The following is a 254,705-nucleotide window of genomic DNA, read 5'->3' as shown; positions in this document are numbered from 1 at the left end:
GGGGGTGGGGAGTGCCAGCATTATTACCAAGGGGGAAGAGCCCTATTTGGACAATAATGCCCATATTGAAGGAAGTCTCAAGATCTGAAGTTTAGCTGTTATTTATAAAATAGAATTCTTTATTGACCAAGTATGGCTGGACACACAAGGAATTTGTTTCCGGTTCATAAGCTCTCAGTGCACGTAGAAGCAACAGGTGATAAATCATGATCATAATCAACATAAAAATACATTCATCATAAATCATAAGATAGAACACTTAGTGATAGTCATAGGGTACTAAATAAGCAAACAACATAAATCATACTAGGATACTAAATAAAATGATATCAAATTTATATAGCCACTCACACCACAGACCTGACTCTGGGTGGCATATAATAAAACAACCAGTTAAAACAAATACAAAACAACGAGGAAAAACAATTTAGACACAAATATAAATGAGACTACAGGAGAATGGACCAAGGTGTAACCATCTTGTGCAGCCCCTATTTGTCTGGCATCCCCAGTGTTGAAAGAAGCATGTTTTGAAGGATTTCCTAAATGCCAACATCTGGCTATTCTCACTTGAGGTGAAGACCGTTAAAAGTCGTTGGCGCTGTTTGAATTTGTTCTACCAGCAGCAAGATCTGACTGCTGGCCTAGTGATGGATTGTATTGCAAATCAGGGCTGTTTCCAGAGGAGGTAGAGGAGGAGAGGACCTGGAGCTTATGGAGCGAAGGAACTGGATGAGGCTGTCGGCAGGCCCAGAGGAAGAGAGAGAGGCTTTTGGAGGAGTTGGTGGCGGCGGCAGTGTGCTCCAGGGGTGAAAAGAAGCAAGGCCTCTAAGGAAAAGGTGGAAGAGTCAGGATCAGAAAAAGGAAAGAAGGCGAGGTTGTCAGAATACAAGCTAACTTGAGGGCTAATCCACATGGAGCTCCATTTCCATCTGTCCTGTTTGCCATCGTTCACTCCCTAGAGACTAAAATGGACAATGTGAAATTTGAGCGGGCCACCAACAAGGAGTATATATCGGAGGTGGTGACCCTTTGAGAGCTGTATGCAACGAAATTTCATTTTGATGTATGCCGATTGGTGTACATTCAAAGTGATAAAGTTATCATTAGAATGATGCTGCAGAGGCTGGGTGCCACAGCAGGAAAGGTCCGCCTCCTGATTCTGTCAGATGGAACTTTAGCACACAGGACTCCCAAACATGCCCTTCCTGCTAGACCTGATGGGACAGGTAAATTTAGCCAGGTAGTCCCTCAAATGCCATGGATGATGTTATAGGTCACTTACAAATGTGGCAAGAAAAGTCATGGGCAAAACTCAAATTTAACAAATTTCTCACTTAGCAACAAATTTGGGACTCAAATGTGGTCGTAAGTTGAAGGCTACCTGTAGTCCATTTGGGGGAGACCAGGGCCTGAATAACTGTGAGCAGAGCCTCATGATCCAGGAATGTGTGCAACTGGTACACAACATGAAGCTTCCAACAGTTAGATAGGAACTGGATTTGGGGGGGTCTATGACAATTCGCTGTGAGACAACTCACTACAGCCAACTCGCCATGGCCAACTTGCTGCAGCCAACTCGCTGTGGGACAAGGATTACACTATTATCAAAGAAATGGTGGAATAGAATCATTACAGAAAGGATGCAAAAGAAAGGACAGAATGAAATTTGAATGGCAAAAAAATAAATAAATAACTATCTATCTATTAAATAGAATTGTTAAATTGTCCCACAGCGAGTTGGCCATGGCGAATTATCGTGCAGTGAGTTGGCCGTGGTGAGCTGGCCACAGTGAGTTAGCCATGGCAAGCTGACCGTGGCAAGCTGTCCCATTCCCGGATTTTGCTGTCATCTTATAGATAGGGAAAGGAAAGAAAAGAGCGTCATTAAATTCAACCTGTCTAGCTTCTGGACAATAATAGAATTAACTTTTGTCCTCCCATCCCATCAATCCTTTTCCTTTAACTTTTCTTTCAGAATGATTAATTTCAGATTGCTCCCCACCCCACCCCACCCCGCCGCTTTGGCTTTTAAATCACATCCAACAGTTCTTGCATACAGAGCATCTTTAATTCTTTGTTCATATGCAGTTTTAAGCACTAGCAGAATGCTGGCTATCCCAGTGTTCCCTTTGATCATCAGTTTCAATAGTTTTATACTGATCCTTCGTATTCTAGAAAGCTTCATTTTTTTCTGTTTCCTGCGGACAGTTTTGCTGCAACAAAAGGGAGGGGGAAAAAACCATAACGTATCATCTTTTTTTTTCCAGATAAGTGACTTGGAGATGTGGCAAGTTGTAGTTGTGCATCCTTTCTTCTGATCTCCTGACTCTTCACAGTCTAGTTTAACTCCTGTGGTAGACAAAGGCAGAAGACCCACTGATGTGGCTCAACTACATTCAAATTTTGATTATAGACAAGGTTGAATCCATATACAGCTGTTGATTTTTCTCATTGAATTTGCAGAGAGGAAATGAAAAAAAAAAAGAACAGTTACAGCCATGGAGTTTAAACTCGTAGCTTTTTTCTCCTGTCTTTCTAAATTAACATGTATTTTCCATGGAGCTTGGTAGCCAAATGCTGTAGTTGTTCCTTTTGGAGTCATCTTTGACAAGGAACCACTAGTTCCACTCACAATATCAGCCATGCCATTGGCGACATATTAACCAATCACTGGCCTGAAAATATTTGCAACCAAACCACGAGGACGAGGCTTTGCTTAGCAAGTGTCAAGCCCCATGCAGCTGGCAAGATCAAGGATGCAAGAACTACACCATTTTCACTAAGTTATCTTTAATGCTAACCCAGGATAAGTACAAAATCTTGGAAACTACAATAGTGAGTTAATTAAGGCAGAAATATCTCTGAATACTTTGAAACCCTTTTCCCAGATTGCTTCCCACCTGGGCTGATTTACCCTTTTATCAGATAATCTGTCAACTGAGTCATCGACCATTAACTCTTCCTTTCTTTCTCCAGATGCCTCATAGTCTCTCTCAGCAAAAGCCTATCAAGGAGAAGCATTCTAGAAAATCCAATTTATGGTCAAAATTCCCAATGTGGTGAGGTCAGAGTGGCATTAAACCATAGTGAAAAAAGGTCCTGAGACAGATTTATTGGATGTCTCAAAGTAGAAACCATAGATGGTAATAAACTGAACTGAAGTTAAAAGGGAAACGTTTTTACTTCTTCCACAACCCGTATTTTATCTGCTGTCAGAATTCTCATTTCAAAGAAGCAGACTGCTTGCACGTTAAATACCATTTTTCTCTCCTGCCATCCCTAAAGATGAGGCCGATGATTTCTCCTTACTGCAAATAAACTCACTTACCCTCTTACTATATAATAACAAGGGAACAACTACAATGCGTACAATCTTCCTGCAGTAAAGTTTCAGTCTCTGCATCATACTACTGGGTCCATTTCAATCTTTTCTATTCAGTAGGTACCCTTGAAATAAGAAAGCCAGTTGGTGCAGTGGTTAAAGCATCAGGCTAGAAGCTGGGAGAGTTGAGTCTACTCCCATCTTAGACACAAAGCGAGCCAGTCACTTTCTCTGCACCCTAGAAAGGAGCCAATGGTAAACCACTTCTGAAAAACCCTTCCAAGAAAGCTGCAGGAACTTTTCCAAGCAATCTCCGAGAATTGGGCACTATTGAACAGAAATAAAATGAAACCCTTGAAATAATTTTCAGATCAGTGGGTACCTTTGCATCGAAATTATTACCTGTATGCTGTAGCTGACGGTAATTTTCTTCCATCACAATTTCTCCTAGAACTCCAGTTGAAAAAAGGCTGGCAAAGATGAAAAACTAAATACATTACCGAGGCTAAACTATTTATAATTGATTTTGGGAGAAAATATTCTGTCATTTAAAAGTTACCTTTCAAATCATCTTCTACACCTTGCTTCTTTCAAAGACATGGGATTTAATTTTAAACAGTAGCAATGCCAGCGAGGAACACTGCTCATTGATAATCCATCACCATTGCATTCCGTGTTTGATTTTTGAGAATTTAAACTGTCTTAATTTCTCCCCCCCATAAAAAAACCATATCCTGAATTTTAGATATAAGTACTCCTCGTTTAGCAAGCATTCACAGTTATGACAGTGATCAAAATGTAACTTTGCAGCCAATCCTCACATTTACTACTTTTGTAGGACTATAAAGCAAAGGAAAGTTGAAGTAAGATTATAAGCACAGTTGCAGTTCCACTTAGCCACCACTTCATTTAACAGCTGAGTTGCCATTCCCAATTCTAGTTGCTAAACAAGGACTCCCTGTATCCGATTTTATATTCTTATATTTTATTTTTAGAATGTTTCAAAAAATGCCTTCCATTTCTGTGAACAGTTACTGATATTCTTTTCCTTTCTTTCTCATCAGCATGCATGCCACTCAGGTGGATGAAGCTTCTGTGTTAGGAATTGGTACTTTGATGGTAAAATCTTATAATTTCAGAGTGTGATCTTCTCCTGTCTGTAAAGGGCACTCAGGTTGAAGGGCTTGTCAAGTGATATAAAACTGTTCTATAAATCAACCCTCACGTATAAGAAAATAACAAACATACAATCACTAAAATCATCCAGAATAAAACTTTATTGCTCAAATGTAAGAAATTATGCCTGGGGGGGGAGGAGGCGGGAGCTTCTAGCAGTTCAGCGTGGATGCCAGAAGAGCAGTGTTCACCTGTTGTGTATTCCCAGTTCCTTTGATCCCATTTTGCTTGGGAAAGTGAACCTAACCTGAGACTCAGCCCACTCAGCAAATTTAGATTTCCACTAAAAATTCCCAAAAGGTTGGAAACTAAGGAGTTCGCTACTCATAATTTAGATCTTTAAACATTATAAATGCCTAACCTGGGATGCATTTCAAAAGTTTTCTTGAGGGAGATTATACTCTTTTCACTCAAAAGGCAATATACAATTCCTCTGTCTCTTTTTTTTAGTAGTTATTTTCACCCTAAAAAAAGGAAAAGATAGAAGTAGCAGTGCAAAGTTAGGAGTGGGTTATAATTATGGTATAGGCATGGAGATGTTGGAGTAGAATTGAGGAGACTCATATTCAAGGCCCCTCTCACCTATGGGTGGGGCAAGTCCACTGAATGATAGAAGCCTCATCTGGAACTTCTCACTATCTGCTGGAAAATGTAAAAATGAGTTCAAAGTTCTGCAAACTTATGGGCTGTCCCCAGAAGTCCTTCAAATTGTACATTAAGTGTTGAGCTTCTGAATTCCTGGGAATTGAGCTTCCTAGACAAGCCCATTCTTATACTTCTTTTGTCAACTAACTTTTTTGTCAACTATCACTTATTAGTCTAAGGACCCAGATTCGTATTTCTTTGACTCATCACTACTCTCTGTGCCCTGCTTCCCAAGTGTCCTCTCCAAAGAGGTTTCCATTTGGGTGCCTATTGTGTACTTTGTAATTCTCACTTGCTGAAGTGCCCTTCTTCTTTTCTGCTTTCTTTAAATACCTTTTTGGAAAAAGCAAAGCCACATAGTGCGGCTGTGCAGTTATTCTATCATTCCTCTTCATATGTTTTTGCTCTTTTTCCCTTTCACAGAAAATAGCTTAACTGCTGTTGCATTTTTCTCAATGGAATATATTTCTCGAAAACTTTTTGCTCTCATCTCCAACCTATCCCCTCTCTGTGACAGGGGTTCTTAGGAAGGCAGTCGAAATTTACAGTTCCAAGTTGTAAATTATCCTAACTGTGCATTCTCAGATCCCTTCTAACATTTCGATAACAAGGCACTGGCTTGGAAAAGCCTTAGTAAGTAAGTAGAGGATTGCTTTTATCAATAGCATAACATCCCTTAATAATCCTAATCTTTCCCAGGAAAACATCATTGTTTTCATATACTGTTCATAACACCGTAAGAGGAAAGTTATGTTAGCATATGGTAGGCAAAAATCAGAGAGAAACTGGTAACCTTTTTTCAGGCTAACAAATTTTACTAAGAGGCTTTGAGCTATAGTTGCCTTCATCAAATGGTAAAGGAATGTCTAGAGAGTGATGTAAGATTTAATTTTGGGATGAGGCAGGATGACTAACAATCATCTACCAACAAGGTTTCTCTGGATTCTGACAAACAAGCCAAATTGTGCACAAAAGAATCAATGGGCATACACCTGACACCAGGATTTTAACAAGGACAATTTAGAGCAATTCCACCTTCTGGGATATTTCTTTACCGATCTCAGAGTAGCCATTTTGGGAGGAGAAAAATTGCCAATACAATGAAATGAGAGATTGTTGGATTAACATCAAAAAACAGCTCCTCCCCTCTTCCCAAGGTCACCACCACCACTAATGTTTTAATAACTTGAAAGCAGCAAGTGTCATTCCCGTGCAATTCCTTCATTCTTCATCATTAGTAGAAGAGCTTAGTTCTACATACAGTATTATATTTGTTCTATTTTATTGACAGCTGTCTTGCTTCTTTCGATGCTATTACCTTCTATGTTGCCTGGCCATCTGGATGCATGAAATTGTATTATGTTAGCTTGAATTATCATGTTCCCATTATATCACCGTTGGCAGAAAGTTCATCACATTTTGGACTGGGCATGACAGGGTGAGGAAATTTGCAAAGTTTGTGTGTGTGTGTGTGTGTGTGTGTGAAATAGAACAACATTTGAAAATATAAACCATCTCAAACTGTTACAAATGCCTACTACGTTCCTGGCTTATCTGCTGACTTTATGAAGGTACAGAGATCTGCTTAAAGAAGCATTGAGGAATTAATGGAGGAAGTACTAAAACAACAGATGCAGCAAAAGTTCCTTTATAACAGATTAAAATGGCAAAATCATTTCTAATGGATATCCTGGCTGTGGATAAAGAAGGTTGCAATCCAACTCATTCTGGACAGCAACCAGTTGGTTGCTACAGGAAGATGATGGGGCAGCACCCAGAACAGATGACTGATGACTACAGAGAATGAAAGGCAGAAAAGAACAGGACACATACCTTTTCTACTTAAATTTTGTTGTTTAGTTTTTATCATTATGGATGCTAGGAAATGAAATAAGAAGCTGGTTGGATATATAACAAAAAAAAGAGAAAGTCATTTGAAGAATGCAAAGAAATTGGTCCAAATAAATTATTTATCTTGGGGGGGGGACAGGGATTAAGTCACAGCATTTTACCTCTACATAGAATTTCAACCACACATCAGCTAGATAGATGAGAGCAAAATACCGAAGTATCCTCTCCCTAGTATCTAACAGGATATCTCCAGTTCCATGGTGGAAGGAGTGAAGGGGGTAGACTGGCATGTGTCAGTTTCTCCTTTCCTATTTCCCAGTATGAAAGCACCCAGTCTAAGGCGCTGCAATTCTTACTCTTCTCCTTTACAGTCATTAAATGTTTTGTTTGCCTTACCTATTTATTAGCACAAATCTTTTGCTTCTTCGCCCGTTGGCTATAAACATTTGCTCATTTTTCTTGTCAATTTGTTTCCTTTGGCAAGAAGGAAAACAACTCTCTTTTCTGACAACTGTCTTTTTTGCAGACATTTTCTGAAAGTTAAATGCAATAGTTTCCTCTATAATTTTGTTGTTTTGCTCCTTGTTTGTAACATAAATTGTTTTTTTCGTGGGCTTGTTCATTTTGGACTTGCAGTTCTGCTGCTGTTTTTTTCCTCCTGTTTCTTTTAATGACATATTTATGACATTCTTCACTTCTCCAACATACATTCTGTTCATTTGTCATGCCCCCTACGCCACCCTCAAGCGGTCTCTTTACATGGTTGCTAAGCTTCCTGTGGCTCTTTACCTTGTCATGGTCATTTGCGTATGTCTTCAATATCTTCGTGTTTTGCTATAGAATTAATCTCAGTAAAGTTGGTACAATGAGCAGAGTCAAGAGGGCTATTTCTATCCAGCTACGTTGAGGCTGCTGAATATAGTGAACTGTGCTTGCATGGTCACCATTCCTACACTATATTTTTCACTCCACAACCATTTGGAGATTTTTGCTGTAGTTGTTAACCCTTTGTACCAAGTACTGCAACTAAACTTTGCATCCACGCCAACTTCTCAAACAGGCACAAGAAGGTTAGATCAATAGGTACGCACCAGAGAATTAAGAAGGCATATATGCAAAGAACTTCTCTGTCTAACAGCAATCTGAAATTTTGCACTCTATGTTTAAACTTCCTAGTTTAAAATTCTGGTCCATTCCTCTTAATTTTTTCAGTCAACCGCCATGTAGTTGCTGATTTCCCAGACTTGAAGGTTTCTGCCGTCACTCTTTAGTTTACATAATGGCAGTCTCTGGTGCCCACTAAGGGTGTGTGTGTGTGTGCGTGTGTGCGTGCATGCATGTGTGTGTGTGTGTGTGTGTGTGTGTGTGTGAAAATCAGCAAGATGGTGAACAGAATGTCACAAGGCAAGCACCCTTTTTGTATGTGTCTGATGTCCCTGCTGCAGATGCCACTTCTGTGGTGTGAGAGCCAGAGATCCTATCTAACTCACTTCAGAACTTAATCAACCTTAAGTATAGACAAGCTTCCATCTAATTCCTTGCCTTAGTAACGAAGTGGCAGATGTTTATGTTTTCTTTGTTGCATAACAAGAATGTGGAATTTAAACATGGCTCAGAAGACCCCTTTAAGGAATATCTATGGGGATTCTCAGTCATCCAGGTCATGGTTGTCCCAAAAGTGCTTTTTCAAGAGGCAACTGGACTTTCTTTGTTTTTACTTGAAGACATTCTGCTTCTCATCCAAGAAGCTTCTTTATAACTGAAGAACTTCTTGGATGAGAACTGAAGAACTGAAGAAGCTTTTTGGATGAGAAGCAAAATGTCTTCAAGGAAAAACAAAGTAAGTCCTGTTGCCTCTTAAAAAAGCATCTTTGGGACTCCTTTAAGAAAAGGATTTCATCTCATGCAAAGCTAGGGTTATGTTTACCTTTCCCCCTCATTTCTTCCTTCATTACATTTTAGGAATCAGTCATCACTCATCCATCTGTTTTACCTTCCAGCCTCAATTTTCTTGCTCATAAAGAGATCCAAAGATCTGAAAATCACGCACACTTTTTTGGTAACTGATTTAACTGAATAGTTGCTAATATGACTTCCCGTGACTTTTAAAACTTTAAAAGACTATTCACAGAATGAACTAAGACATAGATTTTCATTTTTCATTTTCCATATTTTCCCAAATAATAATGGCTAGGTTCACACAAATATCTTCATCCAACGTATTTCAGGTAACCATGATGAGCCTGTCAAAGCCAGTTCACAAATATCATACAACAAAATCTATACAACTCAAAAAATTATAATACCTTTGGTGATACAACTTGGCAAGATGCCCTTACAGTACACCACGATTTCTGGAGTCATATGAAAGTTGGAGTTTAATAAGATGGAGAGAAAAGAAAGTGTCAATTGATTTGATTAGTATAACCGCAAGCCTTTTAATGAATTCATTAATTATTCATACATTATGCTAATATGTACCTTAAACTACGCAAAAGATCCATAAAAGGCTGCAGTGTTGCATCGTGGTTAGACATGGCTATGCATAGTTAGGTTCAATTGCATCACAAACTCAGCGAATGTTCATATTTTCTTCAGACAAACTGAGCTATGGATGAACCATATGTTTGACAACTTATGGCCAAACATAGAATTGCCTTCAGTACACGCTTCCTTCAGAACCCAGTCTACAGTAGCCACAACCAACAATATTAACCTCACAAGCATTTCATGCTTAACTAGAACAGGAAAACCTCATTTTCCTGAATGTTCTGATATGGTTATGTGCTATTTCTGTAGTGACAATAATTGTAAAAAGGTACAGATGGGAAGGTGCCCACAGGGAATTTCATAATTTTCACGTGTTGCATTTATCATAGTTACATGATGGCTGAAGGTGTGTATCAGCCCATCACACATTGTTTTTGGAAATGCCAGCCCATAAACTTTACTTCTTTTGTGATTCTTCTGCTGTACAGTAATTGAAAATCTCCATCTGGCTATTATGCAATCAGATATCTGGAGAAAGAGCGCAGGTTTGATTCTGTGAAAAATATTATTATGTGAAATCTTTTCCAAAAATCCTGCTGAATCATATACACTTATTCCAAAAGAATGTCTTCAAATATAAATACTACACAACTTATGTAGAACTGCATTTTGTGCCCAGTCCATTAGCAACTAGTATATTAATCATATGGGCGGGATGACTAAGATGAAATCTGTGTTCCTCAAATGGAAAATGTTTATGGAAATTTTTTTCTACATCTCTCACATAGATCAAAAGTATTCCAGATATCTCATATGGCAAACATAGTGTTACTTTTTCACCCTCGCATTGGACAAGGATTAAGAAATTGGCATTACATTTAATATTATTAGTATTAATAGATAATCTATACACTGTCAATATTCAGTTTCATACAGAATATTAATAATGTATACATTATCAGGGAGCCAGTTTGGTGTAGTGGTTAAGGCATCAGGCTAGTAACCAGGAAACTATGAGTTCTAGTCCCATTTTAGGCACAAAACAAAACTGGGTGACCTGGCTGAAAAAAAGCCAGTCACTTTTTCTCAGGTCTAGGAAGCAGGCATTGGCAAACCACTTCTAAAAAGAGACTTGTCCAGACAGTTTTCAAGAATCAGTCATGACTGAAGTAAAGAAAATAGAAATATATAAGATGAGTAGAATTGACCAAGCATTTGATTTAAATCATCATTCTTCATCCTGGGTCTATATATCAGATTTCTGATTAGGAATGCTGATTGGATAAGTATTTTGGTAATTAATAATTTTAACATGCTTGCAGGGCACCAGGTGAAAAGTATCTGACCAACAAATAATGAGGAATTCCAATTTGTAATTAATTTTTTATGAAAAGTATAAAAATGAAGAATTTTACTCCTAACAATAAAATGGTGTTTTAGCTATTAACACATAGAAATACAACTTGGCAAGATGCCCTTACAGTACACCACGATTTCTGGAGTCATATGGAAGTTGGAGTTTAATAAGGTGGAGAGAAAAGAAAGTGTCAATTGATTTGATTAGTATAACTGCAAGCCTTTTAATGAATTCATTAATTATTCATACATTATGCTAATATGTACCTTAAACTACTTCAGTGGAATCTCACTGAAAAATAGTAAATAATCCCCCACTCCTGCTTTAATATCTGTAATAACTTGCACAAGATTTCCTATGTGCTGTGAGTGTGTACCCTTCTTAGAGGTTGTGGAATGGTATTTGCAGGCTAAGTCTGCCCACTGTCAGGAGTCCAGTCCTGATTGGCTCAAGGTTGGCTCAGCTTTTCATCCTTCCGAGATCGGTAAAATGAGGCTATCATACCAGACCATTTGGGAATAGGTGAATTTTGAAAAATGGATCTGACTGGCATATTTTCCTAGTTCTTGAATTTGATTGTGACAATGAAGATTGAAGAGTGATTTTGCTAGTTTGCCAATTTTACTTCTCATTCAGGCTTAAGAGATAGAAATAGCCATCTTGAGAAACTGTTATCTTCTTTAACATGCAGTATGTCAAAGGGATATATATTTCTCTTTGGTAATTAAAATGAATCAAATACGCTTTTCCTATTTCTTTTCTTACAAACTTATTTTTTTTAAAAAAAAATACATTCCAGTTGGGAAAGAGAAGAGATTTTAATAGAAAATGAGTGATGCAGGAAAGGAATCTAACTATCGCGCTGGGATCAATGAATAGAATCTATTTTTCTTTCATTCTCTCTCTTGTGCTACTTCAGAGTCTCAGCCTTTTTGAATGGCTTTTCTGAGGTACAGAGAAAAGAAAGAATCAGAGGCATTTGCAGAGGGAGTAAAAAAAAAAAGTCAACGTGGTGGCCACAATCACGTGATCAAAACCTTTCCCCCTTGATTAGTAGCTCTTTTCCTTAGGCTGAATGTGAAAACTCAGAAACTGTATATCTTAGTTCAAATTCCCCCATTTGTAATACAGGGATAATTGTGATAAACTGATAGAATTATTCAAAGAATTTCATTAAAAGAGAATGGCTTACATCCAGAGATAACTTGTAGTTGACTGAAGAATTATTTTCTATCTACCCTCCCTTCCTGAAATGACAGAATGCTTTTCAGAAAAGACAAAGCTCGTCTTGGTTCCTGTAAAAACAAAAAGCTTCTATCTCCTATGTACTGTTGCCTCGACCTTCTTACGTTACTTCTCAAAAGTCCTCTACATCACATCTGGCTTCAGTACCACGAAACTTTCTAATATAATATATTGAAACCAATATATATATATTACTGCTATGTCATTAATGTCTCTTAGGAAAATGGCAATTATGGTAAGAATGATGATCAAAATTAGAACCATGTTAAAGAGTTAGTTTAATTGTACAGAAACCTCTTATGGAATACAGCCAGGAGCCATTTGTATTGTTGCCTGTCAGCTGCTGGATGATTCCTTGATTTGATGAAGTGATAAACAGAAATATAAGAAAAACACAGAAATATCAGAAAAGGGTTTTTTTAAGCTTCCTGAAAACACGCAGGGGTGTCAAACTGCCAGCCCGCAGGCTGGACACGTCATGACGAAACCACGTCCACCCCATTGCCAGCAATGGGGAAAAAGCTCCAATACGTCATGCGACGTCACGTGATGTCGCGAGTTTGACATGTCTGACACAGAGCATTATTTAGGTAGGTGGTGCCTACCTAAATCCAGATAATTAGAAGAAACTTATAGTTTAAATTATATTTTATTTGGTATCAGAAACCATTTCTGAACTGAAGCGATTGAGTGGCTATGGAAATACATCCTTATTTTTCCCTTGAAATTTTTATAACGTTTTAATATCATTAACCATGTCACTATTATTGTTACAATAGTCTCAGGAAGTGGTGCTAAAAGAGCTTCTCCTCCTCCTCTAATATATCACATATACTTATGGGATATAATATATCACATAAATATAGAGTAACATGTAGTGTGGCATAGCTTCTGAGACTTCTTCATAATTTTCTCAACTAGGCAAAGAGATGGCAATTTAAGGCATGCCACACTGATGAGAAAAGATGCGACACTGAACTACAATCATGTACAAGCAAGTTATCTGTGAAAATTATTCCTTGAACCATGACTGTTTATAAATCTGAGAACGCCACCCTTTTTTTCAGATATTAAACTTTTCAATTAGGACAGGTGGTGATAGATAGTACCGTAGTTATTAGTTCTGGCATTGGAATTGGGATATCCTGCCATAAGTGTTTCTGCAAATGTTGAGAGGATTACTTGGTATTCAATATATATTTGGACTACATTTTTAGTTCTGACTGAAAACGCAATCAAATTAAATCAGAACATGCTGACCTGGAATTTTCTCATCTTATTTTCTCATTTTATTAGAAATGTTGAATTTGGCTAAAAAACAGTGTTGGTTTCATTAAGTTGGCTGTGCTGTTCATCAATCTATTTTTATGTTTGCTTTTTTATTATTATGACACCCAGGTGTTTAGACTGGATATGGCATTTTGTTTTTTTGTTTTCTTAAAAAGTTTTTATTGGTTTTTCCCCCATACATTCACTAATATTTATTCAACAAGTGTGCTGTCTCACTTCACATTCACTAATACATATCTAATTCATAATCCTTTATTCTTTCCTCTAGCCATCGATAAAATAAGTCCCAAGTTTGGTAATATTCCATTTCTTTTTCTTTCAGTCTCATAGCCAGTCTATCCATCTCTGCGCATTCTAGTAGTTTTTTAATTATTTCTTCATCTGATGGTATTCCTTTATTTTTCCAACATTGTGCAAATATAATTCTTGCCGCTATTGTAACATGCAAAATCAAATATATACTTTGTTTATCAGTCTTTTCTGGCATTATCCCTAATAAAAAAAGTTCAGGTTTAAAATCTACGTGTTCTCCCAACATCTTTTCTAGCCAAGCATGTATCTTTTTTCCAATAACTCTTTACTTTGTCACATGACCACCAAACATGGTAATAACTGCCTGACTTATGTTTACATTTCCAACATCTATCTGACATGTTTTTAAACATTTTTGCTAGTCTTGCTGGTGGCAAGTGCCATCTATAAAACATTTTATATGAATTTCCTTTGTAGGAAGTTGACATTGTCAAATTATAATTTCTTTCCCATAAATGTTGCCATTTTTCTAGTTCTATATTGTATCCAAAAATTTTCGCCCATCTTATCATTGTTTCTTCAACTTGTTCACTTTCCATTTTTGAAGTTAATAAGAAATTATACATTTTCTTAATTAGTTTCTCATCAGAAGTTAACAATATCTTATCAAACACAGTTTGTTCCTTATAAAATCCATACTGTTTAACATCTTTATCATATCTAGCTTGCATTTGTAACCGTGTCCACCATGATAAATTGATACCCTGATTTTCCATTTCTTGTTTAGATTTTAAATTTCCTTCAGAGTTTAGAATATCTCTATATGTCCAGATTTTTTCAAAGTCCACTAAATTTGGGTGTACAGATGCTTCCATTGTTGACAACCACTCTGGAATTTTCAAATATATTTTACATTTTATTTTTTCCCATGTTGTTAATAATGCATTTCTTATACAGTGATTTTGGAAGTATTTATGAATTTTATTTTTTCCGTACCATAAAAAAGCGTGCCACCCCAATTGTAAATCATGCCCCTCCAGATATAACAGCCTTTTGTTTCTAAGAGTTATCCATTTTTTACCCATGTTAATACAGATGCTTGATAATATAAAAGCCACTCTGGTAAACCAAAACCTCTATTTTCCTTGGCATCTTGTAACATTTTCCTCTTAATTCTAGCTTTCTTTCCTTGCCAAATAAATTTCAAAATTAATGAATTTAAATCTTCAAAAAAAATTCCCAAGTTTTATAGGTATTGTTTGGAATAAAAATAAGATTTTTGGTAGTATATTCATTTTCACTGTAGCAATTCTTCCTAATATTAACAATTGCAGGTTTTTCCATTTTTTCAAATCCACTCTTATTTGATTCAATAGTTTTATATAATTATCTTCTTATATTGTTGAACATCTTGCTGTTAAATATATTCCCAGATATTTGACCTTTTTAACTATTTGCAATTCTATTTTATTTATCTGTAAGATTTTTAACTATTACTTTGATTTTTTTTCTCTGTTTATTTTCAGTCCTGCCATTTCTCCATATTGTTTTATCTTTCCCAGTAGTTTAGGAATCATTTTCAAAAGGTTCTTCTAAAATAAATACCAAATCATCAGCAAATGCTTGTAGTTTATATGTTTCACCTTTTATTTCTAGTCCTTTAATTTCTGTATCTTGTCTAATATTTCTATTTAAAACTTTCAAGGTCAAAATAAATAACAATGGCGATAATGGACATCCTTGCCTTGTACCTTTTCTTATCTCAAAGTTCTCGGTATAATGTCCATTCACAGTCACTTTCGCTGTTTGTTTATTGTATATTGTTTTAATCATATTTATAAAGTTCTGTCCAAAGTCCATTATTTTTAATTGCTGAATCATAAGTTGTCAGGAAACATTATCAAATGCCTTTTGGGCATCTAGAAATATTAGTGCCAGTTGTTTCCCTGGAGGTACCGTAATTCATAATATTCCAGTACCAACATTATAACTCTTAAATTATTTTTAATTTGTCTCTTTGGTAAAAACAAAAACAAAAACATTTTGGTCTGAATGTATAAATTCAGTTAAGAATCTTTACAGTCTTTGCCATTATTGAAGTAAAAATTTTATAATCCATATTTTGTAACCATATCATTCTATAACTTTTTATCTGTGTCAAATCTGAATCTTCTTTTGATATTAAGGTAATATTTGCTTCTATCCATGTATTTGGGAGTTTAGCCTCCAACAAAAGTTCATTGCAAACATTTTTCAACGGTTCACTTAATATATCTTGTAAAGCTTTATATAACTCCACTGGTAGTCCATCTGGCCCCGGTGTTTTTTCATTTATTTGTCTTTTTATGGCCTGTTATTTCCATCATTGTTATTTTTTCCTTTAACATAGTCTTTCTGAAATTTTTGGAAGATTATTTTCTTCCAGATATTGAATCATTCTCTCTCTTGGAATTTCTTCTATATCATACAGTTTCTTATAATATTCTTTAATTATCTTTTTTATTTCTTCATTTTTAAATTGTAGGCAACCTTTTTCATCTACTAAATTATTTATCAGTTTCTTCTGTTTTTTAAGTTTATAAGTTAGCCATCTTCCTGGTTTGTTTGCATTTTTAAAAAAGTTTTGTTTTGCTCTTTTTATTTGCTGTGCCAATTTTTCTGAATCCAACAAATTTAATTTGTGTTTTATTGTTTCCATTCTCTTTTCAAAATCTTCTTTTGCAGATTCATTTGCAGTTCTAATTCCACTTTTTCCTGTTTTGCTACTTTTATAGTCTAATGTCCCATCCACTATTGCATTGAAGTCTCCTACTAAGAAAACATTTTGATACTCCACTTCTGTTATTTTTCTATTGAGATTTTGATAAAATTCTTCCTGTTTATTATTAGATGCATAGATTACTACCAACAATATTTGTTTTTGATGTAGGTATATTTCTACCATCACAATTCTTCCTTCTTCATTTTAGACTGTATTGTGTCTTTTATATATATGGCTACACCTCTTTTTTTCTGTTGTGCATGGTAAACTTTCCCAATTTTGGGGTATTCCAACAGCTTGTAATATTGCCTTTTTATATGCATCTCTTGCAAACAAATTAGTATATCTGTATTTAATTTCTGTAGCTTTCCAAAAATTGTATTTCTTTTTGATGGGGAGTTTAGTCCATTTATATTCACTGAAAAAAATCCATTTTCTTTCTTCATTTCAATTATTTATATTTAAGTCTTGTCGATCTCGTGGTCCTCTGTTCTCTGGCAGTTCTTTCACTCTCTTGCTCAAGTTTCTCTTTCTGTTCTACTGTTTGTATAGTTGCTTCTTCAGTTGCTTCTTCTGTTTGTTTCTGATCTTTTCTGTCCCCTTGTCAATATTGCACTCCTTCACCTAAGAATGCTCAATTTCTTTCATCAAACTCTTCTGCTTTCCAAACTGAGTCCAATTGGTATCTTGTATTATTCCAGTTGATTAAGATCTCTTCTGGCATTAACCATCTGAAATTTATGCCTTTTGCAATTAGCTTTGTAGTTAAGAAGTGATATTGTCTTCAGGTATCTCTCTTGAGGATCTGCTTTAACACCACAATTTCTTTATTCTTGTATTGTAATGGCTCATCTCTAACTTTTCTCAGTATTTCATCTCTTGTTGTTTTCTTTATAAATCTTACATGAACTTCTCTGGGTAATTTATATATCCTTGTGTAGCTTGAATTCATTCAAAATATTTCATCTAGCTCCATTTGCATCTTTGATCGGTCTGTTTTCAAAGCCTCTGCCAGAAGATCGATAATCACAACTGCTATATTGTCTTCTCTGTCTTCAGGAATGTTTTGAAATCTTAGTGTTCTGCTTTCTCCATTTCTAAGATCACCACTGCTCCTTCTAGATTTTGATTTGCTTGTTCTAATTTTTCATTTTCTTCTATTAGTAGTTCCATTTTTGTTAATATCATCTGATTTATTTTTCATTTTCTGAATTCTTTGTTCATTTTTAACAATCATTTTTGGTGGACTTCAAATTGTGTCTTTATATCCGACATTCATTCGTTTAATTTATCAAAATTACTTTTTGTCTCATGGCTTTTTGTATTGATTCTTGAATTAATTTTAATGTAGTTTGCATCTTGTTTTGAGCAATGCTTATTTTCTCATGCTGCAACATTATTTCAATAGATCCCTGGCTTGTTGGGCTGGATGTTCCAACAGAGGGTGCAGAGGAAGTCTTTTTCATAAGTCTGATGAGATTTAATGTAGTCATTTTCAAGGCAATTATCTTAGGCTAAAATCCAAACCGTAAAAAGAGCCAACTACTTTAGGCTAAATCCAAATTCTCAAGGAGGGAAAACAAGGTAAAAAAGCAATAAGAAAAAAAGAAAAAAGCAAACTATCTTAGGCTAAAATCCAACCAAAAACATTGAGCCAACTATTTTAGGCCAGATCCAATCCTCCAGTCAAATCACAGATGTAAAACGCCCGCTGTCTCCAAATAATTCCTGTTTTGGTTATATTCAGACTCAACAGATATAATTGTAGAAAGTCTTTTCTCTTACAAACTCACATAAAGGCACTTTGTTTACACCAGGTGTTGTTTCAAGGTCAAAAACTTTTCAAATTCTTTTATTTGGTATTACTACAGTATCTCTTTTCACCACTAAATGTCCTCATACACTGTTTTGTCAATATCTGGTTTTAAAAGATGGTTACAAAATTTCTAAAGTTCTTTTAAGTTATTTAGTCTACATGTTAAATCTAAAAAAGAAAAAAAAATCCACGTCCTTTAAGTTAAGCAATCTTTCTTTGAATCAATCTGAGTTCAATTTTTAAGAATTCTTTTGTCTTCCTTAAAATCCTTTCCCCTCCTGTAATTGCTCGCCGCTTTTAACTCTCTTCTCCCCTAGTCCTTCTGGGGTCTTTACTTCATAGCTTCTTCCCAATGAGGGGATCAACTTTTCTAAGTACATAAGAACTTAGTACGTAAGAACATAAGAACAGTTTCAGCTGTTTAGTGGAGCACCACGGCTCCTCGCTTTCCTTCCGGCTAGCGATGACTTGGGCTGTCTGGGCTTATCAGGCAGCCTTTCTTCCGTCCTTTTGGAAAGTTTCTTCAGTTCGTCTGGACTGACCGCCATCTGGTCTGGACTCCCGAAGTATCCCTCCTTCTTCATTGCCCTCCAGGGCAGGCATGTCAAACTCACGACGTCACGTGACATCGCGCGACGTATCAGAACTTTTTCCCATTGCCGAAAATGGGATGGGCACGGTTTCTCCGTGATGCTCTGGCCTGCGGGCCGGCAGTTTGACACCCCTGCTCCAGGGCAACTTTCTGACCCCTTGGGGTTGCCAAGCTGAACGAAATCAGGCTAAGAAGCCGGAGCCCCGGCTTCTTCCACCCATCTCATCAAACGCCAAACTGGAAGTCTGAATATGGCATTTTGATCCACCTGAGTTCTTCCCAGATAGCTGCTAAGATTTCTACCCAGCTGATACAAGGCACAAGGAAGATTGTTTTTGCTAGCTTTCTGGCTAAGCCTCGCACCAGTTGGGCAACATCTGTCAGCAACTGCAAGGAAAGGGAAAGGTAAGTGGACTGGTGTGTTGAGGCAGGAAGAAGACCCAGACCTCTTGGGATGATGGGGGGTATGGAGGTGGCCTAGCGAGCCTAGCCAGTGAGGATTTCAGGCCTGTGGCAGGTTTTCACATTCCTAGTTGGTTAAGACCCTTCTGGGCATGGTGAGGCAGGGAGGAAGCTTGGATCTCTCTGGAATAATGGAGGAGGCAGTGCAGTGATGGCCCTAGCCAGATGAAGCTTCCCAACCTACAGCAGATTTCTGTGTGCCAGTAGCTGCTGAGTCCCACAAGGCCTCGCCCATTCCCTGAGGCCCCCAGTATGGTTGCTTTAAAACCTCAATGGGGAGACCTGGGGTGGTGGTCCTTAGCAAGGCAGTCACATAGGTAACTCACTTAAGGACCACAACACACACAACCAAAATTCCAGCCTCGATTATCATCATAAGTTGAGGAATACCTGTACTTTGTCATGCTGTTTTTTTTGTAGTCAATCTGTGATTTTTTTTGTGGCGACTAACCAGATGGTCCACTGTTTCTTCAGCTTCTTTGCAGAGCTGGCATTATCATTCGGCAGAAATGTGGCTGGCACCTAATTTTTTTATATATTTTTCTCAGCTTTTTCAATCTTGTGGATGTTTATTGCTTTACAAGTTGTTTGCGCTTACATATTTTATTTATACTTTCCTCATGGTTTTTATTCTGTAGCTTTTTAAATTGTAGATTTATGGTTACAATATACTTATGTAGCTATACTTTTTTTTACTTTAAGTTGTTTAGAACTAAATTTTTAACTGGAAAAAACATATAACTGTTGTGGGGAAATAAATAATAAACAAATGCTTGTCTGAGTTGATTTTTCAAATATCCACATGGAGAGAAAAATAATTGTTCCACAAAAAGGAATAAGTTGTCTTAATCTTGTAGTTCAGAGTTTTGCTTTCTTTCCCCCCCCCTCTGTATTTTGTTTCTGCTCTTGTATAACCTATTGTGCTAATGGCTTGCAATAGTAATTGGGTGGCATAATAGTGAGCTATTAATATTTAGCTCAAAAAAACTGCTTTCACTTTGAGTCTGTTTTAATTCTGACAATACATTACATTTAGTAACTCAACCATGATGTGTTCAGAATGCTGCAAATGCTACAAATATCTAGGCTTTTATTTATAGTTTTTTAATATATTTTTTTCAGTTACATCCAAGATGTGAGCAAGCAACTATGTAAGAAAACATAAAAATAAGACAGCAAGAGATTTGCCTCAAGGACAAAAGGTGGAAGAAGCTTTTCTTATTATGGGCAGGCATTACCTAACCATGTGGACGATAAAAGAAATGTTTTTGCCAAAAAGAATCCAATAAAGGCAAATCCTTCCCTAACATATTAAGGAGCAACCGGCAAGGACAAACCCATGTTGAGCATTTCCTGCTAACTCAGAAATTGCTGCTTATAGTTTAACATTTGCAGTTTAACAAAGGAAAAGGGTCACAAACTTCAGGATTGTTCCAGGCAGTACTTCCAGCAACTGCATTCAATTAGAATTCTTCATTCTTTAATAGGTCATTTTGAGTCAGAGTGAAGAGAGTAAGTTGGCTCATAATTACCTGTTTCCGTGATAGCTTCTTTCTCGTTGCACAACAGTAGTGCCAAAGAAATTTTTTTTGTAATGACGACCAAATATGATGCCTGCTGTGCAGTGCAACCTGCACCATGAAATCGTACTTCTTTAATGTTCCTGATCTTACTAGAAAAGGATTCAAAGGAAATGAGTCTTTTGATACTTCTCTTTCTTTGTAATTAAAGGGAACAGAGAAATCTTTTCCAAGTAATGAATCACTTTTATCTAGAGATGAATAATTCATGCTGAAATGACAGACATGAAGTACAGAAATCCATTTAGAACCTAAGGCAAGCACATTTTTAATGGATAGGGGGAACACACACACACACACACACACACACACACACACACACATCAATTAATTTAGAAGTCGAAGAGCCATGGAAGAGAATAATTGTAATGTGATGACATAACTGAAGTCACAAGGTTGGAAGACATGACCTGTTTTGTGCATTTTTGGGAATTTGTGGGGGCATAGATTCTATTGGAAGTTGCGACTGCTTATCTGCCATCAAGTCAGTATTGGCTTTTAGCGATCACACAAAGAGACATTTTCAAGGATGATCTGTCCCCAACTGGGCACTTCAAATCTTCCAAAAGTTGCATCCATTGCTGTTGTAATTGAATCCCTCCAGGTTATTCCTACTGGTCATCCTCTTCTTCTCTCTCTCTCTCTTTTTCACCTTTTCCAGCATTAGGGACTTCTCAAAAGAACTAGGTCTTCACATAGCATGTAAGATACGATAACTTGGGCCCGAACTTTGAATTGATTTGTTCTATGATCCATTTATTTGCTTTTTGGCTATCCATGATCTCTGACCATGTGTATGTTATGTGAGAAATCTTGGAAGCTTAGCACACCTAGTTTGCTTGATTTCTGGCTTAGGTTTCTGGTTATTTATTTTCTTCTGTACACAGATAGTGTACTACTGAGCCTAGAATTTCTTTCGCTAAGCAAGATAGCTGTTAAGTGAATTTTGCCCCATTTTACAACCTTTCTTGCCACAGTTAAGCGAATCAGTTTAGCTGTTAAATTAGTTACACAGTTGTTAAGTGACTCTGGTCTCCCCACTGACTTTGCTTGTCAGAAGGTCACAAATGTGATCACATGTTCCCAGGACACTGCAACCGTCATAAATATGAGTCAGTTGCCGAGCTAGGACCATGCAGTGGTCATAAGTGTGAAAAATGGTCATAAGTCACTTTTTTCAGTGCCATTATAACTTTGAACAGTCACTAAATGAACTGTTGCAACTCAAGTACTACCTGTATTGTTCACCTATATACAAGAGCTTGTATTATGATGTTGCTTTTACTGTTTTGTCTCTTTTGATTCCTGGAGAGACACTGGAGAAAAAACTCCTTTCCTCTACATTGCTGCATATAATAAGGGTAAAGGTAAAGGTCCCCCCGCACATGTGTGCTAGTCGTTTCCGACTCTAGGGGTCGGTGCTCATCTCTGTTTCAAAGCCGAAGAGCCAGCGCTTGTCCGAGGACGTCTCCATGGTCATGTGGCCGGCATGACTAGATGCCAAAGGCGCACAGAACGCTGTTACCTTCCCACCGTAGTGGTCCCTATTTTTCTACTTGCATTTTTTATGTGCTTTCGAACTGCTAGGTTGGCAGAAGCTGGGACGAGTAACAGCCACTCACTCTGCTATGCAGCACTCGGGATTCGACCCGCCAAACTGCCGACCTTCTGATCAACAAGCTCAGCGTCCTAACCCATTGAGCCACCACGTCCCCGCATATAATAAAGGCCAGGTGTAAACTTAGTTTACAAATGGAAGCCATGTTTTGGAAATCCCAGTAATTCTGTTTTGATTATACTTTTTACTTTTCCAGTGCAAATTTAAAACTAAACAGCTTTAGAACAGGGGTCCCCAACCCCCAGTCCATGGTGGCAATTTTAATAAATATAGAATGATAATATTTTTATTTAAAACATAGCCACATGGCTAAGCCTGCCTCTTTCTATAAAGATCAGCACACAATATGTGTATTTTATGTAAATCTGTATTTTATACTGGCCTATTTTTGGGTGACATATTTCCTATTTCTGGTTGACATATAAATATAAGAGGAAGAGGTTTGCATCCAGTAGCTTCTCAAATATCCAAATCAAGCAAAGTTAAAACCATGACTCTGAACTGGATCAGCGATTATCTTTTCACTATTGATACCACTTTGGTTAAAAAATAATCAAGATTAGCTATTCCTTCTTTGTTTCCTGAAACCAGAATAGAATTTATAAAAAGCTCCATTGCCAATTTCCCAAATTGCCTTTTTTATTTCCTTACTTTTTTATTTTTCTTCATTTAAAATAAAATGTAGATTCACAGAAATAAACGCATGTTTGCTTCATTCAGAAGCATTTGCATATTTAAAGTGATCAGTGGTTCCAATTAAAATAAGATTCATAAACTGAATAAGACAGTTGCAAAAAAACCCTCCTCTAATGAACAAGCCATAGCAATTGATTTAATGTGGATACAAATTAAGCTATTTTATTCAAATGATTAGTACTATGCTTAGTTCTTTCTTTTTTTAAAAAAAAATAAGGTATGTTTGCTGAAATAAACACAACAGGTAGTCCTCAACTAATTGAACCCAAAATTTCTGTTGCTAAGTGAGATAATTTTTAAGTGAGTTTTGCCCCATTTTACACTCATTGTCAGCGCTGCTAACATTGGATGTTTTTGCATTGACAACAGATGGAAATGTAGCCATTTTTTCCCTTTCGCTTTTAGAGTTAGATGATGCTGAAAGTGGGGGGGGATGTGAATGAGAGTCCAGCTAGACATAACAACACTAAAACCTAGCATGAAAATCAAGGTCATTGAACTCAGAGCTGATAAAGAATTGGCGGACTGGAGAGCTGGAGAGGAAGCCCATGCTTCAAGCTGGAGTATGTGATTTGTGACTATTAATTGGAGAATGTGATTTATGACTGTTAATTGGAGGAGGGAATTGAGCTTTGATAATATGTGCCCAGGAGAGGGGAATTCACTTTTTGGCGTTGATTATGTAAGTGCCGATATTATGCTACTCAAATAAAAGATCCTTTAAGGTAAACAATGTCTCGAAGTTCTTTTGAAGAGTTTCATCTGTTGGAACCATGACAATAAGCTTCCACTGCTTTCAGCATATTATTGTTGTGATTCAGCGTCAGCCTGTGGTTCCAGCAGCTGAGTCGGATGATTCTAAAGACGTTGAGGAGGAGGGGTTTGGAGAGTTCTGATGCACTGCAGGACTCTCAGCCTGGCCCCTCCCATCTTGTTCTTCATCAGACTCAGCCATGTGAGCACGAGGGATTGGAAGAAGACGATCCACAGCTGGCTTTGTTCAGGGACGCTAGGAGCAGGAGGCAATCTAGCAGAGTAGAACAGACGAAGGCAATGAGGCAACTCAGGAGAAGGCAATGAGAAGCCATGCCTTGGGACTGCTGATAAAAGGGGAAGGTGTGGGAGGTGCTGGTTGCTGAAAGCAACCGTTTGAAGATCTTCTGCTAGAGTCCTGGTCTGTTATTCTTGTTTGAACTTTTCGTTTAACTTTTGTTTGAACTCTTTGTAAATAAATTTGGTTGAGTTCTTTCCAGCATGTTGACTATAAAAAGGGGTTGTCCCTGACATTCAAACAGGGCCGGTCGCAGGCTGGAACAGAACAATTATCTTTCTTCCCAGATAAGACTACAAGATTTAATTTCATCTTTCTGCTTACAGATTAATACTTTGGAGTATTTCCTCAATTCAAATACGTTGCATGCAGTACTTCCTCAATTCAGGTCTCGGGTAGCTAGTCAAATTGAGTTATTCTACAGGTATTCTAATTTGGGGGTAATAAAGCTTTCCCTGTATCTCCAACAAGCTTATTTCACTGGCACAACCTAAAATATTTAGGCTAAATCCAAATAGCCTCTTGTATTAGCCTTGAAGTGGTACACTTTTTTCCCCTTTTTACATGGAACCATTGGAAGCAAACATTTTTTTAAAAGTCCAGAATGAAAATAATAGGAATATATAAGTTCCGTATATGTATGTTTGTGTGTGCATGCAAGTACGTATGTCAGCCTTCAAGGTAGTCCAAAGAGAAAACATAATACTGTATGTACCAGGCATAGGCAACTATAATCCATATGTTGCTTTCAACAGTTTCTGGCAGAGTGAGCGATGGATGCTGGAGTTTTGCCATAACAGCATCTGAAAGGTCCCAAAGTTCCCAAAATTATTATTTTTGGAATTACTTTTGAGTAGATGCACAGAGCATATGCTTTAAAGCTAATTTTGCGAACAATCATTTCAAATTTCAAACCAACCGAGGAAAGTATAACTATTTATTTATCCGCATACTTGAAAGCAACATTATTCATAATACTAAATAGAAGTGCTGTCTGTATATGGCTCATGTTCTATTTTGGCTACATTAGTTCCAAGTAAAATAAAATAATAATAAAAATACAGAAAGCTTTTATTGCCACTTGTGGTTTTCTAGGTCCCTAATTGCTCTATTTTAAAATAAATACTTTCTGTGTTTGTTTAATGGAAGATGAGAAAGAACAAACGTAATTGTTAGCTCGAAAGCTTTCAATAAAATGCAAGGAACCAGGAAAGAGGATCAGGATATACATATGGGACAAAATAATAAGATTCTGGTAATGTTTTTTAAATTAGATTAAAAAAATAACAAAGGCAAAGGAAGTCTCTTAGAATAAAATAGCTTTTAGGAAGCTTTGAAGGTCCCAAAATTCTATCTAGCAAATGTTATGCTATTTACAGTCTTTCAATACATAAAATTCACCAAAGTAATTTAGCTATATGAAAGCAGAATTGCCTTTTAGTAACCATATATTTAAAATACATTTCTTCCTAAGAAAGAAAGCACTATCCAAAAGCATACAACTTTATTCAAGTTAGAGGGTTCATAAAGTAAAAGCCAAAGCCTAGATTATTTTCAGAAAAATAATACATTTTCGTTCATATACTTTAGGACTGCTAGCTGAATTGATTTTGTTTTTAATTTCACCTTGAATTTAATCTTATATACTTAGGTATTATAATTAATAGATACCTTTCCACAAGTCACTGAAAGCTATACAGATGGAAAGGCTGGGTGAATCTTTAACACAATTTAATTTACCTAAAATTAATTTTTTTTAAATTAATATGGATAATAGATTTGCATCCCCCCCATTTTATTACCATACCTTATTACTTTACTTGCTGCAAAGTTTGGATGGGCATACAAAAATTGTGTGTTCCCTTGAGCAAACAGCACATCAACTAATCTTGCAGAAAGTTATTGTGCATTTCCTATGTCCAAAGATTATACTTTGAAAAATAAGGCCCATGCTCTCTTCTTTGTGCCATAAGAAGTTCCCAAAATGTTGCTATAAAGTTTATTTGCCTTGGTTACAAATCAAGTCAGAAGGTCACAAAAAATCTCATGTGACCCTGGGATATTGCAACCGTCATAAATATGAACCAATTGTTAAGCATTCAAACACAAATCACATGACTATGGGAATGCTGCAATGATCATAAGTGTGAAAAATGATCATAAGTCATTTTTTTCAGTGCTGTTGTAACTTTGAACAGTCACTAAACAAGCTGTCATAAGTTGAGGGCTACCTGTACTATCCAGATGTTCTCATCCTTCTCTTAAGATATAGTTTCAATTCATATATTAAGTACAAAAAATTTGGAGTTCTTGGGTATGGTTGGGAGGTAACTGACTTTTCAAGCCTGCCCTATCTATGTTCCTTGATAAAATACATGGGAAAATCCCATTGGAGGAAAATTCCACTTAGGGTTAGGGTTAGGTCACCATAAACTCATAGAGCAAAATGGACATTGTCAACAAATTTGGAGTGCTTGGTTATGGTTAGGTGGGCACTGACTTTTCTAGGCTGCCCTATCTATTTTTCTGGGTAAAATACATGGGAAAATCCTATTGGAGGAAAATTCCGCTTAGGGTTAGGTCACCATGAACTCATAGAGCAAAATGGAGATTGCCAAAAACCTCGGAGTGCTTGGGTATGGTTAGGAGGGCACTTACTTTTCTAGCCTGCCCTATCTATGTTTCCTGGTAAAATACGTGGGAAAATCCCATTGGAGGAATAGTCCACTTAAGGCAGTGATAGCGAACCTTTTAGAGACTGAATGCCCAAACTGCAACCCAAAACCCAGTTATGTATCCTCGGGTTCTGGGTGGTCGTGGCCCATTGGTGGGTGTGGCCAATTAGGTTGGCATGGTCCATTGGTGGGCATGGCTGCAGTGGTAATGGCAGACTGGGTGGGACTAAAAAGTTCAATCAATCAATTCCAACTTTGTGAGATCTTTTTTTTTCACGAGAAGTTTAAATTGATTGAAACTTTTTTTTGCACATGGTGGCAGATGCCTAAAGCAAACAGGTTTTATAAAAACGAGCCTAGGACTGGGGCGAGGGCACGCGTGTCCACAGGGAGCGCTCGGCGTGCCACCTGTGGCATATGTTTCATAGTTTTGGCACCATGGCTCTATACATTTCTCCCTTGTATCGGTACCTAAAAGCAAATCATCTACATACTGTACAACTGAATACTCCTCGACCCATCATGGTTTATAGAGGTCCTTGGCCAAGCATTGGCCAAAGATTATGGGACTATTTTAAATAATCTAGTCCATGTATATTTTACAGGAATGTCTAATGAGGGTTCTTGCTATTCAAGGGCAAAGATTGGTTGGCTCTATTCTGTCAATGGATAAAAAAGAAAGAAAGCATCCTTTAATATTATATTGCTTAATATTAGCGACTTGTCCCCCTGGGGCTAAAGCCGCCATGATTGGTGTAACGAATACTGCCTTCCCTAGCTGTCCTGCTGCCCAAACCCCTGGTTTCACAGCATTTTCTATTTCGGGTGGGATTGGGGAGACTTCTTCTTTTACTACTAAGGCAGTTGCTCTCCATATTTCCTCTTGGGGTATCTTCATCTTTATGTTTCCCCCTTTGCATGTTATGGTTGCTTGTAATTAACTAAGGATGTCCCGTCCCAAGAGTGGGATTGGAGATTCCAGGAAATACAGAAGTTGGTGAGTTAACACAGTGCGCCCTACTTTACATTCTATAGGTTGTAAAAAAAAATATGGGGCTGGAATAGTTTTTCCTGAAGCTCCAACAAGAGATATCTCATCAGCAGTCTGAGGAGCTATAGGTCTGTAAGGACAGATTTGCTTGCTCCTGTATCTATTAACATCCTATGTTTAGACTCCCTAATTTGGACTTCCACCAGGGGTTGTGGGGCAATAGCTCCTTGCCCCTGGCCTCTTCATTCTCTTTCTTCTGCTCGCATGGCTGTAGCCATCGGGCATTCATTCTTCCAATGTCCTTCCTTTCTGCATATAGCACATTGGTTGGGTCCCAAGGGGACCCTCCCTCTTCCACACTCTCTGCTGCTTGGGACTCCCTGAACTTCCCCTCCTCACCGTGCCCTTCTGGATTGTAGTCCTCTTCCTCCCCCCTTTTCCTGCCTAAGTATATCTGCTAGGAAGATAGCGTTTCAGTGAGCCTGGATTTCTTTCTTATTCTCTTCTTGCCCTCTGTTAGTAAAAACTTTATAAGCCGTCTCAGCCAATTCTGAAACACCTTTCCATGGACCTCCTCCTTCTTTCTGTAACTTTCTCCTAATATCTTCTGCTGACTGCCCTATAAAAATCACGTTGATCATTTTCTGATTGTCTGGACCTTCAGGATTTAAATTAGTGTATTGCCTGAAAGCCTGGTACATTCTTTCAAGAAAATCCCCAGGACTTTCTTCCTTTTATCTCTCTTTCTCTCCCTCTTTCACGAGCATTTTTCCATGAATTTCTCTCCCACATCCTCCATGGGACCTTTCTCATTTCTTTGTCTCATTTCCTTGTAAACACTTGGTATTGCCCACTCACAATAAAAAAATAAAGGTAAAAATAAAAATCTGCAACTCACTATTCCTTTCAGAACCCGGAAAGGTTGTCAACACACACACACACACACACACACACACACACACACACACACACACACTTACACATCAGCATATTCACATATTTATTCTCCCTTCAAACTGTGAGCATAAACAATTTCACATACAGATATTTCATTTCATGCTTTCTCTAGGCAAACCAATCATTATTATTATAATTTAGTCAGACACACATACACACTATCTCCACACTCTAACAAAAATGGACTATTAATAAGTTTCACAAATAAACTCAAATATTGTATCTGTCTGTCTCTTTTGTTTCTCCAAAATTGCCTTTAATCACTCAATAAGCTCCATATTATGAGGTCCCTGAGGCGACCAAAAGTCACCTGGATTGCCCAAGGGAATTTGAGGCCAGACAGACATACAATAATGAGAAAAGGCTGTCTTTAATCCCTATATCTATTCCCCTAATATCTCAAAATTTGCCAAAATACAACCCACCGGCATGTCTTTGGGCAGCTTCCCTTTTGGCAACTCTATCGCCCCTCGACTGGATGCCTTTTTGCTGCCAGTTTCCCATTTCAAAGCTGGATCTCAGGCGGATGCCCCCCATTCCTTGGGATGTCTCCTGTCCAATCCTTACCTGTCTTCCTAAGTCCTGTCCATTTGTTTTCTTCTGCTGGTGGTTGTTCCTGCTCCTCGGTTTCTTTGGGGCTTCAGCCTTTGAGTTCAATTAAGGTCACCAAGGATTTCACTAGGGCCAGATGGCTCATTGCATTCACTCAATCCACTCTATGCATTGGTGAGACACGTGGATCTCTGCATGCCCCTTGCTTTTCAAAACACCCACTCATAGTCCAAAGACTCATGGATCCTGAGTGCGGCTGACAATGCAGAAACACACAGTCTTGATCACCAATCGGGAAAGTTTATTGCAGAGCAATCACACACCTTTCAGCCACTGATCTTACCCATCTGGGGGCCCTCCTCCAGTGATCGTTAGTGTCTTCCAATTGAATCCAGGTGTGGAATCCCGGCACGAGCCCCCAGATTGTTGCCCCCAATTTGGGTCTGAGCCTGGTGCTGAGTCCAATGACGAACACCAGACATGAGGTGCAGGTTTTGTTGTCTTTTATTGAAGCGCTCCAAGAAAAGGGATCCTGGCCAAAATGCCAAGGAACCAAGAACCACAGAATTAATAAAGTTTTATACATTTTATCTGAAGTAGAAGGCAGGATAAGGTGGGATATATAAGAAATATCATCTAATAAACATTTCATTAATAATCTAACTATTATTGGTCTCTAGCAGTCCCTATTCCTAAGCCTTGGCTAATGAATGTTTCAGGAGTTATCTAATACACATACTATTTGCTCCAGGCCATCTCAATTCCTAGCTTCTAGCTGAGCTTGCAAGATGGCTAAGTCTTTTGTTACTTTTATCAGCTTTTTGACCACACAGAATTGTTACAAACTTTACAGGCGCATATTCCCTGTAAATAAACATTCTTTGTTCTTCCCAAACTCCCCAATTACAGGCTTCCTGCTCTCCTTGCAAGTGTATGCCATAATCTTGCTTTGTTTTGACAGCCGTCACTTGCAATCTGGATCTGTAAGCCTGTCTAAAAATAAAGCAGAAATCCATATTCTAAATGCCAGTTTTAAAGTTATTAACTAGCTTCATTTAATGAAAACAATAGAAAAATAAGAAAACAATAGAGAACTTGGGCATAACCCGTTTACTAACAGATTTCAATAACGACAACCATGATTACATCATGATTGTCCATATAGTACATTATCTACATTGGGGGAAGCAACGCATAAGTTGCAAGTATAGCAACATTAAGATTCAACTGCTGAGTAAGTAGAATATTAATGACTTAATATTCAATTACTTCGTTGCTAAATACCATGATGTAAAAAACGGGAAAGTTCCGCTCTTCTTTTATTGAGATTTTAAAACGGGAAAGTTGTGCTTTTCTTTTATTGAGAGTTTAAAGACTTTAGACTTGCCTCCTGAAATTGCGAATGCTCCAATACTGCAAGTTTTTAAGAATAGACTGGACAATAATTTGTCCGAAACGCTGTAGGGTTTCCTGCCTGAGCAGGGGGGGGTTGGACTAAAAGACCTCCAAAGTCCCTTCTAACTCTGTTATTCTGCTCCATCCTGGCAGTAAAACTGCAGCGAATCTCCTTACAAAGATTTTTTTTAACTGACTGCGTGCTTTCTACAAGCACTTCAATCAATGGCCTTCGTCATCACGAGGCTTGGGATCTTTTTTCCCCAGTTAAGATTTACGTTCAGAACCAGGAGATCGGCGCCGACGCCTTAGAAAAGCCCGCATCCCTACGTACTAGAGCAGGGGTCTTCAAACTTGGCCCTTTTATGACTTGTGGACTTCAACTCCCAGAATTCCTCAGCCAGCAAAGCTTTGCTGGCTGAGGAATTCTGGGAGTTGAAGTCCACAAGTCATAAAAGGGCCAAGTTTGAAGACCCCTGTACTAGAGCATCTCAACGCCGGCAACAGAGAGTCGCAAACTTTAGGGAAAAAAGGAAAAAGAGGCGGAGTTACAAAGCCTCGATAGCCAATGGTCGACCGCTCTTCCTCCTTCCTGGGTCCTGCGGAGAGGCAAGATGGCTGCCTCCAGACCGAGCCGGTGTCTTTTTCTTGCAGCAACAACGCTGCTTCTTTTCTTCGGCCGCTGCAGTTCGGCGGTGGGTCGCGGAGTGCAGGTACGCTGCGATAAGGCAGCGGGACGGCTGGCTGGCTGCCCGCCTTTATTTCTCCCGCGTGTCCCTTGCTTTTTTTCCCCTCCCAATACCGTGAGTGGATTTGGAAATCCAGGACTTGATTTTCTGTTTCCGTGAGCCGGTCTCCGTTGTATTTTGCAAATGCGTATGGGGAGGGGGGGGCTCAAGGGCCACCGCCTAAAAATAAAACGGGCTGCAGACTTTTAAAATTTAGTTGTCTATTGCTTTGCAATTTAATGCGGTGTTGGGGAAAAAAATAATCTTTTCCGGAGTGCTCGGCTCCGGCGCTGGACTCTTGCCTTCTCTCCTCTTCCCCACCATCTCCAGCAGTCATTGCAATCCTGGAGGGCGAGAGAGGAGGAGTGGGCAGGTGTGGCTTCTCATGGGGTCGCTCAGGTTGGATGCTGCACCGCCCCCTGATGGCCTTTGGCGGGGACCGTCCTTGCTCCTCTTCACCCAGGAAATTTCAAGGCACCCGGGATGATCTCAGCCACACCAGAAGCAGTTAGATCAGGGGTAGGCAACCTCGGCTCTTTGATGACTCATGGACTTCAACTCCCAGAATTCCTGAGTCAGAGCTGACTCAGGAATTCTGGGAATTGAAGTCCATGAGTCATCAAAGAGCCGAGGTTGCCTACCCCTGAGTTAGATGGTTAGCTTCCTTAAATATCGAATTATAATATGTATCCCATTGCAATTCTATAGCTCCCTATTGTTGTTATGCGCTCCTGGCTACTTTCCTTCGCGACCAGAGGCAAGCTCCTGACCAATAACCAGCCAAGGCACAGTGAAGGCCTTTTGTTTATTGCAACAAGCTGGGAGAGAAGCTATCAAAACTTGGTTCTCTCCAAAGTTTCAACCCAAAATATTCCCATTTTTATAGATCCCTGGCCCCGGCTGCACATCCCTCCTCTTTCCCCATTGGATGAGGTACTATAAGGTTACACACTCTTTCCAACCGCCTCCTACATATTTCCTGCTACATACTAAATCATACATCCCACGTACATTAAAATTAAGAGATAATTTATGCAAGGTGTGTCAGTTAATATTAATCAACTAATTGCACATGCGCAGTTGCTTGAGTTCTAGCCCCCTTTTTGTGACTTTTTAGAAAAAATAGGTCCTTTCCTGTTTTGCTAGTTATCTTCTCTTACAGATGTATTGATAGCTTCTCTTCTTCCTTTCCCAATCTTAAGCCTTAGCTAATTTTTGCCTACGTGTTTCACTTACATCCTTTCTTTGTGCTCTCCTTTCCTGGTTCTCCATTCATCCAGTAAATTTCCACTGGAGCATATTCAGTTTTAAATTTCTCTTTCAATATTAAAATTTGGAGACCTTTCATTTACTTCTATCATTATGGTCATTTTATTATGGTTTTATCTTAATTATACATCATCTCCCTATATTGTATCGCCAACATATCTTATGTACATGCGTACATGTATACATATGCACCTACACATACATATATACATACATATAGATATATATGCATATAGTCCTCAATTTACGACCACAATTGAGCCCAGAATTTCTCTTGCTAAGTGAAACATTAGTTAAGTGAATTTTGCCCCAATTTATGTCCTTTCTTGCCACAGCTGTTTAAGTGAATCACTGCAGCTGTTGGCAACACAGTTGTTAAGTGAATCTGATTTCGCCATTGACTTTGCTTGTCAGAAGGTCGCAAACGGTGATCACATAACCCTGGGACACTTCAAATGTCATAAATATGAGTCAGTTGCAAGCGTCCAATATTTGATCACATGATTATGGAGATGCTGCAGTGGTCATAAGTGAAAGATGGTCATAAGTTACTTTTTTCAGTGCTGTTGTAACTTTGAACGTTCATTAAGTAAACTGTTGTGAGTCAAGGACTACCCGTATATACATATTTTATGATGCTTTATTTAAACTAAATTTGTATATCAGTGATTGATTGCATGATCTCTGTAGATACCATTCGTTAAACAAAATAAATTTACCCAGTTGATGCCTTTTGTGGAGCTTAGCCAGCGGTCCATCTTGTGGGCTGAGGGAAGTGCATGAAAAATGGCAGCTTGCTGGAGCATAACCCCTATACCCTGTGTTCTTTTCATGAGGAAAGAAAATGAAATGTTCAGAGAGAAAAAGTTTAAAAAACAGTAATTAGGCTTTGTAAAGGAGCCATGTATTTACTTTTTTATTTATTCATTTATTTGCATCCAGCCTGAGAGAGAGAGAGTGACTGGCCCAAAGTCACTCAGCTGGCTTTTTTTTAATTATCAAACTAAAAGTGTATTATATGTTTTCATGTTCATCAACACATCACTATTTTGACTTACAATAATTCATTTAGGGGCTATTCAAAATTACAACAGTCACTGAAAAAAGTGACTCATGATCGTTCTTCACACTTATGACTGTTGCAGCATCCCCATGGTCATGTGCTCAAAACTCAGATGCTTGACAACTGACTGATTTATGATGGATGTAGTGTCCTGGCATCATGTGATCACCTTTTGCGACTTTCTGACAACTAAATTCAATAGGGGGGACAGATTGACTTAACAATCATGTTTCTAACTCAACAACTGCAGTGATTCACTTAGCAACTGTGGCAAGAAAGATCGTAAAATGGGGCAATACTCACTTAGTAACTGTCTTGCTTAACAACAGAAATTTTGGGCTCAATTGTGGTCATAAGTCAAAGACTATCAGTATACTGGTTTTTGCATTCCAGGGAACTGAATTATCTAGGGCTTTTCTACTTTGTAGAAGTATATATCAGTTATAATCAGTTTTCACTCATATACATTATTGGCAATAATACAGGAAAAAGGCCTCAGTGTGAATGGAGAGAAAGAGATAAACCCCCTCCCTACATGTCTTCTCAAGGATATCCTAGGAGGCAGGAGCTCCATCATTTATATTCCATTTTTCATTCAAATGCTCAAGGTGGCACAAACAGTGCTGTCCTCCTGTTTGGCTTTGTTTTTTTTAATAACAAGAAACCTTGAGGTGGGTTGCATTGAGAGAGACCTGACTGTCTCCAGTGAGCTTCCAAAGCTGAAACTACTATGTAGTAGAAGCTCCATCTCACATTACTGATCCAACATCTTTTAATCACTTCTCACTGACTCTTTGAGCCTTCTCACTCCAGGAATCTGTCTACAATTCCAGAGGTAATGCTGCAAAACTCTCTTTGAAATGTTTTCTCTGTGGGAGTAGCTGAATAGGAATCAGATTATGCAGCACTTTCTATTCTAATGCAGAAAGATACTTTGGAATAGTGGGGGTATAAATGTATGCAATGAACCAAATGTGTTTTCTCTGGGAATCATAGGGGTACCCATGCAATCCTGAGGAAAGCTTAAGCTGCTTTAAGAAGTTGCAAACAAGAACTGTTTTTAAATTCCAAATCACTACTTTGCCTTCAGACCCAAAGTGCTGCAAAGCTTTATTCAGTAGGAGATTTGGTGGTGATAGTGGCAGTTCTTGGGGCCCCCAAAATGGCCCATGTAACACCACTATTCCATGAGTTGCATTAGCTGCTGGTTTGCTTCCGGGTGCAGTTCAAGATGTTGATAATTACCTTTAAATCCCTTCATGGTATGTGTCCAGGCCTCTTGCATGACTGTCTCATCCCACTGGGATTGGCCTTCTCCACCCATGTTGACAAAGGAGGCACGCTGCAGTCCCATCAGCCCAATTATTCCAGCTGGCAGGATCCAGGAGGACGGCCTTCTCTGCCATTCCTCTGCCCTGTGGAACATCTTGCCCCGCCTCTGGTGTGAGGTTCGCCCCGACCCTCCTGATCTTTTGCAAGAGCCTAAAGACCTGGCTCTGCCAGTTAGCTTAGAGCTTCAATGGGGGAGTGTCACGGTGGAGATGGTTGATCAATTAACAACAGATCCCACTTCCCCCCCCATCCTGTTCCCTTTTAATTGGGCCATAAAGTTCTGGATTTTATACTAACCTATGCTCTTAGTTTATATAGTTTTTACTTTTATGATTTTTATGAGGTAAGATGAGGCAGCCTATACATTTTATAAATAAATAAAATAAATCCTTTGGAGTAGAAATTAATTAGGCAACTATTTCAAGCAAAACCCTGGGGTTAGGGCAGGGGTAGGCAACCTTGGCTCTTTTATGACTCGTGGACTTCAACTCCCAGAATTCCTGAGTCAGCAATGCTGACTGGGTTAGGGGAATGCAGTTCCAGTTTCAGTTTTGTATATGTCTTGTGCATGATTTCCATTTTTTTTCATAGATTTCGCCACCCACCCTGCCCCCCTACCCCCCCAATTTCATTTTGCTCCTGGAGAGTTGTGCCAACTCTCAGAACTTTTGTTTCCCATTTTCTGTGTGTACGTGACAATGTAAGAAGAACGTTGATTTTGGATTTTTAAAGGCAACCAACTTGTTCTGGATCTGATTCAAAAGTCATACAATCGTGCATTTTGTTTCCAATAGGAGCTGGCTGTATTTCTCTAGAAAACCAACTGGGGGGGGACTTGGGATAATAGAGCGCTGATGTATTTGTTGGTCTTTTCAGTTGGAAGAGGGAGGTTTTGCTTGGCTTTCATGGTAGCAGCCTTTAGCAGATTTATTTATTTATATTTGTTAAGGCTGTTTAATTGATTTATGTCTTCTTTCAATAATGATTTTAAAAAGAATGACTAAGCGTGCACTTGATTTGCTTTATGTCACATCAATCAGTTTGTTTCAACAATTCCATTAACAAGGATGGGAAGGGATTAAATACATAGATTACAGAACAAACTAGATAATTACACAAAATAGTATTCATTAGACCAGTAGTTCCAATTTATTTGTCACACTGCTGTGATAATCCATTGCCCAAGCTCTGGAGATTGAGAAAACAAAACCTGGCATTTTTTTCAGGTCAACTAAATTTATGTTTTCCACAAGAGTTGTATTTAGACATTTAAATTGGATGTCACAAAAAACAGACCATAAAGCAAATTATGACTACACGGCCAGAGTTAGGAATTATGTGGTATTTTCCCCAAATGACCTAGAATTGACATTGAACATCTGTTAAACAGAGAATTTTTAAGACTGCAATTAAATACAAGCTTTAAATAATCTAAACTAGCTTTTTTCCACTACATAGCAGGGAACAGTCTTATTATTTTTAGTGGTGCTCAATCAGATTGAACAAAGACTAATGTTTCAACCCAATCTTTAAACATTTATGTGGCTGAAAAAAACCCTCAAGAATGAAAATTCAAACCCATAAATACTATAAAATTTGAAAACAGAATGGATTTGTTGTTGATTTAGTTCTTACTTGTTCTAAAAGGAAAAGATTGACTAATCTTGAATCAAACAGGGACAAAAAATTGAACTAATAATTCAATAAACTAATTGTGATAGTAAATCTATTTGAGATATTATGAGTTCCTGGACATAAAATTGTTAATCTGGATTTTGGTATCTTAAGTGTAAATATTTTTTTACTATCCAGATTCTGTCACCATGGGGAAAATATGCATTAAGTGTTCTATTTAACCATTGGCCAACGTTCAATTTCAGTGATTGATAATGGCTAGTTTAAGTAAATATTTCACATTTAGCTAATAATTTTTTTTAAAAAAATACTTAGCTAAGACTAACTCATAATTGAAGGCTAATCAGATAAAGAAATAAGGATCAAGTTATTAGCATAAAGGGAAATAATGTATTTCTCTCACATAATTGAGCTCAAAATCTCACAAAAATGTTGTGTTGTTGACAAAGAGGTTAAAAAAGTAAAGCCTGCTTTTGTTGTATTCTTTTTTCCATTTTTAATCGAAGTTTCCAGATAATGGAAAGAATTCCTTGTTGTTCTTTGATATGATCCATGAAAGGCTTTTTATACATGCAAACTAGCAGACTAAAGATTTCTTTAAAACAAAGCAAACTTATAAATGACTTAGATGAGGGAATAGAAGGGGAACTCATCAAATTTGCAGATGACACTAAGGTGGCAGGAATAGTCAATGCCCTAGACCAGGGGTAGGCAACCTTGGCTCTTTTATGACTCGTGGACTTCAATTCCCAGAATTCCTGAGCCAGCCAGGAGTTGAAGTCCACGAGTCATAAAAGAGCCAAGGTTGCCTACCCCTGGTCTAGATGATAGGTTCAAAAACCAGATGGATCTTGATAGACTTGAACACTGGACCCTATCTAACAAAATGAAATTCAATGTAGAGAAAAATAAAGTCTTACAGTTAGACAAGAAAAACCAAATGTACACATATAGATTGGGTGAAACCTGGCTTAATAGCAGTAACTGTGAGAGGGATCTTGACGTTTTAGTAGACAGTCAATTAAATATGATTTAGTAGTGTGCAGCCGGCAGTCATAAAAAAAGCCAATGCAATCCTAAATTGCATTAACAGAGGGATTCAACAAAAATCATGTGAGGTACTAGTAACACTCTATAAAGCCTTAGTAAGACCAGACCTAGCATACTGCATCCAGTTTTGATCACCCGGCTACAAAAAAGATGCTGAGACTCCAGAAAGAGTGCAGAGAAGAGCAACAAAGATGATTAGGGGACTGGAGGCTAAAACGTATGAAGAAGGGTTGTAGGAATTGGGCATGGCTAGTCTAGTGAAGAGAAGGACCAGGGGTGACATGATAGTAATGTTTGAGGGGCTGTCACAGAGAGGAGGGGGTCAGTCTATTTTCTATCTAAAGCACTTGAAGGCCAGACAAGGAACAACGGATGGAAACTGATCAAGGAGAGATTCAACCTAGAAATAAGGAGAAATCTGACAGTGAGAACCGTCAACCTAATGGAACAGTTTTCCTTCAGATATTGTGGGTGTTTGATCACTGGAAGCTTTCAAGAAGAGACTGGACTGCCATCTATCAGAAATGGTATAGGCTATAGAGTCTCCTGCTTGAGCTGAGGGTTGGACTAGAAGACCTCCAACTCTGCTATTCTGTTATGTGGAGAAAACGTTCTAAAAAGGGAACCATATTTTAGAGTAAACATGCACAGGATTGCTCTGTATAATTTCATAAATATGTCAACTGGTGTTTTGTTTATGCTAATTAACTTTTCCAGTAAAGTAAAAAATAACTTGATTTGATATAAACATATTTAAAATATTTGTGGAATTTGTATTTGTGTGTGATTGTGTGTGTGTGTGTGTGAGAGAGAGAGATCCTATTTTATTTATTTGTATAGCTTATATATTTTCTCTTCAGGATCAAGCAGAACAATTTTTTAGAAGTGGACATACAAATAACTGGGCTGTTTTGGTAAGATAACCCATTGTAATTGAACCTAACCTAACCTAAACAAATCTATTGGAATATATCAGATGGTACCATTGAAAAGAAAAGATTGCTTGCCTCCACAATGATAAAATTGCTTTTCATGCAAAGATAGTGGATTGGATCTGATTCTATCCCATATTCTATATCCATTAGAAAAAGAATAAAAGGTAAATAATTCTGTTTACATACCTGTAAAGCATTAGCCATCACCAACATTTTATTTTAAAAAAAATAAAACTTTTTCGGAAGTTTTTCAGAAAAGGTTAGCCTTCATGCTCACCTTGATCTTGATTTATTAATTTACTAATGCTGTAGTAGGAAGTATATGCATGTGTGGGAGAAGAAATAATATAGAGCAGGGCTTTTCAACCTTTTCACCCATTGTACCACTTTTAGGATATGGCAACATCAGAGTACCACCAGTCGACTAGCAAAGTGTCAAAAACGTGATGACCATCCCCCCACAAAAAGGAAAAAAGTGGTGAAGTACAGGTAGTCCTCGACTTATAACAGTTCACTTGGTGACTGTTCGAAGTTACAGTGGCACTGAAAAAAGTGCCCCCCAAGCCACAGCCGAGCAAGACACCTGCCTGCCTGCCCGGTGGCGCTCTTCCTCCTGTCCAAGGTTTTCATTGTTGTGAGCATTTCTGTGGAGGATTGGCAGTGGGGGTGGGGTGGGGTGTGTGTGTGCTTTTTATTCCCCCCCATCTCTGCTGGGTGGTTGCAGCAGGCTTTGGTCACTTCACATGACCCTGGGACACTGTGACCATCATAAATATGAATTAGTTGCCAAGCATCTGAATGTAAATCACAAGACCCTAGAGATGCTGCAACATTCCAGATGATCGGCACTTCTTCTGTGCTCAGCAGAAGTGCTGGAATCTACCAAGCTCCAGCTGGAGCCTGGCACTAATCCTGGCGCTTCCACTGAGCCCTGACAGCCCTGAAGAAGCGCTGATTCTGGTGCTTCCGCTGAGCCCTGACAGCCCTGCAGCTCCAGCCGTCTCTTGCTCAGGCTTGTGCAGTGCTGCCACCGGTTCAGCTCATTCCCCTCCCCCGCTTCCACTTTTCTAGGATGGTCGCGTACCACCTGCCAGGTGCCAATGTACCACAGGTGGTACCCGTACCACTGGTTGAAAAGCCCTGATATAGAGTAGGGAGGTATTTGAAATTATACTGCAGGCATTAGTCTTCAATTGAGAGAGAACAGTTCTTTAGTTTGAATGATGAATTTGTCTTTAGTGAAATTTCCAAATAAGCTGTAGCTCAATGGCCCATTTATTCCTGCACGGTTATGTTGTTGCATTATAGTCGCAGAATTTATTCTTATCCACCCCTCCCTCTCTCTCTGTGTATATGTTAACCATGCAGGCTTGCATATGTATTTGTCTGTTAATCTGTTTAGGTGTGCACATCTCGATTCTGGTTTAACTATCGCCATGTGGCCAATACTCTCTCAGTTTACAGAAGTGTCAAGAGACTTGGAATTCCTGATAGGTAAGAAGAGCCTTTTAAAATGGTATCAAGTACAAATAGGGTAATTAATCTGCTAATGTGATCCTATACTTGTCTAATCTTCCATTATTTTTTTATATCTATGTATTTTCATTAGCAGAGAAATATGTTCATAGACATAGGCATATATTTAACTATGGCTTTGAATGAAAGAGGGAGTACATATCTTTTAAAAATGGAAATACACAATTTCTAACACAAAATATATGCAGAAGACTTATTATCTGATTAATACTATAAACTGGAAAATTCATCACAATATGTCATTGCTTTTCATAGCTTGAAAATAGGTGACTTTGTTTATGATGAAGAATTACGAATTCAAATCACTTAAAAATGTAAATGTGACCATGTGGCATTGACATTTTTGCAAACTGAGAAGATGGGATGTAAATACAGTGACCACAGTTTCTTGGAAGAAAAATAAAGGACAAACCTGGAAAAGAAACAAAACTGAAATAGTACATTACAGTGTTAAGTATGGTACATAAAGGATAAAAACCTGTTTATAATTTTGCTGTACAGTATATAACATGGTTGGTTTACAAAGGAAAATTCAAGAGCAAAGCCAAGAAAGCAATTAATGTAAAGGACAGCTTTCTGAAATAAAGGATTATGTATTATAATAAAGGATGTATGTTCACTCTAGATATAAATGACCATGGGGATTCTCAGTCAGTCCATCTGCATATGAAAGATGAAGATCATTCTTTTGTAGACAGTAAAGTCCACATTCTAGACAGGACCGCTGGTTTGAAAGAGGGGTAAAAGAGACCATCTACATTAAAATTGAATAGCCCTCTCTCAACAAAGGGGGAGGGATATGACACCATCTATTTCCTGTTTACAACACAGTCCTTTCAGCAGTTCCAAAAAGGCTCCATGCCCATTTGTACTACTCAAACCTCCAAATGGCCCCAACGACTCCCAGAAAACATGCCAATGACCAGATGACTCCAAGGAACATAAATCCTTCCATTCCTCACCATTCAGTCAGAACTGAAGAAGCTTGTTGGATGAGAAGCGAAACATCTTCAAGGAAAAACAAAGAAAGTCCAGTTGCTTCTTGAAAAAACACCCTATTCAAATAAATAAATGCTCAGTGTAGCCCAGAAGATCTTCCAGGTTTGATAGCATGCCTCAAAATTTGTCTGAGAACAGCAGATTTTTTTTCCCCAGGGGCATAAAATATGAGATGGATTCCCAAGTTTAATTAAATTGCCGAACTTACTGTAAGTGACAATACTCAGTATTGCTTCTTAATTAGGAATGCCAGACACTCAACCCTGTACTTTCTGCATCAGTTACATCTGCCAGATGGCTGTGGTTTGCTCCCTACATTAGCATCTATGTTAATGATAAAACAGCGAGGAAAAAAACCGATGAGTGCAATGAGAGGGGGGGGAACCAACAGATTAATTTCAAGGGTGACCCAACCACCTATTCTTTTTTTGAAGGATTATTGAGTTTCGTAAATTGCATAGAATTGAATACATGTGCAAATACAGTAAAGTTAGCCTTATTAACTTTTAAAAGCTATTTCTTCATTGTGTGTGAATTTGGGCTTAGTCACAGAATGCCTTACATAATAGAAAAGAGGATTAAAGCTATTAAACAGCCTTTCAAAGTTAGCAGACCATGTATGTTTCTTGAGGCTTTGGGTTGCTACTGCACTCAAATTGTTCATTCAAATTCATTTATTTTCTTTCCAATTAGTCATATAGTCTTAATGCTGGCAGATGATATGGCCTGCAATCCAAGAAATCCGGCGCCAGCTACTGTGTTTAGTCACAAAAACATGGAACTGAATGTCTACGGAGATGATGTGGAAGTGGATTACAGAAATTATGAGGTTCATTCTTAAATACACTCCGTATTAAAATGTAGAAAGGTGATGTGGAAGGGGATAATATTTAAGTCAATTGATTTGATGAGAGCCTGCAACTTCTTGGGCCTCAGAGATGTTCTTCAGCAGAATTAGAAACCCAGAACACATTCAAAATGATGTATGAGTTTTAGGACTTTGCGTGCTCTGGTATCAAAGTCTTTAGCCTACCAAATTCTAGTCAATTCATTGTTTAATCAGTGGGATATATCAATACCTGAAAATTGATATATTTTTTTCTCATGGTTAATAATTGAACACAGTAATGTCCCCACCTAAACCTGTTATAGCAGGTATGGAAGACCCATGGATCCATACCACAAAACTCAGGATTTTAGTAATGTGAGAAAAGACTAAAGATGTGAAACCAATTATTCTTGTCAGCTTGGAGCTGGAAAGTATAATTGTGGTCACATGATCTCCCACTCAGCAACCATTTTGCTTAAAGACAAACCTGCCAGACCCAATTCCTACTAAATGAGGACTACCATACCTATACAGGAGTTGACATATTCAGCATTGTTAGTTATTGTCACTAGCAAGGTTTTCTGAGTACTTTTGGAACCTTAGAAAATTATTTTCAGAGCTGGTAGGTATGAGGTTTGAGATTTCATAGGACAACTTTTTTTTTGCTGGGCAGATGGATGATTTATGATCAAATATTTTTAATCACTGGAATGTAGTTTCCCATAAGTCATGCAGAATTTTAAGCTTTAAGATATGTCTATGAGCATTTTTCTATGGCAACATGTAGTTGTTCTTGATGGTAAGAAAATGTTGAAATGGTTCCCAGTTATAAAATAATAAGACAGGTGTTCAAAGCACCGATATACATATATATTATGAAGGCTGAAATATGACATTTAACCTGAGTTAATAATACATAATGATCTATAATATGCAGTAGTATTATTTTATTGGACAGTTGATTTGAAAATAATGCCTGTAAGATTAAATGCAAACTCTAAACCGATGCTGTTTCATTGTTTAGGTTACCGTGGAAAATTTTTTGAGAGTGCTAACAGGACGAATCCCAGCAAGTGCGCCTCGTTCCAAACGTTTGCTTTCCGATGACAGAAGCAATATTCTCATATATATGACAGGTAATTGTATTTTCTTTGGCATTTCCTATAATAATAATAATAAATACTCAAACGCTTCATAATCATCTGAAATGGCCATTTGCATCAATTTGGAAAAGGCTGATATAATTACCTTGCTGATTAATATGTCACCCAGTGGCCAGGTCCACACACTGTCCTAATTCCAGATCTCTAGTTTAGCAATGTTAGGGTTAGGGTTGTCACATCATACTAGTTAAAAGTACAACTAATCATTTTATGGTTACTATGATATGTAATTCCTCCAACTCTAAGCAGCTTACAAAATATTACAATATCCAACAGAAATATAGAATTATAAAAGGAGAAAGTCTGAAAAAAATATCAAAAGACAAGTATATCCCTCAAAGGATCCATCATCACTCTGACCCAAGGCCTGGAGATTGGCAGGTTTTGATGGCTTTCAATCAATCAGAATAGAGCTGGAAGGGACATTGGATATCTTCTAGTCCAGCCCCCTGCAAAAGCATTTCAGACAAGTGGCTGTCCAGTCTCTTCCTAAAAACCTTGAGTGATGAAGCAAGCTGAAGGCAAGCTGTTCCACTGAAGGCAAGCTGTTCCACTGATTAATTGTCCTCACTGTTAGGAAGTTTCTCCTTAATTCCAGGTTGCTTCTCTCCTTGATTAGTTTCCAACCATTGTTTCTTGTCTTGCCTTCTGGTGCTTTGGAAAATAAATTGATCCCCTCTTCCTTGTGGCAGCCTCTCAAATACTGGAATACTGCTATCATGTCCCCCCTTCTTTTCTCTAGACTGGCCATTTCCAAATCCTGCAGCAGTTCTTTATATGTTTTTGTCTGCAGACCTTTAATCATCTTAGTAGTTGTTCTTTGCACTTTTTCAAAGTCTCAACATCTTTTTTGTAATGTGATGACCAGGGCTTTTTTCCTCATAGAATGCTCAGAACGGCGTTCCGGCACCTTTTTTTTTTTTTTTGCAAAAAAAAAAGTTCCCTCTATTGGCTTTAGGAGTAAGCAATCTTGACTCTTTTTTATGACTCGTGGACTTGAACTCCCGCAGCATGTGGCTCCGAGCCACAAAGGACGGGCGGCGACGCCGTAGCAACACTGGCATCGCTCCCAGTGACAGCACCTCTGAGTTCAGGCACTAGGACTCCAAGGTCCCTCTCACAATTACTGTTTTTGAGTCAAATCTGTACTTGTACCTTTGGTTTTTTTTCTACCCAGGTGTAAAACTTTGCTTTTCTCCACATTAAATATCATTTTGTTAGATAGGGCCCATTGTTGAAGCCTGTCAAGATCTTTTTGGATTCTGAGCTTGTCTTCTAGGGTGTTGGCTATTCCTGCCAGTTTAGTGTCATCTGCAAATTTGATGAGATTCCCTTCTGCTCCCTCATCTAAGTCATTTATGAAGATATTGAAGAGTACTGGGCCTAAGACAGAACCTTGTGGCACACCACTGCTTACTTCCCTCCATGTAGATGTAGTACCATTAAGGACGACTTGTTGAATATGGTTTGTCAGCCAGTTACAAATCCATCTGGTGGTGATGGTGTCTATCCCGCATTTTTATAGCTTACCGAGAAGTAGGTTGTGGTCTACTTTGTTGAATGCCTTGCTGAAGTCTTAAGTATAGTATGTCCACAGTATTTCGCTGGTCTACTTATTTAGTCACTTTGTCAAAGAATTAAATAAGATTGGTTTGACACAATCTGTTTTTAACAAACCCATGCTGGCTACCAGTTATAACTTTATTTGTTTCTAGATCTGATTATTTTTCCATTATCTTCCCAGGTATTGATGTCAGGTTGATTGGTCTGTAGTTTCCTGAGTCTGTTTTCCCCCCTCACACACACACACTTTTTTTTAAAATAGGGGCTGGTGAGAACTGTAGAAATCTCAGAGAGACTTGTGTTTATCTCACACTTGTCTTCTATAGAAAAGCCTAATACATGCCCTGTCCTTTACATTAGTAATCATTATAGGCCAAGATTAATGAATAATCAGAAGCATAGCCTTCGTAACTGTTTCCATGATTCTTTGTTCCTACATTAAAATACTTATATTGCAATCTGTCATTGATCTGTATATAGGTAAAACTAGGATTTTAAAATACAGTCAGTGCAAGAATTGGTCTTCAATGGCATACTACATAGTTACACAGGCAAAAAAATAAGGCTGATTCATTACAGTTGCTGTCTTGAAATTTCCACATCAGTTCCCCCTCCCTTCCTTGTTTAAAAACTTATTCCTATTCAGTCCTGGGATCTGTACTGTGAGATGGGCCAAAGAAACACTGAGATCCTTGGATTTTGTACACTTTGCAAGTCAATGGTTTATTCAGTAAATCATAATTTTTAAAAAATGTAGCCCAGCACATGTTTGAATATGGTTCATGCTTAAACATTCTGTTCAAGTGGTATAGGAATTGTTCTAACTTAGCTTGGAAGTATATATTATTATTATTATTGCTCTGGAAATCCAGATCTAAAAGAGAATCCAAGATGTGTGGCTGCATATATATTAGTAGTTGCAGTGACTCAGGGGAGGCTTGGAGGGATGTGGGTAATACAGACTTCTTAAATGTTAAAGCTGAATTGATTGGGCTGCTCAGCGTGCTAAGGCTGAGTTCCAATAGACAAAGCAATTGCTTACCTTTTGCTCACCTTGCTTCTTTCATCTGCTTTTTAATATAAACTCCCTTGGTGTGTGAGAGCATATTTATACATTGTTATAGTTTGATGCCAACTGTTTTGTTTGAAGATGTTCAGAAAATATTTTTGAAAAGATCCTGACTTTACATTTTTTAAAATATTTTTTTTTCTTGCCCAGGTCATGGTGGGAATGGTTTCTTGAAATTTCAAGATTCTGAAGAAATTACAAATGTGGAACTTGCTGATGCCTTTGAACAAATGTGGCAGAAAAGGAGGTAATTTCTAACCCTTCCTTTCTAGTCTGCCTGCCTTTTTCTGCCTCTTCTGATTTACCTAGAACGTGTTTAAAATTTTCATTTCATTTAGTACATTTATTTGCAACCATACGTTTTAGCAAAATTTCATATACTGTTTCAGTAAGACTTAACTAGTCAGTTATTCTCCCCCCCTTACAATTAACAGCACTTCCAACATCTGCACTAACATTGTTCACATTTTTACCTTTTATAATATTATGGACTATGTACCTCTAGCAGATTGTACAACTAAGTATTAAGGCCTTCTGTACAAAGGAAGTCATGAAGCCACTGGGCCTTTGCAATGTCCTCTGTCCAAAAATGTCTGTCAAAGCTGATGCTTCTTTTGATTGGTTGGTTTGAAAATACAAGCTGATCTATTGGGTCATTTGCATCACCAATCTTTAAAATACCACCTGGCATTCAAGGTATAAGGGTTAGCTCGTAGACATTAAGGTTATCCAAATATATTGAAAGAGGTACTTTGCTATGCAACTCAACTTACAAGTATGAGAAACCTTTACAAACCTGTCCAGTGGAGGAAGAATATGTTCATATTGGGGTTACATGAACCCAGCTCTAGCAAGATAAAAACGGAGTGTTTTTCTTTTCAAATTGTCCCAGATTCCCCCATCAGGAAACACTGTTGACTGGAAGTGGACAGTCCTAAATGTTGACATAGATCTGGATTTGAAGATCTAGCAAAATATGTATACAGATCTGTATAAATCAAAAAGTATATGTAATCTTGCGTAACAGTTAATCAAAGGAAGTAGTAATCGAAATCTGAATGAGCAGATAGATCCATTGCAAAAGGAAGACTACACAAGACTTCAGGAAGTTTATATTGATATGGAGCTGCCTTAGTGAAAGATTTCAGGATTTTACTTTTGAATAAACACACATTGGATTGTGCATTTAATCACCAATACTTTTTTTCTATGCAATGGTGATAAAACTGGATAGTTTATAAAGGTATGTTATTGTCTGTTAATGGCAAAAACCCTGGAGGCAAAGTCTCCCAGAAGACTTTATTTTAAAGTAGCATTTTGTTTATGGGGCTGGTTGAAGTCACCACAGCTGATGGGCAATATGGAAGATATGGCTTATCTCCTATATTCTAGAAAGGGCTTTACTTTGTATGTGGACATTTTGTTATGCTTGATTATTGTAGAAGGCTTAAGGGCCAGCTGGTATAAACAGGCATAAAGGATGCTTTTCCCCCCTTCCAGGTACAATGAATTGCTGTTTATCATTGATACATGCCAAGGGGCATCCATGTACGAACGGTTTTATTCTCCCAATATAATGGCTTTGGCTAGCAGCCAAGTTGGAGAAGATTCACTTTCTGTAAGTGTATCATTTCATACGTTAATATAGATACGGTTACCAAATGAAAATCTCTTCCTAGTTTGGTGGGTCTCTATAAGATTTAATAGGAATATTGCTTCTGCTGGAAAGTATTGCATTTATAATGGAATGAGAATTTGTTTTAAATAAGTAGCAATACAAATTAATAATAGTGCTATAAAGAAAAGCTAGGGTTTTTTTAAAAAAATAAAAATGAAATTATGATCCCCACATTAGGTTGCTCATGATCTTCCAGGAGGTCATAACCTTCACAGTACTATTTTGAAAACCTTGGTATATTTTATTGCATATTTTGGAGGGTTAAAAACAGTTCTATAGAACTGTGATCCTTTCAAAGAAGGGTGAATTTTGAAAAATAAGAGAAGCAGGTAACAAATTGCTGTTTCCTTTGGTCAGGATAGGTTTGGCAGATTGAAATACAGAGCTAGTGCTACAGAACCAACTTCTTTTCCAGCAATTTTATGTATTTTGCTTGGCCTTATTTATTTGCTCCTATCTCTGCCACATAAGTAGCTATTCATAGTTTGGGAGGTTAATCAGCTGTTGATAGAACATGTAGATGTTAGGTTGTGTTGTTCAGGTTTCATTGCTAAACATTTATATATGATAAATGCGGTATTTATAACAATATTCTCTTTTTGAAGCATCAACCAGATCTTGGCATCGGTGTCCATTTGATGGATAGATACACATTTTACGTCTTGGAATTTTTAGAAGAAATTAATCCAGCTAGCCAGACCAATATGAATGACTTGGTAAATACTTATTTAACTTGCTATTCATGAAACCACTACTGGAAAGCTGTGTGATTTGCATAATTTTACACAACCCTTTTCACATCCTTTCCTATTTTTCCCATTGTCATTGTATTGCCTCTGGTTGGGAAGAAACCTTTTTTTTTAAGTTTTAAACACCAAAAATGAGATTTAATTAAATCTAGGGCTTAAATCTACCTTACCTTATTAAAAAGAATCGCCTTATAGCATGGGATCTTATTAGCAAAGCTGTGTTTTTCATTATAACCATTCAACGTTGATGTTTGAATTGTTTCTAGACCGTTGCATACAATGCTGTCTTTCAGCTCAATTATATTTAAAAAGTTATATTATGCAAGATTCAGAACATTGCTTGCTTCCCGACTCGAGCTGAATAACGTATTAGCCATAACTGAAGTTAAACGTAAGACTTAATCACAGAGTGTTAAAAGAAGCATGAGCGATTGGTGGAGCATAAATCTCAGTGAGCAAACGATACGACTGCCATCTCTAATTAAAGAATCAAGGTTGTAATTGCTAGGAGGATTTTTGGTTGTGGCACTGGTAAGGTCCTGTGTAATAGAGCAAATAATCAGATGGTATGAGATAGCTCCATGGATTTGACTAGTAAAAGGGAGCCAATAGATCTGCCAGTACAAGGGATCTGGGCATTTCATGGCCTCCGGGCAGTTCCAATCTGGCTTGCAGCAGTGGGTATGGTAGTGTTTGGGATGGGGCTTGGGTGTGTGACATAAGCAGGGTGTCAACAGCAGAGAGCAGGGCGGGGCATCTGTGGCAAGGGGCGTCGGCGGCCTACCATAATAATCCCAGTATCTCATTTCCTTTTTATAGAAATAAAGATGTGAATGGCCATACGATCAAACAATAAATCAATCTCATGGGTCCTCTTGGGAAAATTAATTGCCCATCCCTGCAGTAGAAGCAAATCTCCTGATTGTGTGTGGTAAATAACTAGCAACATTCAGTATCCAATCCTAAGTATGTTTTTCCCCCCTCAGAAGTAAGTCTCTTTGAACTGAGAAGGATTCCTTCTCTGCTAGGCATGCTTAGGATGTTTTTTTCATTTATTCAGAATGTTAACAGGGTCCTACAATTTAGGACCATACCTCTTCTGGAATCCTTCTTGAAATTTGAATTATGCAGGAGAGTGGTGTGGTTTGAATATGTTCAGAAGATGCTATATGGCAAATCAGTCTGCATATGTTGAAAATTTTCCACTGAATGCCTAAGGAGAAGACAGACTCCTGGCCATTCTTCCATAAATGATCTTTTATAACGGTTTTTCTAATGAAATTCTGCACAGATGTATAGCCAGGTGATATGAAGCAGCAATATTGAATACCGTATATACTTGAGTATAAGCCGACTCGAGTATAAGCCGAGACCCCCAATTTCACCCCCAAAAACTGGAAAAAGTTGGTGACTTGAGTATAAGCCGATCCGCCGTTCTGCAAGCCTCCGCGGCCGGCTGCTTCGTTCCGCAGCGGAAAGAAGCAGGCAGGCAGGGGGCGGAGGAACGGAGACCCGGCGACGTTTGGGGAGGTTTGGGCGCCTCTCCAAATATCCCCAAACGTCGCCGGGTCTCCGTTCCTCTGTGCCCTGCCTGCTTGCTTCTTTCCACAGCGGAAAGAAGCAGGCAGGCAGGGGGCGGAGGAACGGAGACCCGGCGACGTTTGGGGAGGTTTGGGCGCCTCTCCAAATATCCCCAAACGTCGCCGGGTCTCCGTTCCTCTGTGCCCTGCCTGCCTGCTTCTTTCCACAGCGGAAAGAAGCAGGCAGGCAGGGGGCGGAGGAACGGAGACCCGGCGACGTTTGGGGAGGTTTGGGCGCCTCTCCAAATATCCCCAAACGTCGCCGGGTCTCCGTTCCTCTGTGCCCTGCCTGCCTGCTTCTTTCCACAGCGGAAAGAAGCAGGCAGGCAGGGGGCGGAGGAACGGAGACCCGGCGACGTTTGGGGAGGTTTGGGCGCCTCTCCAAACCTCCCCAAACGTCGCCGGGTCTCCGTTCCTCTGTGCCCTGCCTGCCTGCTTCTTTCCACAGCGGAGAGAAGCAGGCAGGCAGGGGGCGGAGGAACGGAGACCCGGCGACGTTTGGGGAGGTTTGGGCGCCTCTCCAAATATCCCCAAATGTCGCCGGGTTTCCGTTCCTCTGTGCCCTGCCTGCCTGCTTCTTTCCACAGCGGAAAGAAGCAGGCAGGCAGGGGGCGGAGGAACGGAGACCCGGCGACGTTTGGGGAGGTTTGGGCGCCTCTCCAAATATCCCCAAACGTCGCCGGGTCTCCGTTCCTCTGTGCCCTGCCTGCCTGCTTCTTTCCACAGCGGAAAGAAGCAGGCAGGCAGGGGGTGGAGGAACGGAGACCCGGCGACGTTTGGGGAGGTTTGGGCGCCTCTCCAAATATCCCCAAACGTCGCCGGGTCTCCGTTCCTCTGTGCCCTGCCTGCCTGCTTCTTTCCACAGCGGAAAGAAGCAGGCAGGCAGGGGGCGGAGGAACGGAGACCCGGCGACGTTTGGGGAGGTTTGGGTGCCTCTCCAAATATCCCCAAACGTCGCCGGGTCTCCGTTCCTCTGTGCCCTGCCTGCCTGCTTCTTTCCACAGCGGAAAGAAGCAGGCAGGCAGGGGGCGGAGGAACGGAGACCCGGCGACGTTTGGGGAGGTTTGGGCGCCTCTCCAAATATCCCCAAACGTCGCCGGGTCTCCGTTCCTCCGCCCCCTGCCTGCCTGCTTCTTTCTGCTGTGGAAAGAAGCAGGCAGGCAGGGCACAGAGGAACGGAGACCCGGCGACGTTTGGGGATATTTGGAGAGGCGCCCAAACCTCCCCAAACGTCGCCGGGTCTCCGTTCCTCCGCCCCCTGCCTGCCTGCTTCTTTCCGCTGTGGAAAGAAGCAGGCAGGCAGGGCGCAGAGGAACGGAGACCCGGCTTCGTTTGGGGAGGTTTGGGGAGGTGCGCGCGCACCTCCCCAAACTTCGGCAGGTCTCCGGACGGCGGTGGCTTGGGAGAGGTGAGCGCGATCCCGGAAGCTCCAAAGCCTCGGCCGCGCACAAGTCCTCGGTAAGTTTTTTTGTTGACTGGAGTATAAGCCGAAGTGGAATTTTTCAGCCCAAAAAGTGGGCTGAAAAATTCGGCTTATACTCAAGTATATACGGTATATCTATATATCTATATATTAATAGATAAGGATTAGCTTGTCTCTCAAAATCTTTCATATTATGTTAAGTAAGAGGTAGTGGTGCACATGCTGTCCACTCATATCCCGTTTTGCAGATTTAAACGATATCCTGTTTAAATTCAATGTTGCTTAACATGCTATGCCAAAAGACATGAGTTGTGAATCTAAATCTCAGAAGTCTTTTTTCACATGAGAGAGCAGCTGTGTAAAATCATTTACAAGTATTTAGGTTTACGGACACAGCTGTACGTTACCTTATCACTAGAAAAGATGTCATCAGTTTTGTAGTAAGCAGCTCACATTGCCAAGCTGGATAGTGACAAAGAACTGAATAAGCAACCAGTGTTCAGTTGAGAAAGAAGTTTCATTATTAAATCTGACAAAATTTATTTTTAAAAGATACATAGGGCATAATTTTGAGAATGAGGGATATATAGGTAATCATTGATTTACAAGCATAACGGAGTTATCTTCGTAAGTCATGGTGGTTAAGTGTAACCATGCCTGATTTTATGACTCTTTTTGTGGCAGTCATTAGGGAATCTGGCAATCATTAAGCGAATCCATTTTCCCCAAAGCACATTTTTTGCCAGAAACTGGGACACTGGTTTCTGGAAAAAAACGCCAAAAATCATGGTTATGTGACAGTAGGATGCTGCAAACAGCTATAAATATGGGCCTGTTGCCAAGCGCCCAAATGACTACGGGGGGGGCAGCCATTAGAACCTCAAAATGGGTCATATGTAACTCTGAGGAGGTTCGTTGCAACTTTGAATGGTCACTAAGTGACCAGTCATATATCTAGGACTACCTGTATTATAATGATAAACTGTCATACCATTTTGAACAGGTTTGTCTGGTACACTTTGTGTTTTCTGGAATCCATTAACTTACTAGAAACTACGTACTTAACAGATAAATAAAATGCCATCTTGAATATTGTGAAAAATGGGCCAGTGAGTTAGAAATTGCATTGCAGAAATTGCTGATCTTATACCGTAGCAGATTTACATGATCTTCAGTATTAACATTTTTAAATTTTACTTTATTTTTGATATCTAGGAAAATGTAGAATTATAACCCTGTCCACATTTCCAGATATGTGGCCTCATTAAATATTGTTGGATTCACTTCTGAATAGCACATGTAGGAGAAATAAATGGTTTTAGGATGGTCTATAGAGTTTGGCTATTGGGATTTCGAGTAAGATGGGTGGTTTCTAGATTAGATAGTGTGTGTGTGTATACACACACACATATATCTATGTATATATGTATATGTATATATGTGTGTGTGTATGTATATATATGGGGCCTAGCAAGGTAATCTAAGAGTTAACATATGACACATATATATAATATATATATATAATATATATATATATATATATATATATATATATATATATATATATATATATATATATATATATGTGCATGTATGTATGTATGTATGTATGTATATATATAGAATGAGGGGGGGCGGGGGCAGACAGACAGACAGATAGATAGATGATAGATAATAAAATTATGTCCTGTCCTTGAACATTCCATTCTGTGCTTGATTGGGGGCAAACAGTCATTTTTAGAAATATCTGTGTTAATTTCCAACTAGGATTTGATTGGTTTAGAGGTAAATTGATTTTAATATGACACCAAATTATGGATTTCTAGAAAATTATTCAAGTAACTGAAATCTGTAATTTGAAGATGAAATATTATGTAACCCTGTAGCAAGGTACCAGTGATAGACATATGGTTTGTCAGTTCTGTTGAATTAAACCTTTCACTCTAAAAATGAATAAAACTATTTAAATTCCAATATTATTCCTATTGGGGAATTGAGAAACCATGTCACAAGGTGTATATTGGTATTGGATGATCACACTTAGTTGGGAAAGAATGCAGCAAAGGTTTTTATGAAGATTTGAAACAAAATATCTTCTTTATAGTTTCAGGTATGCCCTAAAAGTTTATGTGTGTCAACACCGGGACACCGAACAGATCTGTTTCAGAGAAATCCTGACAATGTCTTGATAACTGATTTTTTTGGGAGTGTACGAAAAGTGGAAATTACAACTGAAACAGTTTCTCTTGATCCTAATTGGACACCTGCAGAGACAAGGTATTTTGGTTTATTTTTTTGAAGCTCAGATATTTATAAATGAATAAATAATTAAAAATATACATCAAGATACAAATAGGATTGATCCATATAGATAAATGCCAGAATGTGTGTACAAACTGGAATGTCCTTACTGCAAAAAGATTCTAGGTGATGTTCAGGATGACACTGTGTGAACATTCATGGGAGGGTTTCTTTTTGTGTGTATACTTTGAGCTTTGTACTTTTTTTCTTGGGAACTACAGGAATAGAGGAAGCAATGGAAGCATGCATGATTTGATAGTATATTGATTTAAAAATCCCCAAGAAAGTAAGATCAAGTATTTGAGAAGCCTCAGGACTCATGTTTGATAATAATTTACTCATGAATATTGGAAATCTAAAATTTATCTCCTCCATCCCAAAAGATAAAGAAGAGGATGCTAGATGCTTATCTATCTGGAATAAGGCATTCATAAAGAAATAGTATTCAAAACACTAAAGCTACATTACAATCAGAATATATGAAGAGAGAATATAAAATACAGAGTACAGGTAGTCCTTGACTTTGCAAGCATAATTGGGGCCAAAATTTCCATTGCTATGCAAGGCAATTGTTAAATGAGTCGCAACTGATTTTACAAGTTTTTTTTGCCACGGTTGTGAAATGAATCTGGTTTCTCCCTTTGACTTTGGCAGAAACTAACTGAGAAGGTCACATGACTTTGGGATGCTGCAACTGTCATAAATACATCCCGAATACCAAGTTTCTCACATGATTGTGAAAATGCTATGACAGTTGTATCTTTGAGGATCAGTTGTAAGTCACTTTTTTCAGTGCTGTGGTAACTTTGAACAGCCATTAAATGAATGGTTGTAAATCAAGGATTACCTGTATGCAGGTAATCCTGTATGCAGGTAATGCCTTTTTTGTGTGTGCTTCGCTTTATTGTGCTTTGTGGATTTGTTTTTTTTTAACAAATTGAAGATTTGTGGCAATCCTGTGTCAAACACATCTGTTTTGGTGCCAATTTTCCAACACCATTTGCTCACTTTCTGTTTGTGTCGCATTTTGATAATACTTGCAATTTTTCACCCTTTTTCATTATTATTATTCAGATGATGATTAACATTTTTATCAATTATTTTTTTAATTAAGGTACGTTCATTTTTTAGAGATAAAGCTATTGCAACATAACTTTTATATGCATAGGAAAACCAAAAAAATTGTGTGACTTGCTTAATTGCAGTATTCATTTATTGTGATAGACTGGAATCAACCTCACAATAATTCTGAGGTATGACTGTATCTGGACGCCAGAGTATCCAATACCTACTGAGTGTAGGTATGGAGAACTGGAAAAGTCATTGTGGCAATCCTATATAATATGTGTATTTTTTTCTTACAGTTAGAAACAGTAAATAATTTGAGTTCCAGTTCATAAGCAGAGTTTGTGAATTCAGAATCAGAACCAGTACCTTTAGTGGAATACAATGAACAGATGCAAAGAGTGATGATGACAATATGCTTTTATATATAATCAGTTTCAATTCTTGGAGACTTGGATTCATCTTATATAAATTGGGAAAACCTGCAAGTTCACAGCAGAATTTGTAAGCAGAGCAATCTAGCACAATTGAAATATTCCTTCCGTATCTTTGATTGGTGGGATTGGGAGAGAAATAAAAGGTAGAGAAAGGATTTGTCTGAAGTATGTAATGTTTATGGAATGTGCATTTTCAGGCAACAAGCTGAATTTATATGCGGTCTTATGTTGCCATCTGTTGGGAGCTCTTGGGATAAAAAAACACTTTTGTCTCATTTTATCTACGAGTTGCCATAGACTGCAAAAAAAATGTGTTGCACATATGTTGGATCAATAAGGTTTCATACTTCATTTCTGAAGTAATATATCTTTTTCAAAGTAATAATTGCATCTTTTTCTAGATCAGGCCTTTAATATTTGCGGTATAAAGTATTATGTTAATCTTGTTTATAGAACAAAGATATTTATTCTATTTAATTCCATCATGCTTTCAAGCTTTTTTGTTTTCCTGAGGTGACTCTGTATTAGGAGAATAATCAGTGTAAGCATGTATTTGAATGGGAATTTCCATCCAGATCTCCTTGGTTTGAGTCTGACTCAAGGTAATGGCCACTATAACGTTGCCTCTCCTTATTTTATATGTGTGTGAGAGAGATAAAGGAGGAGAAAAGAACACGTTTACCCAGAGAAGTATAAATAAAAAGACAGCACAATGAGACAGAAATAAAATATGAAAAATGGGATGTGATGTTTGCTTGCAAAGCCCTATCTTGCATAGAATTGTATGAATGTGCTTAGGGTAAAACTAGGCTGTGTCTATGCTTTGGGGTCATAATTGACTGAAATGAAAATCTTCAAAGTTGTTTCGAATTTCATTGTGGTTTGAATCTATTGTCATTTGTATTTGTCCTAACATTACATATATTTCCTCTGGGAAAGTATTTATCTTGGTTTGAAGTATTGCTTCTGGAGGCCCGTGATTTTCCAGGCTAAGTCCTTCAGGAGAAAATATTGAATGTAGCATCCTGTCATTTTTTGATACATATGTGATATCCATGTTGTCTCCCCCTTCAGATACAGTAATCTTTCATCAATGTTTTAATTCAAAAGTCAATTTATCAGTCAGTCAAAATAAATCCTGCAAATTCTCCTCTAAAAGATTAGCCAAAAAGCCAAAAAATTTTCCCCATAAATAGTTCTTAGGTTTAAGCAACAGTCCAGGTGTTGGTGTTTTTTTTTCTTTCAAACACTTTTTAATCTTATAGCTGGTTCTTCCTTTGTTCCCAGTTGTCTTCAAAGTTATTTGCAATTCAAAGGAACAATTTTTTTCTTTGTTTCTGGGTATTCTTCCAATTTCTTTTTTTTTATTCAAAAGTTTTACAATACATTTTATCTTTAGCAAACCAAAAAAGAAAAAAAAACACCTCCCAACCCCCTCCCCCCCACCCTCTTCCCCCTCCCCCACCCTCCCCAACCCCTCCCTCCCTTTCCCCTCCCCCCCCCGGCTTCCCAGAGCAAAATACAGGGTATAAAAATACAATCATAATCTAATTTACGCAAACAATCCTAAACTATTTAAACTACCGAACTTTAACTCATATAAGAAAACTCCAAACATATATGTATATATCATATCAATAATTATACAAATACAAAATAATACTTTCCAATCTAATACCAAAACACAGGGTATAAAAATACAAACAAACAATCATGATCTAACTTACGCAAACAATCCTAAGCTATTCAAACTATCAAACTTTAACTCATATAGGTAAATTCCATACATACATATATATATCATATCAATGATTATTCAAATACAAAATAATACCTTAAATTCATATTATCCTAATATATTATACAAATTAAAATACCATAGATTACTTCCAAACTTAAAATTTTTTTTTATATAATCACATCATTCTTATATTCATATATTCTATTACCTACTCCAATATTGCCCATAAAAGTATTACAAATTAATTTCAATCACACATAAAACAATTTATATCAGTTTTATAAAACTATTCTTCTATCCAACTAGACTTTAACATACTAAAACCAAATTAATACAACCTTTCCTTCTCCTAATATATTATACAACTTAAAATACCATACACTACCTTCCAGGCTTAAAACTTTCCATCCAAATAAGAAAGCATAACCTACAGATTATCAATAAACACTACTACAAATCTTCCCAATTAAATTTTCATAATCATCTTCAAACTAAAACAACACAAAATATTATATAATTATTTTATAAGGGTGAAAAATGAATCCCCACATACTTAATCCTTCTAGCATCCTTATTACATTATTATCTCTTGCAATTATGCAACTAAATCCTCAGGTTTGCTTCATTCTTCCAGAAACAGCACACCTCTTCCAATTTCTGGCCTTCTCCCGTGGTGATGAAATTTGACCCACTCCTGTAACTTTCACATCTGTCTGCGTTAACCCTTCAACATCTTGTGGATTCTCTCTGGAACGTTGAGGCTCTCTGTCACCTTTTTTCTTTGTAGACTCCAAAGACGATATGGGGACTGCTTTTAAAACATTACTGTAAAAGTCACGTGCCTGAACCACCGTGGTAAGACAATGCCTCGTACCTTCATGAGTCACTACCATACCCTCTGGTATTTGCCATCTAAACTTAATATCACGTCGTCTCAATTCTTGTGTCAAAAAGGCAAATTCCTTCCTTTTTCTTAAAATTCTTGCAGGAATCTCTTTTAAAATCAAAACTTTTTGCTCATCCATTACAAAATCAGTATTATAGGAGGCCTGGATAACTTCATTTCTAATCTTTCTCTTTGTGAAATAAACCACCACATCTCTGGGTAATTTCCTTTGTCTTGCAATCCACGAATTAACACAGAAGATTTTATCTATATCTTCCATTATTTCATCTGCTGGTCTCTCCAACACCCCTTCCAAAACCTCAGAAACCATTTTCGTCAAATTTTCCTTAGGATTTTCTTTTAGGCCTCTGATTCTCAAAGCAAGCTCCATCTGAAAATACTGTGTCGAAATCAAATCATAATCCATTTCCGCTATCATATTTTCAGTTTCTGTCATTTTGGCTTCCATTCTAGTATCATTTTGAACAAGATCTTCCACTTTTTCATCCAAAATCTCAATACTTTTAGCCAGATTTAACGTTGCAGATGTGATGTCTGCTCTCATTTCTGCTAATTTCTCTGTAAACTTCTCCTCCAACTTTTTCTCCATTATCTCAACAAATTGTTGCATTTGCTTTTCCATAGGGGCTTCCGGATGGCAAGGCGATGCCGGAGGCAGCCATTTCTTGGCTGTCAGCTTCGCAGCTCCGTAGAGCCGCCGAAAACAGCGTCGATCAGCTGTTCGGCGGCTTGGAAGCCCCCACCTCGGGAGAAGAGGAGGGGGTGAGCGTCCAAGTAGGGGTAGAGCTCTCCGGGGCCGCCAGAACTTAGAGTTTTGGTGGCGGAAGGATTGAGCCCCCCCGAAGCCTGGGCATGCTCCGGACTGCAAGGCGTCTCTGCTCCGGGTTTTTTGGAGCAGAACAGGGTGTTCGCAACCATCCCTGCTAGCAAGGAAGAGCTTATGAGAAAGAGGACGCAGGCAGAGCGATGCAGGAGATTTTGGTGAAGATTATGTTTTGATCTTTAACTCAATGGACTTTGCTGAATCTGCATGTGAAAGTGAGTAGTTAACAATAGAGGGTGAAAATGGCGACTATATCTTCTAAAGTTCCTGCCCTGAGGCAGCAGTCTTCGGCGAAAACTTTATTGTCCTCTGCATCTGAATCTGTATCAGCTTTTACAGTAAAAGATTTGCAGAGTTTGCTCCAAGAAACTATGGAAAAGCAAATGCAACAATTTGTTGAGGTATTCTTCCAATTTCTGAGTCCTTATTGCTAGTGTTCTATTCTTTGATTCTCCACTACGTGTCAGCAGTTATTTCTTTTTTCAGTTTTTCTTTCCATCAAAAAGTTATTTTTGTTATATATTTTTATAATTCCATCAGAATTTTTTTTAGGGTATAATCTTGACAGTTTTTTAGTTCCTAGATTTGTCCAGACTGAAATATTTTAAATCAAATTTTAGTATATATCTTTCAACCTTTTATGTTAATTCGCCGCTTCCATCTGTAAGGGAATGGGGATATAATCCCCTCCCTTCAATTCTGGAGGTTTTCTTGCTTTGGGGATCTTTTCAAAGACTTAAATAGTTGATAGAAGAAAGAAGATCAGTACTCTCACCAATTCCAAGCACGCTGTTCACCGATGTTTAAGTTCATGCTCTGGGACTTCGTCTGCAAGCAGCTTGGGCTAGACCCTGATCTCACACTAGCCTTTCTCCTGTCGGGTTCGGAGGGCTTTCCCCGGATTAAACAAAGCGATTGCTGTTGCTTCGTGATCTATGGGGTGCCCTTCCTTCACAGTCACCTCTCCAGGGAAACTTCGGACCCATCTAGGGTTCCCCAAGCAGTAAGAAACTAGCCATGGGAAGCTGAGGTTCACTCTCATGCGGCCATGCGCTGCAGATGCAAAAACCAGAAGCCCCCAAGAACTTCTTTATAATCATTCAGCTAATCCTAGAAGATGTTTAAATTCAAACTCTCAGAATAGAAAGCCTTCTGCTCGTTTCAATATAACTACTGCATACAATTTTCAGTAGTTTGCTTCTTTTCAGACATGATTTATTGTGAAGTTTATTGAAAATGAATGCTATTACTTTTGTGAAATCCGATACAAGCAGTTTGTTCGAATTTGTTCCCAATTCACAACTGATTATTTTTTCCACTTCCAATCTGAAGGTATACTTTCTTTGTTCAGAAGCTCTTGAGAGATTGTCACAGTGAAGGACTCCAATTTCTAATACTAAAATAGAGAAAAAAGACTGCATTTTTATATTCTAATTAGTTCTTGCAAAGTTTAGAATGAATCAAATTGCATACTTAGTATATTTTTATACAAATATACACCAGATTGGACTGTGATTAAGCATTATGTATTGATTTTGATCAATGATAGACAGAAATCCTGTGTAAAATACAAACACACAAACTGAATATTCTTGTGATTGCCACATTTTAAAGTTTAGAATTAATTTTTGCCACATTTCATTTCATATCCAAAATTAATTCTTTTCTCTGAATATGTTGAAAAATATATATGGGTTTGTGTGGTTCTGTATATAACCACACTTCATTTAGCAACTAATTTATTTAGCAAACACAGTGCTAATAAAATAATTTTTTGACCAATGCACGCAGTTACAATCAAATTTCATCACTTCTGTCAACAATGCACATTGGGGTGTTAATAATGCAGGCAATGCTGCACAAGAGAAATTTATACGAAAGAGATGACAACAACTAATGATCTTTTCAGTGACTCTTTCTCTCCCTTTCTCTGTCGTGTTCATTTAGCAACCATTTTGCTTAATGACCTAGTTTTTTGAAATGTGAATGAAATCATTAAATGAGTAGGTATACATAGATGTACGGTATGTGTGTATTTTTCCTCCTATTTGGTGGAGTGACTAGTAGTACCTAGTATTTTCACCAATATTTTGCGTTGGAAAGCTTGTCAATATCACTAAACAGAGAGAGACTTCATAGTTTTTCCTGATTTTTCAGAATAGTTTTCTCTTGAAAATCAAACCTCATCAAAATATTATTTAAATAAACTTCAACGGACAAAGCAATTGGGAATGTATTTTTTAAAATGTATGTTTTTCTCACAAGTTGCATTTTGCTGTGGAGATTGAATCACATATGAGATGTTTGAGGGTATATTAGTGTAACTCTAGTGATGTGTTTTTTCCCCAGTTTCATTGAGTTTAATAGGGCTTCATGTGGGGTGCTGTTGGGGCAGTCCAGGAAATCTGTCTGAGGCACAATTCGGGGATAGTTTACAACAAACATTAATAACTCACGAAGATGCCACAATTCTATCTTGGGACTTTAGCAGCCTTTTAATTTTACCTTTTTTACTTTTGATGCTTATCCATAAGTTGCCTAATCTCCGGAGAAGCATTACATTACTTGCATCATGCCACACAATATTATATGGGAGGAAAGGAGGGATTCTTCATTAACATGGACTGTTTGGTATCAATATTTTATCATCGGAGTGTATTCATGTGGAAGAATCACTTGCGGATGTGTGCATGTCCTTGGTGGCGTGCAGTATATTAAACAGATTTAGAAGGATGATGAATGGGATAATAAGCTAACAAAATTCTCATGAGGGAATGTTAGCATAATATTCTGGGTGAGTATTTGTAAATATATACAGGTAGTCCTCGACTTACAACAGCTGATTTAGTGATCATTCGAGGCTACAAAATGTGACTTATGACCATTTTTCACATGACCATTGCAGCATCCCCATGGTCCCGTGGTCAAAATTCAGACACACATTTATGACGGTTGTAGTGTTCCAGGATCTTTTGCAACCTTCTGACCAGCAAAATCAATGAAGCCAGATTCACTTAACAACTATGTTACTAACTTAATAACTACAATGATTCACGTAACAACTGTGGCAAGAAAGGTTATAAAATGGGGCAAAACTCACTTAACAATGTCTCGCTTAGCAACAGAAATTTCAAGGTCAATTCTAGTTGTAAGTCAAAGACAACCTGTAATTTGCTCACTTTGAGCATTGTGGAAGTCAAATTCTTATTGTGATGTCTGTGTTTGTGCAGTCCTTAGTGCTCTCTGAGCTTGATTGATTGGTGTTTTTTTTTTGCAGATGTTTCATTATCCAACTAGGTAACATCATCAGTGCTAGTAAGGAATGCAGTTGGCTGTCAGTTTATATTCTGGTGTCTTGCCCTGTCAGTGTTCTTGGTTGTTCCTTGATTAGGTTGTTTATTTACTGTTAGCTTGGGTGTCTAGTATTAATCTTGGTGTTAATCTCTTCTTATCTGGGTATTGATTGCTGGTCGGAGGTATTTTAGTTTTTTTATTGTCTCTATTGAATGTCTTGCGTTCTGAGGTCTTGTTATCTTACTTGGTTTTTACTGTGATCTGACCAAATGTTTCCAAATTTATGTGCTCCTTTAACATTCATAATATATATTGTGACTTAGAATTAGTGTTAAGTCCGGCAACAGCGTGGGTAGGTCCCTGTAGGCTTTCAGAAGTACTTAGTTTGCCATTACTCCTTCCTAGAGCGGAGAGAAAGTGACTGGCCCAAGGTCACCCATCTGATTTTTTACCTAAGGTGGGACTAGAAATCACCGTCTCCCAGTTTCTAACATGATTTCTTTATTACTAAACTAAACTAAAACCAAAAGGGGAAAAAACCCAGAGATCAGACTAAATATACCATAAAAATTGGAACAGCAGCATAAAACGTTTTTTAGCTACATCGTGGAAATGTTTCAGAAGTAATTGCAAAACTAATGTCTTAGTGGCCAAGGCAAATGAGATACATTCTGAATAGTTTCTCTGCTTGCTTCACTGTACAAAAGTAGGTCAAATTCTTCTCCCTGGAGCAAGTAGTTAGCAAAACATTCTGTTCTATCCTTAAGTTCTTCCAACTGGGATGGAGGGAAAGGAAACAATATTCTTTTGTTGTGGTGCTTTGCTTCTGATTGCTATTCTTCAATGGAGACTCTTTACCAGTGTCAACTCTGCTTCATAATCAGGATGATCGATGGAGAGAAGTACGACCTATTGGCTGTTGCTTGTCATATCATTTCCTTTTCTTCCCTTTGCTCTCTATACCTCCTTCATGTCCCACGATACCTAGCCTGCAATTCCAAGTGTATTGAGCTTTCTTTTACTCTAGCATAGCAACAAATGCTGTGTTCAGTTGTTATATGCAACCCAGAGCCGTGTTTTGTGAGATGGGTGACTGTACAAATTTGACAAAGAAATAAATAAGTCAGAAGAATACTCCCTCAGAACATTCACGATTTAAGGACCTCCACAAAAGCAAGCTTATATTGAACAACCTTCTGGATTTATACCAGTGCGCCCAGTAAATGTGCCCAGTAAATGTATACCCCGAAACAACTTATCTGGGGGGGGGAGTGGGGGAGAAGAATTTTCTGGGCTTCTGGAGATGCTGGATTTAGTCAGCGTGATTCACAGTATCTGTTACAAGGCCATTGCTGCGATTCTTGGCAAAGATTTAAGCACAGGTCACTTGACTGCTGCTTGACTAAGTCATAGCTTCAATTTTCTTGGAGCAGTTTTTCAACAATATTTTTAAAAAGAATTTTGATTAAAAGTTTCTTTAAAAAAATAGTCTGCAGCAGACTTGGAATAACAGGAAGAGGCAGTCCATAGTTATGCCATTAGAGCAGCGTTTCCTAACTGTGAGGTGCACTTACATTGGATAGAGGCAGACAGAGTCCAGGGGAGGTGAGAAAATTTTGTATTTTTTAAAATTTCTTAAAGAATAAAATCTCATTGTATTGTTTTCATCGTTTGTGTTCACTTTGGTGTTTGGATTTTTAAGAGGAGTAGGCTACAGTTACATTAAAGGAAGGCGAGTTGGCAAAAAGTTTAGGTACCCCTGCGTTAGGGGGAAGAATGCTATACAGGTGGTCCTCGACTTACAACCATTCATTTAGTGATTGTTCAAAGGTAAAACGGCACTGGAAAAAGTGGCTTATGACTGGTTTTCATGCTTATGATCTTTGCAGCATTCCCATTGGTCACAATTTGGGGGACTTGGCAACTGTGCATGTATTTATGACAGTTGTACTGTCTCGGGGTCATGTGATCATCATTTGTAACTTGGTTGGCTTCTGACAAGCAAACTCAAATGGGGGAAGCCAGACTCGCTTAACGACCACACAGTTCATTTAATCATTGCAGAGATTCACTTAACTGTGACAAAAAAAGGTAAAAATGGGGTATGACTCACGTAACCCCTGTCTTGCTTAGCAACAGAAATTTGAGGCTGTATTATGGTCGTAAGTCGAGGATTACCTGTTGCTAAATACAGAAGTGCAAGAGACTTAAGTCAGACAATCCTGAGTTGACAAGAAGGGGGAGGAGTCAATAAGCAGAACTATGGCTGAAGGCCTACGAAGGTTTCAAGCAGTTATCCAAATAGCTGAAGTGACTTGAAGGAGCCACGTAGGTCAGGCCAGTCAGCACATTGTTTCATATTTGAATTAGCCTAGAAAAACATCTCTACTAGAAACTCCTGATTTCTGCACAAACATAGCTGGAATATTGAATTGCAGTTGCTAGGTTTCTTGTGGGATTGCTCTGTATTCAAGCATCTGTTCCCAGCAATATGGTATTTCTTGTTTCCTTGCTATGATTGACTTGGATTCAGCCCTTTAATATCTGAAGGGTTTAATATTATTTTTACATTATTCAATAAATATTCTATTAATGCATCAACTGTAATTTTTGATTTGGCACACACACACACACACACACACACACACACACACAACACACACATTCATACGCATACCATAGCAACAAAAAGCTCTTTTGGAGTCCTCTATAATTTTTAAAAGTGGGAAGCAATCTTGAGAACAAAAAGGTTAAATAACGCAGGGATAAGCCAGTTTCAAATTGAGGCTACAGGCAAGAAAATACAGTTTTGTGACCGTATATCCCAGATTGCTACTATTAATTTAGGGAAAGCATATTCCTTACAACTACTTGTTTTAGGTCTAAATCAGATGCCATTATTTTACCAGAAGATGGCAGCTATGCCAAGCAGAATATTTCAGTTGATTTTTATTTTAAGCTAGAGGATTCTGGCAAGCTTGAAGGTACTGTGGAATTAGATTGAAGTATTAAAAACAGAAATTAAGGCATTTTATTATAGAAATGTAAAAAAATGATTGTATTATCCAGTCACACTGTTTTATGCCAACAGAACAATGGCTTGGTGAAAAATTGGAGAAGTGAAAATTGAAGATTGGTTTTACAAGAAAATATAAAAAAGTCATTATTTGATGAAGTTATTCCAATTCAATTGATCAACGTTAACTATGGCAATAAAATTGCAGTACAGCAGTATGGTGTTATGTTAGAGATACAGGATAGAATTGGTTGCTTTTTCTATTAACCTTCAGATCTCTCATTTCACTTTTTAAAATTACAGGCAGCATAGCACTGAGTCCCACTTGGGTTCACACATCAGACTAACAGTGTGACATCTAAATTACCAAAGTTAGAATCTTTCTGTATTTTGACAAAAAAGATTTACCTCTGCAATGGCTAGGAAGTACAGAGTACTTATGATGTACATAAATAGTACAAAAATCTTTATTTGGCTCTTGAGCAGCAGCATGGGATTCTTCTTTTATGGCGAGGAATGTTTTTTGTATATATATATATATATATATAAAACCAAAACATTATACAATACTGAAATCCTTGGTGTTCTCTGAGCTTGGCTGTTTGCTTGCAGCCATTTTGTTACCCAACTAGGTAACATGCACTGATATTTTTAGTCAGGTAATGAAACATCTGGAACCAAACAACCAAGTTCAGAGAGTACCGAGGACTTCACAATACATTTTTTTTAAAAAAATTGCCAGTTTGTTTAGAAGTGGTAAGGCAAACAAGTATAACTTTTCCTAATCAGAATGCCTCCTCACATAACTGCTCATTCTGTTGCAGATTTCCTTTCCCCAGAACTCTGACTTTTAAAGAGGAGATTTTAAAAAGGAGGGCTTTAAAGAGGAAAATGAGACTCTCTAGGGCAGATATGTCAAACACAAGGCCCGGGGGCCGGATTCGGCCCGCGAAGTGGTTTCATGTGGCCCGTGAAGCTATCCTGGAAACAGTGAGGGAACGGCCCCCACTGCCTTGGCCCTGGCCCAGAGACCCTCCTTCTGCCAGAGACCCTCAGATCTGTCCCACTCCTGCCCAGGCCCCCATAGGCACCCTTGATGCGAACAATGTAGAGCTGGCCATGCCCACCCAGTAGGCCATACTCACTCTAGCCACGCCCACCCAGCAGGCCACGCCCACCCTGGCCATACCCACCCGGCCCCCTGAGGGCAACCGCAATGCTGATGCGGCCCTCAATGAAATTGAGTTTGACACCCCTGCTCTAGGGGATATAAGATAAGGATACAAGGTAGCAAAAAGAATACCTAATTATTTTATTATGTTTTATTTTATTTTGAGAATAGTGTGTATATCACCATTGCAAATCAATAAGGTGCAGTGTGCTTTATTCAGCAATCATTGAAAGATGTATTTGGAGAACTGTGCTCAGACATGTCAGGAATAATTGATATAGTTTTTGTACTGGACAGCAATCATCTTATTTTAATCTGAAAAATAGAGGAGACAGGGGAAAAGCTAGATGATTACATAAGATTGCACTTAAGATTTAATAAACCCCATTCACCAGAGAACTACTCAATTAATTATTTTAGGATATAGAATCTCATTAGCCTGACTGATGAAGTAGTATTAATATAAACTCAATATGCGTACTTTGGGGGGAGCCATAAATGGAATCTCTTTCTAGTTATTTTTCCCATGAAGAATTCTTCTTTGGCATACAAGAAAATAGATAATTGCATTGGAAATTTATATAATAAAGACAGAATCAAAATAATTTGGTTTTTTTCTCATATGTTTTCTTAGCATTTTTTTCCTTTTTAAATTTAAAAAGCTAAGTGACTTCTTTGGCTAACTTGCCGTTTGGCATTCTTTCTGTAATGTACCAGTTTATTCAATTAAGCTGATAATTGAGATTTCTACAATGCAATTTGATGCATATATTTAAGATATAATTCTATGGTTAAGTTTCTGTGTCTGTTTCCAAAGCAGTCAAGAAAAGAAATTATAAAATAGTCTGGTTTCTACCTAATACTGAGCTGGATTTTGTAGGAGCTTCTGCATAACTGGGCAGACCCATAAACTTCTATTTATTTGCTGCTGATAGGAGGCAAATGGTTCCTTAGTTTAATCTGTGCTTTCTTCTGAAATTTGGTTTGTTAGTTATAATGTTATATTCATGAGGACATTGTCACACACAACATGGGTTACATGCAATATCATGAGGACTTTATAGCAGTCTTTGGATTACAATCATTTCTTCAGCAACCATTCAAAGTTATGATGGAACTGGACAATGGAGATTTATAGTGGATCCTTGGAATTTTGGCCTTTGAAATATTTCTGTAGTCGTGTGATTGTGATCTGGGCACTTGGTACCTGATTCACAACATTGCAGCAAACTGCAGTCACATGCTCATGATTTCTAACATTCCCTGCAGTCTTCCCACAAGCAGACAGTGGAGAAGCTGGCAGGAAATCAGAAATGATCAAATGAGCTCCTCAATTAATGAACCGTGTGGGTCCTATTTAACGATGGCAACCGGGGCTCCTGGAATTGCCATTGAGCTTTATGACCACTTCACTTAGTGATGGAATTCCAGATCCCAATTTTCATTATAACCTGAGGACTACCTCTACACGATCACATCACTTATGTAATGACATCATCATGGATGTTGTGCCTCCGGCATATAGTTTGTGTAATTTTATTGCTATTCTTTAACGTGTATTGAACTCCATCTGGTGGCCAAGCACAAATCTTTCACTGTTTGGAAATCGATTTGATAGTGTTTGACCGTACAGAGCACCCATAGTCCCATCATCCATCACTCTGGAAAAAAGGTGCATCCTGAGAAGCCAGACTCCATTTTGTAACTTCTGAGATAACAGAAACATGTAGAAGAATCCAGCTTAGTCTATGACATATGTTCTTCTGAAGACAAAATCTATATCCCATACATAGCATCGCTGTTTCACCTTATCCTATTCTTTAATAAAGTATCAAGATTTACATTTACAGTCTGGCTTATTAAAGGATAGGAGGGTTTAGCTTCATGTTGAACTACACACAGGGTAAAGTGTAATGTGGACAGAACAATGAATACAGTATATTGGCATTTTCACATTATCATGGAGATTCGAAAATAACAATATTTTACAGATGTAACTGATCAATAATCTTTCCAGGCATTGGCATTATTGTATAATTTCATATGCAGTGTCACAGGAATAAAAGAAGTAACATTGAAAAGAAATAATCTGATTAGAAAAACAAAACCTTCCAAAATATGTTAAATTTACTTTTCAAAGAACATTATCTAGTGTGAAATAAATGTGTGTAGATATTAATGTCCCTGTAGGTCTGTGTTCTTGATCCTTTTGTGTGACGTTTTAATTGTTAAATGGAAATGCACTCAATGGAATGCAAATGCCCTTGGATATGCAGACAACCGAAGTTGAAGTTCTCTGTATCAAGTTAAAAAATTGAAGCTCCTCTGTGTTGTGTTAGATTTTCTTGGGAGGTACAGTTGTTCCCAAGTTTTAATCATTAATTAAAACAGTGGTTAAGACTATTTTCTTTCACTTCTTTCTTGCATTAAATTTGTCTTCCAAAGTTAAGAATTTAGCAACACATTTAAAGCTGAGACATTTATTTTAAACATATATTATGCATTTGAGGGAGGGAGTTCTCTTCCAAATGTTTTTCTGTCAATGTTTATTAATCCTTTACATTTGCACAGCATTCTTGTTAGTTTTGACATTTCCAACCTGTAATTCAGTTTAATCTGCAGTGATAAAGCCTGAAGGACCCAGCTATATACTTCTAATCTAGGCGTTTACAAAATCCTGTTAGTTAAGAAAAAAGTGCTCACCTTCATAGACCAATATTTGGTTAGGCATATGAACTACCATGTTATTCAGAGTGTTTCACTATTTGCCATTGTAATTTTGAAATAGGAACCTCTTCCCACATTTTCTGTCTTTTTTCATTTTAGCAAATTCCAAAGTATTTTACTTCATGTTTAAATCCTGGCTCAGGTCTTTCCTATATTTCCTGGCATGGTGTCTTAAATGGAAAACCTTTGGATATTTTGAAATGTGGATAACAGACTTCTCTGCAGCTGGCTAAATCAAACTCTTTTTAATTTCGAGCCCATCACCTACAAATTATATTCAATGTTTACATATGAAATATGAAGAGTATGCATTATTGTGTCACATGGAGTGTATCCCTGATAGCATTTGATGTATACTGAGCCGGCCATGTCATTCTATAAGTAAATAGGCAAATATATCTTTAATTTCTTCCTTCTCCGTTTGAGCAAAAGACTTTTCTTTCATTACGTATTTAAGCTGCTCATTTCCTTCCAGAAATCTAAGAAAGCAGACAAAGTTCCTTGTAAATGAGGGTTTTTTTGGGGGGTGGGGGGCTCAGATAACACTGGAGAGCAAATTAAGGCCCTGGGGTACCAGTTGCCCATTACCTGTTCTACAGCCGTTAACCCTGATAAGGTGCTTGTAGCTGGAGCTGTTGGTGCATGCCTTAATTTAAAAAAAAAAGGCTACTGAAGGTTGATCTCTTAATTCTATCATTTTCTGGCTTTTTGGCAATCAGTATGTGTTACACTCTTCCTTTCTGCCTGAAGAAAATGGAACTAAGCACGTACATATAAATCCCAGGAAGCTGCAGGGTGCAAGCAATCTTAATATTTTTTCTCTTTGGCATTAAAACATACGCAAGTCCTCTCAAGTCTCTGCCTTTCTCCATTTTGTGAGAAAGCTTTATGCTATTTTTTTTAATCCCTTAAGGATTACCTGCCAGATGGTCAAAATTCCACCAAAGATTTCTGTTTCATTCTGATTTGTTGAAAGGAGGCAGAGAATCAGTTTGCAGTGAAACATGACCCCGTATACTGTAATCATTCATACAGTGATGATTAAAGTATTAATATTTAAAATGGTTAAATACATTGGTAGTTTCTTGGGGCCTGGCAGTTATTTTCACGTGTAACAACTGCACTGTTCCTTTCTGTTTCTTTTCTTTTTAAAGAAGGTAGCAGTTCATAGGCTTTTTTGCGGAAAGAGCATTATAGGAATAGTGACTACTACTACTGCTTCTTCCTTAAAAGTAATTAAAAGTTGCTATTTGCAAAAAGCAAATGATAGCTAGCTGGATAATGATAGTTAGATACCGTATATACTTGAGTATAAGCCGAATTTTTCAGCCCACTTTTTGGGCTGAAAAATTCCACTTCGGCTTATACTCCAGTCAACAAAAAAACTTACCGAGGACTTGTGCGCGGCCGAGGCTTTGGTGCTTCCGGGATCGCGCGCACCTCTCCCAAGCCACCGCCATCCGGAGACCTGCCGAAGTTTGGGGAGGTTTGGGGAGGTGCGCGCGCACCTCCCCAAACCTCACCAAACGTCGGCAGGTCTCCGGACCTCCGCGCCTTGCCTGCCTGCTTCTTTCCGCAGCGGAAAGAAGCAGGCAGGCAGGCCGCGGAGGAACGGAGACCTGCCGACGTTTGGGGAGGTTTGGGCGCCTCCCCAAACCTCCCCAAACCTCGGCAGGTCTCCGTTCCTCCGCGCAGACCTGCCGACGTTTGGGGAGGTTTGGGCGCCTCCCCAAACCTCGGCAGGTCTCCGTTCCTCCTGCCGACCTTTGGGGAGGTTTGGGCGCCTCCCCAAACCTCCCCAAACCTCGGCAGGTCTCCGTTCCTCCTGCCAACGTTTGGGGAGGTTTGGGCGCCTCCCCAAACCTCGGCAGGTCTCCGTTCCTCCGCGCAGACCTGCCGACGTTTGGGGAGGTTTGGGCGCCTCCCCAAACCTCCCCAAACCTCGGCAGGTCTCCGTTCCTCCTGCCGACCTTTGGGGAGGTTTGGGCGCCTCCCCAAACCTCCCCAAACCTCGGCAGGTCTCCGTTCCTCCTGCCGACCTTTGGGGAGGTTTGGGCGCCTCCCCAAACCTCCCCAAACCTCGGCAGGTCTCCGTTCCTCCTGCCGACCTTTGGGGAGGTTTGGGCGCCTCCCCAAACCTCCCCAAACCTTGGCAGGTCTCCGTTCCTCCGCACAGACCTGCCGACGTTTGGGGAGGTTTGGGCGCCTCCCCAAACCTCCCCAAACCTTGGCAGGTCTCCGTTACTCCTGCCGACCTTTGGGGAGGTTTGGGCGCCTCCCCAAACCTCCCCAAACCTCAGCAGGTCTCTGTTCCTCCTGCCGACCTTTGGGGAGGTTTGGGCGCCTCCCCAAACCTCCCCAAACCTCGGCAGGTCTCCGTTCCTCCTGCCGACCTTTGGGGAGGTTTGGGCGCCTCCCCAAACCTCCCCAAACCTCGGCAGGTCTCCGTTCCTCCGCGCAGACCTGCCGACGTTTGGGGAGGTTTGGGCACCTCCCCAAACCTCCCCAAACCTCGGCAGGTCTCCGTTCCTCCTGCCGACCTTTGGGGAGGTTTGGGCGCCTCCCCAAACCTCCCCAAACCTCGGCAGGTCTCCGTTCCTCCTGCCGACCTTTTGGGAGGTTTGGGCGCCTCCCCAAACCTCGGCAGGTCTCCGTTCCTCCTGCCGACCTTTGGGGAGGTTTGGGCGCCTCCCCAAACCTCCCCAAACCTCGGCAGGTCTCCGTTCCTCCTGCCGACCTTTGGGGAGGTTTGGGCGCCTCCCCAAACCTCCCCAAAGGTCGGCAGGAGGAACGGAGACCTGCCGAGGTTTGGGGAGGTTTGGGGAGGCGCCCAAACCTCCCCAAAGGTCGGCAGGTCTGCGCGGAGGAACGGAGACCTGCCGAGGTTTGGGGAGGCGCCCAAACCTCCCCAAAGGTCGGCAGGAGGAACGGATACCTGCCGAGGTTTGGGGAGGTTTGGGGAGGCGCCCAAACCTCCCCAAAGGTCGGCAGGAGGAACGGAGACCTGCCGAGGTTTGGGGAGGTTTGGGGAGGCGCCCAAACCTCCCCAAAGGTCGGCAGGAGGAACGGAGACCTGCCGAAGTTTGGGGAGGTTTGGGGAGGCGCCCAAACCTCCCCAAAGGTCGGCAGGAGGAACGGAGACCTGCCGAGGTTTGGGGAGGTTTGGGGAGGCGCCCAAACCTCCCCAAAGGTCGGCAGGTCTGCGCGGAGGAACGGAGACCTGCCGAGGTTTGGGGAGGCGCCCAAACCTCCCCAAAGGTCGGCAGGAGGAACGGAGACCTGCCGAGGTTTGGGGAGGTTTGGGGAGGCGCCCAAACCTCCCCAAAGGTCGGCAGGAGGAACGGAGACCTGCCGAGGTTTGGGGAGGTTTGGGGAGGCGCCCAAACCTCCCCAAAGGTCGGCAGGAGGAACGGAGACCTGCCGAGGTTTGGGGAGGTTTGGGGAGGCGCCCAAACCTCCCCAAAGGTCGGCAGGAGGAACGGAGACCTGCCGAGGTTTGGGGAGGTTTGGGGAGGCGCCCAAACCTCCCCAAAGGTCGGCAGGAGGAACGGAGACCTGCCGAGGTTTGGGGAGGTTTGGGGAGGCGCCCAAACCTCCCCAAAGGTCGGCAGGAGGAACGGAGACCTGCCGAGGTTTGGGGAGGTTTGGGGAGGCGCCCAAACCTCCCCAAAGGTCGGCAGGTCTGCGCGGAGGAACGGAGACCTGCCGAGGTTTGGGGAGGTTTGGGGAGGCGCCCAAACCTCCCCAAAGGTCGGCAGGAGGAACGGAGACCTGCCGAGGTTTGGGGAGGTTTGGGGAGGCGCCCAAACCTCCCCAAAGGTCGGCAGGAGGAACGGAGACCTGCCGAGGTTTGGGGAGGTTTGGGGAGGCGCCCAAACCTCCCCAAAGGTCGGCAGGAGGAACGGAGACCTGCCGAGGTTTGGGGAGGTTTGGGGAGGCGCCCAAACCTCCCCAAACATCGGCAGGTCTGCGCGGAGGAACGGAGACCTGCCGAGGTTTGGGGAGGTTTGGGGAGGCGCCCAAACCTCCCCAAAGGTCGGCAGGAGGAACGGAGACCTGCCGAGGTTTGGGGAGGCGCCCAAACCTCCCCAAAGGTCGGCATGAGGAACGGAGACCTGCCGAGGTTTGGGGAGGTTTGGGGAGGCGCCCAAACCTCCCCAAAGGTCGGCAGGAGGAACGGAGACCTGCCGAGGTTTGGGGAGGTTTGGGGAGGTGCGCGCGCACCTCCCCAAACCTCCCCAAACTTCGGCAGGTCTCCGGACGGCGGCGGCTTGGGAGAGGTGCGCGCGATCCTGGAAGCACCGAAGCCTCGGCCGCGCGCAAGTCCTCGGTAAGCTCCGGGCGGTCACTTGCTTCGCGTCTCCTGAGGGAAGGGGGGGCGACTGGAGCGGGCGTGTTTCCTCGCCTGCTGGGCGCCGCGATTTGCCCGGGGAACGCGCGGGCCCCGAATGGCAGCGTGGAGCGAGGAAGCGGACAGCCAGGGCTTCCCCGAGAGCCGCGGCCACACAGGGTATTCCTGTGTATTCAGGCTTGCAAAATGGCGGATCGAGCCTCTGCTGGCGGCAGAGGCTTGCAGAATGGCGGATCGGCTTATACTCGAGTCAATAACTTTTTTCAGTTTTTGGGGGTGAAATTGGGGGTCTCGGCTTATACTCGAGTCGGCTTATACTCAAGTATATACGGTAATTAGTTTGGGGCTAAGAATATTTCCTGATTTTTTAATTTTTTTGACAGTAATAATATCTACTTTAATGTAAGGTTTCTCTGCTTTTGGAATTACAAGTCAGTATCATCATTTAACTTCAAATTGGACTCTGTATTTTAAAAGGTATATCTTGGTGGGACATGATTCCTCCTCCCTGCCTGAGGTATGTTTGGCCCACACCTTGTGGGTTTTCCGAAAGGTCCTGAAGACGTGATTTTGGCCGCGGGCCTGGGGACCAGAAGTGGTGGATTTGATTGTATTGCTGCTGCCATGGGAGGGAAATGGGAGGGGGGATTTTGGATGTGGATTTTGGAAGTGGATGATGGATTTTTATGTTGTGATTTTTAATGTTGCAAGCCATTCGGAGTCACCTGTGTGTGAATTGGACAGCCATATCATCATCACCATCATCATCTTCACAGAGTTGGAAGGGACCTTGGAGGTCATCTAGTCCAACCTCCTGCTCAAGCAGGAGATCTATACCATTTCTGACAAGTGGCTGTTCAGTCTCTTCTTGAAAGCCTCCAGTGATGAAGCATTCACAACATCTGAAAGCAAACTGTTCCCTTCTTTCTTTCTGCCTGAAGAAAACGGAACTATGCATGTACATATAAATCCTAGGAAGCTGCTAAGTGCAAGCAAATTTAATAATTTTTCTCTTTGTCATTAAAACATATGCAAGTCCTCTCGGTCTCTGCCTTTCTCCATTGTGTGAGAAAGCTTTATGCTTTTTTTTAATCCCTTAAGGGTTACCTGCCAACTACAGGACAAATATAATAAAAATAAATTCAAACTGCATGAATGCCAAGGACTAAGATACAAATTTCCCCATCATGTAAAATCTTAGTACCACCTTTGTTATAGTATACAGGTCTGTGATTAAATTAACAGAGAAATGTACAGATTTCATTCACAAAATTGCTAAATTACCAATATTATGCTATCAACAGAACAATCTTCCTGAAAATGGCTTCTGATTTATATCTGCTGCTGTATATGTTTTCTATTCATTTTGGCTACATAAAATATGATTTTATAAAGGGATTATTTTTCTAGCCTCAGATATTCCAGTAGAATACTCAAAGAGAACCCCAGATACAAGGATGCTTATATGTTTATTTGACCTGTAGTTGGAAGAAATATTTACGGTGGTTTTCACATAGTAGCTTCAAGGATAACATGGAAAGAACCAAATGTAAAAGTTGACTTTAGTTTGGTTATATAATTATTAGAAAAATCCGACCAATTAAATGTTCCACATTCTGCTGCACTCAGACATGTCTTTTAAATGTCAGAAGAAAATTTATAGTTCTCAGCACTGATACCAATTATAACTGTCTCAGCTTCCTCAAAGTCTGTTTTGCTGAATATCTTTATGGTAAATTTTTAAGAAGTACCACATACTATCTAATCCAAACCTAATCAGATCAAATAATAGTATGCTGCCAAGTGGCCATGGATGTTTGTTTTGTGATGTGGGCTATTAAGTGAAACACCCAAAATCAAATATTTAAGAATAAAAAAATGTTTTCCCAATGATAATTGTGACTTCGGTAGAACGTGATCACAAAAACCTGAAGAGAAGGATTGTTATTCAGTCCAGTTTAATCTTCAAATTCTATAGCCTGAGGAGCTCATAAAGTTATTTATAAGGGATATGGTGACTATATTGTAAGCAAGGACTTTTAAGCGTACCTGAACAAACTGAACTGAATTTCATTATAATTTTTTGCTAAAAAGAGGATTATTCCATCTTTAAAAAAGGTAAAGGTTCCTCCGCACATGCGTGCTAGTCGTTTCCAACTCTAGGGGCCGGTGCTCATCTCCATTTCAAAGCCAAAGAGCCAGCGTTTGTCCGAGGACATCTCCGTGGTCATGTGGCCGGCATGACTAGATGCCAAAGGCGCACGGAACGCTGTTACCTTCCCACTGGAGTGGTCCCTATTTTTCTACTTGCATTTTTACGTGCTTTCAAACTGCTAGGTTGGCAGAAGCTGGGACGAGTAACAGGCGCTCACTCTGCTACACAGCACTCAGGATTCGACCCGCCAAACTGCCGACCTTCTGATCGACAAGCTCAGCGTCCTAACCCACTGAGCCACCGCGTCCATCTTTGGGGACTAATAATTAATAACACCTTTAAAGAACCTAGGTAAATTTGGCCAGCAGTTCTCTGAATATCTGACTTGGCTGTATTAATAATCAAATGAATTTCAACCCAGATATTTCTAGACCGGAAAACTGCATAACCATACATACATTAAATTCCAAAAACTATGAATGAGTAATCACAGTTGTTCACGCTTCAGCCAAACTCTATGATGCACAGGGATTTTAACATACTTAAATGTGCACAAAGAACAAGATGCTTATTCTCTAATTACAGTCCCATGCTGACGTTTTGCTAAGTATCTCTGTGTGACCTAAGTTTAGAAAATTTTAAAGTTCCTATATCATCGTCCTTTTTCATTCAACAGTATTTACTTATCTTACACAATATCATGTGTAAGATAATAGCAGATATGAAGTATATATTGGGTTTCATTTACACCTAAAATATATAGCTTCAGGTAGTCCTTGATTTATGACTGCAATTAAGTACAAAATTTCTGGTGTTAAGGGAGTTTTGCCCATTTTGCAAACTTGGTTGCCACCGTTGTTAGGTGTATCACTGCAGTTGTTAAATTAGTAACATTGTTAAATGAATCTGGTTCCCCCATTGCTTTTGCTTGTCAGAAAAGGTGATCACGTGACCCCGGGACACAACAACCATCATAAATAAGAGCCAGTTGCCAAGCATCTGGATTTTGCTCATGTGACCATGAGGATACTGCAATAGTCATAAGTATGTAAAATGATAATAAGTCACTTTTTTAAAGTACTGTTGTAACTTCAGTCACTAAATGAATGGTTATAAGTTGAGGGCTACCTGTACAGCATTATTGTATAGATAGTGGGTCTAGCACAGGGGTCTGCAACCTTGACAACTTTAAGATTTGTGGACTTCAGCTCCCAGAATTCCTCTGTCAGCATAGCTAGCACATGGTCTAGCTGCACATACTCGGTTTAAAAAAAATGTACATCTTGGTTAGGTTAAAAGGCTTGATTTTGTAAAAGGGTATGAAGTTCTCAATAAATCTTACCATTTTTGAGTAGCAAGTTGAAGAAGGCTACCAAATTAATGTATTTCGATCCAAGATGTTTTTCTTGGTGAAGGTTGACTGTACTTCCATTGTTCTCCTTGGAATAGCAGATTCCACAAGACCTTTTCTCAAGCTTTTTTAAAAAATCTTTTTGGCAGCTAGTATACGTAGTCTTCATAGTCTTACGACTATTCATTTAATGACCATTCAAAGTTACAACAGCACTGAAAAAAGTGATGCATGACTGGTCCTCACACTTGCAGCATCCTTGTGGTCAGGTGATCATACTTCAGGTGCTTGCAATCAGCATGTATTATGATGGGCGTGGCATCCTGAGGTCACATGACTTTCCCAGGGGACTGCTAATAAGAAATCAATGGGGAAAGCCAGATTTGCTTAACTACCATGTATTTCATTTAACAATGGCTGTGGTAAAAGGCACATGCCATGCCATGTCATTTATTGATTTCCATGTGAAAGAGTTTGTGACATAATATTCCTATCTTTCCATTCGTGAACCTTATGACCTCCCCCCTTACCATAATTGCCAACACTGCAATAGCAAGCTTCTCCTCTCAGATAAACACAAACATTGCGTTTTGTACCTTGTGGGAAGCCACACAGTAGATTCTTGTAGACATTGTCAGGTGTTTAGTAAAGAAATTTACTGCAATTGGACATCCCATTTGCAAGCATGTTACTGAGATTAAGCTCTTAGAACATCTGGTTTTGAAACTACTGTAGTATCTTTCATTTTTATCATTCCCTAAGGTTCCTACAAAAGTTGCTAGAGATTGCCTCACTTATCTATGGTAGTGTATTTTGAGTTTGTTGGTTTAGCATATTTATAAGCAGGATGTTCATTGCAAAGCTAGTCCAATGCATTAGCACTGTAAAAATTGTCTGATAAATAGCCAAAGATTTTTAAAGAGGAAGGAAGGAAGGAAGGAAGGAAGGAAGGAAGGAAGGAAGGAAGGAAGGAAGGAAGGAAGGATATAAGGGTTTTCTTATCTGTGATCTTTTCAGTGCCAGACCCTGTAACTACAGATGTTCTGTTCTCATCGTCTATGAGACCTCAGTGACTAGGCCTACTGATCCAAACCGACTGCTCTCTTTCAAAGTCCTTCTCTTATTTTAGACTTGATTTGCAAGTTAAAAATTGTAAGTTTTTTGATGAGACCTTATTCTCAGGACTGTCGTCCATCCTCTGAAGTGGTGGAGCTGAGGCCTCCCCCATTCTCTGTGTCAAGATTTGATGACATCAGAGCTCAAAATTGCTTTCCCATTTTGATTCTGAAGGGGTTGGTGCATAACCTTGTGTGTAATTCACAGTCTTTTTCAACATTTAGTTTTTTGTTAAATAACAATGATTTTTACTTTCTAAGTAGCCCTAATGTGGTATTTGTACTTTACTGTATATTCTGCTGTATAATAGAAAAATGACACAGTGGAATATGTTGGTATTTGCTTTGCTTTACTAATTACAACATTTAAGTGTTCTGGATATTGACCATTAGCTTACATGTGTTTCTTTTGATTAAGGAAATGGCTAGCTGCATCTTACAGTCAAACACATGCAAGAGGTATATACAGACCGTATGATTTCTGTCTAGCTGACAATGAAGGAAAATAGAAATTTGTGGTTTATTTCCATTCGGAAAGGGATTTATAACTGCATGATCCTACTTTAAGTGCCGCATGCTGCAGAGGACTATGTGTTGAGTGTTGTGTTTTCTAAGTTATTCCTTTATAAAAACTAAAATGCACTTTGAACACTCAAAATTTCAAGAGGAATGAGCATCCTTTCAGTGTGTTCATTGTGATTTAACCAATCTGAACTGAAAAGTTGGTGCAATAGTGAACCGCAGATATAAACCTCATTGAGTTCAGTGGTGCTTGTTTTCAAGTAAGCATGCGCTGAATGTATTGAAATCTACTTCTATGAGGTTTACTGGAGGTCCAATTCAAACTGAATTTTATTTATGTTGGTTTTTACTTGTAGTTGCCTCACAGTGAGTTCTCTGTGCTGTTTGATGGCTACTGGTTGGTAAAGGTCTTCCAGACAGAGGAACTTGTGTGAAAAAATGTAATAGCAAATTATTAGGCCACCTGTCCAATTATGCATCTCAGGTTCAAAGCTAAACTACTGATATGTTTTCATTAAACAATCACTTTGATTGTATCATTCTCAAATGTGCACACTCTGTAATTTTTTTAATATTGTTTTGTGTCAATAAGTTCATCTGGCAGTATGAGTTTATGTCAACGGAGAAAATTTATATATTAATTGCATGAGGATAGAAGGAAGGAAAAGCCTACAAAACAGGATTGTGGAATGACGCACATTAATTTAATAACTATAATTACGTACAAACATCTCAAGCAAGCATAAAAATACAAGGTATATCTGACTGTATTTTGCTTCTCTCTTGCGTATAGAATTATCATTGCAGCTTTATTTCGGGAAGTCTTTGAAGTCTAACTAACACTTATTCTGTCTGAATTGGAGACCATTTTCTCTGTGTGTATCTAGCAATTTATGGATTATCTTTAGTTTCTCTGAGTAGTGCAGTAATAACATCTATATAATGCAGGGTTTATCTTAACCTAGGAGTAGTATAGTAGTCAAGGCTTTACAGCTACCAGCTGAACCTTTTCTATTGGTTATTTAAGAATCTATCCTCTCACTAGGACAGAATAGCAATGAAGACCACTGCCTGGAGGTCTGAATTTTATCTGGGGAATTGGAGCAGAACAGTCACCCACTGAGACATCTCAGTTATAGAAAATATCACCTGTTTTATTCCTTTGCTGTCAAAAAGACACCCAGTTTTCAAAAAGGTGGTATGCCAGGCTGCCAGATGTACCATTTCAAATCTGCAGGCTGTGTGGGTGCATGATGGAAAGTGTCTTTGTGAAAAACATGTAGATAAAGCAAGCCTCTGTTAGTACAGTGGGCGTCTTGCATGATTCATCATATGTTGCTGCTTGTCAAGGAATGGAACACAAAACTTAAAGCTGAGAGAAGAAAATCCTACTTTTAGCAGGAAACTGTCTTGAAGTAAAGCCAAAACCCATGCAAATTTCCCTTTGAAGGTCCATTACTGGCAACAGAAAATCCTTCTAATTTAGGGCTAGGATGCTAGAGTTAGCAAAGAGTTTGCTGGTTGACAGTCTTCAGGCTGTAGCCTTCTAAATGAAATGGCTCATGTCAAAGAATATGTATGTTCGTATGGCCATTAGAATTGCAAAGAAGAATTCTGGCCTAAAATTAAGTTAGAAGATACAAGGTAATCTAATGCCAGTTTCCAGCTTCCTAAACTAGTTTACCCTGAATTACCCAAATCAGAATTTATTTTTAGGCATAAAGTTGCTAAATTGTAGAGGAGGAGATTTTGACAAATGTTGTCTTTTATGATAGACTGTTGGTTTAGTCAGACATTAAAAACGGACATGCAGACTCACAAGATCAGAGAAGTCTTTTGAACTCAATAGAGATAAGTCATTGTCTAGATTTGTCACAGTTGTTGGCGTAAAACAACTGTGTATAGTTTTGCTCCTCTTTCCTGCAGTTGGTCTAGTTCTTAAATAGAATTTATTGTTGATTGCTGTTTGAAATGTTTGCTTTGTATCCCTATAAAACAATGTTTGTTCAAGCCTCAGTAGCTGCAGAAAAGCTGCTTCCATTCTTAGCTGCATGTATGGGATAATCTAAATTATGTATAAAGTAATTATTCATGCAGTGTTGAAGATAAAAAGTTATTGCTCTTTTTGTTACACATATTATGAGAAATGGGGATTTTAAAATTGTGTTGTTCAAAATGATTATGCTTACTCTTGTCTTGAATCTTGTATAGACATGTTTTACTACATGGCTTAATAAATTCAGGGATACCTTAACCATTTTGATTAGTACTGGGGAAATCACAGTACTGAATTTGTTATTTTGGGTCTATAATTTTTTTAATGTAATGATAATCTTTAGCATTTATGTAACATTTTGGTGTATTCCAAACATTTTACCAGTATCCTTTTGTCTCACATGCAGTGATGTTTTTTCAAGATGAAAAGGAGAAGCTTTGGTTATCTTTTATTTTGGAAAAAAAGCTTCATTTAATCAGTTTCTTTCAAAAGATTAATTAACTTAAAACAGGAAATATCAACAAATCTCACAAGCTGTTACGTTATGAATAAATCTGTGGGTTTATTTTTAAAGAGCCCATGGAGCAGATGATGGGTGATGTTTGATGATGACAGAGATAGCAAGTGAGTAGCTTATATTTGGCATGCAAAGAAAAATCAAGCACTATGACAGATTACATTTTTGTATTTGGCTGGTATGATTCATCAGCTGTCACATCATTTGCATGTTGGTTATTATGATGGGCTTTTTGATCCAGAGAGAAAAAAAACTTGATTCAGCTTGGATGACTTTGCATTGGTCTGGATCTATCAGATTTTTTCATATTGGTAAAAAGATCTTCATGAATACTTAATAATTGACTTCCAGATTCCTTAGGAATTTGTTGTCTTTTGTTATACATTCTTATTTTCACGTGCCTTCCACAGGCTACTTCGTGTTCTTCTTGGTGATATGGAACTACTTTTGCATGTGTAAATAACATGATCATATGGTTGCGTTTTATTGCATGTGCTTTGGAATAGCATTGGGGGGAGAAGTTGCCAGTTTAGTTGAAAAGGGCTCAGTCCCAACTTTGCAATAACATTGCGGTTGGAGGTAGCTCTTATGCTATTGAAAACATAGAGTTGGCAACTGTTTCCATTTAGGTCCATTTCTCATTTTTTAATTGTGTTTGTTTTGATTCACCTTTGCATTTTTTGTGAATCTGGAAAAAAGATTCTGTGAAAATATTATGTACTTTAAGACAACTTTCTTCTAACACAAGTATTTGATACTGTCAACAACAGGAAATCAGGAGCCAAGGTGGTTCCAATGAACACAGGCTTATTGCTCGCCTACAGACTCTACAAGGAATCTGAACTACTAACGGTCAAGGCAAATTGACATTTAAAGCATTTAAATGTCTTTAGTTAATTTATTCTGTACTGAACAGATTGTAAATCAACATTAATCACTTGTGTTCGCTTTTTCCTTTATCTTTTTTGCCTTGGATATTCATTCAATGCAGTATATCCTGCGATCTTGTTTGAACAAACTCAGGTTTTTGTTTTTGTTTTTAAAAAAAGACTGTGATGGGATATTTACAGGGGTAAGTTAAAGATTAAACATTTTCTGTTTGATGTTTATTGAGGTTGAATCCTAATCCTTTCTTCGTTGTTCCTCATCTTTTTGGCAACTTCATAATTCACAAAATTGCATAGTTCATTCCATCTGTAAAAATTACTATTTAGTAATATAGATCCCATATTTGCAACTGAGCAAAGTCATTCTGTGTATTAAATGGTGATGACTTTCCCATATGAGTGTGATGAACATAATTCCTTCTGGGTAAACACTGTCTGAATCATACAGTAATTTTGCTGAACTGAACTCAGCCTACGCCTACGTGGCTTACCATTTAGTTACTCACCGCTTTCATATTTTATCATTTGCCCAAATCTTATGAGATCAAACTTTATCCTTTTGGGAGATAGGGTGGCACGCCCAATACCTGAGAAGGCTACCAAGCCTATACCTCTTTCTACACAAAAAATGCAGAGCATTCTATGTGCATAGTCATTAAACAGATACTATAGTCATTAAGTGAATTCATTTCATCCAATGGCTTTTTTTGCTGGAAACCAGAAATAAATGCTGGAAAGTGGCAAAAAAAACTTTGAAAATTGCAGTCATGTGGCTGTAGGATGCAGCATATGCTTGTAAGCAGTTACCAAGCACTCGAAATGCAGCCGTGTGAATGCAGGGTATGTGTGCAGTTATTGTAACTTTGAAATTGGGTCAGAAGTATTGTTTGGGAGTCACTAACAATAGTCATAAGCCAAGAACTACCTGTATTAGCATAGCAGATATTAGATGTTGTACACATGCTAGCCATGCCCTCCATTTGATAAGTGCTGGTATAGATCTGGGCTGAGTATATATATGTGTGCTGGTCAAGTTTTACATCCAGATAGCCAAGGTGTATGTTAATGTCTAAAACAAAGGTTGATAGATTATAAGTTGCACTAATCTCATAGGTCCTGATGAACACATCCTTTGGAATTCAGCAGCAAATTAGCTAATGGTAGCACAATTTTTGACTGTAACCACAAGCATAATTAGTCCTTGATGGACTTAACACTTCAATTTTACCCTTTAAAAAATATATTCCTCTTCCATTAATTTAACATAGTTTCAAACAGTCCTTCTCCTTCAGAGATATTCATGTGACACAATCACACTTGTTTGATCTGGGGTTGCTGAAAGTCTTAGGAGGAACAATGAGTGATTAACCCCAAGACAGGACAAAGTTGTGTGTCCTTGTGCAGAGAGCAATTCTTTTTCTATATTATTAGATGGATATTAATATGCTCATTACATCTTGAGTATCAAGAGTTTACATCAGAAGTGAACAGCATTCCTTACTCTTGGCTTACTGGCTAACTCTTATTGGAGAAGCTGTATATGGCCATCCCTGAGTTGCATCCTGGTTGAATGGGACATGTTTCTTTTCCAAACAGTGCTGCAATTCATTTGAAGGTACAGTAACCTTTGAATAGGATTATATGATAAAATTAAGCAATGAGAATTTTCTTTCTTTCTTTCTTTGGCTAAATTGTGTTGCTAATTCTTAGTAAACAGCAATTCATACTTCTGCTTTCATTAGAATGAATACATGAGTTCTTGATAGATAACCATACTTTCATCAGAAAACAATTGCTCTGGACTAGCTGTGATTTTGCAAAAATAATAGTTATTGAAGTTGATGGCACCTGGATGAACTTGGAAAGAGGAGAAAATCTACTGTTACCATAGCAACTACTAGTGCTTAAGGAGGGGGAAGAACAATTTAAAAGAGGGAAAATATGACTACATAGCACATATGAGCACTAATTTATGTATTTAACAGAACAAAATGAACCTGTATTACCAACATGTTTTTTAATTATATTCTTTTTCTCAAGCAATTTTTAGGACATAGACTATGATATAAAAGAATAAAGACTATATTGCAAATTACTACATGGTTTTGAAATAAACATCAAATAAGAGTGAAGGAATAATGAAATCTATTTGAAACAAAACAGAGCTGAACTGAACTCCATGAGTTCTAATGTAATGTTGTAATTTATGACATCAAAATAAGTCTTTCTTTAAATAACTTCCCAAACTGCACAGAATTAAAAAATGATATTTAGCAACCAAATCAGAGATATTAACCAGGGTGCAGAAAAGGGGTTTAAACTAAATAAATATCTTGTCTGTGTAAACTAGATGAGTACTTTAATAGAAATGAGGAAGAATCATTTAATCTTCTACATCTTTGACTGATGTAGAAATGATCGATTTAGTTTCCTTGGACTTTAGAAAGAAATTCGCTTACAGGTAGTCCTCAGCTCATGACCATATTTGAGCCTGGAATTAGCATCATAAGTTGTATTAAGTTGTGTCAGTCATTAAGCAGGTCGCCACATAACTGTATCCAACTTAATAACCTTTTTTGCTGTGGTGGTTAAATGAATCATTGTGGTCATTAAGTGAACATGGTGGTAGTGAATTGAATCCATTGTCTACAATGGATGTAGAAACCATAAGTAAACACCTGTTTCCAACAAAAACAGTTATAAACCATGATCACATTACTGCTGGATGCTGCAAACAGGCATAAATATGAGCTAATTGCCAAGTGCCTAAAATATGATCACGTGATCACAAGGGGGGTCAGCATCAGAACAGGGGGGCAGGCATCCAAATAATAGGCAGCCCTTGGAAAGTCCATTGCAACTTTGAACAGTCACTAAGCAATCAGTTGTAAGTTGAGGACTGCCTGTGATTTTCCAAGGCAACTGAATGAAAGATAGACTGTCTCCTTTTCAGTATTTCCTTAATCCAACTTTCCTTTTAATTCTTGTTTTTATTAACTCTTGTAGAACAACAGTGGTAATGATAAAGGAATTACTTTTTTTAATGACCCTGTAATCCTTTTCATTGGGGTGAAGTTGGGACGACTGAAGGAAGATGAGCGTTTACTGGTTGAATGCCCTTCCTGATGCCTACACAGAGCTCACAGCAGATATTTTTCTCTTTGCGCCCAGAGAGAAATATCTGCTGCTACCTAGGATTGAACTCACAGACTCCTGATTGTGAGGAAAGAGCTCCTCTTCTAAGCCAGCACACCGCTCAAAGGAGAGCATTACTTTTCTTCTAGATACTTGTACAGGTATACCTTGGGACATTTGATTTAGATATTGCATTAAAACTTAATACAATTTGCTTGTTTTGGTTCATTTGAAATTAGGCATTGTGGTTTGCAAATCCATCTTCACCTTTCAAAACTCAGTGACACTGTATATGAAAGTAGTGAACTGTGGTTTATTTAGAAAATCATGGTTAAATGGGACATTTAATGATGTGTGAAATCAAAGTGTCTTCCTAAGGCCTGAAGGGATATGAGGTATAAAGCAGAGAATCAGTTTAGTAGTGCTTAAGGTACCAGATTAAAAATTCAGGAGTCCTGTTTTAGGCATGAAAGATTGATGGGTGACTTTGGGCTAGTCCTTTTTTTACATCCCATGAAGTCAGGCCTGAGAACCAAGCTGGCCAGTCACAACCAATCTGTTTTTATAAAAGCAACAAGAAGAATAATTAGTAATCCTCTTAATAAATACAATATTTTTCCTTTAGATGTTTAGAACCAGTCTTCCATCATTTACACCGATCTTTGTAGTGGAGCTGGAATCAGTTCTCTTCATTCATCTCATTTCCCTGGTTATTTTATATTGCTAAGCATTTCTGAATGACCTCTATTTAATAGCTGCTTAAATAAATACTACACTTGGTTTAGGGAAGTGGTTAAGGCCTCAGGCTAGAAATTGGCAAACCCTGAGTTCTCGTACTGCCTTGGGCCCAAAGCCAGCTAGGTGACCTTTCTTTCAGCCCTAGGAAGGAGGCAATGGTAAACCATCTCTGAAAAATCTAGCCAAGAAAATTGCAGAGATTTGCCTGGGCGGTCTTTGAGAATTGGACACATTGGAGGAAAAGAAAACCATATTTGGTGGGAGGGAGTACAAGAATATTTTTTTTACTTAAAACCTTGAGAAGGTGAATCAGATTTTGGTACTGAGAAAGAATTGCCTTATTCCTCTAGAAAAGCATCCTCTAAATCAGGGGTCTGCAACCTTGACAACTTTAAGACTTGTGGACTTCAGCTCCCAGAATTCCTCAGCCAGCTCAACACAGCCAACTAAGTTTTTCACTGGGACCTCAACTAGGTTTTTGAAAAATCCTTTTTTCCCCTACGTCCCATGTCCACACTGTCCCTATGTTTGTTCAGTTTATCCATATTATGGAAGTTCAGCTATTTTAGTGGCCTGTGATAGCATGAGGGCAGACAGCTAAAGGAAAGTCTGGCTAATGAGCAGTAGTCTGCTTGGAAGCTGCCTCTGTTTGTCTAGAGCAGGGCTCTTCAAACTTGGCCCTTTTATGACGTGTGGACTTCAACTCCCAGAATTCCTCAGCCAGCATGCCTGGTTGAGGAATTCTGGGAGTTGAAGTCCACACGTCATAAAAGGGCCAAGTTTGAAGAGCCCTGGTCTAGAGCAGGTATGTCAAACTGCTGGCCTGTGGGCCGGACGTGTCACCAGGAAACCGCGCCACCCCATTGCCGGCAAGGGAGAAAAAGCTCCGAAACGTCACACAACGTCACGTGACATTGTGAGTTTGACATGTCTGGTCTAGAGTGTCACTTCTAAACAGACCAGATTTGCCTTTCAGACCAGGGGTTTTCTCCAATTTTTCATCAAATCAGACTAAGCCACAGAGAAATCTTTGTGTAGTTTTTAAGTGACAGTACTAATCCTTTGTGTATTCATGCATACTATTCATGTGCTGATTCTTCTGAGCTCTTAAGAAACTTCATTTTGGCATTTTTGCCTGCAGGTCTGTGCAAGCATTCCTTTGGAACATGAGCATACATCAGCTGAAATAGAGATACAGTCACATTTTCAAATCCCAGCCTACCAATCGTGTGCACTCTGCATACCAAGCTTCACATATTCATTTAAGTGAAAAAGCTATTAAAATAGCTGGTTCTCTGAGGACATTAGGCATCTTGGGATTTTTTCCCAGGTACAGGGTATTTCTCCCACCCGTGTAGAGGATATTTCTGTAAGTGGATTCTGTGACCTGATGGATTCGTGTGAATATGTGACAAAATTCTGTTCTTGCTCTGGCAGCATCTCCTTTCCCAGAGGGTTCAGAATGCATGCAAAAGATCTATACGACTATCTCGGAAGACATACTCATCTCTTTCAACTTATTTATTTTTAGTGTGGTACTGAATTATGTGGGATTACATCCCATCTAGTGTAGAACTGCGATGAACTGTTTCTTCTTGTAAGTCAACATGCGTGGAATAAAACATTAAGGTGAATCTGTTTGATTTCAGTTTGTGCTTGAAAATTGTAGCTTCTATTCCTTTCCCCGTGCTATAACAGTAAAAAACGTAATCAATTTTGACAAGAGTCAGTTGAAGAATAGGAACGTAGAATGAATGCTGTAAAATCTTTATTGAGCCATGGTATTTATTTTCATAGATTTGCTGTCCCTCTGTATTTTTTATGACCATTGATAGAACTGTATCTCTTTTGTACTTGTAAGATGACCGTTGTTAGTTGAATCCCTTAGCTGAGATTAGGGTTGTAATTTTTTTTTAAAAGGTTTATGGAAATCAGCAGACTGTTCATATACATACATAGAAATACTCTCAAAAAGTAATTTTTCTGCATAGGGAATGCGTTAGAACCTGGACTTCCCATTTTAGAGAATTTCCAGGGGAAAAATGGTAAATTGAAAATGGCTCTGGAAAAAGTGAATCTGATGACCATGATGGAATGAACAATTGACCCTTTGGACAAGGATAGGACTCCTTTAGTGCCTTAGACAGTAACTCCTTATGAGGAGACCACAAGGCAGTATCCCTGGGAATTTACAGCTCTGGGAGATAAGGGCATAGACATTTTGCTCAAGCCATAATTAGTGTCTTTAAAAGGACACTGCCTTTGCATATGTCATTTGTTAATCACTTTCAGAAATTGCTTGTTAACTGTTTTTCATCTATTAGAAATATTTGATTTTACAGCACCTGATGAGTTTCCTGCAATTATTAGCAATAAAAGTTTAAATATAAGTTTAAGGACTTCAAAAAAAAAAAACTTTAGGGAGAGAGTAAACAGCAAGGGGATTAAAAGGCTGATTTTAGAAAGTTACAAATGGACTAAGGGTCCACATACATTTTAAATAAGATTTTGAAATTAATTATAAGAATCCTTCCCAGCGGAAAATGCTTTGGTTTTTGAATTCTTCTTTAAAAACATATTAAGATAAAAATTTAAATATTGGATACTATAAAGAACTAAAGATTACAATTAAAGGAAAAGAACGCTTAAGTTCGACTTACAAATGCAGAATTAAGCGAATTATTTTAACGCTCAACATATTGAAGGATATTTTTAAACAATGGATTCAGGAGTTAATTTTAGGAATGTTTGCCTCTATAGGTACACTGTGTTTAAACGATGTCATGGAAGAGAAGTTTTACTTGACAAGATTGAGATTGATTTGAAAGTAGATTTAAAAATTAGAGACTACAAGAATGATGTGAAAAGGAATGTTTCATTGGACATAGGAAAGAAACTGGATAATGTCTTAATAAATAAAAGGGATGTACAAATTTTTAACTGCTATGCAGAATAATGGAAGCCGCTTCAGATTTTTTTCTATTTTTTCCCCAACTTTTTCTTGCACATTTCTTTTTTTTTCTTTCCTTTCTTTTTCCCCCTTTCTATATGATTTTAATTTAACAAAAATTATATATAGGAAAAAGAGATGATGCAAGCTTGACAGCACATAATTGATCACAAGAAAACAAAATATTTAGACAGTTTTCTCATTGTGTTTGCTCATTTTGGATTCTTTCCCTGAACATATGTGTGGTTTATCTTCAATTGTTCCGTTTTTTGTTTAATCTGTGAGTTACACTGTAAGTATTAATGTCATTTCATATTTTTACACAAAAAGGAGCAGCAAAGAAATGTTAGTATATTGACATTTACAAAACCACATAAATCTGTAATATGTACTGTATGTGGAACAAACAAAGGAATAACATACTAAATAAAGTGCAATCTGGATTGTGTGTGTATTTTGTGCCTGAAATGGAATTCCAGTCTTTCTTAAAACATTGTTTTTTGCCGTTCATATGCTATCTTATAATTCAGCCTTACCAACATATTACTTAGTGGGTTGTAACTGATTAACAGAGCATGACTTAAATGAAATAAATGGATAAATGTTAGGTTTAATATTAATTGTACAAGAGGCAGAAGCAGCTAATGTTAACGGCTTATGTCAATGCATATATTTTCAAAACCATTTTTAAAATTAAATGTACTTTACCGCTAGAAATTTATCCAAACAATAGAAGAGGCTGAGCTATAGAATTTTCTTTTAAAAAAACAAACCTCAAGCTGTTTTCTGAAGGAGAAATAGAGAAAATGATTTCCTTTTTCTCTCAAAGAAATGCCCTTTTCTTTGAAAAGTCTTCTACCTAAAAAGTGTGAAGTATGAATGTATATAATTTGGTAATGCAAAGTATGTGGCCTTGTTCTAAGGGCAGTTAGTTGTGATCTGCTGTGTTTGAATATTTGGAAATTGCATACCATAACTTTATGGGTAGTCATTTTGCAAATTGCTAAATCCCATTTTTGGTTTTTAACAAGTAATTTCTCTGCCTTTGCAGTCAAGAAGTTATTCTGGGAAGGAAGCATTTAAATATAAAGGTCACACATACATTTTGCAAACCTTTTATTCATCTACTGAATTGTACATTACTGTAATAGTTATTGTTTTAATTCTCCCTTTATTTCTTGACTTACGGTATCACTTAATACTCATTGGCTACATATACTGGGAATGTTACCATGCAGTCAGTTTGGACAGTCCAGAAGAGCATTCCTAATTTTTTTTATTATATTAGCATTCTTTACTAATCTCTTTATTTAGAAATGGGTATAATTACATGACGATGGTCATAGCAAACACTCTTTTCCAACAACCCAAGAGACAGCTCTACACACGGACATCACCAGATGGTCAACACAGAAATCAGATTGACTATGTGCTCTGCAGCCAAAGATGGAGAAGCTCTATATAGTCAGTAAAAACAAGACCAGGAGCTGACTGTGGCTCAGACCATGACCTCCTCGTTGCAAAATTTAGGCTTAAACTGAAGAAAGTAGGGAAAAGCACTAGGCCACTCAGGTATGAACTAAATCATATCCCTGACGAATATACAGTTGAGGTGACAAATAGATTTAAGGAATTAGATCTGATAGACAGAGTGCCTGAAGAACTATGGATAGAAGTTTGCAACATTGTACAAGAAGTAGCAACTATAACCATCCCAAAGAAAAAAAAATGCAAGAAAGCAAAATATCTGTCTGAGGAAGCTTTGCAAATAGCTGAGGACAGGAGGGAAGCGAAAGACAAGGGAGAAAAAGAAAGATACAGCATGCAGAATTCCACAGAATAGCTAGAAGAGATAAGAATGCCTTCTTAAATGAACAGTGCAAAGAAATAGAAGAAAACAGTAGACTAGGGAGAACCAGAGATCTTTTCAAGAAAATTGGAGCGATGAAGGGAACGTTTCATGCAAAAATGAGCATGATAAAGGACCAAAATGGCAGGGACCTAACAGAGGCAGAAGAGATTAAGAAGAGGTGGCAAAATTACACAGAAGAACTATACAAGAATGAGCTTAACATCCCTGATAATCACAATGAGGTGGTCACTGACCTCGAGCCAGACATCCTAGAATGTGAAGTGAAGTGGGCCTTAAGAAAGGTGAGCAACAACAAAGCTAGTGGAGGTGACAGTATTCCAGCTGAGCTATTCAAAATCTTAAAAGACGATGTAGTAAAAGTGCTACACTCAATATGCCAGCAAATTTGGAAAACTCAACAGTGGCCACAGGATTTGGAAAAGATCAGTTTACATTCCAATTCCAAAGAAAGGCAGTGCCAAAGAATGTTCAAACTATCGCACCATTGCACTCATTTCTCATGCTAGTAAAGTTATGCTTAAAATCCTACAAGCTAGACTCCAGCAGTATGTGGATTGAGAACTACCAGAAGTACAGGGAGGATTTCGAAGAGGTAGAGGAACTAGAGATCAAATTGCCAACGTACCCTGGATCATGGTGAAAGCTAGGGAGTTCCAGAAAAAATCTACTACTGCTTCATTGACTATGCTAAAGCATTTGATTGTGTGGATCACAACAAACTGTGGCACGTTCTTAAAAGAGATGGGAGTACCAGACCATCTTATTTGTCTCTTGAGAAACCTATGTGCAGGTCAAGAAGCAACAGTGAGAACTGGACACGGAACCACTGATTGGTTCAAAATTGGGAAAGGAGTCCGGCAAGGCTGTATACTATCACCCTGCCTGTTTAACTTATATGTAGAGCACATCATGAGAAAGTCAGGGTTAGATGAATCAAAAGTTGGAATTAAGATTGCCGAGAGTAATATCAACAACCTAAGATATGCAGATGATACCACTCTAATGGCAGAAAGTGAAGAGGAACTAAAGAGCCTCTTGTTGCGAGTGAAGAAGGAGAATGCAAAAGTTGGGATGAAACTAAACATTAAGAAAACCTAGATCATGGCATCCGGCCCTCTCAATTCCTGGCAAATAGATGGGGAAGAAATGGAGGTAATGACAGATTTTATTTTCCTGGGCTCCAAGATCACTGCAGATCAGGACTGCAGCCAAGAAATTAAAAGACGCTTGCTCCTGGGGAGGAAAGCCATGGCAAATCTAGACAGCACACTAAAAAGCAGAGACATCATCCTGCCAACAAAAGTGCGTATAGTCAAGGCTATGGTCTTCCCAGTTGCAATGTATGGCTGTGAAAGTTGGACCATAAGAAAGGCTGAGCGCCAAAAAATTGAAGCCTTTGAACTCTGGTGCTGGAGAAGACTCCTGCAAGTCCCTTGGATTGCAAGGCGATCAAACCGATCAGTCCTAGAGGAGATCAACCCTGACTGCTCTTTAGAAGGCCGGATCCTGAAGTTTAAACTCAAATACTTTGGCCACCTAATGAGAAGGAAGGACTCACTGGAGAAGAGCCTAATGCTGGGAAAGGTTGTGGGCAATAGAAGAAGGGGACGACAGAGAATGTGGTGGCTGGATGGAGTCACTGAAGCAGTAGGCGTGAGCCTAAATGGACTCCAGAAGATGGTAGAGGACAGGAAGGCCTGGAGGAACATTGTCCATGGGGTTGCGATGGGTCGGATATGACTTTGCAACTAACAACAACAACAACAGTATTTACATGGAATTAAAAGTACTGTTTTTCAAGCATATAAGGTGATATGATGTTGTTTTCTATAGATTAACTTCTTTGACATTGTCAGGGTGAACTTGATTTGGACTGTTGTAGAATATTCTGACATCCATTTTGCCACCAGAAAGTGTTCTTAAGGCGATTACGGTTTACTGCATTACATATTTTAGAAAATTGATGCCAGGACCTTTCAGGTCAGGTTAAGGCTGAGCAGGTTTTCTCTTAACCAGTTTGCTAATTTCACAATAAGTTTTAAACTTCAATTAAAGGAAAGTCTTAAGTGACCATAATTATAGAGACAAATGTAAAGCTCAATTACAATAAATACTGAGAGAGTCTGAAAAAAACTGTGTCCAGAAGAAAGGAAGTCCAATGATAGAACAAGCGTTTGGCACTTAATTGGTTCCATTGTCCCATGAAAAATGAGGATCTGTCTTGGTTAGTTGCCAGTGATTCCAGGTAGGTATAGAAAAAGCCCTTTCTGAAATGCTCCCAAAATAAGAATTTTGGGCTAGATCTGATTCAGCATAGGGTAGTTTTCAACATTGCTAAGGATTGGATGAAAGATCCTCTTGCGTTAAGGTAAAGGTTCCCCCGCACATGCGTGCTAGTCATTTCCGACTCTAGGGGCCGGTGCTCATCTCCGTTTCAAAGCCGAAGAGCCGCTTGTCTGAGGACGTCTCCGTGGTCATGCGGCCGGCATGACTAGACGCCAAAGGCACACAGAACGTTGTTACCTTCCCACCGTATTGGTCCCTATTTTTCTACTTGCATTTTTATGTGCTTTCGAACTGCTAGGTTGGCAGAAGCTGGGACGAGTAACAGGCGCTCACTCTGTTACGCGGCACTCAGGATTTGACCCGCCAAACTGCCGACCATCTGACTGACAAGCTCAGCGTCCTAACCGACTGAGCCACCGTGTCCCTCTTGCATTAGTGTTGTCCAAAATATGTACTTATAGCATCATCTGTAATATGTCAGGTTTTTTAAAATGCCAGTTCTGGATTTGGATTTTTTTTTAATGCTGCTCTTGAGAACCAAAAAAAAATATGAGTGAGAATCTATTGATTTGTTGGCGATAGGAACATGATATATTGCTATAGGGATTGCTTTTGCTTCAATAAAGCGTGTTTTGAGAACTTGAGGGAATTGTTTACAAAACCACATGGAGCCAAATACTTGTTCTCCACGTACAATGAGCATTTAGATACCAGTCAAAAGCAAAATTGCATTAGGTCCAATTGTTTAGAATTGCCATGGAATATATAATGTGTACGTATACTGAGAATGTTCAAAACAGCACTATTCTGTTAGTATAATACTACGTTTCACATAATGCATAGCATTCACTTAATGGAACTGGTTATGAATGCAAAAGAGGCAATATTTTCCTTTTGTTATGCCTGCACATTAGCTTGCTCTTTTAAGAAGTATGTCTCTAAAATACATTTGCAAGATTTATTTTCTCACAGCTATCAAATTTCATCTGATTTCTTTCCTTCTTTTCAATTGGCTCTTCCTCAGGACCTAGATTTTTCAACATCCCCTGGGACAAGATGATGGGTGTGTTGTGTATATCTTTGTGGTAAAGTCCCTTGTCGCCAGAGAAGCAGGGGACTGACTCATGAATAGCGACAACAAACGCAGGAGTCCCAAAATACAGAAAACCTGCTGCAGTTTATTCCTCCCAGATACTTAAGCATTTGGGATCAAGGGTTGCAAACAAAACAGCCTCTTGGGGTGCCAGAGGTTCAAACCAAGCACATAAAAAGGAAAAATTCTCAATATCATACCAACGGAAGAAAATGGGACAGATGGTGTCTTCTTGTGAAGACTCTGGCTCCTTTTTCTTTCATAAGGAAATCTGGTAGATGAACCAGCTCTGTTTAGTGCATGACCAATGGGTCTGGGCCCAACTGGGCAGCATACATGGGTGAGAGAGTCTGTATAGGCTTTGGGAAGAAAATTTCCAGCATTTCCTCTTCATCATCCTTCTCTAGTATCTGTCATCTTTCTCTGCCTTCTCCGACTTCCACACCCGCTATTTTGGTAGTGCAGCCTTTAAGCTCACCGCCCTGAGTCTACAAGCCCCAGGAACTATGGCTTACTTACAAGGAGGCTGGTGTTTTTCCCTTCCCCTTTCTATTTTTGCTTCTCTGTCATAAATATTTTTTAAATAGTTATTGGCTATATTTATGCCTGTTTTAAATATATGTACTCCCCATTAAACCATCCTTTGAAATTACAAATGGTGGACACAAACAGCCCTCATAGTTCCAGTTGTCCCAGCAATCCCATGATCATGTGATCATCATCTTGCACTTGGCCATTGGTTGACATTTCATTGGTTGTCATCTGCCAGCTTCTTGCAAGCAAAGTCAGTGTGGAAGGTTGTAAGAGCCTTGGTGGAGCAGTGGGCTAATGCCTCCTTAAGTAACACCAGCTGCCTGCAATTAGTGCAGGTTCGCATCCCACCAGGCTCAAGGTTGACTCAGCCTTCCATCCTTCCGAGGTAGGTAAAATGAGGACCCAGATTGTTGGGGGCAATTAAGCTGACTTTGTAATAATGCCGCTTGGGGGGTATGTGAAAGCCCTAATAAGCAGGCATATACATAGAATGAAGGCTACTGCTAAGCTTGTAAGCCGCCCTGAGTCTTCGGAGAAGGGCGGGATATAAATGGAATTAAAATAAATAAATAAATAAATAAATAAAGTTGCTTGAGTAAATTTCTCTCACTTGCACACCTCCCCAGATTCCAGTGCCTGTGTTGTTTCTTCACTGGCTACCTACACTCCCATCTCCACGCCTTGTGCTCCCACCACATCTTTCTGGCTACTCATGCACTCTTCCCTACCCAGCAGCAGTTACCAGATCTCCTTGGCTACTTGTGCATCTCGTGATTCATTCTTTCTCATCCAGTGGCAGCCATCCCAACCCATGTGTGCTTGTGCCATGCCTCCTTGACTCCCTCTCCCACTTGGCAGCAGCCACTTACTTTCCTGTTGATATGCTTGCAAGCCATCTGGAACTTGCAATTTCCTGCCAGCTTCCCCACTGACTTTGGTTGTTGGAAGCTGGCAGGAAGTTGTGAGGAATTGTACAAGATGTAGATGCACTACATCTAAAGCATGCTAGGCTATGGAAAAACATATTAATATTTAAACTACTTCCAGAAATTAAATAGTTGTGCAAATATGTGTTTGTGCTTTTGAATTCTTGGGGTTAGACACCGTTGGAAAAATCCCAAATAACTCTTCTAAAGTTATAGTGCAGTGATGGCGAACCTTTTAGAGACCGAGTGCGCAAACTGCAACCCAAAACCCACTTATTTATCGCCGGGTGCCAGGTGGGCATGGCCCACTGGGTGGGCGTGGCTGTGGTGGTCATGGCAGATTGGGTGGGTGTAGCTAAGGTGGGTGTGGTCACCTCAATGTTGCTTGTGGGGGGGATGCTTGTGGGGGCTGGGCAGGGTTGGGGGAGATCCAGGAGGTCTCTGGCAGGTGGGGCAGTAGACAGGAGGCTCATTATGTGGGGTGAAGCAAGGCAGGGCAGGGGTACCATTGCCATGGGGCAAGGCAAAGGCTGGGGCAGCTGCTGCTTGACACCATCGGCCCTTACACCCAGGCCAGCGAGCGCATGGGGCCTGACAGTGTCTGTCAGCAGCCACAGCCTGCTAGCCCCTCAACCTGGGGCTCCGCAGCCCGCCAGCAGTTCAAAGAAGCAACCTCTGAGCTGGATGGCCAGCCGACAGCTGAGGAGGCGATGCAGTGGGTCGTGCCTGGGAAAAGGAGAGCATGCAATGCCAGGAGGGACGGGACGAGGGGAAGAGAAACTAGCCGTGCCAGGATGCATCCGGCCACGTGGGACCTTGGCGAATTAGCAGGTGGTTGGTTGAAGAGGGACAGTTGCCATCTCCGGGGCATGGTGCACGTGCCCACAGAGAGGGCTCTGAGTGCCACCTCTGTCTGGCACGTGTCCTATAGGTTCGCCACCACTGGTATACTGCCTGATGCCTGAAAGTGAAATATGATTATATTGTGGCCCATGTAAACTCTTTCTCATATTCAAATGTATGAAGGTATTTCTTGGTCTTCTAAAGATGTTTGTGATTTTTTAAAACTCTTGTTTTTATTTACATAGTGAGCAGCTGCCACCAGGGACTAACATTAGGGAATTTGTTTTCACATTCCTTCTATGTTCTCTTCTATCTGTAAATGGGAGGTACAACCTTTCTTAGTGTGCCCTGAGACTTTAAAATCAGAAGTTTTCATCTATTTATAATTTCATCTGCCTTTTGCTGGTGTTTTTGAACATATTGTTATAAAATCAAAAACTTGAAATGTACACATTTACACAGGCCTCAGTGCAAATGCAAATGCAAATGTTTTGGACTATGGCCCAGTTAGACTATTCTGTCTTTTTTCTTTGTATAACTTTTTGTTCTCCTTTCTACTTCTTTCATTTCCTAATCAAATTTCTACAGTTATCATTCTTTCTGATCATTTAATTCTAAGTTGAAAGGCCCAAGTAATCTTCTTGTTTTTTAATAGATATTCTGATCTGATAACTACCATGCAGTCTGATCGTACAGCTTGGCAAACATCTATCTGAAGCTATTCCTTGCCTGAAACTCATGTTTAGACTAAGACTTTGTTGAGATTTAACTATGCTTGATTGCAAAGTCACAGTGCAGATGTAATATTTCAAAGACGTGCTTTCTTTCTTGCAGCACTGCAGTTTTATAGCTATATCTGATTATTTATGAACCAGTACATTTTTCTACTAAATAGAAAAGAGTGAGGAAGGAGGTTTGCAAAAGGGAGAAGGGTTGCTAACATTATGATTAAGTTGTGTTGCTTTCTGTTCTCCAGATCAAATGAACTTTGGAAATATTATGATATTGTGTGTGTGTTTTTTTTAAAAAAAAACTGGTAGCGGAAGAGTATTTCTTCCACTTCATCCCGAGCACCTGATTTTGTTGAGATTCATTAAGAAAATCATGTTTTTCTGTTCTCAAGCGAGAGGATATTTCTGGGTTTTTAAATTAACATATAAACAGTAGCAGAGATATATAACATACATATATAAATTACTACAAATGAAAAAAAGGAAGCAAGTAGTACCATCTACATTTTTCTTCTAGATTGCAAGTACCCACATAGGATGAGAATATGGAAATCTTTTTAAAGGGAATATAATCGGAATAAAAATTTTGGGGCTTGGGTGTCAACCAAATATGGAAATGTATTTGTATGTTTTGTATTTTCTAATTTCTATTGTTAGCAAATCAAGTGACACTAGGGCTACTATGTCAAAGGGAGATAGTTTGTTTTCATGTTAAATTTGACATAAGAATATCTCCCTTAAGTGATTGGTTTAGAACACTGTAAGTTCCTTAGAAAATAGGACACTTATGGGACAATTTTACATTAAATTACTCCATAATTAATAGGAGAATGAATGAATGAATAGTGTGACCAAAGATTGCAGAAAACTGTTTATAGTGCTAGTGTATAAAATCATGCTAATTATAATCTTACCTTGTGGACGACTTAACTGGTAAGGAAACAAGTTGATTGTGTGATATATTGCAGGTTTTCATTGAAATAAATCTCACTGCTTTTCTATTTTTTCTTGAGATCTCTTTCACTACCAAACTAAATTTAACATTATAAATAGGCAGAGATCCATTAAGTATGTTAAGTTTATTTATTGCTATGTGATTTAATTATTTAGTTTAAATCAAGATTATCGATCAGTTGAAAAACCTTTAATTGAATAATAGGCTTTATGTGTAGGATGTGCTGAATGTGCTGGACTGTGGCTATTATATTTCTAAAAAGTGCTTAGCATTTTGTCCCTAAGAGACCAATCAAAAGAAAATGCATTTTCTGTATTATATTGTAGGATTTAAGATTGTTCTATCTTTTCAATTTAACATTTAGTCACAAACTATATTGAGTAGTGTCTACTGCAAATACACACAAGTAAACAAATTGTGTGAAATCTGGAGGCAAAGGGTATAAGTAGGGTATACATTGACCTGAAAAAAATGTGTCACCAGAATAATTGAAATGATAAGCTGCAAAGTAAAAAGCTTCAGAAAAAATAATAATCTCGCAGCATCAAACAGTGATAAAAAGATGCTACAAATACTTCATTAAATCTTGGCATTGTTTTGCAGAGCAAATATATTATGATTAATTTTATAAAAATAATACACAGATTATTTACTGAGATACGAGCGACTGTAGGTTTTGAATTATTAAAAATCAGCTACAATCTCCCGAGTGAGGCATGCTGCATTCTAAGGAATTGTTCTCTCATCTCAGATAGCTCTCAAATTTCCAAAACCTTTTATAAATCTTTGGGTTCTTAGAGAGCACTTGCTATATTAAAATGCACCTCTAGAGGGTTTTCAAACAGCAGCATAAACACTTGGTTGTGCAATTTTCTTCCAAGATAAGCAGACCTTTCTTTCTTATAGCATTTTCAACAAGAGATGCTCATCTGATTGAAAACGCTTATCAGCTGTAAAGTAGAACTACATTTGACTCTCACTAAAGTAAGGTTGTGTTTTAAGCCAGCATGCTGTCTAAAATAATTTTTTTAAAAAACCTTTAAATTGAGATTACATTAAATCACTTGTTTTCCAGAGCAATTATCCTTGAAGTAAATTGAGCAGTTTACTTTCAGTAATGTTGGACAAAGTTATAAATAGAACTTCATTAGTTACTACTAATGGATGTGCAAAGTGCTATGTTCATGCTGTTTGAAGACTTTAAATTGATATCTTCATTTTTGATAGGGCTCTTCGTATAATATGGCACTCTCGAAACAGTAGCTTTAATTTTAATAAATATTTTTTTCCTCATCTTGTTAATAAAGACTGTATTAACAGCAGGGAGAAAGTAAATGACAGTCAGAAAGTAAATGACATAGAGAATGGAATTGATTATATTCCAAATACAAGCAAATTGAAAAAAAGAGAAATTTTTCCACTATTCTTCAGTAGATGGCAATTTGACATGTTGTAAGCAACTGTAGGAAACTGCAATTTTCAGAATGAGATATGATTCCCCCCCCCCTTTTTTTTTTGGTTTGTTGACAGAACCTTCTAAACTCACCAGGAATGTTACTTGAGAGAGCTTAGAGTTGTTGTTCCCCCCCCCCCCCGTCTTGTAATTGCAGTCTGTAAAAAAAAACGAATTTAAAAGAGGTGAAGGATAATTTTTTTTCTGTCTTATTACATCAGGAGAATAGCTGCCAGTCCTCTTTGCTGGGGATGCTTATTCCTTTTTGAGGACAGATCAGTAGGTCTTACCTGGCTGTTGTGACCAGTTTATATCAGATTTTGCAGTTTAGGTTGCTATTTGCCATAGTCTTGATTCTCCAGAGATGTAGGGGCTGTAAGAGTCTGATGTAGTGAGTCTGTATGAGAAGAGCAGGTAGAGCTGGGGTGGAGATAAACATGTTATCAATTTAGAGTCATTGCATTCCCACAAGCTTTCCACGTCCACACACTCCTGAATTCCGTAGCCCTTTATCTGGCACCAATCTAGTGTTTAACTTTAATTCATCAGACTCTTGTATATAGGCTTGAATAAATCATCTATGCTGCAGCCTTACAAATGGTACTGATTCTTTGCATCTGGCAGTCACTGTGCAATGTCTGATCATGTTATTTGGGACTTCTTTTGACTTAGACTTTGATGCAGATACAGTAATAAGAGTGTTCTTTAGAATTACCTCTGTTACCTTGGGCTGGACCTACCGGTAGGCCTGAAAAAAACTTAACCACATGGAACCAGAAGACTATCATGGCCTCACTTCGGGAGAGGATGATGTTAGCTATGAAAGAAGTATTCAGTATCATTGAGTTTAGTATCCTTCAAGACTGTCTGCAAGAGCTGGAGATTAGAGGAAATATTTTACTGTAGTCTTGGAATATTTTACAGTAGAGCCTTCCTGGAGCAAGATTCTGAGGGAGGAGAGGCTGATCTGGAGACCATTCCTTGTGGGTTTCCTTGGAATCTGATTCTCTATCCCCACTTTTTTAACTTTACATGAAGCCATTGCAATTCATGGGACAGAAATGGCATTGGTTACTCTGTTAATGACCTTTACCAGGACTTAAATGGGAGGCGTGCACCCTCTTGGTTCTATTCAATACCATCAGCTATGGTATCCTGCTCAAGACTCAACAGTAGTATCTATGGGTGGGAAGAGAGAAAACTGTTTTACAGTGATTCTCTTACTAGATGAATGGATAGTTTCAGTCAGTAGTGATGATAACCTCCCCTTTGGACTAATCCATTGTACTGAGGCTACTTTTAGAGAGGACCCGCAAGTTTGTAATTGGTGCAGGATACAGTGATGGTGTGCTGGCGGTGCAACTCTGCTATTGCAGGATGAACATTGATTTTAAGACCAGGATGAAGCAAATTGCTTCTGTCCATCCGTCTACCCCTCCATCCATTTTCATAGCCCTGTAGATAATTGCAATAAATTCACTTTTCAGGTTATCAAAACAAGTGTATCGGTGGCTCTCTGATTCAGAGTCAGACTGTACTAATCCACGTTGCCTGAGGCAATTATAGTTTTAGTTCGGTGTATCAGGAGGTAGGAAAGTTGGCGAAGTCTCTTTTGGCTCAAGTGGAATTATTTCAGTGGGGGAGACAGTGCATGCCATTTCCCACTGGGAAAATAACTTAGCAGTTACCTAGCAACCTCATTGGGGAAAAAAAGACCAGCAAGGTCTAGCTCTAATACTATATAGTTAAAACATATCAAAAGGCTTTAATTTTAGGCTACATGCTGGACCTTAAGTCTTCCATTCTCTCTCTCCATTGTAGGAAAAAAAATTCCTGGGTTCTCAGCTGATTTACATAAACACTATACTGTTGTTTCCTAATAAAGATGAAGAATGCAGATCTTGACCTAGTAGGCAGGGTAATCACAGTAGGCATTCAATGAGAATGCAGATTGGCCTATAATAATTTAAGATATTGTGCAGAAATCTTACAGTGGTTAATAATATTACTCAGGCTATTTCCAACTCTTACATTCTGATTGGCTTTTACATTTAAAGTTCATAACTGACCATTAAAAGAAAATTGCGGTATCTCTTTTTTTGCAGAAAGCACTCAAACTGAGCAGGAGGAAAGAAGCTTTGAAATAATGCTTCACGTTTGAAATGGTTCAGTGACTTCTTTTCGTTGCCTTTTTTTCACTTGGGATATTTTATTTATTACATAGGAGGTTGAAATTTTTACAAATGTAGAATTCTTTTCATCTCAATGGAAGAAAAGAATTGCAATATTAATTTTCTTAATTCATATAGGATTTTAAAGCTACTTATATCTTACCATACTGCTTAATGTAGCTGACAGCATAATAAAAATGTAGAACTGTGTACATAGTATGTTTGTTTCAAATAAAATACAACATCAATAAAAGTTTTTTTTTCTCTCTTCCTGCAATGTACATAAGTAGGCTTTTTGTGGAAAGCCACAAAAAGTGGCTTAACTCTCTAAGTAATTTCAACTGGGCAAATAATTCAACAACGGGCTTTGTAACACACTGGAAGGCATAAAAAGCAAATGTCTTCATGCTGCAGAAACTGCTTTTTCAGCTGTTTCTGCATGTGTCCTTTCACATAGCCATTTGACATGAGTGTATGCACACAGCCATTTGGTTTCATGTTTATTATAATATCCCAGTGTCTAGGAAACGATGCAGCTGCTTTAATGATTCAAGGAGAAGTGCTTTTTATGAAATACAATTTGCAAAGAATCTCTTGTAAAGAATTACACAGCTTTGCTAATAATTCATCTAAATATTTTAACGACAAATATTTTATTTGGAGAAAAGTAACCACAAGCATTCATCAGAAATATGATCTGCGCTTTTTGGGACCTTCATCTATCCCTCCCTCCTTTCTACTGTTCTACTTCTCTTCTTTTAAAAAACACCCTTGAAAATATTGTTTTGTTAATCTTTCTGAGCAAGTAGCAGCTATTGATTTTCAATGGAAAACTAGTGATGCCACCCATCTATCTAGAGATGATAAAATTTCTCTCTGCTGTTCCAAGAATTTTCTGAAGTGGGAAGGATTTAGACTGATATATGTATGTGTATATGTGTGTGTGTGCACACGCACGAACACACACACACACACACACACACACACACACACACACACACACAAGCATAGAAAGAGAAAGGGGACTTAGAAACTTGAGTATTTTTTTTCAATGGCTGATTATTTGAGTTTGATTTGGCATAGGTATGTTATTTAATGATAGTTTCTGTTTGATTTTGTTCTTTACGTTATTCTAATATCTGATTTGATTTTTTTAGGACTGTTATGGATGAAATAGCAACGGAACCTTTAAAATATGCAGAACAGCTTCCAGTAGCACAAATAATTCACCAGGTATCACTTTGTTTATTGATATTTGTATAAGACTTCAATCTTTTAAATGAAATGCTTGTATTCATAAATTGTATGGAAGCAGAGATCTCCATTTAGGAAGTGCCGTTATTTAGAATACTGAAAAGAAAAAAAAATCCCAGCTAAATATCCTTACTAAAATTTCCCTTCTGAAGTATCAAGCTAATTGATTGTAAACATTTAATTAATAAATATTTATGCTACAAAGTAGAGGTAGCGACAGTTTACGGCTGTGAAAGAATACAGATCTGACTTCAATAAAGTTAAAGAAGACAGTGAAACATTAAGGGAGGAAAAACGGTAACTCAACTACTAAGAAAGCAGAAAGCATGAGAAACTAAAAATAACTCCACTTTGATTTTGTTTGAAATAAAGGGGACAGAGAGAAAGTTTGACAGATTTCAAGATTCTGTTGTTATACCCTAGAAAAATGAAGAACATTCATGGAATCTGTACTGCTTCTGTTTCTTGACCTTGCCTATCTCAAAAGCAGTGGCATACCTCATCAGGCATGAGAAGCACAACACATGCTTTTAATAGGCGCATACTCCTGATTTCTCTCTTTAGTAGTGCTGTATTCTCTGCTTCTTTAGATTAACAACAGAGTCATATGAAGGATGGTCTTAGCAACATCTTTATTTGAGTCAAACACCAGCATGAAAAACAGAAATGATCAAACAATAGCATCATTAAGAAAACATCATTTTTATATAATTTTATGAAGTGTTTTACAAAATGTACAAATAAAAATTAACAATCAGAAAGAAAGAAAGAGAGAGAGAGAGAGAGAGAGAGAGAGAGAGAGAGAGAGAGAGAGAGAGAGAAATGGAGGTCCAGAAAAATATAAAGAAAAAAGAAAGGGAAATAAAAATATATACAAAAAATGACTTCCCACTTCAAATATATTCAACTCTTAGTTTAACACTATAAAATAGTGTTCATTTTCCCCCAAATGAAAAAAAAAGATTGTCTAATCCATATGTCATCATTTTTCCCCCAATTCCTACAAAAAGGACTTCCAATTGTAGATAAATTTCTTGAGTGACTTTTCTCTCACAAGAGTTGTTAACCATTGTTAAGAAAACCTCAATGTTGATGACTTTCTATGCATAGGTATATAGTATTATAGCATACTATTATTAATATTGAGTTAAAAAGATCTAAAACCTCAGCTAAGAACAACTTGAAAACTGCCCATGAAGACAGAATTAGCCACACTCGTTTCATGCTTATTTGGCTTGCCTGTTTTGCTAATATACAATTTGTTTCTTCAGTTTTAATTTTAAGTTAAGGAGAAAGATTTCCATCTTATACTATAAGCCAAATCTCAGCTTATAGTATAAGCTTATACTATTGAAAAATGGATGTACCTATGCTTAAAATATTTATTGCCCTGTGTCAGAATGGAACTCTGAGCAACAAACATTATTTAGAGCCTATATAGCACAATAGAATTAAACTAGTATCAGAGTATGGCTATAAAATATAGCATATAAAAGTTATGAGGTAGAATGATGAAATATACCAATTACAATGATTGCTTAAACAGAACCATAATCTGATCACAAGGTATAAGAATATTTAAGGAAGGCAATCCAGAGGCAGAGCTTTGGACTCAAAACCTGGAATGCAACTATTTCAAAGAAAAGCATTACAAAAATATAAAATAATAATTAATATTAATTAACTTACTTTTGTGAACTTCTGGCCAAACCAAGTGATGAGAGTTTACATAATTAAACAACAATAAAAACAAAGTTAAAACCAATATCCAACCCTATCTACAGTGGGGTCAATGCTAGGAACAGCTGCAGAAGATAGTAAAAAATATTAAGCTGATGACCACGCAATTGATGTGTTGCACTAAACATGTTTAATAAAGGAAGGGTTTTAATCACACATTGTCCTTGCCATCTAGGCTTTTTAGCCTCCCCCTCCCCTGCCCCGACATTCCTGAACACTGTTTAGGCAATGTGTGTATCTGTCTTGGCCACATCTAATAAAAAAATGGAATATCTTTAAAATAGCACTTCCTGGCTCCTTTCAGCACAATTGTTGCCAGACATTTTTGTGTAACTTTCCTATTCCAACTTTAACCATATTTAATTGATGACAAGCTAGCCAGATGCTGTCAACTAAATGACCCATTACCTACAACTGCTGTGGCTTTCAACAAGGGTAGATAAGAGGACAAATGGAAGGTTGCTAAGTGGCAAAATTGCGGGCAATATCCCCTGGATATTAATTATTCTTAAGTCTTTTCAGTCAGAGTTGCTAGAATTTTCTTGCTGGAGGCAATGGTAGCTTTACCTGAAAAGAAACACAAGGTTTGTTTTAAACCTTTGAAGTATACGGGTCTTCCTTGCAAGATTTCAAACCCAAAAGAAATTTAAAACTTTAGGCTCAATTGGGCTCCTCTGGGAAGAATAACTGATGTGTTTTGAACATGGAAGATTAGAAATCAGGACCAGTTTATATGCCAGGATTTCCCTTGGTGCTGTCAGAGCCTCAAATGACCCTGCAACCTGCAGATGTCACACTGCAAATTCTCTTTCCATGCCTGACTCTAAGCATAAATGAATTAAACAGCAGAGTAGGCAGTAAGTCAATATGTTCTTAACAGTGAGACTGAGCAATGAAACAGTTGACAATTGTTTGGAATAGGTAAATAGAAACTGCACCAAATGGTTTACCTACAGGAATAGCTATGATAGGAAACAGAATTAACCTTTAAGATGGTTGTCCAGATGAAATGTCACAGTAATATTTTTGCAGCACATGAAAGTAATATAACACCGGTGGGTTCATTTTGGCAGCCTTGTGCCATTTTGCAGAGGATTGCATTGCTGAATGAAATGAGAAATGGTTTTTTTCATGCATTTCAGATATTTCAAACAGCAAACATTCATACTATGTAATTCTTTGGCAAAACATCCTACCACAGCAATTACTTGACTGTTCTGGCCCTTTCTAAGTGTTGCATTGTGGCCTTTTTGAGTGACCCACTTTCACATCACATTTTGGACATCAACTCTGAATAAGAAACAGGTTTTCACTTGAGGTCATACAATGTAATTTAGTCACAACATTTTAACATTTGTTTTGTTGCACAAATTTAAATAAAATGTAAATATAAAATCCATTTTCATTAAAAGGTTTAACATGTACTTAGATGCCTGGATTATCTTCTATGGGGTAAGATTTGTACAGATATTTAATAAATTGGCAGCCAGATGTATGTTGAAACCATTATTAATGTCATTATATTAAGAGTAGTTCTCACATAGATAAGTTATTGTTTTGAAATGTAGTATATATAAATAAGGGAGCAGAACACAAACTAAAGTTATAGCAAAAAAAATTTAAGGAAAAATAAGCCCCTTAATGTTAGCGTTTCTGTGATATTTCAACTATCAAACTACTGTACAGTTGCAAGAAAAAGTATGTGAACCCTTTGGGATTACGTGCAGTTTTGCATGAATTGGCCATAAAATGCGCTCTAAACATCATGTAAGTCACAACAATAGAAAAACACAGTCTGCTTAAAATAATACTACACAAACATTAGCTGTTGTCATGTTTTAATTGAACATAACATGTAAACATTCACAGTGCATGGTGGAAAAAGTATGTGAACCCCTAGCCTAATGACTTCTCCAAGAGCTAATTGGAGCCAGGAGTGAGCCAACCTTGACTCCAATCAATGTGATGATATTGGATGTGTTGCTGACAGCTGTCCTGCCCTTTAAAAACACACACCTGATTTGGGTTTACTGGTCTCTCTCAAGAAGCACTGTCTGATGTGAACTATGCCTCGCAGAAAAGAGCTCTCAGAAGACCTACGATCAAGAATTGTTGACTTGCATGAAGCTGGAAAGGGTTACAAAAGTATCTCCAAAAGCCTTGATGTTCATGTGTCCACGGTAAGACAGACTGTCTACAAATGGAGAAAGTTTAGCACTGTTGCTACTCTCCCTAGGCGTGGTCGTCCTGTAAAAATGACTGCAAGAGCACAGCGCATAATGCTTAATGAGGTAAAGAAGAATCCTAGAGTGTCAGCTAAAGACCTGCAGAAATCTCTGGCACACGCTAACATTTTTGTTGACACATCTACAATAAGGAAAACATTAAACAAAAATGGAATACATGGGAGGACACCACGGAGGAAGCCATTGCTGTCCAAAAAAAATATTGCAGCACGTTTGAAGTTTGCAAAAGAGCACCTGGATGTTCCACAGCACTACTGGCAAAATATACTGTGGACAGATGAAACCAAAATTGAGTTCTTTGGGAAAGACACACAACACTGTGTGGAGAAAAAAAGGCACAGCACACCAACCTCATCCCCACTGTAAAACATGGCGGAGGGAGCATCATGGTTTGGGGCTGCTTTGCTGCCTCAGGGCCTGGACGGATTATTGTCATTGATGGGAAAATGAATTCCAGAGTTTATCAGGACATTTTGCAGGAAAACGTACGACCATCTGTCCGCCAATTGAAGCTCCGCAGAGGATAGGTGATGCAACAGGACAATGACCCAAAGCATACAAGTAATACAACAAAACAATGGCTTCAACAGAACAGAATACGCCTTCTGGAGTGGCCCAGTCAGAGTCCTGACCTCAACCCGATTGAAATGCTGTGGCATGACCTTAAGAGAGTGATTCACACCAGACATCCCAAGAATATTGCTACACTGAAACAGTTTTGTGCAGAGGAGTGGTCCAAAATTACTCCAGATCGTTGTGCAGGTCTGATCTGCAACTACAGGAAACATTTGGTTGAGGTTATTGCTGCCAAAGGAGGGTCAACCAGTTATTAAGTCCAAAGGTTCACATACTTTTTCCACCCTGCACTGTGAATGTTTCCATCTTATGTTCAATTAAAACAGGACAACAGCTAATGTTTGTGTAGTATTACCGTATATACTTGAGTATAAGCCGACTCGAGTATAAGCCGAGACCCCCAATTTCACCCCCAAAAACTGGAAAAAGTTATTGACTCGAGTATAAGCCGATCCGCCGTTCTGCAAGCCTCTGCCGCCAGCAGAGGCTCGATCCGCCATTTTGCAAGCCTGAATACACAGGAATACCCTGTGTGGCCGCGGCTCGTCGGCAGGTCTCCGTTCCTCCTGCCGACCTTTGGGGAGGTTTGGGCGCCTCCCCAAACCTCCCCAAACCTCGGCAGGTCTCCGTTCCTCCTGCCGACCTTTGGGGAGGTTTGGGCGGCTCCCCAAACCTCCCCAAACCTCGGCAGGTCTCCGTTCCTCCTGCCGACCTTTGGGGAGGTTTGGGCGCCTCCCCAAACCTCGGCAGGTCTCCGTTCCTCCTGCCGACCTTTGGGGAGGTTTGGGCGCCTCCCCAAACCTCCCCAAACCTCGGCAGGTCTCCGTTCCTCCTGCCGACCTTTGGGGAGGTTTGGGCGCCTCCCCAAACCTCGGCAGGTCTCCGTTCCTCCTGCCGACCTTTGGGGAGGTTTGGGCGCCTCCCCAAACCTCGGCAGGTCTCCGTTCCTCCTGCCGACCTTTGGGGAGGTTTGGGCGCCTCCCCAAACCTCCCCAAACCTCGGCAGGTCTCCGTTCCTCCTGCCGACCTTTGGGGAGGTTTGGGCGCCTCCCCAAACCTCGGCAGGTCTCCGTTCCTCCGCGCAGACCTGCCGACCTTTGGGGAGGTTTGGGCGCCTCCCCAAACCTCCCCAAACCTCGGCAGGTCTCCGTTCCTCCTGCCGACCTTTGGGGAGGTTTGGGCGCCTCCCCAAACCTCCCCAAACCTCGGCAGGTCTCCGTTCCTCCTGCCGACCTTTGGGGAGGTTTGGGCGCCTCCCCAAACCTCGGCAGGTCTCCGTTCCTCCTGCCGACCTTTGGGGAGGTTTGGGCGCCTCCCCAAACCTCCCCAAACCTCGGCAGGTCTCCGTTCCTCCTGCCGACCTTTGGGGAGGTTTGGGCGCCTCCCCAAACCTCGGCAGGTCTCCGTTCCTCCGCGCAGACCTGCCGACCTTTGGGGAGGTTTGGGCGCCTCCCCAAACCTCCCCAAACCTCGGCAGGTCTCCGTTCCTGTTTGGGGAGGTTTGGGCGCCTCCCCAAACCTCCCCAAACCTCGGCAGGTCTCCGTTCCTCCGCGCAGACCTGCCGAGGTTTGGGGAGGTTTGGGGAGGCGCCCAAACCTCCCCAAAGGTCGGCAGGAAGAACGGAGACCTGCCGAGGTTTGGGGAGGTTTGGGGAGGCGCCCAAACCTCCCCAAAGGTCGGCAGGTCTGCGCGGAGGAACGGAGACCTGCCGAGGTTTGGGGAGGTTTGGGGAGGCGCCCAAACCTCCCCAAACAGGAACGGAGACCTGCCGAGGTTTGGGGAGGTTTGGGGAGGCGCCCAAACCTCCCCAAACGTCGGCAGGTCTGCGCGGAGGAACGGAGACCTGCCGAGGTTTGGGGAGGTTTGGGGAGGCGCCCAAACCTCCCCAAACAGGAACGGAGACCTGCCGAGGTTTGGGGACGTTTGGGGAGGCGCCCAAACCTCCCCAAAGGTCGGCAGGTCTGCACGGAGGAACGGAGACCTGCCGAGGTTTGGGGAGGTTTGGGGAGGCGCCCAAACCTCCCCAAACAGGAACGGAGACCTGCCGAGGTTTGGGGACGTTTGGGGAGGCGCCCAAACCTCCCCAAAGGTCGGCAGGTCTGCGCGGAGGAACGGAGACCTGCCGAGGTTTGGGGACGTTTGGGGAGGCGCCCAAACCTCCCCAAACAGGAACGGAGACCTGCCGAGGTTTGGGGACGTTTGGGGAGGCGCCCAAACCTCCCCAAAGGTCGGCAGGTCTGCGCGGAGGAACGGAGACCTGCCGAGGTTTGGGGACGTTTGGGGAGGCGCCCAAACCTCCCCAAACAGGAACGGAGACCTGCCGAGGTTTGGGGACGTTTGGGGAGGCGCCCAAACCTCCCCAAAGGTCGGCAGGTCTGCGCGGAGGAACGGAGACCTGCCGAGGTTTGGGGAGGTTTGGGGAGGCGCCCAAACCTCCCCAAACAGGAATGGAGACCTGCCGAGGTTTGGGGAGGTTTGGGGAGGCGCCCAAACCTCCCCAAACAGGAACGGAGACCTGCCGAGGTTTGGGGAGGCGCCCAAACCTCCCCAAACAGGAACGGAGACCTGCCGAGGTTTGGGGACGTTTGGGGAGGCGCCCAAACCTCCCCAAAGGTCGGCAGGTCTGCGCGGAGGAACGGAGACCTGCCGAGGTTTGGGGACGTTTGGGGAGGCGCCCAAACCTCCCCAAACAGGAACGGAGACCTGCCGAGGTTTGGGGACGTTTGGGGAGGCGCCCAAACCTCCCCAAAGGTCGGCAGGTCTGCGCGGAGGAACGGAGACCTGCCGAGGTTTGGGGAGGTTTGGGGAGGCGCCCAAACCTCCCCAAACAGGAACGGAGACCTGCCGAGGTTTGGGGAGGTTTGGGGAGGCGCCCAAACCTCCCCAAACGTCGGCAGGTCTGCGCGGAGGAACGGAGACCTGCCGAGGTTTGGGGAGGTTTGGGGAGGCGCCCAAACCTCCCCAAACAGGAACGGAGACCTGCCGAGGTTTGGGGAGGTTTGGGGAGGCGCCCAAACCTCCCCAAAGGTCGGCAGGTCTGCGCGGAGGAACGGAGACCTGCCGAGGTTTGGGGAGGTTTGGGGAGGCGCCCAAAGCTCCCCAAACAGGAACGGAGACCTGCCGAGGTTTGGGGACGTTTGGGGAGGCGCCCAAACCTCCCCAAAGGTCGGCAGGTCTGCGCGGAGGAACGGAGACCTGCCGAGGTTTGGGGACGTTTGGGGAGGCGCCCAAACCTCCCCAAACGTCGGCAGGTCTGCGCGGAGGAACGGAGACCTGCCGAGGTTTGGGGAGGTTTGGGGAGGCGCCCAAACCTCCCCAAACAGGAACGGAGACCTGCCGAGGTTTGGGGACGTTTGGGGAGGCGCCCAAACCTCCCCAAAGGTCGGCAGGTCTGCGCGGAGGAACGGAGACCTGCCGAGGTTTGGGGAGGTTTGGGGAGGCGCCCAAACCTCCCCAAACAGGAACGGAGACCTGCCGAGGTTTGGGGAGGTTTGGGGAGGCGCCCAAACCTCCCCAAACGTCGGCAGGTCTGCGCGGAGGAACGGAGACCTGCCGAGGTTTGGGGAGGTTTGGGGAGGCGCCCAAACCTCCCCAAACAGGAACGGAGACCTGCCGAGGTTTGGGGACGTTTGGGGAGGCGCCCAAACCTCCCCAAAGGTCGGCAGGTCTGCGCGGAGGAACGGACACCTGCCGAGGTTTGGGGAGGCGCCCAAACCTCCCCAAACAGGAACGGAGACCTGCCGAGGTTTGGGGAGGTTTGGGGAGGCGCCCAAGCCTCCCCAAACGTCGGCAGGTCTGCGCGGAGGAACGGAGACCTGCCGAGGTTTGGGGAGGTTTGGGGAGGCGCCCAAACCTCCCCAAACAGGAACGGAGACCTGCCGAGGTTTGGGGAGGTTTGGGGAGGCGCCCAAACCTCCCCAAAGGTCGGCAGGAAGAACGGAGACCTGCCGAGGTTTGGGGAGGTTTGGGGAGGCGCCCAAACCTCCCCAAAGGTCGGCAGGAGGAACGGAGACCTGCCGAGGTTTGGGGAGGTTTGGGGAGGCGCCCAAACCTCCCCAAAGGTCGGCAGGAGGAACGGAGACCTGCCGAGGTTTGGGGAGGTTTGGGGAGGCGCCCAAACCTCCCCAAACGTCGGCAGGTCTGCGCGGAGGAACGGAGACCTGCCGAGGTTTGGGGAGGCGCCCAAACCTCCCCAAACGTCGGCAAGTCTCCGTTCCTCCGCGCCCTGCCTGCCTGCTTCTTTCCGCTGCGGAAAGAAGCAGGCAGGCAAGGCGCGGAGTTTGGGGAGGTGCGCGCGCACCTCCCCAAACCTCCCCAAACTTCGGCAGGTCTCGGACGGCGGTGGCTTGGGAGAGGTGCGGGCGATCCCGGAAGCACCAAAGCCTCGGCCGCGCACAAGTCCTCGGTAAGTTTTTTTTGTTGACTGGAGTATAAGCCGAAGTGGAATTTTTCAGCCCAAAAAGTGGGCTGAAAAATTCGGCTTATACTCAAGTATATACGGTATTTTAAGCAGACTGTGTTTTTCTATTGTTGTGACTTACATGACGTTTAGAGTGCATTTTATGGCCAATTCATGCAAAAAACCACATAATCCCAAAGGGTTCACATACTTTTTCTTGCAACTGTAATACATCATTTCAATTTAACTGAAAAGTTTATTTTAACAATAGTTTATTCTCCTATGCTTTTAAAAATACAAATAAGAAAAATTGGTGTTGATTTCTGCATGTATTGGTATGATGAATGATTTTTGAGTCATATAATGAGTATGAGAGAATTTGGTACTTCCTATAATATTTTCAAAGAATTTCTATTTCCATGACTTGGTTGTTCATTTTTTTATACTTCGTTATTTGACACTAATAATACTTTGAGAAGTTGTTTGGAATGAAAGGGGAATGAAACATCACCAAGTGTATTGCTCTAACTTTGCTAGTTTTAGAAAAAGAGCTAATAATTTAGTTTTCATTTTGGACATAATTTGCACAATTTTAAATTTCAAACTTTTTCAGTTAAAACTGACAGAGAAGCAAATTAAAGGAATTTCCAAATTTTGCAATCTTTTTAATGGACTTACTGTATTGCTTTCAAATTTGGTGATAACTACAAATGTTCTTTGTTTAGGAAAAGATGTTCTGATTAAGTGGTTCACAGATGGTTATTCTGCTCCATTATTGCAATATGAATTTCTGGCAAACTTCAATGGAGCATGCTCAGCTTAACCTGGAAGCTAGAATAATGGTAGTCTTTGTAGAGGCTGCCCTCTAGTGGATTCTAGAGATAGTGCCTCTTGATTAAATTTGGGATTGCATCCTTCAAAGAAATGGTGGAATCAAAGCACCCACAATTTCTGAAGGCAAGCTGTTCCACTGGTTAATTGTCCTCACTGTTAGGAAGTTTCTCCTTAATTCCAGGTTGCTTCTCTCTTTGGTCAGTTTCCAGCCATTGTTTCTTGTCCTGTCCTCTGGTGCTTTGAAGAATAGTTTGATGCCCTCTTCTTTGTGGCAGCCCCTCAAATATTGGAAGATGTTTATGTCTCCCCTATTTCTTCTTTTCTTTAGACTAGCTAAACCCAAGTCCTGCAGCTGTTATTCATATGTTTTAGTCTCCAGGCCTTTGATCATTTTAGTTGCTCTTCTCTGAACTCTTTCCAAGGTCTCAACATCTTTTTTGTAGTATGGTGATCAAAATTGGTTGCAGTATTCCAGGTGTGGTCTTACTAGGGTTTTATAAAGCGGTGCTAATACTTCCCATGATCTTGGTTCTATGCCTCTGTTTATACAACCCAGGATTATAATAAAATAAATAAATAAATAAATAAATAAATAAATAAATAAATAAATAAATAAATAAATAAATAAAATTAGTTTTTGGCTGCTGCTGCACACTGCTGGCTCATGGTCAAGTGATCATCCACTAGGACTCCAAATCCCTCTCAGAGTTGCTTTTTTTAAGCCAGGTCTCACCTAATCTGTACTTATACCTTTGGTTTTCCCTGCCTAAATGTAAAACTTTGCTTTTCTCCACATTAAAATTAATTTTGTTGGATAGGGCCCATTGTTCAAGTTTGTCAAGATCTTTTTGAATCCTGAGCTTGTCTTCTGGGGTGTTGGCTATTTCTGCCAGTTTAGTGTCATCTGTAAATTTGATTCCCTCATTTAAGTCATTTATGAAGATATTAAAGTAGTACCCCATTGCTTACTTCTCTCCATGTGGATGTAGTACTATTGAGGACTACTTGTTGAGTACGGTTTGTCAGCCAGCTACAGATCCATCTGGTGGCAATGTTGTCTATTCCACCTTTTTCTAGCTTACTAAGCAGCAGGTTGTGGGTCTACTTTGTCAAATGCCTTACTGAAATCTAAGTATAATATGTCCACAGCTGGTCTACTAATTTAGTCACTTTATCAAAAAATGAAATAAGATTGGTTTGGCATGATCTGTTTTTAACAAACCTTTCCTGGCTATTAGTTATAACTTTGTTTGCTTCTAGCTGTTCGCAGATCTGTTTTTTGATTATCTTTACCAGAATCTTCCCAGGTATTGATGTTAGACTGATCGGTCTGTAGTTTTTTTGGTCTGTTTTTTCCTTAATAATCATCATCAATATTAACACTGTTGTTTTTCTTTGTATTATTGTTTTGGTTAATAAAAATTATAGATCTTGTGTAGGGATTAGGATTATCAATGCACCCCAAGTTTCTCTTCTCATGGGAAAAACGTATCAAGAATGAAGACAAAGACTTAGATATTACACATATAATATTGCAGACAAAGTAGTATATACTTCGTTCTACTTCTCTGGCATTAGCACATCTATGTTTAGACTACCATAATCATTTAAATAAATATATTTATTTTGACTACCAAAATTTTCTATGCTATTTATTCAGCATAGAATGAAGTCGTTTTACTACAAAACAAGCTGATTATTAATGCATGGTACGTGAGTTGTTTAAAAGTAAGGCGACATTTAATCTAATTCAGAAATATTTTAGTGAGCTTCTTCTTGCAATGTTCAAATAACAAGCTTCTTCACCAGAATTGGATAAGCTATTTGAACATAAGGATTGAAGACTGACAGAATTCTGCTTGACAAATGTTGTTATATTTATTTTGAACATTGCCCAAGTACATTGAGCAACTTTCAATTTTTTTTCTTCTAAACTTAATTTCCAAGATCCATGTCAGATTTTAATATAACTGACATGAATATATTGCAAAGCATATTTATTTCCACAGTTTATATTCCATGCCCTTTATTTTTGTAGTTGCTATTCTATCTCTTTGGTATTGATTGGCATTTGTAGAAAATAGGATAACCTTTTCTATATCAATTGAGATCTGTCCCTGCCTATCTGATACGTATTCTGTTCTTTTTTCAATCAAAATAACATGGTTCTAGATTCCTTAACAGAAAAGCTAGCTTTATGAAAATGAACTCAAGCAATGAACACTTTTCTTCTTCCTATAAACCTAGAAATCTGCCATTCCAGGTTGGACTTCACCTTCAAATATGCCATAATTTCCATATTTATAGTGCAATTTTTGGTTTAAAGAAAGAAACATATCAAAATTATAGTATGGGGTCCAACGCTTTAGAAGAAGAAAAGCATAAGTTAAGTTTTCTGACTTAATAGAAACCTATATCCAGTACTTTTTTCCTAAAAAAAAAAAGGTGCCAGAACTCTCATCTTGGCAGGCGCAGGAGGTGGGGGGGCAATGCTGCTGCGGTCACGGGTGCAAGGGATGTTGGCGGTGGGCTGTCCCCCGGGGCCGGAGCCAGGACAGCTGGTGCTGTGGGAGCAGTGGGGCCTGCTCTATATGACGGGGCTGCGTGGGGTGGGCGGTGGAGGCGGTGTGGGCCAGGCAATGCAGGGTGGTCACTTAGGCGCGCAGGGCGAGGCGATGGTGGCGCAGGTCCAGCACCAGGTGGGCCACCAGCTTGGCTGACACAGGTGAGCACAAGGAAGGAGTGCACATGGACTCCGCAGAACCCACCTCCCACTCCTTGTCCTCTCTTACTTACCTAGTTGAGATGGTGTAGTTAGGCAGCAGGGAGGGATACAAAGTTCCTGCCAACTTGCCTTTGCTGCAGACAACTTGCTGGTGCAACGTTTGCCGGCCAGGTCTTTTGGCAAGCTCAGCAGCAATTCCTATTGGCTTTCGAAAGCCAATAGGCTTTTGAAAGCCAATAGAGGGAGTAGCATAGCTTATGCAAAAGCAAAAAAGGGTGCTGGAACGCTTTTCTGAGCGTTCTATGAGAAAAAAAGCCCTGCGTTTATGTTTTAATCTTATGATTTTAAAAATATTGTAAGTTGCCCCAAATCTCGCCATGTGGATTGCATATAAATATTATATAATCAGTAAATAAATATACATCAAATGATAATATGCTTCCCTACAAAGTCAATTCTTGCTCAATGACAGACCAAGGAGTTAACTCGGAAAGGCAAGAGGAAAATCTAGAAGAGGTCTGTGCAACTTGTAGAAGGGAAAGGCTCACACTGATAAATTAAAAATCTTTGTGGTCTGCAAAGGAATGCTGGTGGGCTAATCAATGATTTGGTGACTAGAGGAGCATCTACAGTGCTGGAGCTCAAGGTCATGGTAAGCCATGGAGGGATTAGGCAACATGGCTTTCAAGGCAGTGGTGGTGATTTTATTACTTTTTTTTTTTTAAAAAAAAAGTCTACTCTGTCCAAGGGTGCTTGGTAGGCTGCATGTACAGGCCTGGTCTAGAATTTATTTTGGAGCATTCAACTATCTAGAGCAGGCATGTCAAACTCATTTTGTTTGAGGCAACTTCTGATAAAAGAATTGCCATTAATTTGTTTTAATAAAATATTTTAAATCAATTTTTCACTTGATTTCAAATTAAATGAATTATATTGGTTGACAATGAGATTTTTTTAGTACGATTGCCAAATGCAATAAACTGGTTTTAGGTATATGTATGCACTAATTATTTCACCACCAATACATTTTAACAACATATTCTATTTGTAAATGAATGCAAATGCAAATTATACAATTTTTTGTGCAAAAATAAAACAAAATAACAGATTTAAGAGCTGTTATCATTAGTTATACTTAGATAAAAAATAATTCCATCATCCAAAACTTTGTTACACTGTATTTAACGAACAGATGCTTTGGGATTAAAAAAAAAGACTGACTACATTTGATTGTGTATCACCATGGCATTAAAACAAAATTTGAACAGTGTATGAAAAATAAAGGTTCCCTAAACGTCTGCTGGCTATATCTATACATTTTCCTTGATAGCACTCTATTTCCTTCTTTTTAGCCTTTTTTTCAACTTCCCAGCTTAAAAAAGGCAAGGCACCAGGAGCTGAAAGTTACAGAGATTGTTTAAGCAGGTTGCTAAGCAACTTGTTCACATTCGGCCCTTCTTACCCTCCCACTTTTAAATTAGCCTGTACGGATCTCATTTCCTTGGATTTGAGCCATCTGAAGGTCCGTCGCTGCGATGTATTCTGCTGCTCTGCAACCTGGCTGCCTGAGGAGAATTTGGCTCTCCAGAACAGTTTCCTTCAGCTTTTTTTTTTGTGTGTGTGTGCAAAAAAAGGTGCCGGAACGACGTTCTGAGCGTTCTATGGGGAAAAAAGCCCTGGATATATCACATATAATTGAAGATTGTAATTAGTTGCGTGTGCACGTTTAGCAAGTGTGATGTATTTGTGCTGGCATTTCTAGGCCTCTTTCCAACCACATCCAGAAAAATTTGTAACAAACATTGGAATTCTTAAGGCCATGTTTGGTATTTCCCAGCAATGTGTTACTGGAAGGAAAAAGCAATCCCTGCTGCGTTACTGATCCCAGAGAAGCATTTGCATGTATGCAGGTATCCTTAGGGTGCCATAATTATTTATATTTATGCCCTGTGAACCGCCCTGAGTCCCCTTGGGAGAAGGGCGGTATAAAAATCTCAATAAATTAAATTAAATTAAATTAATAGTTATGGATGAGAAATATTGGTTGCAAAGTTGGCATTTCTGGATGTAATACAGATATTTTGGACTAAAGTCTAAAATGAATCTGGCTTGCTTATGAAATATTCTTATTTCATTCTTAAGAATTGTTTAATTTAAAGTGGTTTAGCTGTAATAGATGGTTAGATTCAAAATAGTTTTCAAGAGTATGTACAAAAGATACTATTTTTTTCTAGCATCAACTAAATTAAACATATTACATTGAGAAAAATGTTTCTCATTTCTTTCCTGTTACCTTTATTAATTTCATTGCAGAGATGTTAACATAGGAAATAGTTTATTTTGTTATCTAATTTTACCTTCCAAAAGACAGAAGCAGATGAAAAATGTGAGGTTCTTTCCTGTTGGCTTTTTTGAATTAGCAGTTTTAGATTCTAAAAGTTTAGTTCCTAGGGTAGGCAACCTTGGCTCTTTTATGACTCAAGGACTTCAACTCCCAGAATTCCTGAGCCAGCATGGCTCAGCTTGGAAACCTCTCCCTTTCCCCTCAGCATGGCTGGCTCAGGATTTCTGGGAGTTGAAGTCCACGAGTCATAAAAAAGGGCCAAGATTGCCTAGCCCTGCAATAGGCTTTCAGAGGGAGCTGAAAGTGGTGGGGTTTTTATTCTTGTGTTTTAATTTTAACTTGGTGCTTTAGAATTTGATTCCAACTGTTTTAATATGGGCAATTATTTAATCTTGTTTTAACGTTTGTATTTAGTATTTTATTCTGCCCTGTGAACCGCCCTGAGTCCTCAGGGAGAAGGGCGGTATATAAATATTATTAAATTAAATTAAATTAAATTAATTTTTTTTTTTTTTTGCAAAAAAAAGGTGCCAGAACAACGTTCTGAGTATTCTATCAGGAAAAAAGCCCTGCCTATATCCAGAGGTGACCTTTTTTATCCTTGATTCAAAACAATATATTTCTGAAAGGCAATTTCTGGGATGCATACTAGCATTGAAAGTCAAAATGTATCCCAAAAGAAGGCAGTGACAAACCTGGTTGCCAAGGAAACTACAAACATTGCCAACATAGCCACCAAAAATTGAGTTTGATTTGAGGGACTAATTACAACAATGTTTCTCAACCTCAGTAACTTTAAAATAGGTGGATTTCAATTCCCAGAGTTGAAGTCCACGTATCTTAAAAATTGCTGAGGTTGAGAAACATTGGATTACAATACACGTAGTCCTCAAATTACAATCATTCATTTACTGAATATTCGAAGTTACAACGGCACTGGAAGAAAAAAGACTTATGACATTTTTTTCACTCTTATGACTGTTGCAGCATCCCCATGGTCACATAATGAAAATTCAGGCACTTGGCAACTGGCTCACCTTTATGATGGTGGTTGTGTTCCAGGGTCACATGATCACCTTTTGCGATCTTTTGACAAGCAATGTCAATAAGCAAGTCAGATTCATTGTACAGCCATGTTACTAACTTAACAACTGCAGTGATTTACTTAATTGTGGCAAGAAAGGTTGTAAAATGGGGCAAAACTCACTTAACAACTGTCTTACTTAGCAATGGAAATTTTGGGCTCAATTTTGGTCATAAGTTGAGGACCAACTGTATATTTTCTGCCATTCAAAGGGAGTTCATTATCTGTGCTGAAAAGCAGCCCCATTAGTATCCACACTGTAGACGTTATATTTGACTTTTTATATATTTATATTTATATTTATTTGATTTATATCAAATATTTATATGGCTGTTTCAATGGACTGTAGAGGTTACTATTATTATTTTCATATATCTTTCTTGCTAAAATACAGAAAAGGCTATTTCTTTGCGGAATACCTGACTGGTAAGAATGAAGCATATGAATGGGAAATGATGCCCATCAGCTTTGCCTGAATGCATTAGTGCTTGCCATTTTAACCTTGTCAGCATTTGCTGGTGTTATCTACTGAGAGGCTATGTCAGCAGTGCAATCCAATGCATGAATTTATTGAGAGAAGGAAAGGGAGAGAGAGGGAGGGAGGGAGGGAGAGAGAGAGAGAGAGATGTTTTTCAAGAAGTTACCTCTTGCAGTTTTTAAATGGAAATCTACATTAAAAATAATCCAGCCTCTCTGAAGTCAGAATCAGCCTACAGATGGGTCAAAAATACATTCAGTTACACCCTGACTGATCTATTTCCCTTTGATTTGTTAAAAATAAAAAGGCAATTAGCACACAATAGATTTTTTATTAGTCTTTTATAAAAATGGTCAAAGGGATTTAAAATGTTAATCAGCTGTGGAAAGTATATGATAAATGAACAATAGCAGTACAGGTTTTTTGTAGAAGGAAGCACTAACATGCTTTGATTAGCAGGTGAAATTGAATTAGAAAGACTGATAAAATGCAAAGAATCCAAAAGTTGATCACCTGGGTGATTATATTGGAAAGGCAATTACGATAAATGAAAATTACTGTTGTAGTAATTCCACCTAGTTACTAATATCTGCCCATACAATAAATCTAAGTGCCACAAAACAGAGCAAGTTTTCTATTCTGCAATTCTCCGCCAAAAAAAATTGCAAATAGAAATAAAACCATTACAATATATTGTCCCCGAGTGTAATCCACAAAGGAAATCTAAGAACATGGATCTCTAAATCCACAAAAAGGTAGATGAATCAATAAGGTTACCATCTTAGGTCTTCTTCCTTTTCTAGCACCTTGACAGAACTTGTATTATAGCTTCCAGGTTCAGGTTTTGAGACATTTTATGTCCAATGGAACAAAAATCCATGTATAAATCCTGGGATGGACATTGCAAGTTAAGAGTTGACAACAACTAACTAAATGGACTGTGTTTATGCATTGTGCATATTGTTTTTAAAAATAATGTGTTAAACAAACTATATTGATCTGCTTGGCATAATTATTAGCTGCAAACTATGCTTTGCAGGCAATAAGGTTTGGATTCATGCATTATGCTAAGTATGGCCTAAACCATAATGTCATTTATCACAGGTTTTAAACCCTGTAATCTTATGACACATTCCTACGATAAAACCTCTCCAACAGAATATACAAGGCTCTTTTAGGGGTAAACCAAATCTGTAGTAAGATTAAAATTAGCTTATTGACTTTCTACTTGTTAAAGCACCTTGCCAAAAATGAGTTATACTTTTTAAATGAGTTATATTTTTATTATCTTCGACATGTCTACAGTTACCTTTTTTCAAAGGCAGTTATGTTACTGTTCATTTCTGGATGGTTAAGAAGCATTGAGTGTTGCCCGTGAAATGGATTGTACATAATTGGAGATATGCTTTGTAGTGAGAATGTTGCTATTTTGCCTTAACGTGGAAATACTCCAACATTTTGAAGTATTTTTCTAAATCATTGGGCCTCTTGATATGAAGGACCATAGAATGTAAGTGAAGATGAAGCAACACTGGAACAATAATGTGTAAGGTGTTGTCTCATAAATATATGTCCGCTCTGTAACAGATCCCTGAATACTGGATTTTTATAATTGTCATACTCTGGACAAATCACCATGGGTAAAAGTAGGAAGAGCTGTTTAGCAAGATAGGGAAGGCAAAAGAGAACAAGATAATTCAGAGGGGTGCTGAAAATATAGACATTGATAGCTCTAGCGTTCAGTTGATTCTTCTTCTTGTTAAAATAATAAATTGCACAAGGCACAAATTTATTGGTAGTTTATTAAATCAATCACATTTTATCATCACAGCTTATAAACCACACTGACTCTCTCCCTACATGTGTACTAAGCTTTTCCAAACAAGTCACCTTAGCACAGGGGTAGGCAACCTTGGCTCTTTTATGACTCGTGGACTTCAACTCCCAGAATTCCTGAGCCAGCATAGCTGGCTCAGGAATTCTGGGAGTTGAAGTCCACGAGTCATAAAAGAGCCAAGGTTGCCTACCCCTGCCTTAGCACAAAGTGTGAGCCCTTTAGAAATCTGAGGGGAAAAAGTGTGGGCTGATGAGAAAGGCTTTATCCTTTGGTTTGATTTTAGTACCCTCACCGGATGCAGAGCTGGAGATGCAATGGGGTTTGGGATTTGAGTGCAGGTAACAAATAGGTGTTCATCTTCTTCATTTGAATTGTCTAAATATTTCACTTTACCACCTCTGTTTTTCAAATGAGGTCCCCGATCTATTTTTCTCCCTGATGTTCTTATCGCTTCTGTTTACGAAGAGGAGAGGCTGTTTCCAGAGGTCCCTCTTCATGCATAAGAGTTGGAATCCTCTCCCTTGAGGTCTTTCCTGAGATCTAAATAATATCCAGAGGCAGGGATAGTACAATTTTCCCACTTTCCAGGTGGAGTCTTTTCTTTGAAGAGTTATCCCTAAAGTCTTCCATCTGTTTATAAAACTAGTTAATTCACTCACAGGGGTTTTTCATTGCTTGAGGCCGAATCATAACCTAATTGGCTAGAGTCCAGTCCTTTATTGCAGGACTAAGTTATAGCCTAGACTGCACTTTGTGGCTAAAATGCCCTTTATACTTTTGTGGTACCTTCTGCATTTGTATTAGTCTGGCTCTTTCTTTCCTGCCCTCGAGATGTAATTACTTTTTTCTTTTTTGGCTGTTTCCCGAGCAATTTCCTGTATACATGACACTTGCATTCTGCTTTGACTTTCTGATATCAAGACACACAATGCTGGTTAAGGGCATCCCTTTGATATGATCCATTACTTTTTGATAGCCATTATTGTCCTGTCTTCGATGGAGTTCCTTTGAAGGTTCTCTTCCATCTTTCAAAACAAAAAAAAAAGGCATCCCACCATAGATGACCTGTTTTACGTTTTGTTTCATTGATTGCATTTTGCATGATGATAACACGTGTGTCAGAAAGAAAAAGTGTAACTAAAATGTTTGCTTGCTTATCCAGCAAATGCTTACTAATGGGTCTTCAGAAAAAGCAAACATATATGGCTGATGCATTTTGAGAGGTGTCCCTTTGTAAAATCATACATGAGATGATAATATTTGGAGCCTGGTGGCAGTTAGGAGCCCAACAGCAACAAAACAAACTGTCTAAAGCAGGGGTCTTCAAACTTGGCCCTTTTATGACTTGTGGACTTCAACTCCCAGAATTCCTCAGCCAGTGTGCCATAAGTGAGTCATAAAAGGGCCGAGTTTGAAGACCCCTGGTCTAAAGCAATAAGTATCACTATTCAGATGTTTGCCTTTTCCAGACACTTTTGTAGAATGGAAAGGATCTACAGCACAGTATTCTTTGCAGTATCAGCCAAAGGCACTTTACCATTTTGTAGTTTGTGTGTTTTGAAGCATTAAATCAGGAAAATGCAAAATATATTCCTTGTCAATTTGGGGGTGTGGAGTGAGGTGTGAGGCATGTATCCCAGAGATTACATCTATATCCCACAGAAAGACTCAACTTTCTGGAATCTGAACCAATTTAACCTCTCAACAGATTTTTAATGAAGGAGACTGGTTAATGTCAAGGGATTGGGTTTGATTTGCAATAAAGTATTATCGCAGAAAACTGAAAAGCAAAACCTATTTTCCACCTCTAGAGAGTCGTTGGAATACACCAACTCTTGTCACACCAACTTCAGGGGTTTCTCCCCAAATTGCATTTCAATATGTCAATGAAAACTCAATCATCCAAGCAAAAGGAAGATTATTTGATGATTACTTGTAAAAGCATTCCTTTTATTAGGATTTATATTCTACATTGGGACTAGAAAACTTTTTAACTCCAGTCCCTCGAATGGGCATGATTAATTGGATGCCACAAGGATGGTCATTTTGTTTGTTTATTATTTATAATATTCATAGCCTTCCTGTGAAGCCAAATTCTTTTGAAATTTCAACTGCTGCTTATCTCCTTTGTAAGATTCCAACTTTTTCAGCGATACAAACCCTTTGCAGGAGATAGCATCACAGTATCCCATTAAATGAGTGTTTTGTTGAATTTTGTTCTAGGACATAGAAGAAAAAGCCTAAATGCTTTGCTTATGGCTTTAATTAGTAGTTGAATTACATTGGAATAGTTTTGGAGCGTTCAGAGTATGAAATTGGGGTATACTTGGTGTGACTGTACTGTACCTTGATTTAATCCCACTTTCTAAGATTTAGAAGAGCCAGAAATGTTGAAAGCACTTCTCATCCATCATTCCCAGGTCACAGCCTTCCAAGTAAATTTCTTCTGGTCCTGCTATCTTTGTTGAGGCTGAAGAAACACATGTATGCATTGAAGATGATAGCTATCTCTCTGAGATAGCATGTTGGAGATGCATTGAGCAGTGTCAATCATTGGTTGTTATTCTCTGTCTGAAAGGGTAACTGAAACTCTGCTAATGAAAATGGAAAGCTTGCCTTTCTAATCTTCAGCATATACTGTAATGATTTAGCCATATAAACTCTGCCCTTTAGAGTGCATTTTTGTAAATCCCTTTAAGCAGTTTTGATTCTTAATTCAAGATCTTACCCTAGGAAAGGACACACTTTTTTTGTTTGATCATTTTATTCTGTGAGAATAAATCTAAGTGCAATACCAGAATGTTTGCATGCAGTCAAGATATCTATTTATGCCAGTGGTTCTTTCAAATTGCTGAGACAACTAAAGACACGTAATCTGGGTATTTTTTTTTGCTTTGACTGCATTTATTTGAAAAATAAAGACTGTACAAGTAATTGTATGATTTTGCCTTTATTGGCAATGAAATGATGTTCCTTAATTTAAAGGGAGATAGTGTAATGGTCTCTCTCTCTCTCTCTCTCTCTCTCTCTCTCTCTCTCTCTCTCTCTCTCTCTCTCTCTCTCTCTCTCTGTGTGTGTGTGTGTGTGTGTGTGTGTGTGTGTTTATCTTAATTTATCTTTTTAGTATATATTATACGTGTGAATATATAAACTGTATTAATATAGATAAATAATAGAAATAATGACTAAGCATGGTTTTCTACCCAGAAATGGGTAACGATCTTGTTTTCTAATGCTAAATAACAGGTCTGCACAATATCATACCTGGGTCATTCTCCAAACCCTTTGATGCAGCTCTTACAGATCTCCTTCAACACTGTCACCAAATGATAATTTTTAAGGGATGAAAGGAAAAAGAGATATCAATCACATGGAACACAATCACATTCTCTGTTTAATTCACTGAATTAAATTTCGGTTACTCAAGGCCCCATCTGGGTTTCGGAGTGCAGCCTTGGTGAAGAGAAGCCGATGGCCAAAAAGAGGGTTCCAGATTGTGTCATTCTCTATATTCCAAATTAGGGTTGGAATTTCTATAGATTTAGGTTAACGTTCCAATTAGATATATGCTCTCCTTTCACCCAGCTCTTTATCAGTCAAGACTATCTCCATTTGCTTTTCTGCTTCCTGAAGAACAGTTATGGAGTCCAGGACCTTTCTTTGGTCAGTGTTGAGGGAAATCTTGATTCACTACTAGAAAAAAGGTTAAACTTCCCCCTTTAGGCTGTCTTTAATAAAAAGAAAAGAGCAAACTAGTCCATTTAACATCTAGTTTTTCCCTTATGTATATCTCCTTAGATTCTTTATTGACCTCCATTGGCTTGCACTGTATAAATTCTTTATATTCCTTTCAGTGAGTTTATGGGCTTATTTTGAATTTACAGTTAATGAAATCAACTGTATGCTGACAGTTGCCGTTATTATGATTGGTTGCACAGTCAGCCAGGTGTTTAGACTGGATTTGGCATTTTTATCCTACTTCCCAAGGACCTGGGATATTGTTGCTTGATAGTGTTAAAGGTATCATCACAGACTATAAGCTGTTCCAAATAAAGCTGCCGATTGACAGATGGTGATTTTGTCAGTGTAAAAGGTGCTCAAGCAGTGCTCCAGATATTTGGGGATTGAACTCAAGGCACCCATTTCTGTTGATGCTATCTTTGCTTTCTTTTTTCACAGTTTTTCTATTTTTATTTGCAGATCTTTGTACTTGGTGATTTTTCTTCATTATTGCTTTTGTTATTATTTTGACTTTTCTGATAATTGTGTAGCTGTTCCAAATAAATATTCTTCTCTATTATATAATTTATGTAGTGTTAACCAGCACCCCATACTCTACGGGAAGGCATCTCTTCATTTGGTCTGCCCAAAGTGCCCAATGGATCTTCTTGGTTTCAAAAGTGGATCATCTTGGGGTATTTCCAGATGTCTAGTGGGCAGTTCTGTTGAGCTATTCTTTGTAGTAATAGATGAGTAGTACTTCTTGAAATAAGATGTGGGATGTGGGAGATCAGATATGGGAGTCAGGATTTGCTAAGGGTCCCACCACCAAGGGAGCGCCATCTTGAACCTACTCAGTGACCCCCCCCTTCTTTGGGATGCTTGCCCCCAGATATGAGGTCTATTTTCTCTGAAGACTCTTGAAAGAGTGCCAAAAAGAGCAACAAAAATGATTAGGGGACTGGAGGCGCTAAAACATATGAAGAACAGTTGCAGGAATTGGGTATGGCTAGTCTAGTGAAAAGAAGGACTAGAAGTAGCATGATAGCAACGTTCCAATGTTTGAGGGGCTGCCACCAAGGAGAGGGGTTAGGGTTAGGGTTAGAGTTAACTTAATTCCTTTTTTTAAAGTGTTTTTTAAATGGTTGAGCTGGTATGTTACCCAACAGAGTTATGTCAGCATTGTGAAACTTTGCATATTTAAATTCTTTCTTTTGGGTTGCTTTAGGAGTTAATCTTACCAGATAAATTGCAAAAATAATTTAGCACTACTGGTTAGTTGTGGGAATGTGTATTAAAAATCCTGGAAAGTTTCTGTTGAATAAATGTAAGTAAACTTTCTTACAATTAATCCTAAAATAGGTCTACAGTGCATTAATTATTAATCTGTTTATGTGTTTAATTATTTCAACAAATTTAATTTTAATGTAAGACTAGTTTGTCATCATTTTAACACAGAAAAAACTCCCAGTCTGATGAAAAAAGCATAAGTAGAATATGTATAATTAGAATTAAAACTTGTGCTCTGTGTAGTGTAGTATAGACAAATGTACAAGATTGCAGCTTAAGTCACCAATATATTAGTCTCACATTTATTTAGAGATAATTCACAAGAACACTTTGTAATTCTGCACAATGGGGAATCTGGTTATAACACATTTAAAGCATGGTGTAACATTGAATTATTTAGAATTATTTTGCCAACTCCTTTTTGAAGATATTTTGGAGTAATGTGGCTTGGAAATACTACTAAGAAAAATAAAAGTAAACCTTAACTGCATTGAAAATGTCTAACAGGGATGTATTAACAGATGATGTATCATAATTCAGTTCAAAAAACATATTAGGCTAATGTTAGATTTTCAAATTTTAGAATTTGCACTTGGAATAAAAGACTTTTAAAGTATTCTGAATTTGTGCAAAATGCTTATCCTTTACTACTGAATAATGTCATCTACTCGATACATTTAGGGTTATAAATCTTATATTATGTTACAGGCTTAATTTTCTGGGCAGATTTGGGCACTGGAGTTAAAAATAAAACAATGGGCGCTGCTTTAAAATGATAATCCATAGCATAGCCTCAAGTTACATTGTTAAAGTTCATCTAAACTTTGGAGATCAGCTTTTTAAGGACCTACAGTAATTCTGCTTGTCAGAGATATAAGCTGGTGATATATAATTTGTCTATTTGAGCGTTTTGGTCAGTTTCAGGGTGTGATAACACTTGCCGGTAAGCGCTTGTCATCTTCGTTTGTTCTCTGCTATAACAGAGTTTTCCCATTAAGCCTTTCACTTCCTACCATCCCCATTTATTCTTTGCTCCTCAGAGACTCATTATGCTATATTTGTCATTTATTATCCCAAGTTCTTGCTTGACTTAACTCGTAGTCTCTGCATTTGTTAAAATGCTTGTCATTTGCTTGGGCTTATTCTTTTTTCCCCTTCCATTTTTGGCAGGGTGGGGTAGTAATCAAAGCCATCAATATTACATAGGGGTCTCTGGTGACTTATTTCTTGCCAGTATAAGGAGAATATGCAAATTTCTTCCTAAATTGTGTAGACGTAGAGTCAAAATATGTGCATATAAGCATTAATGACCTCAATAGTACTGCCAGTATTCCAGTGTAGCTTAGCATTGGAGAGATATATGTCTACTGTAGCTGAGGGCAGAGGAATCTATTTCAAAATATTGGCTTAACAGTAAGAATTTGGTAAGTCAACAGTTTTCAGTACCAAAGTGTTAAAACCAAGCTATAGGTCTGATTTTCCTCATAAGCATGACCTAAAAGATTAACGTTGTTGTTGTTAGTTGCGAAGTCGTGTCCGACCCATCGCGACCCCATAGACAATGTTCCTCCAGGCCTTCCTGTCCTCTACCATCTTCTGGAGGCCATTTAAGGTCATGCCTACTGCTTCAGTGACTTCATCCAGCCACCTCATTCTCTGTCGTTCCATTCTTCTCTTGCCCTCAACCTTTCCCAGCATTAGGTTCTTCTCCAGTGAGTCCTTCCTTCTCATTAGGTGGCCAAAGTATTTGAGTTTTAGCTTCAGGATCTGGCCTTCTAAAGAGCAGTCAGGGTTGATCTCCTCTAGGACTGACTGGTTTGATCGCCTTGCAGTCCAAGGGACTCGCAGGAGTCTTCCCCAGCACCATAGTTCAAAGGCCTCAATTCTTTGGTGCTCAGCCATTCTTATGGTCCAACTTTCACGGCTATACATTGCAACTGGGAAGACCATAGCCTTGACTATACAGACTTTTGTAGGCAGGGTGATGTCTCTGCTTTTTAGTGTGCTGTCTAGGCCCCAGTAATAATGCTGACAATGCCTGTTCTATTGGCTTACAGTACATGGTGGTACATATATGGCAATTATTCTCTCTCTCATGCACACATCTGCATATACCACCCACTCTTTGATAAACTCAATTTTTGGATTATGCTGGTACTTTTTCCAATCTTCAACGAATGATGGCTTCCTTAGAAAATAATTTTAGTGTGTTTTCTCTTCCATAAACAAAAGAAATGAAAAGCCCACAGTTTTCTTTCTGCAGAATTTCACTTTATTTTTTAAAAAAATTTTTTTAAAATTTTATTAAGTTTATTGTTTAAAAACATTGGACACAGTACCAGCGGGCTGACAAGCCTTCTTGTCTACAATGTTCATATATATATATATATATATATATATATATATATATATATATATATACATACACATGTATATATGTACATCAAAGATACACTTAAATACAATTAAGATACAAATCGGTGAAATAACACAATATTTAAAACAGTGAGCCAGTCTGTAAAACCTAATAGAGACCTTCCTTTTTTCCCCGCCAAAGATACAATTTGTTCCAAATTCTATAGTAATCTGATTGATCTTTATTCTTTAGTTCCAAAGTTAGTTTGTCCATTTCTGCGCATTCCCAAATTTTCCTAATAACCTCATTTTCTCCTGGAATCTCATTCCTTTTCCATTTTTGAGCAAATGACATTCTAGCTGCTGTGATAATATGGATCATCAAATACAGCACATCTTTAGGATATTTCTCTTTCGTAATTCCCAATAAGAAAAATTCTGGACTAAACTCAATATCTTGTTTTAGTATTTCTTTCAGCCAAATCCAAATCATTTTCCAAAATTTTTGTGTTTTACTGCAAGACCACCACGTATGGAAATATGTGCCTAGTTCTTCAGAGCACTTCCAACATTTGGGAGATGCTGTTGTATACATTTTAGCTAAACGGGCTGGGGGAAGATGCCATCGATAGAACATTTTAAATAAATTTTCTTTATAAGATGAGGCCAGTGTTATTCTTTTATTTCTGTCCCAAAGTGTTTGCCATGTATCTAAATCAATGCTATGTCCTAGATTGTTAGCCCAAATCAACATGGGATCCTTCATTTGCTCTTCAAACAGCTTGTATCCCAAGAGCAAATTGTATAATTTCTTTATCTGTTTGGTGTCTGGACCCAATAATATTTTATCCAATGCTGTTTCAGAGGTATATATCCCCCATTCTTTTTTATCCTTCCTAAATCTTGATTGGATCTGTAAGTAGGCCCACCAATCGAGTTTTATACCTTGTGATTCTAGTTCATTTCTAAGTTTCAATTCCCCCTCCTCATTCATAATATCCTTATATGAAATTATGTTACCCACATCAAATAGATTTGGGTAAACAATCGCTTCGAGGGTGGATAGCCAGACCGGTACTTTAGTATAATTGTGAGATCTAATTTTTTTCCAGGTATTAAGTACTGCTTGCCTAATCCGATGTTTTTGAAAATGTGAAAATAGACCTTGTTTCTCCGTCCATAAAAAAGCTTGCCAGCCATATTGCAAATCGTGACCCTCTAAAGTCAATAGTCTTCTATTTTTCAAAATTACCCATTCTCTAATCCAATTCAAAGCCGCGGCGTGGTAATATAATTCCCAGTCTGGCAATCCAAAACCCCCGTTTTCCTTCGTATCCTGTAAATATTTCAATTTGATTCTTGATTTTTTTCCCCTGCCAAACAAAATTTATTGATAATTTATTCAAATTTCGGAAAAACTTAGAGTCGAGTTGTATTGGGATATTTTGGAACAAAAACAAAATTTTCCAATAATGAAAGTTTCAGATTTCCCCATCTTTCCAGATCACCTTTTATTTGATTCACTACATTATCATAATTATCTTTTTTGAGTGAGGTGCATCTAGCCGTAATATTAATCCCTAGGTAATTTCACTTTAGATAGCCTTTTCCCCAGGGTTCATTTTCTTAAGATGTGACTTCTATTTTGCTATACAAAGGTTATATTCAATGCACATGAATAGTCATAAACACAATAGAGCCCCAAAGAGTGCTTTAAAAAAAACTCTTCTGTTGTCAGTAGAAGACAGAAAGAAAGATAACTTATTCTCTTGCAACATGGGTTTCCACTTGAGGTAATATTAATGAGATGCCTCTTGAGCTTTGCCATCAGCCGTGGCTTAAAATGTAATGTGCAGTTCAGAAGAACTGCACTTGGTCCCAATTCACAAGCTTTCTTCCAAACAAGAATGATTTTTTTTCTTAATATGAGAACGTCACTCATAATAATTGTTTCAGGGCTTCTATTAATTATTTTAAAGTCTCCCATAGCAAACTTAATTGCTAGTGTTTATCCCCTGCTGTCCAACACTAAAATGTTAGTGTGAATTCAGGAGGAGATTTCAGGCGAAGGAGGTGTGCTAATTAAATAGCTGACATTTTTCATATCATAGTGAGAAAATTTACTTAATGACTGAATAATACAAAACCAATTCATCCTATTATTAATTACCTCTATTTATTGATTTCCACGTGAGGTAGACAAAAATTAAACACAAATTTGAAAAAAAATCTGATCTGAAGGTTATGTATACATTATTTACCTCTTGCATTTTTGTTGACTGTGCAGCCATCATGAATAACTAGAATATACCTTTACTTTTCTGTAAGGTAGAAGCATCTCAAACATTATCTAAAGGTCTTTGCTTAACCTAAACAGCATAGACCTGAGGAGAGAAAAGAATTCAAGATTCAGCCACTGAGTCTACCAGGATCTGAATGTGCACAGGAAAAATATCTTTGAATATCTTTGACGATTTATACATATTGGTTGCTTTTTTTGCAAGTTTTGGGGTAGAAAACATTAGGTAAGGCCTACTCTTTGGTGGTGTGGTTTGGGTCAATGTATAAATTATAATGCATAATAAGTGACCACCGTGGGCTGCTCCTGGACGGCGGTGCCTCCGAAAGATTCACACCAAAGGAGACGCTGGGCAATGGAGGCGACGGTGGCGTGGGCCACAGCAGCAGCGAAAGCTTCTCCAGGCCCCGGCCGACCACTCTCACCAGGATCCCTCGACGCCGGCAAAAATGGACACGGCGTAGTGTCTCCGGCCTGCACTCTGAGCCGTTTCCAGCCGCCCCGAATGGGTGCCAACGACTCCTCTATGCCCTGTACGACGGAAGCGGCGGCAACGAAGGCGAGGACGGCGGTGACAGCCTCTCTGGGCCCCGGTAGACCGTTTTTGCCCAGGGGCCTCTGACAGCGGCGGTAGCGGCGGCGGCGAGGCATCTGCGGCCTACACCCCGAGCCACCTCTTCGAGACACCTTGAACGGAGACGGCAACAGCAGGGACATGACACCAGGGACTCCCATACCTCTGGGAGGCCACGCTCCGGACGGTCCCAATCCAATAGGGGCCTATGGAGCTGCGGCCGGGAACAACGCCCAGAGGATCAGGGAGGGAACTGTTTGGGCGGCTGAACCACCAGAGCTGACGCCAATTAATGGATCCCTCCATCCTGCCTTCTGCCCACTCTCAACCATCCTTGCCCATTCTCTCCCCACAGGACATAACGGGCCTGGGTGCTAGCCACGGTGGCAGAGTGGCTTGGCCTTACACCTGCAACCCCATAGAGGTGAGAGCTCTATGGGGTATGCTTCACCCAGAGTACGTTCTGGACCTCCTCCGGAAGCAGAGACACAACCCATCGTGAGAGGATAAGGAGTGGCCTGCTTCTGGGGGTTCGCCCGGCCAAGTGGCAGTGGCAGGGCGACAATCCAGAAACCCACCTACCCGACTCGACCCTCCTGCAAATTCACCATCCAGGGGACTGCCTTCCCGGAACCTCCTGTGACTATGCTCGTTCAATACTCTAGCACAGTACTGCACGCCCTCAGGGGTTCCCCCCTCTCCTGGGTGCAACCCGCCTGCACTACATCCAATCTCGATGACGGGCCCAACCACTGGGCCTCTGAGAGATGGCCGGGCAGGGTCAGGGGCCTCCAGCATAAGCCCAACAAGAGGCCCCTGATTAAGTTCTTAGTTAAGTTTTTTGTGGGGTTAGGGAGGGGGGTGGGAGAAGACTATGGTTGCGCGGGAAAGGCACGCCTTCCAGCCACCATAACACATGCCAGGCCTACGACCATTCACGACGGTGTGCAACGAGGACCAGTCGCCGATAATGCCCAGTGGCGTACTGACAAACAGCCCATTCCCAGGATGGTGGGGAACGGCAGAAGGTGCACAGACAGAGGGCCGTATCGTCACCGGGAGTGTCATCTCCGCTCTGTACAAGCGGTGAGACGCTCCGACCCTCTGTACTCCCCCGGAGGACCCGGGAGCGAAGGTGTGCAGCCTCCCATGTTAAGGCTGGTCTACCTGAATGCAAGGTCCGTAGCTAACAAAGCTCACCTCATTCGTGACCTAATGGAGAGCGAGCATGCGGACCTGGCTTGCATCGCTGAAACCTGGCTGGGCCCAGAGGGTGGTGTCCCTCTGGTTGACCTCTGCCCGCCAGGTTTCCGGGTGCTGCACCAGCCTCGGGCTCATGGGAGGGGCGGGGGAGTGGCAGTTATCATCAGGGAATCCCTTAGCCCGCGAGAGACCACCGTCCCTCAGATGGTCGGGTGTGAGTCTCTCCTACTGAGATACGGCCCAGGGGCGCAGTTGGGCCTGCTGCTGGCGTACCTACCACCTAATCGTGCAGCGGCGGCCCTGCCCGAGCTACTCGATGTCCTCTCAGGGTTGGTGGTTGAATTCCCAAAACTTATGGTCTTGGGCGACTTTAACCTACCGTCCCTGGGAGGATCGTCCGAACTGGCTCGGGAGTTCATGGCTTCCATGGCGGCCATGGACCTGTCGCAAATAATTTCTGGACCGACTCATGAGAGAGGCCACACCCCGGACTTGGTGTTCTTGTCTGGATGGTGGCGTGATGATATCGGTGGGGGTGCCACAACTGTTACGCCCCTGTCATGGACCGATCACCACCTCCTGCGGCTAGACTTTCCCTTTGCCACCCCCCACCGTGGGTGTACGGTGCCAGTCAGATGGTACCGCCCTAGGCGCCTAATGGACCCTGATAAGTTCCAGGCAGCGCTTAGGGACACACATGCACTCCCTGCTCACAGCTCGGCGGATGCCTTAGTGGAAGCCTGGGAAAAGGCAGCCACGGAGGCTCTGGACCGAGTTGTACCCTTGCGGCCTCTGACCCGGCGCAGATCCCAGCGAGCCCCATGGTTCACCGCGGAGCTCCGGGAGATGAAGCATCGGAGACGGAGCCTAGAGAGCCGTTGGAGATCCAGTCGATCCGAATCCGACCGATTGCGACTAAGAATCCTCACCAGGTCTTATCTCGCTGCGATAAGGGTGGCAAAATCCAACTACTTTTCCACCCTCATCGCGTCCGCAGATAATCGCCCGGCTGCCTTGTTCAGGGTGACTCGCTCCCTATTAAACCAAGAGGTGAGGGAGGAACCCTTGCAAGGTCGAGCCGAGGAATTCGGTCAATATCTGCTGGATAAAATTGCTCGGATTCGAACTGGCCTGGACTCCAACTGGGCTGAGCTGGAAGAACAAGACATGGACAGTCTTGTCGACGTCATCTGGGAGGAATTTGATCCTGTAACTCCTAAGGAAGTGGACAGGATTATGAGAAGGTTGAGCGCCTCCACTTGCTTACTGGACCCGTGCCCTTCCTGGCTAGCCTATGCAGCTCGAGAGGGGACACGAGGCTGGTTCCTAGCGGTCATCTCTGCTTCTCTGAGTGAGGGTCACTTCCCCACCGCCTTGAAGGAGGCGGTGGTGAGACCTCTCCTCAAGAAGCCCACCTTGGACCCATCCTCTTTGAATAACTTTCGTCCTGTCTCCAATCTTCGCTTCCTTGCGAAGGTTGTCGAGAGCGTGGTGGCGCACCAACTTCCTCAGATCCTGGATGAAGCGGTTTATCTAGACCCGTACCAATCGGGTTTCAGGCCGGGCTACAGCACGGAGACGGCATTGGTCGCTCTGATGAATGATCTCTGGAGAGCCCGGGACAGGGGCCATTCCTCTGTCCTAGTCTTATTAGACCTCTCGGCGGCTTTCGATACCATCGACCATGGTATCTTGCTGCGACGCCTCAGGGGACTGGGAGTGGGAGGCACGGTTCTGCGTTGGTTCTCCTCCTTTCTCCAGGGTCGCTCGCAGTCGGTGCTGGCAGGGGGACAGAGGTCGACCCCGAGGCCTCTCGCTTGCGGAGTCCCTCAGGGGTCGGTCCTCTCGCCTCTCCTGTTCAACATCTACATGAAACCGCTGGGTGAGATCATTTGCAGCTTTGGAGTAGGGTACCATCAGTATGCTGATGACACCCAGCTTTTCATCTCAACTCCAAACAATATCAGTGATTCCCTCGACGTGATGTCCCGCTGCCTGAAAGCGGTCCGGGAATGGATGGGGAGGAACAGGCTTCAACTGAACCCGGACAAGACTGAATGGCTGTACGTACCGGCAAGCCAGGATATTCAGAACGTCCCATCCCTTAACATTGGGGACAAGTTACTACCACCTGTTGATAGGGCCCGCAACCTGGGTGTCCTCCTAGACTCGCAGCTCTCCCTGGAAGATCACATAGGAGCTGTGACCAAGGGGGCCTTCTCTCGGGTTCGACTAGTTCGCCAACTACGGCCTTATCTGGACCTGGATGCCTTACGTACAGTCACCCATGCCCTTGTGACCTCTCGCCTAGACTACTGTAACACTCTCTACATGGGGCTGCCCTTGAGATCCACTCGGAAGCTTCAACTGGTGCAAAGTGCAGCGGCACGGACACTCCTGGGAGCCTCCCGATACTCCCATATCACACCTCTCCTCCGTGCGCTGCACTGGCTTCCGGTTGCCTTCCGTGTGAAATTCAAGGTGCTAACAATGACATACAAAGCCCTACATGGCATGGGTCTGGACTACCTACGGGAGCACCTTCTGCCAATGTCAGCACCCCACCGTCCTGTGCGCACCTTCCGGCGCAATTTAAAAACCTTCCTGTTCCAGCAATCCGGCCTGGCATGATAGCTTTAATTGGGGGTCCCAGTTTGTTTTACTATTGTTTTTATTGTTCAATCTGTATCTCTTCCTTCCTCTGTACACCGCCCCGAGTCCCTCGGGAGAAGGGCGGTCTATAAAAACAAACAAACAAATAAATAAATAAATAAATATTTTACAAGGAAAACACAGTAAGGCAACAATGCATATTTGATCTGTTTCAAGTGAACGGTTTTTACATGTCCACTACAGTGAGAACATATAAGTTGAAGTAGGAATTATCTTGAAATGGGGTGAATGTATAAATTTGCCATTGGGGTGCGAAAAGAGTAAATAACATGGGAAGTTAGGAAATGGAGAAATAAAAATCAAACAGGACCTAATTTGTTGTGAGCTAAATCATGAAAGACAAGGAGGTGAAATACTTGAGGATTTACAGTGCTTTTAATTTGGCTTTAACAGGATTTATTTCTCCTAAGAATACAGAAGCAGGAGAAGCAGAATTTTCAGAATACAGTGGAACCCTCTGTGTTGTTTTCTCATGGCCAGTAGCTTCTGACTAATCGCTGTGAAAGGATGAGAGAGGCCTGGGAATAACATAACATTGGCTGAGAAAATGTGGCTGAGTAGATCATGTGCTTTCTTTTCTGCTTCTGTATTTGTTAGTGGAAGTAGGGACACCCAATTCAAGCAATTGTCAGCTGCCATTTTATGCTTATGCTTTGCTACAGTAGGGTGACAGACTGCCATGAACTGGAGGGAGGGAGGGAGTAGGGAGAAAGTAAGGGGAAAACGAAAGTAGATTCTGCATCTCTTCGAGGTGCTGCTTCAAGGTCACCTGGCATACCACTGCATATCTTCCTGCACATGGTCTGACCGTTACAAAAATATCCTGCCTGAACTTGACTGGTTGCACAGGGTAGGCGATGAGAAGTAGCTAAGGGAGGGAAAAGTTTAACATGGGGCCTTTGGCATGCAATTCTCAGTTCTGGCTATGCATTCCTGAAATACTTTTGACTTCTAATAAAATCATACCTTTCCCAACAAATGGAGCCAAGGATCATTTCTATTTAAAGGTTTAAGTGGCAGCAGATCTGAGAGCAATTTTTAAACTTTTTTATTTTCTTCTATATTTTGAAAAAAAATCAGCTTCTTTGTTTGGGAGTAGTATATTCTTGGCATAGCAGAAAGGAATTATTCATAGGAAGTTCTTGCCTAATTTCTTAGAGGCAGTTCTTACTCAATGTGGGTAACTGGTTATTTACCAGATTGTCAAAATGTTGTGGTATAGCTACCTCTTCTATCCTTCCTTAAGAACAATAGCCTGCTATCTGATTTGAACATGAGATGTAAAATTGTGAATAATACTATAGGTCTGACTCATTGGATAAAAAAGAAGTAGCTCCACCAGAGGTACTTTACAGTCCTACATATGGCATCTTAAATCATGCTCATGAAAATTTAAATCTGTCTTGAATGCCAGCTGTTGGAATTAAATTCATTATTTCATTTTGCTTGGCAAATGATTTGCCTTTGTTTGAGGCATACCACATTTAGTATCATCCTATAGACAGGGCTTTTTTTCTCATAGAACGCTCAGAACGGAGTTCCGGCACCTTTGTTTGGATGGAACCTTGTAGGGTAGGCAAGGCGGGTTGTATGACGTGTGAGTTCTGGCACCTTTTTCTTCTACAAAAAAAGCGCTGCCTATAGATGATGAAATATTGTCATGACAAATAGGTTGCAAATACTGAAATGTTGGCAAATAGGTTTAGAAAGCATGGGAAAATTCTCCCAATGAGAAGTTTAATGTAAGTCAAGATTCTCTTTCAAGTCACGTTCCAACAGAATTTGAAATGTTATTCACAAGTGTGGAATGTGAGGAATGATTCGTTGAAGATGGATGCTTTTGTACTGTTTAATACAGAAATTGCAGCAAGAGAAAAATCTTTTAAGAAATCTTGAGTTTTACTAACTTTCTTTTCTTGAACAGTTTCATTTCTTTTAAAGACAAGCCAAACAGTATAAGTGATAGTTACAAACCTATATTGACTGAGAATGCTGCTGCTAATACTTGTAATGTGTTGTTTTGTATGTATGTTTGATTTATACTTTTTTTTTAAATACCATTTATATCCCGCCCTTCTCCGAAGACTCAGGGTGGCTTACAATCTAAGAAGCACAAATCAATGTGTTTAGCAATAGCCTTCATTCTATGTATATGCCTGGTTATTAGGGCTTTCCCCCCCCCAAGCGGCATTTTTACAAAGTCAGCTTATTGCCCCCAACAATCTGGGTCCTCATTTTACCTACCTCGGAAGGCTGGAAGGATGAGTCAACCTTGAGCCTGGTGGGACTCGAACCTGCACTAATTGCAGGCAGCTGGTGTTACTTAAGGAGGCATTAGCCCACTGCTCCACCAAGGTGCTTGATCAATGTAATGGCTGGGATGGCTTCTCAAATAGCTTTTGCCACTCTAGGTGCTGCACTTTTGAGAGCAGGCAACAGAATTTCCTTTTTAATGTGTGCTAGTGTGCCCACAGTAAAAAAAAATGACAATAAAGGTTATCTTATCTTAAGTGAAATAAAAATAACCCTCCTACCAATGCATATATTAATCACATTTGATCCAACATGTAATCTCAAACAGATGTTATGTTGGTGATTTCTTACTTATCCTTTTATTCTATAACATGATGCTATGCCCATGTAACAGCCAGGTCTATCCGGACAGAACTGATGAGTAAAAAAGAAGGAAGATATCAAAACAATGGTCATCAGTGCCATTTCATCTAACACTGTTCTCTTAAATTATTTAGAAAGCGGATCTTTCATAGAATTATTTCATTTTCCAGAATGAACCAAAACATGAAAAGAAATAGACTCAGTAGTGGTTGGTGGTGTTAAATTGGTAGACCAATGTAGCCTTGTTCATTGTACAAAGGTTCCCAAGTTTATAGCACATTAACTTTTGAGGGCGGAGGGTTGTTAGGTTTGTTATGTTAAGCAAGGGAATTATACTTGCTTAAGTAGAAGGTTAATTCATACTCCATCAAGTAAATAATTGTTAGGCATTCCTTCTGGTGCTCTTGAGATGCAGTCTTATTTTCAGGCATGAAAAGAGGTGAACACAAGTGATTTTTCATGTTTTATTGGCAAAATAAGTTGCAACTCTGAGGGCACACATGTTTTTAGAAAATAGGATCAAGAAATACAGGGCTGAAAATATCCTCGCAATAAGTATCTCAATTTTCTTCTGCAAAAGATGGCTCTGTCTTCTCTCTTATTTTTTTAATACAAATTTTATTATTTAAAATATTTAAAAACTTTTGGACATGGTGTAATCGGTCTAACATACCTTCTTGTCTTACATCATTTTTTGTATGTTATATACATATCATTTATATACAATTATACAATATTCGATCTTATCATCCACCTTATTCTAATATTATTTAAGTTCAACATCTTGTATATCTCTATTAAGTCCTTCCTTTCTGTTCCCACCATAGGTTAAACTTGTTCCAAATTTTATAATACTCTGAGTGATCTTTATTTTTTATTTCCAAAGTTAACTTGTCTTATTCTTGAGGTATGGGAAAATGTCTTTCAAATTACTAGTGATTGTGTCACATACATAATCAAGGATGGGACAGTTTATATCATAACTTCTGCAGCATATCTTGTTGAAACTCAGATCTGATAGAGCTTGATGGGGGTGTCCTTGTGCTGTGGACTCCAAAGTTGGGGCACGCCATAGGGATGGATGAATCTTGCAACCGCCATTGATTATCCTTTTGTTTCTGAACAAACCTTTCCTTGTCTTGTTCCCAGCATTGGAAACCCACCCCCCTGGGAGATTTGCTTGGTCCTTGTTGTTGTTTTTTAAGCTGTTTGATTATCAGTAAAATGGCATCTCTTTCATCAAACTTCCAACTCTTAATTATCTTATATTGCACTGAATGTCCATTTTGAACTTTTTATATTCTGGGTTTTTTTTCAATTGAGTATTTTTGAGTGTAGAAAGATGGGATAAATAAATAAAGTGTACATTTGTCCCTGTGTGTCTCCCATTCTTCTTTATGAAATTGTTGTTTGTGGTTTCCCTCATGTATTCTGTGTGGCAACACAGTATGGCAGCCACTTTGAACAAGATCCCAGGACCTACATCAGGTGTTTTTTTTAAATGTCTCCATAAACTTGAAAACACTGGGCTAAACAATCTTCTGGTGAGGACTGTTATCTGAGTTGCGTTTGAAAGACTGATTTATTGAAGAAGGAGTTTGGCCTCAGGAAATCTCAGCTAATACTTGCTACTACAGTTGTTTGTCGAAATATTATTACATAGACAGAAGTAAAGGAAGAAAATGAAGGAAGATTGTTTGCGCAGGTTTCTTTGTGAGTTTTTGCTCATAAACAGTTTAATAGGAAAGAAATTTAGATTCAAATTAATGAATCAAACACTTTACATATTAAAGATGAATTCTCTACTTCTGAAAAGGAATCCTGCCCCCCAAGGTGAGATCCTCACCTGTCTTTTTGGCCTTCCAAAATGGCCTGGCTCTGCCAACTGACCTACCTCATTCTGGAGATGGTTAACCCATTAACATAAGACCCTACCACCCCTCCATGTGTATCTTGCTCTCTTCCCTCCATCTTTGTTCATTTTAAGCTAATTTAATATTACTATGTATTGATCTGATGTTTTAATATTTTAATTGGCATATATATATATATATATATATATATATATATATATATATATATATATATATATATATATATATATATATATATATATATATATATATTAAATAAATAAATAAATAAATAAATAAATAAATAAATAAATGTCCAAACTTCATTAAACTAGCATTCTATTACTTTCCCACAGAGTACACAATCCAAACTGTGATTGTAACACGCTTATAATTTGGACAAAATGTTTGTGGAAATCATTTTGCTTTCCTTTCCTTTCCCACAAACTAAAGCAAAAGCATTTCCCAACATATGTCAACAAACATCAACAACTTTTCTTTCCAGTTATGTATGTTTATCCTCTTTGCTGTTCCTAAACTCTAAAAAAAACAAAATTCTTCATAAGATATCAAATTCCATATTCAGGAATATTAAGACCCCTAAATATAATATTTCTTCCCAAATTTCTGTAAATATGCCTATTAATTTGAAACCAGCACAAAACTGTTTACAGAACAAGACCAAATCATGTGAGTTAAAGAACTGTCACATTTCTTACATTGCCAACATATTCTAATGTCTATCCTGAAATATATTTTCTGTTGAATGAATGTCATTGTTAAATTATAGAAAGTATAGTTTGTTTGTTTTTAATATTTGGACTCATTGCTTTTCCAAAATAGAACGTTTCAGTTCTTCCTTCCAGATCAAATAAATAGCAATTACTAACTTTCCTTTAGCTTTCTAGTATCTTAAATTAAAATTAAATTGTTGATTTCCACTGAAGTGCAGCATCACTTAATGAAAATAAAATTCCAAATAGCTCACTAACTGCTAAAGCACAAGGTTATACTGGATATATGTGTGTGTGTGTGTGTGTGTGTATTTTAAAAAACCAAGTAGAAGACAAACTATATTAAGTCCTTGTTTAGCAAAAGGATTCTAATAAAATAAAATATCTTTCTTTCTATTTTCAGATTTGACTATAACTTAATTTACTGTGTTCTTCATCCCATTATGACTGATGGGTGGCAGATTTTCTTTCTAAATCATTTATGTTGCAGTTGACAATTTAATTGAGAAGCTGAGACATCTCAAGTTTTCACCAGAAAAACATTAATTTTTAATGTATCCAACTCAAGAATGCTCAGTCAATATTTCACATTAATTTAATGGTTATAGTATTTAATAAGCTTTTTAAGCAGAATTATCCAAATGGTTCAGGTATCTTGAAGTTTTAGATAATTCTTCATGTATAAAAGGTTTCCTTTGGATTACATTGATTTGGAGTTACGTAAGAGATAAGCATTATTGCTATCATACTACTTTACTGCTGTAAAGATTTTAGTAATTTGTTTGTCATATCTACAGGCCATAAATATTGTATAGCCTAGTTGAAGCACCATCCTCACATATATTGGCAAAGAAATTTTGTCAGTTCTAATTAAAATAATTTTAGCATATTGCAATTATTCCATTAATGAAAGACCTTGAGATATTTAATTTGTAATTCTAGAGTGTAGCAGTACAATTCAAGTCCTGTGTAGGATTGCAATCTAAATAAGTCCTGGTGTGCCTAATTAACACATCGCTTGTGCTGTTGTATGTAGAAAGAGTCAGAAAGAGAAAAGATACTTCTTTTTAGTGTGTGTGTGTGTGTGTGTGTGTGTGTGTGTGTGTGTGTGTACATATGCATATTAAATTACAGCACACACTATTTTCAGGGTGTGGATTCTGTAAAAGTGCCAAATGTAGGCAGTTACTAAAAAAAAGAAAATTTGCAGGATTGATTTCAGCTGCCCGTGGAAGGCTGCCATGGCATAGCATTTTTCTTTTTGTGGCTTTTCCCCTTCTCCTATCATCATTTTCGTTTGAGGAAGGATCATCTTAAATTTAGCGGATCTCTCTCAGCTGCTGACTTCTGGGGTGGCATTTAGCATTTCAATAAGGGTCACTCATTGAACAGGGTTCACACAAATCCATTTAGTATCTCCAGGGCTTGTGGAATCATGAAGCTTGATATACAGTTTACAGAACCCATTTTAGAATTTATTTTAGGGGTATAGATCTGTTGGATCGTTCTGAAATAAAATCTAAAGTCCCTTCAGTTCAAGGCATAGCTTTCTGTTTCTGATGTTTGACTGCCCAAGGTTGCTTTAATCTTGCCTTATACATAGGAATTATAATGTATATGCCTAATTGCTGCTATTTCTGTATGCCCCCCCCCCCGGTTTAGACAATATTAGCAATAACTGGGCTGTGTGGTGTATGAAAAAGAATTTGCTGGAAGTCTTGGATGTTTCCCATTTGAGATCCCCGCAGACCAATCCAGTCCAGTCTATTGTATCCTTTCCTTAATTACAATGCACAGATCTCAGCTCTGTTAACTGTTTTGAAATTCCACGGGATAATGATTTCATTCCAACTATAAAGCATATAACAAAAAACTATTCACAGATGGAAGCTAGCTGTTGCTTAGCTACCTAGCTTTTTAATTCAGAATCTCTTCCAATGTAATAATAGCTATTCCTTCAGCTTATGAGTGTTTGCTCACAACACATTGCTACCTTTTGTCCAATTTTTGTTCACTTATTATTGATAATTCTGTTGGAAAGAAAGAATGCCTATACAAAAGGGTTAACAAAATGGCAATCTGAAATCCATTATAAAAGGTATGCAAAACTGCAGCAAAGCAGTTGCTAATGAAAATAGTAGACAAAATTTAGGAACAAAACTAGAATAAAAACCAAACATGAACCTAGCCTAGCAGGTACTCCAGGGATTGCTGAGTTCATTGTATCTTGTATGCCTTAAGGCTTGACATATTTCATTATGAAACAAGAAGTTTGTTCATACTGTATGATGGAAATTGAAAATATTCTTGGTTTGCCAAGAACTTGTAGAAACTCGGAGAGACAATCTTGAAGGAAATAGGCAAGAATCATTATTTAAGCAAACAGGCCTGAAAAATTCCTGAAGTCCTGGGCAACAAGAGTATATACAAGGCTCAATTCCACCCTGATTCAGTTTGGTCTAGTGGTTAAGGCAGCAAGCTAGAAAGCAGGAGACTGTGAGTTCTAGTCCCGCTTAGCCATGAAAGCCAGCTGGGTGACCTGGGACTAGTCATTCTTTCCCAGTCCAACTCAGTTCAACAATCTCACAGGATTGTTGCTGTGGGGAGGAAGAAGGTGTTTTGGATATGCTCATCACCTTGAGTTATTTGTAAAAATAATAACATAATAAAATAAATATTCATTGGGATATAAGAGGGAGGGATTATAAAGCATAATCGGACTGGCAAAATTCTGTTACTCTATCAGTAAAGGATAATTCTAGTGGTGTCTGCTTCTTAATTTGATCTATTCTGAAGAACTGACATCAGCCCCAGCCAATAAGAAGACTGTAGTTCCAATTAAGAAAAGTATTTTAATAACATACATATTAACACTAACAAAATAATTTCTGGAAAATATAGATTCTGACGGTAAGTACAGCATTTCTCCCATCCAAGTTGCCTTAAACTTTCTTGGGCAAAGTTGGATGGGTATCATGTGATACAGCCAGAAACAATTATTGGAATTGCAGCCACGTTTCAGCAATTAGATTTAAGAGTCGTTCAGAGTCATATGTGCACACCACACAGATGGCTAAATATTGCACAAAGATGTGCTTAAGTAGCAAAACTTCAGTGATGTGTTGCCTTGTTCTAACAAATATCCACTAACAGTGTTGTTCAGTGCTGAAGATTTGAAAGCAAAAAGATGCTTCAGAGCATGTGCAGAACTTATTAAAGCTTGGTTTGTCTTCCCTCAAGGTCATGTTGCAGCTGCATTTTTGATAGATGTTCACTAACATAAAGAAAACCCAGTTGCAGCTGTCTAAATATATTCTAGAACAGGTAATAGAGATAACTGACCATGTGGAGAAAGGCTTGTAAACCAACCGTGATTTACCCTAACTGTAAAGTTGACCACTGGCTTGTTATTGGTGAGAGGCAAGAATGTAATATTTATTTCTTAAGTATCATATGAAGAAATTTAGTAGTGTAATCTGAATAAAAAACAGTGACAAATACACCAGTTGGGAACATTAAGATTAGAGCGAAGAAGGATAAATGGAAGTATACTCCAGGAGAGAGTTGCAAAAGATTCAGTGACACAAAGCTCCAAAGTTATTTAAACCATAAGTATGAACTCTTCATACTTAAGATGTAAACCAGAAGGCCAGTAGTTTCTACAGTAAATTGGAATGAGCTGATAGGAACACATGCAAAAGTTGATCAATGCAAAATTAATGGACAATGAATCAAGATAATCAGTGTACAAGATATTCAGTTTCAAGTAAATTGATGTTCTTGAGTCAAACTCAAACTGTTTTGAGGACTGCAGAGACATTTTTTTAAACAACAACAACAACAACAGTACAGATATTGCTGCCATTGTTTCCTTCCAGAAACTTTTTCAACTACTCTGTGGCTCTGAGATTTCTTGGTAGGTGCTCACTGAAGCACTAGCCAGACCTGATCTTGCTTTTCTTTGCTTCGTAGGCATGTCAAGGTTGGCTAGGTGCTGACAGTTACTGAGACAGGGATATTAGCTGAACTTCATACTGAGAAGTAAAATCTATCTGCATGTGTTAAAGCAGAGTTCCCCAACATTTCCAGCTTTGTGGACTGGACGGGGAGGAGAGGTTATGGTTTATGTGAGTGGCAGGCAAGTGCGCATACACCACTCGCACAAATGGAGTGCGTATGCATGCGCTTCCCTGCTGCTCATGCAAATGTGGATATCGTGTATGCGCACTCACCCGCCATTTCCGTGGCCCAATTCCGAACGGCCCACGGGCTGGGGATTTGGGATCTCTCTATATTTTAAAGTATATAATTGTTCTTGTAGTTTGCTGTATGTCTTTGGTAGATTCAGATAGCCAGTTTGGTTGTAGTGGTTAAGTCATCAAGGTAGAAATGGAAAACCGGGCGTTCTCGTTCTGCCTTAAGTATAAAGCCAGTTGAGTGGCCTTGGGCCAGACATTTTCTCTCAGCTCTAAGAAAGAGGCAGTGGCAAACCACTTCTGAAAAACTTTGCCAAGAAAACATCCAGTTGTCAGGAGTCAACACTGATTTGAACATATTGTACATGCACATGTGTGCACGCACACACAAATGTGTGCGCATACACACACACACACACACACACACACACACAATTTCCAAGACTCAAATTCATTTTAATGAATTTTGAATAATTTTTAAATAGCTTGCAGTCCTCCCGAAAGCTACAGTAATTAGACAGATCAAAAGTATTTTAAAATGGAAGGAAGGGAGAGAGGGAGGGAGGAAGGAAGGAAGGAAAAATTCCATGGTATTAACTGTTCAGTAGGAAAATCAAATCAACTTTAACTGCCAATCAAACCCCAAAATGAAGTCTAGATCAGAGGTCTCCAGCCTTATTGGTTTGGCCGCCCAGAAAGGGAGGCAGGCGCTACGTGCGCATGCAAAAATGGGCCGCACATGAGCGCAAGCGCAAATGGCCACACACGAGTGCATGCACACATGCAAACGGGGCTGCGCAAGTGCTGCAAATGGGGCAGCGCTAGAGCTGGTGGGATGCTCTTGGGTGGGGTGGTGCTTACGCCAGCAGGATGCTCAGGGCAGTGCTAGCGAAAGTGCAGGGGGCAGTGCATGTGCACGTGCACTGGCCATCCCTTCACGCGACCCAGTGGCCAAGCGGCCACGGCCCAGTAGTGGGCCGCTGCCTACAGGTTGGGAACCCCTGGTTTTGATTATTCCTATTGGGCAGTCATATATCTCATTTGGTATCACATTACCTAATAGCCTTCATTTAAAACTATAAGTAGTCATGCAATATAATAATGACAAGAACAACTTATTTTATTTATTTTATTTATTTAATTAGTTTTCTATACTGCCCTATTCCTGAAGGACTCAGGGCGGTTTACAGGGCAATACTTAAAAGACAATATAAATTAAGATAAAAATAGAATTAAAAAGAATTAAATTAATAATAGCCCAACAATAAAACAATGTTAAAACTTAAAACTAAATGTTGAAATGTTAAAACTTATTAAACTCATATGTTTCCCAACTGTCAACAGCTCTGGAATTTTCCTGCAGCCTTTCCGAGGGAATAGAAAAGAAGCACTGATGATTTCAGAGGTGTCAAACCAGAAAAATGCAGTAGTCATAGGCTTTTATTGAAGGATGCAGATTTTGCTTCACCATCAAGGATTTTTGGGATGACTACATTGAACTCATTTAAAAAAAAATAAGAACTAAAGTCAAATAAGGGCCACAACAGTATAAAAGTAGCAGAGAAGGTTCAACAACCACTGCTGAGTGAGGTGAAAACAAATCCTTTCTGCATTGAGGGACATTCTGAAGCACCTCAAAGCTTTTGAAAGAGTCATTTTGCAAATGAGGCAATTTGGCTTGGGAAGCTACTTCAAAAGATGTCCCTGGCTGTCTCTAAATGTGTGTGCAAAGCACAGCCGCTTTGCTTCCATGGTGATGCCAGGGAAAGTGTTGCCTGGGCACGCCGAGGCCAGTAATTGGGGACAGATTTGCAAAAGAGCTGCTTTCATTCTTCAAAAAGGGTGTTTTGTTCATCAAAACCCTTTGCAAAACCCTACGGTATACTCTAAGCCACAGCTGAGATTTGGCCTGGACACAATTTCTATTCTGTACATTTCTCAGCCGTATTGTCAAGATGTTATGCATTTGTTCGAAAGCAATGCATTCTCCCCTCCTAAACTATTTTTATTAATTGTTGTCTTAGCCATTGGGTTTTATTAACAGTATATCTCATGAAGCTGTACTGGTCAGCTTCAAATGGATGGCTTGCATATTCAATTCCAGCGTTAAGAAAAGTTGCTTTTTAACTGGTTCCCTCCTGGAATGGCTGCAGCCAAGAAAAAAGTGAGACTTTTGGCATCTTATACGACAAAATGTAAAGCCTTTCTATCAAGGCCAACTTATAAATATTTAGATCTATAAGGAAATTAAATTATGTGCCCTATAGTAAAAACAGGCAAGAAAAGGTTTTAGTGTCACTGGCTGCAAATTGAAGTCATTTGTCTAGGAGGGTCAGGTGTCACCGTCTGGCGAGGATTGAACTGTGATCCAAGTGAAGGAAGATTGATAGAACAAAGGGAATGATGAAATATGCATTTTGTTAGTAACTGGGAAAATTTAACCAGAAATGTTCCTTTGTGTGAAATAGTGTGAAACAGAAGCTGTTGGCAGTCGTGTATGTTTTAAGTCTGATTTCTTGATATAGAAATGAGTGCTTGTGAATATCAATGAACAGTGATCGGTATTGCTTTCAGTTCAGAGTTAATGAAAATTGCTTGATCATTTTGAGATGCATATAGTATTTATAATTGTTGGCTTTTTTTCTCGCGAATGTAAATTTCATTGGGCCACTTTCCTGTAACTTTCTGCAAGTACCATGAGTTGGGAGGTGCTTCATTATTATGGTTATTTTGGACTGAAGTTACCTTGTATATAGGTAGTCCTCGTTTAATGACTGTCTCATTTAGCAACAGTTCACAGTTATGACAGTAATGAAAAAGTAACTTTGCAGATCTGCTTTTACCTCACCTTTACAGTAAGGTCATAATCTGTTTTTTTTAAAAAATTGTTATATTTGTCTTTTCAATGCCTGGTTTTATTTTCTTGGACAGCTATAATAAATCAGTCTAATAAATAAACTAATTGCATATTACTGTCTGTAGAATTCTGCATATAGAATTGCACAATTCTATACAAACCAAGTAGACCAGTGTTACTTATTCTGCACTTTTCCCATTGTTATAAAATGGTTCATTTCCTAAATCTAGAAAGGGAACATTTGAAGAAGTATCATGTTACAGTTGTTAAAAGAAAAGGAGAAACCCTAAAGAGATATAAGAAACAAATTATGTTTTCAAATTGTGATAGCATTTTAAGTGGAATGGCTAATTTTTTGGTAGAAAATTAGAGGTCCCAAACCTCCTTTCTCAGAAACGTCTGGGTCAACAATCCGACTAGCGAACCCAACAAAAGAGTTCCTCAAAGCCATTGAGTCCCAAAAGGTAAAACTTTATTGGATACACCATCTTATGCATGTTGGCCAGGCATTCCACTATAGAGTAAGCTACCTAGTAATTGCTATTGTTGCTATTTATTTACCTGATGGAGCCTCATTGAGCATCACACCTCATGCCTGGTTGTGAGAAAGTGATGGCTTTCACCAACTGTACTTAATCTTTGCTGATTGTTGGAATGTGAGGTTTTATACAACCTCCTAGCCCAGGGGTAGGCAACCTCAGCTCTTTTATGACTCATGGACATCAACTCCCAGAATTCCTGAGTCAGCTATGCTATGCTGACTCAGGAATTCTGGGAGTTGAAGTCCATGAGTCATAAAAGAGCCGAGGTTGTCTACCCCTGTCCTAGCCATATACTGTAGAGCAGAGGTCCCCAACCTTTTGGGCACCAGGGACCGTTTATGTAGAGACAGGTTTTTCTGTGGACCAGAGGATGCATGGTTTTGTGTGGTGCCTGCAACCCACAGATGGGCTTTGCTGGCATGCCACGGCCCGGTACCGATCCATGGACCGGGGGTTGGGGACCCCTGCTTTAGAGACATTTGACTAGAGGCTTCAGCCTTTCGTCTTTTCTTCACTCATGGGTAAATCAAACTTGCCAGAACTCATCAAAATCAAAGTGTATTTAGAAAAAAGATATACTATTTAAAACGCTCTTTGCAACTTTCCCTGCCCAAATTGAGAAGACTTCATAATAATGGAAGCAATTACAGATTGTTTAGATTGTGAGAGAAAACAGCACCGTGATTAAAAGAAAATGCCACAGATAATGTAGTGCTCCAAGTAGACCACAAGATGCCACTGATCTACTGCAAGTCTTCCATCAGAAGATATGTTGGAGGATTCCAAATTAATACAGCAACTCCAGTAATTTTTCCCATAGGAAGCTTCATGCACAGATGAAAGCTGATACCAAATAATAAAAATAATAATGTATTTAGATCTACACAGGGAAGGAATTGTAGAACAGTTCTTAACTAAAACCTATTCCCTTATTCCTGTAGAGAGGAGATAATCCTGGAAACAGGATAGTTCCTTTGTTTCTTTTCCTTCTTATAAATACTACTTTAATCAGAGACTTCGGGGGCGGGGGGGGGGGTGTGTGGGTAGCTAGAAAGCTCCTCTGCTTCCTCTCTGCTTCCCACTTTCTTCCCTGTTTCTGCCCAAGTTCTCCCAGCTGCAAAAAGAAGAGTTTTTTTCCCCTAAAAGAGGAAGGGGAAACTGACTATTTCATGTCAAAGGACCTCCCCTTCAGTAAGAAGTGGATTGTCTTGAGCCTGTCTGCTGTGTGACTGACAATTGGAAGCATGGAAAATGCAGGCAATCCGTCAACACAGCTGTGTTGACCCAGAAGGAAGGCAGCACTGAATTTAAGATGACTTTCATCCCCAGGAAGATGAGACAAATTCAGTTCCCTAAGCCCTTCTATTTTAAGGATCAATTACTTGTGGGTTGGGAGGGTGGGGAGAAATCCCAGTTAACTTTTTAGTTAAATACAGAGTTTGGTAGTTACTTGAAACAACTCAAAAGGACTATAGTTTAGGCTACTTGCCTTTAAAATTCCGAACACGTGAAATGTGATGACTTTGCAATATTCTGACCTCAAAAAAGTAAGGGGGGATTTAATTGTAAACTTTTGTTTATATGTTTTGTAATTGGCAACCATTTTTTGAAATATTTATTTCCTCTTTACAGAAACCAAAACAAAAGGACTGGCATCCTCCTGGAGGCTTCATTTTGGGACTTTGGGCTCTGATTATCATGGTCTTCTTTAAAAGCTATGGAATCAAGCACATGAAGCACATCTTTTAGAACTTCAATTAACCAAGTTTGAACTGTGAATGTTTGCATACCAGAAAATATTTGAATGGATAATAACATGAACTTGTCTGCTTGAAATATTTTGTCATGTTTTGCTCCATCTCTTAAAATGAACTTTAATTGAAAAAAACCTTAATTTTTCATCTTTAAAACAACATAATTTCATAAAAGGTCTGAAGTTATTCTACTTGGAATTTTCTACCTGCAAGGATCCACTGGTGGAAAAACAGATCTCTACTGTGTACCAACAAGGCTACTCTGAAAGAATACAAGCATGGTTTCACTTAAGAAGCACGTTTCCTTCAAGATCACTGCAACTGTACAATACAAGGAAGCATCTTGTATTCTACCATGAAGGCAGGTTCTACATGAAAGCAGACTCTAAGTATATTATTGTAAGTGGCAGTGCTACTATCTTAGAAAACTTGTTTCTTGTCCTTCCTTCTGTCATATCTGAAATGACAGCTTATCATTTTCATTATGTAGAGCAGCTAATGAGTAGCCTTTATTCCATAATAGCCAGACAAGAATCTCGTTACAGAAAAGAATGGTTGGATCAAACAGTGGAGGGGATTAGATGAATGCAGAGGAAACTATATTTTAAAATCAGTGAACGTCTTCTGAGCTGTACTGAAAAATAGTTGTGTCTATTATTATTTATAAAAAGTAATTCCTGTGTCATTGAAACAAAGGTTTAGACAATATGCTGAACCTTATTTAAGACGTCTTCGTATTGATATATACTTAAGTCTCTTTGCAGATTTTTGCTGTATGTATTGAATATCTGTTCAACAGAAACAAAAATACTCCTAAGGGAATATTGATTAGCACTGTTTAAATTCAGCCTCTTAGATCAAACCTTTGCCTACAGCCATTATACTTCTTGGATTGTGTGACTCTTTCAAATTTACAACCAATAGCAAATTCATCAGTTCTCCAGCAAATGTGCACTTAGATTTTCTACATCCACAGTCCCCCAGCCTGGTGAATCCAGATTACATTCAAAAGCCATGAGCATAAAACATGTTTAAAATAGCTTTAGATAGAGCTATATATTTGTGTACATACAATTCTTGAGGTAATATGTTCATGGAAAGGTATAGGTAAATATTTTTGAGTGAATTATACTAAATCAATTAAATCAAACCTGCACATATGTGTACTTTTTCACTTAGTATATCCCAGGGGTAGGCAACCTCGGCTCTTTTATGACTCATGGACTTCCAACTCCCAGAATTCCTGAGTCAGCTGACTCAGGAATTCTGGGAGTTGAAGTCCATGAGTCATAAAAGAGCCGAGGTTGCCTACCCCTGGGATATACAAAAGCTGGGTAACACATACCAGAAAACATTATTTTTCAACCTTGGCAGCTTTAAGATATGTGGACTTCTAGAAATCCCCCACCAGCAAGGGGAATGCTGGGAGTTGAAGTCCACACGTCTTCAAACAGCCAAGGTTGAAAAACATTGCCATAGAAGTAAGATGCATTGCTACAAGTTCTGCATTATGGCGAGTATAATTCTCCATTGAGGGTATTCTGTTTCATAAACACAAAACATTGACCAGTATGAGGAATGAAATCTTTTTGTGCGTTTCAGAGTTCACTTCATACGTAATTAGTTGGGTTTATATAATATTGTTGAATGAATTAGAGGCAAAGAGAAGCTGTGGATTACTTATATAAAGTAAGGCCAATATTGCTATATTTGAATTTGATTGAAAGATATTACTCTTGTCACAAGAGACCACTTTTATAAGAATACCTATCTAGCAAAACAGGAAAGATTAATCTGTTGAAATTTTGTTTATTGATTGTTGAGTTTCAGTACTTCAGAACAATACAACCTTAAAGTTTATAGTTTATATGATAATCCCATTTTTCCCTCCAGGAAGATCATTAAGAATAATCTCTTTCCAAAAATGTGTATGTGAATGTAAATATTAAAAAACCCCTATTTGTATCTATATATGGAATTTGTAAACTCTTGAATATAACATTCTTCAACCAGATGCATGACAGATGCCTACCTTATTTTCTAAATTTTATTCCCCAAATTTTGGTATTTAAAAATCTAATAATAGCTTTAATGGATGGACATTGTGAAAATGGTAAATTCAATAGAATGCTGCTGGAATTAAGCAGTGGGGTCCCTACTTCATAGGCTTCTTGTTCAACCTAACATCTATCCAGCTCAGTAAAGCCAGTAGTATTTTTGGGGGGGGGGCAAGTCTGTGGGAACACAGGAGCATGAGTTACAGGCTAGAGAATTAGCTTAGAGCACGGGTCGGCAACCCGCGGCTCCGGAGCCGCATGCGGCACTTTGAGCCGTCTCCTGCGGCTCCCAGCTGCCCAGTGCGCGCGCACCTCTTCGAACGGGCAGTGGTGCACGCGCACCTCTCCAAATGGAGAGTGGCACCGCCCGTTTGGAGAGGTGCGCACGCACCTCTCCGAATGGGCGGAGGTGCGCGTGCACCTCCCCAAACCTTTGGAGAGGTGCGCGCGCACCTCCGCACGAACGGGCAGCGGCGCCGCTCTTTGGGAAAGCTGCCGCGGCACGTTTGCAGGCTGCCGAAAGCCGCAGCTCTGCAAACGGGCCGTGGCAGCTTTCCCAACAAGCGGCGCCGCTGCCCATTCCGAGAGGTGCGTGCGCACCTCCCCAAACCTTGTAGCTCTGCAAACGGGCCGTCACCGTCACGCAACCGGGAACCGGTTCCATCACACATTTAAAAAAATGGCAACTGCGCGCGTCCGCGCATGCGCAAGAAAAAACGTTTTGCGCATGCGCAAAATGGTTTTTGCGCATGCGTGTGCATGGACGCACGCACGCGGCTCCCACTTTTTTTTATGTGTGATGGAACCGGTTCCCATTGGCTCTTTTCCTTTTTCAGGTTGCCGACCCCTGGCTTAGAGAAAGAAGACTGTTAAATAAAGACAATTTATGAAACGGGGAAAGCTGCAAAGCTGATTAACAGGGGTGAGGAAAACAATTAGACTGAAATCCTGCAATTCACATTCCGTAACTTTGAAAGTAAAATTCTTTCTGCACAAAGAATGGAAGGCAATTGGACTGTAACAGTCCCTGCATTTGCTGATGCTTCCAGGAGAAATCTTTGGAACACTTTAGAGACACAATGCAATACCGTTGCAAGGCAGAATATCATGGACTACATTAACAGAATCCTGTTGTTTATTCTTAGGAAATGTATATTGACTGTATTAATCATGCTATGTTGAACAAAACTAAAAAGGAAGCATATTCTAGAAACTCCTTTTTTCCAATCTCATTTATGAGAAGGTTAGTTCTTTGTAACTAATTTCATATAGTCTTAGTTGAGTTTCTGGAAAGGATATTGTTTCCTATCTGATTGTTAACTGGGTTCAAATAAAAACATAAGACAAATGTAACTCAGCAAGTTTAAATATTATCGCCATCTTTTTTTACTTGTAGCATTAAGAGTTGCTCTCATAATTCCTTCACGATTGTAACAGGAGTTTTTAAGTTTGCAAGCTGTTTATAAACCTTGGAATCTAGATTCCCCTTCATTCCAACATAACCCTTGTCATATCTGATAATTTTTCTAAAACATAGCTTCTAACTTCCTTTCTCACCCCCCCCCCCCAATATATCATGAAAGGTGCAGATGCATACCCGAAGAACATTCATTTATGCAGAAATGAATTAAGATTGCAGCAGTTGTTTAATCTGAAATTTGGTGTGCAGTTACTTCTCATTTTCCATGACCTGATAACTTCAGCGGGATTATTTTAGTGTTTTTTTTTAAGATAACACTTGCGCCATCAGTGGTAGTATCTAATCACCGTGTCTTTTGTCAGCCTCTTTCCAATTGCTTCCAATTTTTGTCTCCAGTTGGGTGCATTTAAGCTTCATTATTAGCAGTTCCAGCAAGTTTTGCTTTACTTCTAGCTTTACTTCACTGAGTGATTTGTTGTTCCTGCACTCCAAGATACTATCAACAAATTTCTCCAGCAGAACTCTAAAGCACCCATTATTCTTTGTTCAGCCTTTCTGATGGTCCAGCTTTCTCTGTCGCATATTTTTTAACTGAAGAAAAGAAGAGATTTGATAATGCATATCTTTGTTTTCTGTATTATTTGCCTACTCTTTGGCATTTTGTCCAAATTTACCATGGTCCTTTTCCAAGCAGCAGACATCTCTTTGTTTCATGACTAGAGTGAATTCTGAATTTTGAAAAATAAAAACTGTTACTACTTTAGCTTCACCCACTTGCATTGGGCTGTCATTGCCTCTTGACATAATGTATTTTGTTTTTTGTTTTAAAATGAACAACAGAGAAGCATTTTTTTTCACTTGCAACAGGTTTGTATTACATCTAGCATTATCACCAGCATATCTGACTGTATGGTTTGCATAAAACTTAAATAAATGACAGTATACAGCTTTTGTCCTATTCCATTTCTAAATTATAACTATTTAATTGTGCCATATACCCCTGAAGGGTTATCCATATAATCTGGGCAGCAGTCTTAGGCATATTTACTATCCTCTTAATTTAATTCACATGGAAGCGATGCAAAGGTAAGTGCTTTTAAATACTAGGATTCAATTTTATCTATGTTGTGTGTATTGCATTATTGTTCAGATCATAAATTTCCTAGTTTTGCTTAAAGCTCTTAAGCAAAACTGAACACATGATTTCAGAGAGCCAATGATCAGCATTTTTATTATTTATTTTTGTACAAGCCCAAATACTTATTATGTTTATCATTATTCTGTTGTTTTGCATGTACACTGAGAGCTTCTGCACCGGAGACAAATTCCTTGTGTGTCTAATCATGGCATACTTTATTGGCCAAATAAAGTATTCTCTTCTCTTCTCTTCTGTTCTTATTTCTATTCCATTCCATTCCTACTCCATTCCATTCTATTCTCCATATTCCAATCTGTTCTTTCTACTTGTTTTGCTTTACTCTGAATAAAAAGAATTGGCATTGTAGGAATGCATGCTTAGCACCACAGGTGCCTCCTATCCTCCCAATACAAATCTCTTATTTTTCTTGAAAGGATAAAAAACATAATAATCCTGCTTCCAATGTAAGTTGCCTTTTTTTCCTTTGAGCCATCAATATATGCTGTCCTAACATGCCATTTTTCAATTGCGTTAAGTCTGTTGCCTGATAAAGCAAGCTGTACTGAAAATCCTTATCACAGGATTCCCACATTAGTATTTGGGCCTTATACAAAAAAATAAATATGCCCTGACTCAGAAAGGGATCATATAGGACTAAAAGAGACTCCAAAGAGATGCAAATAAATAGAAGAAGTGTGATTCATCTCCCTATTTTTGCAGCAGGTTTGCATACAAGAATTTCCCTTTCAAGAGTCTAATTCTTCCGATCCTTTTGATCTGAAGGCTGAATATGAGATATTCTCCCATTTGCAACTCTCCACAACTCCGCGGCTCAGTGTGCTTATTACTTTTCAAAGAGGAGCTTTCTGGTGCAGTCACAGACAACAGCCATTATTTTAATATTGCTGAAAAATTGAACAGAACAGTGAATAACAATTGGAAATTATCAGGGACCATGTAACAGTCATGTTTTCTAGATACAGGTGAAACTCGAAAAATTAGAATATCGTGCAAAAGTTCATTTATTTCAGTAATGCAACTTAAAAGGGGAAACTAATATATGAAATAGACTCATTACATGCAAAACCGTGATTTGTCATAATTGTGATGATTATGGCATACAGCTCATGAAAACCCCAAATCCACAATCTCAGAAAATTAGAATATTACATGCAATCAGTAAAACAAGGAGTGTACATAGAACAATATCGGACCTCTGAAAAGTATAAGCATGCATATGTACTCAGTACTTGGTTTGGGCCCCTTTTGCTGCAATTACTGCCTCAATGCGACCTGGCATGGAAGCTATCAGCCTGTGGCACTGCTGAGGTGTTATGGAAGACCAGGATGCTTCAATAGCGGCCTACAGCTCTTCTGCATTGTTCGGTCTCATGTCTCTCATCTTTCTCTTGGCAATGCCCCATAGATTCTCTATGGGGTTCAGGTCAGGCGGGTTTGCTGGCCAATCAAGCACAGTAATCCCACGGTCATTGAACCAGGTTTTGGTGCTTTTGGCAGTGTGGGCAGGTGCCAAGTCCTGCTGGAAAATGAAGTCAGCATCCCCATAAAGCTCATCTGTGGAAGGAAGCATGAAGTGCTCCAAAATCTCCTGGTAGACAGCTGCGTTAACCCTGGACTTAATGAAGCACAGTGGACCAACACCAGCAGATGACATGGCTCCCCAAATCAACACAGACTGTGGAAACTTCACACTGGACTTCAAGCATCTTGCAGTGTGTGCCTCTCCATTCTTCCTCCAGACTTTGGGTTCTTGGTTTCCAAATGAGATGCAAAAGTTGCTCTCATCAGAAAAGAGGACTTTGGACCACTGAGCAAAAGACCAGGTCTGTATTTCTTTAGCCCAGGTAAGACGCTTCTGACGTTGTTTGTTGTTCAGGAGCGGCTTGACAAGAGAAATACGACATTTGAAGCCCATGTCCAGGATCCGTCTGTGTGTGGTGGCTCTTGATGCACTGACTCCAGCCTCAGTCCACTCCTTGTGAAAGTCCCCAACACTTTTGAATGGCCTTTTCCTGACAATCCTCTCCAGGCTGTGGTCATCCCTGCTGCTTGTGCACCTTTTTCTTCCACACTTTCCCCTTCCACATAGCTTTCTATTAATGTGCTTTGATACAGCACTTTGGGAACATCCAACTTCTTTTGCAATTACCTTTTGAGGCTTTCTCTCCTTATGAAGGGTGTCAATGATGGTTTTCTGCACAACTGTCAGGTCAGCAGTCTTCCCCATGATTGTGATTCCTACTGAACCAGACTGAGAGACCATTTAAAGGCTCAGGAACCCTTTGCAGGTGTTATGGCTTAATTAGCTGATTAGAGTGGGACACTTTGAGCCTAGAATATTGCACCTTTTCACAATATTCTAATTTACTGAGATTGTGGATTTGGGGTTTTCATGAGCTGTACACCATAATCATCACAATTATGACAAATCACGGCTTGAACTATCTTCCTTTGCATGCAATGAGTCTATCTCATATATTAGTTTCCCCTTCTAAGTTGCATTACTGAAATAAATGAACTTTTGCACGATATTCTAATTTTTCGAGTTTCACCTGTAGGTCATATGCCAGGCCTTTTAAACTTTCAACAATACAATACTTTGTATGTAATGATCAAATAGCTAATATTCTCCCAACGAGGGCAATCCCAACGTCTGGAGCAGGACACTGTTCAAGAAATGTGGAATTATCACTGCAGTCTGGATTCAATTAATTGTACATCATATTTCATGAAATGTGTAAATTAAAGGGTGCAAGAAACCCTTTCAATGTGCAACCTATTTTCCCTTTAATGTATGACAATCTGGTGTTACCTATTCTTTGAGATATGCTATCGGTGCTTGGAAAGAACATGAGGTTGTGAGTAAAATTGTGCAGTTTCTTAATTCATAATATTTTATTCAATAGTAAAGAACAGATGTACTCGTTAGAAATACTTCCACCATAATAAAAAGAAGGAAATGACTGAGTTGTTTTTCCTCACAACTCAATGTTTCGCTTGGGAATTTATTGTTTTTTCTATAGCTTGAAAATACAAGCACCACAACACATTTTTTATATAAATTCTCAAACTGATAAAACTCACACCCCTCCAAATCCCTCTTCCTGTATATTTGCCCCCCATGCATAACACCTTAAAATGAATCCAGCTTTTGATGACAACTCTTATCAAAACATGGAATAATTTTACTATGTGAAGTAATAATGTACGGAAGTGTACAAGTGGCCAATTAATTGTTGACAGCTTGAAGAAGTTACTTGACTTCAATGATCTATCATGTGCAAGGTCAAATAACACTGAGTGAAATGCATTTTATTCACAAGCTAGGAAACAAATGAAGGAACATAACGAGTAAGGATCCATTTACAGAACCATTTAGGGCTATCCAAAATCATTTGCTAGATCTGTATAGAGCCAAAGCATCTTAAAGAAACCAGCATATTTTAACATTGTCAGGACTCATTGCACTTCAGAACAGAAGGTCCGTTTCCTACTCCATAAAACGTAACAGGATGTTCATGTATGGTCACAACCTTCTTTCCAATTGGCCTGCGCTCGCTCCACATCCCTAAACCAATATATACAAATGACCGGGTTTTGCCATTTTCATCTGTCAGCCTTGGCTGGCTCCACTGCAATCCAATCCTTGCATTCTATTGTCATCCTCAAATAATTGCATTTAATCATGCCTCTTTATCTACATCTACTTGGAGATAACGTCCAGTGAAATGAATAGATTTCTATGTAAATACTCTTCATCCATCTAATCCAAAGATTTCTTAATATAGTTAGGAAGGATTTAAGTAGCTCGGAAGGTGTATGGGAGACCACATTGTAAAATGCCTGTGAGATTAAGATTTGCTCAAATTATTTTTGGATCAAATGGAATTAGGGCTGCCGGGTTATTTTTTTAGCCATACCAAAAGACAAAAAATAGTCAGCTAAGGAAAGTCTCCTTATAACTGACTCCTAATTGTACACCTAATGTCACATACTATAGCTGTAACCATTACTCTCAGCTGGAGCTCCCCATCAAGATGTGCTTGCTCTCAAAATGGGTTGATGCTGGAACACTGCCTAGGAATACAAAATTAAAAAAAAAACCCCACAGAACTTCCAGATCAAATGTTAATTACATGCCAAATAGAATTTTCCTATAGTTCAAAGAAAAAAATATATAAACAAGAAGCTGGGCATTAAACCAGCAGCAATATAAATCCTCAGTTTTTGAGCGATTATGAAAGATAAATAACCGTATCATTGTGAAATAGAAAAATACTGGATTGCGTTAAAAACTTCCACTAACTGTTAAATGTCACTATGAAAACCCGGTGGCAATGTGCCTTAAAAACATAATGAATCACACATCTCCTGATTTATGCTCATTAATATCAAAGGTGTTGTCTTCTTTCCTTTTTAACAAATCACATTTACATATGCAATAGATAGAAGTGAAAATATCTGCTTAATCAAATACTGAATACCAAGCACCTTTTTGGGGGGCGGGCGGTATTCTTTCATAACCACTTCCTGAATATTGTAGCAGGGTTTCTTTTTTTAAAATCCACAAAACCTGTTAACCTTTCTTCTTTCAGCTTGGCTTGCTGCAATATGATGTTCAATCCTCAGAAACCTGATACAGTCAGTGATTATGATTGCAGCCTTGTGCATTCATTCCTCAGAATACTAGTTTAATCTTTGCATGATTGACGGGGAGTGCTTCTGGTTTCCAGTCTGGCTGAAAAAAGTGAATATTGAAAGTCCGGGCCCAATTCTCAAAGACTCGTTTCTCTGTGATAAAGCGATGATGACTTCCCTTCCTTCCCCGCTCATGTGAAATGTACATTGTACATTCATCGGGTCCCATTGGTTCATAATAATGATAAGGTACTGAAGGATGATTAGAATCCCTGTAGAAAAAAAGAGCAAATAGTTGGATATGACTGAAAAATAAGACTGTCTTCAATAAGTCAAATAATAAGTCATTCAAAAAGTCCCTTTCCCCCATCCACCTCATCACCCACAAGGCCAATACTGTAAACATTTAAATATTTTATCTGAACTAATTACCGTAAACTATAACCACTCCAGAACCAAATGGCTGACTACACTGAAGTGTGCTATGTATATAAACTGCATATACACGAGGAGAGAAAACTTGAGCTACATTCAGGGAGATGAGCAGTGTGGGAGGTGGCGATCCAGCCGACACAGCAACCAGGACAGAAGCATGTTTAGAACCATCAATGTGGTTCTAATGTTGTGTGGTTTTGTTTTAAACTGCTGCTAGGATCCTAGGTGATTTGCAAGGACAATAATTTTATTTAACAACCACAAGAGACTGCAAGGTTGGTAAACTTATAACCCCGGCCACATAGATTATTCTCCAGGATATGAATTATATACTGTATATAGAAACTTCATCCTCAACACTATTTTTAGTAAGGAATTTTTATTTTTTTTAAATTAATTGTAACATCTCAGATGGGATCTACATGTAAATTCCCCCAAACTGAAAATCCTTAGTGCCCTCCATGATGACTATTCTTATTTCTTCTCTCTAAATCTGCACCTTTGATACAGTGGTCCCTTTTACTAAAATGAGTCCAATTTAATAAAAGGCAAAGCAAAAATCAATCTGGCAGTTATAAAAAGCTGATGAAGGATCTTAGTTTAAGAGTAATTGTGCCTGTATCTCATAGCATACGGCAGTCACACAGAAACTAAAGCATACAAACTTAAATGTACAATCCTTTTAATTCTGCAAATATCATTTAAGCATCTCTGACAGGAAGGGATGCAGTTTCCCTGGAGCACTTCCTCTAGATTTTATAATGTCTGAGAAACACCTTAATGTTATAAGCTTCATATAACTAGTTGTAATGCTATCACATACCTATAAATATGAAGGAGACGTTCTCAATTTTTAGATAAGGGGTATCCAACCTTGGCAACTTTAAGACCTGTGGACTTCAATCCCCCAACTGGGGAATTGAAGTCCACAGGTCTTAAAGTTGCCAAGGTTGGATACCCCTGCCTTAGATGGATGACTTACAGTGCTAGTGGCTTCTGGCATAATTAACAAACCAAACCTACATGCCGTGACATCTTCTAAATATTACAAGAAGAAATGTCACAGCTACATGCTTTTTTTGCCCACACATTAATGCTGATAATATCTGTTATAAAGCACAATGTGATGATTCATCATGGTTTCCCTTTCCCCATTAATAACAGTTTTTCCATGGTGGAAAACAATGCAAGTGGCATCAAGATCACATTATGAATTTTCCACTGAAGTAGACATGCAAAGGAAGAAAAGATAGTACTGTGTGAACCGATAAGCCTTGTAATGTCTGAGTGTGGTGACTGGTAGAAAGAAACAGACATTTCTCCTTCATACCTACATTATCCATTCTTTGAGTAAAAAAATGTACAGCTATTCCCCTTCAAGGTACCCAAATGCTAAACAGAAACAATATTCAGCTAGGAAAATGCTGAAATCAATATAGCTCTTATTAACCCAAAGCAACCCACCCTTGTTCAAGTTCAAGAGGATGAGAACATCTACACTGGTATCTTGTGTCTTTGGGGCCAGATGTTAATTCCAATCCTAAGCATCATCAAAGAGAATTGGGATACGTTTATAAGTTTCATCCTTCTGGTTAGAATAGGTAAAAGAGTCCCTGTGGGATTTGACTCTGCTCATTGTTGCTGATTGTAGATGGCAGTGCTCATCTTTGTTTCAAGGCCAATGAGCCAAGTTCTGTCCGAACACATTCCCATGGTCATGATGTCATGGAGCACAGTTACCTTCCCACCAAAGTGGTACCTATTTATCTACTTGCATTTGCATGCTTTCAAACTGCTAGGTTGGCAAGAGTTGAGGCAGGAATGGGAGGTCACCCCGTCATGTGGCGCCCGGGTCTCAAACCTGGGCTGCCAGCTTTCCAGTCAACAAGCCCAGCATCTTAACCACTGAATCACCATGCTGCCCTCTGGTTTGAATAACCCGGACTAAAATTGTATGCTTAAATCCCCACTCAGCAATTATATTTTTATGCTAGCAGAATGAACTTTTTGAGAATGCTGAAAGGTTTCATTATCCTTGTTTATTATTAATACTAAAGCTACTGCTAGTCTATAAAGGCGTTTATTTTATTATCTTATGAAATATCATAGACATTAATTAGTACTTTGTCAGAATTAACATGCTTCTCAATATAATAGTAGGAATGCATTTACAGATGTAACTACTGTACGTAAAAACATTAGTTTTCTGAAATGGCACGGTGCAATCGTCTGTATTCTATATATACTACAATATTTCTTTTGGGTAAAATGAAAAGTTATTCAAATGCTCTATGATGCTTCTACTTAATGGCAAATCAGCCCACTGAGAAGAACTTTAAGCTCAACGTTTAATGCTGTTAGTATAAGCATAAACAGTCTATAGGCATTTTCAACAAAGAAGCAGGCAAAGAGATGGAATGATAACATCAATCCATTCCTCTCATATTATATCTTGACAATCAGGGGACATTAGGATAGGATTTGGATATTACTACATACTGCTACACTGCAGTGCAGCCCAACTGTTTTCTTGTCTGAGCTGTCAGAAATGGCATTAATTTTAACTTTTGTGTCAAATTCATTTAAGAAGAATCTCATAGTATAATAGCTACTGCAGGTTTTGCTAGTCAGAATAGAAATTAATCTCTGGGAAGAGGAATCCAAAACAGCTCTATTGCTCCACTAATGTGTGTTAAAATACACAGACTGGATTCTCTCCAAGTCACGGTTCCTCTTAAAATGTTCTACTTTCAAAAACCAGATAACACTGCAAGATTCCTGATGTATGGACTTCATCTATTAAAAATTGGTAATCTTTCAAAGACATGGTTGATCTGTGGAATGAAGAAATGACCAAAGCAGTTGCCATGCTTGTCCCTAGGAGCTGAAAATTTTTCAGACAACCATCTGAAGCACACCTCCAAATCAACCATGAACCTTGAAAAAGAAAGATGAAGGTTTTTCAAACGGATTGAATAAATGTGAAGAGATCTCAAACATGCAGTGCAAACAAGAAGACCCAATAATATTTCTGTGCCAAAAGAACTGGGGAAAAAAAGCAAGAATAGACAGATTCTTAAGAAAGGTTGTGAGCTGTTATTTATCATGAAGGATGCACATTAAATTATAATGGCAAACGGGGCTAGAATTTCCATAGCTAAGTGAGGTGGCCTTAAGCCATACCCACATATACACAGATCATAGATAATAAATGCAACAAGCCATTAATGGCATGTGTTTGTACGTATGGTCATACAATATGGCCTGGCCTGATGAGGGGATTGGGGGGGGGTTGCTATTGTTATTTTAATTAGGTTTTATAGATGTATTTTAGTATGTGGGCATTTATTTAATTTTGTTTTAACTTTTGTAATCTGTATTTTTATTCTTGCCCTGTTCACCGCCCTGAGTCCTTCGGGAGAAGGGCGGTATAGAAATAGTATTAATAAATAATAATAAATATTAATAAATAAATAAATATTGATTTTTAAGTTTTTCAAATGGTTTTTCTCCAGAAATTAATTTCATGTATTCTATAGCATTATGTTTATCTAATAAATATTGAAAAGACTAAGGGAAACTAACAAGATGAGTAACTCCTCACAGTACAAATATATTAAATATAATTAAATGCTGTTTGTTGTTTTTAAAACTCAATCACAGCACATGCTAATTAGGAGTTCCAGGAACATCCTACATTTGTGTTTTGTGTAGTATAAAGACATTTATGTGTAAATAGATAATCCATAAGACTGAATTTTGCAACCTAATAAAAAATGCAGATGAATCAGTTACCTGCAGAAATCTGGTGGCACCATTCCATAGACGTCTATTTTGTCACACAGCTCTAATGCAATACTCATTGTAAACCATCCAGTGCTTAACCAAGTGTTGGATATCTTCCTGAAAACAGAAACAATTAAGTTCCCTAGGTGACAAATAACACTTGAGATAACTTCAAGTTAGGATTTTTTTTTAAATTACCTATTAAAATTCATAGAAAAGTTGTACACATGGGCAGTCAACATTCAAAGTACTCCTATACCATGTAATAGGTTTAACTATATCCATCTGGTTGTGAACAAATGTATTTAGTAATTGCATTTCTCATTCTAACATTGCAGATATTAGTGGTATTATGTAGCTGGGCAGTTACCTGAATAAGATTTGAGTGTAAACTGTGGGTTTGCATTAGTCCTACTAATTAAATGGGAAAGAAAGAAAACTCTGGTTAACTTAAGAATTAGCAGGCGAATACACATTTTATGTCACCGCAAAATAAGTGTATTTTTGAATTGTCATGTCGGGAAACCTTCAGAATTTTTTAAATGGTTGTTTTTCATTTCAGCTTGGCTCCTGGTGGTTTACATACAATCAGTGGCGTAGCGTGGGGGGTGCAGGGGGGGCCGGCTGCACCGGGCGCAACATCTGGGGGGGCATGCTCCGATCCGAGCCGCCGGGTCGCCGCCCACTGTGGAGGGGGGGTGCAAATTACTTGCCTTGCCCCGGGTGCTGACAACCCACGCTACGCCACTGCATACAATGTAAACATCCAGGCAGTTTATTTGGCACAAGTGCTGCCTTTCAGATAGCTTTTCCCACAGGCTCTGGGGCCAGAATATTGATGGAGCTTGTATGGGGTGGTTGGTGGATAAATGTGACATTCATTGAGGCATTATCTATTGTTTTAAATATTCTTTATTTTACTATACTGTATTTTTATTCTGTTTACCACCCAGAGTTCTTTTTGACAAATGAATGATACTTGTTTTAATAAATGAATAATAATATGTCATCTCATATATGATCGAGTGTCCAGGATCCACTGATGATTAATTCTGTTCTTGTGGTTGTTGTTCTTTGCAGATAATTTTTTCGTAGCAGAAATCCAGTCCTCTGTAGCTCCTGTTTTCCTGAAGCTGGTATGGAATTCCCCAGGCATCAGTTTTAAAGCAAACAAGCCAAGTAAAACAGTGCTGTCATCACACATTACAGTTAAAAACGCCTAAATATACACCCGAAGGCTTACCCAGAAAACAGAATGCTTATAAAGTACTTATGTTTTTCACATTATGTAAGTACTTCCCTGGATCTCTTAAGTAATCAGAACTTTGTATTTCAGCTTATTACTGAGTGATATACTTTGTATTTTAATATCTCAACCTAACCTCTGGGTTATCCCCCTAGTTATCTTCCTTTTATATATTTGGGATAAGATTGTTTCTACACAGACATTAGCATGTCTGCGGCTGTCAGAAATATTTGGTAAACAGAGAATATACATAGCCGTGGAATGCCCTGTCTGTTTGTCTAACATCTAAGACAAAACTGGTAAGAACTGGACTACTGGTTTCATACAGCTTCGGCAGCTTGCTGGTCAATATGACACATTCTGTGGATAGCTGACAGAAGAAAGCAATCATTAAGCATCTATTTTAATAAAGGAGGGTAGACTGGGAAGGGGACTGATGGCTTTATATCTGCTAATTAGAAGATCGAGTATAAAAAGATTTTGTTCACACTTCTTGCTCTGAAAGCCTTGATTCATGGCCCCTTTGAGACGATCATTCCATAAGCCTGGTTAATAACTGGTCTTAAGGAACTGTCCTCCTTCTCTATAATAAGATAATGTCTGGTTTAATACAAACCACGATCTTTGCACCAAAATCTGAGTGGAAGGAGGAAGAAGAGACAGAAAGACATTTGGTACTGAGCAATTTGTTTCCAAGATTAATAAAACATGACATAATCAAGAGGACCGGCTAATGAAGATTTTAGCCACGACCACGGAGACGTCCTCGGACAAGCGCTGGCTCTTCGGCTTTGAAACGGAGATGAGCACTGGCCCCTAGAGTCGGAAATGACTAGCACGCATGTGCGGGGGAACCTTTACCTTTACCTTTACTGAAGATTTTAGCCACTGAGAGGCTTTGAGGATTTTTTTAAAAAAAAATCTATGGATTTTAAAAACATGAGAAGGCTTTAAATGAAAGAGTTTTCCAAAGAATGTAACATGATATGATGCAAAATACTTCTAGTGAGGATAATAGTACACTGAAATGAAAAAATGTATTTGTACTGAATTTATTCTTCTCTGAGTTCTTAATGTATACATAAATATGTGTGTGATACTTATTCTCTCATCATCTTTTCACTGTGCAAAAAAACATTTAATGAGTACATAAGTAATAAAAATAAATCCATTCTTTGTTGTTGGGAAGAAATTCATTTCTAATGTTGTTTGCAGCCATACAGAGGACCACTTATTAAACAAAGTGATCCAGAGATCTGTTTGTGAGCCATAAATGGGCTCGTAAAGGGAGTTAAGTGTCATCATAACTTCCCTTTTTTCAGTTGGAAGTATAAGATGAGTACTTCAGAGGTATCTAATATATGAAAAGGAAAGCTTTATTGCTAAAATGTTCCAAGAATGCAATAAGTAGATTTTATAATTCACCAAATGACAGCATTGACTCAATAAAGAAAAACCTACAAATTGTACTTTTTAAAAAACAGTGAATTATTTTATTGAAGTATATTATCTAAAATAAGATTTAAATTCACCATCTACCTTCACATTGTGCTATTCTAGAATTCTATTTATCAACTGAATTCACTACATATTTATTTAGGTATTTAAAGCTAAGGCAGAAATATGTTATTTGACTGCATCATTGTCTATATTGCAAAAATAATTATTTGACACAAAAAATATTATAGGTTAATAAGTAGGAAAAATACTGTAAAGTCTATAAAATCAGGTGTCTTGTGGCACCTTTTCCAAATATAGCTAGTCCTCGACTTACAACTGTTCATTTAGTGACCATTCAAAGTTACAACAGCACCGGAAAAAGTGACTTATGACCATTTTTCACACTTACGACTTTGGTAGCAGCCCCATGATCATGTGACCAAAATTCAGATGCTTGGCAACTGATTCATATTTATGACCGTTCATGTGATCACCTTTTGCAACCTTCTGATAAGCAAAATCAATGGGGAAGCCAAATTCACTTAAAAACCTTGTTACTAATTTATCAACTGCAATGATTTGCTTAACAAGTGTGGCAAGAAAGGTCGTAAAAATACTGTAGTTGTATGTCGAGGACTACCTGTAATGCATTTTATTAAAAGGCTATCTGCAGCTTACTCCATCAGAAGAGCCTTGGTGGAGCAGTGGGCTAATGCCTCCTTAAGTAACACCAGCTGCCTGCAATTAGTGCAGGTTCGCATCCCACCAGGCTCAAGGTTGACTCAGCCTTCCATCCTTCCGAGGTAGGTAAAATGAGGACCCAGATTGTTGGGGGCAATAAGCTGACTTTGTAATAATGCCGCTTGGGGTGTGTGTGAAAGCCCTAATAAGCAGGTATATACATAGAATGAAGGCTACTGCTAAGCTTGTAAGCCGCCCTGAGTCTTCGGAGAAGGGCGGGATATAAATAGAATTAAAATTTTAAAAAAATAAGATGCATAGAGTCACTAGAACGATGCAGGATTTAAAACGGGGAGAAAGTGAGGAAGACAGGTTGGTTATGCTGCTGCAGGCTACATGAGAGACAGATGGCAAGTACTTGATCAATTATCAACTGTAATGTGTTTTATTGAGACCTTCCAAGATTGTCTGGAACCTTTTGACGTATATTGACGTGTGTTGATAACTTATCATTTAATGGTGGAAATAAAGTCCAATCTGTATACAAGTGTGGGCCTTCTGCCCAGTGTCTTTAGCTTTTAAGAAAGATCACAGAAAGAGAACTTAACTTTACAAGGTATCACTTAAGCTCATAGCTCATACACATTATTAATAAGTTACACACACACACACACACACACACACACACACACACACACACACACACAGTTCTGCTGTGCTGTTTTAATGTTATGGGGCTGGTCCTGAGAAAGATGAGTGAAGAGCGTCAAGAGTGTATGCCAACAATGTATATTCCCAGCAGGGTCACCAAAGATGTGAAGGTCATCCCAGTTGCCCAGCTAAAGCAGGCAGGCATCCACACTGGGCAACAGCAACACAGTAAAATACTGGATGGAGAGGATCACTGTAATGATAATGCCAAAGACATCATCTCATACTCACTTGAGCATTTTGCCAAGAACGTCAGAAAAATAGAAAAATATAAAATGACAAATGATTGGCCCCCTCAGTTTGGATGGCAGTCAAAAGCTTCTGAAGATGAACTAGGGAGCTTTCAGAATAGTAATTGTGTATATGATTTGGCTAAATTAAAACCTTTAGGATATCCAGTTGCTGCCATCATACAGGAAAGGAAAACTCAAAAGACAGAATTATGATAGGAACATGAAATGTAAGAAGCACTAATATGGAAACGCACATCATAATGAAAGATGAATTGTCTACATGTTGACATCTTTGGCATCAGGGAATTAAGATGGACTAGAATTGGTCTGGAATTGGACATTTTCGGTGAAAAGATCACAGTCATATTCAAGACTGGAAAAGAAAGAAGGAATAACATTACCTTCATAATTAGGAATGGTATATCAAGAATAGTATTTGCTTAAGTGCATCAATGATGGGATATCTGTTAGATATTGTGGACAATGTATAATTATGACAACCATCCAAATTTTGCTCAAATACCCACGCAGAAGATAAGTTTGACAAGTTTTATAATGAACTTCAATTTGAACAAGATGTGGTTTGGAGACTGGAATGCCAACGCTGGAAATATTAGGAAGGAATTAAGTATGAGAATTGTTTACTAGTTTCTGCTAGTCAAAGGACTGACATGCTAACACAATTAGTGTAAAAACTGACTCGTTGGTGGAAGATTAAGACTATTAGAAGTAAAAGGAAGTAATATAATGTTGGTTTATTTGATCAAGATTTAAATAAGGTATGTTGTTATTTCTGATAATTGTTACTGGACTTTCTGATGACACCAGAATTGAAGTGATGATACTTTATGGATTTGCCTATAGATAATAGATGGGATATGGGGTGAAAGATCATTGTTTGTAAACTAAGAGAGGGTGAACAGTTACAAAAATTATTTAGACTTGTGATGAAGGTTGGAAGTTACTTTTTTAATCTATTTTTTGCTTTTTAATTACTATATTCTTACCTTTCTATTTTCTTTGTTTGCACCTTTTACTCTTTCTTTTTACCTTTCTTTTAGTTTAATTACTTTATTATTTTAATTGAAAGTCTTTAATTTAAAAAGTTATATTTTTAAAAAGGAACCAGTCAAACTACACATCAATGCCAACAAAAGGAGACTTAGCAGCCTTTAATATAATGTGTTAGTTGGGAAAAGTGAGCTGTTACCCCCCGTGAATAGGGCTCGCAACTTGGGAGTCCTCCTAGATTCACGACTTACTTTGGAAGATCATGTAGCAGCTGTGACTAGGGGGGCTTTCGCCCAGGTTCGCCTGGTGCGCCAGTTGCGGCCCTATCTGGACCGGGATGCCCTGTGTACGGTCACTCATGCGCTCGTGACCTCTCGCCTTGACTACTGTAATGCTCTCTACATGGGGCTTCCCTTGAAGACCACTCGGAGGCTCCAACTGGTACAGAATGCGGCCGCGAGAGTTGTCTTGGGAGTTTCCCGGTACTCCCATGTTACACCTTTGCTCCGCAAGCTACATTGGTTACCAGTTGTCTTCCGGGTGAGGTTCAAGGTCTTAGTGATGGTTTTTAAGTCCCTACATGGCATGGGTCCGGAATACCTCGGGGACCACCTGCTGCCGGCGTCAACTCCCCTCCGCCCTGTGCGTTCCCACAGAGAGGGCCTCCTCAGGTTGCCTCCAGTCAGAGAATGCCGGCTGGTGGCCCCCAGGGGGAGGGCCTTCTCTGTGGGCGCCCCGGCTTTGTGGAATCAACTGCCGGTGGAGCTCAGGATGGCACCGGATCTCCGCTCCTTCCGACGCGGGTTAAAGACCCACCTGTTTGAACAAGCTGGCCTGGCCTGATGGGGAGTTAATTTGGGTTTTAAATATTTGTATATTTTATAGTTTTATCTTGGGCATTAATTTAATTCTATTTTAACTTTTGTAGTTTTGTATTTTTATCATATGCCCTGTTCACCGCCCTGAGTCCCTCGGGAGAAGGGCGGTATAAAAATTTAATAAAACTAAAACTAATAAACTAAACTAAAAGTGCTACCAGATTTTTTTCTCTCTTTCTCTCTTTTTTTGCCACCATAGACCAACATGGTTCTTCTCCTGCACTCTGCAAAGAGATTCAAACTGAGAGGATATGCTTCAAATAATTATTCTACCAATTACAGGAGTACTTTCATTATCTATTCTTGTACAATTGTTTTTCATACCTGTCTTTCCCAGTTTCCTGTTTGAAGAGGTCATCAAAATGAAGCATTTTCTGTCGAGATATCATATATACTTTTAACTGAGGTAGTATTTGATTCATCAGTTGTAGATTATTATAAATTAATCCTTTTCCATCTCTTCTCATGTATGTACTTGGACCCCAGAAGATAAATACTGTCCCATGACTCATATTTAACAGTTCATTGCGATTTCGCAAAATTCTCTGGATACTGGAATGAGCTATAACTCGCAAGGTTGTCTTGTTTCCAACATCTTTTCCAAATCCCCGAGTAGGTGCATCATTCATTCGTATTACACACTCTGTCTGATCGATCTTCTTCCCTTGATGGCTTCGCAAAAGGTGTCCAGAGCTTGTGACTAGAGCACAGCTTGTGCAATGCATTTTCAAAGGCTGTAGAGAAATAAATGTCTCAGTATACATCCAAATATATATATATCTAAATACGTATTCAAATTCTCCAGAATTGGGGAGAAAATACTCCCAGGATACCTGGTAAAAAAAGAACAAACGAAATCCAAGTGACGGGCTTCCAATGTCATTAGGAAAGGTTAATTCACCTCACCTATCTCTTCATCACAGTATCTCAGAAATCTATCAAGCCTGGCAAATTATTGCCAATTTGCAGATACATATTTTTCTTTAGCTTGGGAAATATAAAAGAGCAGTTCCTGCTTTTCATGACTAGGGGATTTGAACTCAAGACACCACCGCCCCCAGTTCCTAGCCTGGTGCCTACAAATTGGCTACAATAAATTGGCTACAATACAGGTCAAAAGTTTTTAAAACGGTGAAACATGGCAATCTGATCCAGATTCCCTACGTATAAAGTCACTTAACTATTGTGATTAGACAGTGAATTTCAGCAAGGCTGTTTATTTTTGCTTTTAAATAAAACTTGGTATCTGCAAAAATAATCTGTGGAGTGCTGTTATTTTCTTTCTCAATGAATTTATTCTATTCTATTTCACTTTCTTTTCTCTGGAGAACCAGCTCAAAAAAATAGCAAGGAGAGAGGAAGGGGGGGAAATTACATAATTTCAGGAGATTTTCAGGACAGTTGAAGATCTGTTTCTCAGCCACACTCACATTCCCTGCACAGAAAAGAAGGAGAGAGGCAGGCAGTGGAAACTGCTTGGAATAAAGTTGTTAGATAAGCTATCACAGGGGAATGAAAGAGAAGTGCTGGTGAGGAGAAAAGAAAGGAGACAAACTGGGTGGCTGGATGATGAAGCTTAGAGGCATGAGACAGTGAGAATAGATTTACTGGATTTCATAATATAAAAGTATGACTGCATATGTTTTAAAAATGTATACTTTGAATGGGTGTCTGTAAAATTAGAAAATGGTTAGGGATGATGATGATCCAGAAGAAGGGAAACATTAGGAAACTGCATAAACCCATAAGGCAGATTTTGTTGGCTTCATTTGGCAATGTAATAGAATAACAGAGTTGGAAGGGACCTTGGAGGTCTTCTAGTCCAGAAGTCCCCAATCTTTTGGGCACCAGGGACCAGTTCCGTGGAGAAAGGTTTTTCCACAGAGAGGGTGCGTGGTTTTGTGTGCTATCTGCATCTCGTGGACGGGGCTTTGTGTGTGTGGCCCAGTTGCTGGCATGCCATGGCCTGGTAGAGGTCCACAGACCGGGGGTTGGGGACCCCTGTTCTAGTCAACCCCCTGCTCAGGCAGGAAACCCTATACCAGGGGTCAGCAACCTGAAACAGTGAAAGAGCCACTCGGAACCAGTTCCCTCACAAAAGGAAAATCTGGGAGCCGCAAAAAATGTGTGCACATGCATGTACATGCGCGCATGCGCAGAACAGGGTTTGACTGAAGAATGGAGCCAAGGCGAGATATGCATCTACCCTGCATATTTAAATTGATCGGTTGAACTTTTTTAGTCCCACTTTTTTTTTTTTGGACTGCACATGGCAGAGGACTGGGAGCCGCAGGAGACGGCTGAAAGAGCCGCATGCGGCTCTGGAGCCACGGGTTGCAGACCTATGCCCTATACCATTTCAGACAAACAATTGTCTAATCTCTTTTTAAAAACTTCCAGTGTTGGAGGATTCACAACTTCTGGTGGCAGGTTGTTCCACTGAACTGTCAAGAAATTTCTCCCTAATTCTAGGTTGATTCTCTCCTTGATTAGTATCAGCATCCCCATGATCATGTGATAAAAATTGAGATGCTTGGCAACTGATTCATATTTATGACGGTTGCAGTGTCCTAGAGCCATGTGCCCTTTTGCGACCTTCTGACAAGCAAAGTCAATGGGGAAGCTAGATTCCCTTAACATCCATGTTATGACTTTACAATTGCAGTGATTCACAATTGTGACAAGAAAGGTCGTAAAATGGAGCAAAATTCACTTAACAAATGTCTCGCTTAGCAACATAAATTTTGGGCTGAATTGTGGTCATGAGTCAAAGACTACCTGTATTGCAAATATAAGTTATAGAACATTTCAGAAAAAAATGCTTAGATATGATTTGGAAATTGGTTTGCTTTTCTTTGCTTTGAAATGGGTGTTTTGTTGAAATAAAAGATATTTTGAATAATTTGCCTTTCTAAAAAGTGTTGCCTTGTTGTGATAATACATTCTGTGACCATTTACAGCTAATACTAGTAGCTTTGTGACACTACTTTTACTTGTTTGTTTGTATACTTAAGTCTTCAAGCAAAACAATTCCCTGAATGATCTACTAATATTAAGACAATAGTTGTTACCAGATTTACAAACTTTTCCAACATTAAAAGCTCAAGAGCCCCAAAACACTGGAGACTCATAGTTTAGAAGCATGAAGGGTTGAATGAAAAGGAAGCATTGCATTAAAAAAAGATCAATGACAAAAGCATCTTCATTTTTCAGCAAGTCTTTAAAGGAACCAATGTGTTGCCCTCACTGGTTTAGCTTCCTTTGCTCTCAGCGGAGCTGTCATGTAGACCTAGATTAACCGGAATCAATTCTGATATTACCTTTTTTAAAAACTCCAAGATCCAACAGACCAAAAGTTTGTGTTTGTACAAAAGAAACATGCTAAGAATTTTAAAACAGTACTTCTCAGTACGTGCTCAGCATTTATAGTATCAGAATTGAACTGAGTAGTTTTTATGCTTATAACTGCATTTAGGATGGTAGGTAGGTAGGTGGATGATATATAAAGATAAATCTGTGTGTGTGTGCGTGTGAGAGAGAGACACAGACAGACAGACATAGACAGATAAGACAGAACATAGATAGATAGATAGATAGATAGATAGATAGATAGATAGATAGATAGATGATGTTATCCATTCAGTTAAGTCCAACTCTTGGCAATTTTATAAGATAGATAGCTAGCTAGCTAGCTAGCTAGCTAGCTAGATAGATAGCTAGATAGATAGCTAGATAGATAGATAGATAGATAGATAGATAGATAGATAGATAGATAGATAGATAGATAGATATAGATAGATAGATAGATAGATAGATAGATAATGGATGATAGATAATTAGATAGATGATTAGAGATGATTAGATGGATAGACAGAAAGACAGATAGATGATATAGATAGATGATAGACGATATAAATATAGATAGATGATATAGATAGATAAAGAGATAAATTCAAATGTTTATACATATATAAACATTTATACATGTTTATGGATGGAATATAAACACATGGAATACTGCATCCAGTTTTGGTCACCACAATGTAAAAAAGATGTTGAGACTCTGGAAAGAGTACAGAGAAGAGCAACAAAGATGATTAGAGGTCTGGAGGCTAAAACATATAAGGAACGGCTGCTGGAATTGGGTATGTTTAGTTTAATGAAGAGAAGGAGGAGGGGTGACATGATAGCAGCGTTCCAATATCTCAGGGGCTTCCACAAAGAAGAGGGAGTCAAGTTATTCTCCAAAGCGCCTGAAGGCAGGACAAGAAGCAACAGATGGAAACTAATCAAGGAGAGAAGCAACCTAGAACTAAGGAGAAACTTCCTGACAGAACAATTAACCAGTGGAACAACCTGCCTCCAGAAGCTGTGAATGCTCCAACACTGGAAGTTTTTAAGAAGAGACTGGACAGCCATAGGGTTTCCTGCCTGAGCAGGGGGTTGGACTAGATGACCTCCAAGGTCCCTTCCAACTTTACTATTCTGATTATGAATATAAAGACATGGAATATTTTCTTTCAATATTACGTGAATTCCCAGAATGTTAACTCTGTTTAATATATCTCCCATCCCAATAGTTACAGCAGTACAGACATAAGAAATGTCAAAAACATAAAAACTTTTGAATTACTAAGTCCATGTGCCTTACAGCAGGTGATATCAATAAAATTGTAAGAGCTTTGTCAACCATGATGTTAGATTTTATAGCAGAGAACGGAATATCAAATAAGCATTTAATCTTGAAGGAGGAATGGTTCTTGTGCTCCACACAAAAGAATGCCACTGTGCTTCTGCTATGTTCTGGACTTAACTTTACTTTGTTTTAGTAACCTGGATCATGGAAACTGGAAGCACTGCTAAGAATTAGGGAACATACATTAAGTTTGAAAGTTACTTATGTAATCCAACCTTCTACCTAGACCAGGGTTTACTGCTACAGCCGCTCAAACATATGATCATCCAAGAGAGTCCACCGCTTCCTGGTATAACCTACACCATTGTTGAGCTCTCACTGCCAGAAACTGTTTTTTATGTTTTCTGCGTTCAACAAATATCTATTTTCTTGTAGCTGAAACCAATTATTTCTTGTTCCATCATTTAGAACACCAAAGAATTCTGCCCTGTCTTCTACGTGACAGCTTTTCAGATATTTAAGACAAATCTGACTTTCTCCAACTACAATATCCAATTCCTCCAAGCATTTCTTATATGTTTTTTTCTTCCCAAGGCCAGGCTCCTTATTATTTGGTTGTTCTCATTTGGATGTATGACGTACAATCTTGGCAGTGGCCTAAAATGCAGTGTCCAGATCTGAATGCGATATTCGGAATGTGGTCTGAGCAACACAGAATAGAGAAGAACAATCACTTTAGGCGTTTAAGTGAAATGAAGTTATGGAACACTTTTTTTTTAAAATAATGGACAAAAGGAGTAACTTTGAAGAAGAGTAGGAAGAGATGTCACCAAGACAATGGGGTGATTCCAGGGCAGAAGTGTAATTTGGAAAAACATCTCAGACGTGATTGTTCTAGTTCCCATGAGGGAGAAGCACATTCAGACTTGTAAGATTCTGTTACCTTATAATAAAAGGAGTATTAGTTTGCATGTCTAAAGTTTTCTAGGTTTGGCCTATTTTGGAGGGCTGACAATAACCATTCATATGCAAAACCAAATTTTAGAGCATTTTCTGTGTGATTTAGTTTTCTGTATTATTTAAATTTTGTGGAAAGTATTATTTGATGTAAAGAATTATTTAATACATATCATTAGTGATATCTTTGATTAAAATATTAATCAAAATTATATATACACACAAACACAACCTACGTGCTAACACAAGGTAAAACCAATCCTTACTTAAAAGAATCTAAGTACTTGCTGTAATGTGGCTCAGGTAGTTACATATTAACATCTTTACTAAAAAGTAAGGTTGGTCAATGGAAGTAATACTATTATTTTTACAAGTCAAATTAACTCAAGCCATGGTAGAGGGCAATTAGATAGCATCTTCTGATTTCACAAAATGGAGAATGACTTTTAGTAAAATTCTAAAATTCTTTTGAGGTCCAAGAAATTATGAAAAACATTTGCAACTTAGCTTACAAACTAAATAAGCATGTCCCTTTGTGGTACTCTGATGAAAACATTTTAGAGAACCATTGTTAGGTCAATGAAGAACATTACCTACACCCAGTGCTTTTTTTGTAAAAGAAAAAGGTGCCGGAACTCACACATGTCATACAACCCACCTTGCCTACCCTACAAGGTTCCATCCAAAAAAGGTGCCGGAACTCCATTCTGAGCGTTCTATGAGAAAAAAGCCCTGCCTACACCCCACTATGTATATTTCTAGAAACTTACACAGTGAAGACCAATCAGTTATTTTTAATAGCAGGATGTAAGTCAAGATTTGCATCTTTGCAACTGCAATTCCTTATGCCATGGTTATTTTTGTTTGGGAACACTTACTATATAAAGCCTTACTCTTGCACATTCAGCATTAAAAGTTTAGTCTTATTAAAATACTGAGTATTTTCAGTGTATGACAGGCAGCTCTTAATACTATATGAAATTAACTACCATGATTTCTTGTGGCAAAAAATTATCTACGTGTCATTAGTCACACAGTTAGCGTGTCTCCATATATTAATCTCATAGGCCTCTTAGGGATTGAACTGAAGAAAAGCTGGAGTCAGCATAATGACATACCATTTAACTTCGCAGAAGGGACATATATGTATGAAACTATTTTTTAAGAGTAAGTGTACCAAGATATAAATTAGTAATGATGCCTGGTCTTGCCTTATGAAGCAGAAAGTAAGAGATGCACTGGCCTCTTTTGATACAGCATTTACTTGTTTTCCTAAGACTAGGAATTTAGGCATTTTTATGATACCACTTTTGAAAGGTCAAACACACCTTCCCATATGTGACCTTAATGTAATGAAAATTCCACTATAGGAGCATTTAATTATTACTAGGGCAATTCGACATAAAAGTAAAATTGCCCCAGCTGGGCAGAACAATCTAACATCTTGAATAGCCTCATAGATCCAGTTCTTTCATCGTTTCCAAATAAACCTTCCTAAACTAGCAAGAAAATTATCCTTATGTATTGAAATGTTCATACCGTTGTGAACTAGGATTCGTAAAACAATACTCTGTGTGTGTGCGTGCGGTTAGGTTCTTCAAAACACTTGCCAATTGCCTGGACCAGTCCCTGCAGTTTTCTTGGCATGGATTTTCAGAAGTGGTTTGCCATTGCCTCCTTCCTAGGGCTGTGAGAGAGTGATTGGCTTAAGATCTCCCTGCTGGCTTTGTACCTAAGGCAGAACTCGAACTCAACAGAAACACCCAGTTTTTAGCCGGATGTCTTAACTAGCTCTTAATTAGTTCTTAAGCAATATTTACTTGTTTTTAAAAAAATATATTTCTTATTTTATTTATTTATTTATTTATTTATTTATTTATTTATTTATTTATTTTTTTATTTATTTGTTTGTTTTTATAAACTGCCCTTCTCCCGAGGGACTCGGGGCGGTGTACAGAGTAAGGTAGGCGAACTTAATGAAACAGTACTGAAAAACAATAATCAAAACAAACTGGGACCCCAATTAGAGCTATCAGGCCAGGCCGGACTGCTGGAATAGGTAAGTCTTTAAGTCGCGCCGGAAGGTGCGGAGGTCGGGGGCCATCCGGATTTCAGTTGGTAAGCAGTTCCAGAGAGCTGGCGCACCCACTGAGAATGCCCTCCCCCTGGGGGCCACCAGCCGACATTCCTTGAGCGGTGGCACCCTGAGGAGGCCCTCTCTGTGGGAGCGCACAGGGCGGTGGGGTGTTGACATTGGCAGAAGGTGCTCCCGTAGGTAGTCCGGACCCATGCCATGTAGGGCTTTGTATGTCATTGTTAGCACCTTGAACTTCACTCGGAAGGCAACTGGAAGCCAGTGCAGCGCACGGAGGAGAGGTGTGATATGGGAGTATCGGGAGGCTCCCAAAAGTGTCCGTGCCGCTGCACTTTGCACCAGTTATGTCACTTTGATGGCTTTTCAGTGACAAAGGTAAAATAGGTTGGAAAGGCAAAATGAAATATATTTTTGTTTTTTAAAAAAATTAGCAGGCACCAATCTGTTCCTTTAATGTGAGTTGAAACAAGCACATAAAACAGTTTTGACCAAAATAATATTGCCCACTCAGTTCTTTGTTCAACAATAGTATACCTATTTTCAGTGCATATACAAAGGGACTTTAAAGAGCTTTCTTTCAAACTACAAACACCATATAATATAGCACCTGGGCTGATGACTGGAGTGAATACCAGAGAACACATGCTAATTCTGAAATATCTGTTAGTTTCTGCCCCAGTTCAACAAGATGTAACTTTTATTCTTAAAGTCCCAAAACTGATCACGTCCATCCAATTTCTGGACAGCATTAAAAGCGTGCCATGCTTGAGAAGGATTACAAGCTCACACTAAATACTTATCTCCCGCAATCCATTGTCAGTTCTACCTCTCCTCTTCCTTCACCTTGAACCTCAAACACTATGCCAATTAGGGAGACTGGAACTGTCATTCTTGACTTCCAAGGTCACCGACATAAGTGGTATGATTCTGTTAAAAATAAGGTCTACTGTTCAACCATCCTGCTTTCCGTGGACATATTTGTAAGCTTTCCAGCCTCCATGGAATTAATGGAATGCATTTTTATATAATCCGACTATTATTAATATGTGGTGGCAACTATCCCAGAAACAGATTATTATTCGGTAACTAAGGTTCTTCCTGGTACTATAATTAAGTCGTGTATTGGTTAAAAAAAGTCTGAAATCATTATGAAATAATTCTAGCATGTATGTTTCTTTGAAAGTAAGATATATATAAGCAGATTTCACTGTTGTATTCTCTTTAGCCATTTTCTCCTGCTATTCCTATGGAATGAGCAGACTGTCTGTCTCCTTTCATTTCTTTGGGGCCCCTACTTCAATCTGTTCCCTCTTTATGTAATAGTTACACCCAATATCAAGTAAGTCTTTCTTTGCATATATGAGAACTAACTCTCAAAACAGACTTTTACCCAATGTGTGAATCGAAAACTGGTCAATGAAATGACCAGATACAAAATTAAAACCGCAGGAATGCTTACAACTTCAGAGTGTTCAAGACATATATTTTCCTATGTCTTTAACTGGACTGGTAAGCAATTCCATTAAATACTTTAAGAATGAAATAAAGTCACTAACTTTGCCCCTCCTTCCTGAAAAGCAAGCAAAGTATTTCCTTTTCTGAGTAGACTGTTCCTGTCCTTTATATCCTTTTTGGGGGGAAGGACTGCTGCTGATCTTCTGTGAAGAGAGAGTCTGAGGCAAGTTTCTTTGTAGCTATGCCATCCTACATAATTCTCTTTAACTATGAAGCTGGAATGGATTCTCCATGAAGGCATTCCAGATCAGATAAAGGCCATCTCTTTTTATTGAGACTTCTATTGACAAAAAAACAATATTGCTTTGTCTCTGAGTTACAATTTTGTGTTGTTGAGCAATAGGTTTCCATACAAAAAATGATCAGAGAAAAGATGTAAGCAGACCAGAGGAGGCAAAAGACATTCCAAAAAGCCAAAATTTTCATTTAATTCCTAGCTAAAGGCAACATAAGGTATTTTGTGCCAGCAGATTCCAGACTGTTGCTCCAGTACAGGGACTAAAATGGGAAAGGACTTGAGGTTAAATAATAATCAGTTTGGCAAATTTCTATTTTTCCCTCCAAATTAAGCCATCAATGGTTTTGTTAAGCCAGGATTACAATATAATTGAAAATATTCTTAGTGAGCTCTGTCTCAATGAAAATTTAGATCTTTGCAAGGGCTTATCATGGCACTAGGACCATATTATACCCTACTCCCCCCCAAAAAAAATGGAATCCTAAATTCCCTCCTAGACCTCTTCTTGTAGAAAAACAGACCCTTGAAGTCTATATCCTTTTTATGTCCTTTGCAGCTGCAGACAGAACAATTAACAAGGGAATTAGTTAGCTAAATGGGCCTTCCTTTTCTTGTCTGCAATACTGTAGAATATAATTTGCATAAAGATGACATTTTTAAAGTTCATGCAGACCTATCGTGTTCTTTTCTCCAACAGCCATAAGCACCCAGCATGAATAAAGTAACATCTGCATGGACATCTTTTCAACATAGGTTCTCCTTGCAAAGAAGTTATCTCCCACAGGTCACCTAGCAGGTGGAAGTCATCTTGCTGAGCAAGAAATGGAGCTTGAAATAGAAGAATTGTGCCAGCTATAACACGGCTTCATTTGCTAGTTTTCTCCCACTGTTTAAAGGTTTTAGCTCCACTATGAATAAAAGATATCAAACCTGTTACATACACACATGATGAAACAGTATGCTTTTTCAGCGCCTCAAAAGCCCCAAATATATCACTTCCAGGCCTATTTTCATCATGATATACATTTCTTATGTGGCAGCAGAGATCACATGATAAAATATTTATATTAATTAATTTAGCTTTAATTAAATATCAAGTTAAATTAAAACAATTTTCATTTTTGTCTTGATTTCACCCCGCTCGTGGTCTTGGCCCTGCTTGTGACCTGCAGCCCTGTGGCTACCACACAAAGACCTAGACTGTTTGCTAACCTGAAAAAAAAATCAACAATCATGTTTTAAATTGTATTTTATCTTAATACTGTACCCAAATAATGTTCCCTGAAATATCAGGCTGGAAATGTGGGCAAACTCTGAGGCTCCATTCTCTTCCAGTCCTATGCTATGGCAGGTCTTCTTAAGTGGCTATAGCTATACAATTGTACCATCGATTGGTATCTAGAGATGATCTCAAGTATTCAGGACATAATGAAGGAAGGTTGTAGGAAGCCAGGGATTTCAGGCAAGATCTGGTAGTTAGGTACATGTATAGCAATAGTTTGTTTTCAAAGCCCCCATGCACTATATGGCATAAGTATCCATTTATTTGTGGATGAGAAAAAGAAGCAAGGAATTTAAATCACAATGGATACATGACATATTTGGACCTTTATTGGCAATAGGCAATTAACTTGCCTCATTCTTCCATGGCATATTCTTTTCTGGCCAAGCCATGTCTAGGACACTAGGAGCCAACCAACCTAAACTGAATGATCAAGTGATCTATGATTTGATGTCAAATCCTGGATAGGGCAACAACTATGAATACTGTGGACCTATTAGACTTTATAATATCTGAAAAAGTGCTTACTAACTTACAATTCGATGGAAATTAGATATTTCCTAGGTAGCTTGCCATGCAGCTTATTTCTGTCTACTTGTCAAAGGAAGCAAGTATAACATACAGTCTAAAGTTGTTTATACAGTTAAAAAGGCAAATCAAATGGAGTATTTTGTTAGTTCAGCACCTTTTGAAAGCTTTCATGGGGGAAGCTTATACTGTCAAAGTATAATTTGGGGACATATCAATGTGAATAATAGGCACGGTCTTTTCTTCTGTTGGTGAATTTTGAGTCTACCACAGGGAAATTATTCTTGTTTTAATTCTTACTGATAGAAGAGAATATATATAATTCAGGGTTGAACTGTGGAGTCCTTGGTGCTGTCTGAACTTAATTATTATCTAAAGGCTTTGTCTGCCATCCATAGGTTAACAGATTAGCAAGCTATTTCTTTTTTAACACTATTAAACCTTACGTATAAAAGAGGGAGAAATTTAATAGGCTTTTTTTAAAAGGTAAAATATGTAACTAGATGTAAAAATTAAACTCAACTTTCTTTTTGGTCCTTTCTTTGAATATTAATTAACATGATTCTACCACTGGACACTGATTTAATTATCTAATAATAAATACATCAGGCAGCTTTTTGTTCACTATGAGAGTAAACAAAGTCCAGCATTCTGATACAGGATTGATTATTCACTTTCCACAAATGCCTTCAGGCTTTAGTAACAGGCTCATTATTACATCTGAAAATATATCCTTTAATCTCAAGCAGTTTAAACTGTCTCACCACAAATATTTACTGATTATACAACATGACTCTTATCTCAAGGTGATAAAAAAACACCATGCTCCATAAAGCTTTCCATGTAACAAGTTCTTTTCTAAAAAGCATTGTTGAGCAATGAAAAGGCATTGCTTAGGGAAAGTGTTTTCCGCCACATTAACTCCTTTTCAAGGGTTTGCCTGCTATTAAAGCTTTCTGTAGAATAATTAAAATATAGCTCATCTTTGGAAACGCATTTACAAGCCCAGGAAAAGAAACTGTTTTCATATGGTGAGAATAATGTAATTGGGTACAAGAGAAGAAATAACTGTTGATCTTATATGCTGAAGAACAAAGAAGAAATCATGGCTTGGGTCAACAGACAATGTTAGTCGAACACTTTTGGAGTTGGATGAAATTACACTGCATTATTTGCATTTGAAAATATATTCACAAGTTTAGTGTGGTTCATATATCCCATGTATTATATTATATGAGCAATATGCGGTATTGCTGCATTTGGGAGCATTTGTTTACTTATTAATTAATGGTTAACATCTTCGCCCCTTTAAAAATGATACCATTCAAGAAGTTTAGCATAATAACTAAAAGCAACTAGTAAATCAACAATCACTAAATTGATTACTACTGTTTTATTTTTAAATGTGGCATCCATTTAATACAACAGAATAAAAATAAAATACTGTAGTAAATAAGAAATATAATAACAAAAAGTGTGTTTGTGTGTGTGATTTTTTTATATATACTAAATACATTCAAGTTTTATATAATTGTTTTAAAAAGGGTGACTATAGTTCATGGTAACTGTTCATATATTATCTGTGTCTATAAGCAATTCATTCCTAAGTCATAAGTAACATGTAGTCTTCAACTCACTGAATAATTGGGGCTATAAATTTGCCTTTTCAATATTGAAAGTCTAGTTTCTTAGCAAAACTAGAGGCTCAAAAATCCATTTCTGTAGTCTAGTTGTCAATTTTCATGTAGTAGAAAGGTAGTTCAAAAGAAGATGGTCATCCAGAAACATTAAACTTTGACTAAAATTGTACTGATATATTTCTTCCAGGACATAATTTAAACATTGTAAAACATTTTATTAAAATATATTATTTTATTATTCATCTTGCTTCTCCAGGAACATGATGCCTTACTCATTCCTTTACTGTATAAATGCTATGGGTCTAATAATACGGTACTTTTTAAAAATAAGCCACAATCACAACATCCAATGAATATTGAAGTTAAAGTTATTACCACTGTTTAAACAAAATGAGCATTTTCAATACCCTGTTCCACCCAGACTTTAAAAACTGCATGATGAATTTTATAAAGGCTAATCATGGACTGGTTTATTTTATAAGATTTGGGAAGCTCTTGTAATAATTTAAGCATCTATGAGGCTGAAATTATTGCTGCTGTTTACCTGCAGAAATCAGGGAATACCACAAGCTGGAGAACAGCATATTTCAGCACAGAACATAAAAGAAAAGAAAAAATAAAATTACAAGAATCGTACCAGGTTTGATTTACTTCTGTTACTATCCCATAGTCAAATGGTCTCCTATATCGCAATCAACATGCAATTAATCAAATCCATGTGTGTGTATGTGTGTATGTGTGTGTGTGTGTGTGTGTGTGTGTGTATATATACATATATATACATACATATATATATATACATACATATATACACATATATATACATACATATATATATATATACATACATACATATATATACATACATACATACATATATATATATATATATATATATATATATATATATATATATACATACATATATATATATAAAGGTAAAGGTAAAGGTAAAGGTTCCCCCGCACATGCGTGCTAGTCGTTTCCGACTCTAGGGGCCGGTGCTCATCTCCGTTTCAAAGCCGAAGAGCCAACGCTTGTCCGAGGACGTCTCCGTGGTCATGTGGCCGGCATGACTAGACGCCAAAGGCGCACGGAACGCTGTTACCTTCCCACCGTAGTGGTCCCTATTTTTCTACTTGCATTTTTACGTGCTTTCGAACTGCTAGGTGGGCAGAAGCTGGGACGAGTAACAGGCGCTCACTCTGTTACGCGGCACTCGGGATTCGACCCGCCAAACTGCCGACCTTCTGATCGACAAGCTCAGCGTCCTAACCCACTGAGCCACCGCGTCCCTTATATATATATATATATATATATATATATATATATATATATATATATATATATATATATATGTATACATACATACATATGGTACATACATACATACACACACACACACACACACACACACACACACACACACACACATATATATGTAACTTTTTTGGCTTGCTAACAAAGAATAAAGGGAGACTTGCCCCGTGTCTGGGACTAAGCAAGTGTATTCTGAATGCTTAACATTTAACACACACACACACACACATATAAAAGATAACACTAGCTTTACTAATAATATTTTATTGAGATTTAATTTATTGAGATTTTTATACCGCCCTTCTCCCAAAGGGACTCAGGGCGGTTCACAGGGCATAAATATAAACACCAATACAAACATTAAAAAATAATTAAATTAATGCCCAAGTTAAAACCAGAATACTAAAACAAACCAATAAAAAACCCAAGTACCCCCATCAGGCCAGACCCGCTAGTTCAAATAAATGGGTCTTCAACCCGCGACGGAAGGATCGGAGGTCTGATGCCATCCGGAGCTCGACCGGCAGTTGATTCCATAACGCCGGAGCACCCACAGAGAAGGCCCTCCCCCTGGGGGCCACCAGTCCACATTCCTTGACAGGAGGCACCCTGAGGAGGCCCTCTCTGTGGGCGCGCACAGGGCGGAGGGGAGTCGACGCCGGCAGCAGGTGGTCCTCGAGGTATCGCGGACCCATGCCATGTAGGGACTTAAAGATCATAACCAAAACCTTGAACCTTAATAATATGGCCAAATTCTAGGTTGCAGTGCTTAAAATGTGACATCAAATACTGTATCCCTAATTAACTATATAACACACATAAACTGTATAACATATATCACTAATTGTAATACAGGTAGTGCTTAACTTACAACAGTGACTGTTTTAAGTGACTGTCTAAAATTATAACGTCACTGAAAAAAGTGACTTAGGACTATTTTTTCAGACTTACAACCCGTTGCAGGATCCCCATGGTCATGTGATCAAATCTCAGACACTTGGCAACTGACTCACCTTTATGATGGTTGCAGTGTCCTGGGGTTATGTTATCAGCTTTTGCAACCTTCTGACAAGCAAAGTCAATGGGGAAGTCAGATTCACTTAAGAAGTGTTACTAACTTAACAACTGCAGTGATTTACTTAGCAACTGTGGCAAGAAAGGTCATAAAATGGGTGTCACAAACGGTAGCGTCGGTATCCACTCCTGTGGCGGCGGCAGCTCCACCAGGATGAGATGATGTGGGAGGGAGGCGGCAACTGGCCCCTGCCTCTGCCGGTGAGCCTTGAACCGTGGAGGACCTACAGCAGCGGCGGCGCCCACTTCTGCAGTGAGAAGGGCCGGGAGGGAGGCGGCAAGCCAGCATGGAGCTTTCCTCCCCTCCCTTGTGTGTCGGGCCCACGGGGCTTGACAATGGGGCAGAACTAACTTAACAAATGTCTCACTTAGCAACATCAATGTTGTGCTCAATTATGGTTGTAATGAAGTATGCAAAGTATGTCCTCTAAGGCCATTCCCACCCCCAATGCCAGGAATCCTTCATTTTGGAAACGTTTGTAAGTATATAATGGAGCAGAAAGAATGGAGATGAAATCTGCTGAATGCTGAGCAGCCTGATTGTCAATCGTGCTTTAAAATTCCATTTAAATTAGGCCACATCAAAATCAAGTAGATTTATTTCTTCCATCTGTACACAACAGGAAGCTTCCCCTCCCCTCTTTTTTAAGCAGAAAGTAGGAAAAGAAGCAAAAGCTATCTTTCTGGTCTCTGCCTTGCTGATTTGAATATCTGCAGGCAAACAATCTAAAAAGAGTAGAACAAAATATGACTGATAAAAGACTTTCAGGGGTATGAAATCCTTTTATAAGCAAGACTTTCTTTCATCAACTTCGCCCCTTCCTACAACCATCCCTTGATGATATGATAGGAGGCAACATTTTATTTATTTAATCAATTTATATAGCAGCCCCTCTTTAGATTAGCAATGTGGATTTAAAAAGTCATATATAATATACAATAATTTTTGAACTGTTAGTAGACGTGATGCTCAGATTTAGAGTAGTTTTTCCATCCTATAAATGTATCCCAGAAGGAAGATTAGCATCAATCACATGATTATTGAAGAGGCAGATAGCTTCAGGTTATCACTGAATCCTATCAACCAATGTAATGGTCTAAGAAGAAAAAGCAATCAGAGAAAAGAAGGAAAACGCAATGAGAGAGGAAAAGAGGGAAAATAAGGGAGGAATGTGCTATGCAGATGAAGATGTGCAGGCTCCCAAGAAAGAAATGTGGTTTGCCTTTAAAAGTGTCCATGTAGTTTTTTATGCAATATCAAACCTGGACGAAATTTGATTTTTTTAGCTCAAATAAATAGCATTGAATTTCAATAAAGCTACCAGCAGTTACCTCCGGTAAATATGCTCCATCTTCCATCTAAAAGGTACCCCCATCCTTAAAAAGTGAAAACAGCGCAGTGGAGCAATAGACAGCACATGTTTCTAACATATTTGGTGGTGTAGTAGAGCAAAAATGTGTCTAGTCAAGTATGCAGTAATGACTACTAGCACCAATTTCTCAGTAGCTGGCCTTCAGATATACAGCCTTCAACCTAACTGCAAATATATAGCTATTCTAATCTGAAGCCACTCGTTGCTTTTTCTTTCAAAAACCTGTCTATTTCTTTCTTAAGGGCACCTTGTGCAGGGACGCTTCAATCCAGCAGTAACACTGAAATATTCTCTGCAAACATGTTTCAACTGCCATTTAAGAAGGCAGCTTAAGAGGTAGTCCTCAACCTTCAACCATTCAAACTTAAGTACCCAAAAAAGGTACTTACAATTCAAGTTTTGATGGCTGCTGGGCAACTGGCCTGCATTTACAGCTGTTTTCTGTACATGATCATGATTTATAATGTTTTTTTCCCCAAAAATGGGTTTACTTCCCCATAGCAAACAGTGGGTTTTTTCAACATCTATAGTGTTCTCTTAACAACTGCAGATTTGCTTAATGACTATTGCCAAAAAATTGTCATCAAATTGGGTGGGTCACATGCTGACCCAGTTTACAACCAACACAACTTGATACCATAAGGAAGGCATGTCAAACTGCCGGCCCACGGGCCGGATGCATCATACTGAAAACGCACCCACCCCATTGCCAGCAATGGGGAAAAAGTCACGATACGTCACGCGACGTCGCGAGTTTGACATGCCTGCCATAAGGTGCAGGCTTCATCATGACCGTAAGACGAGGACTATCTGAATTCCCCCTGGCAGACATGATACAATTCAGAAATCAACTTACAGCAGCTTTGATCAGATTTTCCGTCAAGAAGCAATGCTACTTTGGAAGAAAGAATCCATGTCTTTGGATACAAGCCCAAAGGCATTTTGTACGGAAACATATAACATTGCTTTAAATTTTGATTTATCATGTTTATTTGACTTAGTTTGATAATTAAATGTGAAAAAGGGTTTTCCAATCATGAATTGAAAGTTGCTTAACTAAAACATTCAAAATGCTTTGGTTAAGAACAATGTTCAAGCAATTCAAAAGCCTAATTGGAAATTGCCCTGTAGGAAACTGTAAATACTTTGTGTCACATAGATCGGGGTCCCCCAAACCCTGGTCCACAAGTACCAGGCCACAGCATGCCAGCAACCAGTCCGCACAAACAAGCAAAGCCCCATCCGTGGGATGCTGGTAGCACACAAAACCACGCACCCTCCGGTTTGCGGAAAAAACTCTCTCTATGGAACCGGTCCCTGGTGCCCAAAAGGTTGGAGACCTCTGACATAGATGGCAACACATAGCCAGTCTTGGCTAATTTAGAGAGCTAAGCAGAGCATCTCATGTTAGAACTTCAAAGGAGACCATTCGCAAGTTCATGGATACACATACTGCCAAGAAAACTGCCTGGATATTTACAGCGTATGTAAACCACCAGGAGCCAAATTTAAACGAAAAACAAACATTCAAAAAATTCTGAATGTTTCCCAACATGACAGTTCAAAAAATACAGACTTATTTTGCACGGTTTAAAATGGAATAAAAACATAGGGCAATGGAAATTGGCAGTAGTAAAATTAATACTGACAAAGTGCTCTGGATCATGTATCTGTGGAATCCACTCATCTCTTTTCAGTAAATCTTACAGTAATTGCTTTCAGATTCAGTAATAGTCCTAACATTATTTTAACAGTTCAGAATCAGAGAGAAAAAAAACCTTGCTTTAAATTGCTTGGCTACTGTATTCCAAGAATGATTAGCTATTTGAGATATTTAGTTTAACATGCCTCTCCAGTTTGCCAGTTGTGTTCCTGACTGATACAATTCTGAAACTGCCCAACTAATATATATTATTACGCATGTATTATTATTATTAATTTAGAAAACATAAAAACTTCCCAATATATTTATGTCAATCAAGACAACATATGTTCAATTAAATTCAAGGTTAACTAGGAAAAAATGTAAATATGTAAACATCATTAGAAGATTAAAAACATTACATAATTTTCTATCCAATCATGTAAACACTTCCTTAACCAAAAAAGTAAGAAACAAGAAAAGTCAGTGGAAAAGAAAATCTTGGAGAGGAAGTAAAAAAATCCTCAAGAGGTAAAATACTGACATCCTGAAAGTGACTGTGATAAGTCCTTTCTATTGTTCCAGCCAATTGTGCCTCATCTAAGGCCACAAGGAAGTCCATAAGAAATATAAGGAGACAGCAGAATTATCTAAGACAGGGTGTCAAACTGGTGGCCCGCAGGCCAGATACGTCACGTGCCATACCCACCCCGGCTCTGCAAAGGCAAAAAACATCGCGATACATCACGATATGTCATGTGACGCGATTGAGTTTGACACCTGTGATCTAAGAGAAGTATCTTCAATCCTAGTTTTATTATATTCACTTCCAAGATACTACATTAAATGCAATATGGACAGAACAATATACGGTCTTTGTTACCTTTGTATCTTACTTAACATATCTGAGAGGCTACTATAATTCTGTCATATATATTCAAGTAACTGCTAGCAAATGATAAAACAATACCCACTGCATGAGCTTATCTAATACATTTCAAGAACTCCAAGTGGGAGTTCTATTAGATGGGAAAATAAATTAAGCTCAATGAATACTACGTTTAAAATTCACACTAACACATGGGGACAGTCTGACAAGGTTAAACAATTATGGAACTACAGAGAAACATCAATTATGAAGTTAAAATTGGATTCACCCTATACTTATAATTCAGAGTCTTGAAAGGACATGTTCTTACTAATTAGCATGGGTTATACAATATAATAAATAAGGTTCTACTGCAATGCAACTTGAAAATATATCAACATAATTTCTGCCACCATTTTGGCTGATTACTTAGAGCAGGGGTGTCAAACTCAATTTCATTGAGGGCCGCATCAGCATTGCGGTTGCCCTCAGGGGGCCGGGTGGGTATGGCCAGGGTGGGCGTGGCCTGCTGGGTGGGCGTGGCTAGAGTGCATATGGCCTACTGGGTGGGCATGGCCAGCTCTACATCGTTCGCATCAAGGGTGCCTATGGGGGCCTGGGGGGACAGATCTGAGGGTCTCTGGCAGAAGGAGGGTCTCTGGACAGGGGCCAAGTCAGTGGGGGCCATTCGCACACTGTTTCCAGGATGGCTTCGTGGGCCACATGAAACCACTTCGCGGGCCAGATCCGGCCCCCGGGCCTTGTGTTTGACATGTCTGACTTAGAGGAATAGAAATGTTACAAATGTACAAATTTATTATATGTAGGCCTTTCAATAACTGACCTCAGAGATCCTTGACCAATTAAACTTAGGAAATTTTTGTACTCTGCACAGTGGTCAATGTACAATGCTAGAACTGTCATAAAGTGAGAATTATTATGACTTGCTATCAAATAATATGCAAAACGAGAAAGTAAAATTTAGCTTTTATAGCATGATGGTGACATATGTATTTAATGTGATAGCAACTACTTATAACCATTATTTTTATACTTGTGTATTCTAAAACTATCATTTTTGTTTAGTTTTCTACACAAAAAAAAATAATGGTTTATTACTAACATTCAGATATAGCCAGTGCTTTTTTTGTAAAAGAAAAAGGTGCCGGAACTCACACGTCATACAACCCGCCTTGCCTACCCTACAAGGCTCCATCTAAAAAAGGTGCTGGAACTCCATTCTGGGCCTTCTATGAGAAAAAAAGCCCTGGATATATCTCTATAAATTATCATTTGGCCTTACATAAGTCAGTCTTAGGCTTCTCAATTCCTTTTCCTCTATTCAATATTCAACCCTTTTCTCTCAAAGCTTTACTGGAAATGTGTATTATTTTAAACTATTTGCAGTTTATGTGTCACCCCAAACCCAATATGCATACTCAACAATGCTCACTCAATGAAGTTTACTATAAACTGTGATTTATGAAATCGGTTTGCTTCAATAAATTGTATTTATTCATTAAAACATCAGAATGTGTATGAATTCAAAATGCTAAACCAGGGGTCTTCAAACTTGGCCCTTTTATGACTCATGGACTTCAACTCCCAGAATTCCTCAGCCAGGCATGCTGGCTGAGGAATTCTGGGAGTTGAAGTCCATGAGTCATAAAAGGGCCGAGTTTGAAGACCCCTGTGCTAAACCATAATTTTGTATTATGTTCAAAGTAAGCCCTGAACTGTTCTGATAGATGAAAATGCAAACGATCTGCGAGCTCCAGCAATGAAACTTTAAATCTAAACTTTTAAATATGAAGATTAAACTAATGACAACAGTACAGCAACTGAAATTAGCCTTAGAACTGAAGAAGCTTCTTGGATGAGAAGCGAAATGTTTTCAAGATAAAACCAAGAAAGTCCAGTTGCCTTTTGTAAAAAGCATCTTTGAGGCAACCATAACCTGGATGACTGAGATAACTGAAACTGAAGATACTAAGGATAGCTTTTCTCTTTTACAATCCACTAAGGAACCAGCAGTCAAGAAATACAGGTGAAACTCGAAAAATTAGAATATCGTGCAAAAGTTCATTTATTTCAGTAATGCAACTTAAAAGGGGAAACTAATATATGAGATAGACTCATTACATGCAAAGCAAGATAGTTCAAGGCGTGACTTGTCATAATTGTGATGATTATGGCGTACAGCTCATGAAAACCCCAAATCCACAATCTCAGTAAATTAGAATATTGTGAAAAGGTGCAATATTCTAGGCTCAAAGTGTCCCACTCTAATCAGCTAATTAAGCCATAACACCTGCAAAGGGTTCCTGAGCCTTTAAATGGTCTCTCAGTCTGGTTCAGTAGGAATCACAATCATGGGGAAGACTGCTGACCTGACAGTTGTGCAGAAAACCATCATTGACAGCCTCCATAAGAAGGGAAAGCCTCAAAAGGTAATTGCAAAAGAAGTTGGATGTTCCCAAAGTGCTGTATCAAAGCACATTAATAGAAAGCTATGTGGAAGGGGAAAGTGTGGAAGAAAAAGGTGCACAAGCAGCAGGGATGACCGCAGCCTGGAGAGGATTGTCAAGAAAAGGCCATTCAAAAGTGTTGGGGACTTTCACAAGGAGTGGACTGAGGCTGGAGTCAGTGCATCAAGAGCCACCACACAGAGACGGATCCTGGACATGGGCTTCAAATGTCGTATTCCTCTTTTCAAGCCGCTCCTGAACAACAAACAACGTCAGAAGCGTCTTACCTGGGCTAAAGAAAAACAGACCTGGTCTGTTGCTCAGTGGTCCAAAGTCCTCTTTTCTGATGAGAGCAACTTTTGCATCTCATTTGGAAACCAAGGACACAGAGTCTGGACGAAGAATGGAGAGGCACACACTGCAAGATGCTTGAAGTCCAGTGTGAAGTTTCCACAGTCTGTGTTGATTTGGGGAGCCATGTCATCTGCTGGTGTTGGTCCACTGTGCTTCATTAAGTCCAGGGTCAACGCAGCCGTCTACCAGGAGATTTTGGAGCACTTCATGCTTCCTTCCGCAGATGAGCTTTATGGAAATGCTGACTTCATTTTCCAGCAGGACTTGGCACCTGCCCACATTGTCAAAAGCACCAAAACCTGGTTCAATGACCGTGGGATTACTGTGCTTGATTGGCCAGCAAACTCGCCTGACCTGAACCCCATAGAGAATCTATGGGGCATTGCCAAGAGAAAGATGAGAGACATGAGACCGAACAATGCAGAAGAGCTGAAGGCCGCTATTGAAGCATCCTGGTCTTCCATAACACCTCAGCAGTGCCACAGGCTGATAGTTTCCATGCCATGCCGCATTGAGGCAGTAATTGCTGCAAAAGGGGCCCAAACCAAGTACTGAGTACATATGCATGCTTATACTTTTCAGAGGTCTGATATTGTTCTATGTACACTCCTTGTTTTATTGATTGCATGTAATATTCTAATTTTCTGAGATTGTGGATTTGGGGTTTTCATGAGCTGTACGCCATAATCATCACAATTATGACAAATCATGGCTTGAACTATCTTGCTTTGCATGTAATGAGTCTATCTCATATATTAGTTTCCCCTTTTAAGTTGCATTACTGAAATAAATGAACTTTTGCACGATATTCTAATTTTTCGAGTTTCACCTGTATGCCACTACCTAGTATTTGGTAGGTTAGCTATGAAGGCTTCCAAAAACTATTCAGGTACTCTGAGGTGCATATATGTACAAAGATCTGAATTGCACGGGCAGTGGTTTGTATGTGATACTCTGTGTAAGCAAAAGTTGGACTTTGGAAAAGCAATATGGAAGAGTAATTATGTTTTTGAACTTTGGTGTTGGAGAAGACTCCTGGGAATACATGGGTAATACAAACAAATGGGTCATAGAGCAAATCAATCAAAGTTTTCATCTGAGGCACAGATAATGCAGCTCAAATTATCACACTTTCAACACATTTACACAGTCTTTGTTTTGTTTCTTGATTATATTGGAGTAGAATTTTGGGGAACTGGATAAATTCATAGTCTTATCTTCCATCATTGTCTTCTAGTCATGATCGTTTTTAACTCCATCACGTAACAGAACAAAATAGGATTCAGTAACTGTGGCAGAGACACATGAGCCAAAAGACATTACTGTTTTGATGAGTCTCACAGTGATTTGGATTAGATTGGATATAAGCTTTTCACTGTGAGGAAAAAAGAAATTATAGTCCAGATAGAAAACTCGACTATGTTGGAAAATAGGTTTAGATATCAACTGAATAACTGAAGTTTACTATAATCAACTAACTTTTACCAGTAAGAGAATAGAATTCTTTATTGGCCAAGTGTGGTTGGACACACAAGGAATTTGTCTAATAAAGTTTGAAATAGTTTCCAGAAATGAATCTGCTTATGTTCCCATGAATAAATTCAGCAAGATCATGTTTGTATGTATTATGCCTTAAAGTATCACATACCTCACTTCAGCTAAAAAAAAAAAGGAAAATTACCTAGAGTTTAATGAGAATGATTACTAGGTACTCAGCAATAACAATTATATAGGAACAATAGGAAAGCAAATATTTAAAATATATTTACTACTGGATGTAGAACTTTAAAAATACTTTGTGCTGAAATGGAGCACATAGACTACTTTATATCTATTTTATTTATTTAATTTTTTTGGTATCCAGCCTTTTATTATTTTTACCAATAACACAAGACATTAAACATCTCCAATATACCTTCCTCCTGCTATTTTTCCCACAACAACAACCCTGAGAAGTAGGTTGCGCTAAGAAAGAGTGATTGGCCCAAACCCGCCCAGCAGCTTTCCTGGCTACAGCAAAACTTGAACTCACAGTGTCCGGCTTTCTTCTAGGCTGGTGCCTTAACCATTAGATCAAATAGGCTATGTGCACAACTAATGTATAGTATAAGGGATGCGGTGGCTCAGTGGGTTAGGACGCTGAGCTTGTCGATCGGAAGGTCGGCAGTTTGGCAGGTCGAATCCCAAGTGCCGCATAACAGAGTGAGTGCCTGTTACTCGTCCCAGCTTCTGCCAACCTAGCAGTTCGAAAGCACATAAAAATGCAAGTAGAAAAATAGGGACCACTCCGGTGGGAAGGTAACAGCGTTCCGTGCGCCTTTGGCGTCTAGTCATGCCAGCCACATGACCACGGAGATGTCCTCGGACAAGCGCTGGCTCTTCGGCTTTGAAACGAAGATGAGCACCGGCCCCTAGAGTCGGAAACGACTAGCACGCATGTGCGGGGGAACCTTTACCTTTAATGTATAGTATAGAAATATGTGTATAAATATATACTGTACATGTAATACATTTTATTCTCAAATAGTTTCTATGCATTGACTCCTCAAACTATAGTGCTTTCTTCCCTAATGGTTTGGATACTGACAGTTTCTTAAATGCTAAAGAAATGAAAATTGCTTAGAGGGTTAGATAAAACCAAATCCACGTTTTTCACAAGATATCCATGGTTCAAGAAAACATATCTAAATGTATTTTCTTGAGCAGCAATTTTCATTCAACAGAAATCACTAACAGCTGTATTTTAGACATTTGAATGTAAAGTTAATAAAGGAAACCAGAAATTTCTTGTCTTCCAGTACACTTTGAATCCCCGAAATAAACATTGTCACTTTCATATTGTCAATCGGTTAATAATTCTTACATTCTGCCTTCGCAATAATTTGTACTCTTTTCAGTCTTTTATATTACATCTTGAAATATTTATGGCTCTTTTTAATATAAAACCCTAGTAAGACTACACCTGGAATACTGCAGCCAATTTTGGTTGCCTAATCACAAAAAAGATGCTGAGAGTTTGGAAAAAAAATCAGAGAAGAGCAACTAAGATGACCAAAGACCTGGAGACTAAAACATACGAAGAATGGCTACGGGACTTAGATTTGACTGGTGTAAAGAAAAGAAGAAATAGGGGAGACATGTAGCAGTGTTCCAGTATCTGAGGGGCTGCCACAAGACAAAGAGGGAAGATGAAAGGATGAGAAACAATGGTTGGAAACTGAATAATGAGAGAAGCAACCTGGAATTAAGGAGAAACTTCCTGACAGTGAGGACAATCAACCAGTGGAACAGCTTACCCCCAGAAATCGTGGGCGCTCCATCACTGGAGATTTTTTAAGAAGAGACTGGACATTCACCTGCCTGTGATGGTATAGGTTCTCCTGCTTTTCTATTCTTAAAATTATGTTTTTGGTTTTGAATCTCTATGCACCACCCAGAGTTTTTGTCATTAGTTTGATAGTAATATAAATGATTTAAATAAATGAATGAATAAATAGTTCTTCACAATTTGTTTAGTTTGAATGATAGCATTTGATGACTGCAATTGATCTGAATGAAATTTACTTTCATATGCTGAAAACAGCTTAGTTGCATTCTTTTCTGGTAAAAAAAACACCTTTGTGCTATAATGCTGCTGCTAAAAGAAAGTTAAAAAAAATCCTACAGGAACATTTGACATTCATTAAAAATATATACAAATATTTTAGGAATTAGATTCACATCACCATGAAGAATCTTTCTTGCTATTTGAATATCAGATTAACCATAAACTTAGTTCTTAAAACAGCTTATCAATTTATCTTTTATGCCAATTTTATCTATTCTGAAAGGAAGAACCAATTTAGGTATATGCAATAGTCAAGCTTGTGAATGCTTTACAATTAACTCAAGGTGTCTCCAAAACAAAGAAATAATAATTAATAATAATAATAACAACAACAACAACAACAACAATTTAAATATGGCGAGGATTGATTACAAGAAAGCATTTGACTCATTACCCCACAGTTGGATTAATGCGTGTTTGGAAAACTTTGGAATCAGCAAAAACATCTGTACATTTTTGAAAGCAAATATGCAAAAATGGAAAACAGTTCTAACAGCAAATGGGGAGAACATTGGTGAAATCAACATCAGACAAGGAATCTTCCAAGGGGACTCACTTTCACCACTACTGTTCAACATCGCATTAATTCCATTGACAATAATATTACAAAACACAAAACTGGGATACCACATATTAAGCCAGCATGGCAAGATAAACCATCTACTATACATGGATGACTTAAAACTGTATGAGAAAAGCCACACTGAACTTGAATCAATACTCAACACAGTTCAACTGTTTAGCAGCAACATCAGAATGGACTTTGGACTTGGAAAATGTGCTATATTATCCACGCAGCAAGGAAAAATGGGAAAAATAGAAGGAATAGAACTGGGAAACGGAAGTATTATGAAAGCACTAGCAAAGGATGACGGTTACAAATACCTAGGCATATTGGAAGCAGATAACATCTTGAATGGAAAAGTCAAAGAGTCAACACAAAATACATCAGGAGAGTCCGCAAAATACTAAAATTAAAGCTGAATGCTGGAAATATAATTAAAGCCATTAATACATGAGCAGTCCCAGTGATACGTTACCCAGCTGGAATTATCAAATGGACTTTGGCTGAATTGGAACACCTAGACCAGAAAACACATAAACCTTTGAACATGCACCACGCTCTACAGCCACGAAGTGACATCGACAGGTTGTACCTGCCAAGAAGAAAAAGGGGGCAGAAGGCTACTGCAAATCCACCAAACTATAGAAGAAGAAAAACGAAGTTTGAATGACTATGTGAATCAAAGAACAGAAAAATTGCTGCAGGCTGTGAAAACAGAGAGCATTATAAAAATAACAGAAACAAAGGCAGAATATAAGGAAAAATGGCTAGATGACAGATTAAATAGATGGAAAACCAAAGCTTTGCACGGACAGCATTTGAAAAACATTGAAGGAAAATGTGACAACAACTTGACATGGGCATGGCTTAAGATGGGAACCATCAAGAAACGGAAGGCTTAAAACTGGCTGCTCAAGAACAAGCACTACATGAAAGCAAAGATACAAAAATCTACTGACAATCCAAATTGCCGACTTTGCAATGACAAAGTTGACACTGTTTCACATTTAATATGTGAGGGCAGCAAAATTGCGCAAACTGATTACAAAGCTAGACACGACTGAGTTGCTAAACTAATCCACTGGGCATTGTGTAAAAAATACGACTTGCCTGTGTCCAAAAAGTTATGGGAACATAGGGTGGAAAAAGTTGTTGAGAATGAGAGGGTGAAGATCTTGTGGGACTTCTGAATACTGACAGATCGCCATTTGGAACACAACACGCCAGATATCGCAGTCGTAGAGAACCGAAGCATACAGTTGATTGATATTGGTGTACCAGGAGATGCCAGAGTCAAAGAAAAAGAACTGGAAAAAATTATGAAATACCGTGACCTGGCCATCAAAACTGCGTGATTATGGATCATACATGTAACAGTGATACCCATTGTTATCGGGGCACTGGGAACTATGTCCAAAAACTTTGCAAAATACATCAGGAAATTGCAGCTTCCTGCAATAACTCCAGCAAAGCTACAAAAAACTTTGCTGCTTGGAACATCTTACATTTTAAGGAGATACCCAGTTGATACCTAGGATGCTGGCAGCAACCCGTGTCAACCATTAGTGCCAGTCAATCATATAATAATAATAATAATAATAATAATAATAATAATAATAATAATAATAATAATAATAATAATAATAATCATAGTTGGAAGGTACCTTGGAGGTCATCTAGTCCAACCTCCTGCTCAGGCAGGAAACCCTATACCATTTCGGACAAATGGCTGTCCAGTCTCTTCTTAAAAAGTTCCAGTGTTGGAGCATACTGTTCATACTGATCTACCTGTTCTTAGACATTTCATTGATTAGATGCATATCCTGTCATGACAAAGTCCTAATTATTATTTTTATTTTCCGCAAACAAACATAGTTGCATGTTGTGCATTTCTTCCTTCTTTCCAGCCTGATCTAAAACAAACCCAAAAGGATTTATTTTAAACCCATAATCCAAACATGTTTCTTCTTTTATTCTCAGAGGCTCTTAACAAATTAATTCCATTTTTCAAATATGACATATGAGGACTATTTAAGCTTGTACAGTGTCAATTTAGCTACAATTCCTGATAAAGAAAAAATCCTTTGGGAAAAAGGTTAAAAACCTGTTTTTTTGTTAAGCCTGTCTCCAACCTCCAAAAGATAGATCAAAATCAATGGATATTTTACATTTTTCATATGTATAAATTACTCAATGATCTATTTCAAGGGTTGTAATTTTTAGGAAAATTATTTACATAGGGATATAAAGGCTTCATAGAAAATTATAACAATGTATAAATTAAAAACATTTTGATAATAAACACTGTAAATGTTACAGTGTAAAGGTTTTTAGTGCTTTACATATGGATGACTCAATATGCAACATTCCTGCAAACAATAAAAACACTTATAAGGCTACTATATATTCGTAGTGTTGTAAAAAAAATTATAAGAACGTTCACTGTTACTTCCATAGGGAACTATCCTAACTACACCAGTGAGGAAAGCACTTTAAACTTGAAATTGCCTTTAATATCCATTTCACAAATGAACAATAATGTCAGATATAAAACCTTTTGTTTTTAGATCGTACTCTTCAAATAACACTGGCCAGCAGTATTTTAAACATCTAGTACTTCTAATTTGCTCATGCCTTTACAGGCATAAAATTTGCCCAGTGAGGCTGAATCGACTATCTATCTATTTTTTAAAGTTATAATCTTGAATAGTTTTTTTTAGAATTACACTATAGCTAACTTAAAATTAAATTTCACTAGACCAAGGGCCACAAGAAACAGAATCCATAAATACTATCAATACCATTCATACATAATATACAAGAAATGTAAGTCAGTGCTCAGTTCATACTGTTAGCTGCTAGTCATTTTTTTTTATTTTAATTCCATTTATATCCCGCCCTTCTCGGAAGACTCAGGGCGGCTTACAAGCTTAGCAGTAGCCTTCATTCTATGTATATGCCTGCTTATTAGGGCTTTCACACACACACCAAGCGGCATTATTACAAAGTCAGCTTAATTGCCCCCATTTTATACAGTATATTTAAAGGGTTGCCTCAAATACATGAAGATGGATTATTTCCCATTTGAAATTATTGTATCTACATACAGCTACGGAAGGTAGAAATCGTACCATCATCCTAAATTATAAGGCTATTCAATTATAAGGCTATTCAAGATTGCTTTAAAACGTGCTGATCAGTGCTACATTTAAATTTATGTACACTTCATGGTCGCTTTCCAATTTATTTTCAGGAGAAAAAAATAACACATCCGTAACCAAATGGGCTTCATGTTTTTTTAAAAAGATATCTACACGTAATTATATTACTACAGAACATTTTACATAAAACATGTGCTCCCACTCTGATTTGCCCAAAAGCACAGTAGTTATAATTAGCTATAAACAGTATTGATTAAAAGATTACAACTTTAATGTCTTCGTGGCTTTCTCAAAATTAGTATACTAAAGTTAAAAAAATAATCATTTTTTCAACATTGTTGATAAATTACCTTGAACTAGTTTAACTAGTGTGAGTATTTTTAAAAATCAGCAAAGTCTGTTTGACAATGAAAACAAAATATAAAAACAAATGTGGATAAGCACAAAAAGAATCAATAATGCTACGGATTTATCTAGTTGTTATTCTTCGCTCATAAACTTACAGGAGTTTAACTTTTCAGTTGATAATATACTTGATATTCTGTCAAAAGTTGGACATACTGATCGTGGGAAAATTAAAATTTGAATACACAGATATAGTCCTTCGCATGGAGTTTTCAGATTTTTCTTTCTATTCCCAGCTGTCCTAAATATATAAATATCCTGAAAATATACACATTCACACTGCTATTACTGCTGCTATTTAAGAAAATTGCTCTGAGACTTGGCTGTCTACAAGGGGATTGGGGTTGTCCAAAACATCAAGAATGGAAATCACAAATCTGCCATCAAGTTGCTTTTGTACATGTATCAATATTGCCCACACCTACATACTTCAATTGCACAGTTGCAATTCACCATCTTGACATTTCTGACCCCAACCCACCCTATAGATACTGAGGTTTTAAACAAATAAAAAAAATTATGGCAAACATTTTTTCTGTGAATTCTTTCAACACAAATCTGGGCCCTAAAGCACATTGCTAAACAGCAAAATAAAAACAGCTAAACGCAAGAAAAATACTTTTCTTTTTGAACTTACAGAATCAACTATGGTAAATAAAATACTGAGATTAAATACTAATGTAAAGAGTCATTCCAGAAACAAAAAGTAGCACAAATAAATTTTCAGGATTGTTATCCAAAAATTTTGCTGCCCATTTCGCAGTTTCATGTGACTCTGAGTTGTTTACAGTATACTCCTTTTAGAGACAGAAGTCAACAAGTAGCTGGTTATGAAGTACAGGTAGTCCTCAATTTATGACTGCAATTGAGCTAGAATTATGGTCATAAGTTGTTGTGGTCATTAAGCAAGATGCTCAAGTAATTGCTTAATAATCACAATTCTGGCTCTCCTCACTACTGTCATTGGGTGGAACATGAGATTATGGCCACTTCTAGATTGCTACAAGGCATACTCTGCAGGAATGCTGCATGACACATCAGCTGAGTGGTCTTTTGGAAAGATGATCTTCAGAAATCACCTTTCCAAAAGAGAATCAGCCCATGTGCCACACGGTCTTCCTATACCAGGGGTGGGGAACCTTGGCTCTTTTATGACTTGTGGACTTCAACTCCCAGAATTCCCGAGCCAGGCTCAGGAATTCTGGGAGTTGAAGTCCACAAGTCATAAAAGAGCCAAGATTCCCCACCGGTTCTATACAAAAGCCATCTAGTTTTAATGCCATCCTGGAAGTGGGCATTGTTTTGTAAGCTTCCAAAAAAAATCACCTTTCCAAAAAGATTACTGAAGATCATCTTTCTGAAAGAGAATCAGCTGATGTAGAGTATGGGATGATGGGGTGGCCAGAAGGCGCAAGGGTGTGGGACCCAGCAAGGTGGGGAAGCAGGCCAAGATTGTGGGAGTGTTGCAGCACCTATAAGTATAAGTCATACGCCTCTTTGCTCAGCACTGCCATAATTTTCAATGGTTGCTAAATGAATGGTCGTAAATCAAGGACCACTGTAACAACTATATTTATCATATGAATTTAAATGACAAATTGTACAACAGAAAGGCCTTGTTTATCAAATCTGTTTCTTTTATATTTATTTATCACTCAAGTGACCAGCACCTACTATGAAATACTTCTGTGGTAATTAAAAATATTCACTAATGACATGTTGTATTTCAGGTGTATTCCTTTAGCAAGATAATTTTTAAATCTATAATACATTTATAATTTTGAATAATGTCATGCAATTACTAAAATAAATCAAATAAGCATGTGCAGATTTGTTCATTATTAAACAATAGCAATTTTAAGTAGAAATTTAAGCCAATTAAATTTTGTCACCTTTTAATATAATGATGTAGAGCAGACATGTCAAACTCGCTACATCACATGACGTCACGCAACGTATCAGGACAGTTTTGCCATTGCCGGCAATGGGGTGGGCGTGGCTTCTGGATGATGTGTCCAGCCTGCAGCCAGGCAGTTTGACACCCTTAATGTAGACACTTAAGGGGTGGGGGAGGGGGGGATTAAAGTTAAAATGTATTGTAAAACTTTTTAAATAAAAAAAATCTTTTCCCTTCTTATGCTAAACCTTCAATTTCCTGTTTTAGTCACTTGAACTATGAGATTAGTCCCTGAAAGAAAGCACTGAAATTCAGAAGAGGCAACATGAAAGTTCTATTTAGCTCATTTTTGAGTTCTAATCTGATACTAATATTAACAGTAAATATTATCGGGATTTTATATTTTCATATGACAGGGACTTCAAAAGGAACCAAAAATGAAACTTGCAAAATAGGAAATCTGCATTCTAGGTTAAATGACCAAGAGTTTATTTTAATTCAATTAAGATAGTACAGTACAACAAAATTAAACTATCACAGATCAAAAGAACCAATCAATGAAAAATTTGTATTGGAGTCTGTTAGAATGCATTTTTTCTCTTTTCTTTCCCTCACACTTTTTGTAATAAGATGTTGAATAAAACCCGCAGCATTCCATCTTAAGAATTAGAACCAGTCTTGACCTTTATTTTATTATAGCTAGAGATAATTACTTGATATTAACGTAAAGCATCAAATACATTCTTGAATTTCAATGAAAGTTACTGAATAGATTTTTAGCTCAGGTTCCCCCTTAAAGCAAAGAAAAAACTAACTACTGAATAATATACACAGTTGTGTAAGCTAATAAAGGGTCCTAGCTTCCATTACTTTTCAGAAAGAACTCAATTACTTCAGGGTCACAGCCCTATTGTACTACCTGAGATGTTTTGCATAGATTGTATCGGGTTGCAAAGATAATTATTTTTTAGGCTGGGAAATTTGATATTTTATTTGGTATAGAAGCAGTAGGATATAAACTTTTTTATAGGCCAAATATTTTAGAGTTCAGATGTACTTCAATATAGTAGACTTTGTACACATTTCATTAAGAGTTATTTGACAATCATTCCAAGTGCAATAAGACCAGTCCTGCACCTGTACAGTGATGTATCTGTATCTATATATGAATCCATGATTTATATGGATTGTAGAACTACTTATACTTTGAATCCCATATACAATAATCCAAGGATCCTCAACCTTGGCAACTTTAAAAGACTTGTGGACTTCAACTGCCAGAATTCCTCAGCCAGCTTTGAAGTCTACAAGTCTTAAAGTTGCCAAGGCTGGAGACCCCTGCAATAATCCATATTGTGTGGATTATCCAAACTCAAGCTTGCTGTTACAGTATATTCACAGTAGGATTGTTAAATTGTCAATCAGAGAGAGTGCATATATCCTCAAAACTGTTCAGGTAGTCCTTGATTGATAGACCAGACATGTTAAACTCGCGATGTCATGTGACATCACACAGCGTATTGGAACTTGTTCTCCATTGCCGGCAATGGGGTGGGCGCAGTTTCCTTGTGACACATCCAGCCCGTGGGCCAGCAGTTTAACACCCCTGTTATAGACCATTCATTTAATTACAGTTCAGATTAACAATGGCCTCTGAAAAAGTCAGTTATGACCTAAATTTAAACTTACAACTGTTACCCTGCCTCCATGATCAAATGACTACAATTTGGCAACCAGTTTTCATTATGACCAGTTGCAGCATCCTGCAGTCATATGATAGCAATTTGCAAAAGACATCATTGGTGACACTGGATTCACACTTACGACCACAGTGACTTATGACCATAGTAAAAATTGGCATGAAATTGTATCCGGTCATGATTCAACATATGACCCCATTGATTTATGATGGAAATTCCAGTCCCAATTCTGATCATAAGTCAAGGACTATCTATATAACAAATTAGGAAGCATCTTACGCTCCTCACATGACGTCACCCAGGGAAGATAAGGACCTCATCAATTAAGGAATTTTGACTGATGGGATCTAGGAAGAGACCCTTCTTTGCCGTTGTCTCCACCCTTTGGAATATAATTCCCCTAGAGGTGAGGCAGGCCCCTGCTCTCTGGGTTTTTTGGAAGGGTGTAAAGAACGGGCTTTGCCAACTTACATGGGACTTGCAGAATGGCATGAAACCTTGGGGTGGTTAGGTGCCTTGAAGGTGCTCCCCCAACTTTTCAATTTTAAATTATTTCAATTTTGTTTTGTTTTTTACTAGGGTCTCATTTTACTGACATGTTATATTTTTATATGATTTTCATGTTTTCAGCTATAGATCATTCAGAATCATTCTGTGAATGAGATGGATGGTACCTAAATTTGATAAACAAACAAACTCCATGTGGTCCTTAGCATGCTACTTTGCTATGCCCAGATATTTCCCCAATCACTGCCATGCAGTAACAACAAAATGAATACCATGAGATTAACTATCTTTCGACTGTGCGTGAAATGCTATTTTTGCCCTGGCAGCCTAATTCTGCTCTCAAAGCATACTATGAGACACAATTAGCTTTCCTGTTGCTAGAACAAAAATTGGTGGATGGGCCCTGTGGATGATAATCTGACTTCTCAAGAATTAACAATTTGTAGATTTTAACTACCGGTATATAATCTTTGGTATGTCATGTCTGGATTTTAAATTGTCTAATGTTTTTATGTATATCCTTGTTTTGAGAGATGATGAGAGTCCTGCAGTTGCAGCAGGATATAAATTTGGTAAATAAATAAACTAAGAAGTAGATAGTACACCATATTCATAGCTATGTACATTAACAGAAGACAATTAGTGATAGATTAATGACAGAATCTGTTCCTTATAAATACCTCATAAATCTAATACTTCTCTATAATTACATTATATATGTAGTGGTTGTATATTTAGGGGTTAAGGCACCAGGCTAGAAACCAACAGACTGTGAGTTCCAGTCCCATTTTAGGCATGAATACCAGCTGGTTGACTTTGGGCCAGTCATACTCTCTCAGCCCAGCCTACCTCACAAGTTTTTGTTGTTGTGAGAGAAATAGAAGGAGAACGAAAATTAGGTATTTTGCTGCCATGAGTTATTTATAATAATAATACTGTAAAGGGTGGATTTTTAAAAATCTGAATAAAAAAATAAAAATCTATATACTAACCCAGGGGTCTTCAAACTTGGCCCTTTTATGACTTGCGGACTTCAACTCCCAGAATTCCTCAGACAGGCACGCTGGCTGAGGAATTCTGGGCACTGGAAGCCCACAAGTCATAAAAGGGCCAAGTTTGAAGACCCCTGCACTAACCCTAACTCTAACCCTAACTCTAACCCTACATGCAATACCAAGCACAACAGTACTCATCATATCTGTGCTCATTAGATTGCATAGGAATTCTGCTTTCAATGATTTTTGGCACTGGAAATCACACAAGGTTATCACCACCTCATATAACCTTTAGGTGATGCCAACCATATAAATATTTGATTATAACATACTAAAAACACAATAGTTAACCTTGCAGTTCCAATGAGTTTGCCCCAAGTCTCTCTCTTCAGTTTCTATTTCAGTTCACATTTCAGAAAGGCTAGCAGCTTGAAGGTGAGCAGCAACCAGAGGCATATTTTGTTTGCCTTCTGTAGGAAAAAAAATGTTAGTTTTACTTAAGAAACAAAAATCTGATGTGCTTAAGGATAAATATGAGCAAGGATAAAGCAGATCTGCTTGAAAGAGAAATCCCTTTCTTTTATGCAATAAAAGTAAAGTGAGTGTGTTATACAGAGTAAATAGGCTTCTCCTTTCATGAATACTAATTAATTCCTGTGCTGCTCATACTTAAACAGAATGTGTAGACAAAAGTAAAAGCAACCACTGTAGATGTACTGAAAAACCCGTTTCCCCATTGTTTTGAGAACGTATTCACTAAGAGGGAACACAGCCGGTGAACAAATGCTTATTTGAATATTAAGATGCCTAAGTGTTTTATTCTAGAATAATAAATGCAATCTAATTGCCAGACCCTCTTCTCCCTTTAATATAACCATGGAGCATAAAAAAAAGTGTTTTGTGTTATTGGAAGGAGTTTCATGCAGGAATTGGGGTTTGACTTTGAGAATCCTGCTGATTGAACAAATGACAAAAACTGATAGCAGAGAGCCATGCTGAGCGGCAATACTGAGGGCTGAAGCAGAAGACTTCAGCAAATCACAGCTTCCAGCACAAATCTGACCAGAAAAAAAACCTGACATTTCTGGATATTTTTATACAAATACTGGTTCATGCTCATCAGCTTAAATAACAAGGGATGATTTAGTAAGTCAGAGTGGATGCCATATACCTGAACTGCGTTATGGAAAACTAGCTTATAGTAAGGTAAAGGTAAAGGTTCCCCCGCACATGCGTGCTAGTCATTTCTGACTCTAGGGGCCGGTGCTCATCTCCGTTTCAAAGCCGAAGAGCCAGCGCTTGTCCGAGGACGTCTCCGTGGTCATGTGGCCGGCATGACTAGACGCCAAAGGCACACGGAACACTGTTACCTTCCCAACGTAGTGGTCCCTATTTTTCTACTTGCATTTTTACGTGCTTTTGAATTGCTAGGTTGGCAGAAGCTGGGACTCGTCACTCTGTTACGCGGCACTCGGGATTCGACCCGCCAAACTGCCGACCTTCTGATCGACAAGCTCAGCATCCTAACCCACTGAGCCACCGCTTATAGTAATGCCTGGCTAATGTGCCACAAGGGCACATCTCCTGAAATTCCTCAGGTAAATAACTGGATTACAAAATGGGTAAAATATTAGAAGTACAAACCAGAAAAATGTTTAAAGGAAGTCATGTAGATTAAAAGGCCATTCTAACATCAAGACCTGCATTCCATGGATCAAGTTCCTTCACTGCCGACTAAATGATGCTCTGGTAACGTTCACTTTGCTTTTCTATCTTGCTGGATCATTTTCCCCCCTCTCTCCTAAGTTACCACCTAATCTAAGTAGATTGGTATCTTTGGTTACAATTACTTTGTCTGGGTATTCTAAACTCTGCCACACTTATTGTGAGTGATACAAAATGGAGATCTGAGCTAGAGAAGTAAAATGCTTTCGGAGAGACAGGAGTGTCTCCCTAAAGTGACAGGAAAGGAAACTGGATCAACTAATGAGATCCTGGCATGAAATAGTCATGTAGGACCACTGAAATCAGGTCTGATTGTCTCTATGCAATACCCTCTTTGAGAAATACTGTTGAATATCTCTCACTACTTTCAGTTACCTGTAATAGCTACATTGGCTTGCCACATAACCCAATAGAAAATAAAATCAAATATTATGCATAATTTTGAATATTTTGCATTTATCATACTGGCAAACACACCTATGTATTCTTCAAATATCATCTGTTTCATTGGCACAGAATTCACTCAAGAAACAAGGTTTACAATTGCTGAAAATGCAAAACCATTAACGTTTCTATTCTGGTTTGCATTAAATGTTGGTATACTGCCATTTTTTTATGAATTCCACTGATGGTGAAATAGATTCTAACATAGTTCCCAGACAAATTTACAAATAATTTAAAGGGTTTTTTTTAAGATTCTAACAGTTAGAATTATTTTACTTGAAAATAATTTAATGTAGATTAGAGTTAACTCTAATATAGCATTCTATACAGGTGGTCCTTGACTTATAACCATAATTGGGACTGGAACTTCCATTGCTAAGTGAGGCAGTCATTAAAGGAGTTGTGCCCAATTTTAAGAACTTTTTTGCAGGGTCATAAAGTGTATCACAGTGGCCATTAAGTGAATCCCATAGTTGTTATGATTGTTGTTAAATGAATTGTGCGGTCATTAAACAAATCTGGCTTTCCCCACTGACTTTCCTTGTGAGAAGTCCAGCTGGAAAGGTCACTAATGACCATAACGTGGCCCCAGGATGCTGCAACCATCGTTAATAGATGTTGGTTGTCAAATACTCAAATTATGACCATGTGACTATGTCTTCATTGTATTGGAAGCATATAGTCAATTAATAAAGTATTTTAATTAAAAAAGTAAATGAATGTACTGGTTAACAGTAAATAGTAATTTGAAAAGAGACCAGTGGCATAGCGTGGGGGGTGCAGGGGGGGCCGGCTGCACCGGGCGCAACATCTGGGGGGGCGGGCTCGCACTCGCAGCTCTCTGCCCCTGCCTGGCTCACTCACTCTCTCTCACTGCAGTGCTGGCTGTGTGAATCCGATCCGAGCCGCCGGGTCGCCGCCCACTGTGTTAGGGGGCGCAAATTACTTGCCTTGCCCCGGGTGCTGACAACCCACGCTACGCCACTGAAAGAGACCAACCAAGCTTTTTTCTTTCAGTATACAAATAGTCCTTAACTTATCTTGTCTCCATTACAATAGTCAGAAGTGCAAGGACTTGTCATAAATCTTTTTTTTAGCACTGTTCTAACTTTGAATGGTTGCTAAACGAATGGTGATAAGTTAAGGACTATTTGTATACTGAAAGAAAAAAAGTTGGTTGGTCTCTTTTCAAATTACTATTTTGTGTTGAATCAGTACATTTATTTACTCTTTTAATTAAAATACTTTATTAATTGACTACACGCTTCAAGTAAATGAGCCTTGGTGGAGCAGTGGGCTAATGCCTCCTTAAGTAACACCAGCTGCCTGAGATTAGTGCAGGTTCGCATCCCACCAGGCTCAAGGTTGACTCAGCCTTCCATCCTTCCGAGGTAGGTAAAATGAGGACCCAGATTGTTGGGGGCAATAAGCTGACTTTGTAATAATGCCGCTTGGGGTGTGTGTGAAAGACCTAATAAGCAGGCATATGCATAGAATGAAGGCTACTGCTAAGCTTGTAAGCCGCCCTGAGTCTTCGGAGAAGGGCGGGATATAAATGGAATTAAAATAAAATAAATAATAAATAAATAAAATAAATGCAAGCATCAAGTATCAGATACAAGGAGGAACGTGTATGCATGTTTCTATGCTGCTTTTGTTGTCTAAGAAGCAACGCTTTCCCCCTTGTCTTACAGGCTAAGTTCAGTGCTCTGCAAATATTCTTTTTTCATTAGTAATCACAGTATTAATTTCCCAAGCAAGAAATGTCAATGACATTGTACTCAGGGAAGTGAATTGCAAAACTAAATTTTAACTCGCTTTAAAATTCTACATCTCGCCGTCATTTAATTAATGCACACGATACTTCTCATCAATTCTGACAGAATTACTTCCTTCCTCAAGCTTACCATAGCATTTCAAAGCAAATTAGTTATTATTAAGAACAAAACAGCAACTGCACTTGGCTTCCTTCAGTATGACATTTTACTATGCAAAATGAAAATAACTACAAATGGGGGTTTGGATTTTGGCTTTCTTTTTAATTTGAGCCTTAGAAGCACTGGCTTCAGGAACATCTTTTTGTATTTTAGCAAAGAGAATGAGAACTAATAAAATGTTGAAATTATTTAACTCTCAATAGCAGTGAAAAATCTGTACTTCCTTTAACCACTGAGAAGTGATGCAATGCAACCTATGCTCACCACAGAAAAAGAGAAGAATGGCTGAACTGCATTACAAACAACTCACTATTCATCATTGTAGTCCCTAGCTGGCCAGGTAAATAAGAATACATGAAAGTTTAACAAAACTCTATGCTCCAGGTTAGTCACATGCTTCCATATCTTTGGAGACTGGAGGCTTTACTTGTAATCACAGCCCATTCTTCACATTGGCAACTATTCAATGCAACTGATGTTACTGCTTGAACAGAGTCCAAAACTGTCTAGTCAATTCATTCACTGAAGCCAGTAACAGCTGATACGGAGAAAGCGTACCCTGCTGGGAAACATGTACAATCATGGGTCAGTGTTCTCAACATCTTGTAGTATTGTGTTCTTAACTTGTTGGAGGCATACTCAAAGGAAACGTGCTTTTGTTAAAAAGAAGCATTCAGCCAACACCCAGTGTTCCATCCTGTTTCTACAGAATATGTTAGGCTTGACTTGCTTTTGATTTATTGCAAATTTCTCCAGGAGGCATCACAATTTAATCAACATTTTGTTAAGATTATATTATTGTTATTGCCAGTGCTTTTTTTGTAAAAGAAAAAGGTGCCGGAACTCACACACATCATATAACCCACCTTGCCTACCCTACAAGGTTCCATCCAAAAAAGGTGCCGGAACTCCGTTCTGAGCGTTCTATGAGAAAAAAAGCCCTGGTTATTGCTATTACAGTTTAATCGTTTCTTTATGTGTTCATTTGTTTATTTATTTTTCCACAAAAGTTTCTTTTCTATAATTTTATTGTGTTTTCCGCCCCCCCTAAATAATCACTCATAAGATTGTGCTGTTCTTAGCAAAAAAAAAAAAGTCAGCAGAGGTATATTTATCACAAGGTGATATCTGGCTACTCAAGGTATCAAAGGTACATGTGTATGTGGGTCTGAGAGAGAGAGAGAGAGGGAGAGAGAGACTTTAAGAATATTGTATCAATATTCTCAAGTATCCAATGATTATTACTAAAAAGAGCTGTCATAAAAACAAAAATAGTACTATTTTTATAAAGGACACAATTATGACTGTACTGAAAAAGTAACTTTACATCCAGTCCTTGTGTTTACAACCACCCCCATGGTCATGTAATCAACATTTGTGCACTTTAGAACCTATAGCTATTTATGATTATCAGAGTGTCCTATTGTTACGTTGTTATCACTTGTCAATGGAAATTGTAAGTTGTCATCACATCATGCCTCAATTAATGGCCTATGGTCACTTGCTTAATGATCAAATGGGAAGTGGTCATCATAAGCCTCTCGTGGTCATGTACTGCTTCACTTAGCAGCTGGGTTGATTAGATACTAAGTTGCTGGTCCCAAATGAGGTCACTAAGCAAGGACCTTCTGTACAATATTCAACTGTGAGCCACATAAAATTGATAAACGTTTCAAAGGATTTAATCGTATCCCATTCCTAAAACCATATCAATATGCCACACTTGCTCTTTCAATTTTGTGCTTCAACTTCTTTCGTATAATAATAAGGTTGGATTAAATCAGAAAGTCATTAATACTTAAAACAGTCATAACTAACTTGTTCCATGATTTCCAATGATTTTACTTTAACATGACAAATTGTTAAACTATAACACCACATTCATCACATGAACTTTCTCTCATTTTTTTACTTGAAATAAACATGTACAATTCTCAACTGGACTAATACGAACACATTTAAAAAGTTTACTTCCTTCTACAAATTCACCTGCCAACATCAAAGAAAAAGATTTCCACTGGCATTCATTGGCATCAAAGGTATTTTCAAAAGGACATGTCTGGAATGCACATTTAAACCAAAATGCTCCAGTTTTGGTGGTATACAACTCTAAAGCAGATATTCAGCTATATTTTATATTATAAATACTGTTGAAGCCAGCCAAAAGAAGAGGTGAAGTATGGTGAAATACGTAATTAATGTGCAATTCTAAGCATACCTTAAAAGCATTTTTATATAAACATTAACTGTCAGAAAACAATACATAATTTTGCAACTTTTTTACAGCAATGCACAAGGCTAGGCTACAAAAGTGTGGATCTTTCATATGCACAAAACAAATAATATAAGGAATGTACTGAAGGAGAATTCAGTATTAACTCTATATAATAGAACTTCCTTCCCAAACATGAAGTCCTTCAGTGAATTTGAATGCTCTCAAAGAATATAAATAATCTTTATATTCCGATTCACTTCTTTCCAATTCCAGCTGCCTACACCCACAGTTTAACAATTAATTTACTGCCTGGTAGATTTGGGTAATGGGTGATCTCCCTCTGAAATAGATTTTTTATCAAGAGTTTATAGAGTCTAGAAATATAGGCCCATCAATTAAGGGCATTTTTAGATATAAGGGGAAAAGACACAGTCTTACTATTTAGTCCTCCAGCTTCTAAATATTCCTAAAGACATTATCATAATTTTTCCCCTGTATAAAAAGTTGTGGGTAAGACATGTATTGTCCTCTTGAAATTGTAATTTGCACACATAACCAACACACCTGCACAGAATTGTCAGAAATGCAAACAAAGCAGTGATCTATGAAAATGTGGAAATATATGGAAAGTGCATCTCTTTTACTCACTACAAGCCAATAGGATTCTAACAACATTTTATCAGAATAAAGGGAAGAAGACTAATCAGGACTACATCCTGATGGCTCTTATGCAAGAAGGCATTTTTTGTAAGGTAGTTATTAACAACAGGAAGATAACAGAGGTCACAACAGCACCAGTCAAGTAGCAAAAATTTCTTACGTATGATTGTCTAGTTGCAATAATAAAGCATTCCTGGAAATACTTAAGTCACAGTCTCATCTTCAGGAGCCTCTGGGTAAATATAACCCACATTTCTAATAGTAGCTTGTGCCTAGGTTAAGTGATAGTCCTTGGTTTGGAATTGTTCATTCAGCAACAAATCAAAGTTATGATGGCACTAAACAAATGGTACTTACAACCAGTCATTGGAGTGCTGGCCATCACAGCATCCCTGTGGTCACATGTGATCTAGGCACTTGGTTCCAATTACAATGTCACAATGAGCCATGGTCATTTTCAACATTCCTTGCTTGTTTCCGACAAGCAACGTCAGTAGGAAAGCTGGCAGGAAGTCAGAACTCACGTTCATGTAAAGTCCTCACTTTACAAGCTGCATGGTCCTTAAACATGGGAACTAAAACTGACAGAATTTTTGTCACTAAGCATGATATCACACTTTATGACCGTATCACTTAGCAATGGAAACTCTGGTTCCAATTGCCATTGTAAACTGAGGACTATCTGTACAGAGAAAAGGCCCAAACTGGAGGATACCAGATTGTAATGTAAGGTATTAAAATAGTCTAAATTAATACAACTATTAATTCAAAGGAAGATGTATAACAGACATGTCAAACTTGCGACGTCACGTGACACATCGGAACTTTTTCCCATTGCCGGCAATGGGATGGGCGCGGTTTCTCCCGTGACGCTCCAGCCCATGGGCCGGCAGTTTGACACCCTTGATGTATAAGGTTCATGCTATGAAAAAAGAATAAGTCCCAAAAGGCATCAATGAAGCATTTACTAATTAGACCTGGTCTGTGTTCTTTAGATCAGAGTTTTTCAAACAGTGTTCCACAGAACCCTAGGATTTCATCATAATTTGATAGAATTCCATGACTAAATAATTCACTAGCATATAGCTACCATATTTTTCTATCACTAGACTAGAGCTTTTCTTCTTGATCAGGATATTTTTTAAAAAAAAATAGTAAGTTCCATGGGTTAAAAAGTTTGAAAGAACCACAAAATTGCAACTAAATAGATACATGAGAAAAGCTATATTCATTTCTCACTGAATTCGATACAGTATGCCATGCTATATAATGTAATGTATACTAAGCAGCTACTGAACACATAACAGCACAATATGAATACCAATGTGTATTTTTTCAGTATAATTGTTCTCATTATCACATTGAATATATGTATGTGTGTTTGCGTTTTCCATATTATCACATTGGATTAATGTATATGTGCTTGTGTTTACCATATGTTCATTTTATAACACATCTTATCAAGATTAAGCAGAAGTGACAGGGTGATAATTATAATAATCAGGGACTTTAGCAAGTCTTCCTCTCACACAATTTTCAGTATTTTTTTAGTAAAAATAATGCAAGTTGTGATGATTGGGAGAGCAGCAAAAATAAAAAAGGATGAACTGAACTCAGAATTTTTATTTTGTTACATTATTACATTTATATACCGCCCTTTCCCGAAGGACTCAGGGCGGTTTACAAGGTGATTAAAAAACCCAAATACAAAAGTTAAAAACAAATTTTAAAAAATTATGTGTCCCTGCCTCAATAAAACCCCAGTTAAAATAAGATTAATCCTCAGCCTGGGCCAGAGAGCTCGAAGAGCCAGGTCTTCAGGCCCCGGCGGAATGAACGGAGGTCGGGGGCAGTCCTCAGCTCCACTGGCAGCTGGTTCCAAAGGGCAGGCGCCCCCACTGAGAAGGCCCTATCCCTGGGTGTTACCCGCCGGCAATCTCTTACCGGTGGCACCCTGAGAAGACCCTCCCTGTGGGAGCGCACTGGACGAAGGGAACTTGATGCCGGCAGCAGGTGTTCCCTCAGATATCCCGGACCCAAGCCATTTAGGGCTTTATAGGTCATCACCAGAACCTTGAATCTCACCCGGAGGGCAACCGGAAGCCAATGCAGCTCGCGGAGTAGAGGTGTTACATGGGAGTATCGGGAAACCCCCATCACAACTCGCGCGGCCGCATTCTGCACCAGCTGAAGCCTCCGAGTGGTCTTCAAGGGCAGCCCCATGTAGAGAGCATTGCAGTAGTCTAAACGGGAGGCCACGAGCACATGAGTGACTGTGCGTAGGGCATCTCGGTCCAGATAGGGTCGCAACTGGCGCACCAGGCGAACCTGGGCAAAAGCCCCCCTGGTCACGGCTCCCATATGGTCTTCAAAATTGAGTCGTGAATCCAGGAGGACGCCCAAGTTGCGAGCCCTATCAACGGGGGGTAACACCTCACCCCCCATCGTTAGAGATGGAATTTTCTTTACCAAGACCAGCACACAACAAAAGTAAGATGTATGAATGTACTTGCTCAACTACACCTAAATTGGCATGGCTATGCCAGAGGATTAAAGCAGAGTTTTCCTCAATTTCTGGACATTATCACTAATTTTTGGTTACCTATTTTTTATTATGACACAACAAAATACAATAAAAGAAGTAACAATATCCCAATAACCCCAACACACTTTTAAAAATGAACAAATAGGACAACAGATCCACAACCCTTTGCAATATTGCAGGACTTTTAAGTTTTTTCTCTTTTCCTAGTCTGCATTTTATTATTATTATTACTTTTCATTGCTTTAATATGATTTCAATCCTCTTTGTATTCACTTCAGGTTACTTGGCAATTAGGCAGCTTTAGAAATTGAAAGATAAAAATAACAAAACACAAATCAATATGTTCCCAGTAATACTTTTGTCCAGATTCAGGATCATGTTAGGATAAGTATATTGCTCTGTAAGGGATGAGGAACTGCAAAATTGGAGAGGAAAAATGAATTAACTTTTAGGATTATAATTTAATAGAAAGGGGTAGGTGCAAGAATAACATTCATAGTAATTGACTATGAGCTAATTAAGTTACAAGGGGGAGAAAAGGTATGAGCTGACAACTGTTGTTGACTGAATTACTCTGGTTATACTTGGCTGGGGAAGAAGGAAGATTAACTGAGCAATAAATAAAGCAGTAAAAATAATTAATAGTATAAGTAATCATAATCCTGTAACTGGAAGGCATCTAGAAAAAAATCCCTTTAGGCTCCATAACCACATAAAAACAATCCACACTGTAAATCCATTAAATATATTGTTTGAACAATCCTTGTCCTTTCGATTTCCTTTTTTTCCATTTCACAACACCAGTCTGCTTAAAATTTTTAGAGTACAGGCAGTTCTCAACTTAAGACCACAATTGACCCCAAAATTTATGTTGCTAGATGAGTTTTGCCCATTCTACAACCTTTCTTGCCACAATTGTTAAGTGAATCACTGCAGTTACGGTAAGTTACGTAGTAACATGGTTCTTAAATGAATCTGGCTTCCACATTGACTTTGCTTGTCAGAAGGCACAAAAGGAGATCGCATGACCTGGGGATACTGAAGCCTTCATAAATACATGCCAGTTGCCAAGAGTCTGGATTTTGATCACATGACCCTGGGGATGGTGCAATGGTCATGTGAAAAAAAAAAGTCATGTCACTTTTTTCATTGATGTAACTTCAAATGGTCATTAAATTAGCTGTTTAAACTGAGAACTACCTGTTGTTTTGGTCTGTTTTTACAGTATCAACAACATTCATTTATTCACTAATTCATTTATATCTCACTTTTCATTCAGGAGATCAAGGTAGCGTACATAGCATTCCTTTGTTATTTCTCACAACTCTGTGATATCCTGTATGTCAGGTGAAAAAATGATTAGCTCAAGCGTCTAGTGAGTTTCTATGGCTGAGGGCACACTAGGTTTCCCAAACTGTGTGCTCCAGCAATAGTAGACAACTAGTCTATATAGTATCCAACAGATGTCAAGTAGCAATGCATTTCTTTGAAAAAATTAAGATATTGTACAATGCCTTTGTAAATTTGCTGGGGAACCAGGGACATCAAGGTGTAGAATGTGACAACTGCAGTATTATAACATACATGTCTATTTTAAGGGATATCAACTGATCATTTAAAACTATTAAATTTTTATTAACTATAAATGATCCAGATCCTGTGGGCTTCAAATTTCGTGAGGTTTTAATATTATCAACTGAAATCTTGAGAACAACCACATCGTGTGAAATGTTTCAATCTCCCAAGTGTTCAGTCAGTTAAAAAACCCACATTTTTTAAAATTATGATCTCTGCATCAGAAATCAACTGCAACACTTTCATCAGACTGAATATAGAAAATTTTAATAATTGATTAGGTCAAAAGACTAATTTATATAAACTATTTTGTATTCTAAGTCAGGCATGTCAAACTGCTGGCCCCCGGGCTGGATGCATCATACTGAAACCACGCTCACCCCACTGGTGGCAATGGGGAAAAAAGTCACAATACATCGTGCGACGTCATGTGATGTCGCGAGTTTGACATGTCTGTTCTTAGTAAAGCTAAAAATCATTATTCAAAGATCACTTTATTGAAGTGTATATATGTGATATGTGAAGTTATAAGTAGAAAGCTTTTTTCATTCTCTCTGTTCATTCACCTTATTGGCTATACCAAAGCATGTTGTAATCTAACAACGTCTACTAAACTAGAGAATTATATGATTACAAACTCTTATCTTGCTTATATTGCTGAGAAATTGAGACTCATTCATGTTGCCCATTATTCTGCTCAAACATTGCTCAATAGGAAGCAATTATTTACATTCAATGATTTCAATCAATATTTTTCACTTGCTGCTTTAATTCAGTTTAACTAATCATTTTTTTAAACTCCTTGAGTAAAATAGTGCAATCTTTCATGCAATAAATTATATCTAGATGGATCCATACCAGCTCAAGGTTGACTCAGCCTTCCATCTTTCTGAGGTCAGTAAAATGAGGAACCAAATTGCTGGGGGCAATATGCTGTCTCTATAAACCGCTTAGAGGGGGCTATAAACCACTATGAAGTGGTATATAAGTTTAAGTGCTACTGCTATGAGCCATGGTGGTGCAGTGGTTAGAATGCAGTACTGCAGGCTATTTCTGCTGACTGCCGGGTGCCAGCAGTTTAGCAGTTTGAGTCTCATCGGTTCAAGGTTGACTCAGTCTTCCATCCTTCCGATGGTCGGTAAAATGAGCACCCAGATTGTTGTGGGCAATAGGCTGACTCTGTAAACCGCTCAGAAAGGACTGTAAAGGACTGTGAAGCAGTATATAAGTCTAAGTGCTATTGCTATAGTGGGTAAATCTGAACAAGTATGTACTGTGGACTACCAATTGCCCCTACCCACATTCTTATAACCAGGTTTCAAAGCTTCAGTTTAAATAGGCATCAAAGTCATAGTAATCCCAACAATATTCCTGATCTGGCTAAAAGGATGCATTCAATTTGGTGAATCACCTAGGGAAAAAGGTTATGTTACGAGAAATAGTAGAAGATGTTTATGTTCAGATAAATATATCCTTCCCAATAGTTCTTCAGTGAAAGGCAGAATATGAATCTACTATATAAATAAGCTGTCAATTTATAGACAACTATTGAAGAAACTCATCAAGAGACTAGAAGGATGACTGAAATGGATGGGAGAAGTGAAGGCTATGCAATGATTATATGTCACATTTGAAACCTATACTATAAAATATGCAGTGAGACTGCATATTTTATATTAAAGGTTTCAATGTGACATATAATGGAAGTTAGATTGTATCTATTCATTGTTAAGATGCACACTGTTAGGCATATGGTGTTAGCCTACAATGTTGGGTTGAAAATATATTAACCATAATGCTATGTCTTTAAGAAGTTAATTGGCCAATGGGTGTGTAAGTGTTCTCATGGCCATAAGAGGAAGCTAGGAACGTAGCTTCTCTCTCTCTCTGAATTCACTGATATCTACTGTTACTGTTTTTGCTCTGCTGTTAGTTTACTACTGTTGTAACCTGAACTGTGTATTGACCTCTGGACCGGTAAGAAGACTTTGTAGTTTTGGATTACTCTTTGGACTGTTGCTATTGTTTATGACCTGGACTGTTTATTTTTGACTGTGCATTTTTGTCTTTACACCACCTCAAAAGTAAACTACTTTTTGCTTTTAGAACTCAGTGTACTCCTGTGTGTGACTTTTACTACTCTCAGTACCCTTCCTTGTCTGTGCAACTCTTTGGTAGAACTAGGAGACCTCTGCACAATAAATTCCTTAACACACACATCACTGCAGTTTATTACTAGAGAAATCTAAAAATGTATTGCTGTTACAAATACAAAGACACACAAATAATTAAGTTAAGCCCAGGCTGTAAAATATACTCTGAATGTGTTTTCTGCTATGTCCAAACACTAAGGCTGAACTACATCAATTAAATATACTGTAAGTCCAATTGACTTCAGAGGGATTTCTTTCCAGGTAGACACATGTAATAAGCAGCTCACTGACTGATAAATAAAACAAGCCCTTTATATTTAATATTCAACATGAACAAAATTTGAACACTGAAAACATCCCTCAATTATTTCATCTGGATAACAGTGGATCATGACTAGGGTTCAAAAGTTCTTGTCAACTACAATAATGTAAAGACCTATTTTAGAAACAGCAACTCTTTATCACAAGCTTTACTTCAATAAAGCTTTGTCTTACATTAAATACTGGCCGTCAGACACAAGTTCCTACTGAGAATTTAAAGGAATTTTTGAGCAAATTGCTTAAGTCAGGGAAATAAGAATTCAATGGGAACTGTTAGATTTCCCATAAGACAAAGGTGATGATAGTATTCCATTTCCTATATTTTTCAACAGTTCCCTTATTTGGGTTTATTCTTAAGACTTGAAGAACGAAGTTAAATGTGCCTATGATATTAACAGTGATGTGGAGAGGTAAAGAAAAATGAAAAGGCAAGAGTTAGCCCCTTATATGGCCAATGTCTATAGAGAAGGGTTTATAGTGCAGCCATGTGCACCCAATTCCATTGAGCCTATTGGAGTTGGGCAGCTTATAAACTCAACAATTAATACAGTAGATGGAAAACTATGCCAAATACAGTTTAAACATCTGGCTAACTGTACAATGAACCATAAGAATAAAGTGGGATGAGTATAAAACTTTTGTTTTCATCCACTTTATTATTATTATTATCTTTACCATCATCTAACAGTGGCTTACAACTGGAAATTTTTTTAAAAAAGAAACTGGTGCAAGAAGATCACACAAACTGATTATGAACAACAATATAGCAGTCGCCAAAATAATTTATCAAAATGTCTGTAAACATTATGCCAGTGTTGAAAAATTGGTGGGAACATAAAGTCAAAATATTGTGGGTCTTCTAAATACAAACAGATAAAATCCTGACCCACAATCTATCAAAATTAATGGTGGCTTAAAAGAAGAAAGTGTGGATAATTGATGTGGCAATACCAGGAGACAGCAGAATAGAAAACAAAGATCACAAAAATCAAAACAGAAAATCATGAAGTATCAGGATTCTTAGAAAATCTGGACATTGACAAAATTTCCACTGACCATTGCTATAGGCCACAGTGTTTGGATCTGCACATATGCTGTCAATACATTGTGTCATCCTTGGGAAGAACTCAATATGTATGAAGGTAAAGAATTGGCGGGGCTGACTTCACATTGTTGTGAACAGATAATATTATCTTCCTATCCCAGGTCTGAGAAGGACTAAATAGGTGATTAAAAATGCCAAATCCAGTCTGAACATCTGGCTGACTATATGACAACCATAATAATTGGCCAACTGTTTCCCTCTTTTACCATATGGATATCAGCAGCAGCTGATAGGGAAAGACAGGACAGATCAGAGGTTGGAGGGTGATGGTGAGATATGCTGATATATTTCATGTCATACAGAACAGTAGAGGGCAACGTGCACTGGACTTTCCCTAGTCACCTCATAATTTCATTCCAGATTGTTCTAGAAAAAGTCAAATCTTTTGGGTTTAGACCTACCAAAGCATGTTTTAATCCCAACAAGTTCAGCAGAACATCAGGATACAATGATTTCTTTCAAGCTAAAAAAAAATCAAATTAAATTTTTCCCTATTTCACACTCAGTATTTTCCTAAAAACATCTCAACTCTAACTGAAGTCCAGACATTCTGTTATGTTTTGTGTCTGACAAGACTCCTGTGCTTAATAAGTACATGACATGGAGTTATTTCCCTAACCAATCTGATTCAGTTCATTAAAGCAGCAGCATCTTTTGAGTCATTGCTTTTAACCATGAAGTGAATGGCAAAGATCAGGGGTCTTCAAACTTGGCCCTTTTATGACTTGTGGACTTCCTGGCTGAGGAATTCTAGGAGTTGAAGTCCACAAGTCATAAAAGTTTGAAGACCCCTGGCAAAGATGAAAAATTAGCCATTGGCAAATAAGAAATAAGAAAACTGCTCCTACACAATCTGACCGAACACTTGAACTGGGGTTGGGAGGAATTAATTATTTTAAGAAATCTACATTCAGCAAATAATCTACATTGCTGCTCTTAGGATTCCTAAGTAACATTGAATGTACTGTAAAAATACTTATGCTATTTTCAGAATCCCTAGGGCTAGTTAGATAAAAACATGAGCTTCAAGAAATAATCCTGTTTTACGGGACATACTGTATTAAGTATTTTGTTTACAAGTTTGGAGTAGCGTAAAGCATGATCTGTGTAATATTTAGGAACACAAATTATATCTATACTACAATATTATGCATTCTTCTGTATTTGTAAGAAATGTTTATGATGTTTATATACCAATAATGTCAACACTGCTTTTTCTTTCTTTGTATTTACCACACATCTAGCCAATCTGTCAGTTCTTACCCCCAGCTTCCAGTTTTGGCTTCTTGATTAGTAAGTTCTATTAACACAAAGACTGCAGCAATCCACAAAGATAATTAAAAAGAAAGGTCACTGGCTTATGAGGAAAAGCACTGACCTTTTAGTAAATCTCTGAGGTTCAACTCGGCACTTGTTTAAAGTATTTAAATGCTGGAATTCTAAAATCCCTCAGTAGCAGACCATAATCCTGACTCTAGTCACTTTGTGCTACACCTAGGTACTATTGCTATAATGAAAGGCCAAGCCTGATGGAAAGTAACCATTCAACCTAAAAAGTGAATAAAGCAAAGGCAAGACACTTAATATTGCAGGTTTATTCTAAAAAACTTTCTATGGATTAATCTAGACTACAGCTCCAGATATCACCAGACTTTGATTCCCAGAATCCCAATTTAGCATAACCAATGATTAAAGAATATTGGAAATTATATTTTAGCAAACTCTGGTGACTCATAAGGTAAATGGTTACTCATCAGGTGGTTACTCATGAGATAAATGACTTGAATTAATTAATTCCCCAATACATGAGGACATTTATGTCCTTGTCACCTTAGAACTGGACTACTATCATTTATTCTACATGGGGCTGGCCTTGAAGGCCATCTTGAAATTTCAACTGCTATAAAACACAGTGGATTGTTTGCTTATTGAGAAAATTAGGGCCATATTATTCTGTTACTGTAGATTTCTTATTACAGAATTCTTGGGGACATTCCAAGGAGCAGATTATAACACACAAGGTATGGGCTCTGGCCATCTTTGAGATGACCCATTCCTGAAAGAATGTATATAAGAGAGTGCATGCCGAAAGTCCCACATATCAGGACATTTGGCAGGAGGGGGTTAAGAAGAGAGCATTCTTTGTTGAAGCTCCTCCTCAAGAATAGTTTAAATCTAGAGCAGACCTGCACATTTTACAGCCCCGCACCACATCTGGCCCTGTCCGGCCTGCATGAGGTCAATCAGAAATTAAAAATCAAATGTAAATAAGTGCATGGCGTGCACGCAATACAATTGTGTTGCTTTTATTTCTGAAGGCAACTGTTTTTTCTTCCATGTGTGCATGCTTGCCTATGTACTTTCACAACCCTATTGGTTCGGCCTCCACACAACAATCCCAATTTCTCATGTGACCCCTTTGGAAAATTAATTGCCTACCCCTGATCTATAGGAAAGATTGATCACATCACTGTAAGATACAGGGAGCTTGTTAAGATCAGTTTTTTATATGGACCCTTTGAGGACTGAAGAAAATATGTGAACTCTATGCGAATGTTTATCTGCGAACTGAAGGAGGACTAGAGAGGAATTGTGTTGTAATAAAAGTGAATATTCAAAGACATTCATACTGCAGGTCTGCAGTCATTTGCATTCCCTTGGTCATTCCTGTTTTCAAAATTTCTTTTGCTCTAATGAGCCAACTCTATTTCCAATTCAAAGGTAATTATTGGGCAGTGAAAATTGTAACTTATTTACCAACTTGATCCTTAAATATGCAGTATGCCTGAATTTAAAAGGCAAACTTTTCATATCACTACATCATACCTACAGTAGTTAAATCTAGAAAACAAAAGTTTAACCTCAACTCTGTATTTAACACTTTCAAACAAAGTATTCCTATAATTCTGAAATAAGGAGCTTGCAAATATTTTAACATACAGTAGTCTTTGATCTACAACCAGTCCTTAGCAGCTATTCAAAGTTATGACGGAACCCTCAAAAGCTACTTACAACCCAGTCTCCCAAAGTTATGGCTACAACAGTGCTTCCACAGTTGTTTGCCCTTATGACTGACCATAGGGATGCTGCAGTTTTATCTCCCCCAATCCCTTCACTAGGTCCCCAAAAACCTTGGGCCTCTTCTCCACACCAACAGGCCCCACATTCTCCTCCTCTCTTACCTGTTAAAGATCTCCAGAGCTCAGATTAGGGAAGGAGGTCAGGCCACTCCATTCCTGGACCACATGGCACAATTCTGGAAGTAGCTGCCATTTTCTGAGCAGCTGCATTAAATTATGGTTGCTTGGGGGAAAAAGTGGCCATTTCCAGGATGTTAAGTGGCCCAGCAAGAGAGTGGCTTGTTTTGTTCCCTAACCCAAGCTCCAGAGATCTTGAGGCCCGGTGCAGTCTACCTTGTAGGATTTTAAGCATAACTTTACTAGCATGAGAAATGAATGCAATAGTGCGATAGTTTGAACATTCTTTGGCACTGCCTTTCTTTGGAATTGGAATGTAAACTGATCTTTTCCAATCCTGTGGCCACTGTTGAGTTTTCCAAATTTGCTGGCAAATTGAATGTAGCACTTTTACTGCATCGTCTTTTAAGATTTTGAATAGCTCAGCTGGAATACTGTCACCTCCACTAGCTTTGTTGTTGCTCAGCTTTTCTAAGGCCCACTTCACTTCACATTCTAGGATGTCTGGCTCGAGGTCAGTGACCACCTCATTGTGATTATCAGGGACGTTAAGCTAATTCTTGTATAGTTCTTTTGTGTAATTTTGCCACCTCTTCTTAATCTCTTCTGCCTCTGTTAGGTCCCTGCCATTTTGGTCCTTTATCATGTCCATTTTTGCATTAAACGTTCCCTACACCTCTCCAATTTTCTTGAAAAGATCTCTGGTCCTCCCTATTCTATTGTTTTCTTCTATTTCTTTGCACTGTTCATTTAAGAAGGCATTCTTATCTCTTCTAGCTATTCTCTGGAATTCTGCATTCAATTCGGCGTATCTTTCTTTTTCTCCCTTGCCTTTCGCTTCCCTCCTGTCCTCAGCTATTTGCAAAGCTTCCTCAGACAGCCATTTTGCTTTCTTGCATTTCTTTTTCTTTGGGATGGTTTTGGTTGCTACCTCTTGTACAATGTTGTGAACGTCTGTCCATAGTTCTTCAGGCACTCTGTCTATCAGATCTAATTCCTTAAATCTATTTGTCACCTTTACTGTATATTCAACAGGGATATGATTTAATTCATACCTGAGTGGCCTAGTGCTTTTCTCTACTTTCTTCAGTTTCAGCCTAAACTTTGCAATGAGAAGCTCATGGTCTGAGCCACAGTCAGCTCCTGGTCTTGTTTTAACTGACTGTATAGAGCTTCTCCATCTATGGCTGCAGAGCATAGTCAATCTGATTTCTATGTTGACCGTCTGGTGACGTCCATGTGTAGAGCCATCTCTTGGGTTGTTGGAAAAGAGAGTTTGCTATTACCATCGTATTTTCTTGACAAAATTCTATCAGCCTGTGCCCTGCTTCATATTGTACTCCAAGGCCAAACTTGCCTGTTTTTCCAGTTATCTTTTGGCTTCCTACTTTAGCATTCCAATCCCCCATGATGATAAGGACATCATTTTTGGTGTTAGTTCTATAAGGTGCTGTAGAGCTTCATAGAACTGGTCAATTTCATCCTCTTCAGCACTGGTGGTTGGGGCATAGACTTGGACTACTGTGATATTGAATGGTTTGCCTTGGATTCGAACTGAGATCATTCTGTCATTTTGAGGATTGTATCCCAGTATTGCTTTTCCTAATTTTTTATTGACTATGAAGGCTACTCCATTTCTTCTGAGGGATTCTTGCCCGCAGTAGTATACCTGATGGTCATCTGAATTTAAATTCACCCATTCTTGTCCATTTTAGTTCGCTGATACCTAAGATGTCGATGTTTAGTCTTGTCATCTCTTGTTTGACCACATCCAGCTTTCCTTGATTCATGGATCTTACATTCCAGGTTCCTATGGAGAAAAAATCTTTACAGCATCGGACTTTCCTTTCACCACCAGACACATCCACAGCTGAGCGTCCTTTCGGCTTTGGCCCAGTCGCTTCATTCTTTCTGGCGCTACTAGTACTAGCCCTCTGCTCTTCCCCAGTAGCATATTGGACGCCTTCCGACCTGAGGGGCTCATCTTCCAGCGTCATATTGTTTTGCCTTTTGGTACTGTCCATAGGGTTTTCATGGCAAAGATACTGGAGTGGGTTGCCATTTCCTTCTCCAGTGGATCACGCTTTGTCAGAACTCTCTGCTATGACCTTTCCGTCTTGGGTGGCCCTGCACGGCATAGCTCATAGCTTCATTGAATTACGCAAGCCCCTTCGCCACAACAAGGTAGTAATCCATGAAGGGGGTAAATACAATATAGGAAACCTATTGTAGCCATTCTCCTGGTTGGTTGGTTGTCCCTTTTGATTATTAAAACTTCAACTGGTTTCATTTGTACATTCAGTATTTCATCTTTGTCCAGATCATAGTGGTTGCCTGTCATTTTTAAATCCACATTCAAATCTATTTTAGTCTTATGTGATAGAACTTGTTCCTCTTCTGTAACATCATTCACACAGAATCTATCTATGATGGCAGATATTCTTGAAGTTAACTTCCAAATCCATTGTTCACATATATCCTTCAGTACATTCAATGTTTAAGGTATTTTGCTCTACTTTGTGTTAACAAGTCAAATAGGTAGTCTTCTCCTTTAATTGTAATCTTTACTTCATTTTAGGTCCCGCTAGTGCCCAATCATCAAAGTCTCATAAACACGAGCTGTTTTCCACAGGAAGGATTCATTCAATTAATTTGAAAATCCCATTTCAAGTCAATCTGAATCCTTAATCTGTTTAGAAAAAACAACACTCTAATCACCTTTTGCTATGTTTTCTCAAATATTGCTAAGTCCTAAGTCTGCTGGGTTGAATGTTATTTTCCCTTAGAGAAAGCTACAAGGATTAATGCGCTAAGTAATGTTATTATAATTGTTTTGTCTACTTCGACCTTCCTATAACCAAAGGGCAAAATTTATTCAAATTTAATATAAGGCAAAGGACAGATGTTACAAAATATTTATTTATGTATACTAAAGCTGTAGTAAATCTAACGTATTAATAGCACATTTGTACAGGGGGTCACTTGGCTAGAGCAAGCAAAGCAAATCTGAAAGCTTTGAGCCAATATTGCCCCAATTTTTTCACACCATTTCTTACTAAATAATTTATTTAATAACAGTGTTTGTTTATACTTTTTTCATTAGAGGTTCCAAAAAGCAATCAAAAGTAAAAAAAATTCCCACATTATTATTTCAACACAGAAACACAGCACTGTATATATTTAGTTATTAATATTTTGAAATTGGTTATCTAAAATATTTTAAAAACCCTGACTATCTCTCCTAATTTTTTCTTATGATTTGATACAATATGTGTTTTTAATTAGAAGTTCTCATAACTCCACAATCTCAACAAGTGAAACCTATGCATCTGATCCTTCAATAGAAACTATATACTCAGGTTTGAATGGTTGGACTTTAGTTGTTCACTGAGCTTGGCTTTTTTCCTGCTGATTACTATATTTGTAAGGACCCACCTCAATCAGTCCTCCCAAGAAAGCAGAACTCTTGAAATGGCATCATTTCAAAAGGAACTTTTATTGGGAGATGTTGACAGCAGGAATAGAAGGCAGGATCTGAGGGTTTCCCGTGAGAAACCAAGTAGTCAAAGTGGTCTTAGTAACTCCACCCCAACTGCTTATCATGGCCAATCCGCAGGTGTGAAAATGCCATGGGAACAGAATAAGGCGCCACTTCCAAGGCTGTTAGGTGTCTGCGCTGGTTCTTCCATGGCTGGAGATAAGGCAGATGATCGGAGGTACATTCCATTCTTACCTCGTTAGAGAATCATCAAAGGGGATCGAAAAAGAGGCAAAGGAATAGAAATAAATATCAGCACCCCAAGCTTCCCCTCTCACCCAGGAGAATGGCAGAACCTGAAAAGAATATGGAAAGAGTAAGAGCCCCCCATTCCCCTAGAAGGACAGGGTTCTGACAATATTGCTAATACTACCAATGTATGGGAGAATGAAGTTTGCTAGTTGCCCTGTCAGTTTTGGTTAGGGTGTTCAGATAGGTAGATACATAAAGCACAGCTTTTGAAGCAGCTCTTTATGAAATGACTCTGTAAAAAAATCCCTAAGATAGACTTAGGTAGAATAGTACTAGCACTTAGATTTATATACTGCTTCATAGTCCTCTCTAAGCAGTTCATAGAGTCAGCATATTGCCTCCAACAACCTGGGTCCTCACTTTACTGACCTTAGAAGGATGGAAGGCTGAGTCACCCTTGAGCCGGTCAGGATCGAACTCCTGACTGTAGGCAGAGTTAGCCATCATTTGTACATGAATTAAACAATGTAGGCTAACACGAACAACATGTTAAGAGCAAAATGATAACAAAACGGGTAGTCCTTGACTTACAACACTTCATTTAGTGTCCGTTTGAAGTTACAACAGCACTGTAAAAAGTGACAGGACCATTTTTCACACTTATGACCACTGCACCATTCCCGTGATTTACATTTGGATGCTTGATAATTGATTCATATATTATGATGGTTGTAGTGTCCTGACCTTCTGACCACCTTTTGTGACCTTCTGACAAGTAAAGTTAATGGGGAAGCCAGTTCATTTAACAACCATGTGACTAGTTTAACAATTGCAGTGATTCACTTAACAAATGTGGCAAGAAAAATCATAAAGTGGGACAAAATGTCTCACTTAGCAACAGAAATTTTGGGCTCAGTTGTAATTGACGACTACCTGTATTTTAAAAAACTAAATTCTATAAATGCCATCATAATGGTCAATATGCCTCATTTATATAGTCTATCTCATACATGACCCCAGGACACTGCAACCACCATAAATATAAACCAGTTGTCAAGCAATCCAATTTTGATCATGTGATCATGGGGATGACGCAACACTCATAAATGTGAAAAACAGCCATAAGTCGTTTTTTCCAGTGCCACTGTAACTTGAAACAGTCACTCAACGAATGGCTGTAAGTCAAGGACTACCTGTAACTTAATTTTTTTCCCTCTGTACATTTCCAGTAATTAGGATGTTCCAAGACATATAGGTAGATATGAGTCAGCCATACCATGACTTACGAATTTATCTAGAATAACATTTTATCTCAGATGTATGATGTACCTGGCTGATTGCCTGCAACTTCCTGATTAGTCTGTGTATATAGCATTACTGAACTAATGACATCAATTTATTTTATTTTATTGTTTATTAGACCTGCGTACCACCCATCTCACCTAGTGACTCTGAGTGGTTTACAAACATTAAAAGCCAGTAAACATTGAAACAATAAGTAATCATCATAATAATTTACAATTAAACAGTGGGGCGGAATGGAGCAAGATGCACACAGGTTATTGCTGTTTTGAGGCTAGCCACTAGAGAATTATATGAAATTCCTTCCACATAGTAGCAAGATGAAATATGGGAACTGGTTCTACATTATGTAGAGTCTCTGGGATCTTGCTCTCATATCAGACTAATGTGAACTACTACTTCATCTTGTTGCTGTCAAATGATGTATTCTGGCATCTTGCCTTGATCATATTCCCTGCCTTGGACTCTGAATTGTATGTACAGGCTTCTTCAATAGACTGCTACCAGTGACTCCACTTGTAGTGGAGAGATGTGATCACACACTTAATTAATTGTATCACTTTACCACATACTCATCCATCTTTAAAAATGGCATTTAAGTTTAAAGTTACCTTCAAAGCAACCCTCTTGCTAAGAAAAGTATCCCTGTTTTGCATTCAAATAACCCAAATAAGAAATCTGTCATGTTTACAGATATGATTCTAGATAGGAAATGATTGCCAGCAAGAAATTTTAAATGCGGAGCACACCAATTATATTTTTATGTTAATCATGCCAATAATGAATAAAGATGATAGTGTTGGGGCCAAGTCAGGATAGACAACTGCTTTGCTATAAAATGAGAATTGACATTCGGCTAAAGGTACAATCTTCTAACATGGTTCCATTTCTTTTTAATACCGGCAGAATGTTATTACTTAATACAGAGTGAAAGTTTAAACAAGAAGAACCTAAATGAAATGAACCCGGCAATGGCATTTTTCCAGCTCAAAGAAATAATGGAAATAATGCTACTGAGGACAAGAAAAAGCCTGTGGTCACATGGTTAAGATTTTAAATGAACACACAAGGGTCTGAGTGATTTATTAGGACCTGTACAACTGGAAATTCAGTGAAGCAATTGTATGCTTAGTTGCTCCCTGTATTCGGTCAGCAGTTATGTTGTTAAAGAAGATTGCAGCATATGAAGAATTTGGCAGAGGGCTCATGATTAAGTAATTCCATGGTCATTTAGAACATAATAGTAAGTAATCAATATTCTAACAGCCAGTGCTAAGCAGCTAGAGACTCTGCAATTAACTAGTAGGGTATGATAACATCTTGTTTGCTATTCCATGAGAGGACTTCTGCTTCTGCAATTATTTTTTTCTTTCTTCTTTTCCCTAATATACACATGAGAGCTACAGTCTCTCTACAACAGATTTTCACGGTGCACGGGAAGCCACAGAGGGAGGGAAAAATGACTTTGCAGATAGACACTGATGGGGGCAAAGCTTTTCAGCATTATACACAACTCAAATACTCAGTTTAACTTCAAGTTCTGATAAATTTACTCAATGCTTTTTTTAATTCAAGTCAAGGATTTATCAAAGCTGCCACCATTAAGCATATATGTTACAATTATTATATTGTAATAGTTCATAAAATGTAATGGCTGCATTTTCTTCAATGCTAATGTCAGTGGCCTTCATTCAGAACAATCCACATAACAGAACATCACGTTACAATGGGAAATGAATATTTCTAGCTATCAATTAGACAGTAATATTCCTTCTAAGTGGTATTTTTTAATTGGTTTGACATATAAGAAAATGAAATTTTTTGTTATGCATAAACCAATTACTCAGCGGGATTAGGAAAGATGTCTAGATTTCAAGCTATGTAATTGCTCTAAAATATAAGATTTGCCTGTAAAATTTAATCAAAATTATTTCATTAAGGAACCCTCAAATTTCCATCTGTAAAATATGATACTGCATAATATTTCTTTAAAATGACAAAAGTGGCAATCCTAAGTATATGGATTATTCAAAGTTCTATGAAGTTATGTTCAAGTAAACCTATCAAAGATTGCATCATTGATTTATTTGGTCCTAGTTAATACTTGGAAGTGGATCACTCTAGAAAACTGAAAAACATTATAGATGGCGAGGGACATCCATATTATGTCAGAAAGATAGCATGACTCTGTAAAAGACACTAACCTGTAACTAAGTATAAAATAATTGATTCTAGGGTACAATTATCCCTTAATATTTTCCTACTTTTAAAAATAATTAATTTTAAATTCTAAATTAAATGAGGTTAGCCCAAACAGAACTACCGGTAATTCAATTCAGTATCTAGTGACCCCAAAAGAAAGCCTGTTTGCAGCTTCTACCAACAACAAATTTGTGGCCGAATTATTAAAAAGCCAGTTTGGTATAGTTGTTTACGGCACAGGCTAGAAAACTAGGAGACTGTGAATTCTAGTCCTACCTTGGGCAGGGAAGTCAGCTGAATGATTTGGGGCCAGTCATTCTCTCTCAGCCCAACCCACCTCACAGCATTGTTGGGAAAATACAGTATATATAAAAATATATACAAAGAAGCATCAGGGATGTCAAACTCAATTTCATTGAGGGCTGCATCAGCAGTGCGGTTGCCCTCAGGGGGCCGGGTGGGCGTGGCCTACTGGGTGGGCATGGCTAGAGTGCATATGGCCTACTGGGTGGGCATGGCCAGCTCTACATCGTTCTCATCAAGGGTGCCTATGGGGGCCTGGGCAGGAGTGGGACAGATCTGAGGGTCTCTGGCAGAAGGAGATGGGACCAGGGCCAGGGCCAAGGCAGTGGGGGCCGTTCCCTCACTGTTTCCAGGATGGCTTTGCGGGCCGCATGAAACAACTTCGCGGGCCGCATCCGGCCCCCAGGCCTTCTGTTTGACATGTCTGCCTTTGATGAAGTCTTAACTACTGAGAAGGAAAGAAGCAACAATACTCCCATCAGTTGCAGATTTCAGCCTCATGAAGCATTGTTCTTAGTTTTCACATAGCAATTCATATTTTGTGGCTCAGAGATACACAGAAAATTTGGAAGCAGGCCGCTTCTTTGATTAAAATACCACGAGTAACACCTGATTCCTTCTCTTGAACAGTTTTTATTCCAGTTGGAAACTATAAAATCTGTATTTATTTTTTTTTTTTAAATTATATGCAGTTTGCCACATGCCTATGGATATCCTTAGTCATCCAGGTCATGGTTGTCCCAAAAAAGCTTTTTTCCAAAGGACTTTGTTTTTTTATGAAAACGTTTCACTTCTCATCCAAGAAGGTTTTTCAGGAAAAGCACCTTTGGGACGTTTAAATTTGTCTTGTCCCAAATCCTTTTTCCTTTTATGCTACATCTCTTATATCCATCTGAAGGCAAGGAATGTCTTACTACTTACTTCTTTAAAATGCTCTGAAAGGATTTTTTTTTCCTATTTAAGAAAACACTAACAAAAACTATTTGTTTCTCATAAACAAATGTTAATGGACCAATAGTAAACAGATTGGGAAAAGTTTGAGAAAATGATCTACAGCCATACAAATATATCTCAATTGGTTTTTCTGAAAAAAAAAAGGTCCCCCCAGTTAGATCTGTTATCCAGCAAATATTGGATTATATACTCAATATTATCACATCTCTGGTATATTTGAAATTTTTTCACCCTCCAGTGTAAAACTGAATTGATATAAGGTTTGAACTAAGTAGGTGATATATTCTATCACTGGCTAAGTAATGGACTTATCTTGTATCAGAAAAGAGATGAAGCAGCAACTCTCAATAGATTTTCTCTTTTATAACTGTTACAAAACGGTCTCCCTAGAACGGAATAAAGACTATATTCTTTGTTCTCAAATACCAGTAATATCTCTCATTGATTTACACAAAATAATGATGTACCCAACAGTGTTGTTCAATAACACAGAAGACTATGGAAGTACGAACTATTTGCAAACATTTCATCACACATTTAATTGCAATACTGTTTCTACGCATAACATTGCCTTCTAATTAAATATTATATACTGGTTATCTTATTCAGTGAATGCATTTAAGAATAATCTATCCAAGTCCTCAGAACTTTGCTTAGTATGCTCTTTAATGAAAATGCTTATCTTAACTTATATATGAAGAATTTCTTTCCCCAAAACAATTTCTATGGAAAGTGATTTTACTGCCAGATGGCAATTAATTTAGAATAAAAAGAGTTTTTTCTTTAAGGAATAATACTAATATTTCCTTTTTAAATGAATTCTATATAACAGACATGCAAATCATCAGCATCGCTTTGTTTTTTTCAGTACAAACTGCCTCATTTTTATTAAAATTACTCACACTGAGGTTTCATTGTGGAAAAAGCAACTCTGCCTTCATTGGATCAAACTTAGAGATGGATGCAACTGTTGACATTTGAAATATGATCAGGGTTAACTCACAGTAATTATGGTACTTTGACAAAGATGCTATAAATGTAAATAATAAAACAGCTTAAATTGGGATGGAACACTGCAATTTTCACCATATCCTCCATTTGTAAGGCTTATTAGACATAGCCTCCAGAACCATTATTTTTAGACTAGTTCTTTTATCTGGAATTACTGTTCTTTCCTCTCGCTTTGAATGAAACATTTAAATTCTTTTGTGATTGGTGTCATTTAATTCCAATATTTTCTGAGAATTTCTCCCACGTTATTTGATTTAGTGACAAAATCTACAGGATGAGTTCTAACATAAATACTTTTAGGCACTCTTTGATTAAATGAACTTTTTTTGTAGTTTATACAAATCATATTGTTCCTATTGATTTGGGCTGAGATTGAGGGTGGAATTAGTGACAGCAAATGTTTTATTTACTCACCAAACTCTCTAAACAACCAAAATGAAGTTAAGACAATTTTTTTTCTGAAATAGAGAATAGTCCGAGTTACAGATTTTCTTGCTTTCCTTCTATTAAAGTATTGGGTTGTTGTTTTTTTTTAAAATACTATTTTGTCATTTTAAAAAAGAAAAGATAGAATGACAGGAAATAAATAATTAAAGCTTCATTCTGCCACAGGAGGAGAAACAAAACTAATCAAAAGATAACTCAACCTCAGAATATTGTATCAAGAAGTAATAACGCTAGTCAAAGTTACAAACAGAACTATTTAAATTAGCATTACTATTCCATGGGCAACATTTACTGATCATTAAAAATTACATAAAAATCCTTAGGTTGGCCATAAGTATAATATAATATTGTAGGCAATAATAATAATAAAAAGATGCCCTTACATCCAGTTGACCCCTGGAGACTATTACTTAGCTTTAATTCTTAGGCACGCGTGGTTCTTTCAACTGTAGCCAACTCTTAAGCAGAAAACATTCCACCTCTGTAGCAAAGATTAAAACAATACATTAATAGTCTGCAAATGAATGCGCTAAGAAAACACTAATCCATTAAAAAAAAACACTGCTTGCAGAAAGGTGTTGATGCTACACTGCACAAACACACTTCCTGGAATAAGCAGTTCTTACTGATTGGTAATTCCATAATGGTTGGTCTTACTATGAACTCAGGAGGAATGACAGAAGGGAGAAGCATGGAGAAATTTATGAAGTTTTTCTGGCAATGGCATACAAATGGTTAAATTCCTCTTTCTGAACTCTTTAGCACGGCAAATAATCTGGTTATGCAGTCTTCGAGAATGATTCAGAAGAGGTGGTATAGAAAGAAGACAGCATGAACCTGGTACTTTTTTTAAAAAAGCAGCTGTATCGTGCAGGGTTCCTGCTGAGCCTTAGAACTAGGATACAGCTACTTTCAAGAGACATGAAATGAATGTATATAGGTTTTATTATTCTTTATTTTGAAATTTTAAAATTATTTTAAGGCAGAGAGGATATAAATTGTTTTAAAAGAGCCTTTTTAGCATCTCTTGCTGCACTAATAGAACATGAAGTAAAATGAAGTAAAATAAATAAAAATTGTATCTTAAAAGTTTTCTGAACTAACTAGGTCTCCAGTTTTTGAGGTTTTTTCCACTATGACTGTTTTAGGAATAATACACAGAGAATTACTCCACATACTCACTCACCCTGGCTTCTTAATCAGCACAATAAACAATTTATTTTTTAAACAGACATGTAATTGTAAATTATTTTTTTCTTTAATGTCTTGAACGCTGACCTTGTCAAATCTACCAAAGAATAATAATAATAAAAAAATCCGTATCACAGATGTTCCAAGTAGCAGAAACTTTCTATTTTGGTTCATAAATGACGTTTTAAAAGTAAGATGTCCCCTTTAAAAATTGCCTTCTTTTTTTATAGAACTCCTCCAGCAAAGCAGAATGATCAAAGCAATTTATGTGTTTGATAATTTTAGGATCTGCCTGAGTGGCTGCTTGACCTTTGAGAGCAGGGCAAATATTTCCAAGGAAATAGAACATGCTGTAAACTATTTGTCAATTAACTCAAAACCAGTCTAGCATGGCTACCAAATTAAACATTCATCTGCAACAACCTGTGGGAGAGATGCGGCTGCTTGGTCTTCAGAGTCTCTCAAGCCTGCTGTTGAAACCAACCTTGTTCTTCATAGATTGCAATTATCCAGAATACAGAGGAACCGTTCCAAAAAGACAGCTCTCGGCTGCTACATCCCACAGCCCTACTTCTCTTTAGCTTGTCAACATGTCAGAAAAAAGACCACCGTGCATTTGAAACCTCCACTCCCGATTGCCAGGCTACAAAAGAACAGAGTGCCTATATACCAGGGGTCTTCAAACTTGGCCCTTTTATGACTTGTGGACTTCAACTCCCAGAATTCCTCAGCCAGCAAAGCTGGCTGAGGAATTCTGGGAGTTGAAGTCCACAAGTCATAAAAGGGCCAAGTTTGAAGACCCCTGCTTATATACCATCTTTCCTTTCTCACCTTTTGGTCTCCTTTGCAATCTTCCTCCTCCTCCTCCTCCTCCCCCCCTCCACAAAAAAAAAAAAAAACCCTTCGACCTCGCTCTTTAAAGCGGGAGGCAAAGAGGGGGCTCAATCTCAAACGTCAATCACCCGCCTGGCGCCTCCCTCCGCCGCAGACCGCTTCTTTGCCTCTCACCTTGTGATCCAGGACGCTGATGTAGCCTTCCAAAGGACGGTCGGCGAGGCCGGGAAAGGGCGGCGGGGAGGCGGTGCCCAAGCGCCGCTGCCTCTCCGGCTTCCGAAAGGGGATGGTCGTCGCCGCCACCTGCCGCCGCCGCTGCTGCTGCTGGACTTGCTCTTTCAAAGCCCTTCTGGCGCCGTTACCGTCATTGCCAGCGCTGCTGCTGCCGCCGCCGCCGCCGCTGCCGATGCTGCCGTACATAAGCAACACGCTCGTGCACATGGTGGTGAGCGCTAAAGACACAGCCAGCCCGTGGCGCTGTAAGGAAGGAGGGAGGGAGGGAGGGGCAAGCAGAGGCTGAGAAGCCGCCGGACGCAGCTCGGGTCAGGGCTGAGCCTGGCGAGAGGGCGGCAGCGAGGCAAAAGCGCCGGACCTCCTCACAAGCAGCAATAAGCGGGATGGCGGCGGCAAAGGTAACGCCGCTCGGCCGCCGCTAGCTCCGCAGCCTCCCTCCCCGCGGCTTTCCTTCCCCGCTTCGCGCGACTCGCCGCGGCGCGCGCCTGCCTGCCTGCCTGCCTGCGATTTCCCGCCGGTTTTTTGCCCTCTCCCCGCAATTAGGCAATGCCGCAAACGCCCGGACGGACTCTTGGCCGGCTTGACTGACTTGTCGGCGAGGCTCCCCGTTTTCTTTCTCTCTCTTTCTCTCTCTTTTCCCCGTCAGGCTGCCGAAGGAGCGCGCGTACCACACGCACGCCCCTTGGTGAAGCGGGCTCGCAAGGCTGTGGAAGTTTAGACCAGCGTTTCCCAACCTTAGGAACTTGAAGATGCGTGGACTTCAACTCCCAGAATTCCCCAGCCAGCATAGCTGGCTGGGGAATTCTGGGAGTTGAAGTCCACGCATCTTCAAGTTCCTAAGGTTGGGAAACGCTGGTTTAGACTTCCTTCTGGAAGGGCTGGAGGGGTTGTTGTTTTTTTGTTTTTTGTTTTGTTTTGGAATTGTGTTTTTCTGATCTATTCGGAATAAAGGGGAGCTTGAGGAGGAAGCGGGGAAGAAGGTTGCCCCAACGTCTTCGTTTGCAAATTCTCGCCTGAGGGACGGAAAGAGCCCGCGCGCGCCTAGCCTCAGCCTTTTTTTTTTTTTTGCAAGTTCCAAAAGCAAAACGCGGAAAGCGCACTCGGAGGTTGCAACGCGTTGCCCGCTCTCCTCTCCTCCTAGTTCCTCCGCTTCTTTAGCCCTTTCTCTTATCCACACCCCTCTCGGGCTCGCCTACCTTTTTCCTTTGGCATCCCCGCCGAACCTCTCAGTTTGGCTTGCGGTTTGAATCTAGAGATTGGCAACCCCCGCTCGCTCTCTCCCAAATTAAGGCGTGAATGAATATATGCAACTATATATATATATATATATATATATATATATATATATATATATATATATATATATATATATATATATATATATATATATATATATATATATATATATATATATATATATAAAGAGAGAGAGCGCCTTAAAAATGCTGGGTGGGAGATTGCTGCTCCAAAGCACCAAAATCTTATCCTCGCCACTCTTAGGATTTTACTGAGGGCGACCCACATCCCTGCATTTCAAGCTGGATTCCTCTTTCCCCGCCAACCCCCGATCCCGACGCTGCCAACCGCTTTGCAAAGAAAGGCAAGCAACGGAAAGTTACTCGCCCCTTCTTGCGGCTTTTCCCAAATGCCCATCGCCAGTACGCCGAGCCCCGGCTGAAATTACAAATCCAGCCTCCCCGAGAGTCTATCCGAGAGGAAAAAGAAAAAAAACAACCCCACGCCGAATCTCACGGTCTCGGTTTCAAGTCCTGGCGGCGATCTGGGGATCCACTGACTTACCATCAACGTCTTCATTTTTGTACCCCCGTCCTTTTATGCCGCGACCTCAGGCTCGAGCATCTGAACTCACTTTTTCTCCCGCGGCTTCCATGGCAAAGGAACCGGCGACGTAGTTTCGGGCGGGAAGAGCGAGCGAAAATCCAGAGCCACGGCGAGGATCAACCCAACCTTGAGCCGGCGAGAGAAGCGCGGCTCTTGCAGAGATTAGAGGCAGAATTAAAACCGGACCCTTTTAGAGTCTCCCAGTGATCTGCACAAGAACCGCCAGACGAGGCTTTCTGGGTCCTAAAGCACGCCTTTTCCTATGCCCTTTCCCACTGAATTTCAGCGTGTGTAGAAACTTAACAGTTTTCCTTGGGGTTATTCTTACCCGTACCTAGCAATCTGAAAAAACAAAAAAACACCCTCATTTTATCAAAGCAGGAATCTGGCGCTATAAAGGCAAAATGTCCTTCATCCAAGCGGTCCCGGATAGCAAAAGCTATAAAGGTTTCTGTGTTCCACAATCTCTTATTTATTTTTTATTTTATTTATTTTTATTTTTATTCCATTTATATCCCGCCCTTCTCCGAAGACTTACAAACTTAGCAGTAGCCTTCATTCTATGTATATGCCTGCTTATTGGGGCTTTTTCACACACACACCAAGCGGCATTATTACAAAGTCAGCTTAATTGCCCCCAACAATCAGTAGGCAATCTTGTAATCATCAGCAGCCACATGCTTTCAAAACACTGAAGTAGTATTTTTAAAATCCTGTTTTAAACAAAAAGTTCTAGTTATAATATTTCCCTCTTTCCTGTAAAAGTTTCTTGGCACAAGTAACCATTGCCCCCATTTCTAAAGATTTATATTTGAACTATAATAACTTGCTTACTGGGAGTAAACCACATTAAAACACTAATAGTTGTCTTGGTTGTTATTTACGAGGTTGCTCTAACATTGTCTTTATAAACACTAAAAATATGAAATATTGCCATTGTCTTTTCCTACAACATGTGTGTTTATATCTTATTTATTGATTTATGTTTAAGAAGGTAAGACTCATCTACTGTATATTCTACCATCCAGATGAATATCTAATTAATAGCATATTATATATTTATTCATATCAGTCCTTTAACAGTTTAATTTACTGTTTTCAAGTTTTCAATAGGAGCTTTCTGTGTAACAAAAATATTTTGACTTATTTCATGGGATGCCTTTCTTGCATAAGACCATAGCTCATGAATTCATAAACTAAAAGACCTTGAGTATATGGGAATTGGTAGATTCTTCTTATTCCCATAGCTGATGTCTATGTAATGTACTTTTTGTTGTTCTTTCTCCTTGCTTGGTTGAAGTAGACCTTGCTGGACCAGCCTAACCATCAGCAGCATTATTGTCCTGTAGTGATCTTAGATTGCAAAAGCAACGTGGAACCAGAGTTAATGTGACCCCGCTTTCTTTTTCATCAGCCAAACCAACCAGCCCAAAGAAGATCCCAGGTGCCCCAAGTAAACTACTTGGGAACTCTTGCAGACTGCCCCACCAAGATCAGCAAGCAAGAGAAGAGTAAAAATACATAGTGCAGAAGGCCCAAATTTATCCTTAAAAATAGACTTTATACGTAATAGAAGCCAGGCAACAATTTTATGCATCTGTAAAATAACAGAAATTAAGACTAAAATGATGGATATCATAGAACACTGTGTGTGTGTGTGTGTTTGTGTGTGTGTGTGTGTGTGTATGTGTGCACGCGCACGTGTATGTGTATATATGTGTATGTGTGTATGTATGTATGTATATGTATGTATATATATATATATGTATGTATATATTTGTGTAAATTACTAACAAAGAATTAAAGGGAAACTGAGATGCATTTCTGACTCCTTAGTCGTCCTCAGTCAGCTATACCCTTCTGAGATTCGAACCTGGGCTGATTGCATACAAGGCAGTGTTATTTGCCTCTAAGCCACAAGGTCCCTCTCGCTCTGTTAGCTTTTTTTTTCTGCAAGGGAAGATATGTTTCAAATGTTAACTATTTAGATTACCTTGCTAGGCCCCAAACATGGGGCAAATCTTTATTTCCTGTTTTCAGCCTATCTTGAAGGCCATCAAACAGGCAGTAGTCACACCGGACAATTCATATATTTGTGTAAATTACTAACAAAGAATTAAAGGGAAACTGAGATGCATTTCTGACTCCTTAGTCGTCCTCAGTCAGCTATACCCTTCTGAGATTCGAACCTGGGCTGATTGCATACAAGGCAGTGTTATTTGCCTCTAAGCCACAAGGTCCCTCTCGCTCTGTTAGCTTTTTTTTTTCTGCAAGGGAAGATATGTTTCAAATGTTAACTATTTAGATTACCTTGCTAGGCCCCAAACATGGGGCAAATCTTTATTTCCTGTTTTCAGCCTATCTTGAAGGCCATCAAACAGGCAGTAGTCACACCGGACAATTCATATATTTGTGTAAATTACTAACAAATTTGTGTAAATTACTAACAAATTTGTGTAAATTACACACACACACACACACACACACACACACACACACACACACATATATATATATATATATATATATATATATATATATATATACACACATATATATATGGGGACGCGATGGCTCAGTGGGTTAGGACGCTGAGCTTGTTGATCAGAAGGTCGGCAGTTTGGCGGGTCGAATCTCGAGTGCTGCGTAACAGAGTGAGCGCCTGTTACTCGTCCCAGCTTCTGCCAACCTAGCAGTTCGAAAGCACGTAAAAATGAAGTAGAAAAATAGGGACTACTATGGTGGGAAGGTAACAGCATTCCATGTGCCTTTGGCGTCTAGTCATGCCAGCCACATGACCACGGAAACGTCCTCGGACAAGCGCTGGCTCTTCGGCTTTGAAACGGAGATGAGCACCGGCCCCTAGAGTTGGAAACGACTAGCACGTATGTGCGGGGGAACCTTTACCTTTACCTATATATTTAATATAAACTTAACATTAAGAAAACCAAGATCATGGCATCTGGCCCTCTCAATTCCTGGCAAATAGATGGGGAAGAAATGGAGATAGTGACAGATTTTATTTTCCTGAGCTCCAAGATCACCGCAGATGGGGACTGTAGCCAAGAAATTAAAAGACGCTTGCTCCTGGGGAGGAAAGCAATGGCAAATCTAGACAGCACACTAAAAAGCAGAGACATCACCCTGTCAACAAAAGTGCGTATAGTCAAGGCTATGGTCTTCCCAGTTGCAATGTATGGCTGTGAAAGTTGGACCATAAGAAAGGCTGAGTGCCAAAGAATTGAGGCCTTTGAACTCTGGTGCTGGAGAAGACTCCTGCGAGTCCCTTGGACTGCAAGGCGATCAAACCGGTCAGTCCTAGAGGAGATCAACCCTGCTCTTTAGAAGGCCAGATCCTGAAGCTAAAACTCAAATACTTTGGCCACCTAATGAGAAGGAAGGACTCACTGGAGAAGAGCCTAATCCTGGGAAAGATTGAGGGCAATAGAAGAAGGGGACGACAGAGAATGAGGTGGCTGGATGGAGTCACTGAAGCAGTAGGCGTGAGCTTAAATGGACTCCAGAAGATGTTAGAGGACAGGAAGGCCTGGAGGAATGTTGTCCATGGGTTGCGATGGGTCAGACACGACTTCACAGCTAACAACAATATATATATATATATATATATATATATATATATATATATATATATATATAGCAGAACATATAAGTAGTATGAGCCACCAGTAATGCTATATTTTCTTGTTGCAGTAAAGATATATTTTAATGTATCTTTTTTATAAAAAATTATTAGAATTTATTTTATTATATACTTTTCTTGCTGTATAGATACTATATTTAACTATTGGTGGTTCAGGAAGTTTTTTTATGACATGATTAAAATGACAAAATGATATCATTTAAATAAGCAGCTTAATTATATGCATTTAAATAAGAAACTTCTTAAGTATATTCAAAGTTCTCTGAATAACTACAGAATAATATAGCAGTTTCTCTAATCTCTGTCTAATGTTAAAAATTATTTCAAGAAAGAAACTCTACAAACTGCTTTATCCAAAGGTACAACTGGTTTCTCTCTCAAGACTGAAATTCCCAATAAAATTCACTTTTATTATCTCACTAAAATGAAATAGATGCCACCTCTATTAAGTGACAGGAGCTGGCACTTAATAGAAGACCCACTGAGTAGAGTGGAAACTCCTAGCAAGTATATCTCTCATCCCCACTAAAAAAAATACACCAAAGTCTTTAGCAACCTAATAATTAAAGTGCACACTTTCATTATAATGCACTTGTGATATACCGGTATGCTGTTATATACAGTAAGTACATTGTAGACTACAAAAGCTTTGGGTTCTCTTTGATAAAGTGGTGCATATTTCACAAAGTCATACCTTTAATAAACTCATTAGTCTTTAAGGTCCTACCTGATTCTTCTTTAAATGTTATTTACAGTAATAGTTCAGTGATTAGATAATCAGCATATTTTATCTTAAAAGATTGATTACATGAAATAAAGAATTTTTTTGGTTTAAAACAATATTATACAAGATAGGAGATCAGTCTAAAAAATATGAAGTCTTGTTCGTCATTATCTTTCCGTGTCACTGGACACTTAGTGAATGAGTTTAATGAATCATTGACAGCAAATTAGTGGTGTTTTTTTAATATTTCGTCAATAAACTATAGATAGATAGGTCATGTTTTAAGAGTACTTTTCCTTCCACTAACAGCAGCAAGCCTTTTGCTTGAAACTGGCAAAGTTCTCTGTGTTATTTCATGCCAAACAAAAACATCATATTTATGATTAAGGCTCATAGCTGTATGTTGGACATCTGTTACACAGTATGTCTAACCGAGTCATCAAGCTTATGAGTTGGGATGATAGCTAGCTAGAGTTAGTTACAGAGTGTCTTGATTAAGTGGCGAGGTTAAATTTTGTAATTGAATGTTGAGTTTGCTTTGAATCATATCCAGTTGTTTGATTCTCAGATAATTACTTTGTCATGATAGTCACAGACACAGCATTTGGCAGCTAAGCTACTGTGGTTGCAAAGAAGTTATCAATGCACACTCTGCCATACTTTTTATGTGTAGACATGATATATCAAGGGAAATCTTTAAGACAATTATAAAAAAAGCCAAGCTACCTATTTCTAAGTTGAGAATGGTTTGTCTTACTTTCGTGCCTATTAATGTTTTGAATGTTTATGTACATCCAGAAAAGGCACAGAAAACAATGTTCTGAGTTTATAAACATTTTTAACTGACTTGAAAGAAGGTTAATAAAATACTTTTAAAAGTTCCTTGAACTTGCTGGATTCAATGTAAAGCAAGTGATGACTTTTTTTAAAAAAAAATAAAGACAGATACTGAAATTATTAGTATTCTAAATAGTGGCTAGTCTTCCATCAGGGCTGGGCATTTTTGTTGGTGATGTTGTTTAATCTCATCAAAAATAAACTTTTGGATTAACTATAGTGCTGGGTTAATGGGCTGAGCCAAAGTCATTCATTTTTTCTTTCGACACTCTTGTTGTGATGACACCCACATTTTTCTTTTGTAAGCAACTAAGATGGACAGCTCCTGTGACAAGTCTGAATGGATTCTTTATCCAGTTTTTTAAATTATACTTTCCCTATCCTAAAATGATATTGTTTGGTTTTGTGTGTGTGTTTATTTTTCTCTATGCAAAAATGAAAATACAAGTCCAATCGTGGGAGTTATTATGTACAAGATACATCCCCATTGTATAATTGACTAGAAAGCCAAAACGAGTTTGTGAGAAAGTTCAGTTGTCCAGTCCAGTAAACATGTTGCAGAACAGTTGTCTGTTACTCAGGCAGTAACTGACCTAATCCACTTAGTTTTAGCCCTGTGCTACATAGTTATTTTGCATATTTTTGCCAGTGGATCATCAGTGTTGTCATGTTGACAGGTTAGGATTCACCTGCATTCTGAAGTGCTACAATCCAAATTTCTGATTTTATCTCTCAGCCTCAATAGAAACATAGTAGCATTGAAGTAAGATTGATTTTCTAAATAGGAAGGCAGATGTGAACAGGTGTGTTGCATAGAGCAAGTGACACTATTATGACACTTTCATTTAAGGCTAATTGAAATTCTGGAGAGAAGCACTGGTGTTAGTGCTACATCGCATTTATGTTTTAGTACTCCAGGCAATACACTAATAATGCTTTAATGCCATGGAGATTTTCTGTTTTGCCCTAGCTGTTAGCTCTCAAAGGTGGAGCTACGATAGATAATTAGGCTCCACACTTAATAGACTTAGCAGAGAAGAGGGCTCCTTTGGAAAACTATGTTATTATTGTTGTAGAAAGTGGGTGTTGTAGAAAATGAGGATGGGAAAAAAGTTAGGAAGAGTCAAAACTGAAACAACACTTTCAGTACAAACACAAATATGACAATGTTTCTTTGTGGCTATGTCATTGCCTTATGTAGACTGTCCAAGATTTTATTATAAGGGAGACTTATGGTCCAATCAGTTACAAAATAATATTTGGTGAGAGTCTGCTTTATTCCTTATTTCTGTGTATTTGTCCACATAAATATCGGAAAACACATTAGCTCTTAGAATTATTATTTCAGGGAATATAGTATCCTTCCAGATTTAGAGATTGTTTGCAAATAAATTTCATAACCCAGTTTTATTTAAAGAGAGACACAAATCTCTTCCAGTCATTTCTTATACATTTCAATTACTGCAAGAGATATTTTGGATTAGTATTAGAACTTTTGCGATGGCTTAGAAGAGCTAACATTATGGGGGGGGGAGAGACATTTTTTTTGGTTATGCTTGCATGTGAGAATATATGTGTGTATAGTGTACATGAACACTTAAACATCAGTGTAGAACACTTCTTATTCCTGACTGCTGAAATTAATATAATTTTCTGCAATGCTCCCATTGTTAATTGGGTCTTTGACTTCTGCACATGCAAATAGTTCCCTGTATTAATTCCAGAATCAGCTTTTTATCATCTGTCTTCTTCATTGATAATGCCTTCAAGCCATTGGCATGCAGAGTCTACAGCTGTTCAACTGTATCCTTCTGTCAAACTCAAAACTTATAATCTTGAATGTTCAACTCTGTTTCTATGATGATGCACAGTACTTTAATTTTAATATTGAAAGACAAATATTGATCATTTGCTTGACCTGTTTTATAAGATAATATCCTGTATAAGAAGATGCTATATTTGCAGAATGACGGAAGCCATGTTTTTGGACTGCTTGGAAGACCTCATTCTTCAAAACGTGTGCCATTCCTTTTCCAAATAGTGCATCTGTTTTCACATAATTCAGGGAAGGAGGATTGTGAGAATAGGGTGATTCTCCATGATTCACATTCCTATCATTGGCAGTAGCAACTACTAAGGTATAACAGGATAACAGTAAATGTTATTCCTATCAGTGACCTCCTAAGCCAGGGGTGTCAAACTGCTGACCTGCAGGCCAGATGGATCATAGCAAAACTGCGCCCACCCAATTGCCGGCAATAGCAAAAAAGTCGTGAAACATTGCAACACGTCACATGACATTGCAAGTTTGACACCCCTGTTCTTAGCCAAGTCAGTTATTGAGCTTTCATTGCTATACATCCAGTTTTCATCAGAAGCAGGCAATTACTTATTGGCTGCTTCTACTTCAGAACTGAAAGTTGGAGATAATACCAACTTTCCTATCAAAAAAGCTTCGGAATCTCGTTATAAGATTTAGAAAGTGGGCTAGCACATAAATTAAACTGATTAAACATTTATATATGTTATATTTATAATATAGTTATATTAAATTTTTATATTATTTATATTAAATTTTTATATTATTTCCATCTCATTGTAAATATTGAATAGCACATTTGCAGTGGTCACCATCCTCTCATTCCTCAGCTGATTCCCATGTTTAAAATAAATATGGGCAAATAAACTAAATCCCCCAACAAAGCCTTATACCTAGACCAGGGGTAGGCAACCTCAGCTCTTTTATGACTCATGGACTTCAACTCCCAGAATTCCTGAGTCAGCTGACTCAGGAATTCTGGGAGTTGAAGTCCATGAGTCATAAAAGAGCCGAGGTTGCCTACCCGTGACCTAGACAATCATACTTGTACTCTACCACATCATTTGCGCCAAAGAGAGGGTAGGACAATAGAGAGAGAGGTAGTAGTAGGTAGTGTGAAGTTGTTGCTAATATTAAGGCTACCATATTTGGCTTACAATAATCTTTAGACCAGTGTCTTGAAGGGTGGTCCAAAGACCCCTGAAAGCCCCTCAAAATCTCTCAAGCATCTGCAAAATCAAAGTTATTTGCTAGATACTGAAGGTATTTTGTAATTGGAAGAGTATTACAAAACACCATTATAAGCCACTTTAATTAATATGAATGCAACAACACTTCGGATTTACAATTATTCGGAACAAATTTCATATTTTAGAGTTTAAACAAAAAAAAATTCTAAAAACCCTACAGTAAAAAAAAATGGGCAGAAAAAGCATTAAAAGTATATCGTGCTCCCTAAAACTAATACTTCTGTATTGTGACTTTATGTCGCATCTACACATTGTAAATTTTGTGGATGAATGAATTTTTTTCATTTTTTTTAATTATGCAATGTTAAAAGATTACTGAAATCAGTTTTGTATTGCAAACATTACCAGTGCTCAGTAAGCAGGATGGTAATGAGTTCATCTTATAGATCTCTTTTTTTTTAAATTGCTCACTGATTCATGAAATGCTCTTCAAAATTTGAAATGTGCATTGAGAATTGGTAAAGAAAAATAGGAAAGATGCAATATGCTGGATCAATCAATACGATTACCCTGTTATGAAATGAAGTTGTTTCTGAACTTCTGGCAGAAGCAAACAGCTAAAGATTGAAAGATTGCAGAGAAAGAATGAGTGCAAATGAAAATGCATGGGGGAAAATCAAGATAGCATCTGCTGAGTCAGATATTTTAATGCATTTTGTTTCTGGACTTTCTCCTTTTCTGAATTAAAAGACTGGCTATTTGACAGCATATGCTACCAAGCAGCATGGGAAAAACACATCAGCTTAAGACTATGCAACCTTGTTTCTTTTAAAATACAGATGCTTTTAACAATCTCGCACACTTTAAAAATCTGACATAAAAAAATTGAAATTTTTCAACCTAAAGATACGAGCATATCTGAACCAGACAAAGCATTTCTATTTTTAATTTAATTTTTAAAATTTTGTTTTTAATTTAAACCGTCAGACATTAGATTTACACCTCCCAAAAATTTTAAATGTATTTACTGACTACAAAAGTTGTCTATCTAAAGAATTGTTTACTGGAAAAGTATATATGCTAAAAAAAATTGTTAAAAAAAAACCCGAAATGGAAATGCTGCAACCGTTGCAAATGACTGGGCAGCTGTTTCAAAAATATTAGAGGGTAGATGTAATACATAAAGAGCAGAACTCTAAACCAGATTTTGCTCTAAAGCAGATTTATAGTCCACATTTGTTTTTTGTTTTTCCCCCTGTCTAGCTAAGAAATATTGTGGAACGATGTTGCTCTTGGAGAAAACATTAACATAAAGAGGAAAGGCTCATCTAACTAATATGCAAAGGAGAAAGCATTAATAAAGCATGAAAAAGGACTAAAAGATAACAATATATTATGATTCAGTTTCTAGCCCCTTGTGTATTAGTAGATAGCCCACAGGGAGTTCTCCTGCTGTTACTTACACAAACACAAACATCATTTATGAAGACAGCTGAAACTACAGTAGGGGACAATGTAGTTCTTCTGATGCTGTGAAATCCAAGCAAGAGCCTAGGAAAGGTTCTTCAAATACCCTTGAAATCTGCTTAGCCAAATACTTTCGGTGTATGTTTGTATATTTTGAAGGAATGGCAGACGGAGAGAATCCCTGGGATATTTTATTGTCCTGACTTTTATATGACTAATTATTTTTGTTATTGTGTTTTTAATTGGTTTTAAGTTATTTTATGATTAGGTGCAGCCCAGGGCCAATTGTTTGAGATGGGTGGCCATACAAATTGAAATCAGCAAACCAGTAGTATAATTTCTTACCATCAGGTATTTTGATGGGCGAAGTTTAAGTGATTCTCAACTTACAACCATTTGTTTAGTGACCATTCGAGGTTACAACCACACTGAAAAAAACCCCCACCATTTTTCACACAACTGTTGTAGCATCCCCTTGATCACATGATCAAAATTCAGACACTTGGCAACTGGCATGTATTTATGATGGTTGCAGTGTTTCGAGGCCATGTGATCACAATCATATACTGCGGTTTGCTCATTATTTAGTAGGGGTTCATTGTGTAGTATAAATTCCTGCTGATGTTCTTTGTTGAGTTGCAGTCCATTTAATAATTCCTGATTGCCACCATTTTGATTAATTGCACCACTTGTTGGTTTAGGCAAGTTATTCTCTTCAACTGTTTTTCTGAATTTCTCAAGTCTTTCTTGGAAATACAAAAAAGCTTGTTCATGATGTCTCTTGTTGATCATGATAGTAGGATCATTGATAGTTCTTTTGATTTGGAGTAATTTTTTGCAGACATTGTATTTTTGAACTGGTTCCACAGTTGTGGGTTGTTGATTTCAGTGTTTGTTAGCAAGATGTCAAACATATTTCTCATTGAGGATTCTTGTTCTTTTGGCATCTTCCATAGTTTGTTGCCACTGATCATCAGTTTTCAACAATTCTCTCGTGTCTCTGCAGATGTTTTTGAATGACGGAAGGACATGTCCATTGAATCCTTAAAGATTCAAAAGGTACTGGTCTCTTTATTTGATAAAGAAGCAATCTCAAGTAATAAAAGTCACCACTTCATGGAGAACAACTTAACCCAGAATGTTGACTTCAAAAATTCCTTAGAATTCTTCCATTCTTTCCCCACTATTCCTTCTTTCCCATCTCTTGCCTGATCAGTCTCCTTCATAGTCTACTTGATATCATATTGACAGATGAGCACTTTTCTATATTGAGATGACAACTGAACACACACTTTCAAACTTGTATATTTGCTCATATTAAGAAAAGGGTGGGCACCAGCCAAGTCCAATCAAATTTCCAGTATTCTGTAAAAGAGTGTCAGCATGGAAGAAGAACAATACTTTGGCAATAAGAATTCATTCCCTTAGAACTCATAGAAGCAATCATGCTATTGTCCCTATTAACTACCGTATATACTTGAGTATAAGCCGACTCGAGTATAAGCCGAGACCCCAATTTCACCCCCAAAAACTGGGAAAAGTTGTTGACTCGAGTATAAGCCGATCCGCCGTTCTGCAAGCCTCCGCCGCCGGCGGAGGCTGGATCCGCGCTCTGCAAGCCTCTGCCGCCAGCAGAGGCTCGATCCGCCATTTTGCAAGCCTGAATACACAGGAATACCCTGTGTGGCCGCGGCTCTCGGGGAAGCCCTGGCTGTCCGCTTCCTCGCTCCACGCTGCCATTCGGGGCCCGTGCGTTCCCCGGGCAAATCGCGGCGCCCAGCAGGCGAGGAAACACGCCCGCTCCAGTCGCCCCCCCTTCCCTCAGGAGACGCGAAGCAAGTGACCGCCCGGAGCTTACCGAGGACTTGCGCGCGGCCGAGGCTTCGGTGCTTCCAGGATCGCGCGCACCTCTCCCAAGCCGTCGCCGTCCGGAGACCTGCCGAAGTTTGGGGAGGTGCGCGCGCACCTCCCCAAACCTCCCCAAACGTCGGCAGGTCTCCGGACCTCCGCGCCCTGCCTGCCTGCTTCTTTCCGCTGCGGAAAGAAGCAGGCAGGCTGCTTCGTTCCGCGGCGGAAAGAAGCAGGCAGGCTGCTTCGTTCCGCGGCGGAAAGAAGCAGGCAGGCCTCTGTCGCCGGCGGCTGGATCCGCACTCCGCAAGCCTCTGCCGCCGGCTGGATCCGCGCCCTGCCACCGGCAGAGGCTTGCGGAGCGCAGATCCAGTGGGGGGGAAAAGCCCTTTAGCAGGATTTGCCTGCATGCCGGCGGAGGCTGGATCCGTGCTCCACAAGCCTCTGCCGCCGGCTGGATCCGCGCCCTGCCGCTGCGGAGCGCGGATCCAGCCTCCGCCGGCGGCGGAGGTCTAGGGGTAGTGGGGGGGGGCTCGCGGACATAGATGGGCTCAAGTGGAAGCCAAGCAGCCCTCCCGAATCTGGGCTTCTGGACGGAGCAGCCGGTGGTGCGTTTCAAAAAGCCAGATAAGGCAGACAGGGAGATGAAGAGTTCAACCGAGTTTCCTCTTTTGTTCAGGCTCCCCGATCAGACAAAGAACTAGCCAGCGGCAGGTTTCTCCCCTTTTCCCTCCCATCTCTCTTCCCCCAACCCTTGGGTCCCACAGCAACTCACGAACTCCAGCCGCCCCTTCTCCTTCGAAAGGTCTAGATCCCGAGATAAGATATATACAGAAATATACATAAAGAGAGACGGACGCAGGCTGTTGGTTTCTCGCCTCATCCCACGCACGCACGAGGGGGAGAAACAACGCTCTGGGTGGCAGAGGCCTGGAGAAGGAAAAATCGGCCGCAGCCTCGGGGTAGGCTTCTCCAGGGGCGCCGCCGCGATTCTACAGGGGCCAGGTAGGGAAAACTCGCCGGGGAAAATGGGTGCCGTTGCAGCGCCCGGGGAAGCGTAGCCTGCTTGACCCACGGCCTCTGAAATGTTCAAAATCCAACTTTTCTGCTTTTTGAAACGCACCACCGGCTGCTCCGTCCAGAAGCCCAGATTCGGGAGGGCTGCTTGGCTTCCACTTGAGCCCATCTATGTCCGCGAGCCCCCCCCCCACTACCCCTAGACCTCAGCCTCGGTCCCCTGTCCGACCCGGAGGAGTATTTTTTTTAAAAAAAATTCCATCGGGGTTTGTTCCTGGAGTTTAAATCCTTGCAGTCCGAAGCAAGAGAGAAAGCCGCGACCTCCTCCTGCGGGAGATTCTCTGCCGGCTCCGAAGAGCTCGACCACCAACGCCGGAGCGGCAAAGGCTTGCAGGGCTGGCAGAGGTGGCGGCAGTCCAGCGTTGTTTCTCCCCCTTGTGCTCCCCCTCGTGTGTGTGTGTGTGTGTGTGTGTGTGTGTGTGTCAGACCCGCAGGAATGGCTAGTAAAGGTGGCGGCAGTCCGGCATTTGCGTTTCTCTGTGTGTCAAGCCCCGTGGGCTCGACACACAGGAAGGGGGGGAATGCCGGAATGCCGCTTCCCTACCAGCCATTCCCGTGGGTCTGACACACACACGCACGCACGAGGGGGAGGAACAACGCTGGACTGCCGCCAGCTCTGCAAGGCTCTGCCACTCCCTTCTCTCAGCAGCCTGTTCCGAACGAAGGGACAGTTCTTTTTTTTGTTGACTGGAGTATAAGCCGAAGTGGGGTTTTTCAGCCCGAAAAGTGGGCTGAAAAATTCGGCTTATACTCAAGTATATACGGTAATTGCTTCAAATCTGAATCTTCTTTGCATGTTCTCATTAGCAATGTTCTTCCGTTAATTTAAATGTGGGCATTGCATTCATACATGGAAAGAAATAATATGTGGATTCAATCTTTCCAGAAACAGTTTCAATTATGTGAAAACATGGGATTCAAATGTGAGGCTATCTTTTATAACAGCTATATATTCTTTAATAGATGTAGCCAAATGTACAGTAAATATACATATGTATATACATATATCTCCATGTACATATCTTCACACATTAACCATCACACTATTTCAGGATATATAGTATGTTAAGCAAGAGGCAGAAGATAAATTCCCATTATTTTCTTGGCCTTCCCTTCAAACTATTCACTTCATACATTTGTCTTATAGCTTGATTCTTGTTCATTGTGTCTACATGAACAAAACACTTCAGTATATTTCTTTTGCATTTTTATATTGTGTTAACATTTATTCATCACCCACTCATTGCTAACCCTTTCTTGTTTAACATGCATAATCCTTAATTGATCAATTTCCACTGCATACAGGTTACTTTTATCTTTTTTTCCGATATAACCCAACTTCCACTTTCATATAACAAAGGGCACAGAAGTACAGTCTTACATATAACTATTTTTGTTTTTTTGAATAATTCCTTGCAAAGACTTCATTCCTAACAATATACCACATGCTACCCACTACCTTTTCTGTCTGCACTTGTGAAAGAAAAGCATTACTCCACCCATTTTCTTCTCTTCAGTTTTATTTGCCTTAGACTAAGGCTTATACTGTGCTATAGCTGCAATCCTTTTGAAAACAAGGACTAAAACAATAAAAACTTTGTGAGGCCCACTACATCAAGGAATAACCTCTCCAGGATTAATAATCACTTACTGTAGGGAGACTTTTATTTAGCTCCTCATTGCTTTAAAAGAACAATGCACTCATAAATGACCTTTCTAAACCTCAAAATTAAAGATCCTCTAATCCTAAGGAAAATGCAGTTCCAAAGAAGAGGATCCTTAGAGAGGCTTTGTGTGATCTTCAGGACCGCAAAGGTAAGGATTTTCCACTGCTACACCTTGACGATAACACTTCTTCAAAATAAGGAATCAAAGAAAGCCTTCTCAATCTTATGGGATGCACTGATACTATCAGGAATAAGTATCTTCTTTAAGGGAACTACATATCTTATTTTGCCCATATTTAATGACTGGAGAAAAAAACTTTTCAGTTCAAGATTGCCGGAGGGCGACACCCAGGGGGAGGGCCTTCTCTGTGGGCACACCTGCCCTTTGGAACCAGCGACCCGTAGAGCTCAGGACTGCCCCAGATTTTCGTTCGTTCCGCCGGGACCTGAAGACCTGGCTCTTTGAGCTTTCCGGCCAGGACTGAGAACTTTTAATTTTTAACCTATTGTAATTGGGGTTTTTAATTAGAGTTAAGGGTTTTAGATTCAATCAAGGATAATTTAATTTATTTTAATTTGTTATTAACTTTTGTATTGTTATATTGTCTTAATTGCCTTGTGAACCGCCCTGGGTCCTACGGGAGAAGGGTGGTATATAAGTTTAAATAATAAATAAATAAATAAATAAATAGTTCAAATCCATCCAAATATCTTACCATTTTTCTAGTATTGTTGATATAACCATGTTAATACAAACTTGTGATAAAATACTATTTTAAATTCATATTTTTGTTTGGTGTGTCTCCCTATGTAGACTGGTTTTAGAATAGCTATCCATCTATAACCAAAGGGATTTCAGTTTATTTTTAAGTCTCTTCACATTTTAAAGTGTGATGCAATTAGGCAACTACACTTTTAAACTCTGTGAGCCTTGTACAGTGTTTAAGGGCTATCTATCTATTCCAATACTGCAATGTCTCAGCATTTGGAAATCCATATTTCCAAAATATGGAATATTAGAAATATTAGAACAGAATATGGAGAGAAGAAAGATAGGTGGTTTCTGATCTGTCCTTTAGAGTAGACAGAATTGTGAAGTATTTCACCAGGTTTAATTCGTGGCCAGACAACAAGGGATAAACAATTTCTATATTCAATATTTGCCTGATTCTTGCAAACAAGTGTGAAAAAATAATTCAGAAAAGACTTATTATCTTTAAAAAAAACTTTTGAGAGTCACAATTGTGTCAACCACAAGAGACTTTATATTGTCACCACTTTTTCTGCTTTGATAACAGGTTTAAAGATATTTTAGTTACATGCATTGGAAATTTGTTTTTGCTATATTTTAATATTTTTGGATGTTATTTATTACTCAAATTTTCTTTAGCACTAATTTGTTATATTTAAGATTCATTTTCTTCCATTTATGATGTATTTCAAATTTATATCTGGGATCCAGTTGTTCTTCCAATAGAAACATGCTTGGAATTTTTGATATCATATTGATGCTGATGCATGAAGAGGAGCTCTGGGGAAGTACATGTGGAGGCCCTGGCCAGAATACAAATGGAGGCCCTGGGTGGGATGAAAAAGGAGGCCCTGGCAGAGGAAACTTTTGCTGGCATGCAAAAGAAGACTCTGCATTGGGCATGAACAGAAGCCCTGAGTAAGGCACAAATGGAGGCCCTGGCTGGCATACAAATGGAGGTCTTTGGCAGGTGCAAACAAAGAAGCCCCAGCCAGCATAATGAGGAGGCCCCCACAGCACTAGTGTGAATGAAGGTGCAAAAAAAAAGTATATTGGTTGTGCCCAGCACCAAGCCAGACAATGGTAGTTGGTGGCAGCAAGTTAACGGGCAACCACAAGGCAGTGTTAATGAAATAAACTTAAGTTTTGATCACGTGACCATGGGAGCAGTGCGATGACCAAAGCTTTTGAGGACTATGGTAAATGCCTTCATTCAGCAACACTGTAACCTTAAAGGTTGCTGAACAAATGGACATTAAACAAGACCTATATATATCATATTGGCATATATAATAAGATTTATTTTAGTATAATTATCTTTGAAATAGAAAGCATTTGATGTTCGTGGGCTCATTGGAGTAATTATTTCCAGAAATTCAATTTCCCTAAAAAGAAATTTAACTGACTTGTTCTTATAATAATTTCCTTCAGATTCTTGTCTTCTTTTGTTTTTTATTTTTTATTTTGAAACCCATTGACTACACTTGCTTGCTATTCATTCATTCATAATGGAATGTTAAAGGGCTGGAAAATACAACTAAATGAAGGAAAGTTCTATCAGAATTGAAATTAATGAAATCCTATGCCTTTTTTTCAAGAAACACACATTCTTCCAAATGAGAAAAGGCTTTTGGCAAGAAAATGGAATGATCAGAGTTCTATAAATAGACATTCAAACTCTGCTAAAAGAGTCGCAATTTTAGTGAAAGCATCTAATTTATTGTTTAGTAATTAAATAAAATCTTTGGATGGCATAGATACCATTTGTGGTTCAACAAAAAGATGAACCAAATACTTTACATAATTGTTTTCATATTATTTTTGAATTACAAGTAGTTCAGGAAATAGTTTCTGGAAACATCAATTTAGTTTTGATCTATTATTGAAAGGCAGTAAGATTTCCAAAAGGCAAATAACTCCCCAAAGTTACCTTGCTCTTTATATATATTTAATTTAATTTAGTGTAGGCATAGAAATCGATCCCAACAGGCAAAAATGCTCTTTTTAATCTATCATCACAAGGTATTTATTAAACAGAAGATTATTTTCTAAGATAATATTCTTGGACAATTTAGTGGGAAAAGGTAACATTAGTCCAGTTTTAATTTCTGGTTTGCTTTCAAAATGTGGTGTTGGAGAAGACTCTTGAGAATCCCTTGGACTGCAAAGAGATCAATCCTAAAGGAAGTCAACCCTGACTGTTCTTTGGAAGGACAATACTGAATTTGAAGCTCGAATGAGAAAATGAGAAAAGAAGACTCAATGGAGAAGAACCTGATGTTGGGAAAGAATCAAGGCAAAATAAGAAGGGAATAGCAGAGGATGTTAGACAGTATCATTGACACAATGAACATGAATTTGGGCAAACTCCAGAAGACTGTGAAGGATGGGGGGAGGGGAGGCTATGAACAGTTAGAAAGAACTTAGCAACTGAGCAACCACAATTTCTGATTATGTCCCTGTAATAACATCATTAAATTAAAAAAAAAGACTGCTGAGAGAAGATGAAAGAAACAACAAAAGAAATAAATTAGTATGCTTTTTCAGATTAACAGATGTTCCAGTGGGGATGGTTTGGAATACATTTAAAACATTTATCCATTGCATGATAATAGCTTATTTTCAAGTCAGAAAACGATGGATCGCAATGTAAGATACTTGAATCAAAAGTAAGACAAACGTTGAAAGAATATGCCTTAAAACATGATACTAGCTCTATTAAAATGGAATTCAATCAACTGAATGCCTTGGACAAAGAATATTTGTTAAACAAATGAAGAAATGAACTTCATTTAAGCTAGTGAAACAAATGTATTGGAAACCTGGGAAATGATTGACCTCTCAGCTGAAATATATGTGACAAAGTAAAATACCCCTAAATAAAAGATTCCTCAGGAAAATTGCCAATGGCAATGAAATTAATCGTTTTTCTGAACTTTTTGAGAAATTTTATTCTACAGTTATAGGTAGAACAAGTGAGCAGATAGATATTTTTCATGTTTAATAATTTCAGATGTACACATTGGAGCTGGGTGCACCCTTTATTGAAATTGGTGATTCCATTAATCTGCAGAAATTTAGAAAAGCTGCTGGATCAGATGAAATAATTATAAAATAGTACAAAACTGTGGAGGAGAAAATAGATTCCACAATCCTTGAGATTTTTTTCTTTTCTTTTAATGATCCTGTAATCTAGGGGTCTTCAAACTTGGCCTTTTTATGACTTGTGGAGTTCAACTCCCAGAATTCCTCAGCCAGGCACATTGGCTGAGGAATTCTGGGAGTTGAAGTCCACAAGTCATAAAAGGGCCAAGTTTGAAAAACCCTGCTGTAATCCCTTGCATCGTGGTGGGCTCCAGGCAACTGAACGGAGCTCAAGCATTTATTTGCCAGGTGCCCTTCCTGACACCTATGCAGAGTTTGCAAGCAGACATTTACTCCTTGCACTCAGAGAAATATCTGCCGCTTCTTAGAATTGAACTCACAGCCTCCCGATTGTGAGGCAAGAGCTCCACTTCTAGACCAGAGCATTTCAACCGGTGGTAGCATACCACTTGTGGTACGCGAGCACATGGCTGGTGGTACGCGG

The 254,705-nt window shown here is 38.9% G+C and overlaps 2 protein-coding genes across 3 annotated transcripts; one reads left to right on the top strand and one right to left on the bottom strand.

Annotated features, from left to right (window-relative positions):
- Window positions 1-31,382: 31,382 nt before the first annotated feature.
- On the top strand, window positions 31,383-152,045 carry PIGK (phosphatidylinositol glycan anchor biosynthesis class K). 2 transcript variants are annotated; one of them, XR_014492150.1, is made up of 12 exons: window positions 31,383-31,490; window positions 38,715-38,768; window positions 40,192-40,283; window positions 42,018-42,153; window positions 43,178-43,289; window positions 46,099-46,195; window positions 47,449-47,566; window positions 48,232-48,342; window positions 53,483-53,655; window positions 102,600-102,675; window positions 149,505-150,789; window positions 150,930-152,045. XR_014492150.1 is itself a non-coding variant. In XM_083359920.1 (11 exons), the coding sequence occupies exons 1-11, from the start codon at window positions 31,392-31,394 to the stop codon at window positions 149,619-149,621; spliced, it is 1,185 nt and encodes a 394-aa protein (XP_083216046.1). In that variant the 5' UTR covers window positions 31,383-31,391; the 3' UTR covers window positions 149,622-152,045. The 2 variants fall into 2 exon arrangements, 1 of the variants encoding a protein (XP_083216046.1); XM_083359920.1 differs by having other exon boundaries at window positions 149,505-152,045.
- A 6,789-nt stretch (window positions 152,046-158,834) lies between these two features.
- Window positions 158,835-236,048, bottom strand: ST6GALNAC5 (ST6 N-acetylgalactosaminide alpha-2,6-sialyltransferase 5; the record flags this gene model as incomplete). Its single annotated transcript, XM_083360242.1, has 7 exons — window positions 158,835-159,172; window positions 163,131-163,238; window positions 169,646-170,055; window positions 179,899-179,974; window positions 197,317-197,396; window positions 234,174-234,476; window positions 236,034-236,048. 7 exons carry the CDS (start codon window positions 236,046-236,048, stop codon window positions 158,941-158,943), a joined length of 1,224 nt encoding a protein of 407 aa, XP_083216368.1. The 3' UTR covers window positions 158,835-158,940.
- Between the last annotated feature and the right edge of the window lie 18,657 nt (window positions 236,049-254,705).

The sequence above is a fragment of the Vipera ursinii genome (genome assembly GCF_947247035.1).
Source record: "Vipera ursinii genome assembly, chromosome: 3".
Taxonomy (NCBI): Eukaryota; Metazoa; Chordata; class Lepidosauria; order Squamata; family Viperidae; genus Vipera; species Vipera ursinii.
Note: the sequence above shows the minus strand (reverse complement) of the source record. Positions and strands in the feature narration are given on the sequence as shown.

What these genes read in the sequence shown, in the direction of transcription:
- PIGK (XM_083359920.1), top strand. Translation starts at nt 31,392, where the DNA reads ATGGCTGCCTCCAGACCGAGCCGGTGTCTTTTTCTTGCAGCAACAACG. An exon ending in TGGACACCTGCAGAGACAAG is followed by an intron (nt 53,656 to 102,599) that starts GTATTTTGGTTT and finishes TGATTTTTTTAG; the next exon opens with GACTGTTATGGATGAAATAG. An exon ending in TAGCACAAATAATTCACCAG is followed by an intron (nt 102,676 to 149,504) that starts GTATCACTTTGT and finishes TCCTCTTTACAG; the next exon opens with AAACCAAAACAAAAGGACTG.